Here is a 220,443-nt window from a genome sequence, read left to right on the forward strand (position 1 = left end):
TCTACATGGTGGTTTCTTTGTAGCTGAACTATCTACATGATGGTTTCTTTGTAGCTGAACTCTTTACAAGGTGACTTCTTCTAGCTGAACTCTCTACGGGGTAATTTCTTTGTAGCTGAACTCTATGATGGTTCTTTGTAACTGAACTCTCTACAAGGTAACTTCTTCTAGCTGATCATTCTACTGGGTGATTTGTTTGCAGCTGAACTCTCTACATAGTGGTTTCTTTGTTGCTGAACTCTCTACAAGGTGAATTCTTCTACCTGATCACTCTACAGGGTGATTTGTTTGTAACTGAACTCTGTACAAGTGCGTTTTTGTGGGTGATCTCACTGCAGGTTGATTTGTTTGTAGCTGAACTCACTAAAGGGTGATTTTGCTTGTAGCTGAACTCCTTGCATTGTATCTAGTTTCTAGCTGATCTCTCTACAGGGTGATTTGTTTGTAGCTGATCTCTCTACAAGTTGATTTGTGTGTAGCTGATCTCTCTGCAGGTTGATTAATTTGTAGCCAATCTCTCTACAAGGTAATTTGTTTGTAGCTGAACTGTCTATAAGGTGATTTGTTTGTAGCTGACCTCTCTGCAGGTTGATTTGTTTTAGCTGATCTCTCTACAGGGTAATTTGTTTGTAGCTGAACTCTCTATAAGGTGATTTGTTTGCAGCTGAACTCTCTACATGGTGGTTTCTTTGTTGCTGAACTCTCTACAGGGTGTTTTGCTTGTAGCTGAACTCTCTACAGGGTGATTTGTTTCTAGCTTATCTCTCTACAGGTTGATCTGTGTGTAACGGATCTCTCTACAAGCTGATTTGTTTGTAGCTGAACTCTCTGCAAAGTGTTTTGTTTGTAGCTGACCTCTCTTCAGGGTGATTTGTTTCTCTCTACAGAGTGATTTTTTGTAGCTGACCTCTCTTCAGGGTGATTTGTTTCTAGCTGATTGCTCTACAGGTTGATTTGTTTGTAGATGAACTCTCTACAGGGTAATTTGGTTGTAACTGAACTCCTTACATTGTGTCTAGTTTGTAGCTGATCTCTCTACAGGTTGATTTGTGTGTAACTGATCTCTCTACAAGCTGATTTGTTTGTAGCTGATCTCTCTGCAGGTTGATTTGTTTCTAGATGATCTCTCTACAGGTTGATTTGTTTGTTGCTGATAGCTCTAAAGGTTGATTTATTTGTAGCTAATGTTACAAGACAGGATCAATGGCGAGACAACGGATCAAGGTCCAGCACGCGAACCAACACAAACTCTTATTACTACTTTCTAATCTCAAGCCTCTATGCATGTGCAATACATACACCATCATAGCACACACCCCTCCACAAAATCCCCCCTACAAAGAGAAGGTACACTACAAAAGTGAGGTGGGTGGTAAGTGCAACATGACACAAGTACATGGGTGTATATAAGCAACAAAACAAAAAAAAAACCAAGTGTGCATACAGTTCCAAAATGACATAATCCATAACAACAATATGCCAAAAAGTAAAATCAACTAGGGGAAGAGAAAAAAAACAATCGTTCAAACCTAGGGTAAAGTAGCTGCGATGTAAAAAAAATGGCAGTCTGCCAAAAGAATCCTTCTGTGGTTCATAATCATGCTGTGTAGGCCAACAAAAAAGATGATCTTCTTTAGCAAGTAGTAAGCATCTGGTAACTTTCGGACAAGCCCCAAATCTGTTACGGACTGACAATAGACTAGTACAATGTGTCATTTCAGTTATATACTGTAAACTGTAACCATTTTAAATATCAGCTGTCAGGTATTAATTTTATTTTTGACCACCTGATATTGTAGACCTGATTTTTGTAGAACGGTTTTGTTGTTATCATGTATTGTATTTTGTTTTGTACCGTTCTATTTGTGCATGTTGTGCTTTGCATTGTCTTTTCTTTTTGTTCAGGTTCTACTCCTATAGGTTTATCCGCAGCCAAATGGAAATTGTGCATTTCATGACATACTGTAGGTGGTTGCTCTGCTTGATGGTGGTATAATTGGTGCTCTTTCATATTTATCACCAATCACTACACATATGAGAGCATCATTCACCTAAATGGTCAATGGCACTTTCTACCATTACAGAATGAAGATAAGGCCAAAAAATTGCATCATGTAATTTCTGATCACTTCACTGAAAACTGTATGACCTTGTCTTTTGACTAAATTGATAAAAATAAAAAAGTAACTAAATAAAAATAGAGCCATGCCCTGTACTGGGGCACATCTCTCTTATATTAGTAATAATACACCATTAGGCACCAGCCTATTATGCTGGCATAATTTTGAGCATAATAGGTGCCTGAAAGCATCAAGCATAATGCTAGCATAATAGGCAGGATAATTACCATACTGTAAGCAAAAATGTGTGCCACAGAATAAGGTTGACTTACTTATATGACATTAAGTAGTTATCTGACACAACTGTTATTATAGTTTACAATGCAGCCAAATTCTTAATGCACGAGTACTTTTTACATTTAACCAGTTGTTCATAAGCCAAAGTTTATTACTATCCATAGAAAGTAACAAAACATTGGAACTGTGGCAAAAATTTTGAGCACTGCAGCATAGCATAATAGGCTGGTGCCTACACACCATCACAGCATGCACTTTATAGTGTTTGTTTATGATTTGATCACAATGCTAATAGGTACGTGACCATTGTCTCTATCCCTAGTTGTGAATTTCATTTTGTTCAATGACCACTGTCCTACATCACTGTTGATGAACCTCTGCAGGGGCGGATTTAGGGGGGGGGGGGGTTCTAAGGGGGCTGTAGCCCTCCTTTCTTTTCCAAGTTAGTACTTGGCCAATAAAACCCTAAATTTTCTATGTGTATCAAAAGCAGACTTATTTCAGGAACTATGCATTACTACCAACACAAATGATGTCTATGTAACTCTACCTATTGTTCAACTCTGTTCCAGGAGAATATATAGCTTCATTTTCCTCAAGAGTTCTTCAGAAACAAGTTTTGATTGTGGGTTGCATCTCCAGGTACAAAAGTTTTAATTGTGGGTTTTGTTTTATTCAGATGATTAGCAGTGTTTTCCACTATTGCTATAAGAGGTGATTAGTGTGGTTTTTATTTATATGATTCAAAAAGTGTTACTTGGCTTAATTGGTTAGATTTATCAGTTCAGAATATTAACATGTAGTTACCAACTCAGCCATTTAGCAAACTGTAGTCTTTCAGTAATTTGCAGTCTCATAAGGCAGCTATAGCATATTCACCCACTTTTGTCTTTGAATATATCAGTTACCTTCTGATATGACCCAATGCTGTGGGTTATGGTGCTGGCATTTGTAGCTAGCCTATAGTTCAGTCTTCATAACCCGGCAGATATAATAAGTTGACTATCACAACAGCAAATTCAGAAAGCCCATAAATGCAAATATAGTTGCACTTTGCCAGTGGACTAGCTAATAGCTACTAATAGGGACCCGCCGATTATGCTGGCATAATTTTGAGCATAATAGGTACCTAAAAGCATTGAGCATAATGCCAGCATAATACGTTAAAATTGTACGATAGTATAAATTCTTGCTGGAAAAATGACAATTGCAAAATAAGATCGATATACTCTAATAGAGCAGTCAGTAACTCTAATAGAACAATCATCCAACTGACTGTTCTATTAGAGTATATCGATCTTTTCTCTTACATGCAGCAAGAATTTATTATTTGTGTTCCAGCCACTCATTTTTTTTCTTTCTATACAGTGATGAACTAAGGCATGAACATTGAGCATAATCGAGCATAATAGGTAAATATTGAGCATTAATTTAAGCATAATAGGTGAATCTTTTAGCAGTGCAGCATAGCATAATAGGTAAAATTATGAGCATAATCGGCGGGTCCCTAGCTACTAACACCCTTCACTGCATTCTGCTTTTCAGTACACCTTATTGGTGTTATGGATAACAAAGTATCATTAGGCTAAAGAGCGTGCATACTAATAATTGTGACGTTCAACACCATACTACTTAGCTATACATGTTTCTGCCACACAGATTTAGCTGATTAGAGCATTGCATTATGGCATATAGCTAGCTATATCTAAATGCTTGGTAGCTACAAATGAAAAGATTATCATGCATGTATGATAGCTATACTCAATGCATATTGCAATTAATCTTGATTTTAAAAGTAAAATTTGAATGATACATAATAAACTGAAATTCCATTATTTTCCACTGAAAAACTGCTAAAAATACTGTCAGATTCACCTTTAGAGGGCCTGATTTTCAAACATTTCCTGGGGGGGGGGGGGGGGGGGCATACCCCCAGACCCCCTAGGTTGGCATGCTTCGCATGCTAGTGTGCAATGTAGTCACTATTCCAAATAGCTAATTTGACCATGAATATGAATCTTACAACTAGGGCCTTGTAAGAAGGCTTGGTATCTTCTAATGTCTGACTAGTTACCCACATCCCTGTCCAGCTTAGATCCCCCCCTCTTTCAAAACATCCTAGATCCACCCCTTAGAATAACTTGCAATGTAATAGCGGCACAAAATTCACCAGAATTGTCGTTATTGATTTTTTTACCATTAACCTACCATCACAGCCATTTCTTGGCCGCCACCTTGCATTTCACATCTTTTTTAACCATAGCCTTTTCAAGGGCCGCACTCCTTTTTTTATAGCTTGGCTGTTTTTGATTAGATTTCACTTCTTTTTGTATTTGTATACCCGGCCTATGGCCAGCTTTGGGGCTTTTTAACCTATATTTTTTCTTTACCACAGGAAAAAGAAAAAGATGAAGCAGATTTTATAAATACTTTAACTCATTCTGATTTTATCAGTAAATGTACAAATTATATATATAATGCATATATCAGGAGTTCATATAAAAAGAGAGCATATATTTATTACATGTCAATTAATCCCCACAGGATAATTTGCAGCTGATCTCTCTACTGGGTGACTTGAAATGTAGCTGAACTCTCTACAGGGTGATCTGCTTGTACGTACTACGTAGACGAACTCTTTACAGGATTCTCTCTACCGGGTGACTTGACTCTAACTGAACTCTCTGCAGGGCTATCTGTTTGTAGTTGAATTCTCTACAGGGTGATTTGTTTGCAGCTGAACTCTCTACATGGTGGTTGCTTTATAGCTGAACTCTCTAAAATTTGACTTCTTCTAGTTGAACTCTCTACAGGGTGATCTTTTCATAGCTGAACTCTCTACATGATGATTTCTTTGTAGCTGAAATCTCTACAGGGTGATTTGTTTGTAGCTGAAATCCCTACAAGGTAACTTCTTCTAGCTGATCTGTCTACAGGGTGACTTGTTTCTAGCTGGTCTCTCTACATGGCGATTTGTTTGTAGCTGAATTCTCTACAGGGTGATGTGTTTGCAGCTGAACTCTCTACATGGTGGTTGCTTTGTAGCTGAACTTTCTAAAAGGTGACTTCTTCTAGCTGAACTCTCTACAGGGTGACTTGTTTGTAGCTGAAATCCCTACAAGGTAACTTCTTCTAGCTGATCTTTCTACAGGGCGATTTGTTTGTAGCTGAGTTCTCTACAGGGTAGTTTCTTTATAGCCGAACTCTCTACAAGGTGACTTCTTCTAACTGATCTCTCTACAGGGTGATTTGTTTGTAGCTGAACTCTCTACAGGTGATTTGTTTGTAGCTGAACTCTCTACAAGGTGATACTTCTAGGTGATCTCTCTACAGGATTTCTTGTTTCTAACTGAACTCTCAACTGGGTGATCTGTTTGCAGCTGAACTCTCTACATGGTAGTTTCTTTGCAGCTGAACTCTCTACAATGTAACTTCTTCTAGCTGAACTCTCTACAGGGTGACTTGTTTGTAGCTGAACTCTCTACAAGGTGATTTCTTCTATAGTTGATCTTTCTACAGGGTGATTTGTTTGTAGCTGAACTCTCTACATGATGGTTTCTTTCTAGCTGAACTCTCTACAAGGTAACTTCTTCTAGCTGATCTCTCTACAGGGTTATTTGTTTGTAGCTGAATTCTGTACAGGTGATTTGTTTGCAACTGATGGTTTCTTTGTAGTTGAACTCTCTACAAGGTGATTTCTTCTATAGCTGATCTTTCTACAGGGTGATTTGTTTGTAGCTGAACTCTCTACAAGGTAACTACTTCTAGCTGATCTCTCTACATTTTGTTTGTAGCTGAATTCTGTACAGGTGATTTGTTTGCAACTGAACTCTTTACAGAATGGTTTCTTTGTAGCTGAACTCTCTACAAGGTGATTTCTTCTATAGCTGATCTATCTACAGGGTGATTTGTTTGTAGCTGAACTCTCTACATGATGGTTTCTTTATAGCTGAACTCTCTACAAGGTGATTTCTTCTATAGCTGATCTTTCTACAGGGTGATTTGTTTGTAGCTGAACTCTCTACAACAAGGTAACTTATTCTAGCTGATCTCTCTACAGGACAATTTGTTTGTAGCTGAACTCTCACATGAATGTTCCTTTGAAGCTGAACTCTCTACAAGGTGATTTTTTCTAGCTGATGTTTCTACAGGGTGATTTGTTTGTAGCAGAACTCTCTACAAGGAAACTTCTTCTAGCTGATCTCTCTACAGGGAGATTTGTTTGTAGCTGAACTCTCTACACGTGATTTGTTTGCAGCTGAATTCTCTACATGATGGTTTCTTTGTAGCTGAACTCTCTACAAGGTAACTTCTTCTAGCTGATCTCTTTACAGGGTGAATTGTTTGTAGCTGAACGATCTACAAGGTAACTTCTTCTAACTGATCTCTCTACAGGGTGATTTGTTTGTAGCTGAACTCTCTACAAGGAAACCTCTTTTAACTGAGCTCTGTACAGGGTGAATTGTGTGTAGCTGAACTATCTAAAAAGTAACTTCTTCTAGCTGATCTCTCTACAGGATAATTTGTTTGTAGCTGAATTCTGTATAGGTGATTTGTTTGCAGCTGAGCTCTTTACAGATTGGTTTCTTTATAGCTGAACTCTCTACAAGGTAACTTCTTCTAGCTGATGTATCTACAGGGTCACTAGTTTGTAGCTGAATTCTCTACATGGTGGTTTCTTTGTAACTGAACTATCTACAAGGTGACATCTTCTAGCTAATCTTTCAACAGGGTGATCTGTTTGTAACTGAACTCTCTATAAGAAAACTTCTTCTAACTGACGTCTGAACAGGGTGATTTGTTTGTAGCTGAACTCTCTACAGGGTGATTTGTTTGTAGCTGATCTCTATACAGGTTACTTATTTCTAACTGATCTCTTGAATTCTGTTCAGGGTGACTGCTCTATTAGGATGACTGCTCTATTAGAGTATCTCGATCTCGCACTTGCTACACCAAGTTGGATTTCGTGTTATAACTCCGTGGCTTTAAGTCTGATTCTTCTACACCATTGAAGAGCATTTCTACGATGATTACTCCATCTGTACAGTGAATTTCAAAGCATTACCCCAAGCGGTTTATCTGGTAGGCGTGGCAAGTATTCGTTTTTTTATTAGCTAATCTCGGTTGCGTAATTGTTACACACTGTTGGTTTTTTCGCTGTATCTTCCTGGTTTTTAGCTCGATTTCTTTCAAACCACAAAAGGTTTGAGGTTCAACAGTTAACCTATTCACCCACCGATTTTCAACTTCTTCCCATACGCGGTTTACCCTGTAGGCGTGACAACATATTGGTGTTATTTTTCGTGCATAATCGCTCATAACACTTTGCCTGTTTATGGTATTCCAGCCAACGTTGGTACCGAGATGCGCCTTTATACCCTCCTTCTGTGTTCCAAATTTCAAGGCAATCGGATAACGCGTTCGCGTTTTATAGCAGTTTTTGTAAGTGTGCGAAAAGAGGAAGAAAAATAAGAAGAAAAAAAACGAAGAAACTAAGCCAATTTTTGAAGTCGCATATGTCAGGAATGCCTGAAGCGACGTCGCTCAAATTTGGAATGTGGAGTACTGAAGTTTGAGGAAATGTACACAGCAAAATTCGTCTTGTTTCATCAAGGCAGCACAGAGCTACGGAGGTGTGAAAATTGCGTTTTCTTTCTTCCTGTCAATATACTCACGGGGTTGCGCGCCGGCTTCTTGGGCCGCACGACACACTACCGTGTGTCTTGATTCCATAATGGAGTAAGTTATAAACGTAGCTGAATGCTCTATTAGGGTGACTGTTTTATTAGAATATCTCGATCTCGCATTTGCTACACGTAGTTGGCTTTGGAATCATAACTCAGTTGTTTGTAATCCGATTCTTCTGTACTACTGCAAGGACTTTATATGATAATGCACCTATCAAGGTTTTGCCAAACTTACCCCCATGCTGGCAAACGAAGGGCCTAACGAAGGGATTAGACTAAAAATTTGGCTCAGGGTGCGGGGCTTCAGTTAGACTATGCTGCTTATTTTAACCATATAATTGAAAAAAAAACTTAATTCTGTAAAGATATCGTGCTTTCGGCGTATAGCTATGTATTCAGTCAGTGTACAGAAGCTAAATAATTACCAGCATACCAGTTATTGAATTAATACCAACATACGTGTGTGTATTCTCAGACTAATGTATTCGTTTGCGCATGGTGTGGTCTGTTAACCTTGTGCTGTTAATCAATCGTTTATTCTCCAGTGTCCTTTCTGCCTTTATTTCAAGGTACGATATAAGGTTTCACTTTTTGCATTGTTTACACTATAAATTTCTTAGCGAGTGCCGATTGAAAGGTTTCTGTTGGCAGAACTTAAATGGCTGCTTGTGAAGTATTGGTCGAGTATAACAACAGAAGACAGGTGGTGAAGTTCTGTCGTAGTGAAGAGTTTAGCGATGTCACAATACTCAAAAATGAAGGTGTTCAAGGTGAAAGGAGAATTTGTTATTCAGATGAAGAGTGGGGAGGAGAGTTTGTTGATGTGATGAATGAAGGCATTATAGCTGAACATTAGATTATGCGAATTGTACGAGTGGAGGATCAGGCCCGTTGTCAGGGATTTTGAAAGGGGGGTTCTTTTTGACCAAAAGTGGACCTTTAGTAAAGGTCCAAATATTGTGACTGTTCTATTAGAGTGGTTGACTGCTCTATCAGAGTATCTCGATCTTGCATTGCATTTAATCCATGCAATGAATGAGTTACTCGAAGCGCTTAATTTAGTTTCTTATTAGTGGTATCTAGTAAACTGTAGCTAATGGACTTTTGCTCCTGAAAATTTGGACTTGTATACCAAAAATTGTGGACCTTTTGGTTACATTATGGACTTTTTTACTGAAAGTGGGGACCTTTTTTCCAAGAGGACGGTTCTTCAGAACCCCTCGAACCCCCCTAGCTACGGGCCTGAGGATGCAACTAGCTGCTGTTCAGCGAGTGGTACCACACCCTTAGATCCACTATAGGCAACTACAAGTGGTATGAAGGTGGTCCCTCAGTTAACAAACTACTGTTACCAGTACCCGATCCTAAGAGACCCTGGGGTGATACTAATTGTCCTGATTGCAAAGGAACCTATCCAGGACATTATTTGAAGCCTGCAGAAATCCTTAGTAACTCATACCATACGTTTAGCCCACCACCATCTGTAACAATTCAAAAAAATCACAAGTAGTCAGATTCAATAAACGTGACAGACTTGGCATGCAACATTTTGTTACCTGTAGAAGAAGTAGATGTTTGGTTGAAACATTTGGAAACTGGCTGAAAATAGGAAAAGGGGAGCAGCAGCAACACGGAGAGCTCAGCACCATCAGTTGATAGAGAAGGGAAGCAGTGAAGGACACAATGATGGTCAGTGATAATTTACTTAGTGATGATGATGACAATGAAGAGTACTGTGGAGTTTGTGGAACATTATATGAAGAAGAAACTGATGAAATTGAGAAATGGATTGCTTGTGATGACTGCGGAACTTGGTATCATTGGGAATGTACAAACATTATGGTGGAACCAGAGTTTTATATTTGTGTTAATTGTGAATAATGGAATTATTATTATGTTTGTATTTGAAGAACCCCAGCCTATAAGGAGGGGGATTAGACTTGAAATTTTGCCCCAGACTAGGGGACTTAGACTGAGACGTTGGTCTAATCCCCACCTAATTTATAATTCCCCTCCTTGCCCACATGGGGGTAGGTGGGGCAAAACTTTGATAGGTGCATAATTATTCCAGCTACACACCGATTTTCAGCTCATTGCTCTAAGCGTTTTACCTAGTAGGCGTGAAAACTAACAGTGTTTTTATTCATAAAAATCGATCGCGTAATTGTGACACAGGTTGGGTTTTGTGTCATATCTCGATGGCCTTTACCTGGATTCCTTACAAACAGAGTTGGGGTAGTTACTTCAGAAAAGTAACTAGTTACTAGTTACACGTTACTTTTATCCCATGTAACTTAGTTACAGTTACAGTTACTTTTCAAAAGGTAACTAAGTACTCTAGTTACTAGTTACTTTCGTAGTATCAATTATGACTTGTTTTTAGCTCTTGTAACATGAATTTTGCTCAGAAATGTATCATTAAGGGATGCAGTACATATGTGCACTTAAAATAACAATTCTGTTGCTCTTTCAGGTCAGTTTTAATTAATGCTACGTCTGTTACTCAAGCTGAATCATAGAGAACAGTACACAGAATGTGCTTACTTAATGTAGCTGTATATGGCACAAAAATTCGAAGTGCTCTTGCTTTTAAAACATAATTATTTATAGTTACAAATGTAACTATTATAACTAGTTACTATTGTAACTTAGTTACTTTTCAGACAATTACTCCTAGTTACAAGTTACTAGTTACAAAGCAAGTAACTAGTTATATTACTAGTTACTTTAAAAGTAATCCGTTACGTAACTTAGTTACAAAAGTAACTAGTTACCCCCAACAGTGCTTACAAACTACAAAAAGGCACTCCTACGATAGTTACTCCATCTACATAGCAATTTTCAGCTTACTGCTTCAAGGGATTTACCCTGTGGGCGTGTCAGATCCGCTTCGACCTTATTTTACGCGAAAAATCGGTCATAACTCTGTGAATTTCCATCGGATTCCTACTAAACTTGGTACTCAGATCCGCCTTAATGAGCCCTTTTTAAATGTGCCAAAATTTCAGCCCGATTGGAGCACGCATTCGCCAGTCTGGCGGCGCCCGCCCCTTCGCATAGAGTAAGGGTCTGGTACACTTAGTATCACCGAGTTGTTCTGGAGGAATTTAATTTGAATGTAATGACGTAACGAAAATGGTCATAACGGAAGTGCCTCACCCAAAACTGTGGCAGTGATATTGAACTTTCTTTGCCTTTACACAGGCGAAAGTGGATTGGTATACTTTTATAGAATACACATGTCTCCCTACCTAGGAAATCAGAGCGTAACTTGGGTTTTTTGCGTATCAAACAAGGCGAAAAGCCCTTCCCAAAATAACACTTTCTTCTCGTTGTTCTTTATTAGCTAACTCCTTCTGTTTCTTTCAGTACTGTTAGGACATTTGATTCATTCTTTTGACGTAACATAAACAAAAATGCACTGATTAAACGTGGAGCGTTCTGATTGGTTGCACCACTTTTTGGTAATCCGGTACAACTCCACTATACTAAGCATACCAGACCCTGCGAAGAGGCGGGCGCCGCCAGACTACGCATTCGCGGGTTTTGCAAAGTGTGCGAAAAGAACAAAAATACCTAACTTTGGCCGCTCGTATTAGGGTTGCGGCGATTATGCCGGAATAATTTCGAGCATAATAGGTATGTGTGGAAATCAGGAATTATGCTAGCATTTTGAGGTGACTATAACGGTAGTAAAATCTACTGATTGCATAATTCCATTAAAAAGATCGAGATACTCTAATAGAGCAGTCAGAAACTCTAATAGAACGAGTTTTTTTGTTTTTTTTAAAATACAGTAGCTAATTGCATAATTTTTTTAACCGGTTGCTGTATTAGAGTATTTCATTTCAATGTGACTGCCTTATTAGAGTAAATAATATGAAAATGGTCTGATACAACAATAAACTGGAATTATTAGCCAATTATGGTGGTATAATTTTGGGAAAAATTGGCATGCAGTTCTCAAAAACATAATAGGTGATTTTTTGAGCACGAGCACTGCTCAAAAGCATAATGTTCAATTTTTGGAGCATACACTGTAATAGCCTCATGCCTAGCTCGTATCTCGGAAATGGCTGGAATGATTTTCTTCAAATTTGAAATGTAGACTCCCCTACCTAGCCAGCAATTCTGTAGCAAATTTAGTTTTACGCGGATAAAGGATCACGGAGCTACAAAGGTGTGAAAAGTGCGTTTTCTTTCTTCCTGTTAATATGCTCAAGGTGTGGCGCACCAGCTCACGACACTTTACCGTGTGTTTTGAATTGCAGTCTTATTCTTAGACCAGAATTGTAACTATATGCAATATAAAAAATAATCTATACTACTTTGACACCTCAGATCAAAGGAAACCACAGGGTTATATTTCACATATTGCCCTGACCATAGAGCGATATCTAGACATTGCCCTGTGGTTAGGGCAATATCATGATATTATTTGATGCTGAGGCAGTTACAAAGCATCAGTTCCCTTTGATTGTTTATATAGAGCTGCTTAAAGTTTTGCATTATGGGTTTGAATAGAGCTACTTAAAGTTTTGTATTGTAGGTTTGAGTTTAACATGCTGGTTTAGTTAGGGGTATTGTTGAGAAGATTCATGGCAAATACCTCGTGGCCACGGTATAACTATTTAATACACAACTGAATACAGTGTATGCCTGAGCTTAAACTGCTAGATATTGATAGACCTCCTGCACTTTTATACCTACCATATCTTTTGGAAATACAAGAAGGATTCTTGATACAGGTATAGTAGTAGACTAATTGTAGTTAGAAACCAAAATGTGACTGGGAGTGAGATAACAGGGCATGTGGGCACATAAAATTTGTCTAAACTTTCATCACCTATAACTTTTATGCCACTGTGCTATAGCCTATAGTCATGCAAATTTTAGTCTATATAATAGACTTTATGCTAAAAGTTACAGATTACAAAATCAATATTCTAGGACATGGCCCATTATGTGACAGCATGTAGTTTGTGCCCACATGCCCTATTTTCACAGGCCAGTTCACAAAATCAATAATGTTTATTAGTAATTTCATTTTTGTCACTGAATTCATGCATGAGTGTATCTGCATGTAGCCTCATTAGTTTGTTATTATAGTTTCCCAGTATACTAATTCACAGTCACAAGATACAAATAATATAACTATATTCTATTGAATATTCAAGATCTCCTAGTGGCTGGGAGATTGCACCCCACATCTGCATGGTCATCTTTGAAAATCCTGGCTACATCCTTGTTACTACCTGTTGCTGAGTTTTGAAAAAAGTCCTAACATAACATTTTATGTCAAAATATTTATCTATGACCTAAATAAGGCACATTTATAATCCAAATAGCTTAGATTTGTTAGCCAATGTCTTGCAATTGAATTACGTTAAATTCCTAAGAGGAACAAATCTTTTTCAATGGTAACACAGTAAATTTTCCAAAACCCTGAACAATTATTACATAATAAGAACCAGTAAGTGACTTTAAGAAAATGATACTAGTGGAAATAAAATAACTGAAACCACAACAGTACAAGACAAAATAGCTAGCTTAAAATTTCCACATATAGTTACATAGTAAGTTCACTTTCTTGACCTAGAAGAAAGAAGCTTCTTGTGAGCAATGCAATTGGTCATCAGTTTGATAATTCAATCCTGATCCAGCATCTGTTAACAAATAAAAGTTACATACAGATTAATTATTAATTTTATTCAAATTCATGTAGAAAATGTACAGTAAATTTGGAGGGCTTAAATACAGCAAAGAAGTACTGTATACCACAAAATATTTTTGCAGTGCGTAATTTTCATAGTTTTTGTGGTTAGTACAGCCACTTAATATTGTCACATTTGCCTGGGTGTAGCTGAACTATCTACACCATGAATTGTTTGCCTACAGAGTGACTTGTACCTGATTGGTCTAGTGTCTACAAGGTAAATTGCTTGCAGCTGAACCCGCTTGGTCTGTAACTGAGCTCTTTACAGGGTGACTTCTAATGAAACTGTAGTAACTGCTCTACACAGAGCTGAACTCTCTACAGGGTTACTTGTTGTAGCTGAACTTCTTACTGGGCATGCTTTATATTGGTACAACTCTTGAAATGAAAATCAATCAACGCCCTTTGTAGCCATGTGATCAAGAACAAAAATTTTTTGAATTGCGTGCCAGTGATCCACGAATTTTAAATATGAAAATCCTGACAAAGTGCATAACCATGAAATAGCTACGCTGTACACATACTGGGAAATTTTCCGGGTATAGGATAAGTAAATATGACATTGCACAATACAGAATTTTTCCAAAATTACTAGGAATTTAGTAGCTACTTCCACCATTCAGGACATATTTTCACTTTTATTAATTTTTAATAATAATTCCCTAACCACAGGGCATTATACCACCCTGACAACAGGATAACATCAGATATGTATACCCAAAATTCCTTTGATCTACCCACACAAAGTGTTACATTTGTTAGCATACCCCGGTGTGCATATGACAAATACAGTATGGGGATATTTAAAGAGAGGGGCAAATACAGCACATGGTGAATCTGACTGCTATATAGACACACCACTCCACCAAGTGCTGATAATTGTATGTATCACTGGTCCTATTGCATAATCGTATAGGATAACCATGGAACTCTGCACATCTACCAAAACAATCACCATCATTGAATGGTGGTTGGTAATCAACTAATATAAGCTTGAGACAAATGGCGGATTGTGGTACTACTTCTGTATTTAGCGGCCATAGTTATTGAAATATGCAAAGATAAAGTAGAAGACAAGTCTCAATAACCAAAATTTTACATTACTGTGTGACTTTGTATGATAGATGGTAACTGGGGCACCTTTGCATAATTTCGACCATAATACATAATGTTATTATAATCTAATCAAAAACAGCCAAGCTGTAAAAAAAGGTGCGGCCCCCAAAAAGGCCATGGTGAAAAAAGATGTGAAATCCAAGGTGGCGGCCAAGAAATGGCTGTGATGGTAGGTTAATGGTTACATTTTAATAACAACAATTCAGGTGAATTTGGTGCCAAGACCAAGCGGCACAAAATTCACCTGAATTGTCGTTATTAAAATGTAACCATTAACCTACCATCACAGCCATTTCTTGGCCGCCACCTTGGATTTCACATCTTTTTTCACCATGGCCTTTTTGGGGGCCGCACCTTTTTTTACAGCTTGGCTGTTTTTGATTAGATATCACTTCTTTTTGTATTTGTATACTGCAAAGCCGGCCTATGGCTGGCTTTGGGGCTTTTTTAACCCATGTGTTTTTTTCTTTAACACAGGAAGAAGAAAAGAACTTAAAGAAGAATTTTAGTACTTCAATTATTTTTGATTTTATTAGTAATTATACAAATTATATACATATATTTATTACATGCCCATTATTCCCCACAGGATTTTTTTGCAGCTGATCTCTCTACTGGGTGACTTGAAATGTAGCTGAACTATATACAGGATGGTTTCTTTGTAGCTGAACTCTCTACAAGGTAACCTCTTCTAGCTGATCTCTCTACAGGGTATTTTGTTTCTAGCTGAACTCTACAGGTGATTTGTTTGCAGCTAAACTCTCTACATGGTGGTGTCTTTGTAGCCGAACTCTCTATATGATGGTTTCTTTGTAGCTGAACTCTCTATAAGGTGACTTCGTCTAGCTGAACTCTCTACAGGGTGATTTTTTTTGTAGCTGAACTCTCTGCAGGGTGATTTGTTTGCAGCTGAACTCTCTACATGATGGTTTCTTTGTAACTGAACACTCTACAAGGTGACTTCTTCTAGCTGATCTTTCTACAGGGTGAATTGTTGTAGCTGAACTATCTACAAGGTAACTTCTTCTAGCTGATCTCTATACAGGGTGATTTGTTTGTAGTTGAATTCTGTACAGGTGGTTTCTTTGTAGCTGAACTCTGTACATGATGGTTTCTTTGTAGCTAAACTCTTTACAAGGTGACTTCTTCTAGCTGAACTCTCTACGGGGTAATTTCTTTGTAGCTGAACTCTCTATATGATGGTTTCTTTGTAACTGAACTCTCTACAAGGCAACTTCTTCTAGCTGATCTTTCTACTGGGTGATTTGTTTGCAGCTGAACTCTCTACATGGTGGTTTCTTTGTTGCTGAATCTCTACAAGGTGAATTCTTCTACCTGATCTCTCTACAGGGTGATTTGTTTGTAACTGAACTCTGTACAAGTGCGTTTTTGTGGGTGATCTCACTGCAGGTTGATTTGTTTGTAGCTGAACTCACTAAAGGGTGATTTTGCTTGTAGCTGAACTCCTTGCATTGTATCTAGTTTCTAGCTGATCTCTCTACAGGGTGATTTGTTTGTAGCTGATCTCTCTACAAGTTGATTTGTGTGTAGCTGATCTCTCTGCAGGTTGATTAATTTGCAGCCGATCTCTCTACAAGGTAATTTGTTTGTAGCTGAACTGTCTATAAAGTGATTTATTTGTAGCTGATCTCTCTGCAGGTTGGTTTGTTTTAGCTGAACTCTCTACAGGGTGATATACTTGTAGCTGAACTCCTTACATTGTGTCTAGTTTCTAGCTGATCTCTCTACAGGGTGATTTGTTTGTAGCTGATCTCTCTACAAGTTGATTTGTGTGTAGCTGATCTCTCTGCAGGTTGATTTGTTTGTAGCCGATCTCTCTACAGGTAATCTGTTTGTAGCTGAACTCTCTATAAGGTGATTTGTTTGTAGCTGATCTCTCTGCAGGTTGATTTGTTTTAGCTGAACTCTCTACAGGGTGATTGCTTGTAGCTGAACTCCTTACATTGTGTCTAGTTTCTAGCTGATGTCTCTACAGGGTGATTTTTTGTAGCTGAACTCTCTTCAGGGTGATTTGTTTCTAGCTGATCTCTGTACAGGTAGATTTGTGTTGATTTGTTCATTGCTGATCACTCTAAAGGTTGATTTGTTGCAGTTGAACACCCTGCAAAGTGTTTTGTTTGTAGCTGATCACTCTAAAGGGTAATTTATTTGTAGCTGAACTCTCTCCACAGTGACTTGTGTGTAGCTGAATTCTGTGTAATTGAATTCTCTAGAGAGTGACTTAATTGTAGCTGAATTCTCTACACAGTGCATGACTTGTTTATAGCTGAACTTTCTTCAGTGTGACTTGTAATGTTCTGAATCTCTATAGTGATATATTTGCTTAACTCTCCTCATGGTGACTGTCTTCTTGCTGAACTGTCTATAAGATTAACTGTTTGCAGCTGAACTCCCTACAGAATAACTTGTGATGTAATAAAATTCTATAATGGAGTAAATAAATTAGCCGAATGCTCTATTAGGGTGACTGTTCTATTAGAGTATCTCGATCTCGCATTTGCTACACGGAGTTGGCTTTCGAATCATAACTCAGTGGTTTGTAATCCGATTCTTCTGTACTACTGCAAGGACTTTCTATGAAGATTATTCCAGTAATACACCGATTTTCAGCTCATTGCTCTAAGCGGTTTGCCTAGTAGGCGTGAAAACCAATACTTTTTTATTCATAAAAATCGATCGCGTAATTGTGACACAGGTTGGGTTTTGTGTCATATCTCCGTGGTCTTTATCTCGATTCCTTTCAAACCACCAAAAGGCACTCCTACGATGGTTACTCCATCTACATAGCAATGTTCAACTCATTCCATGAAGCGGTTTACCCTGTAGGCGTGACAACAAATCGATCTTGTTTTACGCGAATAATCGGTCATAACTCCTGAACCATTCATCGGATTTGTACCAAATTTGATGCTAGGATTCGCCTTTGGACTCCCTTTCTGTGTGCCAAATTTCAAGGCGATCGGAGTACGCGTGTGCTTGTTATAGCAATTTTTGCAAGTGTGCGAAAAGACGAAGAAGAAGAAAAAAAACCAAGAAAAAAAAAACGAAACTTTGGCAGCTCGTATCTCGGAAATGGCTGGAGTGATTTCCTTCAAATTTGGAATGCAGACTCCCTTGGCTGGCGGGCAACTGTGTAGCAAATTTGGTTCCAATCAGATAAGTGATCACCGAGATACAAAGGTGTGAAAATGACATTTTCGTTCTTCCTGTCAATATACTCACGGTGTGGCGCGCCGGCTTCTTGGGCCGCACGACACACTACCGTGTGTCTTGATACAATAATTATAATTAATAGTATAGGCTAGTTCCCATTACTAAAGCCTTCTGGGTGCTTTATTTCTTTTGTGTAGATCAGTGACTCATGATCAATGTACATCTGAGCAACACGTTGTTAATGGCAAGTTAGCTACTGTGTATGCCAATGTGTAAGTTTTTTGGTTTAACTACCAGCACTGGTCATGGGTTTAATTACAATATACTCAGATATAGGGCTTCAGTGCAGTAGAACAAATACCAGATTTTTAACACTAGCTCTCCAGTGGTACTGCTACTGCTGCCGCTGAAGCTGAATAGACTAATTATCCGCTGGCCACAACCCATTACAACCGATTTCTGATTATGGTAAAAACAGCTAATTATCTGCGTCTACCGATTACCAATCTGATTATCAGTACAATTCTACATGTAGCTCTAATATAATTTATATACTCAGCAATGTACACAGCTACAGTACAGTAGTATAATCATTTTATTGAACAAAAATTTATATTAAATGCTTACCAGTTGCTGACTTAAAACCTGGAGATGGCTTTAGGACATAATTGTTAAGTAAATCATCCTGTGTTGAAACAGTTATGTAAATGTAGTGTTATTTCAATCTGCATAATATCAGCCAAGTTGTGAAAATGGTGTGACCTTAAAATCCTGGGTTTAAAAGGTTGTTAAATTAACGGTGATGATGTTAATGCTAACAATACACACAGCCATTATTAAAATAGTCATTTATTAGCATCAACATCGTTGTAGCCATTTCTTCACCACCATCTTTAATTTCATAACTTATTCAGCCAGGCTTTACAAGGCTGCACCATTTTTTAACAGGTTGACTGTTTTGTGCGAATTTTTTCTTCTTTTTGTACTTTATTAGGTCCCAAAACAGGGGCATGTGCTTTCTAGGGGGTCCAGGGGTATGCCTCCCAGGAAATTTAGAAAATTTGACATTCTGAGATTGAATTTGGTGGTAATTTTGACTGAAATTTGTGACTGGATCTACGAAAACCATTCTTATCGCCCAAGACAGGAAGTTTGATTTTTCACACAAACACAAAGCTTAATGAATGCACTATCAAGTTTCACTGCCACAGTCGACCAGAGTAAAGTGGTCTGCTTTTGCTGGCTGCTTTTTTAGAGCACAGTGGCGAGCTGTACGAGTGGTCTGGGGTCTTGATGGAGCCCTGGCCAACCAGGAGATGGCTGTGTGTGGCTGTACAGCTCCGTGGTGTTGGACAATGACCTGTGCTGTAAATTTCCTTTCATTTTAGCCAGTTCTGAGCCCTGAATGGCCTATAACTTGGCCCAATTCATCCCAGCACATTTCTTTTCAATTTTTGAACACCGTCTTGCTCGCCTTCCAGGGCCCCCGCCTCCCACCCTTCTGGAGCTCGCCTTCCAGGGCCCCTGCCTCCCACCCTTCTGGAGCTCGCCTTCCAGGGCCCCCGCCTCCCACCCTTCTGGAGCTCGCCTTCCAGGGCCCCCGCCTCCCACTCTTCTGGAGCTCGCCTGATACAGACAACCTCGGTTTAAACACTATCTAAAATGGCGGAAAACTTAGCTGTTGACTACTTCTTCAGTGGATGATCAGGAAGGTAAGAAATTGTTGTGAAACGTGTGAAAATTTGGTATGCGTAGCTACCACCATTGGCCAGCTACAACACACTGAATATTTAAAACCGACGTTTCTCGATACTTTTAAATGGGTGATAAGACCGGTTTTCCCAGAGACAGTCACATTTATTGATATTGTAATTCGCTTTATTTTCATGCAAAATTTTTTGTGATAAAAACTTTCGTGTAAACATATTTTCGTATGATTTACTTGGATGACTGCTCTATTAGAGAGTATTTCGATCTTTTGTAAAAATTTTCTTTTAAGAAATTTTCATACAAGTTTTTGCATACGAAAATTTATTTTACAACGAAAAAAGCAAATTATGGTAGTTCAATACTGGAAGTATGGATGTTAATAGTTTTGTCTACTATTAACATCCATACTTCCAGTGTTGAATTATAGATGCTGCATGAGTTAAATATTCCAGAATTATAGTATAGTGTAAATACCATAAGGAAATTTTGAAAAATTAACATTTTGAGATTGAATTTGGTGACAATCATAGCTGAAATTTGCTGCATAAGTTCAATACTGGAAGCATGAATGCTATCAGTAGCTGTATAAAGAATTAGCTATAGCTAGTACAGTATTACAGTAGATGTCCTCAAGGAAATTTTGAAAAATAAACTTTCTGATATTGAATTTGGTAGCAATTTAAACTAAAATATGTAAATGTTTATGAGAAATTCAATGCTGGAAGCATGAATGCTACTGAGCCGGTAGTAGCTATAAAATCTACAAAGAATATAAAAGTATTTGTTTTAAAACTTACCGTACGCAAGGAAATTTTGACGTAAGAAAAATTTGATGAATTCAGACTTCAGCAGATTTGACGAATAAAATGTTGACAAAAATCAAGAAATTGTAGGCAAAACCTGCACTTTTAAGGGCGCTTATAAACATTTGACGAATTTAAATTTGACGAATTAAACTGATTTGACGACAAAATTTCCTTGCGTACGGTAACCTTTTGAGAATTATTTGGTGTTAATATTGGCTGAATTTTAAGTTGAAAAGTTTTATTAAATGTTCGACTATTACCAAGCTACAAAACAGAATTAGCATAAGATCCTCTACACAAGCATCAACAAAATATTTAAACATATATAATCCTGGAATGTGGTATGGAGCTGCATAACTTTTTATCTCCAGAGAATTTCTATAGTCACTATAGATTATGGATAGAGCCAGTAACTCAATTCAGAACAGGTGCTTTAGTTGTTTAAAATGACAAATGGTGTGTTACGCTTGACTGTTGTATTAGAGTAAATAATTGTTCTATTAGAGTATTTATATTTTTACTGTAGAGGGTGCTCTAACCCACCTAGTTTCCCTTGTGCTATGCCTATATGGGTAACAATTCACTAGAGACAGCTTTATTATGTTGCATACAGTCATACACTGCATCAAAAATGTTTGAATTATGTCTAAGGTGCATAGCTATGCTCATTGAGCAACACTATATTTATAAAAAAATTCTCAAGGGGAGGGCATTGGCCCCTCTGCCCCCCACCCCCTGGATCCATCCTTGTAAAACCAGCCTATGGTTGACTTTTGGGTTTGTTTTTACCTACATTTATTCATATCTATACAGACACAATGATGATCATTGAAGACAGTCTAATAAATTTATTTCATTGCATGATTTACTTCAAAATTATTATTGTAATACTCTAATAGAGTGCACATTTTTAACAGAACATACATGGAATGTTCTAGAACAATCTAGAATTTCTACTGGTAGATTTATTGGAAATTATTGCATGTTTACAAACGTTTTGTCATATTATTGTACTACTGTAATAAATTGCACAAATTTTGAGGACTTCTAATAGAACATAGTATGTGATGGCTCATGTTCTGATTTTCTAGTCTGGCTATTACACTAGCATTGCTTAAAAGTGTCTCCAAGAAATTTTCTGCCAATGAAATCCAAGAATTTTAAAAATTATCTATAAAATCATTCTGGAAACATTTATGGTTTTTTTAATCATCTGTCATTACCATAATTATTCCATGATAACAAGTTCATTACTAATATAGCTTGAGCAGTATGCACACCCAAATTAAATTTCACTGGCAGAAAGCTTCTTAAATAAGACATAATGAATATTTATCTATAAACTGTTAAAGCACATACTTTGGATAATGAAGTTGTAGGGTTCTTCTTTTTCATTCGCTTCCATAAACTCTTGCAATATTTCACCACCTATGTATGCATGTTATAATTTTGCATTATCCATTCAAATTCAAAATTAATTACAATAATATAACTGTGTAATTTACACACATACAGTGGATGTTCTGGAAAGTAAAGAATTTGTGTAAAATGTGTGAAAATATGGTACACAAGTTTTAACCATTGGTGAGCTACAATGCACTAAATCCTTAAAACTGGCATTTCTTGATACCTTTAAACAGGCATTAAGACTGGTTTTCCCACATATTGTATGTTCATTGACTGAATTAAAGATCTAGAATTGACTCCAAGACTGAGATATTACTAGTATTTTCAAAAACAGAGAGTTAGCATCAACTAAAGTTGCTTTTCATCTATTCCCTGGACAACCATGCATAGGTGCATGTATACAACTACAATAACAATAATTAAGGCCAAGCAAATTTGATCACTTGTTTTTCACCCACAACAATTATTTGGATTTCCTTGTGGGTGGGAGATCATTCTTCATTATTCACTATGTTACTGTAAAGGTTAGCTAAAGTCTTTTAGGAACTAGTACTTATGTTTTACCATCATTTCTCAGGTTCAAGTGACATTTGCTATGCTGTAAAATGACAGCCTATCTTCACAGCATCACAATACATGTGCACATGATTGATAACAGCAGTGGGATAAAAAGGGATGTGGCAGGGGATGAGATATAATTAATCAAATTTGCCTGGCCTAAATATGGCTTGAATAAGCTACTGTAATTCAAGTTATTTAATAAGTTTGCTACAGTTAATGAGGTGGGCTAAATTATCATAAGCCTTTTAATAATGGAGTAACAAGCAACAGACTGGTATATGTAATAGAACTTTCATATTAGATAAACAAATTGTTTTATGTTAAAAATTCTGCTGCCACCATCCAGGATTGAACCTAATTACCTTGTATCTATATACTTGTACTTATGTAGCAGTGTACCATCTTCAGTGCATTGACATGATTATGCAGTATCTGTACAGTTATATTAAGCCTATAGTATACCAGCTATATTATAGCAAGTGTTCCTAATAATAATAATACTCAGGAGAGTATCCTGCTCTCATATACCCCTGTAGAAGAGCGTATCACTAAGTTATGATGTAATGATAAGATGTTGTGGTTTTGTGAAATGCAAGCAGCTGTAAAAGTACAAGATTCATTAGCACCATTTCACACTCGCAACATTCAGGATAGCCGTATTCATGAATGGCCTAGCAAGAAATGCCTATGAAGTGGTCTTAACCCATTCAGGGAACGATTGCAGTTCAGTAAAAAATGCTTAGAGCTGGGGTTAATTTGGTTTCTAGTGACGTTGTTAAGCATGCGTTCAATCGATACCATGTTCAACTAATGACATCATTAATTATGCAAAGAAAAATGGGTTAACTGAGAAATGCTGCTTCATAACTTCACGATACGCCCTTCTACAGTGTATATCAGAGTAAGATACTCACTCTCCTCAGTATACTGTATTATGAACTCTTGATTATAGTTAGAGCAACACACACTAAAAATTTGATTATTACTACTTTCCCCTTGAACAATACTCACTTTGCAACTATGTTCTTATATTACCTGGAAAGCTGATATTAGGTGGAACAAAATATTTGTTTCAATATTCCTATAAACTGGCAATTTTTCTGAGACTAATATGTTTCCCAGAGCAAGCATGGCGATAAGCAAATGAACAAAATGTGGAGATTTTTTAGGCATGTATTAGGCTCAAGCCAAATGCATATAATAAAACAATACACATTCAATGGGTGGAGCATCTACCACAGTTTTGCAGTTATTGTAGTAACCCTTAACCTGTATAATAGGTTTGAGCCAATCATGCTTTGAAAATATGGCTTTGATCAATGCTCAAAAATCAAACCTACATAAGTTATGCTTTCAAAATCAATAACGTATTAAGTGGATACATTCTTGATTTGACTAAAATTATGTTGTATTAGAGGCATGAGCACCCAGCAAATATATTACTCGATATTGGAAGACCTAATATTTTTTGCACATTGGTCAAATTTTTATTTTATTACTGGAGCGGCTAAGCAAGAAATCAATAATTTTTTGAAAAAAGCACCAAAGTTTTTAAAATTACTGCAATCATATCATGCATAAAGAACCTAACAAATACAACTAGTAGAAGTGGAAACCAGAAAAGTGCTCAACAGTAAGTGTATTGAAATTTGCAACTGTATGGACAAGCAAGGGATAGTCATATCCAAACGTTGATGATCATTAACTAGGGATGAGCCTTTTTTACTTTTTTCCACCTATATTTCTTTCAGCCAATTCTTTATCTTTATCTAGTTTGCTCAAAATTTCTCTATTGTGTTGAGCAACAATAAAATTAATTGCAGTACCTTACACTTACAAAATTAATATGTATGACTGCTCTATTAGAATATTTTGTATTTTGTACATAGTGACTGCTCTATTAGAGTATCTTGATTTTTCATTCAAAATGTGCTAAGTTGCCATTCCTTGGTGCCCATTTTTACAATTTGCCACCTATTTTTCCAGCTTGCTTTTAGAAGCATATTTCCAAAGCGTTTTTGGACAAAATTTGTACATCCCTATCATTTGCATGCAATTAAAAACCCATTGCCAGATAAATTCCTAGTGACTACTAGCCAAATTGCTGAATCACATCATATTCTCCCTACCATACTTAGAACTACTTAGTAACTATACATCTAAATACTCACTATGAAAAAAGGAAATCAACTGTGTTGTTTTGGTTTACATAACACTAACCACAATGAAGTTATCAAGTCTAAACATTGGTAAAAACAAGCCCAAACAAACATTGGAATCCCAGCCAACTATCTAGAAAGGTGCTTTACACTCTAAAGAACTATTCTATACAGTTTACATACAGTGCAATCCATTTCATGGATGGTTTCTTTGTGATTTGTCCCTTTTGCTATTGCGCCTGCATATCTGCACTCATGAACACCTTGCCGTGTCTGGGGTAAAGCAGCCGACTGTTGACTTTACCTGTCTCCATCGATGTATAACACTTTCTTTGTTATTAACAATTTTTTTCAACTCAAAGAACAATTTAATTTGTCTATTATGAAAGGTTACGTACATTTTATGCTATTACATGACAAATGCACACTAGTCTGGGAAGGATCCGGTTATCCCAGAAACAGAACCCCTATGGGCGTGTCCATTTTAGCACTAGCGCATCTCACTATTACAAGCACTAAACAGTTTATAGCAATACTAGATTTTTTTTCCTGCATGATTTATAATGCCATGCTGCCATATGGCAGCTATAGGGTACCACCGTTAATGGGTTAATAAGCATGGAGGGTCAAGGTATATATACAAAGCCACATTATTTCTATTGTATTGTGTCTATACTTTCACAGTGAAATATTGACTCCATTAGAAGTGTTCATTTTACCACATTTTAAAAGATTTTCAAATGCACTAAAGCCAAAACAGATTTGGAGTGCACATGTGTGGCTTCCCAACCAGCTATTAATGGCCTTATATTATAACCCATTTGTAAACATGCAATCATTTTGACATGGTACCATATCTCAAATGATTTAGATATCTCACTCAATATACACAAAAAATTAGGTGCTTTAATCACAAAATGAATGATTTCATCAGAACATTTGTTGCTAAGCTGCTCTACTATGAACCAGTAAGTGTTTATCTACAGGTGATATGTATATTGAGCGTTTCAAAAGATATGGCTGATTTGCTGTCTAAAAATAACATAGTAACTTTTTGTTAACAGTTTTTAGAACTTGATTTCAAAAATTCAATTGAGCATTCTCACAACTTTTGCATGTATCTAAAGGATGGTTGTCCAGAAGTAGGTCATTGTAATAGTTTTCAAATATGAATTACAGTAACTGCTACTGAATGTACAGCTTGTTCAATGTTGCTTCTTTTGAGCACGCACATTCAACTTTTAAATTAATGAAGAATTGTGAAAATTGTTCCTATCATGCTGACATGATGCTTTGCTAGCCATATTGTGCTAGTATATAATACTATAATCAATTCCTTACTTCTCTGTTCCTTAGAACATGAAAGAAGAATATGAATAAACCCTAAAGAGGTGAAAATCAGCTGTAACACATAATGCCTATGAATATTCCTTAACAAAATATTGTTAGTGGATATAATTATATACATACATACTGTATACATACAGTACATAAACACAAGTACATATGATCACCAGCTGTGCAAAAGGAGGACTTGCACATAGCTTTTCCAATCACATGTACCTGGCAACCCATACTTTACCTTGTGAACAGGGTAGCACCCTGCAGTTTAGTCACATCATTCCCCTAACATACCACTTGTCGGATGTAACATGAAAGTAATAGGTTAACAGCATGAGGAGTTATGAATATTCAAATTAGGGATTTGGATAGGCTACAATACCCCTTTTTGCAGATCCGGTCACAACTGTGATTGCATTGATTCATGTGTGTATGCGGTGTGATGGAGATCTTTGTTTGTGTTTTCGTGTATATGGGTGCCTGCGTTTTCACCTGTGAGACATGGCACAGCCTCTATGTTTACGTTAACTCTAGGAACCTAAGTAGTGCACTGGTGTTCCAGTGCTAGTTCACTGGGTAGGTGTGACTGCATTAAAACTAACCTATAGTAAGGCTTTTCTTTTGCTTTGCCGTGCATGTGTATATGCATATATTATGTATGAGCATGTTATGTGTACATGTGTGTGCATTTGTGTACGTGTGTTTGTGTGTGTGTGTGTGTTTGTGTACGTGTGTCTGTGTGTGTGTGTGTGTTTGTGTACATGTGTGTGCATTTGTGTACGTGTGTGTGTGTGTTTGTGTGTGTGTTTGTGTACATGTGTGTGTTTGTGTACGTGTGTGTGTTTGTGTGTGTGTTTGTGCGCATGTGTGTGTTTGTGTGTGCACATGCGTGTGTGTACAGATTGTGTTGTTGAAGCATTAATAAATCAGTACAATGATTTCATTCTCTCATCTCTGTTCAATACAGCCTAAGCAATTAAACTTTTGAAAAATGAGCTGACATGCATATTTAAAGAGTATACATGACTCACTTGCAATGAATTCAATACAGTAAATATCCAGGAAATTGCCTCTGAATCACTGTCAAACAGGAACAGCAATCCCATTATCCAAGTACCTCCAAGCAATGGTAGAAGGGCCAGAGTACCGATCAGTATTGTACTGTGTAAGGTAGATGAGTTCAATAATACAGTAAGATTTCTATATAACTATTCTACAATACACTGTATATATACTGTAGCTGTACATTAGTATGTATGGTACAGAATTTCAAAACTATGATTACTAATGTGTGGCTATGCTGCTAGACAATTACTATGTAACAAAATTTCTGACAATCATGGTCACACACACACACACACACACACACACACACACACACACACACACACACACACACACACACACACACACACACACACACACACACACAGCAATACTACACATTTCAAGCACTGTTCACAAGAGGAAGTTGAGGTTAGAGACATAGAGAATTTATGCAGTTGCTCAGATCTGTATTTACATCATTCATTTTGAATGGTCAGGGGATCTTTTGACCTGTGGAGTCTCCATACAATCTGCTTGGCTATTTTTTTGCTATTACAAGTATATCTATGATTAAGTACATAGCTAGATTTTATAAATCTGATCTAAATCACTCAACAGGCAAATTCAAACTGATACTACCAGTGGTTAGTTATACTACAATTTTATTGGTTTTGACCTCAGCGACTCGAGGCTGGTTTTAAGAGGCATCTTTTCTAGATGGTGATGCAAGCTTGAATGGAAATTCTGGCTTTTTATAGACCTGACTTGGTGGAGAACCAGCAGCCCACTGATGGATGGTCTGATAAAAAGTTGGCCTATGTTTCCTGTGCTGATTTTGTTGTATCATACAGTATGATTGATAGTACTGCATAGTAGGAACCACAAGGATTTGGAGATGGTACATGAATAATTATCACCCAAAAACCAACTTCGTTTTTCTGTGATGACAAGAAGGCAGTATTGGATAGGTAAAACTAAGCCCAAACAAGTCTTCAGATTAACCTGAAATGCTTTCAATAAGTTGCTATGGAATTTAAAAGTATATATATATATATAATATATGTACCACTTTCACACCTCAGATCAAAGGAAAGACAGTACATATATATCACATATTGCACTGACTCAAATGTTAACAAGATATACACACTGCCACTAGTGCATGTATCTCGTTAACTTGAGACATTGCACACCTAATAGATGTGCACACTATATCCAGAAATCATCAGATTTCTTTGATGTTGTACTGTAACAGTATCTTCTTCTCTTATATAGGGAATCAAGCAAGCTGTGGTTGTGGGATTAAATTCTGCCAAACAACCTGTGATTGTGGGATTCAATTTTAATACATCAACAGTAGTTTGTTTTTTACTTTTGCAAATGTAGCAATTAAAGTAACATAATTAGCACTAGTCCCTTAAAATTGCTATATTAGCAAAAAATAAAATCAAACTAGCTACTGTTTAATGTATTAAAATTGAATCCCATAATCACACAAAATTCAATCCTACAATCACAGCTTACTTGGTTCCCTATATAAGAGAAGGGTATACCAATTAAAGATTTTGCAAATTAGGTGAGCTATATGCTAAAGTAGAACATATTAGTTATACCACGGGCACTCGTGCTCTGCCTGTATATACACACTTGTGCCCGTGGTATAACTATTACATATATTAAACAAAATTTTCTAGTGACTGACTGACTGACTGAGTAACTGATGTTTTCAGACAAGCAGTGGTCGATAACGGCAAAGACTATGGGCTTGATGTTTTCACTGTTTGATGTTGCTTCACTCCGACACGTACCTTTGACATATCACAGTATGTACAAGCTGGAGTAATGCATGATATTAAACCACAGCAAAACAATAAGAAGTGCTTTATCCCTACTGTGCTCAATGGAAATACACAGTAGGGACATGACATTTCTTACTGTAGTACTATTATTTAATATCATGCACTACTCCAACTTGTTTCAGTACTTTTATTGATGTGCTATGGTCCCTACTCTAGTTGAAAATTCCAATATTTTGTGTACTTGTATAGTACAGTGCTATATGCATGGCAGTATGTACCACTCTGCATGGACATGCAGTTCAAATGCACCGACAGTGCCACAATTTGTATATGGCATTGTTGCAGACCGCAGTGAGTGTATTATAACTTATAATGCACTGATTACAGTTTTGCAGACCACAATAAGGTACTATAAGTTATAATGTACCGACTGCAGTGCAATATCAGCTGAGACCACTACGACACCTCACCCAATAGGTGGAAAGACACCTCACAGATCACTCAAATGCTTTCATAGCCTGACATGTAAAAGTCGATTGTGGACCCAAATGTATGTTTACCAAGCATCTAGTGGTAATCGAAAAAGCCAGGGTGGTGGCCACAACTCTAGTCTACATACATGTATATAAAAGTGTACTTATACACCTTGCTAGTCTGGTGCCAGATTAAACTGTAGTCCACTTTGACAATGACTCAATAAAACTATTACATTGTAAATAGTACTCACCATTATGTTCGGTTGTGGCAGCCAGTTTTTGCCATGCTACCAGATTCGAGTTTAGCTAGTGTGGATAGTAAGAATAGACTGGCATTGTTTAGTACATAAGTTTTGTTTACTTAACCATCTATTCCCTGCTTTTTTTTTCACTCAAGAGAATCACTACGATGATTGTGTGATCATGGATGTATGTATGCTGAACACTATATACATGATGAGAGTTGAACAGCGAATGTAGGTTAGTGCTATAGCCCATGCATAGAGTACTAGCTTTCAATATCTCTGGTGGCTGAGATACTGTAGAAGGAACATCACCACAGCGTTTAGCTCTGTCACCCACAATCAGTGTTAGAAACCTGGCCTTTATAAGTGGTACAGCTGTCGTGTAAGACACTACCCACCTATTAGGTGGATGGTATATAACAGTTATACAAAGTGCACTCATGCTCTGCCTGTATAAATGGACTCACCTTCAGGCCTAATGGACTTCAGGCTCATGTATTTATATCAGGCAGAGCACTCATGCCCATTGTATAGCTATATAACATGTATTTCCAGTATGGTATCTTGAGCACAGTAGGGATATAGTACTTCTTATTGTTTTATCTTGAAGCTTCAAATGTGTGATTGTGTGATTTTAATCATTAATTTTCCAAAATCCAGTCAATTAATTATACCATCAATGCACCCACTACTGTTGCCACTGCTCATACTTTACGTTCAGTTGCAATTATTTATTGGCTTTGTAACTGAAAACCGAATTACATCACACAGAAGTACTTTACGATACACTTATCTACATTGAAAGCTTGAGATAACATTGTAGGGGTGCACAGGCTATTATATAGTGTACCAAGACATAAACTTCCAAAAATTTAATGTTAACTTGAAATTTTGTTTACAACCATGCACAATGGCCTATCAAATTATATTGCATTTTACATTTTTTGGAAAGTTATGATGCCTGGCACTATATAACATTTTACACCATTGTGTTGTGGTCATGCAATTTTCAGCTTATATTAAACATTCAATTGGTTATATAATGCAATGTGCAGAATCCTGTTATTTTATTCTAGCACTCAGATACTATTTTGTTGAGTGACAGGGTGTAGTTTGTACCCACATGCCCTGTTTTCATAGGCCTGGTCACAAATATTGGTTGTTAGACCATCCCAAAAAGGTGGCACCCGAACCAGTTGTTAGAGTATCCATATGAGTATATACAGTACTGCTACCCTGTATAATGTAATCATGTACAAAACTATCAAACTGTCATCAATAATCCAGCATGACTAAAAGCTACTGGTTCTAATTGTGGTTGCAGCCGACCATTGCATTAAGCCCATACTAAGTTACAGCTACTGGTACAACCACGATATTAAGTACGTATATGCAAACCACATGACTATAATTATAGAGACATCATGTTGAGAACAGGAATCACTGATTTGTATAGTGCTATTCACATACAAGATGAAATCATTATACTATACCACTTGTGATACACCGATAATGCAAAGTTAATGATCATAGGACAAGTGCCAATTCCTTTATTGTTAATACACCAATCTTGGAAGTAATATTATTTTTACATACCGCGCTGCATCATAATAATTATGCTTTCTGGTGCCAGTCATTTTATGCAGATGTTTTCTTGCATTGTAAATCTCTAACAGTGATGCAGCCAAGAAAAAGCTGTTTATCTACATAGACAATAAAACTGTGTCAATACAAAATTAAGTAATTTTTTATTAACTCACTATAATAATGACAATCATTGGAGCAGTAAATGCCCATATTGCCCCATCATCATCTGATATCCAGCACCTAGTGATATTGCAAGAGTGAAAGAAAAGTTATTTTAAGGTAAATCTTAATTATTAAATAAACACCTCATCTACCAGTACTCAAAATGGGAAAGTCACCTAGCGGAATACTAGACCACTGTTGCTGTAGCTGAACAGACAGTTTAGCAGTGATTTGCTAAAACAGTCAATGCAAGAGCATAATGAAATAGACTGGCATGCGTGCTACGATATCAATTCCAAACAAAATACAAAACTTCTAGTAATATACTGTCATAGTTCAACAAGAAAACACACACTCATTCATGAAGGAAGGCTATTGTGCCCTAATTAATTTATGTATGCTTATCACTTCAATACATCAACAGGTTTACAGCCATAGCCACTTTAATGGTAGCATGACAATACAGTATGTATGCATTGAGTTTGATCCTCAAAATCATTTCAGAACTCATGGATGATGCAATTACACACAATCTTGAATTTTGGTTCATTTGTAGCACTGCTTGACATGCTAAATATATTTAGAAAGCTTTTCATTCAAATGGCTGACACAATATTTATGGTCAATCAAAATTACCACCAATTATTTCATATGTTAAAGTATTATAAGTGCAATATCCATGACAACTTTTTCCCAAACTTGTAGAGAAGCCACTTTTACTGGCATTACCAATCATCTGGTTGACTGCAATGTTAGTTCTGTTGAGAAAAATTCACCCTTAATTTTTAGCTTTTTCTGGATTTAGCTCAACATTTATGTACTATATATGTGGAGTTATCATAACTAGGCTTGCATCTAATATGTCAGCATAATAAAAGGCATATATAATGGACTGGAGTACTATGCCAGCATATTGTAGTATATTAAGTCAAACTGTGTAGCTTAATTTCATGAAATAGATCGATACTCCTTAATAGAGCAGTCAGTGGAAACTGCAAAGTGCAATACATCACTCAAATGCATTGTACATAGCTCCTTAGATCGATACTCTCTAATACAACAGTCACTTTGTAGTACTGTACTCTAATAGAGCATTTACTTATTAAAATGTTTAAAGATAATTGTAAGAAATGTTGCTAACCTAGGAGCATAATGCACGCATAATGGGAACACTGTAGAGCATTATAGGTGAAAATTTGGGAGATTTTTGAAAGCATTTTGAGCAAAAGTTTGAGAATATTTAAGGCCTAATCGTAATTGTTTAGTTCATTTTGCAGCAAAATGGACTGGTGCTAAAAGGATATGCTTATAGGGATCCCGTTTCTGGGATATCTGGAGAGTAGTACAGTCTCACATAACCAGAACCTTTCTGTACTTATAATTCCCAATTGTTATGTGCTGTGAGAAAAAGGGTCTGGCTATGCAAGACTACCAAAGAAATGATAATTATAAACCAAGAAGTCGGCTGTATCATGCGCTGCAAAGTCAGTAAACTATAAAGAATAGTTCTGTTAAACCAAACTTTAGAGTTGGATGTGCATTTTATTTAATATGTAAACAACTAGTCAAGTTCAATAGCTTAACTTTTAATACAGTAAGTATGGAAATAAGTAGTTTTGTGTGTAGTAGGGTTACGGCTTGGAAATTAAATTTAGCCAATGATTACCAGGAATTTAGCTGTCAATGAGTGAATATGCACAGTAGATGCATGCGTATGTATAATAAACAAAAACTAATGTTATCCATAACAATACACAAAAATGGAATTTTCAACTAGAGCAGGGACAATAGCACATTAATAAAAAGTACATGTACTGAAATAAGCTGGAGTAGTCCATGATATTAAATCACAGTAAAAGAATAAGAAGTGTTGTACCCCTACTGTGCTTAATATACTATAGTGGAAATGTGCAGTAGGGATATAGCACTTCTGATTATTTAATTCAGTTTGTTTTATCGATGTGCTATGGTCCCTACTCTAGTTGAAAATTCCAATTTTTGTGCATATACTTTTTTTTGTAAAATACAATTATTGTGACTGGTGAACCCATTCATACCACATCAAAAATAGAAATGGTGCCGCTCAACCCAGCTTCAATTACTGTATCATCCGAAAAGTGAAGCATCCATTATGCTTCATTGTCAGCTATGTTCAACCCATTACAAATGAAGAGCTTTCAAAGAGCACCACTGAAATCAAAGTAGCCACTATTAAAAATAGTCATGGACACTATTAAAAATAGCCATGGACACTATTTAAAATAATTATGGACAATTTCCATTATGAAGGGAAGCCATCTTGTGCTACCACCAAATCGACATTTGTCGCTGTCAGCAAAGATGAATGGGACACAAAGGAGGACACTGGTAATTTCACGAAGAAAGCATTGTATGTGCTGCGGTATGCCAAATGGCACATGTCTAGTAAAGCAATGTTGAACAGTAAGCCCATAACCTCAGCCATTATCGAGTTACACTTGTTTGAAGGAATCAGTCAGTCAGTCAGTCAGTCAGTCAGTCAGTCAGTCAGTCAGACAGTCAGTCAGTCAGTCAGTCAGTCAGTCAGTCAGTCAGTCAGTCAGTCAGTCAGTCAGTCAGTCAGTCAGTCAGTCAGTCAGTCAGTCAGTCAGTCAGTCAGTCAGTCAGTCAGTCAGTCAGTCAGTCAGTCAGTCAGTCAGTCACTAAAAAAGATTTTGTTTAGTAATTTTTAAAAATCCATAGCAACTTTTTGAAAGTGTTTTGGGTCAATATGAAGGCCTAGTTGGGCTTATTTTTTCCTAATCTATACTACCTAATCATCATCAGGGAAAGGTGAGGCTGGTTTTTGGGTGATATTTTTTCACATGCCATGACCAAACCTTTGTGGTCCCCTCTATACAATATTCTTGTATTGTACTGTACTATATATATACAAGTTTAAGGAAAATTTAGGAATTTTAAGTTCGATTAGGGATCATAGAAAAAAGTAGGGAAACAAGGGAAGTCGCTTACACCTGCAGATATACTAGTGAAATTTAATCCCTAATTCAAGACCAAGACTGAATTAGGGATTAAATGTTCACTAGTATATCTGCAGGTGTAGGTGACTTCCCTTGTTTCCCTACTTTTTTCTATGATCCCTAATTGAACTTAAAATTCCTAATTTCTCCTTTAACTTGTTTGTTAACTTTTTTTTAACATTGTTATGACTGGTGAAACCACGCAAACCGCATCAAAAGAAAGAAAGGCACCAGAATAAATGTTTCGTCTGAACAGCGCGCGCCCCAAGAATCAATACTTCCTTTGAAATCGCAGTGGTCATTATGTTTCGTTTTCAGCTATGTTCAGCCCGTTACAAAGTGCTACAGATGAAAAAACAGTAGAAGAAGTGCCTCTGCAACAATCCAGTCACCATGAAAATATGACGATTCGTGCACCCCAACTATCAATTACTGCCTCGAAATGCAGCCACCATTATGCTTCGCTTTCAGCTTTTTTCAGCCAGTTACACAGCATTACAAACGAAGAACAGTGTTACAATCGTCTTTGCAATCAATCTAGTAACCACAGAAAAAATGGACGATTACTGTTTACAAACGTACTGTAGGGAAGCCATGCATCGTGCTACCGCGGATCGGCAACTTGAGCTGTCAGCAAAAAGAAATTGGACACAAAGGAGGACAAAGGTAAGTCCATGATGTGTGCATTATACATACTGCGGTATGCCAAAAGGCACGTCTCAGGATGAAGTGATGTCGAACTGTGAAAAAATCAAGCCCATAGACTTAGCCGTTATCGAGTTATGCTTGCCTGAAGGTAGGCAGGCAGGCAGGCAGGCAGGCAGGCAGGCAGGCAGGCAGGCAGGCAGGCAGGCAGGCAGGCAGGCAGGCAGGCAGGCAGGCAGGCAGGCAGGCAGGCAGGCAGGCAGGCAGGCAGGCAGGCAGGCAGGCAGGCAGGCAGGCAGGCAGGCAGGCAGGCAGGCAGGCAGGCAGGCAGGCAGGCAGGCAGGCAGGCAGGCAGGCAGGCAGGCAGGCAGGCAGGCAGGCAGGCAGGCAGGCAGTAGAAAATTCCATTGAATAACTATTTTTTTTAAATTTTCATAACAATTTAATCGAAGCCTTTAGGATTATACTGAAGGCACTTTTGGGCTTTACTGCCAAGGTGCCAGGATGGAGTTGTGAAGCTCATTTGGGGTGAATTTTCTGGCTAGGAGAACCCAAATCTTCATGATCCCTAATGTACAATACTACTGTACTGTATGATAGTATTATTGTTTTGTATGATACTTACGCCCATCTTTTATTATCATCATATAATCCATAATGATCATGTGATACTCCAGCAGATATTACCACTATTGGTATGGGAAGACCTGTGGATAATAAATGAGTAGTACTGTTGGTGCTTTCTAGTGTTTACCAAAGGTGGTACCTAAGTGACCATCAATCCTGACTTACACAAACAGTTGTAATTATTGACCGTACATATGACTTGTGGTTATGTTTATGATGCTAACACTGAACAAGAGTAATAATGATTAACCATGGGTACTGGGTAGGAAAAGCCAGATTAACCAAGATATAGACAATACTGGTTAATAACGGGGTTTTTTTCATTCATATTGGTTCACACAACCACCATTATACTTGTGTAGTCATTCTTACCCCAACCAACTATTAGATAGAATAACATCTGTTGGAAGAATCCCTTGTAGAATGGTTTAACAAACATTGCAAATACCATCATCCCTTCACACAGTGACCAAGAAAACACAGCCAGGAAGAGGTAGTGTAGTAGTGTTGTGACAAATATACAACCAGGCTAAAAGGTATTACACATGCAAATTCACTGCATTTAATAAGCAAACAAAATCACATGTGCATTGCATGCAGATAATGTATGGAGGTATGGATTTGTCATTTGCATACAGTACTCATTATGTACAAAACACATGAAATCATCCACAATAATGGCTAACATTTACAGAAAGCGCAGCTGAGGTTGAACTTGGATACCGAATAATTATATCATAATATGATTGGCTAAGTGAAATCCAATACAGTTAGTGATATATAACATGCATAATAATTCATAATGGCTATAACCATGCATAGCTTATTTCTACAGCTTGTTTATTTATACTTTCCCTGACTGATTTTGCGTGCAAGCCTCTGGAAAATTGTAGAAATTACCTTTTGAGTTGGAAAATCTGTTCACCAGTCTGACAAAATAGCATGGGTACATAACCATCTGTAATTTGTAGTATTGTAGCCTACTAAAGTTACTAACACTTTTATGTAGGTCTTGTTAGGATGCATGCTGGCCTCTGGTTAACCATTGTCTTTTCTGTCCATTGATACATTTATGTTATAAATTGTTCTCCCCCACTAATCAACCCTATGAGAGTGAGCAACGTACCCTTGAAAATATTATCTGAAGTGTTGGGAATATACAAGGCATGTTTTGTACACAGTATGATTAGACAATGTATAATATGCACTAGTCTACACTATTTTTAGTGTAAATCTTGTATGCATTGCAACAAACTTTAAGAATGGAAACTACAGTGTATGTGATTGGGTTTTCACCTAGATGGCCATGTTTACAATATTTTTGCTTCATTCCTCACCACCATACTCATCCATGCACGCACGCTACACAAACATGTATGCACACTGCACACTGCTCACAACACACACACAAACTACACACATACACACACACTAGGGACCCGCCGATTATACTCATTATTTTACCTATTATGCTATGCTGCACTGCTCAAAATTTTGCCTTTTATGCTAAAATTAATGCTCAATATTTACCTATTATGCTCAAATTATGCTGAATATTTACACCTCAGTTCCATGTTTTTCTAGTAAATTACACTTTTATATGGGAAAACAGTAAGTTGCTGAAGTACAGACTCTAAATCCTTGCTTGTTAAAATGCATTTCACAGAAAAGATCGATATACTCTAATAGAACAGTCAACTGTCTGATTATTTCCTGACTATTCTATTAGGGTATATCGATCTTTTTCTGTGATATATATTTTGATAAGCAAGAATTTATGGTAATGCACAAGTGTTGTGCCTATCATGCTAGCATTATGCTCAATGCTTTCAGACACCTATTATGCTCATTATTATGCCAGCATAATCGGCGGGTCCCTAACACACACACACACACACACACACACACACACACACACACACACACACACACACACACACACACACACACACACACACACACACGCATACACACACTGCACACATACACACACACACACACACACACACACACACACACGCACACACACACACACACACAAACACACACACACACACGCACACACACACACAGTATGCACATGCATTATATACAATTGTACACAGACTTACTCTGTTGTTTTTAGCAGTTTCTACTGCACTGACAAAGGCTATTAACCCAAGAAGGAGGGCAATGGAGAGGTTTAAATGTACTAAATAATGCTTGCCACTAAATGCTTTTTTCCTAAAGAAAACATAAAAAACAGTATAATAATTATTATACACCAATCTTTCCAGCAATAAGTGGTTTTTATGATAATTATATAGGAATTATGAAGCAAGCACTAGAGCTTTAACAGTAAGAAAACCTGCACTTTGCACAATTCTATTCAAATTTGAGATTCTTTTATATAACAGTGAGAAACTCTATTAGAATAGCCATCCCACCGTACTCTAACAAACCAGTCTTACACTAGTATTTTAAAAATTGTTAATTTAAAAGTAAAGTAGGGATTTATGCAAAAAAAGTAGTGAAATAAGAAATGAATGATGGTGTTACAGCATAGCTAGTGGAAGTCCCTACTTTGGCATTGAACAGAATAATAATAGCTAATGTGCCAAAGTAGGGACTTTCCCACTGAGCTATGCTGTAACACCATCATTCAATTCTTGTTTCACTACTTTTTCTGCATAAATCCCTACTTCACTTTTAAATTAACAAAATACTAGTTTGTTAAGTTTTTTGTTGTAACACAGTTAGCTACAATGTAACTTGTATTAGTCCACTTGTATTTTCCGCATCTGTAGGTATGTGAAAGGCAGATACCAAGAAGACAAGCAGCCTGATTGAAGATAAAAGAAAGACAAGGCGCAGAGGACCTACACTCGTTGGAACCCCAAAAGGCACATCCCACTGGTGAGTTTGTTATTGTGACGTAAAATGGTGACAATATGCTGCTTTGTTTGGCCTCTAGCCTTGCGACTGTGATCAGTGAGGCAGTGAGGCAGTCAGTGAGACTAAAGTTCAAGTTTTAACGATTTAAAAAAATTCTATATCTGGTCACCTGTAACTGTTTTGTTATATGTAATACTGTAGTATGTATTATATGGACTTGTAATATTCTGTAAAGGTCCTTTTTGTCGCATAAAATGTTTCTAGGATGAGTTTTGAAGGTGGAATTTTGGGTGGCGTGTGAAATATTTCACCGCAATCCCTACTTAAATGGTACTACTGTACCGTTTGATACTCTTAGCAACCAGCTTAAAGAATATAAGACTATTAAATCAAACACCAATGTTATATAGCAATAAAATGATGTAACCGGTCAAAAGATGGTGACATATTTTGGAAATAGCAGGAATTTTTCAAAAGCATAGTTTGTGAGCTGATATGAATTATGGTAAGAATTGCAACTCACTCAACTCACTACCATGAGTCTTTGATATATACGTATGTAAAATATTTCTATGCATTATTGTAAGAGTACCATAATTGATTGTTTGTTCTGTTTAGACTATGCTGTTAATAACTTTGTTGTGGTTATTGTTATGAAAACAAAAACACGACAAACTTGAGCTCCTTAGTTTACATTGAGTGTTTAGATTCATGGTTACCAGGTAGTTCTATGTATTGGATGGCTGGTAAGACACGATTTAACAATATGACCAGCAGTCACTGAGAATTTTGCAGTTGTATAGATTAAGTTTAAATATAAGAGAAACATGCAATTTAATAAAACTCCACTCACCTCCATACTATTATAGTTGTGATGGTCACTATTAGACACACAATGGATATACCACATCCAATATAGCTGACTATACGAAGTGACAGGGATCCCTAAATGTAGAGGAAACACATGAATCCTATCTTTATCACAATACACAGAATTGTCCTATCAACAAAATGTGAAGGGTATCAACTTGCACATATTTTGGTATTGATTAGGCTAGAGATAGAAGATCAGCATAATTATAAAGTCACCACATAATGAAATCGAACAAATTATATGCTCAGCAAGAATGTTACTGTAACAGTACAGTGTTAAGTGTTGAGAGTGACACATGTACAGTACATACACATGCTACAGTTTGATAAAACTTCACACAAAGAGTACCATCAATGCTAAGAACTTACCTGTCCTTTTTCACTACTCACAAGTACAGTAAAACTTGTTAGATGTGTAGTATTACACAACACAGGTAGACCTGGACTACTATCCTGTATGATACCCTCAGTAGACCATCCTCCGACTGTTTGGTTACTGTGTATCATACAAGAACATTTTCAAAGTACACTATTATCAATTATATACTGTATGTCTTGGGTTTTATATACTGTACTTATTGGCAAAGTGTGTGGTGTGATTTTTAATTTAAAACTGATGGTAGTGTATTACACTGTAACTGGTATGTACCAGTTTTACTGGCAGCAAGCTAAGACAAAGATATGGTAGCATTTTATTCAGCATACATTATAACTTACTGACTAAAATACCACACAATTACAATCATTTTAGAGTATTTTTGTTATGAATGAACTATTACTTACTTTAAGTTTGTCAATTCAAAATCCCAAAAAACACATTGAAAAATGGCTAGACGACTGCCATTCATAAACTGTGGAAGATATAAAGGATAAAAAAACTAAACCAATTGATACAGTACCTATGTACTATTATATAGTTGTAGTTCAAAGTGTTGTTAGCAATGAAATGTACAAATCTTTCAATACCAGGTATACAACATTATGGTACATTGTGACACAATAAATGTTATAGTACTGTAGTATGCATTTGTAGCAAAACACCGAACTGATGATAGTGTTTTTTTTAATCAGAGCAGTAGTGCTAATTATGTAGCTTATCAAATATTGAAATTTGAATGAGTAAAAATGAACACTTCAGTGTGCTACCACACACAACATCAAAGTACACAATCTTACTTCATTAAACTTCAACAAAACAGTGCTGTTGGTTGGTAGTTGTATGAAACCAATTGAGATTTGACTGGATATAATTTTACTACCAGCAAATTTATCATCATCTCTAGAACTACAGTAAGTACAAAGGCATAGTTGAAAGTGTGAACTACTGTAACACCAGTGACATTATTATGTACAGGGGAATCTAATAGGATCCTGACTCCACTAAACAACTTTGATACCTCTAGCAAAATCTAATAATTCAATGAAGATATTCTAATAGAGCTGCATAAGAGCCTTAGCAGATAGGTATTAAGGGAATATTATTCATCGAGTACATATTTGTTTCTTGTACTTAATTATGATAGATAAGCACACGTGGATGAACATGAAGCTCTGGCAAGAAGCGTAGCTGTGCAAAATAAATATCAGTAAAGTTTTGTCAGTAGTAAAGACACCAAATCATATGCAATCCATGGCTAACAATATCTTCCATCTTGTCCTTCATTAAACTTACCAAGCAAAATGGTCTTCTACTTTATAGAACTTTATCTTTATAAATGTAATATAATACATAGAAACTGTACATGTGTTCAAAAATATTAGAGGGTACACATGGACTGCATCATATCGCACTACCCCAAGACAGTGGATCCAAAATATTCATAACAAGGTTTTTCCATTAGAAACATGTGCTTAGCAAATTATTTTTAATGACAATAACTATATTTTTGCAAAGATATAAGGAGTCATCCATGATTGTTATTCACAAGTGTACAGAGAATACCGTTTGCATTTACTTCCTCCCTGCTATATACCCAATATGCACATAGCATACTATCAAAAAGTGTTGATGCATAAAATTAATAATCAGTGTTAATTAATTTTTAGTTCTGTCTGCTTCATCTTCTGTACTTATCAGAACATAGAAATTTGACAGAATGTTGATTATTATACCGTAGTCTTGTGCACACCAATTGGCTGTGTAGCCAGTTCATGAAGCAGTCTATTGTACTGGTTGTGAATTACGTAGCTTCCACCACTTTATATATTTTAATGAAACACGAAAGCTGAATAACTCTACATTTTACAAAGTGTACAGATGAACCCCTCACATTCTAGTGTACTCTTGTGTGAAAATGATGAAAATAATGAGTGATTCTTAAGTAGACACACCTAACAACCAGATTCTATGGTACTACATTGTGCAGCTCATTAATTTAAAAATCAATTATTTTCTCAGATGTACAGATTAAATGCCATTTTTTGACAATTATATAACAGATGTACAACTGGAGAGTTTGTAGATATATTACTCTACAAGTGAAGAAAATCTATTAATGGCTAATGCCATCTTCTCTAAATACATGAAAAAGACTACTTTCTCTTCAGGTATTTGAAACATTTTCTTTTGATGAAGAAAGTATGTATGATTGTGAGTTTGTATCAAGTGAGTTAATACCTTTCCCTTGGTGACTCATCTTGGAGGTATTGTTGTAAGTTGTCAGCAATAAAATTTACAATCGTTGCTCTAGTGCCTAAAAGATAATCAAAGTAACATGCAAATACCGTGAATGTACAGTATTTCATTAAGGTAGGCAGTGTATGATGCATTAGTTTTCTGTACATACTGTAAATCCACAATATACAGTACCTGTAGCAAACCTTATAGACTACAGTCTGCATTTGTGTAGATAAGTTGTGTCAATACTAAAAGACTAATACTAAAGTTCTATTCCAAGTTATATGAGTGCCGCAAGTTTTAAACTATGCTATATGCCTTCTAGTAATTGCCTCTAAAGCTGCAGAAGAAAACAGATGCAAATAATTAAAACTGTATTTCAGGAATAACTCCAGAAACAATAGGATATAATTTTGGGAATGATGGGAGAATAAAAAAACAATTTGCTAATAAAGGGCCATATAAGGATATTCTGCAAGTCAGTAAGAGTGTAACCAGTATTGTGTAAACATCCATACTCATGCATTTACTGTATTTACCATGCTTCATATTTTGTAATATTTTAAAAACATCACTTTAATTGCTCGTGTTATATAAATAACTTGAAGGCACTCAGCCCCTATGCTTTATCAGGATCTTGTCTCTGCAACTTGTGCTTCACTATGTTATAGTAAGACATCTGCCTTGGTTTTCATTGCGTCATTCTGACACCTCCTCCTCAGATGTTTTTTCATACTTCCAAGATGCTATTTTGGAGTGTCTTACTGTTTTAGAAAATGGTCAGCCAGCAGTGAAAAGGACATCATAACTATGCCTTGTGCCATGCTAGTGACTGTGTCACACAGGATGCATGGGAAAGCTCCGCTCGAAAATTTACTTTCCTCTCAAGGCTTAGTCGCTGAAACGACACTTTTATTTGTGATACACACTGCTTCTGCTATCAACAAGAATTGCATGAGTTTGAGTAAGAGAAATCTGTGAAACATTAGCAACAGTAGCTACTGTAAGTTGTATCATGATTGGAGTACTGGATGCCTGAGTATCCTTGCAAATATTCAAGGCAAGTCTATACCACAACAGAGAATCAACAGTGGATTAGCATCACCGTGCATCATGTAAACGAAGTGAAATTGGAGAAAGACAGCTAGCAAAATTACCATATAATGGTGATGGCTTGTCGTGTCATGGCAACACAGCCCATTTTCTAGGAAAGTAAGACACCAATACCTGCCTTGGCACTCAAGTTTACCATCTGGCACTGGAATAGGGTGCATGGTAAAGAACATGCTGGTTTGGTTGTGCTATTGTTTTGTTTACAACATTCAGCAGTTAACAATAAATTCTTGTGTGGATATCCGGCCTAATTAACTAATGTAGTTAGCTGAGAGTCTTTTAGTACTAAGAGACTTGTGGTGGAGTCTCTTCATGAAATAGAAACTTCTACCGTAAATCTGGAAAAAAATTGTCATCAAAAAATTTTCGTCGCTGGCTGTATCAACGTAAATTAAAATGACAAATTATTTAACTATACGAATAATTCGCACATGCAAATAGTAATGTTAGGTATTCTGTCAATTTTTTTCATTGATTATGCCAGCAACGAAAATATGTTGCATTGAAATTTAAATAGACAAAAATTTTCTATGCCAAAATTTTCCTGATTTAAGGTGTTTCAATCAAACTTTGAAGCATTGCTAACATACCATTTTCTAATCATAAAAAGTACAATAATTGCAAAGCTGCTTAATACTTCATATCAAATGTAGAGTAGGGCATATAGGTATATGTTTACATGTAGAATACCTTCCACGTTTCTCTGATGTATGATGGCACCAGCAGGTATAGTGACCTGAGTATCACCAACTGGCGGAAACACTATATCATTTATCAACTCTTTTTCTACTGGTGGTAACTGAGCATTGAGAACTACATGAAACAGAAGGAATGACTACAGTAATAATAATAATAATACATCTGCAACACACCGATGTTCTGTCTCTCAATAGTCCTACTAGTTTCATTGGTAGCATTAGTAGAAATAGCTGTAGTGAGGACATCACCAACTGCTATGGCAAAGTTTTCAGTGTTTTGTAACAAATCTTCACCAACTGATAACTGCATCTGGATAATTGGAAGTAACATATAAGCTTGTACCAAATGTACAATAGGTCAGCAAAAGCACCAAATGTGACTGGGCCTGCAATAATAGGGCATGTGGGAACATGATTTTTGCCTACTTTTTCACACTTTCATCACTCATAACATTTTTTACCATTACACTATGGTATTGCAATTTTTAGCTCTTAGTCAACATTTAATTGGCATCATGATGCAAGTTACAGACTGCAAAAATACTATTCCAGTACTGAGATATGACCTGAAGAGTGATGGATTGTAGTTTGTGCCCACATGCCCTGTTTTCGCAGGCCCAGTCACAAATATTATTCTAGCATAATATAATAGTTTTCAAGACTTTTGATTAAATGTGCAATGTGTACACCAAAATAACAGCACAATTTGATTCCTTGAATGCAAACACTTAATTGCTAAATTGCATTAAAAAATATTCTTATAGTTCAAACCTAATTAATCACACACAGTTGTGGGTGGCTGATGCTAAGTTTCCTACTATATGCACCAGGAGATCTAAGGGGATGGGAGGAAGGAAAAGAAGAATGCATTGGATGAACTAGGCCAAATAATGGCTGTTCAGGGCTCATAAATTAACATGAAAACAAAGTTTCCGAACATGTCTACATCCAACATGGAGTAGTACAGTCATATACAGCCTTATTCTCAGGTTGGCCAGAGCTGCTTCAAGGCACAGGATTGCTTGTTCAGGTAACCATCAGGTCACCATCAGGTTAAGAAAAGTAGCTAGTAATAGCCATGGATGAATTATATAGTATTATTCACATGTAGCTTTGTGTGTATGAGGAACATCAAACCTGCTGTACATGTCATACGAGATAAGACAAGTTTTTTAGACCCATTCACATGCACACAATTATAATACACACTTCCTTGCTGCACAACTTTCAACATCACAATGTCTCACATTTCCAGCCTCTTCATAAGATATCATATTTGAAGTTTCCAGCATATTGTCAATGGTGGAGGAGATGTTCTGTATGTACATGAAAAATTGCTGTGGAATTCATAATTGTGCCTTTGTAGTGTCTTACCTGCAGTACAGGCTCAAGATTTTCAGCAGTGGTGTTCTCCATGATCTCTCTGCTAGCAATTGACATGACACTGTACAGAAATTAATGTTGATTATGCTGCTTAGAAAATTTAACTATCATAAATCTGCAGAGTTTACAGTGCATGTACGTGCACATGCATGCATACAGTACACAATGAATAAAAGAAACATAGTGAGAATTTCCATGAAAATGGATAAAAAGGTAACTATGCCTAGAAAGCCTAGGTATTGTAGCTTTGGATAATGATAGTGACCATACATACAATAAGTTGTAATTCATATACAGTGTAACCTGTCTATAGTAGTCACCTTGGGAACAGATACTGTATATCTGGTTTTTATGTACAGGTGGCCGTTATAGGGAAAACCTGCATAAGGTGGTCAGCAGCATTTAGTGGCTATAACTATTATTAATGAATAATTGTGACCGGCCTGCAAAAATAAGGCATGTGGGCACATAAAATTTGTCTAATTTTCAAGCTTTCATGGCATATTCCTTTTAATACCATTAAGCAATGATCATGAAATTTTCAGCACTTATTAACCATTTAATTGGCTTTATAATGCAAGTTAAGGAATGTAGATACTGACTGTATTCCAGTACTGAGAAATGACCCGTTGTGTGACAGAGTGTAGTTTGTGGCCACATGCCCCATTTTCGTAGGCCCAATCACAATTGTTATTAAGAGACTCGCGCCAACCATTCGTTTTAGTACAGAAAGGGCAAGTTGAGCTTGCTGTGAATGTTGGTTATAGCTATTGAATACATTTAAGCAATGAAGCCTGATAGGTCATATAGCATTCATTGAAAGACAGGAGGTATGATAATTGTGCATTAATTGAAATGGTGTCTGGTGCCAGACAATTGGCTTAACAAGCCACCATAAAAGGTAGTGATCACTATACGAAGGATGAAGTTATGTATGCAGTGATTCATAGGCGAATTCTTGGTTGGCCGTTATACACGTTTGACAGGTGACCGCTAAATGCAGACCACAATGCATACATACGTATCAGAAAATACTTGGGACCTCGTGACCATGGCCGTTATGCAAAGATGATCATTTAATTCAGGTGACCACAACAAAGGTTCCACTGTACTACGTAATTATGTGCATACTACAGAAATCAGATGGTGGATGAGTTCTCTGACTACAACTTATAATGACTAAGCACATTGCATGTGTCAGGAGGTAATAATCAAACTGGGCATCTCAAATAATGATGGATACTAGCTATGTACACAAGCTATGTACATTCTATGACATATACCATACTTCGCTTTATTTTCGTGCAAAAATTTTTTTGGGATAAAACTTTTCGTGTAAAACTATTTTTGCATGATTTAAGTGTAGAATGTTGTATTAGAGTAGTTTGATCTTATGTAAAATATTCAAGTAAGCACTTTTCATGCAAGCTTTGCATACAAAACTATTTTACAATGAAAAAGGTAAAAATATAGTAGGATCATATGTAACCGGGCCTGCAAAAACAGGGCATGTGGGCACAAACTACACCCAATCACTCTATAGGTCATATCTCAGTATTGGAAATGTATATTTCCATTCTGTAACTTGCATCATGATGCCAATTAAATGTATACTAAGAGATGAAATTTGCAAAGCCATAGCATAATGGTACAAAATGTTATGAGTGATGAACATGTGAAAAAGTAGGCAAAAATATGTTCCCACATGCCCTATTATCGCAGGCCTGGTCACATATGGCAGAACTTCAATACACAGCTGAAAGCATGGATTATGGGGCGTAAGCTCCCCTTCAGTCTGCTGAGGGTGGCTAAGCCCCCCTTGGAATGATGCCTTGCTGAAATCATCGCTTTTTGGAGTGGGGCTGAAAACCATGAAAAAATTCTTAAATACCCTAATATAGAACAGTTAAAGTACAGGTATTTTTTAAAATGTGTTCCTAAAAGTTGCCTAAAAAGAAGAAAAAAAAGCCTTAAGCAGGAATCGAACCACTGACCTCTCTTACTTGATAGTTGGTGTTTTACCACTGTACCAGTGTTTCTAGGTGTCTATAGGCTGTTTATAATTGCTTTGTCTGTAGTATAAAGAGTTTTTGCAAATCTCCTTTGTAAATACATATGACTTAAAACTTGGTGTTTCAGTTGAAATGCTTAAAATTGTGCTCATAAATTAGTTCTAGTGAGCTATGAGATATTGGAAAACCTAGAATGGCAACAGGATTCCCCACTGCCAAAGATTCTAAACTCCAACTATTTCCTCTGCCACTCAAACATAAATGAGATACTTTTAATCTGAGTATTTAACCTGTATCTTGTTTTACAATGCCATTTGAAAAGATTAACTGGCACTGATAAAATTAATATTGTAATGCTATGATTACACCTGCATCAGCATAATAAATACATAATAAGCTAGAGTGCTATAATACTAGCATAATAGGTGGATGTTTCAAACTATGGTGGATGTAGGTGGATGTTTCAAACTATGGAGCTTAATTCCATGTAAATAGATCAATGCTGCATAATCAAGCAGTCAGTGGAAACTGCAACAAATTACTCATAAGCATTGTGCATAGCTCTTTGGATTGATAGAACAGACATTTTGTGGTGAAATACTCTAATAGAGCATTCACTGATTAAAACGTACCAAGATAGTTGTAAGTAACATTGTTAATGTCTAAGTATATAGTAATACATAGTGGAAACACTGAAGAGCATAATACTTGAAAAAATTGCAAAATTCCAGAAAGCATTTTGTACAAATATTTGACACAGGCCTAGCTAGCTATGATATTGACGACAAAAAAGTTATGAGGCATGAAAATTTACAGAAATTTATTTTACCTAATATGGTACTTGTATGCAAATACATTGCCTGATTTTACTAATCCTGCTATAACTTGCCTTATCAAACTGCTAAGCACACTGTTAGAGGTGTTAAGATCATTTGGTACAAGAGGTCTACCAGATGTGTTAGTTAGTATTGTTAACTCCTCACTGATAATTTGTACTTCATTAATATCAAATATAACAGTGAGATCCATTGTGTCATTATTAGTGTTGTTCCTTAAGATCTCTGCTGATTGGATAGCTCGATCATTTAGCGACACTAGCTCCATATTTCTACACTGAGTAACATCAATATTGTCATCATATTGACCATTCTGTAAGCAATTCCTTGAGGCTAACCCTATAACATGTACAGAAAAAAAAGTGTATGGCAAATGATTGCTTCAAATAAATATGACTGTCTACCATTACTATAGGTAATCACACACATTTGAGTGCAATTTTGACTGCTACAAGTACAATTATTCCATAATTGCACAAAAATGTGTGTGATTCGCCTCGTGCAATTTTGACTGTTACTATTATAATTATTTCCTAATTGCACTCAAATGTGTGTGACTGCCTACTAATCACATAGTGATCACCCTTAATGCTTTGTAGTACACATCTATCCAGTTCTAGCTATGTGGCCATTAACTTCCAGGTGATTGCAGCATTCTTCCAGCACTTAAAAGGTTTCTTGGTGTGATGATTTAACAAAGCATCATTTGTGGTTGCACTTAAAAGGCTTCACGTGTCAGCAATATTTGGGCTATAATACTCAAAATATCTACATTTGTTGCACTTAAAAGGCTTCTATTGTCAGCTTATTTGATTGGCTATATGTGACCGGATTTCACATAACAAGGCTTCCACACACACAAAATCAAACTTACGATTTTACCAGAAATGGATTGCTGGTCTAATACACTATCATATTTCACACTGTACTTCCTTCAGCACTGACAAGTCTGGTTTCTGTAGCAGCTTTCTTCCGACCCTGTCAAAGCCACGAGTGTGAGATTGGCACCATTAAATGGCCATGGCTTTGTGATAATGGTGTGTAGTGAGCTGGGACTTCACAGAGAGCTCGCCAATAGTGTTCTCAGTCAATTTGGAGTAATTTGAGGGCCATGGAGGGCCATGGAGAGCCCAAACTTGGCCTCTGGATTCCAATCGTCTTCTTACTCCATCTTATACCCGTATATTAAGACCACCGTCCACCCCCACCCTCCCACCCTATTACTACCATCCCGCTCGAAAAAAGTGGGATGGTACCCGCTCGAAAAAAGCTGCTCAAAACAGGGCAAATTTTGGGTATCAGAAATGTATACACCCACTCAGTGATAGCTAGTGAACAGATGAACAATTGGTGCAAATTTTGTTTGCACAGCTGTAGGCACTGGGAAGTTATTACACAATGATTCCTTAAAATCGCCATATCTCCTAACAAAGCTTTGTGCGTCGAAGCCTTGTTTTGTCAAATTCAGTCACATATTCATAACATCACTTTCTTGTTGCGCTTAAAAGGCTTCTGTTATTCTGCTATTTAATGGCTACTTTACAGTGCAATTACAGAAACAAGGCCATAGGATTTGGGATTAATTGCACTCCTACTGCAGTGTATTGGGACTAAAGTATGGCAAACTAAATCACTATGTGATTAATATCTATTATGCATCAGACCTATGTTAGGGTCCGCAACACGAAAAATCGATATCCTCCAATCAACTACCTAACTATTGTCATGTGTTAGGCTAAGTGTAACTTGAATAACACCAGCATGGCAGCCAAGTTTGTCACTTTCTTCTGGTAGAAAACGATACAAATATCTTAAAATCAAGTGATTTTTCATTGCAGCAGTTCGTAGGGTTATTCGTATGCCACGATATTCACTCTCAACATTGTTCAAGTAGTCTATCATCAACTCAAAGTATTGGTGGTTTGATTATATTGGTCAGTTTCCGGTGGCAGCACGATATGTGCAGCTTTTTGGCGACAGACAAAATGTTTCTTGCTCTGGAGCACAGGACAAGCAGAGCAACAACTGCGCCGTGGGTCAGCAATGACCAGTACTAGGTAAAGTACCTGCATGCAGAGTATGGTTATAATTGAAGCTTGTTAGCCATCTGGCTGAGCCATCTATATGCTGAAATTCGACCAAAACGACACGATTTTGCAAACAAATACCAGAATGGTTGATACATCAGTGAGACAGTCTTCAACAGCAAGGATGTGAAGCTTATAAACACCTAACAATATGGCTATCTCGTCCAGTAAACGCATAGAGTAATCCATTGCATGAAATAAGTGATCGAAATTCAAATCGCAACCATAATCTATTCAAATGACCTTAAAATCACTTGGAATCAAGTGGCAATCAGTTTGTGTGCATTAGGTTCAGCATCTCGATTAGCCCAGCAGTCTGAGACTCTTCCTATTATGCCATCACAGCATAAAATATACCTGCACTGGCCCAGACCATGCCTGAGTGAACAATTAACACAAATATTTACGAAAGGAGTACACTGCATGGTTCCTATTCAGAAATGAAAGTGATTTGATGGGTATTTCGGCGATTTGAATTTCGATTACGTGAGTGCCTATTTCATGCATTAGATTGCTTTATGTGTTTACTGGACGAGATAGCTGTATTGTTAGGTGTTTATAAGCTTCGTATCCTTGCTGTTGAAGACTGTCTCACTAATGTATCAACTATTCTGGTATTTGTTTGCAAAAATTGCGTCGTTTTGGCCGAATTTCAGCATATAGATGGCTCAGCCAGATGGCTAACAAGCTTCAATTATAACCATACTCTGCATGCAGGTACTTTACCTAGTACTGGTCATTGCTGACCCACGGCGCAGTTGCTGCTCTGCTTGTCCTGTGCTCCAGAGCAAGAAACATTTTGTCTGTCGCCAAAAAGCTGCACATATCGTGCTGCCACCGGAAACTGACCAATATAATCAAACCACCAATACTTTGAGTTGATGGTAGACTACTTGAACAATGTTGAGAGTGAATATCGTGGCATACGAAGAACCGTACGAACTGCTGCAATGAAAAATCACTTGATTTTAAGACATTTGTATCGTTTTCTACTAGAAGAAAGTGGCAAACTTGGCTGCCACACTGGTGTTATTCAAGTTACACTTAGCCTAACACATGACAATAGTTAGGTAGTTGATTGGAGGATATCGATTTTTCGCGTTGCGGACCCTACCTATGTTAATAAATACATAGATCAAAAACCAGATGATGAAGTTAATTCTGTAGACTGTTATGATAGTGAGTAAATTTTCTTGCTAAGTAGCTGTTCATTGTGCGAATCAACCTTATAGCTACACTGTACATGTACAGTACCAACCAATTGATGAGCTTTTTCACTGGTAAAACAGTGTGCAAGATAATATTAAAGTAAGTGGATTCTAGGAAGGTGGACAATAATGAACAACAATTTGACACATTTTGTATGAAGTATTTACAATAGTTTACTAAGAACAAGGATAGATCAGGTTTACAAGGACATAAAAGTATTAAAGAAAGTGCAGAAGCAGGCTACAAAGGTATTTGTCATATGATCAGAGATTGAGATCCTTGGGTTTACTATACTTTACTGTATTTTGTCACTGTCAACATAGTGATCTCATAGAGCTTTTCAAAGGTATTAAATGGCTACTATGATATTAATCCTACAACCTTTTTTGAACCAGCTGCTACTACAAACACTAGAGGCCACCATATGAAGCTGTTTAAAATATATGCTAGATTAAATGTTCTCTCTAATCTCTTTATGCAGTGAGTTATCAATAGTTAGAACAGCTTACCAGAAGAGATAGTTTTGTCAAACACTGTTGGACTGTTCAAAAGCCAAATTAGATAAGTACTGGGAATAGGATATTGAAATGAACAAAGACTTTGTAGCCTAACACTATATTTTATTGTTTCTTGTATATGCTGCATATCCATGAATTATACTAATACAATGTTCATCACATTTCTAACCAGATGATTCAGCTAGACCAGGACACTTTTGAGTAGCCACAGATCCTACAGGTACAGTTGGCCACTCTATTCCCCATGTTGTATCATTTTCTGATCTGCACACTGCATCTAGAGTAAACCAACATGTATTGTTGATACAAAAGTAGTTGCTTAGGATTGAGTGATAAATTACAAAGACAAGGAGTTTTAATATTATGCATTACATCTACCTGCATATTCAGGGCCGGAGGAGAGAAAATTGAGTTGGTCAGGCCATTGACTATAATGTTGAAATTGCTATTATTACATGCCAATGAGAGAGGAGCTCAGTGTTGCATAGTGCAGTGTTGCACAGTGTGCAAAGCACATTTATGAATTGCAAAGCACAAGCATTCTAGGGGGGTCTGGGGGCAAGCTCCCACAGGAAATTTAAAAAAAATAGACACTCAGATATGCAATTTTAGTGATATTTCACTGCTAGCTAGCTATATAAACATGCTCAAGCCTATCTGTTGCTCTTCGGACTTTCTATACTATGTATAATTGTAGACCTGACATACAGGGGACACAGCATCAGTGAAACTTGCTGTATGGTTCATTTAGTTATAGCTAGCAATTAGAAGTTCAAGGGGGTCTGGGGGTGTAAACCCCAGGGGCTGCAGAAGTTTTGCAATTTAAAGGCTTGAAAATGCCTTAAAATTTAAAATTGATGCATTTTAAAGTAAAACTAGCTAGCAACTTGCAACTTTCCCCCTGAAATTTCACAGGGAACCCATGTAGCATGGCCCCCTTTAGCTAGGATATAATTACTATACAGTGAATTCACACAGCTACAATAAAAAGCTACATAGCTACAAACATACAGTATACTACTATACTGGTTTGTATGAAGTGAACGGATCATCACGTAAATATACTGGTGGACAGTCACGAGACCAATCAGTATTCGAAAATGGCACGATGTGAGAGTTTGTTCAGTATCTCGACAGAACTAGTGGGTAGTTGAAGAGGAGTGATTTCTACTCAACATCTCATCCAGATGGCCACCATGTAATGTATGGGTGTACAGCTTCTTGCCGCGGAATGAGTTATTTGGTTTGTCACTGCCAGCCCTTCGCCCAGTAAAAGAAACCAAGAAAGACAAGCCAAGGAATGCTAATGATTATTTTATGAAGATTGAATTGTGATATAAGTGTGCTGGTTTAGAATCAAAGAAGGCACCTGCCTTACACGTGATAAATGCCAACTGTCAGTACACGTAATACTGTACGTAGAACCCACAATCATTTCTGTATGAAATGATACGAATGCTATGCTGTACTGTAAGGTAATTGGAGGTACTATACGTGTAGTTCTGTGCTTTAGTTAGGCTGAGAAACTAGGTAACTACTCGTGTCATACATTTTCAATAACATCTGTAAAATGTACGTAGCTACATGTAGATGTGATCGTCCAAAGATTGCATGAGAGTAATGTAGTTTGAGCTGGTCAGCTAGTTGGTTCAACTCCAGATTATTGGTCCGGCTCAGGCCTGACCAACCGGACTGTCTCCTCCGGCCTTGATATTACTACATAGTGGGGATGTGTATATTATACCTTTTAGTATAAAATATGCTGCCAATTTTATCCTATCACCTTAAACATAATTATTGCTCATCATCTACTACTAATTCAACCGATATATTAGTATCAAATATGGCTGACGGGTACAGCGAAAGTGCCCATGTGAAGTTAAACAAAGTGATTCAACACTTTGTATTGTGTGAGTGCTTTGTTATAATTACGTGATCGAATATTGGAAAATCACCCATATGGGAGCATTTGGCACTTAAAATATTTAATGATTAAGTAATAAGCTTCTTGGTGTAAAGTTTTTTTTAATGATTAATTTTAATCAATTATAAATTCCTTGAATTACAGAAAGTTTTTATAATATTTTTAAAACTGGGCCCTGCACTAAACAGCATCACCCTTAACATTAAAATTTTAATTATTTCATGCATGACAATTATATGATTTTTCCAAAACTCAGTCAGATATTTTGAACATTTTATTATGGTTAGATGGCTTTTTCTTTGATAAATACTATTTATTATTATTAAAAGATTGGACTAACGTTTCATGAGATATGCCAATTTGAAAACAGTATGTAAATTTGCAAAATATTTGTGTGGTTTTAGTACATTTATCTCAATCTTGCTTTCAGGACTGTGTCAGTTTAATGATTAAAAGTTTCTAAAATAATACATAAGGTAAATAAGATATAAGTGTAAAGTTACCTACACAAAAACAGCCAAGCTGTGAAAAATGGCGTGGCTTTAAAAACCGGGGTAAAATCAAATGTGGCAGCCAAGAAATGGCTGCAATGATGTTAATGCCAATAAACTTTAAATATGCACATAGTCATTATTAAAATTAATAGATATGTTTTGGCCATCGCCTTTGATTTCACAACTGTTGTCACCCAAGTATTATTAGGTCTTACCATAGTTTCACAGCTCGGCTGATTTTGTGCATATTTCACACTTTATAAATTCACAGACGCACTGAAGGTGCATTAATTTATGCAATGCCAAAAGTGTGTTATTGGGCTGAAGAACTAAAAACCAGCCTGGCCATAGAAAAAGGTAACAGATTCATTCCATACACTGGTAACACAAGTGGTGGTTTACTCAGCAACACTTATTCAGCACTTTACATGTTAAACAGTTAGAAATAGAGAAAAAGAAGCTGTTCTAAAGATAGTATATATGTGATTGGGCCTGCGAAAATAGAGCATGTGGGCACAAACCACATCCCAGCATATAACATCTCATATCTCAGTTTTGGGACAAACTATTTTCTGTACCTTGTAAATTAAAGCCAACTAAATTTTGAATAAGTGTTGAAATTTCATGGCAAAGTAATAATGGAATAGAAAGTTATGACCCATCAAAGTTTGAAAAAGTAGGCAATTTTTATGTGTCCACATGCCCTGTTTTCATAGGCCCGGTCACATATAGAGGAACATTACAATAGTCTTTTACATTGCTATGGGTACACAATAATATTGTAACAGATGTGCATAAACCCAATATATGTAATTCTGCAGGTTTATGTTTACAGCATAAGCATTGTTTATTGATATGTACAGTATTATATTATAAAACATTCATATTTATTTCAAACATTTGCTCTTTTTGAAGAAAGGGGGCAATGGTAAACACTTAGATATCATCTCAATTGCCTGTACAAGAGGACTTTGGCAGTAGCTTTTGTTGCAGTAGACCACAGATACTTAAGTTGAAGGCATTTGTTTACATTAAACTGAAGAGATACACTGTAGTACGTGATGGATCTTTGCTCATTCATTGGTCTAGACCAAAGGAAAAATTACACAGCAATGGATTCCTGGGAACACAAAGGTTCAAGTTGTAACTGCCATATTTATAAGTTAAAACCATTGTAGTATGCGCCTTATGCGCCTGTAATCATCCTGATACTTGCTGTACAAATCTACTTGTACATGTTCATGGAGTAACCAAAAGACATGATATCAAAATCTGGCCAAGAAAGCATTTACAGTATAGTTTTGTGCATCCATTTTCTATATGCTACACATTATCACATCCAGCTAGCTGTACATGTGTGCTTGCATTATGAACAATACTGCTGAGATGATTAAAGATATTACACTGCATTGTTACCAAAATTAATTTAACTAAAAATTTACAATTAGTTTCTACTTGGCCATCTTTTTATTTTAATATACAGTGCAAAAAGATGGCCAAGTAGAAACTAATTGTAAATTTTTAGTTAAATCAATTTTGGTAACAATGCAGTGTAATATCTTTAATCATCTCAGCAGTATTGTTCATATTGCAAGCACACATGTACAGCTAGCTGCATGTGATAATGTGTAGCATATAGAAAATGAATGCACAAAAGTGCCTATACTGTAAATGCTTTCTAGGTCACATTTTGATATCATGTCTTTTGGTTACTCCATGAACATGTACTTGTGCATTCTTGGCCTCGCCATTTTTTACAGCTGGGCTGTTTTTGGCACAGGATATCACTACTTTTTGTTGACTAGAGAACACACAGTTAGGTATTACATTACATAGGAGACACTGCCTCGGACACTGCATGCATGCATGCATAATAACAGCTTCAGCAACAGATTAGCTAGCTATATTAGTAGCAAAAGCTTCCAAGTTCAGTGTTTAGAAGCACTACTAAAAGTGACTTGCTAAGAGAAAATTCATTCAAACTGAAAATAATGTTCAAATTCCCACAAGGACTCATGTGATATCTCACGTGATGTTTCACGTAAATACGAACCGGCAAAGTCGAGGTTACAGTCTTAACTGTTCTTGCTGAAGCAGTGGGTTGGTGATATAACGAAATCTGTGCATGACAAGTGGAGCCGAATCAGCTGTGAGTTGTTGCTCAATCAGTGTATGCCTCGGAATGGAAATGAAGCCTGATGACACTGAATGCATCACACTATTCTCCCAACAAATTGCCACCGGGTAAGTTCGTGTATAGCTAAGTCATTGTAAACGGCTATATAACTACCGTCGTATTTTTAGACAGGAATCTCCCATGCATATGCCATAGTAGCTTCCTGGGATTATATACTATGCTTGTGTAGGCCAGAGCAAGGGGGTGTCACTCAGGCTCTTGCTGTAGGTCGATCTGCAACCGCAATCAAACTCTAAGTCAATGGTCAAAGGCCACAAAATAGCTCTTACAGTGGGTCAAGGGTCAAGATGATATGGAGGGTTTGAAATCCACAATCGAAAACTATACATAGCTACTATCACTGCTTGAAGGTTCTTAGTTTACTAATTTGTTAAGATGCCTTACTGTAGATATACTGATAGTAAAGTGTCAGTAAACTTAAGTATATGGAACATAATTATTTTACTAAGTTTTAAATTCTCAGTAAAACATCAGTGAATGCGGATTTACTGAAAAACTACTAAAATAACAAACAATTAACTGTTCCATGTACTGGGGATATACCACTGTAGTAAACTAAGATACTTCAAGCAGTGTATCAAGTTTATGAAATTATACGTAACTTACAAGAAGTAAGGATCTCCAAGAAGATGTTTTAAAGCTCCAACAGGCATTTTGCCATAATTATAAGGATTTTTCTCTCCCAACTGCTGGTAGCACACACTAAGAAAGTATTATACTAGGTTACAAGCGCAGGTGCATATTAGGAAAATAGAGAAATAAGAGGAAGTCAAAAGTTCGACAAGAAACGCTTAAGTCACAGGTCAAAGATGATAAATGCTGCAAGTCAAAGGTCAAGGTGAAAATTTCGCCGGCCAAGACTTTGACTGTGGTTGCAGATCTATCTACAGTGTGACCTGATGTGACACCCCCTTGCCAGAGCCTTGTGGCTGGCCTGTTCCAGCTGCATGGGTCAGACCGCGAACAAGTTGAGCTGAACCCTGTGAAAACAGCTAAAAATGAAAGAGGATATTTTCTCAACATTTCAACCAACCAAAATCATAGGTGAATCTGAGGGGGGCCAAGGGGTGCTGTGCCCCCTCTGGCCCTTCTCTTGCCCCCCTTGGACCTACAGCACTACGTTGATACCAGAAACTAGAATCATGCATTCACACTAGCTATTCAGAAGTATAGAAAGCCAATGGGCAAATAAAAGACAACAGTTGTAAATGTACTTTACAGTTATAGCTAAACTGTACACTGTAAAGAAAGCAAGGCAAATAAATTTGAATTTTTGTGCAGAGATCGAGATACTCTAATAGAGCAGTCACTGCTCTAATAGAACAATTACAATTCCAATTTACATTTTTTACAAATCATAACAACACTAGCTACTCCTTATTTTGATTTATCTTTACTGTGACCATCAAACAGCTTTATCTCAGAGAAGCTAAGCAATCTTTGTATGTGTTGTAAAGCATATAGTTAGCTAAGTGCTATCAAAATGCTCTCAAATTCAGACCTAGGAAGTCTAATTTTTAAAAGTTTCTCCAACTAGCTACAGTCTTAAAACTGTATGTCCATCACTCATCCAGCTACATGCTGAATAAAGTTATGCAAATGAATATAACTTGTGTACTATACTTCCATTCTTATCCTCACAGTGGAATAAACACTGTTGTGTGCTAAAACTTCTTGCCTCCCTTTGGCCCCCCCTGACAGTGTCTCCTAGATCCGTCTATGACCAAGATGGTTGGTGATGACAACAAAGATGTCAAGAGCAAACAAGTATTTCCATCAACAGTTCAGGAAAGGTTAATAGGCTATATACTTTTATGGTTTCCTATAATGTATGCATGGTAAAAACTTTGGCTATAAATAATGTGTCAGGCATTTGAATGATTAGCAGGTAAGTCAATACTACAGATGAGTTAATATTTTTGAGGGCTCAGCTAAATGCGTACATACAGTAGGCCATAATTACTATGCATCGATTGATTGATGTGATAATAATATAAGCAGATCTGAGACAACCATAGATCCTACTATATAGTAACTGGGCAGATATATAGAGTTTTGTATACTCTGATATAATTGTTGAGTGCTGTAGTTTGCCAATGGTCAAAACTAAATTAACCATTTTAGATAGCTGTTTGTGACGTTGAAGGTGTCAGGCAAACTCCAGTTAGGGGCAGACAATAAAAGATTATTTTTCAAAGCAGGAGAGGAACATGCTTAGGCCCACAAGGTACAGGCTTAATCTACTCACCCCAGTAGATGCACTATATCATATATAATGCACATATCAATGTATTGCCCTACTAACTCCTCTCGGGCATATATAGGGCTATAGTGGGCACAACTGAATGTTAAATGCCCATTGGTAGGACAAACCTTTTGTGTCAAATCCCCACCATTGGCTCCAGTTGCAATGTGGGGGATTTGACATAGCATAGAAAAAATAATTGGTTGCTTAATAAATGATTGTCAAACGTCCCATAGTGAAGCAGCAGTTTCGTGTCAATTTGCCTTGTAAAGCCCCACTTACAGGCTTTACATCCAAGGGGGGGTGGTGGGATAACACATTGGTAGGTGCATAATGAGTTTACATCATAAACCTTTTGTTAAAATTTAGTCTGTCTTGCTTTTTTCATGCTTATAGCAGGTAATGTGCTTATTCTCAAACAATCAGGACTGGAAATACTACAAATTGTCTTCTACTTTTATCTATCAACTATCCAATCACTGCTAGTTTATTAAAACTTCCTTTGCTGTTGTGTAACTTGTTTACCATTATGCTATAACCATTAGTCCCTCCTAGTTTATATGTCTCCTAGCAACAATAATTGTTATGTCAACAATGTAGGTGAGAACCTCAAAACAAGTCAGTAATATATTCCAAAATTGGTCATCAGCTGCTGCAGTATGCTGAATACATCTTGGGAATGGCTATGTGGGATGCTCACTTTAACAATAATCATAATAGTGGAATTAAGTGTTTGTTGACATGTTAGTCGACTATATGATTACATGTTTTTAGTTAACTGTGCCTTACCATACTGTATCCCTTTTCTGTATATGCAGGGTGGATACTGATGTTGTGACTGTTGGCGGGTGAGTTTATGGTCAATGGACAAATCACGCAAATGGTGAAGAAAAATTAATATGTGGTAGCTACCAAGACCCCACTACTATGAACTCTTGGTGGTACTTCATAGCCAAACACTAGTGTATCTGGCTTCTTGTACTATTGTAGTCATGCATTTTTTTATTTTATGGGATCATTAATGTAAATGTTTACTATTACAGTATATTGATGCTATCATTAAAGAGTTTCTATAATTGTGGGTTAAGTGCTGAAAGGTGATGCGCTGATGCTGACTTTTTAAGTGAACACTGAAGGGCTGGGGCGGGATTAAAGACATGCACAGGTAATGTAGCAGTAAGTTACTTCAACTATATCACTACAGTGGGTATGAAACAGCTGGCTATAGCTATGTATGGCCCTGCATGGGCCGGAGTCATGCTATAACAAGTTAGTGGAGGCATACTGTGGTGAATTTAAAACAAATCAGTGACTGGACTCACAATTAAACCAAGAGTTGACAGCACAATGAAATCAACCAGCTCGCTATGGCTAACCACTTCCACACTGTTTGGGTTTGGGAATTGATGCGGGCGCCTCACATCTCGACATCATGGCGGAAAGTTTGAATCTTCAAAGAGCACAAAAGCGATCTCATAAACTAACGAACAACTCTTAGTGAAATTAAACGTACAGATACATTGCGTAAAAAGCCCCTGATAGCCACAACCTTTTTACAATACGACTTCATGGTTGAAAGAAAATCACCCCAATGGGATGCAAAGACGAAGAAAATGAAAAAAAGAACGATGCACATTTGAATAAATAATATCAATTAAATACATTTTAAATGGGTGGGCGATGGAACAAACTACTCCAACAATTCGCCTGACTTTTCAAGTGGTAGTTACTCATTATACAAAGGTTACATGCCCCTGGTTTCGAGGCGGAATCTTTTAGTAAGGCTGAGATTTCGCCAAGCGGATTTTAAAAGATTGCATAATCGATCCCTCATGTAAATGACTCACAGTAGTGGTCGCGTGTTTATTATTATTGTGGACATGCGCTTTGTGCTTCTTGGCCTCGCGACTCACTACTGTGAGTCTTGATATTGTTACTTGTATAGAGCTGTAAATCCAAAAGTTCTTGGAATATGAAGTAAGTGCTTAAGCAGAGTATAGACTAGGCTATGTAGATTATACAAAATACTATATAATTATAATAATATAGAATTCAAAGAATGCACAATTATGCCAGATTATTACAGATCCGGTTACCATTACTGTATGTTAAACAATGTTTCTAGCACACACTACCCTTGTAAAATTATTACAGAACAATCACCTGACTGCTGGTCCAGAGTACATGGCTCATCAGTGTTACCATCTGAATTGTAAATTAATGGACAAACATCCTACAATGGTTAAGAAAGATATGTAGCTAATAACACAATGCCTAAGTACAACAAAGAAATTTGACATACCGTATAGAGGGAAACTTTGGCGAGGGTATACTTAGGCGATTTCAAGCTTAATCTATAACTATAAAGCAGGAGCTATGAGTAACTGGCGGGTTAAACTTCGTTGAATTTGTAGCAAATCGCCAAATTCTCCAAAGTTTTCCCCCCACTAAAGTTTCCCTCTATACGGTAATGGAACAGGTGAACATATTATCATAGGGATCATGCCTGCCTGCCTGCCCACCCACCCACCCGCCTGCCTGCCTGATGCCTTCAGACAAGTGTGACTCAATAACGGTTAAGGCTACGGGCTTGATTTTTTCACTGTTTGTCTTTGCTTTGTCCGGAGACATGCCTTTTGGCATATCGCAGTACATACAATGCATACATCATGGACTTACCTTTTTCCTCCTTTGTGTCCCATCTCTTTTTGCAACAGTCCAAGGTGTCGATTCATGGTAGCGCGATGCATGACTTCCCTACAGTACGTTTGTGAACGGGAATCGTCCATATTTTCCGTGGTTACTGGACTGACAGCAGAGATGATTCTAACACTGTTCTTCATTTGTAATGCTGTGTAACATAGCTGAAATCAAAGCGTAATGGCCGCTGCACTTTCGAGGCAATAATTGATAGTTGGAGGCATGCAAATTGTCATATTTTCGTGGTGATTGGATTATTGCAGAGGCAATTCTTTTACCTTTTTTTTGTCTGTAGCACTGTGTAACAGGAAAGCGAAGCACAATGGCAACTGCACTTTTGAAGCAGTTTTTGATAGCTGTGGCACGCGTTCAGATGAAAACATTAATTCTGGTGCCATCCTTTCTTTTGATGTGGTATGCGTAGGTTCACAAGTCATAATAATGTTATAAAAAGGTAAACAAAAAGTTTAAGGAAAATTAGAAATTTTAAGTTCGATTAGGGATCATAGAAAAAAAAAGTAGGGAAACAAGGGTGGTCGTCTACACCTGCAGATATACTAGTGGACATTTAATCCCTAATTCAGTCTAACCTGCAGATATACTAGTGAACTTTTAACCCCTAATTCAATCTAGACTGGATTAGGGATTAAATGTTCACTAGCATATCTGCAGGTGTAGGCGACCTCCCTTGTTTCCTTACTTTATTTTCTATGATCCCTCATCGAACTTAAACTTTCTAATTATTCCTTAAGCTTGTATATACTATACAACACATTCACACCTACTATTGTTTTGCATAAAAATTAAATTACTACTCCCATACTGTAACCATAGCACTGATGTACTGTATGCATTGGCAGATGTATAGTATCACTCAAACGCAACATCGCTTCACAAGAGTGCAAACTATTAAAAATCTTGCTAGTTAAAGTCCCTGTGCTTATGAGTATTCATCCAAAATGAAATGAGTTGAACACTCACAAGCAAAATGGGTCCGGATCCCAGGAGCTTAATTGGTAAACCTTTTGCATTTGAGCGGTACCGTAGTTTGTCTACTAACCATTTCACACTGTGGTTCAATACAGCCCAACTGAACATCAGGATATCCATCACTGTCAGAATCTAATCCACATCTTACTTCATTACCAGTATAAGTAGGGGTGTTGCACTAAATAATATTTACAGCATGTCATAGTAGTCCACAGACTGCTATTATGTATTCATGCACTGTATGTGTACAGTGTACTCATATTATACATAGATACATACTGTACCTCATATCTTCCATCAATGGTCTTCACACAAGGTGAAACACTTGGTCCAATACAAATGTAGTTTACTGAGTTGTTTAATGAAAGTGATTGATTGCAACTACACTGGACTGTGGATTGAACAGATATTTTTCATAAGCACTTGAATAAAATGAATTGCAAAAGTAGTTCTACAGAATGCAAATTTTACTCAACTCACAAGCTGGTATGAAGACAGTCACAAAAGACACATTGAAGGAGACATCCTCCAGGATAACACTAGTAACATTATCACTAATAGTATCATCACTGATAGTAACTAATATCACTAGTGTATTGAATGATGAGAATGACTGACTAGAACTGGTTGATAGCATGTAACTGTTCTCTGATAGGATATTTGTAATCTGTAAAAATTAATCTCATATCAACATAGTTAGCTGAGTATGGATATAGATACATACCTCACTAACTATTAATGTTACATCTCCTCCATTATCAGTTTCCATCATTACAAGTGGCCTAGCATCAGATCTCATAGTACAAGCTGACATATCCACATCAGCCCATTCTCCATTAGAATAACACATTCGAGTAATATCCACTCCTGATCTGAAACTGGAATGAAGTAATGAACATCTCACTCTAGCCAATGTATTGGAGGTCTGTCTTGGCCATAATATTCCCATGCTGTAGTTTGATTGACATGCTGTGTAGATAAAGAAAAACAACATTATAATATGTGTGCAGTTAATCATTCAAGGGGTGTGGGGGGGATTCACAAGTAGGCACAGAATTATAAATTTCACTGGAAAACTTTCATGGTAAAGTCTGATACTGTTAAATAAAGTTTAAGTTATTAAACACAGTTAATGTTGTGAAGCGCAGGCTGCGCAAGTACCCAAAATATTAGCATGCAACAGTGGGCTCTAATAAGAACAACGCATGCGCAACAAAGTGAGCAGAACATGTTGGCAGTAATTCATACCTGTTGTAACAAATCTTGCCAGTTACAGTGGCTTTTAATCTTCAAGATGAATACTCGTAGTTATCGCCGACTGAGGAAAGGGAGGGTCGTCGTCCTTGGGAAGGTCGACTGCTGGATTGAGCAAGCAAAGAGCTTTGTCACGCCGGAGGAAGGGCCGCCTAATGGAACAAGTATTCCGGACAGGACGACGACGCGACAAGATGCGATACTACAATGCTAGTAGCCACCTTCAGGGTCGTTTCCACAAGTTGCTTACCTTGGCCCACGCACGGTGTCACGGTCGCCTGGGACAGCTCTGACGCCGCTGGACTCAATACCAACAGTAACTACAGCTCCACCTCATACCATAACCAGTTCGTCGGACGCCACCTAATCAACAAAAATGCAGGGAAATCACGTGGTGGGCATCAATTAGAATCTTCGAGGACAAACACGACTATCGCGAAACGGCCTCAAACAAGATGCTGCATCGGGTAAGCAACAGTATAACACCAATTGGTGTACTAGTATAATCTTGCACACTGTCCCCACACACACTGTATATATTTGTATACAATCAGTGGGGATGTACCGGTACATCGTATCAGTGGCCAATATGGCGATTTCGTCTTTTGCCAATATCGGTTGGTCTCAATATAGCTGCCAACAATCAATATAATATACCGAAATAGTCTTTGCCATGGTAAAGCTGCATTATACCCTCTGTTATATAGCAAACAAAGCAGGGGAAACAGTAGTTTTATCCTTGAAAAGAAGTGCTACGCTATGAGAAGCCATAGGAATATGCGCATAGCAAACATTCTTTGTTATAACCATACAAAAATGATCATAGTGGAGAGCTATAAAAAAAAAAGTAACCATGGGATTAATAAACTAGAAACACAGCTTGAAACAACCAGCCATCTCTACAAGCAGAAGCTTGTGGGTGCGGGGAGCGTGACACTCAGGATATAGCTGTGTTCTATCTTTGGTTAATGAAACATGTCCTTATAAAGAGAGCAGTAATTTCCTGGGCTGTGCTTGGTTATGTTAACAGGTGCTAGCAGTTAATATGCAGCCATAGAGTGTCAGTAATACTGGTAGGGTAATTAAAAGAATTATTTCAACACAACTCCGTTTCTGGTCCTCAGTACAGCACAGAGAGCTTACAAAACATATGGCTACTTAGTTCATTGTTAAGAGTTGTTCAGCCCCTTTCAGTTTACAAATAGCACACAAGTACTTAGACTCATCATGGCTTCCTTTGAAAATTAACAGCTTAAAAGTGATGATGCAATAAACCACTGAGTAGCAGTGAATATAGGATGAATGGCCTACATGGACTGAGGTTTAAGTAATTAGTCAAATGTTGGAACCACTAGTATCGCGCTCCTTAGCGCCTTCGGCGCTCGTGAGCTCCTGCTACAAGCCATTAAAAATACAGAGTGATTTGGACTTATCTTGGTGGGAGCACGCACTAAATAATAATAATACAAAATAATTAAATAAACTTGTGGGTGCCTCACGGCCTGGGCTGTTAATTGGGGCTGTCAATTGAGGCCACACCACCACAGGCAATCAACCATTGGCAGTGATTGTTAGGACTTGGAACTGCTTACTAAGTGTATCTTATGGCAAGTTAAAGTTTCTCAGTTTCCTCTAATCTAAATGTATAGCTGCACTTTATTATATTGGGTCGGTATCGGTGTTCTGACTCAGTATATCGCTTTATATTGGATCGGTTCAGAAATTTCTCTATTGGTACACCCCCAGTAAAATGTGAAATAATAAGAGTTGCTTTGTAAAAACAACAACACAAACACATGGTTATCATAAATTGTATGTTGAAAAGCAGGCAAGTACATATTAGAACTTTGCATAGTAGTTTCATGGTGTTGTGCCAGCTTCTTGCACACCATACCCCTTGAGTCTTATAATAGTCCCAAAGAAAAGTCCATTTTATTGTCATTAAAGGAAACTTCAACCTATACATCTTCAACAGGAATTGTTTCAAAACACAGTACTTGCTCTAATGTGTACACGATACAGTGTCTTCGTCATATATCTGTAGTTCTATGGTTAGGATGTGTTCCACAACTTTGCCAGGCAATTGGTACGGGGCACACCATTGGGTTCTTAGTTGCATGTTAGTCTGCGCGTACGTTATGTCTTCCTAATGTTTACGTTGTCACGCTTGATATGTATGTCGTCACCATTGCTTGTCCGTATACCAACGTATGTCACTGCCACTGCTTGTTTTTGTATGTCACCGTTGCTCAGCTTGCACATCATCATCATCATCTTCTGTATGCTGCAAGCATAGCTTATCTTGCATATTACTAGATGTTGCCACCATCATCATTTCTGCACATTGCATGGTCTAAATATATAACCTTGATGCTTGGGGGGGTAGATCACGATATACTACATATCATGACCTACCTATGGCCTCTATTGTAAAGAGTTTAGGACAGAGACGCTTCTCTGCTCTAAACTCTTTCATTACCCAAGCATCAATAAACCAAAAGTACTTCCTACTTTGGTCCCGCTGGAATTACATAACATTGCCTAGGCCATATACCAAGGCAGATGAGGCTCCCTGGCACCTACCAAACCCCCTCCTCAATCAATGGATTGCTGGAGGTGAAGAATGAAGATCCGAGGAACAGAGCACGTAAATAGGTGAGTGGTAGCGTAACTAAACATTAAATAAAGTTTAAGTTATTAAACACAGTTAATGTTGTGAAGCGCAGGCTGCGCAAGTACCCAAAATATTAGCATGCAACAGTGGGCTCTAATAAGAACAACGCATGCGCAACAAAGTGAGCAGAACACGTTGGCAGTAATTCATACCTGTTGTAACAAATCTTCCCACCCCTGTCCCTACCCACTGAACAGTTCACAAACTTCACTACACACAGGTACTCTATGTTAATTGGCATAGTATGTTGGCAGTTAAAAATTCTAGTCAGTATCCCATTGTCAATAGTGGTACTTACATACATATGTAGTGTAAGCATTAGGGCTGAGTGATACTGCCATTTTGGTATCACGATCGATACTAAAGCCACTATTCACGATACTGAATAGTTCACGATACTTACCAATAAGTCAATCATAGCTGGTGCTACATAGCTTATTGCTCAGCATTCCTGCAGGAAGTCCTTATAGGTGATAACAAACTAGCCACTATCATCCTTGTTTACAGTAACAGTTATTGTAACACATGCTTTGAGGTTGGTACGGTGTTCACACCTCTCTGCAGGGGAAACCAGACGGGTGGACTTTATCATTTACAAGAATTCTTAGCCTACTACTGCATAACAAATGGATTTTAATGACAGTAATGTACAGGCATGGTATCACGATAGTTAATAACAAAATATCACGATATCGATACTTTCAAAACATCGCGATATATCGCTAAAACGGTAGTATCGCTCAGCCCTGGTAAGCAGTGGAGCAAGCTAAGTAGACACATAATGTTGTTGTTGTTGTTGTTGTTGTTGTTGTTGTTGTACTCTAAACATTTACATGAAAGACTGTACTATCATATGCATTTTGTTGCGAGTTCTTCAGCTGTAGGTCTGACTGGATTCCTTCACTGTGCCAGCCTGGATTCCTTCACCGTGCCAGCTGCTACCACAAGTAGAGATTGCTATTGAGGGATGCTTGCAGTTCAAATCTTTGTCAGGAGAGATGCTCTTTTTATCCTGCCTGCAGTCACAGACAAACCCCTCCAGTTCAGAGTGCCATCAGGAAATTGGGTTGCTAACAGCTGCTTGTCTCTCCCATCCAGATCAGTATCAGGAGACGCTCTCCCAACCAGATTACTAGCTGAAGATGCTCTCCCATCCAGATCATTATTAGGAGACGCTATCCCATTCAAACTGCCAACTAGAGATGCTCTCCCAACCAGATTGCTAGCCGGAGACGCTCTCCCATCCAGATCACTACCAGGAGATGCTCTCCCAACCAGATCACTACCTGAAGATGCTCTCCCATCCAGATCATTATTAGGAGATGCTCTCCCATTCAAACTGCCAACTAGAGATGCTCTCCCAACCAGATTGCTAGCCGGAGATGCTCTCCCATCCAGATCACTACCAGGAGACGCTATCCCAACCAGATCACTAGCACAATCTGGCACCTGCGCACAGGTGTTGATGCTGTCACAATCTGGCTAAAGCCACGTGACACAAATTAGTGGTGACCCGCAGGTCAACACATCACCTACTACTGCTATAAGCAGTTCGTCCATTCTCCTTAGAGGAGTTTGAGACAGCCAGGGGGCCTCACTTAGGATATCTGCCTTATCCACTAGGTTCTCCCGTTTGGCCTCTATTGTAAAGAGTTTAGGACAGAGACGCTTCTCTGCTCTAAACTCTTTCATTACCCAAGCATCAATAAACCAAAAGTACTTCCTACTTTGGTCCCGCTGGAATTACATAACATTGCCTAGGCCATATACCATGGCAGATGAGGCCCCCTGGCACCTACCAAACCACCTCCTCAATCAATGGATTGCTGGAGGTGAAGACTGAAGATCCGAGGAACAGAGCACGTAAATAGGTGAGTGGTAGCGTAACTAAACATTAATCTGCTGAAAAACGAAGAAGATTTGTGACCAAATTTGTGGAAAGGAGTCTTCTGCATGCACGCACGCACGCACACACGCGCGCGCGCACGCGCGCATGCACGCAAGCACGCACACACGCAAGCACGCACACACTCACCAACACACACACATACATGCCCACAATTTATCAACTTTGACAGTTTAATAACTAAAAATTTGGACAATAAGGTGTTGAGCTGAAATTGGTCAGTAGTGAGTACCAACATAGCTTAATATATCTGCGAAAATAGGACATGTGGGCACATGATTTTTTCCTACTTTTTCACACTTTCATCATGCATAACGTTTTGTACCACTGTGCTATGGTGATACAATTTTCTGCTCGTAGTAAGCATTTTAATTGGCTTTATGATGCAAGTTACAGAATGCAAATATTCAGTTCCAGTACTGAGATATGAACTGTTACTGTATGTGAAAAGGTGTAGTTTGTGCCCACATGCCCTATTTTCGCAGGCCCGGTCACATATCGAGAAATACTCAGGTATATAAATTATATGTTAGTTGAATACTACACTATGGTCTCCCAAGCTCATAGAATTGGATGTTTGTGGAAGACCCTTTTTCACAAATCTATTAACATTTTAAATGGATATAGTAACCACGAAGCCAAATAATAATCAACTTTTATAAGGAGACAATAAAACTCTACAGTTAGATACTTAATTCAAGCCATCCAATAGCTCTAATAATTGCAGATGTTTACACTGCACTTACACCCTTATACAGTAACTGTATAATAAATAATATGTGACCGGATTTGCGAAAAGGTACCTTTTTCACGCACAAAATGTGACCCATTTTTTGAACTTTATAGCTTCATAACATTTTAATCATTTCATGTAATCATCTGAAATTTTCCATGAGTGTAGCTACAGTATCTGGCTGCGTTTTGATGCAAAAAGCAACTTAATCAGTATAAGTAGTAAACAGTTATGACATTTTGTTTGCTGGTATGTAAAATGTGTGGAAAAGGTACCTTTTCGCAAATCCGGTCACATATAATGTTTACCTTGTAAAACATTTAGAAGAATTTCAGAAGGTTGAACAAAAAAAATTATTTCAAGCAACTGGCAGGTATACACTCCAGTATTGGGGACAGTGACATCATTAATGGTTAACGTGTGGTTGAGGTTGGGTGGAGAGAAACTGGTCTGTTGAGCATCACTGACCATTGTTACATTGTAAGACCAGATTATTGGTAAATCCCTTGGAGACGGTATGCAGTTAAACCTGACTGTATCTCCCTCCAAAATTGTAATTTGTAGTGCATTAGGCTGGATAAATGGGACTGCAAACAAAAAAACAAAACTGATACACACAATACTAATACATTGATCACGTTACAAGCAAAATTATTGGTAAGTCATTGGTTTAAAAGTTCAGAACTTTTTTCGTTCAACTATGTAATTTCCTGTGCTTAGTGTCAACTTTGTGGCTTATATGTTACAGGTAGATTTGCATAATCAAAGTGCCAAAAAATTATATTGTAACTGGATCGCTACGGAACCTCTTCCTGCTTACACCACAATCACATACAGTATCATAATACCATTAGTCACATCAATTTGTACAGTGGCAACTGATCCACAAGACATGCCACCCACATCATCTACCCACACCTATATTATACATTAGAACAAAGCATCATTAGAAAAAGTACTAACCTGAAAAGTGTATGATCTTTGACTTAAAATAGTATGTGCTATTATAGCACCAGTTGCCACATCTACACTAAAAGGTACCACATCTCTGATAGAATACATCAATTCTGCATGTTCAGCCTGTGCCCATACCAATACATGTCATTGTACAGGTTAAAGAGTTAGAGACATTACTGTACCTCATCAGGATCCACAGCTTGTACAGTCAAAACAACTCCATCAAGTGGGTCAGTAGCATTAATGCTAACATTGTATTGTTGTTGAAGGAACGTAGGACAGTTATCATTAACATCCAGTACTATGATCTCTACTGTTGTACTACTTAGACTAGTAGGACTCATCACTTCACTAGCCTGAGTAGAACATCTCTGACATTATGAGTAGCCTGCAAATTGCTTACAGTAATTGTAAGTTGATAGTGTGAAGTGTCTTCTCGATCCAGCGTAGCTGCTAAACTAATTTTACCAGATGCATCAAGCAAAAACATTCCAGAGCCTGTAAATTCAACCATACTTGTTACCGTTTGTTAGAACTGCATAATTGTACAATACCTGGACCAGATAAAGTATAAATTATGTCATCATCTATTCCGCGATCACCATCATAAGCTGATACTTGAATTAGCTCACTACCCTAATGAGTACAAGTCACATAGATAAACAAAAGTACTAGTAGAACAGCTGAGTAATACATTGTACAAAGATCACTTTGATAGACTCATTAATTAACATGTAGGCCAGCACTGTTGATACAACACTTGTTTCTGATTTATATAGCTAATACATGTTTAACTGCAGTGTGCTATTGCTCCCTATATCACAGCACTACGCTACCATGTGCTGTGAGCACTATTGAACAAGTTCACTCTCAATATTTTCATACTGGAACAAATATGTTTCATGGTTATCATAAACAGTTCCACCATCACTGTCACTCCTACACAAACATATTTTTGCCAGCTGGTCAATGTAGCAACAAGAGTTATAAACAAGAACCTGGGGCTAACTATGCAGTACAGTGTATCCCTTAATATCATATTCACAGTACACCAACTTACATACCACTGATAGACCTTCAAAAATTACAATAGTGTTGTTGAATTCCCCAAATTGTGGATCGAGGTCATTAACATCTATTATATCAACGGTTAGTAATACCACAGTTGTTCTTCTTAGGTTAAGCATCAAAGGTGAATCCTGTGATTAGAATAATATTACATTATGTGATTTATTAATTTTGGAAAATCACACTGATGGTCACACCTGAAGCAATTAAATTTCTGAAACTAGCATGATGCTGTTAATAACAGAAAACACTTTTCAAATATATTCTAAAAATTTTCTTGTAATTCAAGGTATCTATGGTTTATCCTACCTTTAATGGTAGGAATTTAACTTATAATGCTGTGTTTCAGAGCTAAATATTAGCTGTGTTGAATGTGCCACAAGGGTTGTTTTCGAAATTCGGTCACATATTATTTCGTGTATGTTACCAGATTTGCAAAAGCAATTATTCATGCAATCCAAATCTTTGAGGTTTCATAACTTAGTGTATATCAATGATGCACACAAAGCTTCATTAAAAGTAATCTTTGCTAAGTTGTGCTGTAGCTGTATAATTTCGCACCAATATTCAAACCAAAATTCTTTTTGCTTATAATTACTGTGAAAGAAGACAATGTTATGCATAGAAAATGTATAGGCCTTTTTTCTCGTATCTAATTATGCATGTAAAACTTGTGACATTAAAAGGTGACTATCAAGCATCAAAATGCATTCGTGTATGCTAATTAAGCTGCTTAAAGCAAAGCAATACATTTAATCCCTGCCCAGCTATACAGTTAATATTATCTAATGCAAAACAGCCAAGCTGTAAAAAAAGTGTGTGGCCCTCAGAAAGGCTATGGTGAAAAAAGATGTGAAATCCAAGGTGGCGGCCAAGAAATGGCTGTGATGGTAGGTTAATGGTAAAAATTTTAATAACAACAATTCAGGTGAATTTTTGTGCCGCTTCACAAAATTTACCGAAATTGTCATTATTAAAATTTTTACCATTAACCTACCATCACAGCCATTTCTTGGCCGCCACCTTGGATTTCACATCTTTTTTCACCATAGCCTTTCTGAGGGCCACACACTTTTTTTACAGCTTGGCTGTTTTGCATTAGATTTCATTTCTTTTTGTATTTGTATACCCCAAAGCCGGCCTATGGCCAGCTTTGGGACTTTTTTAACCTATGTTTTTTTCTTTACTACAGGAAGAAGAAAAGATGAAGTAGATGTACTTTAAATATTTTATCAGTAAATGTACAAATTATATATGCTGTATAATACATATGTGACCGGATTTGCGAAAAGGGGTCTTCCACACACATCCAATTTGCCAACTTTGACAATTGATAACTTCAGATTGAAAAGAGCTATTGCCTTGAAAGTTAGGCAGTGGTGAGCACCACTATAGCTGAATACATGGTGAAATTTTCAGGTTAATATGTTACTTGAACACTGAGTTATGGTCTCCAACGTTTATGGAATTGGATGTGTGTGGAAGACCCCTTTTCGCAAATCCGGTCACATATTGATTACAGAAATCTCCATGGTGGTTTCTTTGTAATTGAACACTCTACAAGGTGACTTCTTCTAATTTCTCTCTCTACAGGGTGAATTGTTTGTAGCTGAACGATCTACAAGGTAACTTCTTCTAGCTGATCTCTCTACAGGGTGAATTGTTTGTAGCTGAATTCTGTATAGGTGATTTGTTTGCAGCTGAGCTCTTTACAGAATGGTTTCTTTGTAGCTGAACTCTCTAAAAGGTAACTTCTTCTAACTGATCTTTCTACAGGGCAATTTGTTTCTGGCAGAATTTTCTACAGGGTGATTTCTTTGCAGCTGAACTCTATACATGGTGGTTTCTTTGTAGCTGAACTCTCTACAAGGTAACTTCTTCTAACTGATATTTCTACAGGGTGATTTGTTTGTAGCTGAACTATCTACAAGGTAATTTCTTCTAGCTGATCTCTCCACAGGGTGATTTGTTTGTAGCTGAATTCTGTACAAGTGATTTGTTTGTAGCTGAACTCTCTACAGGGTGATTTGTTTGTAGCTGAAATCCCTACAAGGTAACTTCTTCTAGCTGATCTTTCTACAGGGCGATTTGTTTGTAGCTGAGTTCTCTACAGGGTGTTTGTTTGCAGCTGAATTCTCTACATGGTGGTTTCTTTATAGCTGAACTCTCTACAAGGTGACTTCTTCTAGCTGATCTCTCTACAGGGTGATTTGTTTGTAGCTGAACTCTCTACAGGTGATTTGTTTGTAGCTGAACTCTCTACAAGGCAATACTTCTAGGTGATCTCTCTACAGGATTCCTTGTTTCTAACTGAACTCTCAACAGGGTGATCTGTTCATAGCTGAACTTTCTACTGCGTGATTTGTTTGCAGCTGAACTCTCTAAATGGTGGTTTCTTTGTAGCTGAACTCTCTACAATGTGACTTGTTTCTAGCTGATCTCTCTACAGGGTGACTTGTTTCTAGCTGAACTCTCTACAGGTGATTTGTTTGTAGCTGAACTCTCTAGATGGTGGTTTCATTGTAGCTGAACTCTCTACAAGGTAACTTTTTCTAGCTGATCTTTTTACACAGCATATTTGTTTGTAGCTGAGTTCTCTACAGGGTGATTTGTTTGCAGCTGAACTCTCTACATGGGAGTTTCATTGTAGCTGAACTCTCTACAATGGGACTTCTTCTAGCTGAACTCTCTACAGGGTGACTTGTTTCTAGCTGAACTCTCTACAGGTGATTTGTTTGTAGCTGAACTCTCTACATGGTGGTTTCGTTGTAGCTGAACTCTCTACAAGGTAACTTCTTCTAGCTGATCTTTTTACACAGCATATTTTTTTGTAGCTGAGTTCTCTACAGGGTGATTTGTTTGCAGCTGAACTCTCTACATGGGAGTTTCATTGTAGCTGAACTCTCTACAATGTGACTTCTTCTAGCTGAACTCTCTACAGGGTGACTTGTTTCTAGCTGAACTCTCTACAGGTGATTTGTTTGCAGCTGAACTCTCTACGTGGTGGTTTCTTTGTAGCTGAACTCTCTACAAGGTAACTTCTTCTAGCCGATCTTTCTACAAGGTGATTGAGTTTTTTGCAGCTGAACTCTTTACATGGTGGTTGCTTTGTAGCTGAACTCTCTAAAAGGTGACTTCTTCTAGCTGAACTCTCTACAGGATGATTTGTTTGCAGCTGAACTCTCTACGTGGTAGTTTCTTTGAAGCTGAACTCTCTACAATGTGACTTCTTCTAGCTGAACTCTCTACAGGGTGACTTGTTTTTAGCTGATCTCTCTACAGGGTGACTTGTTTCTAGCTGAACTCTCTATACCGTATAACGGGTTATTTTCCCGAGGTGTAAATTTTCCCGATTGATGAACTTTTAACTACAGCAGAAATTTTCCCGATTTAAAAATTCACGGTCACAACAAGCGACTGAAAGTCTCACGTGATCTGCTGTTGCACCTGTTACTGAACGCGGAGTGAACGCCGAAATGAGTGCTGTTATTATAGAATCTGCTGTACAAGGTCACCATGTATACCAAAGTGTATGGACGCCGGTAATAGGCGAGGTGCTTGTTTGTAAACGAGAGCGTCACAATATCCATGATTCGTTTGCGGTTGCTGTGCACAAGGGATCCACCATCGTTGGGCACGTTCCTCGGCGTATCTCTGCCATGTGCTATACTTTTCTAGGAGATAGTGGGTGCTCTATTACGTGTAAGGTTACGGGGCATAGGAGGTATTCTCGTGATTTACCACAAGGTGGCATGGAAGTGCCTTGTCATCTAATTTTTCATGGAGAAGAAATAGACATACAAAAGATCAGAAGCCTAATTGCTGTATTGAACACTGCACAATTAATCGCTAGCATCAAGATTGTGGATGGATACTCTGAGGAAGAGATTGCAGAGATAACAAAAGGTGTCATCAATGAAAATCCTGTCAAGGTTGAAAATTCAGAAACTTACAGCAGCAAAAACTCTGGTGATGCCTTAGATATTAATGATCCTCAGGCTAGTCCAATCAAGATTGGAGACCCAGAAAACTACAGCAGCAACAAATCTGGTGGTAATGATACCAACTCAATCACAGGGTGTGTACGTGCTACAGACCAACCTCAAACCTCGGTAGAAAGCATTCGTTTCCCTAATACTACAATGTCACCATTTGAGTTAGTGCAAGAAGTACTAAGATCACCTGAATCCTCAGAAGAATCTGTGATTGTTGTGGACAGGGATAGTACGACATCTTACGTACATGGAGCTGCGTGTAAGTCAAAAGATGTTTCAGTATCTAAATTTTATGGTGTGAAAACTAATGCAAAGGAAGATTACCTTGATTCAGATATAAGGCGTAAGAAGTCATGTGATGTGCAATGGGTAAAATTAGGCAAATCATGTCTTTCTAAATTTGATAGGGAAGAAATTGACAGTGGTAGCAGGTTAAATGATCGACTCATAAATCATGCACAAGCCATGATCAAATCCCAGTTTTCCCTTGAAGGGTTACAGTGTACCCTATTCCAAAATTCTCGACAGCCTCCACGAAATGATGTACAAATTATCCATTCCCGAGGTAATCATTGGATTGTGGTCAGTTCTTTGCTCTCAGAAAGAGGACACGTTAATGTTTACGATTCACTGTACGATTCTGTTGATGAGGACACCCTAAAATCCATAAAATTTTTGTTTAAAGATGATTCGATCAAAGTAAAGATGAGTGAAGTACAAAAACAATGTGGAGGTAATGACTGTGGCCTATTTGCGATTGCCAATGCTGTGCAGCTAGCAAAGAGATGTGATCCGACACTGGTAAAATATCATCAGTATCAGATGAGAGCACACCTAATAAACTGTTTTGCAAAGAGTAAAATGACAACTTTTCCTAGCCAGCGCTCCAAAAAGTGACTATCTACAAGTGACTAAACCATCTCTGTATACAACTTATATGATTATACTTGTAGTGATTGAAATGGATAAATTTAATGCTGTACAAATAACAATTGAAATGTTCTTGATAATTACATGTACATAATTGTTATATACAATTATACATTGCATGCTAAGCAAAATTTCAGCGAGCATATCTAGTACAATAGTGAATCAAAGAGACAGTTTCTCTAATGCGTCAGTGATTCCAGAAGCTTTGAAACCATTTTTAATGATACTAGGATTACTCTTTAAGTACTTGTGTGCTTCTTTAAGCCACATAGCATTCAAGGGTTTCATAACTGAAAGGCGCAGGTCAACAGGTACTCGCCGGGATTCTTTTAAATCTTTAAATACCATCTGTGAGTACCAATTTCCAAATTGATTCTTCAGGAACTCTTTAAGGCTCTTGTTCACACTGAGGTCCATTGGCTGCAATTTATTTGTACAGTTAGCTGGAATATGTACAACAGAAATATTGTTCTGCTCTAATAATTGGTATGTAGAATCTGTAGTTTGGCCCTTAAAAGCATCAAACAGAACCATTGCAGGAAAACTTTCGGGCAGACCCAACTCTTTCCTTGTCTTGTTTAGGTATGGCAGCAAAACCAATTCTATATACTCGAGTGTTTTCTGCTCGTTGGACCAATGATTAGAAGTGCATGTGACATGCCAATCCTGGGGCAACGTGACTTTGGGTAAACAGGCTGCTGTTTTTCCTTGATAAATTAACTGGAAAGGTAGCAAATTTCCAGTAAGTGATCCACAAACAACAGCAGTAATCTGCCGTTTGTCGTCCAAGGCTAAAAGCTCCACATGCTGTTGACCCTTTTGATCCATAGTCCAAGAAGATCCTGGAACAATGTTTATTCCTGTGTGGTCCCAGTTTAAAATTAAATCATCTGGAATTTCTAGCAGTGTTTTAACCATGACAATATCAGCTAAGAATTGGCATTTGATAGACTCAAAATCACCAACCAGATATTTTGTGGTGGTACTACCCCTTCTTTTCACAAATTTCATACGATACAGTAATGATTTAGCCCAATTTGATGTTATTGTTATAGGACCTTCCTCACCAGTTGACTCGTCAGTTAGCAATCCTGGGTTATACTTTCTTACAATTGCTCTTGCAGCTGCCATCGTTATTTCCGTTGTAATTAGACCACCTCCTTCACGGACACTTCTAATGTAAGACTTGACCTCGGTGTCAAGAGTATCTCCCAGAAGTAATGGCCGACCACGCTTCGCCACAGGTAGCAAAGATATAGATTCCTCCTCCCCAGCTTTTCGTTTCCTTTCCACCTCCTTCTTGTATGTTGTAACCCACCCTCGCACGGAGCTCTCGTCAATAACTTTATCTGTACTGCTGAATTTTCGAGCAGCTCTACAATTGCCGTTCTCGATAGCATAGCTAGCTACTTTTGCCTTGAACTCTGGAGAGTATTTGTTGTAACCGCCCCGTTTTCCGCCAGCAGACTTGAGCTTACTTGGACAACGGCCATTCATGACACGCAGGACTTCTGTATTAGCAGACGCTATAGTAGAGGGAAGTATTTTGCTGCTTAACGGGCCTCTGGGATCAGGCAAATGAGCATCAGACCTTTTCTTGGAGAAAAAATCCAAAATTGATTTAGACATCTTTATATCCCGCCTTCACTGAAAATGATCCCACAATCGGTGTTAACGCAGAATAAATTTTCCCGAGTAGTGAGCCTATTCGGGAAATTCGGGAAAATTTACACCTCGGGAAAATAACCCGTTATACGGTAGGCGATTTGTTTGCAGCTGAACTCTCTACATGGTGGTTTCTTTGTAGCTGAACTCTCTACAAGGTAACTTCTTCTAGCTGATCTTTCTACAGGGTGATTTGTTTGTAGCTGAATTCTCTATAGGGTGATTTATTTGCACCTTAACTCTCTACAAGGTGACTTCTTCTAGCTGAACTCTCAACAGAGTGATTGATTTTTTTTTGCAGCTGAACTCTCTACATGGTGGTTTCTTTGTAACTGAACTCTCTACAGGGTGATTTGTTTGTAGCTGAACTCTCTACAGGGTGATCTGTTCATAGCTGAACTCCCTATAAGGTAACTTCTTCTAGCTAATCTTTCTACAGGGCGATTTGTTTGTAGCTGAGTTCTACAGGGTGATTTGTTTGCAGCTGAACTCTACATGGTAGTTTCTTTGTAGCTCTACAATGTGACTTCTTCTAGCTGAACTCTCTACAAGGTGACTTGTTTCTAGCTGATCTCTCTACAGGGTGACTTGTTTCTAGCTGAACTCTCTACAGGTGATTTGTTTGCAGCTGAACTCTCTACATGGTTTATTTCTTTGTAACTGAACTCCCTGCAAGGTGACTTCTTCTAGCTGATCTCTCTACAGGGAGATTTGTTTGTAGCTTAACTCTCTACAGGTGATTTGTTTGCAGCTGAACTCTCTACATGATGGTTTCTTTGTAGCTGAACTCTCTACAAGGTAATTTCTTCTAGCTGATCTCTCTACAGGCCGATTTGTTTGTAGCTGAACTCTCTACATGATGGTTTGTTTGTAGCTGAACTCTCTACAAGGTGATTTCTTCTATAGCTGATCTTTCTACAGGGTGATTTGTTTGTAGTTGAACTCTCTACATGATAGTTTCTTTGTAGCTGAACTCTCTACAAGGTGATTTCTTCTATAGCTGATCTTTCTACAGGGTGATTTGTTTGTACCTGAACTATCTACATGATGGTTTCTTTGTAGCTGAACTCTCTACAAGGTAACTTCTTCTAGCTGATCTCTCTACAGGACAATTTGTTTGTACCTGAACTCTCACATGATTGTTTCTTTGAAGCTGAACTCTCTACAAGGTGATTTCGTCTAGCTGATCTTTCTACAGGGTGATTTGTTTGTAGCAGAACTCTCTACAAGGAAACTTCTTCTAGCTGATCTCTCTACAGGGAGATTTGTTTGTAGCTGAACTCTCTATACATGATTTGTTTGAGGCTGAATTCTCTACATGATGGTTTCTTTGTAGCTGAACTCTCTACAAGGTAACTTCTTCTAGCTGATCTCTCTACAGGACAATTTGTTTGTACCTGAACTCTCACATGATTGTTTCTTTGAAGCTGAACTCTCTACAAGGTGATTTCTTCTAGCTGATCTTTCTACAGGGTGATTTGTTTGTAGCAGAACTCTCTACAAGGAAACTTCTTCTAGCTGATCTCTCTACAGGGAGATTTGTTTATAGCTGAACTCTCTATACATGATTTGTTTGCGGCTGAATTCTCTACATGATGGTTTCTTTGTAGCTGAACTCTCTACAAGGTAACTTCTTCTAGCTGATCTCTTTACAGGGTGAATTGTTTGTAGCTGAACGATCTACAAGGTAATTTCTTCTAACTGATCTCTCTACAGGGTGATTTGTTTGTAGCCGAACTCTCTACAAGGAAACCTATTTTAACTGAGCTCTGTACAGGGTGAATTGTTTGTAGCTGAACTATCTACAAGGTAACTTCTTCTAGCTGATCTCTCTACAGAATGATTTGTTTGTAGCTGAACTATCTACAAGGTAACTTCTTCTAGCTAATCTCTCTACAGGGTGATTTGTTTGTAGCTGAATTCTGTATAGGTGATTTGTTTGCAGCTGAGCTCTTTACAGAATGGTTTCTTTGTAGCTGAACTCTCTACAAGGTAACTTCTTCTAGCTGATGTATCTACAGGGTCACTAGTTTGTAGCTGAATTCTCTACATGGTGGTTTCTTTGTAACTGAACTATCTACAAGGTGACATCTTCTAGCTGATCTTTTAACAGGGTGATTTATTTGTAACTGAACTCTCTACAAGAAAACTTCTTCTAACTGATGTCTGAACAGGGTGAATTGTTTGTAGCTGAACTCTCTACAGGGTGATTTGTTTGTAGCTGATCTCTATACAGGTTACTTATTTCTAACTAATCTCTTGAATTCTGTTCAGGGTGACTGCTCTATTAGGATGACTGCTCTATTAGAGTATCTCGATCTCGCACTTGCTACACCAAGTTGGATTTCGTGTTATAACTCCGTGGCTTTAAGTCTGATTCTTCTGCACCATTGAAGAGCGTTTCTAAGATGATAACTCCATCTGTACAGCGATTTTCAAAGCATTACACCAAGTGGTTTATCTGGTAGGCGTGGCAAGCATAATAATAATAATAATAATAATAATAAAATAAAATAATAAAAAATTTGTAGTCTCGCGTGGCCAGACCGCTTTTTTCCGTGTATTGGGTGGGGAAAAAAGGGTCTGGTGCAACTCCAATAACTGTTTACTTCTGAGCCGTCCCCAGACATGTCTGGGGACGCTAATTCAATAACATTGGCCGCAAAGGAGGAGCCGATGATGTCAGTAAGTAAACTCAAGATCTGTTTATCCTTTAAACGAATCTTAACTTACTCCGATGCCGACGGTCTCTTTTATAGCGTCTTGAAAGTTCATACTCATCGTGTAACAAGACTCACAACCGGAGCAGGAGTGTAGGAATACTTCATAGTTTTACTGACGTCATGGCACCTCCTTTGTGATCAATGTTATTCAATTAGCGTCCCTGGAATCTGGGGACGGCTCAGAAGTAAACAGCTATTGTGTGTGTAGGTGTAGGTGTAGGTGTAGGTGTGTGTAGGTGTGTAGGTATATCTAAAATCACCTGGTTGCACAGTACACAAACTATTCATACACACACGCACACATATGGACGCACTCATGCACGCACGCACTCATGCACGCACGCACGCACGCACGCACACACGCACGCATGCATGCACACACTAATGTAAAATTTTGTTTTTCAACTTTGTGAAAAGTGAAACGTTAATGAAATGTAAACAAAACAACTAAATTAATAGTAGCAAGAAACACAGTGATAAAGAGATGCACTGAGAAATAATTTTATACTTAATTAATCCACAGCTTTAATCACTAGTTTATTTTGCTGGTTGCTAATAGGAGGCTAATTAATCCATCAAGACACACGGTAGTGTGTCGTGCGGCCCAAGAATCCGGCGCGCAACCCTGTGAGTATATTGACAGGAAGAAACAAAACGCAATTTTCGCACCTCCGTAGCTCTGTGCTGCCTTCATGAAACAAGACAAAATTTGCTGTGTAAATTCCCTCCAACTTCAGTACTCCACATTCCAAATTTGAGCGAAATCACTTCAGGCATTCCTGAGATATGTGACTTCAAAAATTGGCTTAGTTTCTTCGTTTTTTTCTTTTTCTTATTTTTCTTCCTCTTTTCGCACACTTACAAAAACTGCTATAAAACGCGAACGCGTTATCCGATTGCCTTGAAATTTGGCACACAGAAGGAGGGTATAACGGCGCATCTCGGTACCAACTTTGGCTGGAATACCATAAACAGGCAAAGAGTTATGAGCGATTATGCACGAAAAATAACACCAATATGTTGTCACGCCTACAGGGTAAACCGCGTATGGGAAGAAGCTGAAAATCGGTGGGTGAATAGGTTAACTATTGAACCTCAAACCTTTTGTGGTTTGAAAGAAATCGAGCTAAAAACCAGGAAGATACAGCGAAAAAATCAACAGTGTGTAACAATTACGCAATCGAGATTAGCTAATTTTTTAGTCTCGCGTGGCCAGACCGCTTTTTTCCGTATATTGGCTGGGGAAAAAAGGGTCTGGTGCAACTCCACACACACACACACACACACTATGCGCGCGCGCGCGCACACACACACACACACACACACACACACACACACACACACACACACACACACACACACACACACACACACACACACACACACACACACACACACAACACTATACTATACTACATACTACATGGAAACATATAGTATACTGTACATCACAAATGTACATGCACATGCACTAGCACATACATACCTTACACACATTATACACTATAATTATAATGTACACTACACGTACACCACGCACCGAACACACAATACAATATTAGAATACATTATGTACACAATATACCTATGACATCTAAAAATGTACATTTTAATTGTTTGGTGTATTCAGCTAGTTACATACATACAAGTATTACCTCAGCTGCTATAAGTAATGAAAAAGATGATAAAGTCTCATAATCTAGTGGTACTAAAATGGTAATCTCTCCTGTGACTGGGTTGATCTCAACTGTATCATTCTATTACAATTAACAAATAATGGATTCATTAATACACAATGTATTTATACAAGTGTAAATTACTAATTTTAAACTAGAGTAGGGACAACTGAATGTTGTACCACTACAATAGAAAATACTGAAACAAGCTGGATCGGAGTAGCACATAATGTACAGATACTGTAAAACAATAAGAAGTGAATATCCTAACTGTGCTACAGATCAGAGATTGTACAATCAAAATGCACAGTAGGAATTTTCACTTCTTATTGTTTTACAGCCTTACATACTACTCCAATCCAGCTTGTTTCAGTACTTTTTATTGCTGCGGTACTACATTGTCCCTACTCTAGTTTAAAATTCCTAATGTGTGTTTGTGAACTTTTTGTCTATTCATCATCACTATTAAAACTGCAGCTATGTAGTTACCATCACATACGTAAATAGCTACAATTCTCGTATTATTTTATGAGTGAGATAAAAGCACAAGGGCTGTCTACCTACATTGCAGCTGCACCTATACTACACCAATTGTACAGAGCATCTGACATAGCCACTTGACTAATTTACTTTCATGCAGCTATACCATACTAACAATTTTCTACATATGCTTTAATCATACCATTCCACAAGCAGTCCATTTCCTGACATCTCGTGTACAATGGAGAATAACTCACTGAACTAACCGCATGTGTATTCCAATATATTGGTCCAATAACATTGCGAAATGGGCATGCTCAGAGATCGAAGCCATGACCACTAAGTTTATGGAAGGTTAAAGGTAAGACAATAATAGCATACATAGTGTATGGCTATCAATAAACCAAAGGTTTCTTCTGATACAGGAGTGGTCATCCAGTTTGTGTAGTGAAAGGGAATCATCTGTAAGTAGTTCTATGCAAGAAGGTAGATTTTATTGCAATGGATTCCAGCACAGTTTTAGTGTATCCCAGGATAAAGCCAGGCACAGTTGTAGCAGCATTAGATCACATCATGCAGCAAGCAATGTGAGTACTCCAGTTGCCTACTGTCATTGTCAATGAACATTTTGAAGACCCTAGGATATGACAAGACATAAATGCTCTAGAACTAGAGATTTCTTGACTAGGTCTGCAGTGAGGCAGAAGGACATCACCTTATGGCGATCTGCCATCCAGTTCAGGTACAGCTGTGCATGCATAGGTGTGTGTTCATATGCATGCGTGTGTGTATGTTTGAGTAGACTTAGATGGTTGGGGCATGTGGCATGCATGCCTGATGACTGCATATCAAAGAGGATTCTGTTTGGATGGCTCCCAAGGACACGACCAGCTCATGGTGTGAAACTACCGTGGCGAGATAAAGTTAGACAGGACTTAAAAGAACTTTTCAATCAACGACTGTTTATGGTACCAGCAAGTTCTAGATAGAGATTTATGGAAGTAATTAATTAATAGAGGAGTGGAGAATTTGTTAGCTGCACCACTTTCTGAGCCTAACTCTTTTTATCTGTCAGACCTGTCAAAGTTAGAAGAAGCTAGGATATAGCTCGACACAAATGTGTAACTACTCTTCTTCGGCATGGTCGCCGCTGATCTAATGTGGATTCTTCAACCAGAGCATCATCCACTGGATGGCTCTCTTTCAAGGTTCCAATGTGTGTATGTGTGTGTGTGTGTGTATGTGTGTGTGTGTGTGTGTGCGTGCGTGCGTGCGTGCGTGCGTGCGTGCGTGCGTGCGTGCGTGCGTGCGTGCGTGCGTGCGTGCGTGCGTGCGTGCGTGCGTGCGTGCGTGCGTGCGTGCATGTGTGTGTGTGTGACTGGGGCATTTTCAGCTCTTTCAGAAAGAGCTCAGAAAATTAAGCAATATCTTTGAGTCACCTACGTACACTGACAAACATATACATAAGTATGCTGTATTCTATCTCCCCATTCAGTCCAGAGTCAGCATCAGTAGCCGTAACTGTTGTTATTATAGTATCAGGTGATGTGTCCTGTAAAATATGATGATCACACTGAGAACATATTAATTATATGCTGACCTCTGATACATTCACTACATTTGTAAAATCCTCAAATCTTGGAGTGTTATCGTTAATATCTAGAACATCAACTTCTACTGTGGTAGATGATGAACAAGACTGATCACTAGCCCACACCTACATGTATTATTACTGTAAGGTTAACTATATTTGTGACCAGATTTACGAAATGTATCTTTTACACACATTTTACAATCCAACAAACACAATGCAGCCAGATAAGGTAGGACTAAAGGAAAATTTCTGACAATTATATGCATTGATACAAAAGTTATGAAGCTTTGAAGTTCAAATAAAGGGTCAAATTTTATTTGTGAAAAGGTACCTTTTGCAAATCCAGTCAAATTTGTACAGTATATACTCCTATATACACTATATTTGCATACATGTAACTATAGATAATCACTAACCATAAACGTGTAAAATGAAACTGTCTCATAGTCTAGAGTACTTGTCACAGTAACAGTACCAGTAGACTCAAACAGAGTAAAGGGAACTGTATCATTGATGGAATAAGATACTTGACCATTGATACCCTATGTAAAAGCATAATAATTATTACACATGTATGTACCATGCACTACACACCACACAACACACACCATGTGTAACAATAACTTTGAAAGTTAGCAATCGATTTTCAATTTGATTAATAGTGGAAAAAATATATCATTAATAAATCGTTAGAAAAATTCTGATAATTATACAATACTGTATTGACATGTCTCTCAAGTTAATATACATGTACTGTACATATGATTGGATGTATAGATTATACTTGTAACATTGGACAATTACAGATATAATCACCTCATCTTCATCTGTAGCAGACACAGTTACTACTACATAATTATGAAACAGTATTCCCTCAGATACATTAGCATGATATAAGAGCTGATTGAAGATTGGGCATTCATTAACTTCAATTATATCAACTTGTACTAAGATAAATGATGAAAACAATGAATCACTAGCTTCAACCTATAATCGATATACATAGTGTAAATTAGCAAATATATATTTTTAATACTTAGATAATACATCTGGAAACTATAAAATATGCCTCTTGTAAAATTATTCATATATCATATATAGCACTGAATAGGCATGTGATGCCCTGCCCTTAAAAGGGCTTGGAGGAATCTTATTAAAAGTGAAAGTTTCAGTCCTAACTATTCAACTGAGTTATTAGGTCTGGTCTCCTAGGAAATTCCACATTGAATTTTTGGCTATAATACTGTGTACAACGTGCTTCACAGATAGAGCATGACAACTGTTCAGTGATATCTATGGTTCAATTTTTATGTTAATAGGATAAAAAAGTACCTTTGTAAGACTGCTTATTCTTAAATCTGTTAATTAATAAAAAGACAGAAATAGCTAATCAAATTGGATAAGTTTCTTTAATTCTAGCCAATTAGCCTTATTCACAATTACTGTACGTCACAGATGTAAAAATGGCTGCCATAGTAGGGGGACTTTTGAAAAACTTTGCATGGATGAATATGGGAGGAAAACTTTTGAACAATTCTGTCTTAGTCAGGAAAGAAGATATTGAGCTCTAACCTGCAAGTATGGTTATGAGATACTATGTATGATGAATATGCACAATCAATTTTTGGGTGGTTTTCAAAGTAATGCTAGACCATTATTCTTTCTGTTACTGTAAACTATACCTGCGAGTTAAAGCTCAATAGCTTCTTTCTTGGCTAAGATATACGTAACCGTTGAAAATTTCTTCCGCCATAGTGGCCATGCAAATTTTTATGGAAGTCACCCTACTATAGTAGCCTTTTACGTTTGTGACGTAATTGCGGATAACGCTCATAAGCAGTGGCACTCTAGTCTCATGTGACTAGACAACTACTTCTCCGTATGAAAATTATTGATTAAAATTAATGGGGTCTATCTCTTTTAAATGGTAATCTGGCCATGTTAGCCTTGTGACATTCTAGCCTCACTGGTTACACCTACTCTTCAGCCATCACAAAGGCTGCTTCAGAAATTTTGACCAGATCTGTAAATCCTACATGTCCTTGTATTTTTAGATTTCCAATAATTTGTATCTCATTTCCATTACCTACAGTACATAGATACCCAAAATAATGGTCAACGAAAGGTTTAGCCCTAGAAGTCCAGTAGCAGTGGTACAAAACAGTAGCTACATACAGATCAAGAGTTCATAATATAAAGTCCTTATTATTGTGCATATATTATAAACTCTTGATACAGATGGATTTGTACAATGATATTACGGTAAATAACCTATGGGTATCTAGTAAAATGGCAATATCTTACAAATGCAGTCTTTCATGAAGATATACCTTCCACCATCATCCTCTGCATGGGCCAGGAAACTCATTAATTTACAAGTTATGCCTTGTGGACCATATCCACAACTAGGGTGCACATGAAAACTGTGAACAGAGTGAACTGCACCAGAACCCTACCACATGGTAACTTACACTCATCTCTTTGAGCACTGAAATGTAACAAAGATTTTCAAACTCCCCTCCCCTTGCTTTGGGGAGTACAATGATGCTTTTGGGATTTGCCATTAGTATCTTTCTTCATTGCAAAGAAAGTGCTCAAACGTTTTTATGTAGATTGTAAGAAATTCAAATTGTAATACATTCTTGTAAAGTGTGAAAAATCAGCCAATAGAGAAATAATGAAAAGATAACATGTACATTACATATTCTCCTGATACAAAATGCAGTAATAACGCTGTAATTTTGGAATACTGTATGTGTTGTGCATTTTAACAACAATCTTGAAAATCATTCTGGCATAATTCTGGATGCTTTTGCTAGCCTATTATACCCAAAATTGTGTCAGCATAATCGGCACAAGTCTATGACCTCTATATATGAATAATCACTAACCTCAAATGTGTAAAATGGTGTCAGCTCATAGTCTAGAACACTTGCCACAATGATCACACCAGTAGACATGTTCACAATGAAAGGAACTGTACCATTAATGGAGTAAGTGATTTGATCATTGATACCCTATTATACCAGGCGGTACATTATAGCAAGTAAAGCGATGGCAATTATACCTCATCTGCATCTATAGCAGTCACAGTTAATATTTCCACACCAATTTCAGTATCTTCAGTGATATTAGCATATGGAGGAGAATGTATAAACAAGGGAATATTATCATTAATATCTATTACTGTGATCTCTACTGTTGTACTATTTTGTCTAGTAGGGTCCATCACTTCACTAGCCTGAGTACAACACCATTATATTCTATAAACATGATTATCCCATCACAATTAACTCACCGTAACTGTTAGTAGGTAGGATACAGTAAATTCATGATCTAAAGATAGTTGTAAGGAAAGATTGCCAGTTGAGCTGTTAATTGTAAAATGATCAGAATCTGTAGAACAGTAAATATACCAACTAGTCTATTCTTAGATCCTACCTACGTGAACCAGATAGTATAGTATAAATAATGTCATCATCTATTCCACGATCACCATCGTAAGCTGATACTTGTAATATCTGACTATCCTAGTAAGTATAAGTCAAGTCATGTCAACAATTATTTACTGCTATTCAACTTGACAATATACTGAGTTACTGACGCTCTTTACAGCACACATGTATAGAATCATACTGTGTAGGTTTTACTGTACTTATCAATAGTGATTTAAATTGCCATGCATTTGTTCAACAGTAGGAGTGCAATTAAGCCCATACTTGTACCCTTGTAATACAAATATTGATGTAGTGTGGTATATACATTTGCAGGACTTTTATATTATCTATTTGTTTTATTAGTATCAATGATAGCTCAATCTGTGAGGTGATTATGACTGGGGTTACCATAACAATCTGGATCTCGAGAACTGAATTTGAAAGTAGCATCTCAATTGGCAGTACTCACAGTATTGCATTTAAATAAACAAGTTATGCGGCTCCAGGATTAGTCATACAAGCCCCAGAAAGTTTGGGCCAGTTATACACTGTACACATAGTGATTGTTCAACAATAAAATCACAACAGATGCACATAGATTTAAAGTTGATGTTCTCAGTGTGAGTGGAGATTATATCACTCATATGAATCGTGGGTACCTCATTACTTTATTGATGACATTTTTGATCAGTGAGATGGTGTCTGGAGAAATTTGGTAAATGAAGTTGCTAGCAGTTATCATGGCTTCTCATGTAACATTTATCCATACAAAAATGTGACCAGATCTGTAAAAAGGGGTCTTAAAGCCTTTCCCAATATCGAAGTTTAATGAGTTATAACTCATCATGTGTTTAACATAATTACTGTCTTAAATTATGTACATTCAGGAATAGTGCTAAGTTAATATGTTAAGAGTGTATTAAAGTAACCAAATTTCAGACTGGTACCATACATACAAGTCAAGCTATGGATTGCCAAGTACATGCAATTGGAAGCTTATAAGACCCCCTTTTGTAGATCTGGTCACATATAGTTGAGCCATTAAAAAGGGGATGAAGCCTTTGTGAAAATGTTGAGAAATAAACGATAGCAGTTAATAAATAACTTCAGTGGTGTTAATACTAATATGTACATTTTAATATTGCCTGTTACCATAGAGTCAGGTTATTAACCACATGCGTCTATTAAGCATATAATTATTTTTTGTTAAGCACATACACATTCTTGTGATTAACCGTGGCTGTCAGGTGTATGTGCAAGACAAAGCTACATACACATGGGAAGAAAAGCTGGAAAATTAATGTCTCCTCGAGTGTTTACATCTCCCTTGAGGTCTTCCTACATTACGTATGTATATAGAAAATCAGCCTTCTGGACTACAATATTATTGTTCATCACAAAGTATTTCAATTGCAAATGAAGTAAAATGGCAAGGTAACCAAGAACTACTGCATTAAAATGTTGTAATTCCATTTTATTCACACCTCAATTATTACTAGGCACATGTGCCTAACAGATATAGTATAAAATTTTCTCTGTTAGATCTATAAAGTTATAATCTACTTTTAACAATTTTTTCTTCTATAAAGTAGAAATTAAGTGAAGTAAACAGTAGTTAGAACATGGCATGCATATTATGCTTTGATCTTTGATATTTAATGACGTCTCTAATATCACTAAGTAGGCCTGAGCCTATTATGCTTCACTGATTATTCCTTCCAGAATGTCCTAAAAAATTCTCCTATAATTTTTTATTATTCTTGTATACATCTTATTATTCCATAATAATGCTTCTGTAGCTAGTGGCTTAGTTTTCAAGATACTGATATAAGTAGTTTTTCCAGAAATAATTTACAGTCATAAATGAAGTATTCCATCTTACACATCATTTTCTAGCCATAAGTAGCTACAACAGATTTTGAATAGCTATCTGCAATAATATTAAAGCTGAACTACATGCTATGTAAGGGTAGATAATGACATCAATGTGTTTAAAGACTTGAAGAGATACACTGGTATAAGGTACACACAAGTTTCAGAATTAGAGATAATCATAAAGTTATCTGGTTAACATGAAACGATCCGGCTACTTTATTACAGTATTTGAGCATTAAATTAGAGTACATAATTATATCGAACTTTTAGAGGCTTTTCAATCCCTTTCAGCTAGAGCTCATATAATAATATCAGCAATATATCATACTTAGTACATGTAGTTTAACTCTTTCTTCTAGCTAATCAAGAAGAGACACACTCCTTAATTCTACCGATTATGACATCTGATAATTCTAAAATTATGCCTGTAACCATCCTATAAATCTGGAATTATTCCCACGAAATTGGTTACCTATTATTCTCAAAATTATGCCGTCATAACAGGCACAGGCCTACTAAGAAACCAGAAACCTCCTTGTATTGGTTAGAAACCTGCTGAGCAATTTATTCAGACATTCATATTCATTGTTTTTTATTTAGCAAAATATACTTAAAATTTGTTTTTTGATTGTTGGATTTAAAAATATATATAGTGCAATTACAATCATCAAACACCAAGTCATGTTCTAGGAACCACGTCCTTGTTCTTCATAATGTTAGAAACCTTGGATTTGCCTCGGTTTCTAGAATCTTGGGCTGTGTTCCAACCTATACCAATAGCAGTAGCTCAGTGGTTAGGGATTTGAGTGCTCCAAGTGCATAGGAAGAATATTGGGGCTAAAAAGGGTATAGTTGATACATTTAGTGCAATGTGTATGACCGACTCATGTGGAAGTGCTTCTTTCTAAGGGGTCTAAGAGCATCCCCCAGAAAAATTAGCCTTTTTGAGTATAAAATTGGCACTAATTATATAATACATTTGAATATACCGGACTGCTCTATTAGTCTCTATTAATGTAGCTGAAAGCTATATAGTGTGAGGCAAAGCCTTGCACTATGAAGCTCTTTCATAATATATATATATATATATATATCTAATCCAAAACAGCCAAGCTGTAAAAAAAGTGTGCGGCATTCAAAAAGGCTATGGTGAAAAAAATGTGAAATCCAAGGTGGTGGCCAAGAAATGGCTGTGATGGTAGGTTAATGGTAAAAATTTTAATAATGACAATTCAGGTGAATTTTTGTGCTGCTTGGTCTTGGCACAAAATTCACCTGAATTGTCATTATTAAAATTTTTACCATTAACCTACCATCACAGCCATTTCTTGGCCGCCACCTTGGATTTAACATCTTTTTTCACCATAGCCTTTTTGAGGGCCGCACACTTTCTTTACAGCTTGGCTGTTTTGGATTAGATTTCATTTCTTTTTTATATTTGTATACCCCAAAGCCGGCCTATGGCCGGCTTATGGTCGGCTTTGGGACTTTTTTAACCTATCTTTTTTTCTTTACCACAGGAAGAAGAAAAGATGCAGTAGAAAAGATGTAGTAGATGTACTTTAAATATTTTATCAGTAAATGTACAAATTATATATAATTATATAATACATATATTGATTACAGAAATCTCCATGGTGGTTTCTTTGTAACTGAACACTCTACAAGGTGACTTCTTCTAGATGCTCTCTATACAGGGCGAATTGTTTGTAGCTGAACTCTCTACAAGGTGGTTTCTTTGTAACTGAACTTTCTACAAGGTGACTTCTTCTAGCTGATCTTTCTACATGGTGATTTGTTTGTAGCTGAACTCTCTACAAGGTAACTTCTTCTAGATGATCTCTCTACAGGATGATTTGTTTGTAGCTGAATTCTGTATAGGCGATTTGTTTGCAGCTGAGCTCTTTACAGAATGGTTTCTTTGTAGCTGAACTCTCTACAAGGTAACTTCTTCTATCTGATGTCTTTACAGGGATACTAGTTTGTAGCTGAATTCTCTACATGGTGGTTCCTTTGTAACTGAACTCTCTACAAGGTAACTTGTTCTAGCTGATCTTTCTACAGGGTGATTTGTTTGTTCTGAATACTGTATAGGTGATTTGTTTGCAGCTGAGCTCTTTACAGAATGGTTTCTTTGTAGCTGAACTCTCTACAAGGTAACTTCTTTTAATTGATCTTTCTACAGGGTGATTTGTTTGTAGCTGAACTCTCTACAAGGTAATTTCTTCTAGCTGATGTCTCTACAAGGTCACTAGTTTGTAGCTGAGCTCTCTACATGGTGGTTTCTTTGTAACTGAACTCTCTACAAGGTGACTTCTTCTAGCTGATCTTTCTACAGGGTGATTTGTTTGAAGCTGAACTCTCTACATGATGGTTTCTTTGTAGCTGAACTCTCTACAAGGTAACTTCTTCTAGCTGATCTCTCTACTGGGAGATTTGTTTGAAGCTGAACTCTCTAAATGATGGTTTCTTGGTAGCTGAACTCTCTACAAGGTAACTTCTTCTAGTTGATCTCTCTAAAGGGTAATTTGTTTGTAGCTGAACTATCTACAAGATAACTTCTTCTAGCTGATCTCTCTACAGGATGATTTGTTTGTAGCTGAATTCTGTATAGGCGATTTGTTTGCAGCTGAGCTCTTTACAGAATGGTTTCTTTGTAGCTGAACTCTCTACAAGGTAACTTCTTCTAGCTGATGTATCTACAGGGTCACTAGTTTGTAGCTGAATTCTCTACATGGTGGTTTCTTTGTAACTGAACTCTCTACAAGGTAACTTGTTCTAGCTGAACTTTCTACAGGGTGATTTGTTTGTTCTGAATTCTGTATAGGTGATTTGTTTGCAGCTGAGCTCTTTACAGAATGGTTTCTTTGTAGCTGAACTCTCTACAAGGTAACTTCTTTTAATTGATCTTTCTACAGGGTGATTTGTTTGTAGCTGAACTCTCTACAAGGTAATTTCTTCTAGCTGATGTCTCTACAAGGTCACTAGTTTGTAGCTGAGCTCTCTACATAGTGGTTTCTTTGTAACTGAACTCTCTACAAGGTGACTTCTTCTAGCTGATCTTTCTACAGGGTGATTTGTTTGAAGCTGAACTCTCTACAAGGAAACTTCTTCTAGCTGATCTCTCTACAGGAAAATTTGCTTGTAGCTGAACTCTCTACAGGTGATTTGTTTGCAGCTGAACTCTCTACATGATGGTTTCTTTGTAGCTGAACTCTCTACAAGGTAACTTTTTCTAGCTGATCTCTCTACTGGGAGATTTGTTTGTAGCTGAACTCTCTACATGGTGGTTTCTTTGTAGCTGAACTCTCTGCAAGGTAACTTCTTCTATTGATCTCTCTACAGGGCGATTTGTTTGTAGCTGAACTCTCTACATGGTGGTTTCTTTGTAGCTGAACTCTACAAGGTGATTTCTTCTAGATGAACTATCTCTTTCCATAGTTGCATGAACTCCCTACAAGGTAACTTCTTCTAGCTGATCTCTCTACAGGGTGACTTGTGTGTAGCTGATCTCTATACAAGTTTCTTGTTTCTAGCTGATCTCTTGAATTCTCTTCAGGGTGACTGCTCTATTAGGATGACTGCTCTATTAGAGTATTTCGATCTCTCACTTGCTGCACCAAGTTGGATTTCGTGTTATAACTCCGTGGCTTTTAGTCTGATTCTTCTACACCATTGATGAGCCTTTCTAAGATGATTACTCCATCTGTACAACGATTTTCAAAGCATTATCCCAAGCAGTTTATCTGGTGGGTGTGGCAAGCAATCGTTGTTTTTATTAGCTAATCTCGATTGCATAATTGTTATACACTGTTGTTTTTTTTCGTTGTATCTCCCTGGTTTTTAGCTCGATTTCTTTCAAACCACAAAAGGTTTGAGGTTCTATAGTTAACCTATTCACCCACCGATTTTCAGCTTCTTCCCATACACGGTTTACCCTGTAGGCGTGACAACATATTGGTGTTATTTTTCGTGAATACTCGCTCATAACTCTGCCTGTTTATCATATTCCAGCCAAAGTTGGTACCAAGATGTGCGTTTATACCCCCCTTCTGGGTGCCAAATTTTGAGGCAATCAGATATGGTGTTCGCGTTTTATAGCAGTTTTTGTAAGTGTGCGACAAGAAAAAGAAAAATAAGAAGAAAAAAAAATGAAGAAACTAAGCCAATTTTTAAGTTGCATATCTCAGGAATGCGTGAAGTGATTTTGCTCAAATTTGGAATGTGGAGTGCTGAAGTTGGAGGGCATGTTCACACCAAAAATCATCTTGTTTCATCAAGGAAACACAGAGCTACGGAGGTGCGAAAATTGCATTTTCTTTCTTCCTGTCAATATACTCACAGGTGTTACGCGCCAGCTTCTTGGGCCGCATGACACACTACCGTGTGTCTCGATATATATATATATATATATATTTATATTTTATTAATACAGCATCAATATCGTGTCCTGTACAAAAACTCCAATAGCAACCCTACAGTAAAGCAGCTTAACAAATTAGTAAACTAAGAACCTTCAAGCAATGTATATCTTTTGATATATATTTTGAATACCATGATACACCTGTATCTGTAGTTTATGTTAATACAACATCTCGTCTCCCACCTGAAAGCAGTAACAGTAATTTCCAATGTTTTTACACTACTATTAGTGCTGATAAGTAATTCTGTGTGATTAGATCCTTCTCAGTGCCACCTATTCATGACACAGATTTTAATTGCCAGTTATTGATGAAATATCAAAACAATTCACATGCGAAATGAATCACTTACCATCTGACTACATCGCTATGCTTATTGCAAGCTTCTACATGCATTCCCTCATCTGCTACATCATGCTGAAGGCCATGATGCAGAGACACTTTCAGCTGAATTTAATTCATTGCTAATCACAGCTCAGCTCCATGAAGTTGTTGCGGTTACTGCTGTACAGGGTGAGGGTTTGAATCCCACCAGTGATAATACTTTTTTTTTACCTTTTGGTGTATACATGTTTTCGTTTGTCTCTGTATTTATTAGAGTATGTTCCTTTTTTATTATTTCTTACTCTTTGTAACTCCAATACTTTATGATGTTAACTACTTGCCTAAATTATAAAAGCAACTAGCCAAGAAGTGTGCACATGTGTGTTAAATAGGGACCAGTCTAGTTTGCTTTTTTTTCACCTATTTTTCTTTCCAGCAATTCTTTTATTTTTCACCTATTATGCTCCATATTTTGCTCAAGAATTATAAATTTTGCTCAGCACTGATCTTTGTTAATTGAATATTTTCAACTGCAAAGCTACAGTTTAGCTTTAAAGTGACTGTTCTATTAGAGTATTTCAATTTTCCATCAGCAATTACTTCTAACATGTAAAGCAAGAAACTAGCTAATATTGCTTAATATGTGCGACTGTTTTATTAGGGTATCTCAATTGTTACTTGTTGTTCCTGTAACAATTAGCTATGTATTGTCGATATTTTAGCACATCTGACTGTTCTATTAGAGTATCTTGATCTTTTGTACAATTTTTATGTCCACTTCACAAAAATTGATGCCAGCATTTTGCTCATTGCTTTTACCCACCCATTATGCCAAAACATTTGCCGACAAAATCAACAGGTCCCTAGTGTTAAATTAATTTTCTACAGCCTTTGCTTTCAGTTATAGCTACAAGAAGTAGTACTACTGTACTTTAAGTACTCTTTGTTGATCACAATATTACAGTGCTTGCATGATAGGACAGCACCACATAATTTGCACATGTCTTGATAATTATTGGTTTTACTTACATGCAATTCTGCTGTTTAGTTAACCTCATATTCACATTATTAGGCTTGCATAATGGTGGAATAAGGTTCATGCCATGTATATCACCATACATGCTACTTTAAGACATGATCTTTAATTGTTCATTTCCAATACATTGATTTGTGTTATTGTGGTTAATGTGGAAAGTGAAATGGTCTTGCATGTATGGCAGGTACCAATGCTAGTAATCTAACAAAGCAGTCACACTAATGCAGTATCCATGTTTAATATTCATACAGAAATTATTTTCACCTGTAAATCATAGCTACGTATATGCTACAGTATACAAAAACTAATAGTTAAACAAACTAGTGTTAAAATAATTAACTTTGAATATTATATGTAGTATTCCTTTTGATGTCTGAAGTTACTAAATCCAATAGAAACTTGTGGTAGGGATATAAATAGTTATTAACCTGTGGTCTTGCCAGTGGTTGTTTACTATGTGCATTAATGAAATGAATATCGGCAAAGCCAAAAAAAAAATTATGTCCTTACTGCTAGCTTATTTTTTGGATGAGACTGGCATCATTAGCATTCAGCTACCAATGTCCAGCACAGTGCGGCACTGATGCAGCAAATGCAAAGGATAAATCTCAATGCTAACACACAATTTGCTTCTTATTAGCTTACAATACAAGCGTCTTTCTAGCCAGGCATAGTAATTTGTATATACTTGGTAACGGTTTTATAGTCATGCATGGTTATGAATGTTACATCAGTGCAGTGGCACTGACATGATTAACTCAACTTAAACAAGTATACAAAAAAATGAAATTTTCAACTAGTGTAGGGACCATAACACATCAATGAAAAGTACTGAAACAAGTTGGAGTAGTCCATGATATTAAATCAAAGTAAAACAATAAGAAGTGTATATCCCTACTGTGCATTTCTGTTATGGTATCTTGAGCACAGTAGGAATATAACACTTCTTATTGTTTTACTGTGATTTAATATCATGGACTACTCCAACTTGTTTCAGTACTTTTTATTGATGTGCTATGGTCCCTACACTAGTTGAAAATTCCAAATTTTCTGTATACTTGTTTATTAATTTTTTTTGTAAATAATTATTATGACTGGTGAACCCACGCATACTGCATCTGAAATGGTGCTGCACGCCCCAGCTATCTCAATTATTGTCTGAAAAGTGAAGTATTCATTATGCTTCATTGTCAGCTATGTTCAACCTGTTACACAGCATTTCGAATCAAGAACTGTTTGAAAAGCACCTCAGAATCCCCGCATACTGAAAGATATGGTGTCACATGCCCTAGTTACATCAATTATCATCTGAAAGTGCAGTATCCATTATGCTTCATTGTCGGCTATGTTCAACACATTACACAGCAGTAAGAATTAAGAACTATTCGAAAAGCAACCCTGCAATCGAAGTAGTCACTATGAAAATACAGACAATTTCGTTACAAAGGGAAGCGAACACGAGCTACCACTAAAATTAATTGACACTTTTCACTGTCAGCAAAGATGAATGGGACACAAAGGAAGACACTGGTAAGAACATGAATAATGCATTGTACATACTGCGGTATGCCAAAAGGCACCTCTCGGGCCAAAGCGACGTCAAGCAGTGAAAAAAATCAAGCCCTTAGTCTTAGCCGTTATAAAGTTACACTTGTCTGAAGGAATCAGTCAGTCAGTCAGTCAGTCAGTCAGTCAGTCAGTCAGTCAGTCAGTCAGTCAGTCAGTCAGTCAGTCAGTCAGTCAGTCAGTCAGTCAGTCAGTCAGTCAGTCTGTCAGTCAGTCGGTCAGTCAGACACTAGAAAATTCCCTTAAATAATTTTTTTTAAATTCCGTAACAACTTGTTGAAAGCGTTTCTTGTTGAAAGCGTTTCGTGTTGATCTGAAAGCTTGTTTGGGCTTAATTTTACCTAACCAATACTGGCTCATCATCGTCAGGGAAAATTGAGGCTTTTTTGGGTGATGTAATTTTGTAGGCCATGCGTACTCTTTTGTGGTCCCTACTATACAGTTACTATCGTACTGTATGATTAAGGATAAATCCTAATGCTAGTATGCACAGTTTGTCACTTTCTCTCAATAGGAAATTTTCTAAATCACTTAGAATGGGTGGACAAGGTTTCTATGCTATTTAGAGCCCTTCAAATGATGTGGGCTACCCACCTTGGCCTGCAGCCATGGTCATTGACTTTGTGAGTAGCCTTGCCCACATCGCTCTTCGGTCTCTAATAAATATAGAAACCTTTCTAACTAATACATAGTGTAAGGTTCCAGGTGATAAAGGCTAGTGAAACAATAAATAACATGAATGATGGCATTACAACATAGCCCTGTAAGAAAATCCCTGTTTGGCATTGAACAAAATAATTTTTATTACAGCTCAATGTAGAGATTTCCCATGGGGCTACACCGTATTTGTGAAAAGGGGACTTCCACACACTTATATTTCCAACTTAGACAATAATTAATAACTGATTAAGAAATGCCATGCATTGATTTAAAATTAGCTCAGTAGTGAACAACACCAACACATTGTAATGGCTGGAGAAACATCCAGATTTGTACTGTATGTTGCTTTCACAGTAAGTTATATTCAAGTTCAATCACCTGGATACCTACGTATGTACTTCATTTTTTCAATATAAATATATTAGTATGTATAATAAATAGTTAGTAAAGATAAAAGTTTCTAAAGAGTACAAACAGTTGGGGCATAATCCAGCACAATTGAACATAAGTGGAGTTTTACAGTTGAAAAGCATAATACTGTAGATATTTCCAAAACTTATTCTATGATGTTATTGATCATGCCTGAATAACCTACTGTTAGTTGCATACACAAATATGTACATCACTTACCATTAGCAAGTTTTCAGGCACCTGAACAGTGTAATTGTACTGTAAAAACAGGGGAGGGTTGTCATTGATGTCAGTCACTGTAACAACAACTGATGCAGCAGATGCTAGCATAGGAAAACCTAAATCCTGCAAGAGAATAAAAAGTATAATAATTTACAACTTCCTTCATAATACAGGTATTCACTTTATTGGGATACAAATTATACCTATTGAATATCACCATACAATAAGATGATAATTATGTGAGTTTGTACATCGAAAATAATTAATTAATTAATTAAACTCACATAATGATAATTATGTGAGTTTTTAGTTGTTTTTTTTCTGGTCACAGTTTGTACTCAAACTGTGACCAGAAATGTGAAAAGAGATCTTACAGCTTTTCCGATTGCATTAATTTGAATTGTGAAAAGGGTGTGTAGCAGCTTAAATTTTCATTAAAGTATACCCCCTAGCCTATCACTATTACTGAGTGTAATTTTGAGGCAATAGGTTAAACAAAGTTTATAATAAGATAGAGATAAATTATAATAAGCAAAACTTGAAAATTTGGAAAGGTTATACAATCCCTTTTCACAGATTCAGTAGCATTGGTGACCAGATTTGCAATAAATGTACATTACAGTGTAAGCCAAAGCCTCTAGTACAAAGCATTCATTGCAATGGGTAAGCATGAACATGTAAAACACCTCCAAAAATATATGCAGTACTTTTTCATGTCCAATATTGTTCATGATAAAAGAAAGTTTTAAATTAATGTAAGTGATAGCAAATACCTGGATATAGGTCCCGGCCAATTATGCCAGCATAATTTAAAGCATAATAGGTTACCAAAAGCATCAGGCAGAATGCTAACATAATAGGGACGATATTTGAAAATTTAATTAAAATGTGCAATATGCGCCTGAAAGAAAGCAAATAATCACTACCAATAATAGTATTATTAGTGCATTTTATATATTTAAAACATTATTTTTATGATTAAGAACATAAATTATATCTACTTTGATCGTGTCATTGTTGATTATATACACCAGTCAGAAAACACGAATGTAGTCTAATAAAACAGTCATTTCTATGATTTTGAAAGCATAAATTTGAGTGTAATAGGCGTAATGTTTGTGCAATGCTCATAAGCATAATAGGTAAAATTTTGGGCATAATAGGCTGCGGCCTACCTGGATACCACGTATCATGATGTTTTCCACAGCAAAGAGAGTTAAGAGGACTTTCACTGTAGCCCAAAGGAAGCTTAAAAAAATGATTTTGTCATATTGCAATTTGCTACTGCCAATAGAGAAGATAGTGCCCATCTTGATTTTGTTGCCAGAGACTTTTGGGGTCAAAATAGGCAGCGTACATTTTTCGATGTCTGGGTGTTTAAACTTTTTGCATGCTCCTATTTTCATTCCCAATTGTCCAGATGTTATCAGCTTCTTGAACATGAGAAATGATAGGCATATGATGAATGTGTTAGAGAGATATGAGAGAGCTTGCTTTTCACCGTTGGTGTTTGCAGCTACTGGTGGCATGGGGCCCACTGCTACAACAGTTTTTAGGAAGCTTGCTTCTATGTTGGCCGAGAAACGTGGCATTAATTATGAAACCCTTATTCTGGCTATGATGTAGGCTTTGCTTTTCACTTTAAGTTTAAGATTTTCAGTGATGTACTTGAGGTGTCATCACTCTTCGAATTGTGTGGTCCATCAATATCTCAATATTGATCTGGCCTGCTCCGAGGGTTGCTTGGAGTCTGGTGGCCTTGTTTGATTGCTGGTGTTTCCAGCTGTCCAGCACTTTAACACCCAGTGCTGGGAGTGGTAGCACGGGCAGTCCATCTAGCCCAGGAAAATTTATAAAAGAAAAAAAATTATTTTGTCATATTAGATAAAAGAAATGTTTCTAATGATTCTTACAGAAGGCACAAGATGTTTTCTTGACTACGGTTTTTTTTTCTTTGAAAAAGAAGTTAAAAAAGAAAATGAAGGGGAAGCTCACCCATTGATCATGAGTTTGGTGAATGAATTTGATAGTTCGAGCTAGAAACCTCTGGATTTGCAAACTTAGCATTAAACAGCAATTTATTACTACTAGCTTATGCAAACCAGACCATATAATTCATTGCGGTATATACGTATGCCCATTGCGGTATACACGAATGCCTGGCATATAGTAAATTTAATCTTTTAAAGGTCTCTTCTTTATAAAAAATGCTACTGGACATTTACCATAGTATATTACAACAGATAATATAATTGTTATGTGGCCAAACTTAGCAGAACGGCATAGCACCATAAAATGGGAATTTTGTACATTTTATGATACAATTATGAAACTTTCTACACAAATTGTGCTCTTTGTGACATATGTGACCATCTCAGCAAAAACCCAACTTGTTCGCACAAGCATGCATTTTGAGAAAATCGAAATAATAAAATAATTCGTAAAATTATGCATGCTACAAAAAAAATTATGCAAGTTTTTATCAGGCCAGTACTTGAAGAAGGAAGATTCAAATCGATTAAAACTATATACTATCTTATTCGCCTGTTCATGGAGAGTTTGAAAATCTGTTTTGTTTCTCTAGATCCAACGGTATGTGTGTCACGTGCGTTTGTTTATGATGCGGTAAACATAAACAAAATCGTCATCATTTCTTCTACCAAACCGCCTTCATATCCATATATGCAAGTATCTACAGGGCTATTGCTATACCTTGGCTAATGTGCTGATCCATGGTGAACATTTTAAGCCAAATTGCAGCGTTGTAGACTAATCCAAACGGAAGTTATGGCTGTGAATGTAAGCACCTGTAGCTTATTTGCAGTATAGTCACTGTACAAATCGATTATCTTGCTCTTCCTACCGTCTAGCACTATAATTCCAAAAGTATATACCACAGAAGGCTGGTGGTCCATTCTTTGAATACTGCAGATATTGCTGAGTGAATAATAAAAATTTATTGTGTGAACAAGTCGGGTTTTTGCTGAGATGGTTACATATATGTTTTTTAATATAGAGCCATCACAGATTTGACTTTTGGTGACCTTTAGAGCCATTTTCACTGAAAATTAATCATTTTGTCTTTATCTCCCTGAGGAATAATTTTACACTGTTAAAACATGGTATCAAATTAAAGGTGTTGATCTAAGAACTATATTGACTTTAGTTTGAAGTTTGCATCTCATTCCACTACAAAGCTATGATCATTTTTAAGTGATGAAAGTCTTTGCCCTTGGGGTGTAAATTACTAATGGGCAAGAAATTCATAGAATTTCATGGTTAACATAATAATCATAACTTTGGAATGCAATCATCTACTTACTGTACTTCAAATAAAAGCCAAGTAGTTCGTTTTAGCAACACCTCTTTTGAAACTGTGCAAAATGATGCCTCAGGGAGATAAAGACAAAAACAATGAATTTTCAAGACAAAAATAATGAATTTTCAAGACAAAAATGGCTGTAAAGGTCACCAAAGGTCCAATATGCAATGGCTCTATATCCAAAAAAAATATTTCTCAAGGAATACAACTTATATGGAAAGTTACATAGTTGCATCAAAAATTGCACAACTATCGCACTATGCCACTCTACTAATTTTACAAAACTGATTCAAATCGCAGGTAACACAACCAACAGAGCTAAACTACCATGTTGATTTTGACCCTCAACATATTGCATTACTCAAATATTTGAGGTTGTTTTAAGGTTACGGAATAGTTTAAAATGCGTGGGCGGAACAAATTACCTAACCTGCTTTAAACCAAGCAGGGATAAATAATTTCAACAACTGTGTTGTGTTAGCAATACAACTAATTGTGCTTGTTTGTTTTTACTACAGAACAACGACTGTTCTTGGGTGTGTGGTCTACACTAGAGCGATGTTTTATAAAAACGCGCCGCCAAAAACCAGACAAACAGATTACTGAATCCTTATAATTTCAACACAAGTGGCTAAACAATTAAAATATCTAGGTCCTGTGGAAGCGATTCTTTAAGTTACTGGTAGTATAGACGTTTTATTGAACTTTTAATAGTTTTTTCAGGTGAAACAAGCTCTTTGAAGGCTTGTATCCGAGTCACTGGGGAGAAACACGCCAAAAACGCTTCCACAGGAACTAACAAATTTAATATACAGTATCACTATGCCCTAGAAATGCCAATACAGCCTACAGCTTTTGCTGTATTTGGCGGCAGAAAAACATGGTAGTGACAGCTGGAACTGAGCGATGTACGGGCTGGCTTACTTGTGTTACTACAACAAATTGTAGTGTTCCACCTGCCTCAAACTACACTGTAGCTACATAAAAACATTAAATATGAAGGGCTTCACCTTCATTTGAAACTTTTCACGTTGCTTGACTGGTTTTATGGTCTTCTCAAAAAGAATCGATAGGCATTCAAAATTTTGATTGATTGCCCGTGACTATCCCGTAACCTTAAGCAGAATCTGTCCTGGATAATATGGCAAGCTCCAAGGCTGTTTCTGGCCTTGTGAAGGACCTGGCTTGACAAGAATTGGTGGTATACTGGTGGATGGCCTGATGTAGTAGGCCAAATGTTTTCCTCTATTGATTTCACTGCATATCAACAAATAATGAGCTCACACAGCACTATTATTAAATTTTTATTGTATCTATAAAATAACTAAGACTGGATTACATACAACCAAGTACATACAGTAACATTGCAACCTACCAATTGGGCAAGCATAAACAGTGCCATAGCAGCATTCAGAGAAGTGTGTGCCAGTGGAAATGATGCATATGCATAAATACACAGGCAAGGGAGTTTAACTGGCATAAGAAAACCACAATAAAGCATAACTTATACAAAAATCAAGTCAAGTACTGAAAGTTTATATTGTAGGTGTAATGTGTCTCTGAAGATGACTCAGTAGTGAAGTGAGGCTATGCACAACAAGGGATGTGGTGAAAGCATAATTGCAACTGAGCCTGCAAAAATAGGGCATGTGGGCACATGATTTTTTCCTACTTTTTGAAATCTCCATCATTCGTATCTTTTTATACTGCTATGCTATTGCAATGCAATTTTGAGCTCTTGGAAAACTTTTAATTGTCTTTGATGCAAGTTACAGAATGCAGATGTTCTGTTCCAGTACTGAGATACAACCTGTTGTGTGATGGGGTGCAGTTTGTGCCCACATGCCCTGTTATCGCAGGCCCGGTCACAATTGGCTAATGATCCTAATATGGCACAATTGACTCTATTGTAACTAGAGGCCACTGGTGATGTGCCAGTATATCAGCGGTGTGGCATTAGCATTATTTGGCACAGTGATCACAGTCTATAATATTATGCATACAGCCATGCACAACATACAGGAGGTAGTTACACATTGTTGTATATGTAACATTGCATCTTCTTGTTTATTGAAGATTCACAGTAGAATAGTAGTTAAGTTGAAAAATAATTCCAGCTAGCAAGCCAGGTGTACAATACAAGTATTACATACATTGTTAACACAGATGTGCTACTGTATGGTAGCACCTATAGTAGGTGCTATTGAGCAGTCAAATTTTAAGCTTTTATATATGATAGCACTTCCGGTAGGTAATACAATGACCATTTCTGTAAGTGCTACCATAGCATCATTTGATGTTATGGTAGCACCCGGGGAAGGTATTAACCTCATATACAAACATTAGTAGCTAAATGAAAAAAATAGAATTGTGCAGTAGTTACAAACTGCAGTTCAGTCATTGGTACATTGTTAAGTTCCTTTCTTTCTTAACAGGATAAAATCTGCAAGGGGGAAAAACACTAACTACTGGTACCCATGCATGAATTTAATCACATACCATTTATAATACCAATCTTTGTTGGTCTTCATTGCTTAGTGTCAGAGGTGGGAACGGGTGGATTACTCTTGCTCAAGCTACAGATTAGTGTGCCTATACTCATTACCTTGTTGTTCACGAGTGCATCAGCTGGTAGGCACATCAGCTGGTTGTTCACTGCTGCCTGGAGTGGGTATCCTGCACACAAAACACACAGTTACAAACATTAAACATACTTGTAATCTTATTATTTACATGTAAAGTAGCTTCTGGCTCTCCTGCTATCACTCCGCTGACGTTTACTATAGTATGTATGTGTTGAGCTGGATCCTCAAAAAATGTAATACAGTAACTCATGGATGGAATAACACATGATCTTGAAATTAGGCTCACTTGCAGCACTGCTTGATCTGCTAAAAATATTTCAAAATCTTTTCGTTCAAATGTCTGAAAAAGCACAGCATCCATTACAGCCTATTTCTGAATTTGTGATGGAGTCAAACCATACATGTCTGTTGTTGATACCTTTGCTGTCACCACTAATTGTCTGGCTGGCTGAAAAGTTATCAACTTACTTGAGAAAAATTCCACTTATAATTTTAACTGTTTTTTCAGGATCCAGCTCAATTTGTACATGCTATAATCTTCTCCTTCAAGCAATAACAAGGGTGTGGTACTGGGCGTTATATAGAATTACATTTACGGTCAAGTCATCAGCATGAACAGGTGTACTTATTATATGATTGTGGCTTCATTCGCAGGCGACTCTATCCCTGCTTAGTTCAATGACATGTCTCTAGGCCTCGTAGTTTTCAAGAACATTATAATTATTTATACAGTGGAACCTGTTTATGATCACCTGGATTAAGCGGTCACCTTTACATAACAGCTATGGTCACGAGGTCCCAATATTTTCCCATATAAATGCATGCATGGTGGTCTGCATTAAGCGGTCACCTGTCTAACACATATAACAGCCAACCAAGAATTCGCCTATGAATCACTGTATACATAACTTCATCCTTCGTATAGCGGTCGCTTCCTTTTATGGTGGTTTGTTGAGCCAATGGTCTGACACCACGTCACCATTTCAATTAATGCGCAATTATCACGCTTCCTTCCTTTCAATGAATGCTATATAAACTATCAGGCTTCATTGCATGAACGTATTCAGTAGCTATAACCAACATTCATAACAAGCTCACCTTACCCTTTCTGTATAAAAATACCCAAATTATTACTTTATTGCGGTTGGCGCGAGCCTCTTAATAATAATAACTCATTTATAACGGTCATAGCTACTATAAAGTGCTGCAGACCACCTTATGCAGGTTTTCTCTATAACAGCCACCTGTATATAAAGGCCAGATATATCTGGTCCCAAGGTGACCATTATAGACAGGTTCCACTGTATAATTATTTATTTATAACATAATTTTAACTTCATTTCTTATTATTCTTAGTACTTGGTTGTACATTTAAGGCTTTACAGCACAAGTAAAAGTCTGTAAGACATCTGATCTGTAAGACACCTAGTCTTACAGCCTGTTTATAATAAGTGTGTTTGAAACATTGGGGAATGGAGAAATAATCTGGGCAGCCATCTTGTGTCTGGACTTTGATAATGGTTTACCTCCATTTGAAAGTCTATCTCTTGCCAACTTTGCCACCCTCCATCCCATTATGAGCACCTGTAATACTGTACTACTTCATTAGTCTAACTTCTCAGACTTTCTATAAGAGCAGCTACGTATAAGTACTGAAAGCTGAAAGGTTACTACTGTAAATCGATGTATTCTTTATATTTCATATGCATGCTTGCTATCCTTGGCAAGTTACGAATTGAACTCTTTAAATAATTTATTTCAAAACGTCTCATGTGCAATTTGGATGATTTTCCAAAATCCAGTCACATACCGTATTGTAAAAAACTTTGGCGGTAAAAAAGTTTGACGAAACCTCTCTGTTGAAAAAATTGGCTAAAAAAACTTTGGCAATTGAAATAATATTCACCAAAGTTTTTTACCGCCAAAGTTTTTACTGTACAGTAAATAAGGATCTCAGTAAGGATAAAATGACAAGGTGCCAACTCATCAGTTAAGTATAGTGTAGTAAGTGTATAAGTAGCTAGTGTTGTTGTAGCAGTACCTTTCTAGCTCGTTTTGTAGCTACTGATCTAACGACGTGCTAGCAAAGGCATGCTTCTCTATATCCTTTGATGCCGAGAGCAACCATATTTGCTTCTCAGTGAACTCCAGTAACAGAGGTTATCACATATATCAAAGTATTTGGCCAAATCCAACACGAGACAACAAACTAACTGAAGTGAGAAAGGGAAGCCAGTTGGAATTGCTCTCCTAAGTAGTGCTTACAACTGTGGGACACAATCCTAGGAAGACCAAGATCTCCAAAATCAGCTCGATCTTTATTGCATGGTGGTACGAGCTGATCTTCATCTCAAGTTCTAGTTACTCAATGTGCTCGTGTGATCATCTTAAATAATTGACGAAAAAACTTTGGCGAATTGAACGCTATTCGCCAAATTCATGAATGTTTTTTTACCGCTGAAGATTTTTACTATACGGTACACAGAATCCAACACTCTAATAAAATGCAGTATTTACAGTACTCGGTCACTGCTTAAATGCATGGTCAGTTACAGGTAGTTTAACATACATTGAAAATATTCATCTACAATTCTGCGTTATATGATACATAATACAAGTACACACATTATTTTGATACTTGCCACAAATTGGGAGATTTGAACATTATCTGTCACAATACTTATTTTTGTGTTATGAAAATATAATTTGGTGAATTTTAGACACTGTATAAACCCGTAACCAGAAGAAATAAAATGATGCCTTTAATACAGGTAACCGAGAACACTACAGTACATAATAGCTACATTAATGAGAGACTATACTTTGTTAACCAAGCTATCCTGCTTCCCAAGATGGCATTATAAAAAACCCATGTTCTGTTGTATTGCAATAACACCAACATAACAGAAATTCCTAAAAGATAGTGCCAATTTTGCTATCCACATATACGTGTAGCTATACTTTTGAAAAGTGTTACTGTACTTTAATTTTAGTGTATGCAATGAATATAGATGGCAATTGTTCCTGAACACTGTACTACACATACACACATACCACAGCAATCACAGATAAATTATAAAACTGAACAGCTTCATAGTCTAGAGATTCCACTAAGCTGATTTCTCCAGTTGTTGGGGTGACTGTGAAAGTATCAGTCTGTAAAATAACCACTTTACTACAACATAATGGAGTCTCCTGCTCATACCATTGTAATTAAGCTGAAACGAATTTCTGAATTTATTCCAATGGCATCACTATCAGTAGCCGCTAGCATAACAACCACAACACCTGGCATGACATTCTGTAATGAGGGACAATTACAAATTACCAGTTAGCAATACAATATACAGGGGAAGATCCAGAGTTTGGAAAGAGGGGGGGCACCTTGCTGAAAAACAGTTGAAGACCCCCCCCCCCCCCCCCCCCAAAAAAAAGGTCACAACAATAATAGCTAGTTATTTACCAAATAAATCATGTCTGTTATGTAAAATAAAATCCTATTTATAGCTTCATAGGTAAGCTATACACTGCCTCATGAACATTGTGACTGCTTTATTAGAGTAATCGACTGCTCTATTAGAGTATCTCGATTCTTGTATGTAATTTCTTGAAGGGAGGGGGGACATTTGCCCCAAATTCCCCATCCTGGATCCGCCATTGATATACTGTACAGTATGTGACCACATCTGCAAAAAATTAATTTAAAAGGTAACTTCATGGACTGGTGTGTAAATTGGCAATCATCGGAGACCATAAAGAAATGTAAACGTATAACTATCAGTACTATATAGCTATGGATGATGTTTCTATAATCAAACAATGTATTGAAGAATCTGAATTAGGTGTTATGTTTACAATTTTATATTTGTGACTGGATTTTGGAAAAACGATCCAAATCGCACATTAGAAGTTTCGAGATAAACGGTTTTAAAGAATTGAAGCCAGCATAACTCTCCAAGGATAGCAAGCACGCATATGAAATTTACACAAAAGATGCATCAATCTGTTACCTTTCACGCCACTTCCAGTACTTGTAGCTGCTTGTAAAGTTTCCCGCCAAATAAGATAGAAAATCTGAGCAGTTGGACGAGCGAAGTAGTATCACAAGTGCTCACAAAGGGGTGGAGGCTGGGGGGTGGCGGGGAGGGCAAAAGATAGGCCTCAAAATGGAGGCAGACCACGATTGGAGTCCAGACACGAGATTACAGGGCTGTGCTGGCTCCTTGGTGTCTGATATGTAGCACAATCTACAGAGAACACGTCTGGCCAACATTATAAGGCTGTCCACCAGTAAACCACTGATTCTTGCCAATCCAGGTCCTTCACAAGGCCTGAAACCGCCATTTGGGCACTCCACACCACCCAGAAAAGACGTCTATTAAAACCAGCCTCGTGTAGTTTGAGTAGTGCTGAGGGTCAAAACTTGTAGTACGATAGTGTAGCTATCCACTGGTGGTGTTAGTTTGATTTTGCCTGATGTGCGATTTGGTTCGGTTCTGTAAAATCTGGTCACATATAAACTTTTCCTGTCATATCAATAATGCAATACAGAAAGTATAAAATATGATCGGAATTATCCATCGAACATTTCATGCACTCACTCCACAAATTTTACGTTTATTGTATATGTGACCGGGCCTGCGAAAACAGGGCATGTGGGCACATGATTTTTTCCTATTTTTTCACACTTCCATCACTTGTAACTTTTGATACCATTATGCTATGGCAATGCAATTTTCCACTCTTAGTTGTCACTGAATTGGCATTATGATGCAAGTTACAGAAAGCAAAACTTTGGTTCCACTGCTAAGACTGAAGACTTACCATCACTGTATTACAGAAGGATGAGAATGAACATGATTATGACACACAAAATACCGCATGGCCTTGCAGATATACCAGTAAAAGAGTTTTTTCAATACAACACCACCTGTACAAGATAAATGGATTCAAATTGATGAACCCTATGTTTAAAAAAATGTGAAAAAGTATAGTTTGCAGCAAGAGAGTGATGACTGGAATCGTTTACTATCAGATATTGTTAAGACCACTGACACTATCCTGTTGAAAACTTTGCTAGATGCTTATTGGTATTATCATAGATTTACTGTATTGTAATGTGTGGTATTATAATGTTTGTTTTTTCAGAACCACTAATAATAAATAAATAACTAAATAGAAAAAAACTCAATTTTTAGATACAACTACCTTGTAAAGCATGAAAAATGGTGCAGAGTGATATAGTTATAGGTTTGTTACATCTGTTTTTGTAATAGCTAGAAACTGTTATTTTTCAACTTAATGACTTCTCTACTGAGCACCATTGGTATATGGCGATTAATAATTGTCAAAGTTGGCAAATTTGGATGTGTATATACAAGTCCCTTTTTTGCAAATTCAGTCAAAATTTATAGTAGAAAAATCCACAATATATTTTTCGTGGGCTTTGACATTATTAAGTTAAAGCTGCTTACCTAGTGATCCACAAACCACACAAGACAAATTTAAAGAAAATTTAGGAATTTTAAAAGTTTGTCAGGATCATTAAAATAAAAGCACATAGCAAATAGAAACCATTACCTGAACTTCAATTTCTTCTTCAGCATATACAATTAGTACTAGTAATAGCATGGGCAGCAGTGAAATTTGGGATAAATATCACAAGTGTTGTATTGGAAATTTACCATTTCCAATACAACAAGAGTGGTATTTATCCCAAATTTCACTGCTACCCATGCTATTACCAGTTAATACCATACTCGCTGCATATACGCATGCTGATTAGCATTGCCATGTACGCAATTTGTCACTATGTACTAAACATGCGTCGACACTAATTGGCGCTACATTGTTAACATAAATTCTAGCCAATGAAATTACAATTACAACTTTTTCACTGCTGTCAGTGAAATACGGGATAAATTTCACTGCTATTATTGAGACTTTTGTATGGGCAGTGAAACAGGTATGGTATTAGCATGGATAATATAAGGATTTACACTTCAGATGACTTTCCGCTTTGTTTAAGCACCTTTTACTGATCCACACTGTAGCTTATAATATGCTAATATTTATTTTCACTTGCATTTATTGTTATACTTTACTTGCCCCAGGCCTGATTCACCCTGACAGGTGTCTTTTGGCATACTTACCATACAATACATAAAACATGGAATTTCCTTTCTCGAGTTCTATTCTTTCAATGGCAGCACAAGTGTGGTATCAAATGGATGGCTTAATGATACATATCACATAAGAATGAAATGAAGAATTTCCCATCAAGACACAGGATTGTGTGTCATGTAGAAAAGCATAGAGCCAGTATGGGTGTGACAGACAAGTGTGTATTTTACAAGAAACAAGAATGCGTCGTTTTCACTCTTTGTAGCTCAATAGTGCCAGAGAAGAGATTAATCAATTTTGCTGTAAAAATTCTGTCAAGATGAGACATTTCTTGTTTCAAATTGAGCCGAATCCATCCAGCCATCACTGGGATATGCACCTTCAAAAATCACCTCATATTTTTCTTCATCTTCTGCTTCTCCTTCTTTTCAATCCACTTGGAAGAATCAAAATAGCTCACCCATACTTTAGTCAATTCTATTTAAATTTGGGGGGCAGTAAGAACGCAATGTAGCACATTTACTTTATACACATCCGATAAAGAACAAGGGAGTTATGTGCATTTGTTTAAAATGTAATAACATTAATTTCTGATCACCACAGGGTAAACACTTGAAGGAATGGCTAAAAACTTGGTCTGCACATGGAGTAACCATCACATTGCAAACCTTTTGTGGTTTGAAAGAAATTGCACTAACAGTCATGGAGTTATAACAAAATGCCAACCATATGTAACAAGTGCATGATCGAGTTTTATCAATTAAAAATAAAAAGTATTACTAGCCACACCTATCAGGTAAACTAGGTAATGGAATCATCTGAAAATAGGTACTAGATAGTTTACAGATTAAAACCACTGAAATACATTACGAAAGTCAAGTAAGTGTAACAAATGTTTGATCAAGATTCTCTAATAATGTAGTCATCCATTAGAAAATTCAGCTATGTAGCAATTCACTCTATGAAAATGTTCATCTACACCATGTAGAGAATTCAGCTCCGAAAAAATAACCTTGTATACAGTTCAGCTACATACAGTACAAAGTGACCGTAGGGAATTTAGTAAACAGCAACCACACTCGTATAGAGTTCAGCCACATGAAAAGTCACCTTAGAGAATTCAGCTAACAAAACGTCTCCCGGTAGGATCAGCTGAGTGTTCGGCTACAAACAAATGACCATGTTCAGTGGTAGATCTATGATTTTTAAAAGGGAGTTTCTGAATGTTAGTATAGCTGAATAATAAGGTATGTGTCTGGGGACATTTCTCCAATAATTAAATTTTAAAAACACTGGATTTTAGGCTACTTTTAGTGACAACTACAATAAATACTATGCTTAATAGCTAACTATAGGTCAAAAACTGTAGCTTTGATTGCTCTTAGTAGTTTCTTGACTGCTCTATTACAGTATCTCGATCGTTTTTAATGTAGTTAGAGGTGAACAGTGAAGTGTTGCTGAGGATTAAATACCTATAAATGATGTTAGTTAACTACAACAGTATGCATGCTACTGAAATACAGTGGCATATGAGCTAAATTTAAAAAGGAAGTTCTGTCAAAGCCACAGAAACCTATCTAGATCCACTACTGGTGTGGTGAGTTCAGCCAATAAACAGCACCCTGTATAGAGTTCAACTATAATCAACTCACCATGTCAATGGTTCAGTCACAAATGAGCCATTTGGAGAGAGTTCAGTTACAAACAAATTACCCTGTGGCTAGTTTAGTCACCAAAAGTGACCCTATAAAGAGTTTAGCTACAGAGCAGGTACAAACAAGTCACCCCCTGGAGAGTTAAGTAACCTAGTAAAGTGTTCAGCTGCAAACAAATCACCCTGTGGAGATTTCAGCTACAAACAAATTATCCTGTGGAGTGCTCAGCCACAAACAAGTCACCCTGTAGAGAGCTAAACTACAAACAATTCACCTGAAAAGCTTAACTACGAAGAGTCACCCACAAGTGTGCTCAGCTACAAACTTATCACCCTGTGAAAGGCTCAGCCACAAACTAGTCATCTGTAGAGTTTAGGTACAGAAAAGTCACCTTGTGGAGAGTTTAGCCACAGAAATGTGACCCTGTAGATATTCCAGAGACAAACAAATTATCCTGTGGAAGGTTCTGCCGCAAACCAGTCACCCTGTAGAGAGTTCATCTACAAAAAAAATCACCCATAGAAGGTTCAGTCATAAAAAGTTTCATTGTAGAGAGTTCAGCTACAAAAAATTACCTTGTAGAGAATCTGTTTAAAAAAGTCACCCCATATAGTGTTCAGTCACCATATGGAGAATTTTAGCCACAAACAAGTCATCCTGTAAATAGTTCAACTAAACCCTGTGGATAGTTTGGCTACACACAAGTCACTCTGTGGAGAGATCAGCTAAAAAAGTCACTCGGTAGAGAGTTTAGCTGCAAACAAGTTAACTTTTAGAGATTTCAGCTACAAAAAAAATCAGTAGATAGTTCAGCTACAAAATGCAAGGGCGTTTTTTGGATGGTGCAGATGAACTTACCTTCAGATGCAGAGTTTTTCAAAACAATTACAAATCATACCAAATCTTACATCTCTGGAGCTCACAGGTAACTACGTACTTGCACACTGATGCAGCTCTGTACTACTTTTGAGCCATGTCAATGCTCAATCATCGATGAATCAAGTATCACATCATGTGATCAATTGCACTCATGATGCACAGTGGAAATGGCAAAGGACTTTTGCATGGTTCAAGCATATTACAAGGCAGCAGCTGTAGTAAACTTGAGTGGTTTTATTAAACATGTGTCAGGTTAGCACAAACCGTGATGCATATCTATAATGAATGTTTTATTTCTTGTTAGTGTATATGTTGTGGGCAAATGATGTCTCAAATATATTAGAGAACAAGCCAAATCAAAAGTTATTGACCATCAACAGGAGGAAGAACCAAGAATAATGTATGTTTGGAAGAAAATATAGTGCACCAAGAAATGTACTTCCAAAAGTTATTTTTGATCATAAAGAAGTCACCCTGTGTAACTTCAGCTACAAACAAGGTACCTGCATGTAGATTTCGATACAAAAAGTCACCCATGCAGTAGAGTATTCAGTTCAAGTAAGTCACCCATTACAACGTTCACCTACAAACAAATTACCTTGTAAAGAGTTCAACTGCAAACAAACCAACTGTTTAGAGTTCATGTCACCATGTAGAGAGTCCAGTTAAAAACAAATCACCCCGTGGAGATTTCAGCTACTATACAGTAGTATGTTCACGTTGAGCTGAATCCTGAAAAACAGCTAAAAATTAAATGTGGATGTTTTCTCAATAGAGTTAACATTTCAGCCACCAGATGATTATTGGTAACAGCAAAGGTGTCAACAACAGACACGTACGGTTTGGCTCCATTACAAGTTCGGGAAAGGGCTGTAATGGACACTGTATTTGTATGGCTTCATCATAGGAAATGTATTGTGAAAATTTTGACTGGCCGTAAATATTATGTCAAACATTTGAACAAAAAGATTTTGAAATATTTTTAGTGGGTCAAGCAGTACTACAAATGAGCCAAATTTCAAGATCGTGAGTAATTGCATCCATGAGTTATTAAATGTTTTTGAGGATTCAGTTCAACGTGAACATACTATAAGAAGTCACCTTGTAGATAGTTCAGCTACTGTACATCAGGTCAACTGGAAAGTCACTCTGTAGAGAGTTCAGCTACAAAAAGATTACTGTACCTTGTAGAGATTTCTGCTACAAGTTGTGAGCCAGTCTGTAGGAGGGAGGACACGTGAGGTATTTCATACAGTATCAGTGTAAAAAATAAATATTTTATAAAATATGACTGGATCTGCGAAAACAGGACATAATCGCATTTTTTCCGAATTCCTGTTTATTGAATATTTATAATTAATGTAGTCAAGAGTACCCACTGGTAAAATTTCAGCTTCATATGCCAAACACTCTGGGGGTTACAGCCCTACAAAGTAGCAACAACAGAAAAATCGATTTGTACAGCAAGTATAGGGAGAATAAATTACAGGCGCTTACAAAAACGGTTGTAACTTACCAACGGATCACTTTACAGAGCTAAACGTTTCATCATTATGTTCGCCATGAACAGGGGAATAAAAGAATGGGTAAGTTTTTCCTTTACTCACCCTTGTTCACTGCATACAAAGGCGAAATCCATGAAGAAAAATCGATTGCGTACGATCGCTTCGACATGACATAAACAAACGCTCATAACTTACGTGTCCTTGGGTCTACTGCAACAAAACAAAGATTTTACAACTCCCCTTGAGCAGGCGGATAAGGTAATATCCAAGTGTTTATTGTTAGTCCCTTCCTTCACTAAAAAAGAGTGGTTAAAAAATTTTACGGAATTTTTCAATAAGGCCACTCCAATTGGTAATTATGCTTCTATTCCTTTGAAAATTAGTTTTAGGTGCGGGCGGACGGAATTCAGCAACAAAGTGACTGCTCAATTAGAGTATTTTTTGTGATTTACTGACTGTTCTATTAGAATATATCGATCCGTACAATGCACTTTGCCTATTTCTTGCAGGTTTTCACTGATAAAATACAAATTATAACAATTAGATAGTTAGATTTAGCATACTTGTTGCAGCCCAATATTTGTTTCTGAAAATTAGGTTTTTCAAAAAGCTCATGCGGGCATTTTACCCATGTATTTCTGAAATTTCACATTCTCCAAAAAAGGATGCGGGCGGTGGACCAGAAACATAATTACCAATTGGAGTGGCCTAATATGCAAATGCAGCCAAGTATTTCACCCAATGTATTCAATGCTTTATATATACTGGAAATTTAGGCTTGTGCGATTATGTCCCTTTTTCACAGATCCGGTCACATATATCCAAATAACTCAGCTCTTTCTCTTCTTCCTTTCTGCAGTAAAGAAAAAGACAAGTAAAAGAAGCTCCAAAGCAGGGGTAGTGAAGCAAGCCAATGAGTGGGGGGACCAGGCCAGCTGTAAGTGGAAGACCAAAAGAAAAAAAAAGGTCACTACCTGCTGACAATACCAGCTCTCCACCAATTATATCTCCTTATTTATAACTACACATATGTAGCTAAGCAGCTTGCTACACTGCTTCTCTGAATACTGTGACTGCTCTATTAGAGTATCCAGATCCTGACTGTTTTATTAGAGTATCTCAATCTTTTCTTGCAAACAGTGTCCCATATAAGCCCCTGTCTCCACCGCCTATGCTAGAAAGCTGGCCACAAGCTGGCTTTGGAGTATACTAACACAAAAATAAGCCATATTTATAACAAAACAGCCAAGCAGTGAAAAAGGGGTACAGCCTCCAAAAAAGCCGGGCAAAAACGATGTGAAATCAAAGGTGGTTGCCAAGAAAAGGCTGTGATGGTAAGTCAATGGCTAATAGCTATACAATTCAGGTGAATTTGGTGTCAAATCCTAGAAACTTAGAGTGGGAAACACACATTCACCTGAATTGTTGTATTGTTTGCCATCACAGCCAATTCTTAGCCACCACCTTGGATCTCACATCTTTTTTTTCACCCTGGCTTTTTTGGAGGCCACATCATTTTCTCACAGCTTGGGTGCTTTGGTACAGATAATATTGCATGACCACGCCTCCAAATTTTGAAGTAGGTATGTTTGTTTTGTTAATAGCTTATAACATACGTAAGTATCACACTTAGTAAAAGTTATTTAATGCTAAAGTTTTAATAGGTCACAGGTGGATATCTCAACAGAAAACCATGAACTACAGCAGTTCAATTATCAAGCACAGAGCTTGAACAAAAGGTCCCGTCTCCTTATACTGGGCACCATATGAAAGGTAATTAAATTTCTAGTTTAATGAAGGCAGTTGCAAGTTGTTTCAACATCTTGTTCTCAAGTTACAGTGCTTTCAATTCAGTATAATATAGCATAAGCAAGAAAAGCACAAGGATATGTCATAAGGTACTTCTTAGTGCTCAAAATCTCACTTCATTGGAACCCAGCTCCTTTTTGCTTATTTTGGAGCATTATCACAGCACTAAGAAATACCTTAATACTCATCTGTGTGCTTTTCTTGCTTATGCTATATTACACTGAATTGAAAGCACTGTAACTTGAGAACAAGGTATTGAAACAACTTGCAACTGCCTTTATTAAACTAGAAATTTACTTACCTTTCATATGGTGCCCAGTATAAGGAGAAGGGACTTTTTGTTCAAGCTCTGTGCTTGATAATTGAACTGCTGTAGTTCATGGTTTTCTATTGAGATATCCACCTGTGACCTATTAAAACTTTAGCATTAAATAACTTTTCTTATACCCCTTTAATAAAGAAACAATACACATCAGGATGATCGTTGTACTAGGGCTGAGCGATACTAACGTTTTAGCGATATGTCGCAATAATTATTTTGAAAGTATCGATATCGCGATATTTTGTTATTAACTATCGTGATACCATGCCTGTACATTACTATCATTAAAAATCCATTTGTTATGCAGTAGTTGGCTAAGAATCCTTGTAAATGATAAAGTTCACCCATCTGGCTTCCCCCGCAGAGAGGTGTGAACACCATAACAACCTCAAAGCATGTGTTACAATAACTGTTACTGTAAACAAGGATGATAGTGGCTAGTTTGCTATCACATATAAGGACTAGGCCTGAGCCTAATATGCTCAAAATTTAACCTATTAGTCTTTCCAGAATTTCCCAAAATTTTCTCCTATTATTCTTTTTTCATTCTTGCATCTAGCCTATTATTCCATAGTAATGCTCACTTAGTTTCTGTAGCTATAGTCACTTAATTCTCAAGATGCTGATATAAGTAGTTTTGTCAGAATTAATGAAGCATTCCACCTTACACATAATGGTTATAGCTAATACAACAGATGTAAAATAGCTATTTGGAGTATAACAGAAGAGTTTTCAATTATCAGTGTATTAAAGCTCGGCTGTAGCTATAACTCAACTACAACTAAACACTAAGTTTAGTGGATAATGATATCAATATGTTTGGTGAATGACTTAAAGAAGATACACTGCATGGTATAAGATGTACAAGTTTTAGAATTGCAGATAATCATGTGGTTAAATTCCTGATACTGTCTACAGATTGTTAACATAAAACGATCTGACTGCTCTATTAGAGTAGTTGTGCGTTCTATTAGAGTATATCGATCTTTTAGAGGTTTTCAGCTCCTTTCAGCTAGCACTTGTATAATAATGCCAGCTATTTATCGTTCTTAGTAGTTTAGTACTTTCTTCTAGATAATCAAGAATAGGCACGCCCCTTAATTCTACTGATTATTCCCGTAGACGTCCGATAATTCTAAAATTATGCCTGTAACCATCCTATTATTCCGGAATTATTCTCACGAAATTAGTGACCTATTATTCTCAAAATTATGCCAGCATATTAGGCGCAGGCCTAATAAGGACTTACTGCAGGAATGCTAAGCAATACATTACCAGCTATGATTGACTTTACCAGCTATGATTGGCTTCTTTGTAAGTATCATGAACTATTCAGTATCGTGAATAGTGGCTTTAGTATCAATTGCGATACTAAAATGGCAGTATCGCTCAGCCCTACCTTGTACATAGTACTACACAATCGTCAGCATTGAAGGTCCAAAATTTTAACAGAATCCCTGCAAATGGGAATTTTAGTGATTTTGTTTACTGCCTAGGTGAGAAAACTATTTGTTTTTTAATTTATTTATAGATTACTAATAGGCTATTAAGTTCCAGCTGTATGTTTTGTACTACTAAGATACTAGGCCCAGCAGTTAACTTGATAGAAACATGATTGATTTTAATAGTAACAAATAGTATTCTTGTCAGGGTACAAAAAGAGGTGCTCTTGAGAACTTTTTATGTGCCTCCCCTTCTTAAAACACTTAGTGCACATTCCATATACTCTGTAAAAAAATTGGTGCTTTTATCAAAAAGTGAATAAATATTTGGCTTAGGCGCTGGACTACACTGTCTCTATGCAGAGCTAAACATTAATCTTATTACAATGTATAAAAGATTTTTATAATCAATCTTTATTTCATTTCTATGTCTCATAGATCATGATTATCAAAAATGCTGATGGTAACAATAATAAAATCATTATTATGAACTTTAGAACTAATTGTGACCGGGCCTGTGAAAACAGGGAATGTGGGCACAAACTACACCCTGTCATGCTACAGGACATATGTATCTCAGTATTGGAACAGAATTTCTCATTCTGTAACTTGCATCATAAAGCCAATTAAATGCTTACTAAGAGCTGTAAAGTGCATTGCTATAGCACAATGGTACTAAAAGTTATGAGTGATGAAAGTTTGAAAAAGTAATCAAAAATCATGTGCCCACATGCCCCATCTTTGCAGTCCCATTCACAATTTAAAAAAAAATCCTACTTACAAATTTTGGTATATATACATGTACAGTCGCACTTACACACATTCACACAGACACACGAGCACAGCCGTACACTACACACATACCTCTGGTAGAGTAGCCATATAGGTGAAAGTAGAGAAGAATGGAGGATTATCATTGACATCAAGGAGAATAACTTGAATTGTCACACTAGCTGCCTGCAATTCATATAGTTTTGTGAATCATCACTGAATTTAAAATAATTGTACACATACCACTGAATTAGCATTGGTAGCTTGTACTTCGATCATAAAAGCATTTTGTAGCTGTGAAAGAAATGATAATATATAGACAACAGTACAGAGGAGTAATGTGTGACTGTATTTGTGAAAAGGGGTTCTTCCACAAACACCCAATTCTATGAAATCAAAACATAGTTTTTATTTATTTATTTATTTATTATTTATTAAGACTTTACAGCACAAGTGCTGAAGGTATGTAGGACTCCTGCAGCTGGTCCTGCAGCTTGTTCAAAGTTGTTACAAAAGTATCTTTGAAAAGGTAGAGAAAGAAAAAAATCCATGACTGGACCAGGACAGCCTCGAACCTGCAACCATGCTTGTGACTACTGACCATATATTTCTTACTAACTATACTTCTAGAAAGTAGCTAATTTTTAGCTGAAGAATTGTAAAGTTATCATATTGGATGTGTGAAAGACCCCTTTCCTCATATCTGATGGCATACGCAAAGTATGTGACATACAAATACCATAAGATTACAACTATATAGACAGTATAAGAAAAGTGTGTATGTGTGTGTATGTGGGGGGGGAGGGGGGGGGGGGGCTTGTGCCCAGTGCCCCTTATGGATTTGCTGCTGAGAAGGCATCACTGCTGTGTAGTTGATTATTGTAATATAAGTATAACATTGTATGTAACTAGTTGTACGCATACTTTATCCACACAAAAACAGCTAAGCTGTGAATAAATGTTGTGGCTCTTTAAAAGGCTTGGGTGAAAAGAGGCATGAAATCAAAAGTGGTGGCCAAGAAATGGCTGCAATGATGTTAATACTAATAAATTTTAACAATGCTGGCACCCATTATTACAAATTTATTCACAAAACTTAGCTGGTATTGGTTACAAATATATAATATATAGTTTCTCAGTGGCATAGTCTCATAACCACAAAGTAAAGCTCTGTGTTTAGGCAGTAGCTTTAAGTAATAAAAATAATGCTTCATGGTCTGATTTGTAAGGCTTCTGTTGTCTACACTGTACCATCCAGATAAGGGCTTATACCATAACCATCTAACCAATTATTAATCTTAACCTCAATTTGTTGCAAGAGGGAGCATATGTGAATTCCAGGGATATTACTGTAGCACTTTTATGCATTTTTTGTTAGTCAGAGTATCCATGGATATCTTGTATCCTTGATGTTTGCTATCACAATTTAATAATGCTTAATAACTGTAAAGTCTATGACAGCACTGGACATGCATGTCTGTGTTGCAACAATAAAATACAATATAATAGACTGAACACAAAATATCCGACTTATGGTTGTCTAGTAATACAGAGATATTATGGCATTTAGCAAATGAAAGCTTCAATGCTGAAATTCCAGTTTAGATATTATCACAAGCCACTCACTTCACGATCCAGTATATATCCTCCAGGTCCAACTAATAAACTGGTAGTATAAACATCCTCCCTGGAGCTAATGTTGCCAAGTACTATAGTGTTGTTATCATTGGCATATGAAACTGTAATAGAAAATGTCAAGTTTCCTGAATACTCCTGGTCCACAGCAGTCAAGTTAGCTAAAAAAGTTCCTGTAGTGTTAACAGATCATGTAACTATAAACCATGTACCACACTTGCTGTGCTATACCTTCTAACGGATTTTCATCAATTGAAATTGGTCCAACATCAGATGACATCAAAGTAACACCTAGAGTAACATGCATGCATTAATACATTAAGTGCAGTACTGCAGTTCACATACAATACATACGTAGTTTACAAACACAAGAGAGCATGGCAGTGCTATATGTGTTTGCTTATAAATATGTTTGCATGCTATTACTTTTGCTGGTATATAAATATATGTGACTAGATTTGCGAAAAGGGGTCTTCTACACACAACCAATTCTATGAACTAAGAAGACCATAACTATATTACCCTGAAAATTTCTCCATTCACTATGCGATTGGGATTCTCACTGCTGCCCAGATTTCAAATCATTATCTTTTTTCAATCTGAAGTTATGATTCATCAAAATTGGTAAATTGGATGTATGTGAAAATCCCTTTTTGCAAATCCGGTCACATATATGGTACTTTACCTCACTTTAGCATGGACAATCAAAGGTTTCGCTTGGGGTTTAACCTGCATATTTTCCAGACAAGACAGCTATTTGTTCGTAGTCACAAATTTATTAGTTAGTGGTTAATGCACTATTTTCTATAATGAATGATAGTTTGGGTGATGCAAGGATGCAAATCTATGCATCATGAGATAATGATTTAACTTCATTGAGAAAACCATGGAACAAGATTACTAATTGAAAATAGGTCAGTTATTTATTGCTCTTAGTATTTTCATTAATTTAGAATAACTATGCTCTGTACTAATAGTGAAGTTGTTAGGATTAATTTAGTAGTAAAAGGTTTATGAACTATGATTGATTATTATGTTGAAGTATGAATAACGTTCTGAGGGCTATTAACTCACACTTTTCAAGTCACAGTTGATAGTTAAATATCACTCAGTGTATAAAACAAACAAGGTGAGTCCCCTGCAATTATTTCACTTATTAGGTAAGTGTTGCCCCGAGTGATACAGTGAATATTTATATATATAATATCAAGAGTGAATACATAGAAGGAAAAATTAGGAATTTTAAGGTACATGTTCACTAGTATATCCGCAGGTGTAGGTGACCTCCCTCATTCCCTACCTTTTTCTATGATCCCTAATAAAACTTTAAAAAATAACTTGTTTGTAACATAATTATGACTGGTTAACCTGTGCATGTCACATCAAAAGAAAGGATGTCACCAGAATAAATGTTTTCATCTGAAACATCTCCAGATTGTCGTAAGACAAATGCCATTCAAAATATAAAGTCTCCCACAACAGTTACTGAAATCTGGCGATTTATGGGTATGAATAACCAGTTTAACACATTGTTTTTCCTCGAATAGCTGAGATAAGTCAACCTTTTCGAGAACTCTTACAGTCAGCATTACCTGGTTGTGCTATCACCTATAGCAACCAAGTGATCAGTAGTAAAATAAACAAGTCACCAAACAAGTAAACAGCAACATTGAGGTTCCCTCCTTGCATTTCCATCTAAACCAAACTTCATTATGGTCAATAAACTACAAGCCACATGACCAATTTGGGCTGTACGGACAATGGAGGTGCCTAGATAATAGCTATAGAGGTCAGGATAAGGGAGGTTCCACTGTAGTTTGTTGTGCCCCTCCCCTTTCCAGCTCCTGGATCCGCCCCTGAATGGCAACATTGACTCTTAAAGCGAGATCCAGTTGGACAGGCGAGACTAAACTCGGCTTAGCGGAATATTGTAGCTAGGTGTGTAAAGTCAAACATAGTACCTCGTGTTAAAAGTATCTACATCTAAAAGACACGCCCTTTTCACAAACGTGTTGAATTAGTAGCGTTAGAGTACAAAATGCTCACCTTGTCCATCACCATACTCAGTAAAGATCGCCGAAATTATCATAAAAAGAAAGGAATAGGTAGAAGTCATCTTCGCAAACCACTCGAGATTTCGTAGGTTTACTTTAGCTGCATATAATGTATAAGGAATGTCATTAGCGATGACTGACTCAGGAATGTCATTAGCGGTGGGAATGTCATTAGCGGTGACTAACTCAGGAATGTCATTAGCGGTGGGAATGTCATTAATGGGAATGTCAGTAATGACATTCCTGAGTCCAAAGTTCAAGTTGCTATACTGTAGCTACCACCTCTATCATCAGAGTTCAATGATGTTGGGTTTGAAATGTACACTAGTTTGGTGGTTTGAATTGTGGTCTTAAGGATTACGGCAGGTTATATAGAGCCGGTACCGGTTACACTGTTTTGCCGGCTATTTTGCCGGCAGTGGAGGGTATAATACTTAGAATGTTACGTGCATTAAAAAAAACTTGTACAAAAAACCTAAGAAAGCGAAAAAAAAAAGTTGTCTAAGCGAGGGTTCGAACCCGGGCATCCGTACTCATAAGCAATGTTTGTAACAATTATACCACCGGTGCTGCAGCTAGTCATATTATTTAGTTTCTACGTTATAAACATCCGACTGAAGTGACTTCTATATATAACAAGAGTGAAGAAGAAACCAAAGCTGAACCCTAGCCTACCCCTAACGCTAAGGAACTACTTTTCGCATCCCCTAAAGTTGAATGCTCGGGGCAACCTACTAGACGCGTGCCCTAAAGTTGAATGTTCGGGGCAACCTACTAGTGCCGGCACAATAGCCGTTAGTGTTTGCAAACCGGTACCGGCTAAATATACACTTCGTAAGCATTATAATATTATGTGACCGGGCCTCGGACTGGGCCTGTGAAAACAGGGCATGTGGGCACTAACTACACTGCGTCACACTACAGGTTATATTGCAGTACTGGAACAGAATATTTTCATTCTGTAACTTGCATCTTAAAGCCAATTAAATGCTTTACTAGGAGCTAAAATTGTATTGCAGTAGCATGGTGGCATGAAAAAGTATTCGTATTGGAAGTTTGAAAACATAGGCAAAAATCATGTACCCACATGCCCTATTTTCACAGGCCCAGTCACATATTTTATTCAACTTACTTAACCTCAAATGACATAGTTTTTTTTCTTAAATGCATGCATGCATAGTGACGTAGTTAGCTACGGTAGTTGTATTATCAAGAGCTGGAGAGGAGAGTGTCCACCATAATACAGAGCCTCTACAAATGTGACCTGGCCTGCGATAACAGGTCATGTAGGCACATAAAAATAATTTTCCTTGTTTTTCAGAGTTTCATGATTAATATCTTTTTATGTCACCATCCTAGTCCCATGCGATTCTCACCCCTTGTTACACATTTAATCAACTTTATAATACAAGTTGCAAAATGCACACTTATTATTCTATTCCAGCACTCAGATACTACCTGATATGTGATGGGGTGTAGTTTGTACCAGGCCCGGTCACATGTGATTCAACGGGATTCCTCCGTAAAACTCTGTGATTTGTAGTAATTATTCTATAATGGTGTGTAAACTGCCACAAATTTTATTAATATTAAATGCTATCCCACTAGGGACCTGTGAGAAGGGTAAAGCCAGTGAACTTCCTATCACATATATACAGTGTGTGCAGAGGGGTGGTTCTAGAAATTTACTGATTAGTTTCCAACTCAAAGGAAGAAAAGCCTATCCGGGGTCCATTTTTATTACAGCTATTTTTAGCTTATTATGAATAATACACCCTAATACACCAGTTCAAAGTTAAATCTAGCCACTGTAAGTCTATAAAGAAAATATTTTTAAAGCATTCTGTAGAATTCAAAAAGAGTATGAAAACACAGTAATTATACTTACTGAGGTTTTCCAAGTTCTTGCAATGCAAAGTGTCATGCGCTATACAAGCATGTACGTGCACAGTTATTCAACAGTAGATTTTCAGTGAAAACTACTAACTCACAGGACTTCAAGCATGCCTACGCATACAAATCAACAGCCTCAGAACATTGAGGTGTAGTTAAAGAACTATGCATACTGACACAATATTAACACATGACGCTTTGCATTGCAAGAACTTGGCAAACCACAATAAATCAGATAGCTAAGGGAAGAGGTGCAAGGATAAGTCATATTAATATCATGCAGTATATACGACTATAGAGAATTCCTCAATTTGATGGTAGAAGAAAGGAAAGAGTTTTCGATTCTGGCAAATGGAATAGTGAAGCACTGGCTGTGTCCACAACATTCTGCAAAACATAACCGGTTTTAAGAAACTTCTCTGATGTTCAAGTAACAACCAGTTTAAATGTTCAAGCACCACTTCAATAAGAGAAATCATTTGTGACAAAACAAGCAGCACTGCATTCGTTTCTATTCGTTGTATTTGATACAGAAGGTGTCACGGAGTGGGTACCATACTGTACATGTATATTAAATTTAATATAGCTAATTTTAACAGATGCATGGGTTCACTGATGTAGGTTTACATATGTAAAACACTTTTGCTTTGATTGCTACCATTGATTATGCTCCTTCCAAGTTATATTAAATGTTCATCTATCACTACTCCCAAGTATATACTGATTTGTTTCATTGTATTTGTTGACTGTGGATTTGATAACAATACTTTATGCAAGTCTTTTTCCTTGTTATAACTAGATAGATACATTTCGATGGATTGAACTTAACTTGCCAGATATATATTTGCCCAGTTTTCTAAAGTGAGAAGTTCATTGGTATCAGTTTCAGTACTACTAACAATTCACCATGTAAAAATATGGCAGAATATCACTCTTCAGTGCTACTTATGTTGAGATTATAAAAGATTTTAGATACTGATATGCAGTTAAAATGTTAAAAAGAAACAAGTCAAACCTTGCACATGATCTGCAAAATAAGTAATTTTGTGGAGAACATGTCAAGTAAACACTTCTCATCACTGTTCACTTGAAATATCCTGAAATATATCAAGTGCAACATGGTACAAAACAATAAAGTTTGCTAGTTAAATCAAAGTGCATTGTGTGACAATAATAGATCCAGTCACATATAGTAGTTTTGCTAGTTAATAATAAGCAATTTTAAACTGTGAAACTGATGATTAATTGCAGTATAGCATTAATAGTGAAATGGATTATAGACATGAGAAATTAGAGCATATAACAACTTTTTGTTTTATATTTGTGTAAATTTTGTAACTTACATCAATAGATCCTGTACCAGTTACACTGTAGTACAATTTAGCAATGTAGCTAGCTAGCTACCTGCAGTAAATTTTAACCATTATTTTTACTAATATAATAAGCAATCTAACAGTGACTTGGTAAATCAGTTGAGGTTTCTAAAGCTACAGCATGCACTGTTGTGGCACCAGTACCACAAACAGTGACACTTGTTACATCATCATTGTGGTAGCTACAAACTATGAGAGGGGTTAGTAGAATTCAAGGAAAGTGGGAATGGGAATGACAAATGGAAAATGCCAGAGAAAGATCATCATGCAATATACAGGTTGGATTGTGCAGCATAATGTTATTTTTTGCAGCTATGTTTGGATGCTTTAGCTAAAAAAATCAAAACACATCAAAAAGTCACTTGAATTAAAAATTAAATACTCTAATAGAGCAGTCAAGAATGTTTTGTAAACTATCTCACCAGGGACCCACATTGATGGCCTGTGAATTGATGGGTTATAGCTGTCATAGATTAGCTAAGTCATCAAGTTAGCTGCTCCCTTGAAACTATAAAATTTAACCATTATAGCATGAATAAGTTTACAAAGGATTCTAATTAACTGACATTGCCGCAAATAGACACTGTGGAAAAGGTGGGATATAATATGGTATTTCCAGTGGCTTATTGAATACAAATAAGCCTTAATATAAATCCTGTATTATACTCATCTTATACTTTAGTATAATGCATACTATACTATTGCATATATGGTTTCAGTTTAATTACCACAATACTTGAAATAGCTTATATCTGATATAATTCCCACACTATACCATCACATATATGGTTTCAGTATGTTTAACACATTAACTAAAGCCTTATGTGGGATTGTTAGTATAATACAGGTTATACCAAGCTTTTATGTATTCAATAAGCCACTGGAAATACCATCTTATATCCCTCTTTTTTCACAGTTAGATGCGGGAAGTTGTACCTACAACCTCAAGAAAAAGTCACATTATAGGTATGTAGTAGCTGAAGTGCAGTATGTGTTGGGGCATGGTTCCAATGAGGGGACTAAGGACAATATGAAAAGTTATGCATGGGACTCCTCTTAGAGCCACTTCAGCTTGACAAGCATACTAGTGTTGCATGCAAACCTCGTTATATGACTTCTTATCTGGAAGCAGTAGGTACAGTTTTTTGAAGCCTATAAAGCACTGCCAGTTAACTAGAGTACTTTGTGAATCTCAGCGGTTTTTCATCAGTATTACTTTAAATTTTAATAGCTGACTAAATACACATCAAAAATAGTGTTCCAATACTACCTTCATCTTTATTCAGTATTGGAACAACTATTTTAAAAAACTCCTTATGACAAGGCAAAACGAACCTCAAATCTATAATGTTATTCACTATTGAGGGCTGTGGTTTGAGTAAGGGTAAAATTTTGGACTATTGGTTTCAACACCTAAACATAGACGGAATAAATACAGTCAGTATTTATGTATGAATTATGCTGTGATATCTGTGAATGTTGTCCCACTGGGGACCTGTGAGAAGGCTATATATAGTCTGTGAATACAGGTATAATAGCATGTGCTTAAAACATTGAAGAATGCAGCAGTCCCAGTTTTGACTTACATATTTTTAAATGTTTATGGTTTCAAACTAGCTAGTCCATATACCTAATCTTTGGCAGTTGATCAATTCACAGGCCATCAATGTGGGTTGCTGGTGAAATCATTCTTGACTGTTCTATTAGAGTATTTTATGCAGGTGACTGCTCTATTAGAGTGTTTAGATTGTTTTAGTTAGAGGATTCAAACAATGCTGCAAAGACACATTGCACTGGAAAATCCTACCTGAGTGTGTAATTATTGTATGACTTTATCAGGCATTTTCCACGGGTTGAGTCTGTTCCCCGTTTTCTTCGAATTCTACTTATCCCTATGGGAATGATGAACCATGGAATAGTAGTGATGTTGTTTGTTTAAACTTGTGCAAAGTGGAACCTCATAACTTTTACTAGTGGACATTTAATTCTACTTCAGTCTATACCAAATATAACTAAATTAAACAGTGACCTTCCTTATTTTTCATTATTTTTCTATAATCCCTAATCTAGCTTAAATTTCATTTTGGTTTGTTATGTCTCCATGTCATGCTACAAATGATTAGCAATAAAATTTGTGACCGGATCTTGGAAATCTACCTTTTGGGTACAAGCAAACTTTTTGGGAAAACACAAATGAAAATTTCAACATTTTTTTTAAAATCTATTTTTTTGCACATTTGGATAAAGCAACTACCTTCTTGATGTGAAGTTTCACACCCAAAGCCTTTTTTTCCTAGTATATGGATGATTGCATCAGACCATGTAGCATTTTCACATGCATGGGACAACATTTAACTTACAAATTGGGTAATTTGTTGAGGTGCTGGTATGGCTAAAACTTAGTCTTAGACAATGATACATGGCATTTAATTGCAGAAATATACTAAGAATACAGTACTTCATTAAACTATCAGAAATGTTTTTAAAAGTATTTTAGATGGTAAGAATGGAATTATTGGTAAACAAAGTGATTTGTCACCATTTGTCACCCTTAATCACTCACAGAACTCAATTCTTTAGCATATAAGTTAGTTTGTAATCTACAGGACAGAAAATTCGCCATATCTCAGGAATGCTTACAGATATTAAGCTGACATTTTAACACAAGATAGATGAGCACCTAGTGCCTCATTTAAGCTATTAAACAGAAAATTGACCAATGTGCCAAAAAGGTAGGTTTTCCAAGATCAGGTCACATTAATATTGATCTAGTATAGTTTGTGAGTTGATTGAATTTTTTTTAATTAGCTGCAATAAAGTGATGTAGCTTATAATAAATAGCTGCTGATATTTTTGGGAGTGTAATATAATACAAAGTTTATAATAATGCAGTTAGCTATGTATTATAGGAGTAGTTTCTGAACCTGTGGATAATATAAGAGCTACAGGACTAGCTAGCATTGCCGTATAAATAATGTTAAGAATTTAGTGAAGTATCGAGCTAACAGCAGGGTTTCATGCATAATATTATGTTTTCTTCCTTGTGCAGTTGTGTAAATCATTTTGTGAGCTGTACCACTTAATAGACAAAGGTAAAAGCATCATACAGTATGATAGTACTGTATAGTAGGGACCACAAAGGAGTAGGCATGGCCCATGAACAAATCTTACCCAAAACGCAGCCTTAATTTCCCCTGACAATGATGTGGCAGTATTGGTTAGGTAAAAGTAAGCCCAAACAAGCTTTCAGATCAACCCAAAATGCTTTCAACAAGTTGCTACGGAATTTTAAAAATAATTTATTTAATGGAATTTTCTAGTGACTGACTGACTGAGTAACTGACTGATGCCTTCAGACAAGCATAATTTGATAACGACTAAGGCTATGGGTTTGATTTATATTTATTATTTTTATTTTGTTCACTGTTCGACGTCTTCACTGTTCGACGTCACTTCGGCTCAACAGGTGCCTTTTGGCATACCACAGTACGTACAATGCATTTTTCATGGACTTTTACCTGTGTCCCCCTTTGTGTCCCATTTACCTTTGCTGACGGCGAAAAGTGTTGATTTGGCGAAAGCATGTGATGGCTTTCCTTCACATAATGGAAATCATCCATAATTGTCATAGTGGCTATTTTGATAGCAAAGGTGCTTTTCAAATAGTTCTTGAATTGTACTGTTGTGTAACGGATAGATCATAGCCGACGATGAAGTATAATGGATACTTCATTTTTCAGACTATAATTGATATAACTGGGATGCATGGCACTGTTTCTTTTGGTATGCATCTCATGCATTCCAGAAGTGCTTTTTGAAGTTTTCTTGATTTGAAAATGCTACGTAACGGGTTGAACATAGCTGACAACAAAGCGTAATGGATGCTTCACTTTTCAGACGAAAATTGAGGCGAGCAGTGCCATTTCAGATGCAGTATGCAAGGGTTCACGAGTCATGATAATTATTTACAAAAAAGTTAACAAACAAGTACACAGAAAAATTTGGAATTTTCAACTAGAGTAGAGAGCGTAGCACATCGATAAAAAGTACTGAAACAAGCTGGAGTAGTGCACGATATTAAATCACAGTAAAACAATAAGAAGTGTTATATCCCTACTGTGCTCATGCACTACTCCAGCTTGTTTCAGTACTTTTTATCGATGTGCTACATACCTATATGGTCCCTACCCTAGGTGAAAATTCCAAATTTTTCTGTGTACTTGTAGAAAAAAGAAGTATTCACAAGGGGATATTTTCCTTTATAGAATATCATGAAGTTTGGTCACATTATTTTACCTTTAACATTCTACTATTCCTTTGATGATATCACAAACAGTTATGATATGATTAGCCCTGTCAAACTTAAAACTTTGGAAAGGCTGAAGGATCCTTTTTCTATATCTGGTCACATACAGTATTATTATGTGTACTGCATAAAAGAGACCATATTCAGTGTGGCCAATGAGTGAATTTAATTAATGATCTCATCACTTTATAACTGGTTGTTGTGAGGCCATCAACTGATTCATCAGCTGTAGTTATACAACCAAAGTTGATTATTTACATGAGTCCAAGGCGAACCCTAGGACAAGTAAGGGCTAACAACCAAAGTATCCTAAGACTAGTGTCATGTAACTGTCTTGCATAACTGTGGTACTTTGTGTACAGTGGAACCTCTGTTATCCGGACCCCTCTTATCCGGATTCTTGCACTGTGAAAAAAGAGGGATATAAGACGGTATTTCCAGTGGCTTATTGAATACAAAAAAGCTTGGTATAACCTGCATTATACCAACCATCCTACATAAGACTTTAGTTAATGTGCTAAACATACTGAAACCATATATGTGACAGAATTTTGGAAAATCACCTATATGGGCGCATTTGACACCTAAAATATTTCATGCTAAATCACAAACTTTACAGTGCTAATCTACTTGTTGATGAGTTTAAGCCATTCTCAATACCTTAAATTACAAGAAAATTCTTGAAATATTTTCAAAACTGTGTCTTGCTCATATTAGCAACCCACTAAACACGAAAATTCTAATTATTTCACGCATGCCCATATGGGTGATTTTCCAAAATTCGGTCACATATGTGATGATATAGTGTGGGCATTATATCAGATATAAGCTATTTCAAGTATTGTGGTAATTAAACTGAAACCACACTGTAAAAATTTAGTAGTGAATTGCTCTGCCACAATACTCACTACTTTTAAGTAGTGACGTTCACTACTTTTTGTAGTGAACGTCACTACTTTTTACAGTGAACGTCACTACTTGGTGGTCAATGTAGTGACGATCACTACAAAATTAGTAGTGAACGTCACTACACAAAAATAGTGAGTATTGTGGCAGACATTAGTAGTGACGTTCACTACATTTAGTAGTGACGTTCACTAGTTTGTTTTTACTGTGCATATATGCAATAGTATAGTATGCATTATACTAAAGTATAAGATGAGTATAATACAGGATTTATATTAAGGCTTATTAGTATTCAATAAGCCACTGGAAATACCATATTATATCCCACCTTTTTCACAGTGTTGGTTAACTGAACTATGTAATGACTGCTCTATTAGAGTAGTGACTGTTCTGTTAGGGTAATTGAAATAATGATAATTAAAAAAATTTTTTTTTGCTATTTTAAGGTTATTTACAGTTTCACAGATATGGACTTTTCAGACTTATGCCACCCAATGGGTTTGGATAACTGAAGTTCTGCTGTAAACATAAATGACTGCTATATTAGAGTAGTGACTGTTCTATTAGGGTAGTTCAAAACTTCTGATATTTTTACCAATCTCTTTTATGATTGTTTATACAATTTCAGCTTTTCAGACTTATTGATCAGCCCTGGTTTGGATAACTGAGGTTCTACCATAGTTAAAATCAAACTTAATGGTACTGACTATGTGTATCGTGTGACAAATCTAGAAACTTTTCTGCCAGTCTGCTAATTTTAAACTCTGTACTTAACTAATGATCAATGTACTACAGCATTAATAGTAAAATGGATTGTAGCCACGAGACATTAGAGGGCTTGGAGCATACAACAACTTTTTTTGTTATTTGTGTGAATTTACAGCCAAAATTAATATTAATCACTCCTGTACAAATCACACTGTGGTCCACTTTAGCAATGCAGCTAGTTATCTGCAATTTCAAATAAATATTAATTCACACTTGTAAACACTGTAACAGTGACTTGGCAAATCACTTGAGGGTCATAAAGGTGCAGTGCTGTTTTGGCACTTGCACCATGTACTAGTAATGGTTGTAACGCTGTGGGGAGTGCATTGCCTGATATGTACGCACGATGCCCGAGGGCGCGCAGCGCCCGAGGGCGAGTGCATACATATCAGGTAATGCACGACTTACAGTGTTGCAACTAATATGTTACACTTCAAAGTAGCTTTGTAAAGTAGTTCTAACCCTTTCAAGTTACTTTTACAGTAGTTTTAAGCTGCTAAACTCACTTTTAAGTTAAATGCCTTTGATGTGGTTGAGGGTGCCTTTAATGTGGTCTGACATTTGTCCAGGATCCTTTGTGGTGGTTGAATATATCATTATTGTTATTATATCAAAGCTTCATATTAGCTCTCACTATAACACTAGTACTTACTATGTAAGGTTTTCAAAATGTATAAGAAACCTTATCACCACGAGACAGTTTTGATTGTGGGATTCGGTTGGTCTCAATTGAGAGCCACAGGAGGCTCAATTGTAGGCCACAGGAGATCACTGAAGCCCACAATGTAAAGTGGATGTTGGTCATATAGGTTTCATATACATTTTACTACAGTATTCAATAGTAAGAAGCATTAAAGCTGTACAGTTTGTGGAATGCAGTAATGAGTTCTTTGCAGTGCGACATCTAGATGTTGCACTGCTAAGTGTGCAACATCACATTTGTAGCATAAAGAATTCCTTTGATCTGAGGTGTCAAAGTGTTACATGTAGAGTTGTACTGATAATCAAATCTGTAATCGGTAGAAGCCAACAATAATACTGTTTTACCATAATCAGAAACCAGTTTTAATGGCAGATTATTAGCCAATTCAACTTCAGCAGCTGAATTACCACTGGAGGACTGGTGTCAAAGGCTCTGGGATGTATAGTTTTGTACTTAAGTAATTTGTTTATATTTTGTGGCAATCACAAAGACAAACAGTGATGGTTCAGGCCCTAGCTCACTGAGTTGAGGTACATGTATCACTAAGTGTACAACCTCACAGCATTGGCTTTACTAGCTTTCCTTTTAGGGAGTATGCACAAGTATAACTTGTATATAGAGATGTACAATCGACAAAACAGAGTAAAAATATGTCAATATCGGTTTTCCCTAAAAAGTGGGAATCGGTATAATGAGGCCATGAACAGTGACACTTGTTACATCATTGTTGCGATGGTTAAAAACTGTGAGAATGATGAACCATAGTGATGCTGAGTGTACCAGTTAGCTTTAAAATTATTAGCTTGTGTAAAGTGGAGCCTCATTACTTAAGTTAAGGTTATAAATTTATTATCATACTTGTGGACATTTAATTTTACTTCTGAATCAGTTTGTAACCCACATAACTGAATTAAATGATAACTACTGTATCTGCAGGAAATAGGTGACCTTTCTTGTTTCATTATATTTTTCTATGATCCCTAATCTACACTGTAGCTTAAATTTTTATCATTTTTTCTTTTGTTATGTCTCCATGCCGCACTGCAAATGGTTAGCAATAGTATAATCTGCACTAAAAGTAGACCTTCGTGATGCAACTGAACATAGAAGCAACAGCTGCTGATATTTTTTGGAATATACAGTATCATAATGCTATATAACAAAGTTTATAATAATGCAGTTACTGTAGCTATGTATAGGAGTAGTCTGTGATCAAACCAATGGATGAGGAAGCAAATTTGAGAGCTACAGTATAATATTATAGCATTGCCATACGAACAATGTTAGGAATTTATTGGAGTACCAAGCTACGTAACAGCAAGGTTTCATGTTTTTCTCCTTGTACAGTTGCATAAATTTTGTGTGCTGTATCACCTGGACAAAGGTAGCAGCACAAAAAAATAACTCTTCATAATGGGATATTTCACTCCTGGAAATTCACTTACATTATTTTACCCTTAACTTACCACTATTTCTTGACGAAATCACACACAGAGAATTATGAAGTCCTGTCAAATTAATATTTTGGAAAGGTTCTATCCTCTTTGTTGGTCTAGTCACACAATCATGTGTAATGTGTAAAAATAATATACGCTAATGTGTGAGTTTAATTAATGATCTAGCAGGTGGAATATTGCCTTAGAAGTAGAAGACAATCCAAAACTGCATTAAAATATACTATAGACCATTTTGCACACTTCACCCTGCTGTTTGCCAGACTATTTGTGACTGAATTTTGGAAAATCAACCATATGGGTGCATTTGACATCTAAAATATTTAATGGTCAAACAACAAGCTTTATAGTTCAAATCTACTTGTTAATGATTGTAAGCCATTATCAATACCTTGAATTACCAGAAAATTCTTGAATATTTATAAACTGAGTCCTGCTCTTAATAGAAACTCACTAAACATGAGAATTCTAATTGTTTCAGGTGCACCCATATGGGTGTTTTTCCAAAATTCGGTCACATTTTGTGATTAAGCTTGAAAACGAGGTGTGTGGTCACAAACTACACCCCATTTACAACAGATTACGTCTCAGTACAACAACAGAATATCTGAACTCTGTAACTTATTATAAGGCCAATTAACTGCTTAATGAGTGCTGACAATATCAATGTCATTAATCAGATAGTATACCAATATGAAGAGTTATCGGCCATAATTATTTGTGACCAGGCCTGCAATAACAGGGCATCTAGGCACATAAAATTTACCTAATTTTGCAAACACTCATGACTCATAACTTTAAACTTCATCATGCTATGGTCATGTAATTTTCAGCTCTAAAATAAAATTAAATTTGCTTTTTATAAAGTGTACATATTCTTTTCCAGTGTTGAGAAATATCCCGTTGCTTGACATGGTGTGGTTTGTGCTCAAATGGCCTGTTTTCACTGGTCCCTTCACAGTTTGAAAAATAACGATAATACAGTGCACTTACAACGTTTTTACAGAACCAGTCACATACTCAGATGGTATGTTTTGTGTGTAGTGTTGTACTGTTTAGGTCAGATGTTGTATAACACACAGTAATTTAAATGTATTAGCCATCTGTTACTGTAGTTAGCTAAACATATTATGTAGCACACTGCATGCATAATTTACTGCATCATTGGAATGGCCATATTTCTATACTAGAAACTGGAATATATTGCTCTATATTATTTCTTCATTGATCATGAAATCAAGATAAAAAACTTCAGCCATTTTTGCAGTGGTAGTATATTAAATTCCTACATATTTGCTATGATATCGCCAGAGAATAATGAGACCATACAGTGAAATTATTTTTGAGTCATATTACATGTATTCCTGGACCAGGTATGATCATAGTATGTATATGAAGGCATATCCATGATGTTTCTAAGAGATTTGGCAGTAGGTGCAGGGGTCACAAGTACACAGAAAAATTTGAAAGCTCAACTAGAGTTAGGACCATAGTACATCAATAAAAAGTGCTGAAACAAGCTGGAGTACTGCACTATATTAAATCAAAGTAAAACAATAAGAAGTGCTATATCCCTACTGTACTTTTCCATTATGGAATCTTGAGCACAGCAGGAATATAACAGTTCTTAATGTTTTACTATGATTTAATATCATGCACTACTCCAGCTTGTTTCAGTACTTTTTATTGATGTACTATGGTCCCTACTCTAGTTGAAAATTCCAATTTTTTCTGTGTACTTGTTTGTAGCTTTGGTGCACTGTAAGTGTTCCTTCTGCAAACCCACAAGTTAAAATTTCTGAGGGAATTTCTCGAATTCCTGGAAACCCACCCATAAATACACCTTTGGTATATTCCAATGTTTCTAGCTTTTCCATACTGCTTGTAACTAACTTTAAATTGATTTATAAACTATTACAGTGTTGTCAATCATATTAAAATAAATCATGATAACTAAATTTACAAAGCTCATGTTAAAAATCCAAATTAGCTATACAACAGTCAAAACCATTACTAGTGGTACAATGTGTTTAGTACCAAATTGGAAAAATATCTGTGTTTTGTACCCATAAAACATGTCTAGACATAGTATCCCAAAAATCAGCTGTAATTGAAGTAACAACAGTTTTCTGTTGTACAAATTTAAAATTCATCTCATCCACAAACCTCCTAAGTTCTTTATCAGTACACTTCACATACAATTGAAATGTTTTCAGTTAAGGAGAGTTCCTGACAAGGGATGTCATGCCTTCAACTGTCAAAGATCTTACCCTCATCACTACATGTACTAGTCCACCATGAGCTGAAATTGAGGTCAGAAAGTCATCAGGAACATCAGTGTCTGGTGAATAAATGTATAACTGTTGTAGATTGCGAGTGTAAGTTAAACTGAGTGTCAATGGACGCAGATCATAATTGAAACACGCACTTTAAATAAACTCTTAACAGTTATTAATCACATCATGTACAATAGTGGGTAGTCTGGGATGGAGTATTATGTGTAGGGACCCCCCGATGATGCTGGTATAATAATGAGCATAATAGGTGCCTGAAAGCATTGAGCATAATGCTAGCATAATAGGCAGAAAACTTGTGCAATGTTATAAATTATTGCTTATCAAAATACATATCCAACAAAAAGATCGATATACTCTAATAGAACAGTCAGTAACTCTAATAAAATTATCAGGTAGCTGACTGTTCTATCAGAGTATATGTGACCCGGTCTGCGAAAAGGGCTCTTATAGCCTTTCCAATTATCCATGTTTGGCTAATCATAACTCCTAATCTAATAAAGCTACCACCATGTAATTACAGCTACTGCCAGGTTAGGGTTGTTGAGTGACCAAATTGTAGGCTTGTACTATATTCACCATTCAAGTTATGGGTTACCATATATATGCAATTGGAAAGGCTATAAGAGCCCTTTTCGCAGACCGGGTCACATATATCGATCTTTTCTGTGACATACATTTTGACAAGCAAGGATTTACAGCCTGTGCTTCAACCACTTACTGCTTTTCCATAAAGTGCAAAGTTATTAGAAAAACATGGGAACTGAGGTAAAAATATTGAGCATAATTTGAGCATAATAGGTAAATATTGAGCATTAATTTAAGCATAATAGGTAAATTTTTGAGCAGTGCAGCATAGCATAATAGGTAAAATAATGAGCATAATCGGCGGGTCCCTAATTATGTAGAAATAGCTCAGTGATGGAAAAAGGGTGGAAATATATCAAGACACACGATAGTGTGTCGTGCGGCCCAAGAAGCCGGCGCGCCACACCGTGTATATTAACAGGAAGAAAGAAAAGGTGGGGACTATTCTACCGAACGGAACGGAACGGAACGGAATGATGGACTAAACTACGGAACGGAACGCTTTCTCAAATTGAAGCTTGCAATTTACCATTGCTGAAACTGCCCTTACGAGTTATCAGTGGCACCTCCAGTGGGTGATTAAACATAAGATAATAAGAATTAAAGGATCGATTGTGGGTTCTTGTTGGTTGTCATTAGTAACGAAGTATTAATTGTGGGATGAGCTGTATCAGTGATGTTCATCCTTGGTTCATCTATGGATATACCAAGAAGGGCACTTTATGTGAACTGGTTTGCTCATTTTGACTTTAGAAAACAGTCTGGGCCGGCGTTTCAAGTCATATGTCAGTGTACAAATAAAGCAAGCAGGAAGACACTGGTAACAGGAAAGAGCCAGCTGAATTAAAACTTGAAGAATTTTGTGCAGTGTGAGAGGAGCAAATATTTTGGCAGATCACAAAGGGGCTATATTCTGCAAACATCACTGAATTGTATGCATGGAGTTATTAACAGCCGGTGCAGTGGACTAATGCTGTATTCAATAGTGAACTGATTTTTTCTGTTGCACAAATTCAAGGATGTGTCTGACTGCTAGCCTTGAATCAGCCAAAACTTCAAGATCAACCAAATCTCAATTATAAGCCTAGCTATGTATGTGAAACCATGCCCATAGCCACCAGGCAAATGTGATTTGGACCAAGATGTGTGTGTAATTTCAATGTATCTAGTCAGACCGGAAATGGAACACTCACATTAATTACATACCACCTAAGAATCCTAGGATTTCTTAAGTGTAACATTTCACATGCTTCACTTCAAACAAAACAAGTTAAATTTGTTCATCTATTTTCAAGTGATTCCCGTGCAGTCCAGCTACATGGTCCATGAAATTACAGTGGGATCACATGTATTTGTTACAGTGTGGGCTGCTCTGTGTTGGATCTACTCTAGAGTTGAGATTTCAAGGTAGACTGCCAATGTACCGACACTGTTGTAGCATATTTAAGTGGAGGACAAATGAATACAGTAATGCTAGATTATTTAAGTATACAAATTTTTCATAATGAAATTGATATCCCATTTTGATTTGTACCTCCACTTTGCAACATATTCAAGAACAAGAAGTTACCACCCTTTTAATCTCCAACTGCTGTCATTAAATAACCAAGATCTCACCAGTCCTTGTTTTTCCATCCACAATTTTGCTTTGGAACAATAATTATCTAAAGGCTCTAATTCATATTTAGTATTTAAATCTGTAATTCACCTTGTTGTGGTTTTACTAATTTTATTCTTCATTTCCTTTAAAGTTGTACAGTATAGGTTAACAAAGATAAATTTTCTCTCCCATCTTATTCTAGGACTGAGAAAAATTTAATTATTTGTATACAGGCTCAAAATTGAGAAAATATAAAGTAAGTGAATTAATATTATACAGTCAGTTTGCTTTTGGATATTTAATGTCTCCAAATGTAACAAAAATTCAATGAATCCATGCATGCATCTCATCGCCGGTTGTCTGAACATTCTGCAAGTGATACCTCACTCAATCAACCATATATTCTGTTTATTAGACTGAATAAAGTCATGATCACCTAGACTTTTCCTGTCACCAGTAACTTTCTAGTTAATTTCTCTTCAGATATTACGCTCTGAAACTGAAGAAATTGAGTGGTCTTTTAAACTATTTATCTTGTCAAGATCACCAGAAGCAACTGACATCCAATCAGCTACTGTATTATGATTATGATGTGATTTGGGTTGAGGCTTAGAAGCCTGTACACCCATTCAATTACATACATACACATACATAAATTAGATGCAATAAACAAAAAATAACTATGAATATAATTATTACATTAACATAAATCTATAGTCATAAAAGTAATTATCTACAGCTGATTTAAAATTATTTAATAAAGAATTTCTTACAATATCACTCGTAAAATTGTTCCAATCATTAATTACTCTAGTACCAAAATAGTTGACCCAACATGAAAGGTGGGCAGGGGGCTTAAGTTATTTATATGCGTGACCTCTAGTTTGTGTATTGTGGGAGAAAGTAAAAAAGTTGGAGTGATCCAGATTGAAGTAATTGTTCAACATCTTGAAAAGAAATATTAAGTCACCATGTCTGTGCCTGTACAAAAGAGATGGTAAATTCATTGATGTCAGTCGATCTATGTAAGACTTGTCTCTTAAAGATGGTACTAGTTTTGTAGCACGCCATTGCACACCCTCAAGTTTACGTTGATCCAATACATAATGGGGTCCCCAAATTACATTTCCGTATTCTAATATTGGTCGAACCATTGATTTGTACAACCGTGATAGTACAAATTCATTCAAATCAATAAAGCTTCTTTTCATACAAGCCAATACCCTGTTCACTTTCATAGCTACTTCAGAAGCGTGTTGGTGGAACTTTAAATTCGCATCAAATATAATACCCAAGTCCTTATGACAATTAACTGAGTCCAATGAGACACCATTAAGATAGTAGCCTCCAAAGCTGTGTGTGGCTCGACCAAAGTGAATCACTTTACATTTAGTAACATTGAACTTCAGTTGCCACATATCACACCATTTGGCTAGATTATCTAAATCAGTTTGGAGTTGTACATGGTCTGCCAATGGATAATCAGGCATATTGTAGTAACAAAACTTGCCTTGGTCATGCAATAAATGAATTGAAGAGACCTGCTTGATATATCAGGTAATAGAACAATGCACTGCATGAAACAGCTATTAATATTTTATTATTATCTTATTCCATTTCCTGGAAGTTCCACTGATGAATGCAACTTCAGCAATGATAGCGGCTAGACAAGCTGTAAGTTTTGATTCAGAAAACATTCCATTCTGTAAAATAGACCCCACCTGGATTCAACTCACTACTCAAGCTAAGATATCTGACATTATGTAGTCCACTATTCTGTTAATGAATCATTGATGTTCACACAATATAGCCTCCTTGAGGTATCTGAATGTTTGCTCCTCACACACTGCACAAAATTCCTTTAGATTCTGTTTAGCCTGACAGAGTTGATTCAGCTTGTCACCATACTTGTTTCCTTTGTAGTGTAGCTACATACTGCCGGATTTATGCCTATTAGAAAAGCTGAGCCCCAGATTGTACATTCTAAAGTCAAAGTAAGCAATAGCAACTCACATATTAGCAAAAACAAGTCATGCATTAAGTTCCCTACTTGATACATCCGAAGATAAACAGCAAGAACCCATGCACAATCGATCCTTAAGTTCGTTTTATCTTTCTTGGGGTACGTTTGTTTACCAGCTGGAAGTGCCACCGATAACTTGTACAGCAATGGTAAGCTGCAAGCTTCAATTTGAGAAAGCATTCCGTTCCGTAGTTTAGTCCATCATTCCGTTCCGTTCCGTTCCGTAGAATAGACCCCACCGAAAGAAAACGCAATTTTCACACCTATGTAGCTCTGTGATCCCTTATCCGATTGGAACCAAATTTGCTAGAGACGTGTCGCCCAGTGAGGGGAGTCTACATACCAAATTTGCAGAAAATCGCTCCAGCCATTTCCGAGATACGAGCGAACAAAATTTCGTTTTAATTTCTTCGTTTTTTTCTTCTTCTACTTCTTCATTTCGCACACTTCGCAAAATCCGCCATAAAACACGAATGCGTGCTCGGATCGGGCTGCAATTTGGCACAATTAAAGGGCTCGTTAAGGCGGATCTCTGTGCCAACTTTGGTAGGAATCCGATGAACATTCACGGAGTTATGATGGATTATTTGCGTAAAATAAGGTCGAAGGTCTGTCACGCCTACAGGGTAAACCCCTTGGAGGAATCAGTTGAAAATTGATATGTAGATGGAGCAACTATCGTAGGAAGTGCCTTTTTGTGGTTTGAAAGGAATCGGAATAAAGACCATGGAGATATGACACAAAACCCAACCTGTGTCAAAATTACGCGATCGATTTTTATGAATAAAAAACTATTAGTTTTCGTGTCTACCAGGCAAACCGCTTAGAGCAACGAGCTGAAAATCAGTATGTAGCTGGAATAATCATCATAGAAAGTTCTTGCAGTAGCACAGAAGAATCGGTTTACAAATCACTGAGTTATGATTCGAAAGGCAACTATGTGCAGCAAATGCGAGATCGAGGTACTCTAATAGAACAGTCACCCTAATAAAGCATTCAGCTGCATGTATAATTTACACAGTTATATTACATTGCAAGTTATTCTGTAGGGAATTCAGCTACAAACAAGTCACCCTGTAGTCAGATCAGCTAGAAGAAGGTACCTAATAGAGAGTTCAGCTACAAAGAAGCCATCATGTAGAGAGTTCAGCTGAAATAAATCACCTTGTAGAGAATTCAGCTACAAACAAATTGCCCTGTAGAGAGATCAGCTAGAAGAAGTTGCCTTGTAGAGAGTTCAGTTACAAAGAAACAATCATGCAAAGAGTTTAGATGCAAACAATTCACCCAGTACTCAGAAAGTTCCGCTATGAACAGATCACACTATAGAGAGTTCAGTTAGAAACAAGTCATCCTGTAGAGAGATCAGCTAGAAGAAGTCACATTGTACAGAGTTCAGTTACAAAGAAACAATCATGCAAAGAGTTTAGCTGCAAACAAATCACCCAGTAAAAAGTTCAACTATGAACAGATCACACTGTAGAGAGTTCAGTTAGAAACAAGTCATCTTGTAGAGAGATCAGCTAGAAGAAGTTACTTTGTAGAGAGTTCAGCTACAAAGAAACCACCATGTAAGAGAGTTCAGCTGCAAACAAATCAACTGTAGAGAGTTCAGCTAGGAACAAGTCACCCTGTACAAAGATCAGCTAGAAACAAGTCATCCTGTATAGAGTTCAGCTAGAAGAAGTTACATTGTAGAGAGTTCAGCTACAAACAAATCACCCTGTAGATAGTTCAGCTAGAAACAAGTCACCCTGTAGACAGATCAGCTAGAAACAAGTCACCCGTAGAGAGTTAAGCTAGAAGAAGTTACATTGTAGAGAGTTCAGCTACAAAGAAGCTACCATGTAGAGAGTTCAGCAGCAAACAAATCGCCCTGTAGAGAATTCAGCTACAAACAAATCACCCTGTAGAAAGATCAGCTAGAAACAAATCACCTTGTAGAGGGTTCAGCTACAAACAAGTCACCCTGTAGAGAGTTCAGCTAGAAACAAGTCACCCTGTAGAGAGATCAGCTAGAAATAAGTCACCCTGTAGAGAGTTCAGCTAGAAGAAGTTACATAGTAGAGAGTTCAGCTACAAAGAAACTACCATGTACAGAGTTCAGCTGCAAACAAATTGCCCTGTAGAGAATTCAGCTACAAACAAATCACCCTGTAGAAAGATCAGCTAGAAGAAGTTACCTTGTAGAGAGTTCAGCTACAAACAAACCACCCTGTAGAGAGTTCAGTTAGAAACAAGTCACCCTGTAGAGAGTTCAGCTAGAAGAAATTACGTTGTAGAGAGTTCAGCTACAAAGAAACTACCATGTAGAGAGTTCAGCTGCAAACAAATTGCCCTGTAGAGACAAACAAATAATGCTGTAGAAAGATCAGCTAGAAGAAGTTACCTTGTAGAGAGTTCAACTACAAACAAATCACCCTGTAGAGGGTTCAACTACAAACAAGTCACCCTGTAGAGAGTTCAGCTAGAAGAAGTCACATTGTAGAGAGTTCAGCTGCAAAGAAACTACCATGTAGAGAGTTCAGCTGCAAACAAATTGCCTTGTAGTGAATTCAGCTACAAACAAATCACCCTGTAGAAAGATCAGCTAGAAGAAGTTACCTTGTAGAGAGTTCAGCTACAAACAAATCACCCTGTGGAGAGTTCAGCTAGAAACAAGTCACCCTGTAGAGAGATCAGCCAGAAACAAGCCACCCGTAGAGAGTTCATCTAGAAGAAGTTACATTGTAGAGAGTTCAGCAGTTTAGCTGCAAACAAATCGCCCTGTAGAGAATTCAGCTACAAACAAATCACCCTGTAGAAAGATCAGCTAGAAGAAGTTACCTTGTAGAGAGTTCAGCTACAAACAAACCACCCTGTAGAGAGTTCAGCTACAAACAAGTCATCCAGTAGAGAGATCAGCTAGAGGGCTAGGGTCACCTTGCAGAGAGGTCAGCTACAAAGAAATCACCTTGCTTCATCTTTTCTTCTAATGACAGGTTAAAAAGCCCTAAAGCCGGCCATAGGCCGGCTTTGGGGTATACAAATACAAAAAGAAGTGAAATCTAATCCAAAACAGCCAAGATGTAAAAATAGAGTGCGGCCCTGAGAAAGGCTATGGTGAAAAAAGATGTGAAGTCCAAGGTGGCGGCCAAGAAATGGTTGTGATGGTAGGTTAATGGTAAAAATTTTAATAACAACAATTCAGGTGAATTTGGTGCCACTTGGTCTTGGCACAAAATTCACCTGAATTGTCGTTCTTAAAATTTTTACCATTAACCTACCATCACAGCCATTTCTTGGCCGCCACCTTGGATTTCACATCTTTTTTCACCATAGCCTTACTCAGGGCTGCATTCTATTTTTACAGCTTGACTGTTTTGGATTAGATTATGTTTACTAGTATTACTGTCACACAAAAAGGAACCACATTGTATTTCTCTAATGGTCAAATATTTCTGGATACAAACAAATCAGCTTCTCCATGTGTGGAGTTTTCTAATCTCAAAGCACAAAGCTACACCGCTAAGTAGATCAACTTCATAATATCACTTAATATTTCCCACAATAGGATAAGGTTCTTTACTGGTGATAAACAGAGGTGTATCCCAAGTACATTTAGTCCTGGAAGGTTGTGACATTGACTAGCAATAGCTCATAGACCTTGTAGGCTTTCCAAACAGTGATAACAATTCTGTACATTGAATCCCTGAATATTACGACATAGTTGCTCCAAGTGATAAGACTGAAATGAGTGACAGTCAGTAAGATCAAAATAAGTAACACAAGTAAGGTTGTCACATCTAGTAATAGGTGAGGAGGCCAGACTTTTCACATCATCCTCATCAGTTATATATCTTACAATAATATAGATTGTCCTTCCACCATACTGACAATGTCATTACTGCAACATCATTGTTCAATCCAAACATGCCAAAGTCACTGAGTTGAAAACCTGCAGTGGTCACTTAACCAGACACTTCAAACTGTATTTGAAAATATTTATGGAAGTGTCGGAGAAAAGTTTAATGGTAATTTACTAGAGCTGTTGTACACTCTGAAGTTACCAATAGTACCAGCAGAAATAGTAGTAAGTTGAGTAGCATAGTCAAGAATTTCAGGTAATTTAAAAGTAAACTTGAAAAATATAGTTGCTGTAGTAATAATATTCAAATTCACTGGCCTCAATCCTAATTCCATCCGTTGTTATAACAGCTCATTGTAATTAAATAAAAGATTTGAAAATATTATGAGTTTTTTCAACTGACCAGTGTTAAGAAGTATTACATGTTTAATGTTCAGGATCTAACTCAGTTGATGGTAGACTAAGATGTTGTACATTACTACAATACTGCAACATATCTATCAGTGTTGATGGTACTCTACTGTTAGGAATAGACACTTTGATAATTATGTTGTCCACACACCTTCAAAACCTCCTTCACAATATTTTCCTCATCACTGTCATAATAAGGCTACACAAACTTCTTCCACAGTGATGGTGTTCCTTCAATCACAAACTTCAACCACTTTGAAACATATCTCAGCTTTATCCTGTCATGTAGAAAGAAAATGAGATGATATAAACTATCAACTCAATAGGAAGTGACAATAGGTTTACAGGAGACTCCTGATCAAAAATACCTTGATCTTGATATACCAATTTGATGACAATAGTTAGTCCAGTTTCAACTAAAACTTAGTACCACAGCTATAGAATTTCAGACCAACTGATCAGTTAATCTACAATAACTATAGCCTATTTATACCTACCCATTATGCTGAGTATGCAAATACAAGTTTGTACAGGAATATGATACTCTTTCAAGCTGATGAAGTCATAGTATACACCTTTATTGAAGTTCTCAAGATGTGAGACACATAAAGTAAAAAATTATCATTACATATGTTTTCTCATATTTTATCATCGGTTTGCAGAAAATTTGTAATTGAAATGGCTCAAAGAGTTTTTAAAAATAGAAACTTCAAGTGAAAACCTCAATGGTTGTTGCTGTTTCCTTGAGTTTACACTCTTTTTACTCTGACATAGAATAAGGGTATGTAGTGGTACAATTGAAACATGAAACTTATACTGCAGAGATACTGTGTCACCATGTCTGTGGTTATTACATCTCTGTTTTTGCCACTTACTGTAGGTAATTTTTAAACTGTGTGTACTTAGGGCTGAATGGATAGCCATGAGGCATTACAGAACTTGTAGCTTCTAATAACATTTATGTTATTTGTTTGACTTTAACATTATCTGTAATCACTCCTACAATATAATCCAATCCACACCATGCACCTTATTCAATACACAGCCAACATACTCATCACTTCAAAGTTCCATCACAAACTGTAACAAACATATAAACCCTCATTTTTAGTACTTTGGAATGCTTTACCAGCAGACACTGTTTTATAATCTGACATTGAAGTTTCATAGACAGACTAAATCGTCATTTTGCAATCACTACATAAAATAGGTCAAATGTAATTACTGTATTATGTACATGATACTTGTTATTTATCACTGCACCTGTAGTGTTACATCCATGTTGTCAACATTGCAGTGGTCCAGCACTGAGACACAAGCTCATTTGACTGTCACTTGGTACAGAGTTCAGCTACAAACAAGTAACCTTGTGGAAAGTTCAGCCAAGAAATAAATCACCCTGTTAAGAGTTCAGCTAGCCCTATAGAGAGTACAGTTACAAACAAGTCACCTGGTAGAGAGTTTAGCTACAAACAAAGCATGCCATAGTGATGTTCAGCTGCGAACAAATTCCCATTTGGAAGAATCAGCCATAAACAAGTCACTCCTACAGACAAATTACCCCTACAAACAGATCACCCTGTGGAGAGTTTGGCTGCAAAAATCACCCAGTAGAGCATTCAGCTACCAAAAATCACTCTGTAGAAAGTTCAACTACTGTACAAACTAATCACCCTGAGGAGAATTTGGTATTAAGCAAGTCACCCTGAAGAGAGTTCAGCTACAAAAGTCACACGTTAGAGAGTTCAGCTATGAACAAGTCACCCTATAGAAAGTTCAACTACAAATGTGAGGAGAATTCAGTATTAAACAAGTCACTGCACCCTGAAAAGATTTTAGCTACAAAAAAGTCACTATTTAGAGAATTCAGCTACAGATAATTGATCCAAGAGAGTTCAGCTACATAAAGTTATCTAATCCAAAACATCCAAGCTGTAAAAAAGTGTGCGGCCCTCAAAAAGGCTATGGTGAAGAAAGATGTGAAATCCAAGGTGGCGGCCAAGAAATGGCAGTGATGGTAGGTTAATGGTAAAAAATTGAATAACCACAATTCATGTGAATTTTGGTGCCGCTTGGTCAATTGGCACAAAATTCACCTGAATTGTCGTTATTAAAATTTTTACCATTAACCTACCATCAAAGCCATTTCTTGGCCGCCACCTTGGATTTCACATCTTTTTTTGCCATAGCCTTTTTGAGGGCCGCACACTTTTTTACAGCTTGGCTGTTTTGGATTAGATTTCACTTCTTTTGTATTTGTATACCCCAAAGCCGGCCTATGGCCTGCTTTGGGACTTTTTTAACCTATCTTTTTTTCTTTACCACAGGAAGAAGAAAAGATGAAGCAGATGTACCTTAAATATTTCTGATGTTATCAGTAAATGTACAAATTATATATATATAATACATATATTTATTACAGAACTGTCCATGGTGGTTTCTGTGTAACTTAACACTCTTCAAGGCAACTTCTTCTAGCTGATCTTTGTAGCTGAACTATCAACAAGGTAACTTCTTCTAGCTGTTCTCTCTACAGGGTGATTTATTTGTAGCTGGATTCTGTACAGGTGATTTTGTTGCTGCTGAGCTCTTTACAGAATGGTTTCTTTGTAGCTGAACTCTCTACAAAGTAGCTTCTTCTAACTGATCTCTCTACAGGGAGATTTGTTTGTAGCTGAACTCTCTACAGGTGATTTGTTTGTAGCTGAACTATCTAGATGATGGATTCTTTGTAGCTGAACTCTCTACAAGGTAATTTCTTCTAGCTGAACACTCTACATAGTGGTTTCATTGTAGCTGAACTCTCTACAAGATAACTTCTTCTAACTGATCTTTCTACATGGCAATTTGTTTGTGGCAGAATTTCCTACAGGGTGATTTCTTTGCAGCTGAACTCTCTACATGGTGGTTTCTTTTTACTGTAGCTGAACTCTCTACAAGGTAATTTCTTCTAGCTGATCTCTCTACAGGGTGATTTGTTTGTAGCTGAATTCTATAGAGGTGATTTGTTTGCAGCTGAGCTCTTTACAGAATGGTTTCTTTGTAGCTGAACTCTCTACAAGGTAACTTCTTCTGTCTGAACTCTCTACAGGGAGATTTGTTTGCAGCTGAACTCTCTTCATGATGGTTTCTTTGTAGCTGAACTCTCTACAAGGTGACTTCTTCTAGCTGATCTTTCTACAGGGTGATTTGTTTGTGGCTGATTTTTCTGATTTGTTTGCATCTGAACTCTTTATATGGTGGCTTCTTTGTAGCTGAACTCTCTACAGGGAGATTTGTTTGCAGCTGAACTCTCTACATGATGGTTTCTTTGTAGCTGAACTCTCTACAAGGTAACTTCTTCTAGCTGAATTCCCTACATGGTAGTTTCCTTGTAGCTGAACTCTCTACAGGTGATTTATTTGCAGCTGAACTCTCCACATGATGGTTTCTTTAAATTTGCAGCTAAACTCTCTACAAGGTAACTTCTTCTAGCTGATCTCTCTACAGGGAGATTTGTTTGCAGCTGAACTTTCTTCATGATGGTTTCTTCGTAGCTGAACTCTCTACAAAGTAACTTCTTCTAGCTGAACTCCCTACATGGTGGTTTCTTGTAGCTGAACTCTCTACAAGGTGACTTCTTCTAGCTGATCTTTCTACAGGCTGATTTGTTTGTAGCTGAATTCTGTACAGGTGATTTGTTTGCAGCTGAGCTCTTTACAGAATGGTTTCTTTGTAGCTGAACTCTCTACAAGGTAGCTTCTTCTAGCTGATGTCTCCAAAAGGTCACTGGTTTGTGGCTGAACTTTCTACATGATGGTTTCTTTGTAACTGAACTCTGTACAAGGTAACTTCTTCTAGCTGATCTCTCTACAGGGAGATTGGTTTGTAGCTGAACTCTCTACAGGTGATTTGTTTGCAGCTGAACTCTCCACATGATGGTTTCTTTGTAGCTGAACTCTCTACAAGGTAACTTCTTCTAGCTGATCTCTCTACAGGGTGATTTGTTTGTAGCTGAGCTATCAACAAGGTAACTTCTTATAGCTGATCTCTCTACAGGGTGATTTGTTTGTAGCTGAGCTATCAACAAGGTAACTTCTTCTAGCTGATCTCTCTACGGGGTGATTTATTTGTAGCTGAACTCTCTACAGGTGATTTGTTTGCAGCTGAGCTATCTAGATGATGGTTCCTTTGTAACTGAATTCTCTACAAGGTAATTTCTTCTAGCTGAACACTCTACATGGTGGTTTCATTGTAGCTGAACTCTCTACAAGATAACTTCTTCTAACTGATATTTCTACAGGGCAATTTGTTTGTGGCAGAATTTTCTACAGGGTGATTTCTTTGCAGCTGAACTCTCTACATGGTGGTTTCTTTTTACTGTAGCTGAACTCTCTACAAGGTAATTTCTTCTAGCTGATCTCTCTACAGGGTGATTTGTTTGTAGCTGAATTCTATAGAGGTGATTTGTTTGCAGCTGAGCTCTTTACAGAATGGTTTCTTTGTAGCTGAACTCTCTACAAGGTAACTTCTTCTATCTGAACTCTCTACAGGGAGATTTGTTTGCAGCTGAACTCTCTTCATGATGGTGGTTTCTTTGTAGCTGAACTCTCTACAAGGTGACTTCTTCTAGCTGATCTTTCTACAGGGTGATTTGTTTGTAGCTGATTTTTCTACAGGGTGATTTGTTTGCATCTGAACTCTCTATATGGTGGTTTCTTAGGGTGATTTATTTGTAGCTGAATTCTCTTCATGATGGTTTTTTTGTAGCTGAACTCTCTACAAGGTAACTTCTTCTAGCTGAATTCCCTACATGGTGGTTTCATTGTAGCTGAACTCTCTACAGGTGATTTGTTTGCAGCTGAACTCTCCACATGATGGTTTCTTTAAATTTGTAGCTGAACTCTCTACAAGGTAACTTCTTCTAGCTGATCTCTCTACAGGGTGATTTGTTTGCAGCTGAATTCTGTACAGGTGATTTGTTTGCAGCTGAGCTCTTTACAGAATGGTTTCTTTGTAGCTGAACTCTCTACAAGGTAACTTCTTCTAACTAAACTCTCTACAGGGAGATTTGTTTGCAGCTGAACTCTCTTCATGATGGTTTCTTCGTAGCTGAACTCTCTACAAGGTGACTTCTTCTAGCTGAACTCCCTAGATGGTGGTTTCTTTATAGCTGAACTCTCTACAAGGTGACTTCTTCTAGCTGATCTTTCTACAGGCTGATTTGTTTGTAGCTGAATTCTGTACAGGTGATTTGTTTGCAGCTGAGCTTATTACAGAATGGTTTCTTTGTAGCTGAACTCTCTACAAGGTAGCTTCTTCAAGCTGATGTCTCCACAAGGTCACTAGTTTGTAGCTGAACTTTCTACATGGTGGTTTCTTTGTAACTGAACTCTCTACAAGGTAACTTCTTCTAGCTGATCTCTCTACAGGGAGATTGGTTTGTAGCTGAACTCTCTACAGGTGATTTGTTTGCAGCTGAACTCTCCACATGATGGTTTCTTTGTAGCTGAACTCTCTACAAGGTGACTTCTTCTAGCTGATCTCTCTACAGGGTGATTTGTTTGTAGCTGAATCCTGTACAGGTGGTTTGTTTGCAGCTGAGCTCTTTACAGAATGGTTTCTATATAGCTGAACTCTTTACAAGGTAACTTCTTCTAGCTGATGTCTCTACAAGCTCACTAGTTTGTAAACGAATTCTCTACATGGTGGTTTCTTTGTAACTGAACTCTCTACAAGGAAACTTCTCCTAGCTGATCTCTCTATATACAGGGAGATTTGTTTGTAGCTGAACTCTCTACAGGTGATTTGTTTGCAGCTGAACTCTCCACATGATGGTTTCTTTGTAGCTGAACTCTCTACAAGGTAACTTCTTCTAGCTGATCTCTCTACAGGGTGATTTGTTTGTAGCTGAGCTATCAACAAGGTAACTTCTTCTAGCTGATCTCTCTACAGGGTGATTTGTTTGTAGCTGAATTCTGTACAGGTGATTTGTTTGCAGCTGAGTTCTTTACAGAATGGTTTCTATGTAGCTGAGCTCTTTACAACGTAACTTCTTCTAGCTGATGTCTCTACAGGGTCACTAGTTTGTAAATGAATTCTCTACATGGTGGTTTCTTTGTAACTGAACTCTCTACAAGGAAACTTCTCCTAGCTGATCTCTCTACAGGGCGATTTGTTTGTAGCTGAACTCTCTACATTAAGGTTTCTTTGTAGCTGAACTCTACAAGGTGATTTCTTCTAGATGAATTATCTCTTTCTATAGTTGCATGAATTCCCTACAAGGTAACTTCTTCTAGCTGATCTCTCTACAGGGTGAATTGTTTGTGGCTGATCTCTCTACAGGGTGACTTGTTTGCAGCTGATCTCTATACGGGTTACTTGTTTCTAACTGATCTCTTGAATTCTCTTCGGGTGACTGCTCTATTAGGATGACTGCTCTATTAGAGTATCTCGATCTTGCACTTGCTACACCAAGTTGGATTTCGTGTTATAACTCCGTGGCTTTAAGTCTGATTCTTCTACACCATTGAAGAGCTTTTCTAAGATGATAACTCCATCTGTACAGCGATTTTCAAAGCATTACCCCAAGCGGTTTACCTGGTAGGCGTGGCAAGCAGTCGTTTTTTATTAGCTAATCTCGATTGCGTAATTGTTACACACTGTTGGTTTTTTCGTAGTATCTTCCTGGTTTTTAGCTCGATTTCTTTCAAACCACAAAAGGTGTGAGGTTCAATAGTTAACCTATTTACCCACCGATTTTCAGCTTCTTCCCATACGCGGTTTACCCTGTAGGCGTGACTACATATTGGTGTTATTTTTCTTGAATAATCGCTCATAACTCTTTGCCTGTTTATCGTATTCCAGCCAAAGTTGGTACAAAGATGCGCCTTTATACCCCCCTGCTGTGTGCCAAATCAAGGCGATCGGATATGGCGTTCGCGTTTTATAGCAGTTTTTGTAAGTGTGCGAAAAGAGGAAGAAAAATAAGAAGAAAAAAACGAAGAAAAACTAAGCCAATTTTTGAAGTCGAATATCTCGGGAACGCTTAAAGCGATTTCGCTCAAATTTGGAATGCGGAGTGCTGACTGTGGAGGGAGTGTCCACAGCAAAAATCGTCTTGTTTCATCAAGGAAACACAGAGCTACGGAGGTGCGAAAATTGCGTTTTCTTTCTTCCTGTCAATATACTCACGAGTGTTACGCGCCGGCTTCTTAGGCCGCACGACACACTACCGTGTGTTTTGATCCTATACAGAGTTCAGATACAAACAAATCGGAATTCAGCTATATACAATCAAGTCACTTTGTAGATAGTTCAGCTACAACAAGTCATTCTGAAGAGAGTCCAGCTACATAGAGAGATCAGCCAGAAACAAATCACACTCTAGAGAGATCAGCTAGAAGTAAATCACCATGTAGAGAGATCAACTAAAAACAAATCACCCTGTAGAGAGATCAGCTAGCACCCTCCAGAGAGTTCAGCTACGTTTCGAGTCACCCTGTAGAGAATTCAGTAGAAACAAGCAGCCTTGTACAGATCAGCTAGAAACAAGTCACTGTTAGAGAGAGTTCATGCGGCTATAAGCAAAGTCACCATGTAGAGAGATAAACTGGAATCAAGTTACCCTGGGAAGAGTTCAGCTACAAACAAATCTCAGTAGAGAGTTCAGCTAGAAACAAATCACTCTGTATAGAGATCGGGTAGAAATAAGTCACCCTATAGAGAGTTCAACTAGAAAGAAGTCACCCTGTAGAGAAATCAGCTAGAAACAAGTCACCCTGTAGAGAAATCAGCTAGAAACAAGTCACCCTGTAGAGAGATCAGCAGAAAATAAGTCACCCTGTAGAGAGATCAGCTATATTTCAAATCACTCTGTAGATAGATCAGCTTGAAACAAATCACTCAATAGAAAAATCAGCTAGTCTAAGAACAAGTCACCCTGTAGAGAGCTCGGCTTGAAACTAATTACCCTGTAGACACCGTCTAGAGAGGTCAGCTAGAAATATGTCACCCTGTAGAGAGAACAGCTAGTAACATCAATATTTTACAGTGTACTTTTGAAAATAATTGATCATGTAGTGGATATCATGTATGCCTTACAAAAATTGAGTAGCACAAGCTCAGCAAATGTGATTCAGTATCTGCTGCAGGTCAAGATAAAAATCTTATATATTACAATAATAAAAAACAGCCAAGCTGTGAAAAAGGGTGCAGCTACAAAAAACCAGGGTAAAAAAAATGTGAAATCAAAAGAAATAAAAATATGATACATAGGACTGTATAATGTGTATATATAAAGGCTGTTTTAGATTATAATTACATTTTGATGTCCTTTAATCATTAAAATTCTATGCAAAGTCTTTATAATTATATGCATGTACTGTAAAGTAGCTTAAACTGAAGCTCATTACTACTGGAGTGTATCATACAGTACAGCTGATGTTGATAGGATGTCTGGTATTGGAATGATTGCCATATTAGTACATGATATTCATCAGTCATGTACACATTACAGGAATGTGTAGGCTGATTGGTATATGATATATTCATACATGTGTGATAGTAACTAAATTACTCGTATTTTACCTAACAAGGATAGTTATAATTTTGTGGTTAATACAGTACAAAGCTAGCACCATATTAGGTGGAATGTAGCTTTATAACAATGTTCAAACATGACTAGGTAAGGAAATGCTGAGTACTATAAAACACTGTTCTGATGTGCTATCAACATTGTACAGTTAGTCAATGTTAACAATTCTATAATGATCAATACTGTTCTTATAACAATTCTATCACTAGGAGTAGTAGTAGTAGTAGCTGATGCTCTTTGCATTAGTAATTGTGTGATCGGAGATGATTGCCTGATTGAGAATTGTTGTGAGCTTGGATATGGGAAATTGAAATTCAGACACACGTTCAAGAAACCTGAAGTATATTCAATTAAAAACTTTTGTGGAAATTGCAAAACGGTAGTTAATGGATTTTGTGACACTCTCACAGCTGGAGGAGGATGGTTAGTTATTCAGAGGAGACAAGATGGAAGCGTCGACTTTAATAGAGACTGGGTAGATTATGAAGATGGATTTGGTAGCCTGATTGGAGAGTTTTGGTACGGTCTTCGTGCGATCCATTGCCTCACCAATCGAGGACAGTGGGAGCTACGTATTGACTATACATTTACTAATGAAACAAAAGGTTATCTGTCATACAGTAACTTTAGAATAGGACCAGCCACTGAACAGTATCCATTAACCATATCAGGGTTTGATGGAGTTACAACTAACCCATTCTCATACATAAATGGGATGAAGTTCACCACTAGGGACAGGGACAATGATCTGTGTAATGATAATTGTGCAGTGCAAGGTCATGGTGGTAATGCTGGTGGATGGTGGTATGCATGTTGCTCCATCATTCATCTCAACCATCAGTACAACCACAACCAAACAATACGCTTTTATAACATGTGGTATCCTCTACCATTCATAGAAATCAAAATGAGATCAAAGAATTGCATCATTTAACTTCATCAGTGATGTTGTGTGTTATTTGACTGATTATCTTGTAGCTATTAGTATTGTAATCGCATCATGTATATTATAATCTGGTAGTGTAATTTAGTAGAGTTGTACCACATGTTAATTTAGCATTATTAGTGTCATCACTCCCATTTAATTCAAACGACACACAAGAACACACCATATACAGTAATTTAAATATGTACAGCACAAACAAACATGTTATTCAAAGTAGAGTACTGCTGTCATGAGTGTCATCAAATAGGAGACTTGTGCCAAACAAATTTCCTACACTTGAGTCATATACATTGCCTTCAGTGGTCTAGCATGAAACTACAGTAATAATGATCAAAGTGTTAACAATTAATCTCCCAAGTATTTGCACAATCAATTTACACTACTCCATGTATTGCTTTATATTTCCAGTATGCCTTAAGCAATCAAATTGAAATCACTGGTGTGATCATACGTAGCATAATCCACTTGGGATTGTGATAGATTTAAATATACAAAATATTTTTACCAAACATATGGTGCTTTTATTGGCAATCTTTGGTATTTCATTGGGTAGCCACAACATTCAGCTACAATTAAGTAGAAAAAAAATTGGAGCAGAAAAGGACATGAAAAATAAGGTTATTTATTGGCACATGGAATATAAATGGCAATGTTGTGGCAATGTTGTTGTTTTTATAAACAAGATCAATAATTATATGGAAACTTATATTTCTAGCTTTTGCTAAGAAGTTGTTGAACTGACAAAATGGGTGGTTCATACAAAACACTTTCCATCCAGCTAAAAAAAGAATATTTCAATTAGATGCAAAAAATATATGGGAAAATATGGCATATGTACATAAAATATGGCATATGGCATATGTGTTTGGAATAGCTTCTTTTACCCTTCTAGTTTTTGCAACAACCAGTAGCATGAGCTGACATACTATCACCATGATTTGCTTTCCCACCACAGCTCAATGGCATACAGTACAGTGTAGCATTGATTTGACACATATTGCAGTGCTTTACATTACATTGATATGTCACAATATGCATCTGGGAAGCAAGATCAATTTCCCATTGCTCCAGCAATGATTCCTCAGAGATGGATTACTGTTAAGCCCTAGGTATTGCTATGTCTCCCTTTCCCTTCATCCAGTTGTCAAACACATCTGCAAGCACTTGTCTTAATAAAATTGTGTAGAATGTATGATTTGCAAGAATATTACTTAGTGTGTATAACTTTCATCTTTGTTGTGCAACTATAACAGATTACAATATTTCCACTAGGTGTCTAGCAAATTTCAGAGATGACATCAGTAAAAGGTCATCGGATGTTGTACATTGTGTGCAAGCATTAGTGCATTTGTGTAATTTACAAGTGATAATACCATCACAATTTTGAGCATAATGATGTAAGCAAGCAATGGTCTACAATGATGCAGAATTCCTTTTTTAATCAAAATTTTTTATACTATAAACTATAGAATGCAAAGATTCCATAATTCCAGTATTGTGATATGGCTTGTTATATGGTGGGATGTAATTTTTTTTTTGATTTTTTTTTTACCTACATGTATACCTTTTGTATTATACATTTTTTTTAACAGAACAACCAAACACTCTAATAGAACAATCAATCAATGGTAAGATCTTCCAAGTATGTTCATTTTAATAAAGAATCAAAATGATGGCATGATGCCCATAACATGATTCCCATAGCATGATGCCCATGGCATGATGCCCATGGCATGATGCCCATGGCATGATGTCCACATGACATTTCCACAGCATGACAGTATGAAGGACACGGATCATTATGATCATATCATTGGGGTTATTATTGAATGTAATTGAGGTATTACTACCTGATCATCTCTATGCAAATCACTACTAAAATCATTGCAAGTAAAATGTTGTGTATGAACACTTTCCTAATATCAAAATGTTCAATGAACTGTGATTAGCTGGCATATGCAGAAGGTTATATGTGAATTGACTATCTAAGATAATAATTATTCATCCAATCCAATTAGCAGTTCTTGAAATTCCTTGTATATAGTCATGTGCAACATCAAGAACTGCGCTGCATAATTGTAAAGTTTGTTAAGATTCTTCAGGTGCATGTGTGAGGGTAAAATCTCTAAAAGCCATGCAAGGATTAATTCACTTAACAAAAGTATGCAAATTGATTCTTCGACTTTTCCAAACAATGCACTTTGGTAAACTGTAAATGCCACAAACTGTGTCAGTGCAATACCAACCAGTATGTTAACTACAACTGAGTTAGAAGTGGTGTAAATTGAAACTAAAAAGTGCTTGGTTTTTAAAAACTAGAATTAATTCTTGATGGTTCTTTGTTTTGTATTTCAATAGGTATAACTTGTTTCGTGTATACACTCCACTACTCCAAGTACAAGAACACTGTATCTATCATCATATTAGTACTCCTATTAAGAGTTGATATTCCAAAAAATACTGCTCTTAACAACAGTTGTGAACCAGTCCAGTAATAGAATCTGTCCTTATATGGCCCTTGATAGACATCCAGTAATGGCTTAAATTAATTTATAAATTTAAATTGTGACAAAGTCCTTGTAAATATTATTAGGACTGCATTGAATGGTAATAGTATGAGGAATATATAGAACAAAACACACAATGAACAGAATGATGAACTTTATATAGTCCAAACAGTTGAATTTCTGTATCAACTGACCACAACAGTGTAGTGTTTTTACTGGGAAGACTAGTTATTGTCGAATAAGAGAGCAAGACACTGGATACAGTACGTATTATCTTAGTATAGGACAATAGGAATAGTGTAGCAAGAACTGGTAGTGCTCTGTGTGCGGTGAGCCTCTGTATTCTAGTACAGTATCGACTTGTAACTTATGATGAGCAATGTAGCAATACAGATGAGGTATATAAAAGGGAAATATCAACTGTAGCCACATCTTTACATAGTCATCCATATCATTGTAAGGACACACTGCATTGCCTAAATCAAGGAAATAATCACATAATTTATGTGTAATTCATTGGATTGTAAATCGGAAAAACAAATAGCACCATTACTACTCACAATATTAGCATAGAAAATTATATGTAAATCAGCAAAAGTGAAGCTAGAAATAAACAGAAAGATCACAAACACAAATCCTATAAGGATAAAAGGTATTGTTAAATGTTTACACTGAGAAGTTCCAAACACAGTACTGATCATGATATCCTTACATCTTGCACACAACATACCATTCCTATCAAACTGACATTGAGAGTCAGGATCAGAGAGGTCAAGGTGTGAGTAGTGAGGTAGACAGTAATCAAACAGACAATGCATGGACACATCATAAGTGTGACTACAAACTTTACTTGTTTTTCCTGTTATCCAGCTATTAGCTGAACATAGAATTGTTTGAGAATCTAATATGTTGCAATTGTCTGTGGAAGCTACAATTGGCTTTAAAATTGAATCATACTGACAGATTTTTAAATAAAATTTCGTTTAGTGCAATCCCTATAAGGCATGGAGAAAGTTTAACCTTACATATATGTTGCGTAAACATAACTCTGGGAGAGTATTGCAGGTAAAACTTTAAAATCAGTGTGATTCCATCAGTGATATATGTTACAGCTTCCTCCTTTCTTATGTAATATATTGTAATTAAAGTAGATACAAGTGTTAAAAATCAGCTGCGTTTAATCAATTATACTGTGACTTTTACATGCTCAATTTCCTGAACTACGTATCAATTTTAACCAATGCTGAGGATGTAAAATATATAACAAGTTTAAGCTATATATTTGTCCAGGGTAAACGGGTCCCAGCTCGTCAGGTGAGCAGTTGTAATGTTGACTATCTTTACAGTAGCAAATACCTGAAGATTTAGTCCATTGAAATATCTATGAGTTGTTGACATATTGCACAATATATTTATTTACTTCAAAAAATTATCTGATTCAATGAATACTGAATCACTTATCCAGTCACAATAAGAAAGTGGAAATCTTCTGATAGACAAATGCATGCCACAGTTGTCTATTAATAAGACTGAGTAGTTGTAGTGTTGCATTTTAAGTGCTGGCTGATTACCTTAGTGTACAATGCTCATTTTCTTTGTGATGTACTGATTAAATAAACACAGTGTATCTGTTTCAATGTCAAGTTTCATAAACATAATTATGTTGTGTACTAAATGCCACTTCAAAGCTATTTTCACTAATAATAAGTGCAGTATCTCCATTATACTAATGTAATCAAGTGTGACAATGTAAGCTAATGCATGATTAAGTGAAAATTTCACTGTACTCATATAAGTAATAGCATTTTTCTTCACACATTCTATTACTGGTACACGACTTTTTATTTTTTGTAAATATGACAGGTCCTTCTAATACTAATATTGTGCTCCTCCTAACCATATTGCATGTTTAGTTTCAGTGATTGCACAAAATGAGGGAGCTGATGATTTGTAAAACTAGTGGAGGGATGGTGAAACAACTTCTGTGTCCAGATGTGCTATGGATATCATAACTGAACTCAGGTTTGGAAAACTACAACTTTTGAGATAATCTAATCCAAAACTGCCAAGCTGTAAAAAAGGTGTGCGGCCCTCAGAAAGGCTATGGTGAAAGCAGCACAAAAATTCACCTGAATTGTCGTTATTAAAATTTTTACCATTAACCTACCATCACAGCCATTTCTTGGCCACCACCTTGGATTTCACATCTTTTTTCACCATAGCCTTTCTGAGGGCCGCACACCTTTTTTACAGCTTGGCTGTTTTGGATTAGATTTCATTTCTTTTTGTATTTATATACCCCAAAGCCGGCCTATGGCCAGCTTTGGGACTTTTTTAACCTATGTTTTTTTTCTTTACTACAGGAAGAAGAAAAGATGAAGTAGATGTACTTTAAATATTTTATCAGTAAATGTACAAATTATATATATGTGACCGGATTTGCGAAAAGGGGTCTTCCACACACATCCAATTTACGAACTTTGGCAGTTCATAATGTCAGATAGGAAAATAGTATTGCCTTGAAATTTGGACAGTGATGAGTAACAACATAGGTTAATACATGAACAAAACGTCAGGTTAGTATCTTCTTTGAGCACAAAGGTATGGTCATTCAAGTTCATAGAATTGGATGTGTGTGTAAGACCCTTTTTCGTAAGTCCGGTCACATATAATACATATGTGACCGGATTTGCGAAAAGGGGCCTTCCACACATCCAATTTGCAAACTTTGACAATTGATAACTTCAGATTGGAAAGAGCTATTGCCTTGAAATTTGGGCAGTGGTGATTTCATTGCAGCTGAACTCTCTACATGATGGTTTCTTTGTAGCTGAACTCTCTACAAGGTAATTTCTTCTAGCTGATCTCTCTACAGGGAGATTTGTTTGTAGCTGAACTATCTACAAGGTAACTTCTTCTAGCTGATCTCTCTACAGGGTGATTTGTTAGTAGCTGAACTATCTACAAGGTAATTTCTTCTAGCTGATCTCTCTACAGGGTGATTTGTTTGTAGCTGAATTCTGTACAGGTGATTTGTTTGCAGCTGAGCTCTTTACAGAATGGTTTCTTTGTAGCTGAACTCTCTACAAGGTAACTTTTCTAGCTGATGTCTCTACAAGATGACTAGTTTGTAGCTGAACTCTCTACATGGTGGTTTCTTTTTGTAACTGAACTTTCTACAAGGTGACTTCTTCTAGCTGACCTTTAAATAGGGTGATTTGTTTGTAGCTTCACTCTCTACAAGGTAACTTCTTCTAGCTGATCTCTCTACAGGGAGATTTGTTTGTAGCTGAACTCTCTACAGGTGATTTGTTTGTAGCTGAATTCTGTACAGGTGATTTGTTTGCAGCTGAGCTCTTTACAGAATGGTTTCTTTGTAGCTGAACTCTCTACAAGGTAATTTCTTCTAGCTGATCTCTCTACAGGGAGATTTGTTTGTAGCTGAACTCTCTACAAGGTAACTTTTCTAGCTGATGTCTCTACAAGGTGGCTAATTTGTAGCTGAACTCTCTACATGGTGGTTTCTTTGTAACTGAACTTTCTACAAGGTGACTTCTTCTAGCTGATCTTTCTATAGGATGATTTGTTTGTAGCTTCACTCTCTACAAGGTAACTTCTTCTAGCTGATCTCTCTACAGGGAGATTTGTTTGAAGCTGAACTTTCTAAATGATGGTTTCTTTGTAGCTGAACTCTCTACAAGGTAATTTCTTCTAGCTGATCTCTCTACAGGGAGATTTGTTTGTAGCTGAACTATCTACAAGGTAACTTCTTCTAGCTGATCTCTCTAAAGGGAGATTTGTTTGTAGCTGAACTCTCTACAGGTGATTTGTTTGAAGCTGAACTTTCTAAATAATGGTTTCTTTGTAGCTGAACTCTCTACAAGGTAATTTCTTCTAGCTGATCTCTCTACAGGATGATTTGTTCGTAGCTGAATTCTGTACAGGTGATTTGTTTGCAGCTGAGCTCTTTACAGAATGGTTCTTTGTAGCTGAACTCTCTAAAAGGTAACTTCTTATAACTGATCTTTCTACAGGGCAATTTGTTTCTGGCAGAATTTTCTACAGGGTGATTTCTTTGCAGCTGAACTCTCTACATGGTGGTTTCTTTGTAGCTGAACTCTCTACAAGGTAATTTCTTCTAGCTGATCTCTCTACAGGGAGATTTGTTTGTAGCTGCTGAACTATCTACAAGGTAACTTCTTCTAGCTGATCTCTCTACAGGGTGATTTGTTCGTAGCTGAATTCTGTACAGGTGATTTGTTTGCAGCTGAGCTCTTTACATAATGGTTTCTTTGTTGTAGCTCAACTCTCTACAAGGTAACTTCTTCTAACTGATCTTTCTACAGGGCAATTTGTTTGTGGCAGAATTTTATACAGGGTGATTTCTTTGCAGCTGAACTCTCTACATGGTGGTTTCTTTGTAGCTGAACTCTCTACAAGGTAACTTCTTCTAACTGATCTCTCTACAGGGTGATTTGTTTGTAGCTGAATGATCTACAAGGTAACTTCTTCTAGCTGATCTCTCTACAGGGTGGTTTCTTTGTAGCTGAACTCTCCAAAAGGTAACTTCTTCTAGCTGATCTCTCTACAGGGTGAATTGTTTGTAGCTGAACGATCTACAAGGTAACTTCTTCTAGCTGATCTCTCTACAGGGTGGTTTCTTTGTAGCTGAACTCTCTACAAGGTAACTTCTTCTAGCTGATCTCTCTACAGGGTGATTTGTTTGTAACTGAACGATCTACAAGGTAACTTCTTCTAGCTGATCTCTCTACAGGGTGGTTTCTTTGTAGCTGAACTCTCTACAAGGTAACTTCTTCTAGCTGATGTCTCTACAAGGTGACTAGTTTGTAGCTGAACTCTCTACATGGTGGCTTCTTTGTAACTGAACTTTCTACAAGGTGACTTCTTCTAGCTGATCTTTCTACAGGGTGATTTGTTTGTAGCTGAACTCTCTACAAGGTAACTTCTTCTAGCTGATCTCTCTACAGGGAGATTTGCTTGTAGCTGAAGTATCTACAAGATAACTTCTTCTAGCTGGTCTCTCTACATGGTGATTTGTTTGTAGCTGAATTCTGTATAGGTGATTTGTTTGCAGCTGAGCTCTTTAAATAATGGTTTCTTTGTAGCTGAACTCTCTCAAGGTAACTTCTTCTAGCTGATGTCTTTACAGGGTCACTAGTTTGTAGCTGAATTCTCTACATGGTGGTTTCTTTGTAACTGAACTCTCTACAAGGTAACTTTTTCTAGCTCATCTTTCTACAGGGTGATTTGTTTGAAGCTAAACTCTCTACAAGGTAACTTCTTCTAGCTGATCTCTCTACAGGGAGATTTGTTTGTAGCTGAACTCTCTACATGATGGTTTCTTTGTAGCTGAACTCTCTACAAGGTAACTTCTTCTAGCTAATCTCTCTACAGGGAGATTTTTTTGTAGCTGAACTCTCTACATGATGGTTTCTTTGTAGCTGAACTCTCTGCAAGGTAACTTCTTCTATTGATCTCTCCACAGGGCGATTTGTTTGTAGCTGAACTCTCTACATGGTGGTTTCTTTGTAGCTGAACTCTACAAGGTGATTTTTTCTAGCTGAAACTATCCCTTTCCATAGTTGCATGAACTCCCTACAAGGTAACTTCTTCTAGCTGATCTCTCTACAGGGTGACTTGTGTGTAGCTGATCTCTATACAGGTTTCTTGTTTCTAGCAGATCTCTTGAATTCTCTTCAGGGTGACTGCTCTATTAGGATGACTGCTCTATTAGAGTATCTCGATCTCGCACTTGCTGCACCAAGTTGGATTTCGTGTTATAACTCCGTGGCTTTAAGTCTGATTCTTCTACACCATTGATGAGCCTTTCTAAGATGATTACTCCATCTGGTCAACGATTTTCAAAGCATTACCCCAAGCGGTTTATCTGGTATACGTGGCAAGCAGTCGTTTTTTTATTAGCTAATCTCGATTGCGTAATTGTTACACACTATTGCTTTTTTCGTTGTATCTTCCTGTTTTTTAGCTCGATTTCTTTCAAACCACAAAAGGTTTGAGGTTCAATAGTTAACCTATTCACCCACCGATTTTTAGCTTCTTCCCATGCGCGGTTTATCCTGTAGGCGTGACAACATATTGGTGTTATTTTTCGTGAATAATCGCTCATAACTCTTTGCCTGTTTATCGTATTCTAGCCAAAGTTGGTACCGAGATGCTCCTTTATATCCCCCTTCTGTGTGCCAAATTTCAAGGCAATCGGATATGGCGTTCGAGTTTTATAGCAGTTTTTGTAAGTGTGCGACAAGAAAAAGAAAAATAAGAAGAAAAAAAACACGAAGAAACTGAGCCAATTTTTGAAGTCGCATATCTCGGGAACGCTTAAAGCGATTTCGCTCAAATTTGGAATGTGGAGTGCTGCAGTTGGGGGGCACGTCCACAGCAAAAATCGTCTTGTTTCATCAAGGAAGCACAGAGCTACGGAGGTGCGAAAATTGCGTTTTCTTTCTTCCTGTCAATATACTCACGGGTGTTACGCGCCGGCTTCTTGGGCCGCACTACACACTACCGTGTGTCTTGATAAGAAAGATGAGTAAAATAACAACTTTGATAAGAATTGCCTTTTAAAATTTGAAACAATGCTACACCACTGCTTTGAAATGTACTTTTTATGTACTCAAAGTGACTTTTGTGAAAATGGATGACAGTATAAATCGATTTTAGGTAATACAAAAATCATTAAAGACACATTATGTTGACATTAATAGTATCCTCTTTGATCACTGCTCCATTTAGTTTTTTATGTATATAAATGTAATGAAATTTCTACCTGTGGAATTTATACAAGTAACTTCTATGGCTTTATCTCCATTCAGGTCAATGTTTAGCAAATTGATTATGTTGATTGTGGAATGTTTATCCAAGCTAATTTGTGCAGTTAAATGTGGGATGTCTTATGTGATGATAATAGTATGTTTTCATATAACTATCACTTCTAGTCCGGTTTTGCATTATGTAATAAATGGCTTGATGTAATGTTTAGCAAAAGAACTTTCTTAAAAGAATTATATAGTGCAATTCCAGGGACTGACAAGAAACTAAACAATTTAATACCATAGCATCTGAAAATGTACAGTTTACAAATGTTCAAAGCAATGTGCAAGTTAGAATATCCACATCCTTTAGTGGTTAGAAACTCCATTTTTACAATGTCAGAATTGAAAGTACTTACATGAGCTCTTGCTATTACCTGCAATAAATTGTTGTTGACATACAATTCCAGTAGGCTGGATCCTTGTAGTGTTAAATTAAATACTTTCTTGGACTAGTAAGTCTTTATGGAGATGATGTTTTCCTGGAAGGAATATGAATTGAGTATGAGAAGTGAAATACAAGTTGGTGAGTAGTGTTGCAGAGTGTTGATGTGGTTACCAGTAGCCTTACAGTTTGTAGGATATGCCAAACAAGCTACCATGAGTAGCATCACGTATTATACTTGTCTGAAGTAAATAATATCCATTCTTTCATTTGGACAAAATTTTACAACAGTACTGACTGGAATGTTGTACAACAAAATCAAAGCCCTTAATTGCACCTACTATGTTAGTGCTAATGTCCTTCAACAAATGAATCATGTAGCATTGAAGATCAAGATCCTAGCCATTGTCATTCTAAAAGAGAATTAATAAAACACAAACAAACTATACTGTGTATAATAATATTGTAGGATTACATATTGAAATGAAACAAGAGGATGTATCTATGTGAATAAAAATGAACAACATTTTACTGTACTTTGAACGTTGTTGTTCTTACTATAATCATAACAAGTTGATCGACCTTCACTTTCAAATTTAGATACAGTATCTCTTTATCACCATTCCATTATTATACCACAAACACCTGCTCTATTTTACCTTCAATAAAAATCAGTTCACATGTTAATACATGTAAGTACATGTAGATGTCTCTCAAAACAAAATATAAGTAGATAACCAACCTATTGGAATAATAATTATACAAATTTAATAAAAAGGCATTGCTACAAATAATAACTGTCAACTCCTAGCAACCTGAATTTTACATTACTATCAGGTTTCAACGTCTAAAGTTAACTTGTACAGTTTTTAAAGCATTGCATATGTACATAGTTCACAAGATCTGATATTTTCAAATGATAGCTTTTATCTGCATTGTATATGTGGGGGGGGGGGGGGGGGGTGGGGGGACACTGGGCAATCGCATATTTATACATCAGCATGCTATTTCAATTTTGTGTTAGTTTGTAGGTGTGAATGTCACAAATAATCTCTCCAATTTTAGGATCATAAGACATGGCATTTTGAACCTGCAGTGCTGCTATATATAACATAGTTTGAATTTGCATAAATTATCTATGAGATTTCCCTCTTCTAACATTGAAATGTAATGGAAAACTAAAATACATCAAAATGACTGGATCCAGTACAAGACTTCACATAATGCTGTCTATAATTTATATCTCTAAGGCAAAATTATTGTCAACACTTAATTTGATAAGAGATTTTGGTCACTATAGTACAGAGATCTCATAGAATTTTCCAGTCAGTGGCACCACTTGAAGTTAATAACAGCTTGAAAACTACACAGACATCTAAAAGTGGAAGCGCTTAGGGAGCAGTTTTTCTCAGTGTTCACCAGAGAAGATAGACAATATTTAAGCTCCACGCCCAACATAACATTTAACACCATTGACATTGATACTCTACTAGCTAAAGAATCTCAAATTTAGTAAAGCTGCTGGCCTAGATGATATTCACATGGATCCTCAAAACCTTTGCAGAACAAGTAACTCCAGTGTTACAAGTGATATTCACTCAATCACTTAATTCAGACACTTTACCATCTGACTGGCTTACCTCCAACATTATTTGTGACCGGATTTGCGAAAAGGGGTCTTCCACACACATCCAATTTCATAACTTTGGGAAACCTTAACTTGGTGTTCAAGTAACATGTTAACCTTACATTTTCACCATCTATTCAGCTATGCTGGTGCTCACTTCTGACTAAATTTCAAGTCAATAGCTCTTTCCAATCTGAAGTTATGGATTGTCAAAGTTGGCAAATTGGATGTGTGTGGAAGATCCCTTTTTCGCAAATCCGGTCACATTTCAGTATTCAAAGAAGGGATCAAAAGTACTCCTTCCAATTATTAACCAATATCGCCAACTGTTGTCTGCTATAGAGTTATGGAGCACATCATATTTCATTCCATCATGGACCATTTAAACACCCACAATATCATTAATGTTAGTCAACATGGATTCAGACCAGGCTTTTTATGTAACCTCCAACTAATGCTTCATGTTGATAACATTAATTTTAAAAGCACAATATTGTGTCAATTTCTGTTGTTAGATTTTTCTAAACATTTGATACAGTTGCACACAATAAACTGTTACGTAAACTCACCCATTATGGTATACAATCTAATACCCATAAATAGATTTACCACGTGGCTTACCTCCAGAACACAAAGAATTTCTGTTGAAGAATACAAATCTAAGCACTTTCCTTGGGCCTCTTATGCCTCCACTGTACATATGCGACCTGATTTTGAAAAATCAGTCTCTATGTCACATGTGAAATTTACAATTCACTGTGTTACCATTGAGACAGTTTGGCACCTGTCAGATTATTTCTCAGAATATGTAGTAATTCGAGGAACTGACTAACAATTGTAACCATTGCAAAGCTGATTAACTGCTTGAATACTTAATTTTGGTAATAATTATTTGAGTTGTCAAATGTGACATTAAGACTAATTTTCCAAAATGGGTCACAGAAATGATGTGTAATAGAATGATTACCATATTAGTACATGTGATTCATCAGTCATGTATACATTACAGGAATGTGTAGGCTGATTGATATATGATATATTCATAGATGTGAGGTACAGTATAATTACCTACAAGGATAGGTGACATTGTAGATAAAACACCATATTTGGTAACTTTACATTGCAGCAACAACAACAACATTGTTACGTACTTGACTATATAAAGCAATACAGAGTAGTATAAAACCACAGATCCAATGTGCTATCAACGGTTTACAGCTGATCATGTTGACAAGTCTACAATGATCAATACTATCACTATTTCAATACTAGTGGTTAGTGCTATTGGAATAGTACTGGTTGATGGAGAGTGTCAAACTAATGGTGGACCAATTAAAAGCTGCTGTTGTCTTGGCTACAATAATACACATTTCAATGCAAATAGTCCTGGAGTCTACACTATTGGTAACTTTAGTGGAGTGAAGTGTTCCAACACTAGAGTATACTGTGATACTACCTCAGGAGGAGGAGGATGGTTAGTTGTTCAGAGGAGACAAGATGAAAGTGTTGACTTTAATAGAGACTGGGTAGATTATGAAGATGGATTTGGTAGTCTGACTGGAGGATTTTGGCTTGGATTACGTGGAATGCACACCATGACCAATAAAGGACAGTGGGAGCTACGTATTGACTATACATTTTCTAATGGAACAAAAAGTTATCTATCATACAGTAACTTTAAAGTAGGACCAGCCACTGATCAGTATCGACTAAGCAGATTAGAATTTGATGGACATACAACTGATCCATTTTCACTCAGCTACGGGATGAAGTTCACCACAAGGGACAGAGACAATGATCACGCTGTTTACAATTGTGCTGTGCATGATGCTGGTGGGAATGCTGGTGGATGGTGGTACAACTGGTGTTCCCGTATGTTTCTCAACAATCAATACAACCACAGGACAACAATACGGCTAAATAACCAGTGGTATTCTCTACCATTCATAGAAATCAAAATCAGACCAAAAGATTGCATCTTTTAACTTCATCAGTGACGATTTGACTGCTCATCATAACTATAATAACAATAGTATTGTAATCACATCATTTATATTATAACCTGGTAGTGTATTTCAGTACAGTTGTACCACATTTTCATAATATGCACTTTGATACCTAATCTGATGCACTTGTATCGTGCTTGTTGATGTAATAATGTAATGCCATGTTAAACAATACAGGAGCAATATGCTCATACAAAGTAAATAATATGGATGTTTAGCATAATTATGGCAAAATGTACCACTCTGCGTGGGCAGTTCAAAGGCACCGCCAGTGCCATAATTTGTATATTGCACTGCTGCAGACCGCAGCGAGTGCATTATAACTTATAACGCACTGGTTGCGGTTTTGTAGACCACAACGGACCGCAGTGCAATATACAGATATTGCACTGGTTGCGGTTTTGTGCAGCATAGCACAAGTGCCGGTGGCGAAGACCACTACGACACCTCACCTAATAGGTGGAAAGACACTACACAGATCACTCGAATCCTTTTATAGCCTGACATGTAAAGGTCGATTGTGGACCATAACGTTACCAATACGTATAATGTTTACAAGCAGCCAATGGCGATCGAAAAAGCCAACGCGGGTGGCCACAACTCTAGTCTACATATATATAAACGTACTTATACACCTTACTAGTCTGGTGCCATCTTAGCCCAGATTAAACTGTAGTCCACTTCGACAATGATTCAACAAAACAAATATATTCTAAATAATACTAACCTTTACGTTCGATTGTGGTAACCAGTTTTGTCATGCCACCAGATTCGAGTTTAGCCAGTGTGAATAGTAAGAATTAGACTAGTATCGTTTAGTAGTTAGGTTTTGTTTCCTTAAACCATCTATTTAGCTGATTTTTTTCGCTCGAGAGAATCACTATGGCGATTAGTCTGGTGCTTTAATAGTCTATATGGCACGCTGGCGTGCTGAGCACTACATGATGAGAGTGGAACAGCGAATGCAGGTTAGTGATATAACCCATAGCATACTAGCTTTCAATATCTCAGGTGGCTACAGTACTGCAGGGGGAACGTCATCGCAACGTCAGGCTTGGTTACCCACAATCGATGTTAGAAACCTGGCCTTTATAAGTGTCACAGCTGTCTTGTGAGATTCTCCCCACCTATGGTACATAACAGTTATACAACGTGCACTCGTGCTCTGCCTGTATAAACGCACTTGCCTTCGGGCCTGACGGCCCTCAGGCTTCTGCGTTTATATCAGGCAGAGCACTCGTGGCCGTTGTATAACTATATAATGTATAACTTTTTCCTTCTATATATACATATGTGACTGAATTTTGGAAAATCACCTATATGGGTGTGCATGAATTTTTATGTTTAGTGGGTTGCTAATAAGAGCAGGACACAGTTGTAAAAATAATTCCAGAATTTTCTTATAATTTAAGGTATTGAGAAAGGTTTACAACCATTAACAAGTACATTTGCATTATAAAGTATGTGATGTGATTATTAAATATTATAGGTGTCAAATGCACCCATATGGGTGATTTTCCACATAGATGTACGTTGATAACTGTAATTTACTTATAATGATCTTATATTCTCCCATATTTGCTCCTTGCTATCACTTCTTTTGGATTTGCAGAGTATTAGCCATATGTATTTGCATTGTACATACTAAACATTTTCACATTCAGTAATCTGGTCTATCTTACTCTTATTAAGATAGCATCCTCGTGCAGTAGCATAAATGATTCTGTGAGCTATATATACCACTTAGAAAAGGCAGCATAGAAAAAGACATCTTCACAAGGGGATACTTTCCCTTTATAAAACACCTTGTTTCATTATTTATATTTAACCCTGTATTTCTTGATGAAATCACAAATAATTATGATTAGTCCAGTCAAACTTCAAAATTTGTAAAGACTTTTTGTAGATTCAGTCACATAAGTATGTGTAATGTGTAAGAGACAATAAAATAAGATAGCTAATGAGTGGATTACATTAATGATCTTGTATAATTTCAACTACAGTATGATATGGTAAGATGTTTGGTACAATTAGCTGAGATAGTCAAATCCCATGCAAAGAAGAGTTCAAATGACAGCTTACACACAGATCATGGTCATTTTTAACATTGTGTAACAGAACTTAATAATATATTATAAAAAGTATTATAGATGTTTACTGTTCTAGAAGAGTTTTAGTTCTTCTTGTTGCTATTTTCATGTTTCTGTTATGAATATGAATATTGCATCATATCTTAATGTAAGGGCGGATTTAGGGAGGGTGCTTGGGGGGTTGATGCACCCACCTCCAAAATTTTACAATGAGCAAGCTAGGAAGCTTCTAGAAGCTGTAGTACAGGTGCAGTTGCATTTTATACACATACAAAGAGCAAGGGGAATAGCTATCTTATCCAAGAATTACCAAGAGGGGTTCAAAATTATACTTTTGGAGTAAGTCTTATACTCTAATAGAACAGTCAACTACTCTAATAGAACATCCATCATTAAAACTATAATTTCAAGAAGTTACTGTATACCAATCACTTTAAGTAAAAGATTTATACCTTTAATGTACTAAATTATATAAAACATTATTAATTGAAAATCTATTCTGAAAACAACTTTTTCTGTCAAATAGTTTACGTTCTGCTACAAACTTGATTCTTGGGTCAGTGAAATCCTTCTCTTGCAAGTAAAACAATGGTCTTATATGTACTAGTAATAGCATGGGCAGCAGTGAAATTTGGGATAAATACCACGAGTGTTGTATTGGAAATGGAGATAAATTTCACGAGGCGAAGCCGAGTGAAATTTGCCATTTCCAATACAACACGAGTGGTATTTATCCCAAATTTCACTGCTACCCATGCTATTCCCAGTTAATACCATACTCGCTGCATATACGCATGCTGTGCATTAGCGTTGCTATGTACACAATTTGTCACTACGTACTAAACACGCGTCAACACTAATTGGCGCTACATTGTTAACATAAATTCTAGCCAATGAAATTGCAATTACAACTTTTTCACTGCTACCAGTGAAATACGGGATAAATTTCACTGCTACTATTGAGACTTTTGTATGGGCAGTAAAACAGGTATGGTATTAAATAGTGAATATCATAGCATTTATAAAGTTCACAAGGCTGCAACATCTGAGAGCTGTTTTTTTCCCCTTACTTGATCAAATCCCATGCTACATTTATACCAACTTCTGGAGTTTGCACTATCAAATCCCTTGAAGCTCTACTTTAAGTGTAGATTCAAACCTGTGTTTTAAATATTCTTCTTGACCTTACATTCAATTAACTATACACTCTCTATTCTCTTTGACAAGCCACTATTATAAAGAGTTTCTTAAAATCCAATAACAAGAAACATTGTGTAATTATGTTTTTCAACTAAAATTACTTCCAACTGACCTCATCTTGTACCCACATTTGATTAAAAATAGATTCTAGATTCAATCTTGTGATACCAATTTTCCAAAAATCTCCAGGGGAGTATGCCTAGGGATGCGGCGATTATGCCAGCATAATTTCGGGAATAATAGGTATGTGTGGGAATCAGGAATTATGCTAGCATTTTGACGTCATTGTAAAGCTTTACCAGTAGGAAAATCTGCAGATTGCACAATCCCGGGGCGTTAAAAGATCAAGATACTCTAATAGAGCAGTCAGAAACTCTAATAGAACAGTCACTGAATATTATTTACTCTAATAAAGCAACCACATTGAAATGAAATACTCTAATACAGCAACCAGCTAAAGAATTCAAGACTATTTAAAGTTTAAACATCAATCAAAATGGTCTGATACAGCAATAAACTGACATTATTGGCCAATTATGGTGGCATAATTTTGGGAATAATGGGCAATTCTCAAAAGCATAATAGGTGATTTTTTGAGCACTGCTCAAAAGCATAATGCTAAATTTTTGGAGCATAATAGCCTCATGCCTAAGTATGCCACCAGAGTCGCCTAGCTGGAGAATTCTATACATGCTGAGTGCACATGCACTCCACACACTGGTGAGTCTACTTGCTATCTCCACTCATCTCTTAGACTACTGTTAATTTGGACAGCTAGTGTAGTCTGAGCCATGAGACTGTAAATTATACTATAATACTTCAAAACACTAAATTTGATCATGTGCAGCTGATACCCATATGCTTCCACTATTAGTTTTTTAAGATGTTAGTCTGAGATTGAATTTTAGCTACTGGCTGTGCTCTTTATAGTTATATTAACAAACTGTAGGGGAATAATGGTATCACATAAACAAAGTGATATATTTTTCACTCAAAATTACTACCAAATTCAATCTCAGTAGGCCAATTTGCAAAATTTTCCTGTGGGGGCATGCCCCCAGACCCTCCTAGATAGAGCATGCACTTTGTATGCTGGGTGTGCTTTGCATACTAGTTGTATCATGATCAACTTCTTGCCACATAGTTAGCTATATAAATGTCCATGTTAGCACCCCCCCCCCCTTCTGAAATCCTAGATCCGTCCCTGCTTAATGGATATATTAAAAGTGTAAGAGGAAGTACTATACTTGCTTTTCCTATAGCAAGTACATAGTTAAATTTGTGAGGGATGAACTCTGATTTGGCCCCTAGACTGGAATTTGTGCACTTCACAGCAAGCTAATCTAATTAAAAATACATACATGCTTAAGTGTATGTGGATTCCTGTATGGGGCACAACATGTCTAGGGATATACTTGTATTGGATTAATGCTTTTACATGAATAAAATGGTTGTAGTCCACTACAGATAACATGGTATAACTATTAATTATTGTACTGTATAGCCTTAAACTAGGACAGAATATCACAAAGTTGAGGTTTCTCAGCTTGCATAGAACACAGCCAAACTATTACCACAAACAGCAAGAAATACAGCCTTCAATAAAATAAATAAATGTGGTGGCTATAGGAAAGATGGTAGTGACTGTATACAATGAGTCAATGATGTTAGCTAACTTTAAATAACATTAAAATATACACAAACAAACATCACCATTGCAGTGGTTATGTGTTGATTTCATAACCGAGAACATGACTTTTGAAGAAGTTTACGAATTTATACAGTTTATTTACTTCCATAAACAACTTTTTTTTAAAATTCTAAACTGACATATTGCAATATTTTATAATGTGTCTCATAGGTATTCAAAATAAAATTATGACAATAGAGATCAATAATTATTTCTGAATTGAAATGATCAATTTATTTTAATTTCATTCAAAGTGGTTCAATGAATTAATTTTCTATTAAAGATTTTACAATGACTTTCTGATGTATTGTCACTCCACGCTTGTACTCTGACTTTTTTTATCATAACTATAAAATAAACATAATTGACCCAGTCTGACAAAACTTTATTAAATTATAAGTATGACTTTTGTCACTCATACATAGTAAACTGCTTATTATTTTATTGAAAATGATCTGTAGATAAGTTAGCCATTGTTGCTCATTATACACTGACAAAAAGGCAAACATATAGCAGACATGATCAGAATAAAACAGTCACCAAGGGCAACAACAAAAAATACATAAAAATCATCTTAAAGGCCATACAGATTTAGACATAAAACTAATCCCAAAATCTCATACCACCATGTCATTGCCGTCAATTATCCATTTCCTTAAATTCTCAGATTACAAATTGTAATCAGCAACCTTTGTATATAACAGTGGAACAATACTTCAAATCAACATTAGATTTCAGTAACTACTACTACTACTACTATGCATGTATTTCATAAGGTGCAGAATAGTGAAAACTTTGATAGAATGTTCTGTAGACATTCACCATTTTCTTTTAATGGTAACATTAATAATACAGTTGATATAATTAGCAAACTGTAGCTATAATATTAGCAGTGAATACTGGCGAGGAACAACATCTCAATCTGTCGGGAATAATCTCAGACTCGTTCTTGATCTCATTTTCCTTCACGCTAAAACAAAAAATAATAATAATGGTGTTGCTCAAGTAGCTATCATCAGTATCATGTCATCTTTAATCCTAGACTATCCATATACAAACTGCACTTCAACTAAATCCACCATTTAGCTTAGCATTTCAGATAAATAAACTGTAAGTATGTAACATCCACAAGGTTTTGGTCCACTTCATATCAGTGTAGCTATGTACATGTATACTGGTAGCCATCCTTCATGAAGGTTCACTGAGTTCAACTAGAGGTTTAACTTCTTACTCATAAGAACCCGCAAACATTAACGTCAGAAAGTTAACTACACTAAAATCTTTCACTTTTCTTGGCTAAAATTCATGGTGTAGCTACTGTATGAGTGTAGCAATCTCCAAAACTGAACTGCACATCATCAATGCTTCATCATTAATCAGATCAAAATTAATAATGGTTAAATCTTGAGAAATATGTGCGGCAGTGAAAATACATGCAGGCACTGATGAAATGTTAAAGAAAATGCCTACCTTACCATTATGACCATTTTTAGACTATGCAGCTTGTGTCTGGGACCCCTATCATGAATACTTATATGACATCGAAAAAAACCAATGATGTGCAGGAAGATTGGTTATTTTTGATTATAGTTATTTTAGTAGTGTGACAGATACTGTATCTTAAATGGCCAACCCTAGCCTATAAGAGGGATGACATATTAATGGAGTAAGCCAATTCTACAAATTGTTTATAACCCACCATCTGTGCATGACCATCATATTTCTTACCAACACAGTATCCAACCAGACAGCTTCATCAACATCGATTTATCAGCTCCACTGTAATGTACCAGAAGAGCTTATTTTCCAATACTTTAAGAGAATCAAACAATTACCTGACAATATTCTTGAAGAGCAATCCACAGAGATTTTCATCAACCACCTTTTCATCAAAGGGCAAACAATTTTATGGTATGCATGTATATTTAATGTTTTTCACTTAATTGTAATTACCCAAAATTATGATGTGATTTGGGTTGAGGCTTAGAAGCCTGTACACCCATTAAATTACATACATACACATATATAAATTAAATGCAATAGACAAAAATTAACTATGAATAAAATTATTACATTAACATAAATCTATAGTCATAAAAGTAATTATCTATAGCTGATTTAAAATTATTTAATGAAGAATTTCCTACAATATCACTTGTAAGATTGTTCCAGTCATTAATTACTCTAGTGCCAGAATAGTTGACCCATCATTAATGGTCAGCAGGAGGCTTAAGTAATTTATATGCATGACATCTAGTTAGTGTATTGTGGGAAAGAGTGAAAAAGTTGGAGTGATCCAAATTGAAGTAGCCATTCAACATTTTATAAAGGTAGTGTCTAATCACTGGACTACTGGACTGGACTACTGGACTGGAATACTGGAATGGACTACTGGACTGATATTTTTAGTTTTACACATTTTTCACAATCTTGGGTGACTTGTGACAACATTCAGCACTAAGTTGTGAATGTGATTCTAAAAAGATGCTGTGATAAGCCAAATTGGTTCAATGTATTCTATTCACTGCTTGACAGTGTCTACTCTACTGTGTAGCAGATACTGACATGTAGGTATGACCAAAAATGTTTCTCTCACTGTTAGGCACACGTGATTATTGTGATACAACTTTCTATAACATATGTATATTGTGAATTGGTAACTATTCTGTGTAATGGGGGCACATTAAATTTACCCACTTTTAAAACTTGTACATGCTGTGTGCCATTGTGCTATGACCATGCAATTTTCTACTACTATTAGCAGCTAATTGGCACTGTATTACAATTAACAGAATGTAGACATTTCATTTCACTAATGAAATATAACCAGTTGTGCAATGGGGTTTAGTTTGTGCATTCATACACACTATATGCTATAGAAAATTGCATCACAATAAATCACATGTGTCTAACAGTGAGAGAAACGTTTTTGGGTATACCTACATGTCAGTATCTGCTATACAGTAAAGTAGATAGTGCCAAACAGTGATTAGAATGCATTTAATTGAACCCATTTGGCTTATCACAGCTACATTTTAGGATTAAAGTAGCATATATACACCACTCAGTGATGAAATCTTGTCACATGCACAGTACCCCACCCTTTAAATATGTGTGAAACCAAAAAAATCTCAGTCCAGAAGTCCTTTCCAGTATTCCAGTCCAGTGATTAGACACTACCTCTTGAAAAGAAATATTAAGTCACCACATCTGTGCCTGTACAAAAAGAGATGGTAAATTCATTGATGTCAGTCGATCTATGTAAGACATGTCTCCTAAAGATGGTACTAGTTTTGTAGCACGCCATTGCACACCCTCAAGTTTACGTTGATCTAATACATAATGTGGTCCCCAAATTACATTTCTGTATTCTAATATTGGTCAAACCATTGATTTTATCATCAATTATCAGCTATGCTGTCTCGACCTAGTATATAATCGTAATCATAATCATTATGAAAAACAGAAAATCATTCTAGCTAGTGGCCTAATGAGTAGAATGATTCTTGTACATTTGTATCATTTGAAATAATTTTGGGGGCTTTTGACACCAGTGGTAAAAGCACAGCAAATAATTTTTTTTCAAGTATGACTGCAAGACTGGTCACTGGACTTGCAGAAAAAGCAGCAAAGCACAACATAGAATTCTTTCGACTAGACGTCTAGGCCACTCACGTGAGGCACGTGTTTAAGGATATCCACTCTAAACATCGCGATCATGAAGATGTTCACACCGTTTCTGTCTTGGAACATTGTACTTCTCCTAATCAGTGCAGGTACACTGTTATATTGTACTCGTGCGTGTATCGATGACTGATAACTTAATTAACCCATAATTACTAATAGTTACGTAGCTTAGCTAGCTACCCTGCAAGCGTAGCTATAATAACAAAAATTTATTTAATAACGAAGCAGCAGTCATGAGCGCCGTTTGTCTGAGATTGGTGGAGTGGCGTGCAATGGATAAAAAGGCTGAAAAGTGGCGAGCATTAGTCCGAGACAGGCTAGAGGTTATAGCTATTGAGAAAGAAGTCGGTTGAGGTGACTGCTGGGACTGATGACCGGGTACACACCGGACAGGTTTCTTCACACTATTAATTCGTGAACCATCGCTGATTGTTATACCGTCAAAAGATTAACCGTTTTCATTGTAAGAATTTGCAGGTGTAATATACTGGTCCATAACTAATATTTCCATATTTGGTTATCATTGCCATGGTAAAAAAATTATTCGCGGTTATTTAGATGTAACGAACTAGTCTGAGTGGCTCAGGTTGAATGTAAAGGGAAAGCCCCTACATAAAACATGTGTAGTGTGTAATCACTGACAAGAATTATAGCTACATGATATTAAACCAGCTAGAGATCATGTGTCATATTGAAAAAAATAAAAGTGTTTAAAGATTCGGCATTTCAATTCAGATAGCTAACATTTCCTTATTTATTAGCTGTTTGCACCATTGGTAAAGCTATTTGCTTTTGTTTACTAGTCTGAGTGGCTAGTATTATTAGTAATGACATTATAATGATACATGAAATGTGCATGTGTGTAATTACAAACGGCCATTATACCACATGGTATTAAGCCAGCTAGCTAGTGATCATTTATCATATTCTTGAGTACAGTATTTGAAGATTCAGTGTTCACAACAAATCATTCTACAGTAGTTCCATTCTGATAAAACTGTTAAGGTAATTTGAGCGGATTTGACAATACCAGACAAACACATTCAGATTTGCAAGGTTAAAGGACCATAACTCAATGTAGAAGTACATGTAAGCTATCACTTCAAATTTCGACTTGTTAATTTGTGAAAATTGTAGTTCGATAGCATATTGAGTGGTCAAGTTACATGCAATTAAAGTTGGAAAAAATTGGATGTGTGTGGAAGCCTGGTTTTGTCAAATCTGGTTACTGAAAGGTTTAAACAATTACCCCTAGTGATGGTAAAAGTTGCTGGCTGAAAGTGTAGATTGGTCGATGTCAAAGTGACCATGTATAGTTGTGGAAATAGGAAAAACTTATATTTTATCACTGTGGTACAGCTGTATATGCTACACTTGTACTCCATGCCAGAAACTGGTTATGATCAGCTGCATTTGGTAGTTACTGGAGTTGTACCAATTCCCACTTTTTAGGATATCCGATATATTTTTACCCTGTTTTACCGATAGTTAACCGATACCCGATTGTAGGTCTCTACAATTATACTTGTGCACACTCCATTAAAAGTAGAGCTAGTAAAACCAATTCTGTGAAATTGTACACTTATCTCAATCAAAGTTGCTAGTCAGATAAGTGGGCTAGGGCCTGAACCATCACTGTTTATCTTTGTGGTTACCACAAAATATAAACAAATTACCCAAGTACATACCAGAGCCTTTGAGACTAGTCCTCCAGTGGTACTCCAACTGCTGAAGCTGAATAGACTAATAATCTGCTGGTCACAGCCCATTACAACTGATTTCTGATTATGGTAAAACAGCTAATTATTGGCTTCTACTAATTACTGATCTGATTATTGGTACAACTCTAGCAGTTACAACCTTTTTTTGTAGGATCGTCATCATTAAACTGTACAACAACTCTGTCCAGCCAAATTGATTTTAGCTAGTTAACTTCACCACCTTGTTGTATCACTTCATTGCTGACTCATCTTCTGAGACACATCACACCTACAACGTACACAAATCAATTAATACCACTATAGCTAACTTAACTTGTTTTTGTTTTTTTTGTTTGTTTTTTGTCAAGTTAATTGCATTAATTATTTTTAGTATTGTGATTTTCTGATGCAAGTTAAAACTCCCTTGCCTGTGTACGTATGCATACGTATCAATTCCATAGGCACACACACACTGCTCTGAGTGCTGGCTATGGCACTGTTTATAGCTACATGTCCAATGGGTTGGTTGCAAAGTAGGTACATGTACTTTGTTCAATGTTTTGTACATTTTCACTGTGCTTTATACTTCTCCTGGCTTGCTAGCTGGAATTATTTTCTGTGGTTAAGATGCATTGTTGCATATACAATAATGTGTATGCATAATATTATAGACTGTGATCACTGCACCAATGCTACACTGCTGGTACATACCAGTGGCCTGTAATTCAACAGAGTTTATTGTGGTCATTCATGACTGGTGTCTCTTTGTTTTACAAGTGTTTCCAGGTGGAACAGTGAGTCCCAAGTTGCTGCAGGACAGCTTCATCCTTCACCTGGCTTGCTAATAAATAGATTTTCTACCGTCACTGTTGCCAATAATACATTGGTGCATACACTACTACTAATGTGTATCTCCAGTATGTCATGAATGTTGTGTGTGCACATAGTGTGTTCACATCAGCCACACCACTGATGTACTGGCACTTAGCTACCGGTTTCCTTTAGTCTGTGCCGTATTGGGATAATATTATGTTGATTGTGCTAGCCTTCACCACCCTGTTGTGCATAGTAGCTTACTTTTTGATTGAGTCTCCTCTGTATAAACAAACCACTTAATGTCAATATAGTTTACTCGTTCTTTATGTAAGCTAGATTTTAGTATTGTGATTTCCTGACGTCAGTTAAACTCTTTCCTGTGTATGCATGTGTATCATTTCTGCCGGCACACCCACTGCTCTGAGTGCTGGCTATGGTATTGTTTATACATGCTCAATGGGTAGGTTGTCACGTTGGTTTTTGTACTTGGTTGTATGTGACCCGGTCCTAGTAAATAAATAATAAAATAAATAGCTGTACTGGTCCATTGAATTAAAGTGTACAATAAGGGAGAAATGATCCCTTTAACAGTAAAAAATATACTGGGGTGGCTGTGTGATTACCTTCCATGCATAGCCCAAGCAGATCTGCTGAAAAAAATGGTTCAATAGTTGAAGTGAAAAAAGTTGATACATGCGTAGGTATACATGTAAACTACATTTAGCATATTAGTTGTTAAATGAGTAAAATTCATTCAACACCACCAAAGTAGGAATTCTCTTTGCTCATTTTTGAACAACATAAATATAAAGTTTGTTTATGTGACAGGGCCTGCAAAAACCGGGCATGTGGGCACATGATTTTTGCCTGCTTTTAAAAACTTCCTTGACCCATAACTTGTCATACCTATATGCTATGGAAATGAAATTCTTAGCCTGTACTAGGAATTTAATTGACTTTATGATGCATGTTGCAGAATGCAAATATTCTGTTCCAATACTGAGATATGACCCTTGGTGTGACTTTATGTAGTTTGTGCCCACATGCCCTTTTTTTGCAGACCTGGTCACATTTTTACTATACATTTAGGTATATTATGTGACTGAATTTTGGGAAAACATTTAAAATTGAGCATTAGAAATTTCGAGATAAATAGTTTTTAAGTCAGCATAACTTGTCAAGGATACTGTAACTAGTTTACGTATGAAATTCACACAAGAAGTGCATCAAACTATTGCCTTCCAGAGTGCTTGTATAGCTGCTTGTAGAGTTTCCCATCAAATAAGATAGAAAATCTGGTCAGTTGAATGAGCAAATTAGTATCACGAGTACTCACAAAGGGAAGGATGGAGTGGAGACTTCAAAATGGAAGTAGACCTCAATTGAAGTCCAAATAATTATGAGATTACAGGGCTGTGCTGGCATTATAGTGGCTGATATGCAGCAAAGTCAACAGAAAAATGTTTGGCCAACATTATCAGGTTATCCACCAGTAAACCACTGATTCTTGCCCTTCACAAGGCCTGAAACCACCATTTGAGCTCTCCACACCACCCAGAAAAGACGTCTGTTAAAACCAGCCTTGAGTAGTTTGAGTGGAACTGCAGGTCAAAGTTGTAGTATAATAGTGTAGCTATCCACTGGTGGTGTTAGCTTGATTTTGCCTGATGTGCGATTTGGAACAGTTTTGTAATATCTGGCCATACACATTACCCACTTATTCTTTGCTGTATTCATGCTCATAGTTTACAAATATTAACTTTTTCTATAGTATTCATACCTCTTGTATGTGGCTGTAGAGTGGATCATGAATTTTAATTAGCAACAATGGCTGTAATAAATATTGAGCTATCCATCTGGCTGATAAATCAATAAATTAAATGACTATCAACAAATCTAATTTAAGTGAGGTACTGTAAAGCACTTGAGAGTCGACTTACTTGTTTATAAATTCTTTGTTATCTGTACTTTTCAACTTGAAACAATAAAATTTGTGTATTCTAGAAAGTAACACTTTGTACAAATACATAACATGCACTAGTTTGGGAAGAATCCCACACATGTACATAAGGTAGGACACCCATGCATGTATTGCAAAATTAACTCACTGCATTATACACAAGACCAACTGATACTGAAGAAAGTACTGATAACCGGGGTTTAGGCAATTGAGATGTAGTTTATTGTGCTTAATAATGGTATGGATTTTGTGATTGCAAACAGTTCCATTAAACTTACAGTAATAACTACAGAGAAACTTTTTGCAATTGCATAAGATATACTAGTTTGGAAAGAATCTATGCATTTATCTCAAAAATGGAACTTCTATGGTTTGTCAATTTCAGTGCTAGCCCATCTTGTTATGAAGTAAAAATACAGTTCATAGCAAGGATATTCTGTGTATGCTGCCATAGGGCAGCCATGGCAGTTTCATGGTTAAAATCTAAGTGTATACATGTTGCATGGTCCTGCATGTTAGGCAAGTTCCAATGTTAGCCATGATCATATAAAATGCATGGAACTTCATTCCCAAACTTATTGAATAATGTTCCTCACAGTAAATTGATGATGAAGTAAAGGAAATTTGCAAATATTCAAGCACAATTATTATTCAGCTCCTGCGTACATACCTTTTCACACCTGTAGTCGCTGCATTTCCCACTGATACTGACTCTTTTAGTGGTGATAATACGCTCATAGTAACTGTCACCTTCAACCAGTCAACTTACAATGTTAATGAAGGTTGTGGGCCAGCACAGCCTGTACTGGTTCTTAGTGGACCCTACCGAAATCCTTTAACTGTACAAGTGTTCACCACTGATGAATCAGCTATTGGTGAGTGTAACTATATATTTATTATGCATAACATGCTACATTAGTTACATGTTACAGGAGGAGGTGTTGATTATGATTCTGGACCATACAACGTCACATTTTCTGCTGGAATGACCAGTATTTTATTTGATGTTACAATAAATGATGATGATGTATTGGAAAATAATGAAAGTTATATGCTTTTTATAATGATGGATGACTCATTTCCTGATGGTGTTACTGTTGGTAATGCTGGTAGTGCTACAATAACAATACTAGACAATGACCGTAAGCAAAGCATATATATTCTATATAAATAACACAATAGAAACAATAGTAGTAGTACATTAACAGATGACCTCAATGGTTATTTTTTCTGTTCCCTTATTACATGAAGATCTGTAAACTAGTTTATAACTGAACAATTTCAGTACCTATCCAGTAAATGACATATTGAATTATAGTACAGTAGCTATAATGCATTCCTACACAATAAACAAAATAAATATCAAAGAGAGTTTTCTGTTTTTCATACCAAGAACTATAGAGTTGGTTTAGAAGTATTACAAAGATAAATTGAACAATAAATTACTGATACTTCATGAAATGCTTATCCCTTAAAATCCAATGTTATAAGGAGTTCACTAGGGTGTTCCAGTACACCCTATTGAGGGATTTTCCCTCATAGCTATATGCCATTATCTGTTTCAATACTTTTATCAGTAGAATCCTACTTCAATTTTAAATTAATAATTTATTGCACTAACTTGTTTAATAACTTTTTTATTAGAGAGTAGCTATAAAGTTATGTACACATATGGCTGTGACTGCTGTGTTAGTATCTTGATATTGCCACTTAACTGCACAGTAGATCAAGCTAGTGGGCATGACACAATACATTGTTTTCCTACCGAACTATGTAGATAGTTGTCATGGTGCAATCTGATCACTTAAGGTAGTGTGGCAGTGTTTTAAAAGTGCAGCTTAACTGATACCTGATGCTTCAGTCTGCTAATAGTTCCGTGGCATGTAAATGTGCTCATTCAAGGAAATGTCAATGCAAAAAAATTAATGCCTTAGTATGGTTTCCATGGAGAAAAATAGACAACCATTTAACTTAAGATAAGAGAAATGGAAAAGCACAGAAGGTAGACATTATTTTGTTAGAACTACAGAAGGCACATCCTACAAGTGAGTTTGTTACTGTAGCGTAAAATGGTGGCTGTACGCTGCTTTGTTTCACCTTTAGCCTTGCAACTGTGGTCAGGCAGACAGGCTGGCAGACAGAATTTCGAGTTATGGCATTTAAAAAATTTAATATCTGGATGCCTGTTAGCCTTTTCTTGTTTTTTTATAATTTTTTAATGCTGTAATTGATACAGAATGGAGTAAGACTATTCCATAAAGTGATATTCACCATGTATCATATTTCCATGATGGTTTTTAGCTTTTTGATGGTATGCATCGCTTTTATTTATCTATTTACTTATTAAAGCTTTACAGCACAAGTGCTGAAGGTCTGTAGGACACCTGGTCCTACAGCCTGTCTAAAGTTGTTACAGAAAGTATGTGAAAAGGTGGAGAAAGGAGAGAAAAATCCATGACTAGACCTGGCCTCGAACCTGCAACCATCCGATTAACATTCGAACGCTAACAGGAGTCTGCCAGGTGGTCAGGATGTTTTCTCCTCATTTTAATTTTAGGGGAACCCTATTAAATAGTGTAACTGTACTGTTTAATAATGTTGTAAATCATTGTGAAACACCCAACGGTGCATGTAAGTGAAACATACTCTGTGTGGCTTGGTTGGAAGAACTCAGTGCTGAACTTATTGAAACATACGTATCAAGCATGATCAAACTACTCTATTAGAACAGTCTTAAAATCTGTGTGGATTTGAACCAGAGAACTAACCATATTTCCAAATTCCTTTTACCACTGCGTCCTAAATAATAATGTAGCCAAAAACGTGCTTGTATGTATCAACCAAGATACGTAAACCATGCAAGCCTTTGAGCTACTGTAGCTTTATTAGGACTACAAACAGTAGTGGTCACAATATACATTAACACAAGTGTAATATTAATTTACAAGAGTAGTATTCAGACCATATTAACCACACTAACAATAGTGTGACGTTACAAGGTTATTGTCAAAGTCAACCATTCATCATAGTATTATTGTGAAATACTGCATTTGCAATTACTGTTACATTCTTGGAATGTCAACAATCTACAAACAATACACAACACTTACTGTATAAGTCAGTTAGCAGTTTTATATATTATAAAGGAAGCTATGAGATAATGAAAATTATTTTATTGATACAGACATACCCACTTTATGCATTCATCTAAACTGTCTGTGCAATGGCCTAACACTAAATGAATTTAATATTATATTTGTAACTCATAAATTCAAACCATTACATGTGAAACCATTTGCTTGTTTGTAACAAATGACTTCCATCAGTAATTTTATTGGAAGAAGGCTTTAACTCAGATTAAAAGAAGTTTTAAGCACTAAATTAAATCCCATTATATTTTACTTATTACTTTTAACTTTCCTACAAGATTAGTTATACAGAATATGAAAGGCATTGATCTTTTAATTGTAGTTTAATGAGTGTGAATGGATTGTATACTTACCACACGTAGCTAGATAAGAATGTAAGTACTATAAGTATTATGTAAACCAAAACAGCCAAGTTGTCAAAAAAGAGTGTGGCCCCCAAAAAGGCCAGGATAAAAAGGATGTGAAATCCAAGGTGGCGGCCAAGAAATGACTGTGATGGTAGGTTAATGGCAAAAAATTTAATTACGACAATTCAGGTGAATTTGTATTGCCTCTTCCACTAGGATTTGGCACCAAATTCACCTGAATTGTCGTAATTAAAATTTTTGCCATTAATCTACCATCACAGCCATTTCTTGGCCACCACCTTGGATTTCACATCTTCTTCATCCTGGCCTTTTTGGGGGCTGCACACTCTTTTTTTACAGCTTGGCTGTTTTGGTTTAGATATCACTTCTTTTTGTATTGCAAGCCACAAAGCCAACCTTTACCTAACTTTGGTGCTTCCTTCTAACTTGTTTTTTTTTTCTTTTCTGCAGGAATTGTGGAACAAAGGAAGAAATGTTGTGTACAGTTTTTTGGTTGATTAAAAATATTTGTATATTTAACAATGAAAGATAATCATACTGTAGGTAATAAGGTGACTTCTTATACATAACTGAACTGTAGCTGAAACTCCCTATAGGGTAACTTGTTTGTAGCTGAACTCTCTACAGGATGGTTACTTTGTAGTTGATCTCTCTACAGGGTGACTTATTTATAGCTGAACTCTCTACAAGGTGATTTGTTTGTAGCTGAACTCTCTACAGGGTGGTTTTTTGTAGCTGAACTCTCTACAAGGTGACTTCTTCTAGCTGATCTTTCTACATGGCGATTTGTTTGTAACTGAATTCTCTACAGGGTGATTTGTTCGCAGCTGAACTCTCTACATGATGGTTACTTTGTAGGTGGACTCTCTACAAGGTGATCCTTCTAGCTGATCTCTCTACAGGATGACTTGTTTCTAGCTGAACTCTCTACAGGGTGATTTGTTTGTAGCTGAACTCTCTACAAGGTGACTTCTTCTAGCTGATCTCTCTACAGGGCAATTTGTTTATAACTGAATTCTCTACAGGGTGATTTGTTCGCAGCTGAACTCTCTACATGATGGTTTTGTTGTAGCCAAACTCTATGCAGGGTGATGTGGTTGTAGCTAAATTCTCTACAGGGTGATTTGTTTGTAACTGAACTCTCTACAGGATGGTTTCTTTGTAGCTGAACTCTCAGCAAGGTGATTTCTTCTAGCTGATCTCTCTACAATGTAACTTCTTGTAGCTGATCTCTCTACTAGGTGACTTGTGTCTAGTTGTACACTCTGCAAGGTGATTTGTTTGTAGCTGAACTCTCTACAGTATGGTATCTTTGTACCTGATGTCGCTACAGGTGACTTGTTTCTAGCTGATCACTCTACAGGATGGTTTCTTTGTAGCTGAACTCTCTACAGGGTGATTTTTTCTAGCTGAACTCTCTCTAGGGTGATCACTTCAAAGCTGAACCCTCTACAAGGTGGCTTCTTCTATCTGATCTCTCTACAGTGTGATTTGTTTGTAGCTGAACTCTCTACAAGGTGACATTTTCTAGCTGAGCTCTCTCTTGTTTCTAGCTGAGCTCTCTCTTGTTTCTAGCTGATCTCTCTACAGAGTAACTTGTTAGTAAAGCTGAAGTCTTTACATGGTGGATTTTGTTTGTTAAACTCTCTGCATGAAGACTTGTTTGTAGCAGAACTTCTACAGAGTGAATTGTTTGTAGCTGAACTCTCTTCAGTGTGACTTGTAATGTTCTGAATCACTACAGCAATATATTTGTAGCTAAACTCTCTATAGGGTGACTTGTTTCTTGCTAAACTGTCTATAAGATTAACTGTTTACAGCTGAACTCCCTACAGAATAACTTGTAATGTAATAGAATTCTATAATGTAGTAAATAAATTAGCTGAATGCTCTATTAGGGTGACTGTTCTATTAGAGTATCTCGATCTCGCATTTGCTACAAGGAGTTGGCTTTCGAATCATAACTCAGTGGTTTGTAATCCGATTCTTCTGTACTACTGCAAGGACTTTCTATGAAGATTATTCCAGCTATACACAGATTTTCAGCTCATTGCTCTAAGCAGTTTGCCTAGTAGGCGTAAAAACTAATACTTTTTTATTCATAAAATCGATCGTGTAATTGTGACACAGGTTGGGTTTTGTGTCATATCTCCATGGTCTTTTTCGTGATTCCTTTCAAACCACCAAAAGGCACTCCTACGATGGCTACTCCATCTACATAGCAATTTTCAACTCATTTCATGAAGCGGTTTACCCTGTAGGTGCGACAACAAATCGATCTTGTATTACGCGAATAGTCAGTCATAACTCCCGAACCGTTCATCGGATGTTCACCAAATTAGATGCTAGGATTCTCCTTTGGACACCCTTTCTGTGTGTCAAATTTCAAGGCGATTGGAGTATGCATTTGTATTTTATAGCAATTTTTGCAAGTGTGTGAAAACATGAAGAAGAAAAAAATGAAGAAAAAAAATCTAAACTTTGGCAGCTCGTATCTCGAAAATGGCAGTAGTGATTTCCTTCCAATTTGGTATGTAAACTCCTCCGGCAGGTGGGCAACTCTGTAGGAAATTTGGTTCCAATCGGATAAGGGATCACCGAGATACAAAGGTGTGAAAATGACATTTTCTTTCTTCCTGTCAATATACCAACAGTGTGGTGCACTGGCTTCTTGGGCACACTATCGTGTGTCTTGATACCCTCTGGTAAACTTGATAAACAAGACACCATTGTATTTCTGCATTGCAGAAGCTCCAAGAACACTTATAAGGTGATGGCATGAGATGATATTAGTGAGGATTAATAGACCAAGTTTTATTAAAATTTAAAACTAAAACCATTGTCTGAGTCCTACTAACCTGACTGGAAACCCCCCGTTAGAAATCCTAGATCCGCCCCTGTACCAAGTCTATCTACACAATGTGTAATCTTTGGCTGTTAAACTTCAAAGTAGTGGTCAATTAACAAAATTCTTTGTCAGGGGGTACCCATGAAACTCAAACATTTTCAGGTAGGGCAGCTAGCTGCACTTTAAATATTGAAATGGGCCATGTTCCCTTAAACAACCAGAACGCGCCATCACATCTCTAATAATCACTGCAGAGGCCGCTACTCTCAATAATCTAGCTCCATAGAAACAAGGTATTGTATCATGCTCCTTAGCTTAATCTACTGTGTAGCTTAGTAGCAAGATCCTCCATTACTCTTTTCAGTAACTCTCCAGTACTATTGAGCCAACTGTTACAGTGTAGGTATCAGCAATACATGACTATTTCAACTGAAGCTTGAGGATCTGAGTCCTTTGGATCCAAAAAATCCTCTACAACAAGCAAAGAACATTTTGATTCATAAAAATGCTTAATGCAAAACAGTTTGACTGTAATAAAATTTAGCTAATCCCAAGGAACTGGCAACTGAGAAAGCTGATATATCAAGTAGCAAAGAATAAATTTTATACAATAACCAAGTTTTAACATTAATCATTGACTGGTGTTCTGCATTCAGCTATGCTGCACTCCTATTATTTTGGCTAGTAATTTGGCTAGTAATTTGGCTGCCTTTGTTCTCTAAACTGTCTATTGAAAAAGGTGGCCAAATTACCAGCTTTTGAGTGTTATAGGAATTATGAGTCAATGATGCAGGTCCAATGTTATTACATTATCACTTGTACAGTAATATACGTATCTTCTTGTCCACTCTAGATATCAGCCCTTTTCATTTGCCAGCTACTCTTACTTTCAAAGCCAGGCCAGTTTTTGCAAGGAGGTATAATATTATACTTTTTATAAATATTTAACTTTTGCTTGTTGATAGGGTGATTTATAAAAGGGTAATTTACCATTAGACGTTTTAGCATACTGTATGTTTGTGCATAATACACCACATAATTATTTCTCTCCAGAAAATACTCAGCATAAAGATGACTCTAGTTGTGATTGTGGTGGTCAAATAACTGGCATTTCCATTGTCACAGTTTTGCTGATGGTTGCCTTAGTATGTATTGTGGGATTGGTTGTGTGGAATGTTCAACTAAACAAGAAAATCATACAACTTCAATCACAGAAACAGTAAGAGATTTATGACAAGTCTTGTAATAACTATAATTTACCACTGTTTAGAAGCTTGGCATCTAAAACAACTGCAGAGTCAGCATATGAGCTAATGGATATAACTGTTGATGTTAATATGGACAAGAATCCAGCCTACTCAGTAATTGGTGTCCAAGACAGCTCAAAAGATCATCACTATGAATCCATCCCTGTCAATAATCGCTATACCAAAGCTAGAAAATAACTACTGTATCTTTGTTTCAGATGGACTAAAGTGTAACCTTGTAGCAGCTGTCCATGCTACTTTATTACACATGCTACCAACTTGTTTAGTTTCTTGTTTGCATAACTATTGAACTGAACTGTGAGTATCCTAATACCTATCCTATACCTAATAATTCATTTAATGCACTATTGGACAAAGTATTGAGATTACTAATTTTGGTACAATTCGTCTCTTAACTAAATCATACAGTTATATAGACAATGAGATCAACGTATTCAGGGACTCAGGGATACGGTATAAAATGTACAAGTTTCAGAAGAGGTAATTTGTGCAGTTCAAATCTTATATTGATACTGGCAGCAGATTGTTACAATGGAATGTTCTAACTGCTCTGTTTGAGAGCATTAAAGGATTCTATCAGAGTATAATCATTTCAGTCATTTAAATGCTTTTTTGATATGCCACTTAATTCCACCAATCATTCATCATTTAGTAAATTTTGGTGTTTCTCTAACAGAATTGGTATCGTACTACCCTCAAAATTATGCTGGCTGGAGTAGTATTGGTAGTGAAAAGATCATAAGTAATTCCCGAATAATTTAACGATCTTCAAGATAACCAATGAAACGTTACACATTTTACTAACAGTATTGATCTTAAATTACTTTTCACACACTAGTGTATATAAAACTATAGAACTTTGATAAAAATGCTCTAGATATTGTAATAGAACAGTTATTTACCCTAAAAAAGGATCACCAGCAAATAATACAACATGACTGTTTCATTGAGTATCTTATTTATTTAAAACTATTTAAACAATACTGATAAGAAACCTGGTGAAAACTCCATCTCATATATGTATTAACATAATGATAACTATTACTTTCCATTGATTGTTTGATTCAATATGTTCCAATTCCATGTGTACTTACATACATGCAACTTTAAGCCATACTGTGGATTATATTTGTCCTTCCTTTTAATAATTAGAAAGGGAAACTATATGTACATCATTTCAAAGAACTGCATTTGAGCAGTGAACTCAATAAAGTGACCACAAATATACAATATGACACCTATTGTATACAATTGTATTTCCACATCTGCAGATTAATCTCCAGAACTCCTCATATTAAAGAAAAAGAATAGTAAAATTAAATTGGACAGCCATCTAGTGACTTGGACTATGTATCTTAAAATTGATTCTGCCAGGCAAACTTGATTAATTGTTTCTCATCCCCGCCCGCAGCCCCCCCATCCGTTTTTACCACACCACCTCTGATCTATTATTGCTGTTATCAATCACGTGCATACATATTTTGATGCTAAGAAGGCTGGCTATCATTTTACAGCACAGCAAATATTAACAGCACAGCACAGCTCACTTACACCTCAGAAAGGGTGGTAAAACATAAGTACTAGTTCTTAAAAGGCTTTAGCTAACCTTTGTAGTAACAAACGTGTTGATTTGGAGTATTTCTTTAATAATGAATAATGAAAAATGATCTCCTGCCCACATGGAAATCCATTTTTTGTGGATGAGAAACAAGTAGCTAATTGGCCTAATACTTGAAAATAAAGATTGCTCTATTGGAAGAAGGAACCTCCCTATTACACTGTATGTTCAACATTTTACCTATTATGCAATGCTCCACTGCTCAAAATGTTTACCTATAATGCTCAGATCTAGGTTAATTCAGTGTGGTATACTGCCATTAATGTACACTTATGAAATTGTTGACATCTTATTCTTTATCAAACCCATCAAACATCCATCTGATAAATTTGACATATTAAACTACATTAATATTACTACTGGTACAAATATGCTGGCACCAAGCTCTGCCCCAAGACAGCCCACACCAACCCTATTATAAATTTATAGTTTCATTGTCTACCCAGACTGAGTTCCCTGCCAATCATTGACTTGTCTCCATCTTTAGAACTAATCAAAGTAAAGCTGAAGAATTTTCTATGGAATCATTTTCTAGCCAATTTTGACAACACTCCATGTAGATTTTATTACCTGTGTCCTTGTTCTCAATGTTCCAAGACTCCTTCACCATGCAAGCAATTTAGTTATTTGTAACTTTATTATAGATAGTTGTAATTAGATAAATATTAGTTAACTACATAGGCTACCAAAGCTGGTGCCTGGTAGACCCTCAGCATTGTATGTACCTTGCAAGCCAAAGTTTATCTGTATGTGTAGCTGTACCACAATTCTGTAAAGCAATATATTTATTATTAATATTAAATTATGCTCAAAGCTTTCAGGCACCTATTATGCTCATTATTATGCCAGCATAATTGGCGGGTCCCTACTTAGAAGAGAATTTTAAAAATTGCTTTTTCATAAATCACTAATAGTTAGCTATACTGAGAGTTAATTTTTTTCAATTGTTATTTTAACAGGGAGACAGCATCAGCCAAAGCTGTTCTTCAGCTACACCCTGCACACAACATACATGTATACGCACACACACACACACTCATACACAGTAATTACTTATGTACAAACTTTAAATTTAAACTTTAAATTTAGCACTGTACTTATGTACAGTGCTAAATTGTACCCAATTTTGGAAAATCATCCTTTTTGGCACATTGGTCAATTGTCTGTTTTATAGCTCAAAATGAGGCACTGGGTGTTTATCCATCTTGTGTCAAAATTTCAGCTTGATATCTTGAAGTTCCAGAAATATGGTCAATTTACAGTCTAATACATTACAAAGTAACTTTTCATATTAATGCATTGAATTATGTGAGTGGTTAATGGTGACAAATCAGTTTGTTTACAGGTAATTCCATTCCTACTGTATAAAAATATGTATAAAGAGACTCTTGCTAGTTAATTCAAGTATTCGTGGTCCTTTTCTTCAATTAAATAAGACGTAAAACTGTCAAAATACTTAGTTTTAAGCATTCTATCACCTGAACAAATCACTAAGTTAATTGATATTCCACACATTGTGAAATCATTACATGGTCTGATAAAATCATTCATATCTCCTATCAGAAAGAAGCTTTAGGTGTGAACTTTACAGCAAGAAGGCTTTAACAGTTGCTTTACCATTCCTGCAAATTTTGCATGTGCTCAAAAGGATGATTTTCCAAAATTGAGTCACAAATTTTCCTAAATAAAATAAATATTTTGAAATTGAGTAATGCTGTTGAGAGTGTTGAGTTAATTGATGTGTGCAGGCATCTTGATTAATGAACTTACCTAACCATACAAGTGCAAATTATTTTTATCGTTATAAGTGTCATTTAGTCTGACCTGTGTCACCACTGTTACAGGGGTGAATCCAGCGGGGTTCAAAGGGTTCCATGGAATCCCCTTTTTGAAAGAGCTCTTCTTACTCCTACTCTAATAGAGCAGTCAAGATCGAGATACTCTAATAGAGCAGCCATAGTATTCTTAAGAGGAGTTAGAGGAGCAGTATAGCAAGCTATGCGTGTAGTTATAAATAAGGAAATATAGTTGGTGAGGGCATCTATGGTGCGGGGCAGGTATCTGATAATACTCTAAACATCAAAGCCTACAATTATTATAGGATTACTGTGTCCTGTAATAAAATATATAAGTCTGTTGAATGTACAGAATGCAACAAGCCAAGAGTATAGAGTGCAGTACCTCACAATTATTTCTCATAATCAGTAGCAGTTATGCTTATGATCACTTTATTTGCTTTGGCGTATTGAGCGGTTAGATGGCTGTTTATCTAAATCTATACAATTGTAAACTATATCCACACTGCCACTGCATAGCAACACATCTCACACATTGACTTGATTCAGTGTTTATTAGTCCCTAAGGTGTGTAGCACTGTACGAAGCATTTCTGCTTAAAAGCATTCTTGAAATGTTCTGTATAATTATATAATTATAGTAACAAAATCGAATGATGACTGTATTCACTGACTCTAATATAGCATTCACCATTAATTGGTAAAATTGTCGGTTATGTGGCAGTTGTGGAATCTTAGCATAATGAGTTAAAATTTCACCTAAAACAATGTACACTAATCAATACAATAGTGACAAGTGAATAAAAAACTGCAGCTGGAAATGTGCAGCTATATAAGGGAGAACAATTGAAGCGGAGGTATTATCTTACTGATGCAACAGTATACCCAGTTGAAGGTGTAGTTGAGAATTCGATTACTATGTCATTGTACTGTCAACACTGTAAAAAAAAAACAGTGTACTTCTAAACACCTTCAGGGGTGCTATATTGTCCATTTTTGTGGGGCTTTCATAGGGGTCCATCAGGTTGCTGCAAAACTCTCACCACAGTGTTCAGTAGCTAACACTAAATACAAAAACTTTGAAGGGAGGGTGTTAATTATGGTGGGTTCACAGGTGCAAGCAGAAACACATCTCCAATGTCAGGGTCCACAAAGGAGGTCTTAACTATTGAAACAAGATCAACAACAATCCATTATACAGTTACATTCAGTAGCTAAAAATACCAATTTTTACAACTATAGTATCTACGCATTGAGCTAAATCCTCAAAAACATTTAATAACTCATGGATGCAATTACACACAATCTTGAAATTTGGCTCATTTGTAGTACTGCTTGACCCGCTAAAAATTATTTCAAATCTTTTTGTTCAAACATCTGACATAATATTTACGGCCAATCAAAATTTCCACAATACATTTCCTATGGGGAAGCCATATAAGTACAGTGTCCATTACATCCCTTTCCTGAACTTGTAATGGAGCCAAACCATATGTGTCTGTTGTTGACACCTTTGCTGTTACCAATAACCATCTGGTTGGCTGAAATGTTAACTCTGTTAAGAAAAATTAACTTTTAATTTTTAGCTATTTTTCAGGATTCAGTTCAACTTGTACATACTATAACCCTAAGCTGAGACCAGGGGAGGAGAATGTTACAAATAGTATAGTTAATTAAAACAAATTCGTTTTTATGTTTGAAGTAGCCAAGTATTTTATGCTGTGTATGGCCATGAATGTCCAAATTTAAAGTGAAGAGAAGGCTCGTGAAGAGGGCAGACTGTAGAGATTTCTCACTAGTGCATGGAGCCTAGCGCATACTCTGGTCCCTAGGAAAATTTTGCAACATAGCTGTGACAAGATTGAATCTGGAAGTAATTTTTGAAGGGACATAATAAAAATAGCTATGTAGCTATATAATTATGTACATGCAAGCCTTAGATTTTATAAATGACTGCCAGAAAGAAAATTTAGACAAGAAGGATTGTAAAGCATTTTTTAATCAAAGCGTGAACAGTGTACTGGAATTTTTTTGAAAATGGCTATCTCTAGATCTTGAGATACACAATCACCTCTCCAGTGGCGGATCCAAGGGGGGCACAGGGAGGTCTCAGCATTGCACATTGATCTAATTATGATCTTTCAATCAGCGATTATCTACTTTCATGTGATACTGTACTCAACTGCAGTATGCCAAAGTAGGGGGGGGGAGGGGGGGGGGGGGGGAGGCATTATATTCTCCCTTAGGGAATTTATTTTGAAAGCCTCTTTCTCCATTTTGTTAACATCTGGTCATTTTGCATTACGGTATTAATTAATCCAGCTAGTAGCTAATTTTACTTCATGATGCGTACAACAAATCAGTAAATAAATAATATCGTTCTTTGAGATGTAGAACCCATTGGGACGTAATTGCTAATGCATAACATGCATGATCAATTAGCCCAATGCAGTGCCGTGCAGATTACTCACCAGAACATATAAGTAATTTGTGACTGGGTCTGCAAAAATAGGGCATGTGGGCACATGATTTTTGCCTACTTTTTCAAACTTTCATCCCTCATAACGTTTTGTACCATTATGCTATGGCAATGCAATTTTCAGCTCTTAGTACAAATTGAATTGGTTTTATGATGCAAGTTACAGAATGCAAATGTTTTGTGTTCTGGTACTGAGATATGACCTATACAGTGATGGGATGTAGTTTGCGCCCACATGCCCTGTTTTCGCAGGCCCGGTCACAGAGACAATTAACAAATGCTCAAGCGATGTCAGCCAGTGTATATTAAAGTGTATAGATCAGATGTCAATTTGCCCAAAAATTGACATGAGCTTAGAGATCAGAAAACTGGCTCTATTCAGCAGAATTATTGATATCATCATTATTTTTCAGTGTCTTCTTTGGATCCAATTGTAGCTAGCTACAGACACATCGCAAAGATAAAAAGTATTTAGATTGATCAGACAACACACAGCAAAGGTCCTATAACACTCCTTGAGGCAAATGCTTCAGAATTGCAAACAGTTTATGTTGACAAAGAATTCTAACACACTAAAATCATTAGTAGTTGCTAGATATTTTTGGAAACAATTCCATAGTTTAAGACTTATGTGTCTTGAGCAGCCCCTTAAATAAAGGTGTCTCCTTCGCCCCTGACTACATTGCACTGTATTATATACATGCAATCAACACGAGATATTAGAGCACATACGTACCACCGGAATGACATGTTTTTGTGTTGCTAAGAGTCAACACGTGAATACCGAGAGCGCGCGCCCAGTATTTGCTATAGAGGCGTGGCTACTTTATTAAGTTTGTCACATGGACACGGTCACGCGCTAGACTTCTATTAAAATGTCTGGAAAGATTGTTGTTTATTATTTCCTTTTCGATCTTTTTGTGCAATGCAATTATGCAGCAAAACCTAACATCTTGATGTTCGTTATGGATGATCTGGGATGGCACGATCTTAGCTACAAAGGATCCGAGATTAAAACACCCACCATTGACAAGTTTGCCAACGAAGGAATCCGATTGCAGCAATATTACGTCCAACGAGTATGTTCACCTACGAGATCTTCTATAATGTCTGGTCGTTATCCTTATCACATGGGATTAGACAGGGATGTGATCAACAATGGAAGACCGTTTGGTTTGCCATTGAATCAGACGACGATTGCTAACGAGTTAAAGAAAGGTGGCTATTCTACACATTGTATAGGCAAGTGGCACCTCGGTATGATGAAATGGGAATACACTCCAACATACAGGGGATTTGATACCTTTTATGGTTACTATGACGGAGCAGAGGATTATTTTACTCACTCGTTTGGCCCACCACACTATTTCGGGTTAGATTTCAGAAACAATACTACACCGGTTACTGATAAAAATGGAACTTACAATACCTTCCTGTTTACTGAAGCTGTTGAACAAATCATTACTAAACATGACAGTGAAGAGGGGCCTCTCTTTATTTATACTGCTTTTCAATCAGTGCATGCTCCATTACAAGCTCCTCAAAGTTACATTGATGATCCTGCATGCCGACTTATACCATATGAAAAGCGTCGAATATTTTGTGGGATGTTACGAGCAGCTGATGAAGGAATAGCTAACATTACAATGAAATTACAAGAAAGAAACTTGTTAGATGATACAATAATTTTGTTCACTACAGATAATGGTGGGCAAACAGGAGAAGGAAGCAGCAACTGGCCATTAAGAGGTAACAAGGGTACTCTATTTGAAGGAGGTGTTCGTGGTGCAGGATTTGTATGGGGTTCCAAGCTACCAAAACTGAACTATGATAATGATCAGCTGATTCATGTCAGTGACTGGCTACCAACAATAGTAGCAGGTATTGCTGGATTAGAGATTGACAGAAACAAATGGAAATTAGATGGATATAATGTATGGCCGGCTATTACAACGAACAGTCAGACCCCTCGTAAAGAATTGCTGATCAATCTAAATCCCCCATTTAAAGGATTCATGGGCCAAGCTGCTATGCGGATTGGGGACTGGAAACTTATAGTTGGGTTACCCAACTGTAGTTTAAAGCCTGCAAGGAAAGCAAGTGATATGTGTCCTGATGGCTGGGTTTACTTGAATGGAACAATAGATGTTCCACCACACAATCCATCATACACATGGTTATTCAACATTACACAAGATCCTAATGAGAGGAATAATGTTGCAGACCGACATCCTGACATAGTTAAACAGTTGAAGGAGAGAATAGAGTATTACAATTCTACGCATATTAAACAGCTTTATCCTCCTCTTGATCCTAAATCCAGACCTTCAAATTTTAATGGTATATGGACTCCTTGGCTTGATTGATACTATTGTGTTATTAATTTGACATTTTGGTTCAGAATCTGTTTGCAGGTATATAATGCTGTTGTTATTGATTGTGATAGTGCTGTGGTAATTTATTATTATATTTATAAATCTAAAAGGACAAAGCTGTAAAAAGGTGCAGCCTTCCAAAGACAGGCTAGCATAATGTGCACACGTCAAATATGTCAGCATAATAGGCTGGAGTGCTATGCTAGCATATTAGGTGGATATTTCAAATTATGGAGCTTATAATTCCATGAAAATTGATACTAACTAATAGAACAGTCAGTGGAAACTGCAATAGAATACTCAATTGCATTGTACATAGCTCTTTAGATGGATACTCTCTAATAGAACAGTCACTGTGTAGTGAAATGCTTTAATAGAACGTTCATTGATCAAGATAATTGTAAGAAATGTTGCTAACCTATAGGAGCATAATGTAAACGCAATGGGAACACTGAAGAGCGTTATAGGTGAAAATTTTGGGTGATTCCTGGAAGCATCTTGAGCAAAGTTTTATTTTACTTAGGCCTATTATGTACCCTTTTATACAGTTCGGCTGTTTTGGAGCAAGGATCCAAGGAATAATAGAGGAAACATGGCCTTGTGGTCTTCTATGCCATAGTCTAATACACATCAAAAAAGTTATCAAATTTCAGTGCTTTCCAAGTGCCATATTTCCAAAGGATTGTTTGGAAAGATGTGGAATTTTTGGCCATTCAAATGTGTTTTCAATATCTTGGAAAGAATCTGAAAGTTGATCATTTTGTAGTCATAATGATAATTATATGTAGCAAGCTAATAGGCCAATCCTTTAAAATTATTGTATGTAAACATCTTGGATTGGTCCTACTGTACTATACAGTACAATGTAATGCTTGAACAACAATATTACCACCACTCTACAAGAATGACATCAGTATAGCCACAGTAAGAGCAAACTATTCTTATACGTAAATAATTTTTCCACATTCGTTTCTGCACGTGCTGTGTTGCTTAGTATAAATTCCCAAAACTAGTTATACCTGAATAAAGCAATATTAGGAATTGCCTATCCTATGCAGATTTTACAACACAAATGAAACTACTTTAATATAGATTTTGTATTAGTATTTTATTCGTTTGTGTTCATGGGGGCTTCCAAATTAATTGAAATGAAAATTGTTATTTTTCATCTGGCAGATGGTATAGCTCATTGCATCTTGACAATGTTACTTTTGAAAGTATAATGATTATATTGCAGCTTTGATCTCCATTTGAGAGTAATACATCACATAAGTAAATGAGCAGTTGTATCACAATGTGTAAGCTGAATAATCAATCATCACATTATGTTTAACAAGTGCACTCAAATATTAACTAAAAAGTCCAAAAGTGCAAGGGGGTGAAACTGTCAAAAACTGACCAATGTGCTTTAATGTACACTACCAGTTGATATTTATACCTAACCATTTTGTGTGGCTACATGGAAGTTTCATTCTAAATGTCAGCTGCTTGATTTGATATAGCTATTGCATCTTCAAATGATAGATTCGTAGAGATTATTCCAGAGTCTAATAATAAAATAAACAACTTGTAATACTCAATACTGTACAGTGTTACATGTTTCTGCATGTGTACTGTATAATGGATATGACAAACAAGCTATGTGCAACCCCTGACCACTATTTAGTCAGGTTCACTATGTACTTTTGTTCAAATTTTATGGGGATTTAAATTTTATTTGTCCAGTCACACTGGTCATTCCAGCATGTAGTATTCCAATATAAGGACCAGCCATATAATCATCACCTCCTGTAACAATACAATACACTAATACTAGTGGTGGTAATGTATATCACTAACCTGTTGCAGTCCCATCAAAAGAATGTATTATAATCGTTATATCATTGGATGATGGTACACTACTAATTAGTGCGTAGTTTATCACTCCACCCTCATCAACTGACTAGCTTGTCTCAGTGAAACATATTTCTGCAACTATAGGGAAAAGTGCCAATTATGATTTCAGTGCGTGACAGTTTACAGTAAACAGAAAACTTTAAATGTGACCAGATCTGCAAAAAGTTATCTTATAGCCTTTACAATTGCATGTACTTGGCAATCCATAACTTGATTTGTGTGTATGGTACCAGCCTGAAATTTGGTCACATTACACTACTAACATAGCACCATTCCTCGATGTGATTGTACAACAATCACTGTGAAAAAGGTGGGATATAATATGGTATTTCCAGTAGCTTATTGAATACAAATAAGCCTTAATATAAACCCTGTATTATACTCATGTTATACCTTAGTATAATGCATACTATACTATTACATATATGGTTTCAGTTTATTTACCACATTACCTGAAATAGCTTATATCGAATATAATGCCCACACTATACCATCACATATATGGTTTCAGTATGTTTAACACATTAACTAAAGCCTTACATGTGATTGTTAGTATACTACAGGTTATATCAAGCTTTTTTGTATTCAATAAGCCACTAGATATACCATCTTAAATCCCTCATTTTTCACAGTGAATGGGTTAAACACATGATAAGTTATGATTCACCAAATAGTCAGGTCCACTATGTACTATTGTTCAAATTTTATGGGGTTAGCAAACCTATATATTTTCAGAAAGCTTAGAGCATGGAGAATCTGAAAATCATTGTTTACATTTGCACAGATTCTTGCAAGGTCAGCATTTTGTAATTTCAAAATGGCAGCCAATAAAGTAAGAAATTCCTGATAATTAGATCAATTTTAATTGTTAATTAATGAACTCAACAAATACTCTGGTGACATTTTTACATCTCTATTCACCAGAGGTGACATAGTTAATCATGAAAATTAAAAGTTTTAACAAACAGAATAGAAGAGCGTCCATTATGCTGCAATAACTCAGGAATAAATTTTAGCAAAAAAAAATTGAGGAATATTCCAGATTAATTAGATGAGATATATGTACAACTGGTGCAAAGTTTTAGTTTGGCTTCCACAAAAATATTTCAAGCCTAAAAACAGCAGAAAAGATTGAGTTACTCTAATAGAGCACTCACTTACTCTGATAAAGCAGTCAACTTTTGAGTACATATTTCTAATGTAGCAGTCACTTTTGTGAAAGTCCTAGCTAGTGTGTTTATGTTGGGCATAAATATCAGGAGATTAGCTAATTCTAGGTTTGAAAGAATGATTGGAATTTACTTAAAATATTCTCCCCTAAAAGGTAATTTTGTGAATTAGCAATAATATTGGCAACTATAATTTCACCCTGACTGGCTCCAAGAGCACTTTTGTCAGTTGGTTGACATAGTCAGGTTAACTATATCTAATCAAAAACAGCCAAGCTGTAAAAAAAGGTGCGGCCCCCAAAAAGGCCATGGTGAAAAAAGATGTGAAATCCAAGGTGGCGGCCAAGAAATGGCTGTGATGGTAGGTTAATGGTTACATTTTAATAACAACAATTCAGGTGAATTTGGTGCCAAGGCCAAGCAGCACAAAATTCACCTGAATTATCGTTATTAAAATGTAACCATTAACCTACCATCACAGCCATTTCTTGGCCGCCACCTTGGATTTCACATCTTTTTTCACCATGGCCTTTTTGGGGGCCGCACCTTTTTTTACAGCTTGGCTGTTTTTGATTAGATATCACTTCTTTTTGTATTTGTATACTGCAAAGCCGGCCTATGGCTGGCTTTGGGGCTTTTTTAACCCATGTGTTTTTTTCTTTACTACAGGAAGAAGAAAAGAACTTAAAGAAGAATTTTAGTACTTCAATTATTTTTGATTTTATTAGTAATTATACAAATTATATACATATATTTATTACATGCCCATTATTCCCCACAGGATATTTTTTTGCAGCTGATCTCTCTACTGGGTGACTTGAAATGTAGCTGAACTATATACAGGATGGTTTCTTTGTAGCTGAACTCTCTACAAGGTAACCTCTTCTAGCTGGTCTCTCTACAGGGTATTTTGTTTCTAGCTGAACTCTCTACAGGTGATTTGTTTGCAGCTAAACTCTCTACATGGTGGTGTCTTTGTAGCCGAACTCTCTACGTGATGGTTTCTTTGTAGCTGAACTCTCTATAAGATGACTTCATCTAGCTGAACTCTCTACAGGGTGATTTTTTTGTAGCTGAACTCTCTGCAGGGTGATTAGTTTGCAGCTGAACTCTCTACATGATGGTTTCTTTGTAGCTGAACTTTCTAAAAGGTGACTTCGTCCAGCTGATCTCTCTACGGTGTGATTTGTTTCTAGCTGAACTCTCTACATGGTGGTTTCTTGTAGCTGAACTCCCTACATGATGGTTTCTTTGTAGCTGAACTCTCTACAAGGTAACCTCTTCTAGCTGGTCTCTCTACAGGGTATTTTGTTTCTAGCTGAACTCTCTACAGGTGATTTGTTTGCAGCTAAACTCTCTACATGGTGGTGTCTTTGTAGCCGAACTCTCTACGTGATGGTTTCTTTGTAGCTGAACTCTCTATAAGATGACTTCATCTAGCTGAACTCTCTACAGGGTGAATTTTTTTGTAGCTGAACTCTCTGCAGGGTGATTAGTTTGCAGCTGAACTCTCTACATGATGGTTTCTTTGTAGCTGAACTTTCTAAAAGGTGACTTCGTCCAGCTGATCTCTCTACGGTGTGATTTGTTTCTAGCTGAACTCTCTACATGGTGGTTTCTTGTAGCTGAACTCCCTACATGATGGTTTCTTTGTAGCTGAACTCTCTACAAGGTAACTTCTTCTAGCTGATCTTTCTACAGGGTGAATTGTTGTAGCTGAACTATCTACAAGGTAACTTCTTCTAGCTGATCTCTATACAGGGTAATTTGTTTGTAGTTGAATTCTGTACAGGTGGTTTCTTTGTAGCTGAACTCTGTACATGATGGTTTCTTTGTAGCTGAACTCTTTACAAGGTGACTTCTTCTAGCTGAACTCTCTACGGGGTAATTTCTTTGTAGCTGAACTCTCTATACGATGGTTTCTTTGTAACTGAACTCTCTACAAGGTAACTTCTTCTAGCTGATCTTTCTACTGGGTGATTTGTTTGCAGCTGAACTCTCTACATGGTGGTTTCTTTGTTGCTGAACTCTCTACAAGGTGAATTGTTCTACCTGATCCCTCTACAGGGTGATTTGTTTGTAACTGAACTCTGTACAAGTGTGTTTTTGTGGGTGATCTCACTGCAGGTTGATTTGTTTGTAGCTGAACTCACTAAAGGGTGATTTTGCTTGTAGCTGAACTCCTTGCATTGTATCTAGTTTCTAGCTGATCTCTCTACAGGGTGATTTGTTTGTAGCTGATCTCTCTACAAGTTGATTTGTGTGTAGCTGATCTCTCTGCAGGTTGATTAATTTGCAGCCGATCTCTCTACAAGGTAATTTGTTTGTAGCTGAACTGTCTGTAAAGTGATTTATTTGTAGCTGATCTCTCTGCAGGTTGATTTGTTTTAGCTGAACTCTCTACAGGGTGATTTACTTGTAGCTGAACTCCTTACATTGTGTCTAGTTTCTAGCTGATCTCTCTACAGGGTGATTTGTATGTAGCTGATCTCTCTACAAGTTGATTTGTGTGTAGCTGATCTTTCTACTGGTTGATTTGTTTGTAGCCGATCTCTCTACAGGGTAATTTGTTTGTAGCTGAACTCTGTACAAGGTGCTTTTTTGTAGGTGATCTCACTGCAGGTTGATTTGTTTGTAGCTGAACTCACTAAAGGGTGATTTGCTTGTAGCTGAACTCCTTACATTGTGTCTAGTTTCTAGCTGATCTCTCTACAGGGTGATTTGTTTGTAGCTGAACTCTCTATAAGGTGATTTGTTTGCAGCTGAACTCTCTACATGGTGGTTTCTTTGTTGCTGAACTCTCTACAGGGTGTTTTGCTTGTAGCTACTCTCTACAGGGTGATTTGTTTCTAGCTTATCTCTCTACAGGTTGATTTGTGTGTAACTGATCTCTCTACAAGCTGATTTGTTTGTAGCTGAATTCTCTGCAAAGTGTTTTGTTTGTAGCTGACCTCTCTTCAGGGTGATTTGTATCTAGCTGATCTCTCTACAGGGTGATTTTTTTGTAGCTGACCTCTCTTCAGGGTGATTTGTTTCTAGCTGATATCTCTACAGGGTGATTTTTTGTAGCTGACCTCTCTTCAGGGTGATTTGTTTCTAACTGATCTCTCTACAGGGTGATTTTTTGTAGCTGACCTCTCTTCAGGGTGATTTGTTTCTAGCTGATTGCTCTACAGGTTGATTTGTTTGTAGATGAACTCTCTACAGGGTAATTTACTTGTAGCTGAACTCCTTACTTTGTGTCTAGTTTGTAGCTGATCTCTCTACAGGGTGATTTGTTTGTAGCTGAACTCCTTACATTGTGTGTAGCTTCTAGCTGATCTCTCTACAGGGTGATTTGTTTGTAGCTGATCTCTCTACAAGTTGATTTGTGTGTAGCTGATCTCTCTGCAGGTTGATTTGTTTGAAGCCGATCTCTCTACAGGTAATCTGTTTGTAGCTGAACTCTCTATAAGGTGATTTGTTTGTAGCTGATCTCTCTGTAGGTTGATTTGTTTTAGCTGAACTCTCTACAGGGTGATTGCTTGTAGCTGAACTCCTTACATTGTGTCTAGTTTCTAGCTAATGTCTCTACAGGGTGATTTTTTGTAGCTGAACTCTCTTCAGGGTGATTTGTTTCTAGCTGATCTCTCTACAGGTAGATTTGTGTTGATTTGTTCATTGCTGATCGCTCTAAAGGTTGATTTGTTACAGCTGAACACCCTGCAAAGTGTTTTGTTTGTAGCTGATCACTCTAAAGGGTAATTTGTTTGTAGCTGAACTCTCTCCACAGTGACTTGTGTGTAGCAGAATTCTGTGTAACTGAATTCTCTAGAGAGTGACTTAATTGTAGCTGAATTCTCTACACAGTGCATGACTTGTTTATAGCTGAACTTTCTTCAGGGTGACTTGTAATGTTATGAATCTCTATAGTGATATATTTGCTTAACTCTCCACATGGTGACTGTCTTCTTGCTGAACTGTCTATAAGATTAACTGTTTGCAGCTGAACTCCCTACAGAATAACTTGTGATGTAATAAAATTCTATAATGGAGTAAATAAATTAGCCGAATGCTCTATTAGGGTGACTGTTCTATTAGAGTATCTCGATCTCGCATTTGCTACACGGAGTTGGCTTTCGAATCATAACTCAGTGGTTTGTAATCCGATTCTTCTGTACTACTGCAAGGACTTTCTATGAAGATTATTCCAGCTATACACCGATTTTCAGCTCATTGCTCTAAGCGGTTTGCCTAGTAGGCGTAAAAACTAATACTTTTTTATTCATAAAAATCGATCGCGTAATTGTGACACAGGTTGGGTTTTGTGTCATATCTCCGTGGTCTTTATCTCGATTCCTTTCAAACCGCCAAAAGGCACTCCTACGATGGTTACTCCATCTACATAGCAATTTTCAACTCATTCCATGAAGCGGTTTACCCTGTAGGCGTGACAACAAATCGATCTTGTTTTACGCGAATAATAGGTCATAACTCCTGAACCATTCATCGGATTTGTACCAAATGTGATGCTAGGATTCGCCTTTGGACTCCCTATCTGTGTGCCAAATTTCAAGGTGATCGGAATACGCGTTTGCTTGTTATAGCAATTTTTGCAAGTGTGCGAAAAGACGAAGAAGAAGAAAAAAAAAACGAAGAAAAAAAACGAAACTTTGGAAGCTCGTATCTCGGAAATGGCTGGAGCGATTTCCTTCAAATTTGGAATGTAGACTCCCTTGGCTGGCGGGCAACTGTGTAGCAAATTTGGTTCCAATCAGATAAGGAATCACGGAGCTACAAAGGTGTGAAAATCGCGTTTACTTTCTTCCTGTGAATATACTCACGGTGTGGCGCGCCGGCTTCTTGGGCCGCACGACACACTACCGTGTGTCTTGATATGTCAAAGATAATTTTGTTCAAAATTTACGGGCCTACATAAAGCTTGGAGAATGATGGAGATCAGTGAAAATCAATGCTTACATTTACTGTATACAGATGCCTGCATGGTAGTCAATCAGCAGTTTGATATAGCAGTCTATATGGTGCAAATTTCTTCATATATCAGCCTCTTATTGACAGTGAATTGCAACAAACATCATTTCTATGTTCTCATGCCCATATAGAATCCATTACTTAATGGCCTCTAAAGTGCTAAGAAACCTAAAAGCAATTGATTTGGCAGATAGTTACTGCATGAAACAAAGTGAGTAAGTAAATTATTAACATTGAGAAGTAGAGTATAGCTATATATGAAGATATCATGGCTGTGTACGTATGTACATATATACATAACAATCATCAGCAGTGCCACTGTTGTCATTTTCAATGCATCATACAATAATATACTGTACTGCATATTAGGGATTATGCAGAATTCAGCTTTTCCAGTTCAAAATATCACCCTAAAACCAGTCTCAATTTACCTTCATGAAAGCTTGGCAGCATTGGTTAGACACAGCCAAGCCCCAAAATGTCAACTCCAACAAGTTTCTACAGCATTTAAAACTTTTCTATTCAAAAAAATTTCATGCTAACTAACTGACTGACTTACTGACTGATGCTCCCCGCCAAGCATAACTTGACATACAGGCTTGATTTTGGCAACATATGCAATATAATACATGCACCATAGACTTGCCTTTGGCCTCCTTTGTGTCCCAGGTCTCTTCAATGACAGTGCAAGGTGTCAATTCATGCTATATTATATCGTGATACAGCTTCCCTGTGGCTGTATTTTCCATAACAATATGATTGAATGTTGGGACACTTCTCATGCTGTTCTTTGTTTGCAATTTTGTGTAATGAGCAAAGCATACTGTAGATGAAAATGCAGTGTCATGGCTACTTCCCTTTTAGGTACACAATTGATAGTAGAAGCATGCGTCCAGACATATGGCTTGTCAGGTGCGTGTCCTCCTTTTGATGCAACATATGTGTGGGTCCATCAGTCATAATTATGTTACAAAAACAATAAACAAATAAGTAGAAAGTTGGATTAAGGATCAAAAAAGTAAAGAAACAAGGGAATAGCTAAACAGTAGTGAAACAAGAGAGGTTGCCTATATACTGCAGATCAAATGTCCACTAGTACATCTACAGTATATTAGCAACCTCTCTTGTTTCACTACTGTTTAGCTATTCAATTGTTTCTTAACTTTATTGATCCTTAATCCAACTTTATACTTAAAGTAGTTACTTGTGAGCCAGTCATTAAAAATGTCTTGGATAGATGTGCCAAACGTCCTTTGTTTGTTTTTTTTTTGTTTGTTTTTTTTTGGATAAGAATCAATTCATCGACAATAGCAATCTTTGGATTATTTGAATACAGTGTATGTCTGATATACAATCATTCTGTCACTGGAAAGTAAATTTTCATTGGATTTACAGTGGATACAAATTTTCAAGATTGTGTATATATCAATTTTAACTTGTTGGTGCAAGTATATCTGGTACAAAAAAAATTGCTTGATCAACGTGAATTCATTCTTGCCAATTGTTTAAAATGGAAACTTCCCTTTTAGGGGAGAATGTCTATTAAGTAAATTTCAACTACTGTCTTTGAAAATGAAAATTCTTTCAAAATTTATAATTATGCCAAACATGTATTTATTTACTTTTTCACTGTAAATTATTCCTGAATTATTGCAGCATATAATGGGAATTCTTCTATTCCTTTTGCAAATCTTTCAATTATTCATGGTTAACTGTTACCTCTAATGATGAATAGAGGTATAAAAATGTCACCACAGACTTTGTTGAGTCCATTTATCAAACCTTTGTGTCAAAATTAAACTTGATGTATTAGAAATATATTTTTAGCTGTCACTTTAAAATAAAAAAAATGTTGACCTTACAGGAATCTGAGCAAATGTAAACATTGATTTTCAGATTCCTCATGCTCTAAGCTTTCCAAAAAATGAATATAGGTTTGCTAATCCCCATAAACTTTGAATGAAAGTGTATTTTCTGACATAGTGAACCTGACTAATTGTTCAACTTAAACCTGCTGTATGATGGGCAGGCATGGCTACTCCATTAATTTTTGACGGTTAGATTTTCTAAATACTGGTGTCGTTAGAATTTGTAACTATTCTATTAGAACTTTTGGCTACTATATTAGTAACCTTGCTCCACTATATACAATTTCTATTACAATTTCAATTTCTATTATTCTGTATGTATTCAATTTCAGTGTCTAATTTACTAAGGCAACTAGCTACAAGGGGTTGCTACTATGGCAGCTTTGCCAATAACAATGGTGAAAGTTTAACCATGTTAATCAATTAAATAGTATGCTGATAAAGAAATGTTTATACATGCTACAAATATGTGCACAACATACACAAAGGTAGCAAAGTATTTTGTTCGACTACTGTATTGTATCACAGCAAACTTTGTTGACAGTTTCAAATATGACTAATGTTCCCTTTGTATATCAGCTTTTTGTGCATAGTTATACAAGTCTTCAAAACAGTTCCAAAAGTGTTTCAGATAGTAGAGGATAGAATAGGAACAAATTTTGCAAGCTTGCTGAAGTTTAACTCTAGAAGAAAAATGCTCACAATTCAGCCCATCAGCATGATTATTTTTATTATATTACATTGACTACTGTACAGCAATTAAAAAGAGATTATACTGCAACGGTATTTACTAATGGCAGGGATGTTAATTACAGAGGGAGAGGAGTTTCATAGCTGAAGAGCAAAGGAAAAGGGAGAATTTATAAAAGGTGTGTAATATCCTTTTTTTTAATTACACAGTGATAATAGATCAAAGAGGTGGGGGTGATGTGTAAAATTAATGTGACTGGGCTTGTAAAAAAGGGCATGTGGGCACAAATTACATCCTTTCACACTAAAAGTCATTTCTCAGTACTGATTTCAGAAACAGAATATTTGCACTCTGTAACTTGCATCATAAAGCCAATGAAATGCTTATTAAGTGCTATGAACTTCATTGCCATAGCATATTGGTATAAAAGTTTCAAGCCAAGGACGTTGGAAAAGTGGGCACAAACCATGTACCCACGTGCCCTGTTTTTGCGGGCCCGGTCACAAACAATCATTGATTGTTTAGTACACAATGACGCGTTCAGCTAGATAACACGATAAAGGAAGGTGATTTGAGAAGAATTAAAGCACAACCACTCCTTGGTAATTCTGTAGGCCTAGATGGAAATGGTAACATACTATATTTACTCTGGAATATGCATGGGATATAGTTTGCTAGACAGACCCTGGAAGCAGATGAATTTCTTCCCTAAGACCATTCAAGATTGGAACTAATCTGATCAGCTCGATGAATTCTCTGATTATTTTCACTGACAACCAAGGTTGGACCTACTTTATCATTTGTGACTGGGCCTGCAAAAATAGGGCATGTGGGCACATGCTTTTTTCATACTTTTTCAAACGTTCATCGCTCATAACTTTTTGTACCATTATGCTATGGCATAGCAATTTTCAGCACTTAGTAAGCATTTAATTGGGTTTATGATGTAAATTACAGAATACAAATATTCTATTCCAATACTGAGATATAACCTGTACAGTGACAGGGTGTAGTCTGTGCCCACATTCCCTATTTCCGCAGGCCCGGTCACATTTTATGTATATTTATTCATGATTGTTGTATTTGTGTACCTATTTAGTTATTGTACATTGTTGTACTGGAGCTGTGATGTTTCAGCTCCCTGGGATACTATCAACAACAAACTGCCTACTGTATCTCAGTTACAAATCAATCAAAATTTGAACAGGTTCTATTCTTTGATTGATGTGAGAGTCTCACACAGAGGCAGTAAGCAAATATATCTTGAGTTGGGGGACCATTGACTTGTCCAATACCTATTGCTTTGATATTAAGGATATTGCCTTAAATTGCATTTAAAAGAAACCATTTATTTGAGTAGCTTAATAAACAATATACAGTACTGTATATGAGTGTGAGGAGTGGAATAAGCAAAAACTGACTGCTCATTACTTCTTATGCTCTACAGCATTAAACGCTTCTTAGTATTGTGTTTGGAGATTGCAATATATAGCAATAGCTAACCAAAATCACTGTACTACATTTGTGCTACCCATGATACACTGTATCCTTGAACTATAGTATGTACGCGTTGAGCTGAATCCTCAAAAAACATTTAATAACTCATGGATACAATTACACACGATCTTGAAATTTGGCTTATTTTTAGTACTGCTTGACCCGCTAAAAATATTTCAAACTCTTTTTGTTCAAATGTCTAACATAATATTTACGAGCAAACAAAATTTTCATAATAAATTCCTATGGGGAAACCATATAAGTTCAGAGCCCTTCCCCAAACTTGTAATAGAGCCAAACCGTATGTGTCTGTAACAGTTGCTGACATCTTTGCTGTCACCACGGTTGGCTGAAATATTAACTCTGTTAAGAAAAAAATCCGCTTTTAATATTTAGTTGTTTTTCAGGATTCAGCTCAACTTGTACATACTATAAATAGCTCAGACCCCTGGGACACAACCTATCCTTCCTATTGTAACTAAATTCATTTCTACATGCAAAAATACAAACTCATTGCACAACTGTAGGGATTTTTCCTGCTGCCATGATTATTTCTTACATGTGCTGGTTGGCATAATATAATATGTGACTAAATTTATTGGCTTTGTGCAAGCTTGCCACTATCTTCAAGATGTTATCGTTGGTTAACCATAACTAGCACATTCCATGCAGCATACTGATAATGAGTATAGGTATATGTACTGTTAGAAGAACATAATAAATAGAAGTGAAATCACTAGAAGTCAGTTTTTGCTTACTCCACTCCTCACTCTCATCATTATACGTAGTAGCAGACTGCAAGTTTTCTGAAGGCCCTTGGCTAGCAAGACTCAATAAAGCAACCTCAGAATGTTTAAAAACCAAAAATATGCCACTCCAGTAGTCCAGTCCAGTGATTAGTTACACCCTGACAATAAGTTACTGTGACTTCTTCAGTTGCAGTTGGTGATTTTGCAATTGATGACAATCCTCTTGTTTGAAATTCACATTTTGAAGACTTGAAAAAATTTGACCATTTTGACCAAAAAATTAAGATAATTAAGGTAAAGCAAAGAATGACCAATACTGGCCATTATGGCCATTACCATAATATTTGCATTTGTATTAAGGTAAAGCATAAGACATCAGATAATTCAGCAATAAACCTGGATGTTAAAAATCAAGAGTTTAATTTCTTATAAGAAAGGTCAAAATGCATTCTAATAAAACATCCCAATATATTTCAAAATGTGACTTTACTGATATAGCTGTAGCTATATATGATAATGGACATTAGCAAATGCAATACAAATGGCTATTTTGGCCATTTGTATTTTGACCATTTTGACCAAAAATTAGACCATAGTGACCATTTTCTTCAAATCTCACTGTATCCAGTCACCCTTCAAGCAAACATTAAAGTGCAAGGGACATTATCTGTGATCATGCTTTAATTTTGCATTTCCTCAATTTGCAAATTAATTAAGTCACAGAACTGCATGTGCCGCGGCTTAAGCAGCATAAGTACAAATTTTGAGGGGCAGGATGTAGGGGTCTGAGAGTGAGAGCAAACAGATGTGGGCGGTGGACGAGACAATTTATTTAGAGACTCAAGTATAGTTGTTTGCTAGCTGAGCTGATTGCAACTCCGGAAAGTACCGCATCTCTCGTGCTGTACACTACGGAAAAACACTTGGGCGTGGTCTTGATTGGCTATGGGCGTGCCGGTATCGAGCCAAATAAACACTTGGTTTTATTGGTCCTTTAGCCGCGGTACTTCACCTAGAAAGGTTTGATGATACAGCAAATCGCTCAGTACAACACGCAATTGCAGTAGCTATAGCTACCGGCATAGAGAGAGTCAAGTCAACCTGGGAAGTACAGTATTTGTTTTGATTTGATTTGATTATGTAATTCATTGAGAAGGTGTTACTTGGAAAACATTCTATGTTGCAACCATGGTACGGTAAATCCAGTCTGAAGTGCTATCCGAAATTCAAATGTTGCATAGAACTGACTATACTGGATGCTTAGTGGGTATATTTGTGATTATCATAATCGCGATATGCTGCTTGTACCCACACATGTCCACCACAGTAAATGATGAGTTGATTGTAATGGACCAAACAGATGACCTAGCTCTGTCTCAGGATTCAACATCACAGCTAGATTCACAAGGTCACATTTTGGTTTATAGCAGTTATGAAGAGCAGACCAATGGAGCTAGGAACTTATGGCAGTTAGAAATATGGGCTAAGCTGTTGGACATGAAGGTTGCTGAGCCATTTGCTGTGAACTCTATTTTTGGCATAATGGGGATAGCTCCCAATTTTAACCAAACACTACAATTTGGGGATTACTATGACATAGAAATATGGAACCAAGAGGTAGTGAAGTACCATGGAGTACCATTAACCAAATGGGAAGAATTTCTCTCCAAGGCTCCTCGTAAAGCAATAATATTTAATACAGCAATGAGATCAGGAATGACAGAATCAATGATATTTAGTTATGGTGTTGACAATATGAAGAGAATTAATCCTAGCAAACATGAACAGATTTCAGGCAATGATGTTGCCTGGCTCAAAAATAAATTCTATATTGTCAAGGTGGTGAACTGTGTTCGCAATCTCTATAACTATAATCTTGCTTTAACACTGGAAGAACTTAAATCTAATGTATTTGGTAAATTAAGACCAAATGAGGTTACCTTAATAATCGTGAATTGGATCGGTATGCACAGAATACAACTAAAATTAGCTCCACCTGCTTTCGTTCATGCTACAACCATCCAGTTTGTTTTACCATATAACTCAGATTCTGTAGCACCCAAAATTTTACCAAGTCAAAAAGTTTTGAAAGCATATGAAGCTTTTCTTTCTGAGAACTTTGGAAACCAAAAGTATGTTGGAATTGTCTTTAGAACACACACTATTCTGTATTACCATGTTGGTAATAAATTTGCATCCCGAAAAACACACTTGCTTGAGTGTAGTAAAAACCTAAGTCAAGAACTTGACAAAGTTAGAAATAAATGGAAAATATTCATGGCGTATGATCTGGGTACATTTGGAAGTGTAGGATATTATGATTCAACTAATGACAAGCGGCTAATCCCAATACGTGATCAAATATTTTCAGATGTTTTCAAAGGAAGTCTGCAGGTTGGACAAAGAATAGAGATGTTGATAAAAGCTGCAGGTGGTATAAAAGACACAGGGTTCATTGCATTACTAGAAAAGACAATTGCTACACATGCAGACTGTATTATATTACTCGGACAGCTCTCTAGTTTTGTGCAGCTATCAGCTACAGATTATACTTTACTGCATGACACTGACAAATGTGTAGTGTCCATCTGCTCTGAAAAATTCTATGACACAAATGGAACATTCATTTCAACTCCCAGTATACCAGAAAAGTTTCTGCACGATTGAAGATGTATGCAAATTGAGCAAGTTAAAGTGACCTTATTTTATTATAATCCTTATCACAGTGATATAACTTGTGACCTGTGTTATTTACATGCAGTTGCTGTACATTACTAATTATTACATGTGATGATAATTTGTTACACTAAACGAGTTTCAATGTTCATGTTTCCAAAAATTTATCTTACATATGAGCATTTACTACATGCTCGTGTGTATGCTTCTTAAAAATATGCACAGTTGTTCAAAAGGTTTGCCTTAGATTTTTTCATGAAACACCTGGAGTATAGGTACAGTAATATCAGAAGTTTACAATGGGAATTCTAAACTCTTGTAATAGTATGAAATCTACAGATGCACCCATCTTTATACAATACAGTCCTTCAACTTAATAAGACATTTGTGCTATATCAATATCTAATCAAAAACAGCCAAGCTGTAAAAAAAGGTGCGGCCCCCATAAAGGCCATGGTGAAAAAAGATGTGAAATCCAAGGTGGCGGCCAAGAAATGGCTGTGGTGGTAGGTTAATGGTTACATTTTAATAACAACAATTCAGGTGAATTTGGTGCCAAGACCAAGCGGCACAAAATTCACCTGAATTGCCGTTATTAAAATGTAACCATTAACCTACCATCACAGCCATTTCTTGGCCGCCACCTTGGATTTCACATCTTTTTTCACCATGGCCTTTATGGGGGCCGCACCTTTTTTTACAGCTTGGCTGTTTTTGATTAGATATCACTTCTTTTTGTATTTGTATACTGCAAAGCCGGCCTATGGCTGGCTTTGGGGCTTTTTTAACCCATGTGTTTTTTTATTTACCACAGGAAGAAGAAAAGAACTTAAAGAAGAATTTTAGTACTTCAATTATTTTTGATTTTATTAGTAATTATACAAATTATATACATATATTTATTACATGCTCATTATTCCCCACAGGATTTTTTTTGCAGCTGATCTCTCTACTGGGTGACTTGAAATGTAGCTGAACTATATACAGGATGGTTTCTTTGTAGCTGAACTCTCTGTAACAGGTGAATTGTTTGCAGCTAGACTCTCTACATGGTGGTTTCTTTGTAGCTGAACTCTCTACAAGGTAACTTCTTCTCTACAGGGTGATTTGTTGTAGTTGAATTCTCTACTAGGTGGTTTGTATGAGGCTGAACTCTCTACATGGCGGTTTCTTTGTAGCTGAACTCTCTACAAGGTAACTTCTTCTCTACAGGGTGATTTGTTGTAGTTGAATTCTCTACTAGGTGGTTTGTATGAGGCTGAACTCTCTACATGGCAGTTTCTTTGTAGCTGAACTCTCTACAGAGTGATTTGTTTGCAGCTGAACTCTCTACATGATTGTTTCTTTGTAGCTGAACTCTCTACAAGGTGACTTCGTCCAGTTGATCTCTCTACGGGGTGATTTGTTTCTAGCTGAACTCTCTACAGGTGAATTGTTTGCAGCTAAACTCTCTACATGGTAGTTTCTTTGTAGCTGAACTCTCTACAAGGTAACTTCTTCTCTACAGGGTGATTTGTTGTAGTTGAATTCTCTACTAGGTGGTTTGTATGAGGCTGAACTCTCTACATGGCGGTTTCTTTGTAGCTGAACTCTCTACAGAGTGATTTGTTTGCAGCTGAACTCTCTACATGATGGTTTCTTTGTAACTGAACACTCTACAAGGTGACTTCTTCTAGCATGATCTTTCTACAGGGTGAATTGTTGTAGCTGAACTATCTACAAGGTAACTTCTTCTAGCTGATCTCTATACAGGGTGATTTGTTTGTAGTTGAATTCTGTACAGGTGGTTTCTTTGTAGCTGAACTCTGTACATGATGGTTTCTTTGTAGCTAAACTCTTTACAAGGTGACTTCTTCTAGCTGAACTCTCTACGGGGTAATTTCTTTGTAGCTGAACTCTCTATATGATGGTTTCTTTGTAACTGAACTCTCTACAAGGTGAATTTTTCTACCTGATCTCTCTACAGGGTGATTTGTTTGTAACTGAACTCTGTACAAGTGCGTTTTTGTGGGTGATCTCACTGCAGGTTGATTTGTTTGTAGCTGAACTCACTAAAGGGTGATTTTGCTTGTAGCTGAACTCCTTGCATTGTATCTAGTTTCTAGCTGATCTCTCTACAGGGTGATTTGTTTGTAGCTGATCTCTCTACAAGTTGATTTGTGTGTAGCTGATCTCTCTGCAGGTTGATTAATTTGCAGCCGATCTCTCTACAAGGTAATTTGTTTGTAGCTGAACTGTCTATAAAGTGATTTATTTGTAGCTGATCTCTCTGCAGGTTGATTTGTTTTAGCTGAACTCTCTACAGGGTGATTTACTTGTAGCTGAACTCCTTACATTGTGACTAGTTTCTAGCTGATCTCTCTACAGGGTGATTTGTTTGTAGCTGATCTCTCTACAAGTTGATTTGTGTGTAGCTGATCTTTCTACTGGTTGATTTGTTTGTAGCCGATCTCTTTATAGGGTAATTTGTTTGTAGCTGAACTCTGTACAAGGTGCTTTTTTGTAGGTGATCTCACTGCAGGTTGATTTGTTTGTAGCTGAACTCACTAAAGGGCGATTTGCTTGTAGCTGAACTCCTTACATTGTGTCCAGTTTCTAGCTGATCTCTCTACAGAGTGATTTGTTTGTAGCTGAACTCTCTATAAGGTGATTTATTTGTAGCTGAACTCCTTACATTGTGTGTAGTTTCTAGCTGATCTCTCTACAGGGTGATTTGTTTGTAATTGATCTCTCTACAAGTTGATTTGTGTGTAGCTGATCTCTCTGCAGGTTGATTTGTTTGTAGCCGATCTCTCTATAGGGTAATTTGTTTGTAGCTGAACTCTCTATAAGGTGATTTGTTTGTAGCCGATCTCTCTACAGGGTAATTTGTTTGTAGCTGAACTCTCTACAAGTTGATTTGTGTGTAGCTGATCTCTCTGCAGGTTGATTTGTTTGTAGCCGATCTCTCTACAGGGCAATTTGTTTGTAGCTGATCTTTCTACAGGGTGATTTTTTTGTAGCTGACCTCTCTTCAGGGTGATTTGTTTCTAGCTGATCTCTCTACAGGGTGATTTTTTGTAGCTGACCTCTCTTCAGGGTGATTTGTTTCTAGCTGATTGCTCTACAGGTTGATTCGTTTGTAGATGAACTCTCTACAGGGTAATTTGCTTGTAGCTGAACTCCTTACTTTGCGTCTAGTTTGTAGCTGATCTCTCTACAGGGTGATTTGTTTGTAGCTGAACTCCTTACATTGTGTGTAGTTTCTAGCTGATCTCTCTACAGGTTGATTTGTTTGTAGCTGATCTCTCTACAAGTTGATTTGTGTGTATATAGCTGATCTCTCTGCAGGTTGATTTGTTTGTAGCCGATCTCTCTACAGGTAATCTGTTTGTAGCTGAACTCTCTATAAGGTGATTTGTTTGTAGCTGATCTCTCTGTAGGTTGATTTGTTTTAGCTGAACTCTCTACAGGGTGATTGCTTGTAGCTGAACTCCTTACATTGTGTCTAGTTTCTAGCTGATGTCTCTACAGGGTGATTTTTTGTAGCTGAACTCTCTTCAGGGTGGTTTGTTTCTAGCTGATCTCTCTACAGGTAGATTTGTGTTGATTTGTTCATTGCTGATCGCTCTAAAGGTAATTGATTTGTTGCAGTTGAACACCCTGCAAAGTGTTTTGTTTGTAGCTGATCACTCTAAAGGGTAATTTGTTTGTAGCTGAACTCTCTCCACAGTGACTTGTGTGTAGCAGAATTCTGTGTAACTGAATTCTCTAGAGAGTGACTTAATTGTAGCTGAATTCTCTACACAGTGCATGACTTGTTTATAGCTGAACTTTCTTCAGTGTGACTTGTAATGTTCTGAATCTCTATAGTGGTATATTTGGTTAACTCTCCACATGGTGACTGTCTTCTTGCTGAACTGTCTATAAGATTAACTGTTTGCAACTGAACTCCCTACAGAATAACTTGTGATGTAATAAAATTCTATAATGGAGTAAATAAATTAGCCGAATGCTCTATTAGGGTGACTGTTCTATTAGAGTATCTCGATCTCGCATTTGCTACACGGAGTTGGCTTTCGAATCATAACTCAGTGGTTTGTAATCCGATTCTTCTGTACTACTGCAAGGACTTTCTATGAAGATTATTCCAGCTACACACCGATTTTCAGCTCATTGCTCTAAGCGGTTTGCCTAGTAGGCGTGAAAACTAATACTTTTTTATTCATAAAAATCGATCGCGTAATTGTGACACAGGTTGGGTTTTGTGTCATATCTCCGTGGTCTTTATCTCGATTCCTTTCAAACCACCAAAAGGCACTCCTACGATAGTTACTCCATCTACATAGCAATTTTCAACTCATTCCATGAAGCGGTTTACCCTGTAGGCGTGACAACAAATCGATCTTGTTTTACGCGAATAATAGGTCATAACTCCTGAACCATTCATCGGATTTGTACCAAATTTAATACTAGGATTCGCCTTTGGACTTCCTTTCTGTGTGTCAAATTTCAAGGCGATCGAAGTACGCGTTTGCTTGTTATAGCAATTTTTGCAAGTGTGCGAAAAGACGAAGAAGAAGAAAAAAACGAAGAAAAAAAAACGAAACTTTGGCAGCTCGTATCTCGGAAATGGCTGGAGCGATTTCCTTCAAATTTGGAATGTAGACTCCCTTGGCTGGCGGGCAACTGTGTAGCAAATTTGGTTCCAATCAGATAAGTGATCACCGAGATACAAAGGTGTGAAAATGACGTTTTCGTTCTTCCTGTCAATATACTCACGGTGTGGCGCGCCGGCTTCTTGGGCCGCACGACACACTACCGTGTGTCTTGATACTAGCCAATACTGTAACAATGCACCCTCTCTGTGTACTTACTCTGCTGACTATACATGGACTCAGTGAGGATTTCAAACTGGGGATCCTCTTTTGTGATGAACTTCTAATGTCGGAGTTGTTAATATCACTAACTTGGAAGAGACATACAGTAGCTATTGTTTAGTGATTTAAACAACAATTCTATCACTTATTGCAAATCAACTTATTTGCTCGCCAACACCTTCATGTGTGTTAAGCATATCTAATAGTAACGGGTGGCTTTTGTATAATGGTATTTTAAGACTTCAAATCTTTCAGAGTTACATGAAAACGCATGCAATGGTAGCTGAAATAATATCAAAAGTAACTATTTACCATATTAAGTAGCTACTTCCTTGTATAACACTGATGATACGTAAGTGATGTGCATTTATTTCTTATCATAATTAAAAAGAACTCTACATGTGATCTATCTATACAACAATGTGTAATTGATCAGATCATGTGGAACCCCCTTTTCAAGATGCACCACTAGTACACCTTATATGGTAAACACTTCTACCAGGCATCAATTAGAAGTATCTACACTTACCATCAGGTAATTACTAATTACCATTGTACAGCTACAATTTATAATTGTGTTTTGTAGCTTCAAATTGTTCTGCTTCCAAGGCAGCTGCCGATTTCACTGAGCATAAAGTGTGTGTAAGGTATCAATCATATAGGTGGAATACTGTGAATTCCTGCCCTTGAAAATCACTGCTTAAAGGTTCTTAGTTCACTATGTTTACTACAGGGTATGCTGCTTTACCATAGTTGTACCAGTTATATCGATAGTAAAATATCAGGATATGGAACATATTGTTTCACTAAGTTTACACTCTCAGTTAAACATCAGTGAATGTGGGTTTACTGAAAAACTACTAAAATGAGTAAACTATGAACTGTTCCTTTACTGGGATATGCCATTCCAGTAAACTAAGAAACTTTAAGCAGTGGATGGGTGTCAATACTCTAATAAAACAGTCAGTAACTCTAATTAAGCATCCGATAAGGTATAGCTGACTGTATTACCAGAATACCAGAAACTTTTATTTTACTGTTCATGAGACTTGCTGGTAAACATGAAAGGTAAAGTCATTCATGAGCACAGCTGCTTGATCGCTACACCATATCACACATAATTGGTAAAATTATATAGAGTATACTACTGCCTTCCCTGCTACTGTACATATACGTATAGTGCTGTGCTCGCATAAGGTACATGATAAATGCCATACTTACTATATAGGTTATGTTTGTAAGTGGGGGTGTGTTAGTGTTTAGCATGAGAGATCACTAGGTAGTCTCTAGCACTTAAAAAAAGCGCCTTGCTCAAATGCTTAGCAAAAAATGGTGTTCTTTATATTTTGTGGTTATGAACAAGCTAGCTAGGAGTTTCTCCTGCTCTGCTTATTGATATGTATTATTACGTATGTGCATGATTGGTTTAGATCTAACTATTCTGGTATTCTCTCATCATAACTGATCTTGCTGTGACTGAGAAGTGTGCCTGCCCAATTATAACAGAAACGTTTAACTTTAGCTGGTATTTGTAGATACTGTTTGTGGATTTTTAACAAAAATGCTCTCTAGTCTTTTCTATTACAAATTTGACGCTGAAAGACATAGTTTAAAAATTGCTACTACAGTGTGATATCAGGTATACTCATGACTAGACTACAATATCAGTGCTTACTGTATCATATAATAATTGTTGCAATGGTATATATTGAAAATTGAAATATACGCCACTGCTATCAGCATCCTATAACAGCTGCAGAGATTCATTATAACTGATAACAAATATATATTAATACAGTATTTTCAGGTAATGTTATAGGAATTTACAAATTATAAATATCACTTATTCTTGCCTCAGAGAAACAACGCTACTGGCTTCAGCCTCCTGCAGTAACACACACACACACAACACACACACACACACACACACTGTGCTAACATTATAAAAGTATATTCATTTAATTTAATTGGTTAACTAGACAGTAAATAGAAGATATCATCAAAAAAACTATGCATATAAAACTGGCCTCAAATGGTAATGATCAGAGGGAATTAATGTTTTGCGTAGTTTTCTTGATATTTTCTAAATGAAGTGCTCAAGAAATGTGAAAAATTCCATAATTCTAGCCTAATAAGGCTAATATATTGCAACATTTTCTTTGGTTTTTTTTTAAGTTTACAATAACACGTAAAGAGCATATGGCATACATATAAGGATGTCTCTGTAACAGTTTCAAAACAGCAGACCATACCTCTTCAAAACCTCTCAGTCTGATGTTTAAAGCAGTACACGCCCTTATGTCAGCAATCACACCAAGATAGTTTCTTCTAAATGGATTGAAAGAATTGAATTGATGAGGAGAGTAATATAATGGATCATCATTTAAACAATAGGAGTGTCAAAAGTTGAACAAAACAGCTGTAGAGGCCCTCTATCTAGGGAATCAAGTAACTTACAAAGTAGGCCAACAGCACTGGCCTCACAGCAAGAGTGCAGTCAGGTATCCACTCAGTTTCTCAGCCATCCTTTGTATTGCGTCAAATTTAGTTATGTGAGTGGCTGAAGTACCCATAGTAGCAACACTACTGTATTCAATTTCACATACAGGCCTCACAAAGGATGTAAAAGCAATAGCAAGGCCTTTTGGACCCAGATAATCTCCAACATGGTATAGTGCTCCCATTCTCTGCCGACATTCTCTGCTGGTAGCTCTGTGGACGTATGTTTAATCATATATATTATTATACAGCTCCACCTCAATCTACAATCAAAGTAGAACCCTAATATTTTCATATTATCAACCTCTTCGATGGAAAGGGAGTCCATAAATAGAGGGAGATGACACTCAACATCATGCTTCAATTTTAACAGGTTCAAAATTAATTTTCCACACCCTACCCCTGGAAAAACACAATTTAAGTCAGCAGTTATCTCTTCAGCAGCTGTTATCCCATCCTCCTTCCTCTTAATCACCTTCACAAGGGATGAGTCATCAACATAACGAAACAAGTCACAATGTAAAACCTGTCTAGCAAGGTGATGAATATACAAATTAAACAATATAGGGCTCCAAACACCACCCCGAGGAACATCAGCTGTAAAGTTCCGCTGAGAAGAAATATCACCACAAATAAACTCTTATTACATAAATAGGAACACAAAAGGCTATAAGCAACCTAACACTCCAAAGATGTTTCAGTAAGCCAACCCACCATACACTATCAAAGGCCCTGCAATATGTGGCATGCTACACATTCATGATTTGAAAGTTTTGAATTGTGTTATAAGTTTCTCAGATTTCATTCTTTATACAATCCACAATTGGACACTTACATCCTTACAGGACTACCTAATTACCTTCTGTGACAGTTAACAATTGTTGACCACCTTTTGCATCACTATTAGAGCCTAATAGAGCAGAGCAGTCAAATACTCTAATAAAGCAGTCGATCTAATGAAGCAGTAAAATACTCTAATAAAGCAGTCAACCTAATAAAACAGTTAAATACTCTATAATAAATGTATGTCTATAAACAGTGGTAGTTTCAAATTACTGGCCACTTATCTAAACATGTAAAATTTTCAAAAATTGTTGGGAATTTTCTGGAACTAACTCCTTAGCTTGGCTGTGCTACATGACCTTTTCCTATACTGTGTTCAATCATATTTGACTCTGAGCTAATATTTTTATCATCCCCACTGAGATTACTTCCATGAATGGCCACAATTAGTTCCTGAAAAGGCATTACCTTATAGCTGCACATGCAATGGTTTACATCACCACATAACTCTAGATAGCACTGTAATGAAGCTCTCATAATTCGCTTTATTTTCATGCAAAAAAATCATGATGAAAGTTT

General features: G+C 36.7%; 4 protein-coding genes, 1 long non-coding RNA gene and 1 pseudogene across 8 annotated transcripts; 5 read left to right on the plus strand and 1 right to left on the minus strand.

Moving 5' to 3' along the window:
- Positions 1–13,522: 13,522 nt before the first annotated feature.
- On the minus strand, positions 13,523–122,231 carry LOC136246544 (uncharacterized). Of its 4 annotated transcripts, none has more exons than XM_066038042.1 (50): positions 122,093–122,231; positions 120,278–120,337; positions 120,038–120,207; positions 118,655–118,705; positions 118,505–118,597; positions 107,111–107,206; positions 106,960–107,061; positions 97,996–98,121; positions 87,492–87,576; positions 87,345–87,442; positions 87,114–87,287; positions 86,938–87,063; positions 84,863–85,033; positions 84,463–84,588; positions 84,053–84,169; positions 83,900–84,004; positions 81,952–82,053; positions 70,980–71,114; positions 70,470–70,551; positions 70,319–70,413; positions 70,098–70,271; positions 69,922–70,038; positions 69,807–69,876; positions 69,267–69,545; positions 63,116–63,360; positions 62,872–63,058; positions 62,676–62,782; positions 62,462–62,569; positions 60,865–60,934; positions 52,011–52,118; positions 48,081–48,366; positions 45,171–45,240; positions 45,044–45,112; positions 43,971–44,106; positions 43,789–43,911; positions 41,986–42,061; positions 40,545–40,653; positions 40,152–40,219; positions 39,738–39,864; positions 39,349–39,440; positions 37,733–37,844; positions 35,994–36,150; positions 35,620–35,701; positions 31,362–31,428; positions 31,198–31,304; positions 27,066–27,195; positions 26,035–26,076; positions 21,926–21,994; positions 18,678–18,735; positions 13,523–13,710 (listed from the first exon to the last, which is right to left on the minus strand). In XM_066038042.1, exons 1-50 carry the CDS (start codon positions 122,160–122,162, stop codon positions 13,640–13,642), a joined length of 5,700 nt encoding a protein of 1,899 aa, XP_065894114.1. In that variant the 5' UTR covers positions 122,163–122,231; the 3' UTR covers positions 13,523–13,639. The 4 variants fall into 4 exon arrangements, 3 of the variants coding, with proteins under 3 accessions (XP_065894114.1, XP_065894113.1, XP_065894115.1); XM_066038041.1 differs by having other exon boundaries at positions 120,038–120,219; XM_066038043.1 differs by lacking the exons at positions 31,198–31,304; positions 31,362–31,428 and having other exon boundaries at positions 120,038–120,219.
- Positions 82,879–83,747, plus strand: LOC136246551 (uncharacterized). Its single transcript, XR_010696619.1, has 3 exons — positions 82,879–83,039; positions 83,087–83,194; positions 83,255–83,747. It is a non-coding gene; the product is annotated as an uncharacterized lncRNA (long non-coding RNA).
- Positions 122,232–153,013: 30,782 nt separating the features above from the next.
- On the plus strand, positions 153,014–153,775 carry LOC136247760 (fibrinogen C domain-containing protein 1-B-like). Its single transcript, XM_066039586.1, has one exon. The coding sequence runs from the start codon at positions 153,014–153,016 to the stop codon at positions 153,773–153,775; it is 762 nt and encodes a 253-aa protein (XP_065895658.1).
- Positions 153,776–166,353: 12,578 nt separating this feature from the next.
- LOC136247761 (fibrinogen C domain-containing protein 1-B-like) lies at positions 166,354–167,142 on the plus strand. The gene has a single exon (XM_066039587.1). It carries the CDS (start codon positions 166,354–166,356, stop codon positions 167,140–167,142), a length of 789 nt encoding a protein of 262 aa, XP_065895659.1.
- Positions 167,143–175,805: 8,663 nt separating this feature from the next.
- On the plus strand, positions 175,806–188,362 carry LOC136242964 (uncharacterized). The gene is made up of 5 exons (XM_066034471.1): positions 175,806–175,919; positions 180,993–181,181; positions 181,239–181,448; positions 187,725–187,890; positions 187,942–188,362. Exons 1-5 carry the CDS (start codon positions 175,862–175,864, stop codon positions 188,114–188,116), a joined length of 798 nt encoding a protein of 265 aa, XP_065890543.1. The 5' UTR covers positions 175,806–175,861; the 3' UTR covers positions 188,117–188,362.
- Positions 188,363–194,688: 6,326 nt separating this feature from the next.
- LOC136242973 (arylsulfatase B pseudogene) lies at positions 194,689–196,279 on the plus strand (annotated as a pseudogene).
- Positions 196,280–220,443: the final 24,164 nt, after the last annotated feature.

The sequence above is a fragment of the Dysidea avara genome, chromosome 2 (genome assembly GCF_963678975.1).
Source record: "Dysidea avara chromosome 2, odDysAvar1.4, whole genome shotgun sequence".
NCBI classification, from domain to species: Eukaryota; Metazoa; Porifera; class Demospongiae; order Dictyoceratida; family Dysideidae; genus Dysidea; species Dysidea avara.

Excerpts from the sequence above, each read along its gene's own strand:
- LOC136247761 (XM_066039587.1), top strand. The coding sequence starts at position 166,354 with ATGTGCTATCAACGGTTTACAGCTGATCATGTTGACAAGTCTACAATG.
- LOC136247760 (XM_066039586.1), top strand. The coding sequence starts at position 153,014 with ATGATCAATACTGTTCTTATAACAATTCTATCACTAGGAGTAGTAGTA.
- LOC136246544 (XM_066038041.1), bottom strand. The coding sequence starts at position 122,162 with ATGACTTCTACCTATTCCTTTCTTTTTATGATAATTTCGGCGATCTTT. Across the intron at positions 70,552-70,979 it reads TTTTTGAAGGTCTATCAGTG|GGTAGTGAGCTAATTCAAGT; the intron begins GTATGTAAGTTG and ends TGTACTCATTAG. Across the intron at positions 39,865-40,151 it reads TTTGAATTGACAAACTTAAA|TAACCAAACAGTCGGAGGAT; the intron begins GTAAGTAATAGT and ends TATGATACACAG.
- LOC136242964 (XM_066034471.1), top strand. The coding sequence starts at position 175,862 with ATGAAGATGTTCACACCGTTTCTGTCTTGGAACATTGTACTTCTCCTA. Across the intron at positions 175,920-180,992 it reads ACTTCTCCTAATCAGTGCAG|TCGCTGCATTTCCCACTGAT; the intron begins GTACACTGTTAT and ends TCACACCTGTAG. Across the intron at positions 181,449-187,724 it reads AACAATACTAGACAATGACC|AAAATACTCAGCATAAAGAT; the intron begins GTAAGCAAAGCA and ends ATTTCTCTCCAG.